This window comes from Homo sapiens, chromosome 12, assembly GCF_000001405.40.
Source record: "Homo sapiens chromosome 12, GRCh38.p14 Primary Assembly".
NCBI lineage: Eukaryota > Metazoa > Chordata > Mammalia > Primates > Hominidae > Homo > Homo sapiens.
Window position 1 is genome coordinate 55,613,176 of NC_000012.12, and position 234,879 is coordinate 55,848,054.

At 47.1% G+C, this 234,879-nt stretch overlaps 11 protein-coding genes, 2 long non-coding RNA genes and 3 pseudogenes across 74 annotated transcripts, besides 30 other annotated features; 9 read left to right on the top strand and 7 right to left on the bottom strand.

Moving 5' to 3' along the window:
• Window positions 23,554–24,055: an enhancer, noted in NCBI's record as "H3K4me1 hESC enhancer chr12:56030513-56031014 (GRCh37/hg19 assembly coordinates)". NCBI's record gives its function as "activates a minimal SCP1, AML or CMV promoter by ChIP-STARR-seq in primed H9 embryonic stem cells {active_cell/tissue: H9 hESC(primed)}" and the evidence as "EXISTENCE:reporter gene assay evidence [ECO:0000049][PMID:30033119]".
• Window positions 23,717–24,658, top strand: OR10P1 (olfactory receptor family 10 subfamily P member 1). Its single transcript, NM_206899.1, has one exon. The coding sequence runs from the start codon at window positions 23,717–23,719 to the stop codon at window positions 24,656–24,658; it is 942 nt and encodes a 313-aa protein (NP_996782.1).
• Window positions 33,002–33,461: an enhancer, noted in NCBI's record as "active region_6450". NCBI's record gives its function as "activates an Ori minimal core promoter by ATAC-STARR-seq in GM12878 lymphoblastoid cells {active_cell/tissue: GM12878}" and the evidence as "EXISTENCE:reporter gene assay evidence [ECO:0000049][PMID:35858748]".
• On the bottom strand, window positions 33,019–33,487 carry OR10AE3P (olfactory receptor family 10 subfamily AE member 3 pseudogene; annotated as a pseudogene).
• PSMB3P1 (proteasome subunit beta 3 pseudogene 1) lies at window positions 41,359–42,059 on the bottom strand (annotated as a pseudogene).
• Window positions 43,149–43,228: an enhancer, noted in NCBI's record as "active region_6451". NCBI's record gives its function as "activates an Ori minimal core promoter by ATAC-STARR-seq in GM12878 lymphoblastoid cells {active_cell/tissue: GM12878}" and the evidence as "EXISTENCE:reporter gene assay evidence [ECO:0000049][PMID:35858748]".
• Window positions 43,318–48,721: an enhancer, noted in NCBI's record as "VISTA enhancer hs2573". NCBI's record gives its function as "enhancer in: heart[4/10]" and the evidence as "EXISTENCE:transgenic organism evidence [ECO:0001131][PMID:17130149]".
• Window positions 43,349–43,478: an enhancer, noted in NCBI's record as "active region_6452". NCBI's record gives its function as "activates an Ori minimal core promoter by ATAC-STARR-seq in GM12878 lymphoblastoid cells {active_cell/tissue: GM12878}" and the evidence as "EXISTENCE:reporter gene assay evidence [ECO:0000049][PMID:35858748]".
• Window positions 60,443–60,582: an enhancer, noted in NCBI's record as "active region_6453". NCBI's record gives its function as "activates an Ori minimal core promoter by ATAC-STARR-seq in GM12878 lymphoblastoid cells {active_cell/tissue: GM12878}" and the evidence as "EXISTENCE:reporter gene assay evidence [ECO:0000049][PMID:35858748]".
• Window positions 68,220–68,895: an enhancer, noted in NCBI's record as "H3K27ac-H3K4me1 hESC enhancer chr12:56075179-56075854 (GRCh37/hg19 assembly coordinates)". NCBI's record gives its function as "activates a minimal SCP1, AML or CMV promoter by ChIP-STARR-seq in naive H9 embryonic stem cells {active_cell/tissue: H9 hESC(naive)}" and the evidence as "EXISTENCE:reporter gene assay evidence [ECO:0000049][PMID:30033119]".
• Window positions 68,561–71,436, top strand: TMT1B (thiol methyltransferase 1B). Its single transcript, NM_152637.3, has 2 exons — window positions 68,561–69,077; window positions 70,638–71,436. Exons 1-2 carry the CDS (start codon window positions 68,580–68,582, stop codon window positions 70,872–70,874), a joined length of 735 nt encoding a protein of 244 aa, NP_689850.2. The 5' UTR covers window positions 68,561–68,579; the 3' UTR covers window positions 70,875–71,436.
• On the bottom strand, window positions 71,393–103,225 carry ITGA7 (integrin subunit alpha 7). Of its 27 annotated transcripts, none has more exons than XM_005268844.2 (27): window positions 102,744–102,833; window positions 98,888–98,959; window positions 89,876–90,003; window positions 89,697–89,776; window positions 87,724–87,979; window positions 87,087–87,218; window positions 86,695–86,814; window positions 85,535–85,742; window positions 85,208–85,401; window positions 84,763–84,851; window positions 84,520–84,647; window positions 84,276–84,371; window positions 84,041–84,102; window positions 83,724–83,893; window positions 83,108–83,257; window positions 82,347–82,462; window positions 81,603–81,795; window positions 81,440–81,520; window positions 81,268–81,347; window positions 81,081–81,155; window positions 80,846–80,948; window positions 79,966–80,142; window positions 79,669–79,800; window positions 75,669–75,782; window positions 75,027–75,125; window positions 74,796–74,921; window positions 71,393–72,113 (listed from the first exon to the last, which is right to left on the bottom strand). In XM_005268844.2, exons 4-27 carry the CDS (start codon window positions 89,769–89,771, stop codon window positions 71,883–71,885), a joined length of 3,207 nt encoding a protein of 1,068 aa, XP_005268901.1. In that variant the 5' UTR covers window positions 89,772–89,776; window positions 89,876–90,003; window positions 98,888–98,959; window positions 102,744–102,833; the 3' UTR covers window positions 71,393–71,882. The 27 variants fall into 27 exon arrangements, with proteins under 27 accessions (XP_005268901.1, XP_047284749.1, XP_005268898.1 ...); XM_047428793.1 differs by lacking the exon at window positions 102,744–102,833 and adding an exon at window positions 99,082–99,233; XM_005268841.3 differs by lacking the exons at window positions 98,888–98,959; window positions 102,744–102,833 and adding exons at window positions 73,027–73,139; window positions 94,302–94,729.
• Window positions 71,922–72,421: an enhancer, noted in NCBI's record as "H3K4me1 hESC enhancer chr12:56078881-56079380 (GRCh37/hg19 assembly coordinates)". NCBI's record gives its function as "activates a minimal SCP1, AML or CMV promoter by ChIP-STARR-seq in naive H9 embryonic stem cells {active_cell/tissue: H9 hESC(naive)}" and the evidence as "EXISTENCE:reporter gene assay evidence [ECO:0000049][PMID:30033119]".
• Window positions 80,475–80,975: an enhancer, noted in NCBI's record as "H3K4me1 hESC enhancer chr12:56087434-56087934 (GRCh37/hg19 assembly coordinates)". NCBI's record gives its function as "activates a minimal SCP1, AML or CMV promoter by ChIP-STARR-seq in primed H9 embryonic stem cells {active_cell/tissue: H9 hESC(primed)}" and the evidence as "EXISTENCE:reporter gene assay evidence [ECO:0000049][PMID:30033119]".
• Window positions 80,475–81,819: a biological region, named in NCBI's record as "CDK7 strongly-dependent group 2 enhancer GRCh37_chr12:56087579-56088778".
• Window positions 80,620–81,819: an enhancer, noted in NCBI's record as "CDK7 strongly-dependent group 2 enhancer chr12:56087579-56088778 (GRCh37/hg19 assembly coordinates)". NCBI's record gives its function as "activates an origin of replication core promoter dependent on BRD2, BRD4, P300/CBP, MED14 and CDK7 cofactors, with strong dependence on CDK7, by STARR-seq in HCT116 cells {active_cell/tissue: HCT116}" and the evidence as "EXISTENCE:reporter gene assay evidence [ECO:0000049][PMID:35650434]".
• Window positions 80,976–81,476: an enhancer, noted in NCBI's record as "H3K4me1 hESC enhancer chr12:56087935-56088435 (GRCh37/hg19 assembly coordinates)". NCBI's record gives its function as "activates a minimal SCP1, AML or CMV promoter by ChIP-STARR-seq in primed H9 embryonic stem cells {active_cell/tissue: H9 hESC(primed)}" and the evidence as "EXISTENCE:reporter gene assay evidence [ECO:0000049][PMID:30033119]".
• Window positions 94,643–94,852: a silencer, noted in NCBI's record as "silent region_4534". NCBI's record gives its function as "represses an Ori minimal core promoter by ATAC-STARR-seq in GM12878 lymphoblastoid cells {active_cell/tissue: GM12878}" and the evidence as "EXISTENCE:reporter gene assay evidence [ECO:0000049][PMID:35858748]".
• Window positions 102,859–111,567, top strand: BLOC1S1-RDH5 (BLOC1S1-RDH5 readthrough). The gene is made up of 6 exons (NR_037658.1): window positions 102,859–103,021; window positions 103,758–103,830; window positions 105,916–106,048; window positions 108,514–108,772; window positions 110,711–110,874; window positions 111,147–111,567. It is a non-coding gene; the product is annotated as a BLOC1S1-RDH5 readthrough (long non-coding RNA).
• BLOC1S1 (biogenesis of lysosomal organelles complex 1 subunit 1) lies at window positions 102,871–106,528 on the top strand. Of its 4 annotated transcripts, none has more exons than NM_001487.4 (4): window positions 102,871–103,021; window positions 103,758–103,830; window positions 105,916–106,048; window positions 106,324–106,528. In NM_001487.4, the coding sequence occupies exons 1-4, from the start codon at window positions 102,877–102,879 to the stop codon at window positions 106,432–106,434; spliced, it is 462 nt and encodes a 153-aa protein (NP_001478.2). In that variant the 5' UTR covers window positions 102,871–102,876; the 3' UTR covers window positions 106,435–106,528. The 4 variants fall into 4 exon arrangements, 1 of the variants encoding a protein (NP_001478.2); NR_037656.2 differs by lacking the exon at window positions 102,871–103,021 and adding an exon at window positions 103,296–103,542; NR_037655.2 differs by lacking the exon at window positions 103,758–103,830.
• Window positions 102,916–103,055: an enhancer, noted in NCBI's record as "active region_6454". NCBI's record gives its function as "activates an Ori minimal core promoter by ATAC-STARR-seq in GM12878 lymphoblastoid cells {active_cell/tissue: GM12878}" and the evidence as "EXISTENCE:reporter gene assay evidence [ECO:0000049][PMID:35858748]".
• Window positions 103,336–103,575: an enhancer, noted in NCBI's record as "active region_6455". NCBI's record gives its function as "activates an Ori minimal core promoter by ATAC-STARR-seq in GM12878 lymphoblastoid cells {active_cell/tissue: GM12878}" and the evidence as "EXISTENCE:reporter gene assay evidence [ECO:0000049][PMID:35858748]".
• Window positions 104,506–104,665: an enhancer, noted in NCBI's record as "active region_6456". NCBI's record gives its function as "activates an Ori minimal core promoter by ATAC-STARR-seq in GM12878 lymphoblastoid cells {active_cell/tissue: GM12878}" and the evidence as "EXISTENCE:reporter gene assay evidence [ECO:0000049][PMID:35858748]".
• Window positions 104,766–104,815: an enhancer, noted in NCBI's record as "active region_6457". NCBI's record gives its function as "activates an Ori minimal core promoter by ATAC-STARR-seq in GM12878 lymphoblastoid cells {active_cell/tissue: GM12878}" and the evidence as "EXISTENCE:reporter gene assay evidence [ECO:0000049][PMID:35858748]".
• Window positions 104,926–105,085: an enhancer, noted in NCBI's record as "active region_6458". NCBI's record gives its function as "activates an Ori minimal core promoter by ATAC-STARR-seq in GM12878 lymphoblastoid cells {active_cell/tissue: GM12878}" and the evidence as "EXISTENCE:reporter gene assay evidence [ECO:0000049][PMID:35858748]".
• Window positions 107,218–111,530, top strand: RDH5 (retinol dehydrogenase 5). 2 transcript variants are annotated; one of them, NM_001199771.3, is made up of 5 exons: window positions 107,218–107,342; window positions 107,973–108,319; window positions 108,514–108,772; window positions 110,711–110,874; window positions 111,147–111,530. In NM_001199771.3, exons 2-5 carry the CDS (start codon window positions 108,010–108,012, stop codon window positions 111,368–111,370), a joined length of 957 nt encoding a protein of 318 aa, NP_001186700.1. In that variant the 5' UTR covers window positions 107,218–107,342; window positions 107,973–108,009; the 3' UTR covers window positions 111,371–111,530. The 2 variants fall into 2 exon arrangements, with proteins under 2 accessions (NP_001186700.1, NP_002896.2); NM_002905.5 differs by having other exon boundaries at window positions 107,978–108,319.
• Window positions 107,653–108,281: an enhancer, noted in NCBI's record as "H3K4me1 hESC enhancer chr12:56114612-56115240 (GRCh37/hg19 assembly coordinates)". NCBI's record gives its function as "activates a minimal SCP1, AML or CMV promoter by ChIP-STARR-seq in primed H9 embryonic stem cells {active_cell/tissue: H9 hESC(primed)}" and the evidence as "EXISTENCE:reporter gene assay evidence [ECO:0000049][PMID:30033119]".
• Window positions 110,360–116,866, bottom strand: CD63 (CD63 molecule). Of its 16 annotated transcripts, none has more exons than NM_001413284.1 (9): window positions 115,778–115,834; window positions 115,101–115,177; window positions 113,976–114,164; window positions 113,715–113,789; window positions 113,525–113,620; window positions 112,946–113,086; window positions 112,638–112,721; window positions 112,344–112,451; window positions 110,360–111,846 (listed from the first exon to the last, which is right to left on the bottom strand). In NM_001413284.1, exons 2-8 carry the CDS (start codon window positions 115,164–115,166, stop codon window positions 112,386–112,388), a joined length of 717 nt encoding a protein of 238 aa, NP_001400213.1. In that variant the 5' UTR covers window positions 115,167–115,177; window positions 115,778–115,834; the 3' UTR covers window positions 110,360–111,846; window positions 112,344–112,385. The 16 variants fall into 16 exon arrangements, with proteins under 16 accessions (NP_001400213.1, NP_001400214.1, NP_001244318.1 ...); NM_001413285.1 differs by having other exon boundaries at window positions 110,360–111,861; NM_001413282.1 differs by lacking the exons at window positions 110,360–111,846; window positions 115,778–115,834 and adding exons at window positions 116,107–116,218; window positions 116,683–116,866 and having other exon boundaries at window positions 112,295–112,451.
• Window positions 115,231–115,530: a silencer, noted in NCBI's record as "silent region_4535". NCBI's record gives its function as "represses an Ori minimal core promoter by ATAC-STARR-seq in GM12878 lymphoblastoid cells {active_cell/tissue: GM12878}" and the evidence as "EXISTENCE:reporter gene assay evidence [ECO:0000049][PMID:35858748]".
• Window positions 115,660–116,266: an enhancer, noted in NCBI's record as "H3K27ac hESC enhancer chr12:56122619-56123225 (GRCh37/hg19 assembly coordinates)". NCBI's record gives its function as "activates a minimal SCP1, AML or CMV promoter by ChIP-STARR-seq in primed H9 embryonic stem cells {active_cell/tissue: H9 hESC(primed)}" and the evidence as "EXISTENCE:reporter gene assay evidence [ECO:0000049][PMID:30033119]".
• Window positions 115,801–116,180: a silencer, noted in NCBI's record as "silent region_4536". NCBI's record gives its function as "represses an Ori minimal core promoter by ATAC-STARR-seq in GM12878 lymphoblastoid cells {active_cell/tissue: GM12878}" and the evidence as "EXISTENCE:reporter gene assay evidence [ECO:0000049][PMID:35858748]".
• On the top strand, window positions 115,919–117,677 carry CD63-AS1 (CD63 antisense RNA 1). The gene is made up of 2 exons (NR_183514.1): window positions 115,919–116,180; window positions 116,487–117,677. It is a non-coding gene; the product is annotated as a CD63 antisense RNA 1 (long non-coding RNA).
• Window positions 125,011–125,330: an enhancer, noted in NCBI's record as "active region_6459". NCBI's record gives its function as "activates an Ori minimal core promoter by ATAC-STARR-seq in GM12878 lymphoblastoid cells {active_cell/tissue: GM12878}" and the evidence as "EXISTENCE:reporter gene assay evidence [ECO:0000049][PMID:35858748]".
• GDF11 (growth differentiation factor 11) lies at window positions 129,947–144,089 on the top strand. 2 transcript variants are annotated; one of them, XM_006719194.4, is made up of 4 exons: window positions 129,947–130,586; window positions 135,411–135,808; window positions 136,327–136,708; window positions 143,838–143,955. In XM_006719194.4, the coding sequence occupies exons 1-3, from the start codon at window positions 130,142–130,144 to the stop codon at window positions 136,705–136,707; spliced, it is 1,224 nt and encodes a 407-aa protein (XP_006719257.1). In that variant the 5' UTR covers window positions 129,947–130,141; the 3' UTR covers window position 136,708; window positions 143,838–143,955. The 2 variants fall into 2 exon arrangements, with proteins under 2 accessions (XP_006719257.1, NP_005802.1); NM_005811.5 differs by having other exon boundaries at window positions 136,327–144,089.
• Window positions 130,923–130,982: a silencer, noted in NCBI's record as "silent region_4537". NCBI's record gives its function as "represses an Ori minimal core promoter by ATAC-STARR-seq in GM12878 lymphoblastoid cells {active_cell/tissue: GM12878}" and the evidence as "EXISTENCE:reporter gene assay evidence [ECO:0000049][PMID:35858748]".
• Window positions 133,340–133,843: an enhancer, noted in NCBI's record as "OCT4-NANOG-H3K27ac-H3K4me1 hESC enhancer chr12:56140299-56140802 (GRCh37/hg19 assembly coordinates)". NCBI's record gives its function as "activates a minimal SCP1, AML or CMV promoter by ChIP-STARR-seq in naive H9 embryonic stem cells {active_cell/tissue: H9 hESC(naive)}" and the evidence as "EXISTENCE:reporter gene assay evidence [ECO:0000049][PMID:30033119]".
• Window positions 133,844–134,347: an enhancer, noted in NCBI's record as "OCT4-NANOG-H3K4me1 hESC enhancer chr12:56140803-56141306 (GRCh37/hg19 assembly coordinates)". NCBI's record gives its function as "activates a minimal SCP1, AML or CMV promoter by ChIP-STARR-seq in naive H9 embryonic stem cells {active_cell/tissue: H9 hESC(naive)}" and the evidence as "EXISTENCE:reporter gene assay evidence [ECO:0000049][PMID:30033119]".
• On the bottom strand, window positions 139,288–204,549 carry SARNP (SAP domain containing ribonucleoprotein). 3 transcript variants are annotated; one of them, NR_026723.2, is made up of 12 exons: window positions 204,491–204,549; window positions 190,454–190,553; window positions 187,679–187,725; window positions 187,387–187,454; window positions 182,850–182,901; window positions 181,632–181,705; window positions 181,184–181,212; window positions 177,392–177,417; window positions 175,900–175,968; window positions 147,376–147,465; window positions 144,208–144,378; window positions 139,288–139,665 (listed from the first exon to the last, which is right to left on the bottom strand). NR_026723.2 is itself a non-coding variant. In NM_033082.4 (11 exons), the coding sequence occupies exons 1-11, from the start codon at window positions 204,524–204,526 to the stop codon at window positions 144,337–144,339; spliced, it is 633 nt and encodes a 210-aa protein (NP_149073.1). In that variant the 5' UTR covers window positions 204,527–204,549; the 3' UTR covers window positions 144,095–144,336. The 3 variants fall into 3 exon arrangements, 1 of the variants encoding a protein (NP_149073.1); NR_026722.2 differs by lacking the exon at window positions 187,679–187,725; NM_033082.4 differs by lacking the exon at window positions 139,288–139,665 and having other exon boundaries at window positions 144,095–144,378.
• Window positions 185,044–185,545: an enhancer, noted in NCBI's record as "OCT4-NANOG hESC enhancer chr12:56192003-56192504 (GRCh37/hg19 assembly coordinates)". NCBI's record gives its function as "activates a minimal SCP1, AML or CMV promoter by ChIP-STARR-seq in naive and primed H9 embryonic stem cells {active_cell/tissue: H9 hESC(naive and primed)}" and the evidence as "EXISTENCE:reporter gene assay evidence [ECO:0000049][PMID:30033119]".
• A 316-nt stretch (window positions 204,550–204,865) lies between the features above and the next one.
• ORMDL2 (ORMDL sphingolipid biosynthesis regulator 2) lies at window positions 204,866–208,704 on the top strand. The gene is made up of 4 exons (NM_014182.5): window positions 204,866–204,937; window positions 205,824–205,998; window positions 206,167–206,318; window positions 207,085–208,704. Exons 2-4 carry the CDS (start codon window positions 205,825–205,827, stop codon window positions 207,218–207,220), a joined length of 462 nt encoding a protein of 153 aa, NP_054901.1. The 5' UTR covers window positions 204,866–204,937; window position 205,824; the 3' UTR covers window positions 207,221–208,704.
• Window positions 207,810–217,600, bottom strand: DNAJC14 (DnaJ heat shock protein family (Hsp40) member C14). Of its 5 annotated transcripts, none has more exons than NM_001394689.1 (7): window positions 217,521–217,600; window positions 214,077–215,539; window positions 210,227–210,333; window positions 209,895–210,014; window positions 209,397–209,557; window positions 209,198–209,300; window positions 207,810–209,012 (listed from the first exon to the last, which is right to left on the bottom strand). In NM_001394689.1, the coding sequence occupies exons 2-7, from the start codon at window positions 215,481–215,483 to the stop codon at window positions 208,802–208,804; spliced, it is 2,109 nt and encodes a 702-aa protein (NP_001381618.1). In that variant the 5' UTR covers window positions 215,484–215,539; window positions 217,521–217,600; the 3' UTR covers window positions 207,810–208,801. The 5 variants fall into 5 exon arrangements, with proteins under 5 accessions (NP_001381618.1, NP_001381617.1, NP_115740.5 ...); NM_001394688.1 differs by lacking the exon at window positions 217,521–217,600 and adding an exon at window positions 217,001–217,352; NM_032364.6 differs by lacking the exon at window positions 217,521–217,600 and adding an exon at window positions 216,314–216,412.
• Window positions 216,350–216,459: a silencer, noted in NCBI's record as "silent region_4538". NCBI's record gives its function as "represses an Ori minimal core promoter by ATAC-STARR-seq in GM12878 lymphoblastoid cells {active_cell/tissue: GM12878}" and the evidence as "EXISTENCE:reporter gene assay evidence [ECO:0000049][PMID:35858748]".
• On the top strand, window positions 216,433–223,071 carry TMEM198B (transmembrane protein 198B (pseudogene); annotated as a pseudogene). 4 transcript variants are annotated; one of them, NR_036478.1, is made up of 6 exons: window positions 216,433–216,650; window positions 216,785–217,908; window positions 218,082–218,174; window positions 219,696–219,839; window positions 220,272–220,366; window positions 221,676–223,071. The product of NR_036478.1 is annotated as a transmembrane protein 198B (pseudogene), transcript variant 3 (transcript). The 4 variants fall into 4 exon arrangements; NR_036476.1 differs by having other exon boundaries at window positions 219,784–220,366; NR_036479.1 differs by lacking the exon at window positions 219,696–219,839.
• Window positions 216,988–217,725: an enhancer, noted in NCBI's record as "NANOG-H3K27ac-H3K4me1 hESC enhancer chr12:56223947-56224684 (GRCh37/hg19 assembly coordinates)". NCBI's record gives its function as "activates a minimal SCP1, AML or CMV promoter by ChIP-STARR-seq in naive H9 embryonic stem cells {active_cell/tissue: H9 hESC(naive)}" and the evidence as "EXISTENCE:reporter gene assay evidence [ECO:0000049][PMID:30033119]".
• Window positions 217,680–217,879: an enhancer, noted in NCBI's record as "active region_6460". NCBI's record gives its function as "activates an Ori minimal core promoter by ATAC-STARR-seq in GM12878 lymphoblastoid cells {active_cell/tissue: GM12878}" and the evidence as "EXISTENCE:reporter gene assay evidence [ECO:0000049][PMID:35858748]".
• MMP19 (matrix metallopeptidase 19) lies at window positions 222,258–229,761 on the bottom strand. 6 transcript variants are annotated; one of them, NR_073606.2, is made up of 9 exons: window positions 229,569–229,761; window positions 229,178–229,263; window positions 227,931–228,032; window positions 227,492–227,707; window positions 226,321–226,566; window positions 225,325–225,559; window positions 224,668–224,832; window positions 224,380–224,507; window positions 222,258–224,199 (listed from the first exon to the last, which is right to left on the bottom strand). NR_073606.2 is itself a non-coding variant. In NM_002429.6 (9 exons), exons 1-9 carry the CDS (start codon window positions 229,653–229,655, stop codon window positions 223,861–223,863), a joined length of 1,527 nt encoding a protein of 508 aa, NP_002420.1. In that variant the 5' UTR covers window positions 229,656–229,761; the 3' UTR covers window positions 222,258–223,860. The 6 variants fall into 6 exon arrangements, 4 of the variants coding, with proteins under 4 accessions (NP_002420.1, NP_001401304.1, XP_047284819.1 ...); NR_182299.1 differs by having other exon boundaries at window positions 227,931–228,061; NM_002429.6 differs by having other exon boundaries at window positions 225,431–225,559; window positions 227,931–228,061.

Consider the following 234,879-nt stretch of genomic DNA (forward strand, 5'->3'; position numbering starts at 1 on the left):
TAAAACAGCAAGCATTGATTATCTTGGTTTCTATGGGTTAGTAATTTGGGTTCAGCTTAACTCAGAGCAGCTCAATAGGGCTGTTGTCTCATCTAAAGACTCTACTGGGGGTGGGGCATGGTGGTTCATGCCTATAATTCCAGCACTTTGGGAGGCTGAGGTGGGTGGATCACCTCAGATCAGGAGTTTGAGACCAGCCTGGCCAACATGGGAAAACCTCATCTCTACTAAAAATACAAAACTTAGCCAGTCATGGTGGCATACACATGTAGTCCCATCTACTCAGCAGGCTGAGGCAAGAGAATTGCTTGAAACTGGAAGGTGAAGGTTGCAGTGAGCCAAGATCATGCCACTGCATTCCAGCCTGGGTGACAGAGTGAGACTCCATCTCAAAAAAAAAAAAAGACTCAACTAGGGAAGGATTAACTTCTGAGCTGCTCACTCCAGTTGCTGTTAGCAGGCTCTAGTTCCTCAGTGATTGTTGCCATGTGGGCACTCTATAAGAAAGCTCATAACATGGCAGCTGGCCTTCTTTAGAGCAAACAAACGAAAGAATGGCCAAAACAAAAGTGTTTTATAACCTAATGTTAAAAGTGACATCACATCATTTTTATCATATGCTATTTGTTAGAAGTAAGTCACCTAGTCCAGCCCATATTCAAGAAGAGGTGAGCACACAAAGACATGAATATCAGAAGGCAGGGATGATTTGGGAAACATTACATGCAGCCTATTACAATCTACCCTCTGGCACAGTCCACCAATGATTCATGTCCCTCCCACATGCAATATATATTCCACCCTTCTCGAAGTCATCAAAGGTCTCATCTTGTTATAGTTTCCAATCAAAATCCACAATCTTATCATCTAAACCAGGTCCAGGTGTAGATGAAGCTCCTTGGGTGTAGTTCCATAGGTACATACAGCCCCTAACTACTTTTCTCAATCTGTGACCTGTGAAACTAAAAAAGACAAGTTAACATCCCCACACACACCCAACATACAATGATGGGGTAGGCATAGAATAACTATAACTATTGCCACTCAAAAACAGGAAAAGAAAAGGAATTACTGGTCCAGAAAAATTATGAAATCCAGCTGAAAATGATGGAAACTCCTTAACTCATTCAAAACTTGGGAGTAATTCATTATTCCTCTTGGGCCCTTGGTCCTGCCCTCTGAGTCATTTTTTCCTTTTTCATGAAAAGTAGCACACAATTGTAGCTGAATAGTTTTCTCAGCCTTCTTCCTCCCAGTAGAATTACAGTGACCCAAATGCCTCTTTCTTATTTTGTACTGTCTTCTTTTCAATCCAAGATGACAGAGTTTCTGGGGATATAACTCATTCGGGAACTTTATGGATCTCCAGTGTATCTTCTTGATGCTTGCTTCATTAGATAAAAACCACAGCTAAGGCCTGAAAGATCTTTAAAGGTCCTGGTATCCCTATTATTTTATTGAAAGGACCACTGAAACACATTCTTAATTTCTTTAAAAGGTCTTTTGTGCCTGGTACTTAGGCACCACCTTGATATTTCTGAGGTCTTAAAGTATTACAGTCACACTCTTGATATCACCTCTGGACTAGTTTTCCTGACAGTGCCCTGTCAGGAATTAAGAAATTAAAATTAAGAAACCATTTCTTAATTTTAGCATCATTTATCATTAGAAGAGAATTTCAAAAACTATCAAGTCCTGGATCCATCCTGTTTAACAGTGTTTACTTCAACTTTCCTCTCTCCTCTCACTATAACTGTCAGGAAGAAATCAAGTGGCACCTTCAACACTTTGCTTAGAAATTTCCTTAGCTAGATTACACAGTTCACATTTTCCACTTTCCACTTAACTGCAGGAGACAGTGTTGCTAAACTTTTGTCGCTACATAACAAAGGTCCTTCACCAGTTTCCAGTAAGATTTTCTTCAGTTTCCTGAAAGCCTTCATCCATAGCATCCTCAAAGTCCAAAATTCTACAGAAAGTATTTTCAAAGTTAAGCTTTCACCACTAGTCTTCTAAAATCCTTAAAAGTTTTCCAGCTTCTACCCACTCCCTAGCCCCAAAGCCATTCCTACATTTTAGGTAGTTGTTATGGCAGTACCCCTCTTCAAAAGCTGTATTTGCTATCTATTGCTGCTTAACAAGTTACTTCCAAAATCTAGTGGCTTAAACAGCAAACATCTATTATCTCACAGTTTCATTGATTCAGGAATCTAAGTGTTGATTAGCTGAACTACTCTGGCTCAAGATCTCTCATGTAGTTGCCATTAACCTGCCAACCAGGGCTATGGTCTCATCTGAAGGCATGACTGAGGGAGGACCTCCTTCCAAGCTCACATCTATGGTTGCTAGCTAATTTTAAATCCTCATCAGCTGTTGTATTCCCTCAATTTCTTGTCATGTAGCCCTCTCCAAAAGATAATTTAAAACATGACCACTGGATTCCATCAAGCTGAGTGAATAAGAAAGTACCCAAGATAAAAGCCAGTCTTTTTGTAACCTAATCTAAGAAACATCATCCCATCACTTTTGCCATATTTTATTTGTTAGAAGTAATTCACTATATCAACCCTATACTCAAAGGGTGGGGATTACACAAGTGAATAAACCAAGAGGTAAAGACTATTGGGGGCCATCTTAAAGGCTGCCTATCCTGTGGGCTTAGCCTCTTTATTTTACAAATGAGGAAACTGAGGCCAAGAGCTCATGGCCCTCCACTAGGGAGTTGTTCAATGTAAACACTCATTATACCCATTTCAATTAACAGTATAAAAAATTGTGTTCAATTTTTAGAAAACAAAAATGAGTGACTCTACATATAATTAATACTCAAAGTTGATTTCTCAAGAGAGATTACTTTCAAGAATAACAAGAGATGGAAGTTTACCAAGAGTTTCTTCTCTCTACTGTTGCCAATAAACCAGGTAAAGTCAATGGATGACAAGAATTCCAAATCCGGGACAAATTCATTAACAGAGAAATGAATGAGATGTTTGGAAAGATAGAAAAACGTGTTCCATGTGGTGAGAGATGACTTCTCACTTTTCTGCCTGATGCTAACATCTCCTCTAGCTCCCCCACCAAGTTTATATCTACATCTAGCCCCAGAAGAATGAGGGGCTTCCAGACTCCAACTCAGTAAGGAGAAGTTCCAAGTTTATTTGCCAGCAGGTCAGCAGGACCTCTCTTCCTACTACCTATCCCACTAATAACCAAGTCCTTACCACTCCTCAGCTCCCAGGGCCCTGTGGGTTTTCTGTAGGAAAATAAACCTAAGAGACAGTGTTGTCTTCAAACTTTCTCTTGCCTCATCCCCATTTTTTCCTCCAAATCTTGTATCTCATTTCAGTGTTCTACTTCTCTGCAAACCACATCCAATGTTCCTTCTATACTTCACCTTTATTTGAAATAGAATTGCCCCTATTAATAGAGGCATGAGGCAGACAAATGCCAAGGTAGATAGGGGCGGATCCCCAATGAAACCCCACCTTCAAGCCAAAGACAGTTTAAAGCCCAAAATCCAAGCTACAAGTGAAATCCACAGACCAGATTGAGAACCTGCCTTCCTGTTTGGTGCACTTTCCTCTGATTGATCTCCACCATTCACCTATTTTATATATGCCTACCCTTCCCTAATTGGTTTTTATAACACTATCGTGCCCACCTTTGAGTGATGCCTCTTTTTTTTTACTTTTTTTCGTACTCACAAACCAATCAGCATGCACTCCCCTATTCTGAGCCCATAAAAGCCCCGGACTTAGGCACATGGGGAGAGAGACAACCCAACTTCAGATGAGAGACCATCTTCCCATAGCATCTCCACCAAGAGCTGTTTTGTTGCTCAATAAAATTCTCCACCGTCATCACCTTCAATGGTGGGCATATCCTCATTCTTCTTGGGCATGGGACAAGAATTTAGGAACTGCTAAACAAGGGTATGAGTTATAACACAGGCGGGCAGGGGCACACCTGGCCCAGCCACAGGCTGAGCCAGTGCACAAGCCAAGCATGGCCCTGGCGGGTTGAGTGGGCGGGCTCTCTTCTGCGGCAGGTAGTGTGGCCAAGGAAGGCCCAGGCAGGGGTATCACCAGCTGGAGGTCCCCAGCTTGTTGCAAAGTGACCAAGAAAAATCCTGTGTCACTATTGCCCCATTACCTTTCATCCCTAGCCCCTCACCATGTTGCCTCTTTTGAGGTAACAGAGATGCAGAGATATCACCTTCTCTGAGAGGAGTTTATTCCCAACACTCACTCCAAATCATCCCCATTGACATCCATGGCACCATTAACCTTTCACTCTTTGAGACTAAACACTTTGAAGTCATCCCTGACTCTTCCCTACTATCTGTCACCCACTCCTGTTGTCTCTTCCCTTAGAATCCCTCTTGGATTCACTCTACTCCTGTATTTCAACAGCCCTCACATAGTCCACATGTCAAATGTGACCAACTGTCAGAGACTGCAGGAAATGGTCACACATTCTTTGCCTCCCTACAGCCACCCTCTTTGGTAGTGACCTTCTACACTGACTCTGGAATTGGCCATGTGGCTTGCTTTGGGCAATGTGACACCAGCAAACATAATGCGAGCAGAAACTCAAAAAACGTATCCTCTGACCACCATGTGAACAAGCCTGGGCTAGCTTACTAGATGACAAAAGACACGTAATCCACTTGCCCCCATCATCCCACCTGACAATAGTCTCACATACACACAAACCCCATGGCAGAACTCCCCAGCTGGCCACTGAGGAGGCATGGGTGAGCCTATCAAAGACCAACAGAAGAACTACCCAAACAAGCCTATGCTAAATTGCCAACCCACAAAATCATAAACTAAATAAATGATGTTGTATAAGCCATTAAGTATTAGGGTGATTTATGAATCAATGAAAATTAGCCAATACACTAACAAAAAGTAAATATATGTGGCAAACACATGGTGACCCTTGATTAAGGATCTAGGATTAAGAAGTTGAGATAAGAGAGTGTTTTCCCATGTAAGTTGAAATTGATTTGATAAAATCAGGAAGTTGAACCTGGTTTCTTCTCATGTATGGTCACAGACTACAGGAAGTTATCAAGGAAATAAGCTCTAAACAGGAGGCCAACTGAGGCAGAACTATTTCTTTTTCTTCTGGAGCATTCAATGCTCTCCCCACTGGGCAACTGGCTTCCAAGGTGAGACTCAGATGGGGATACTGACCTGGTGGATTTTGAAATTCTAGTCCCAAGGACCCTGACTTGAATGCATATTCTATGTGAAATAAGATTGTAAAGTCTCCAGAAAAGCTCAAAAGTCACTTGTGGCCTGAAGTCCCACACTCTCGTCGGGAGCATTTCTGGGCCACCCTTCTCCAAGGACTCTGTCCCCTGATAATAAAATTATCAGATGGTATATAAGAGAGGTGCCTAGAGCTGCCCACTCTGAATATGTATTTCTCAAAAAGTTCAGAAAATGGGCAGGAGGGCCAGGTGCAGTGGCTCACGTCTGTAGTCTCAGCATTGGGAAGCCGAGGTGGGTGGATTGCTTGAGTGCAGGAGTTTGAGACAGCCTGGGCAACATGGTGAAACCCCGTCTCTACTAAAAATACAAAAAAAAATTAGCTGGCCAGGCGCAGTGGCTCATGCCTGTAATCCCAGCACTTTGGGAGGCCAAGGCAGGCATGAGGTCAGGAGTTCAAGACCAGCCTGGCCAACATGGTGAAACCCCATCTCTACTAAAAGTACAAAAATTAGCTGGATGAGGTGGCAGGTGTCTGTAATCCCAGCTACTCAGGAGGCTGTGGCAGGAGAATCACTTAAACCCGGGAGGTGGAGGTTGCAGTGAGCCGAGAGCGTGCCACTATACTCCAGCCTGGTTGACAAGAGTGAGATTCCGTCTCAAAAAAAAAAAAATCAGCCAGGTGTGGTTGTGCACGCCTGTAATCCCAGCTACTTCAGAAGCTGAGGCAGGAGAATCACTTGAACCTGGGAGGCAGAGTTTGCAGTGAGCCAAGACCATATCATTGCACTTGAGCCTGGGCTACAAGAACAAAACTCCATCTCAAAAAAATAAAATATAATAAAATTAGCAGGGCATGGTGGCTCAGCTACTGTGGTCCCAGCTACTGAGGAGGCTGAGGTGGGAGGATTGCTTGAGCCCAGAAGGTGGAGGCTGCAGTGAGCCAAGATGGCACCACTGCACTCCAACCTGGGTGACAAAGTAAAAAAAAAGAAGAAGAAGAAAAGAAAATAGGCAGGAGGAGGATGTACCCATCTGCTTACTTCCCAAACTGAGTCAGTCTTGAGTGAATGTTTTTCTTTCCTTTCACCAAACCCCATAGACACACAATTTATGAGCCAGGTTAAGGTAAACAAATGCTGTATCTGCCAACAATATGCAGTCTCATATTAAGCACTAGCACACTGCATTAGTAGCTTGCAAATTTATCCCATCTTCCATTTCAAAGTTATTATGATGTGAAAATAATTCCTGTATAAGGCATCCATGGGAACTGTGGAATGGGAGGTGGGGGCTGAGGACCTAGGACATTGCTTTTAGCATGTCTACGTGTAGACGGGACCAAATTCTCAGGTCATAGACTCAATATTCCAGAGATAATCTGGGTAAATGGCTCCCTCTAGTGGGACATATTATTTTTGCAACGTCTCACACACACCACGTGTTAAGAAATTCTTGAAAGGACTTAAATTCTCACGCAGTGGAATCACTGTCCAGGAATGATCTAAACAAACACTTCCCTCTAGTGGAGACTTTTTTCTTTAGAAAATGTCAAACACTGAAGGGGAGTACTCACAGATTAATAAACTCTGCCTAAATACAATTGCCAAGGAGGAGCCTTAAGGGCACTCAATAAAAATTAAAATATCACCAGGCATGGTGGCTCACACCTGTAATCTCAGCACTTTAAGACACAGAGGCCGGCAGCTCAGTCAAGATCAGGAGTTTGAGACCAGCCTGACCAACATGGTGAAAACTTGTCTTTATTTTTTTTAATTTTAAGGAAAAATAAAGAAAAATTTAAAATATAAAAATAAAATTATTAAAGAAAATTGTTATAATTGACCATACATCTGCTCTTTCCACATCACACCTCAAGTAGGAAGGACAATAACTTGGAATTTTCTTTTCCTCCCTTTGTAATAATGTGTGCCAAGGTCTTCTATGAGGAGGAGGAGGACAATGGAGCTCAGAACTGCTGTAATTTGCAATGCTGTTTTAACATGTGTAAAGTAATTTTTGTTTTTATCCTCAAAAGGCAGCACCTTCTGGGTGGTGGGGATATGGATGAAGGAAGAAGAAAGGGGGGAAATAAAGGCTAAAGAAGAACTGAAGAGGGAAAGAAAGGAAAGGAACAAAAAAAATGGGAAGGCGAGAAGGAAGAAGGTGGGAGGGAGAGGAAATTAGGAACCCCGTAACCTCGAGGCTGCCATTTACAAATAGATTTTAAGGTGTTTTCAAAGGAAGGGTTCTCACAAATTACGCTGTACTTGGAAATTTCCTTGTAAGTACAAGATTTTTAAATATATTATTGAAATATGAAACTTGATTTGTGAAGACACAAAACTTTTTTTAACTTCTATTTAAAAGGTGAACATATGGATATGACCTGGCCAGATAGGTTGGATGCTTGGAACAAATCTAATGAGCAAAATTGTATTTCCAGATTTCAGTATTTCTAAGACCATCCATGGTTTCTAGATATAAGAATTGAGGCCGGGCACAGTGGCTCACACCTGTAATCCCTGCACTTTGGGAAGCCAAGGTGAGTGGATTACTGGAGGTCAGAAATTTGATACCCGCCTAGTCAACATGGTGAAACCCCATCTCTACTAAAAATAAAAAATAAAAGTTAGCTGGGCATGGTGGCGCATGCCTGTAATCCCAGCTGCTCGGGAGGCTGAGGCAGGAGAATCGCTTGAATCCAGGAGGCAGAGGTTGCAATGAGCTGAGATCGTGCCACTGCACTGTAGGCAACAGAGAAAGACTCCGTCTCAAAAAACAAAAAACAAAGAAAGTGTTATCAAAATCCCAAAATAGCAGAACTTGAGTAATTGGCATATGCGGATTCACTACAATCTTCTCTGTTCTGCCTGTCTGTAAAAAATGTTTAATTTTTTAACGTGTAAACATAAAATGGGTGGTGCTCAAATCAAATCACTAACTTTTTTGGTATCAGGTTTGATATACTTTCTAAATAAAAAGGGAACAGAGACAGACTTCAGCAGCCCTGATGAAGTAAAGCAATCACAGATCAAAGTCGGAAACATTTAAATGGCCACAGGCCAAAAATCAGTAGCCATTAGGCTTGTTTTTAGTTTAGTTTTAGAGAAAAGTTTAAAGCCTTAAAGCAAACGTGGCTTGAGTTCTTGGCCATTCTATTCATTGTATCTTGAAATCATGGTGATCTAAGAAACACTAAAATCTACAGATATATTTGCTCATCAGATTTGTCCCAAGCATCCAAACTGTCTCGCCAGGTCACATCCATATATTCATCTTTTAAGTAGGCATTTCAAAAGAAAAATTTCGCACCTTTACAAATAAAGTTTTACGTCTCAATAAAATGCTTTAAAAATTTATATTCAGAAGAGAATTTCCAAATAGAAAGCAATTTCTGGGAATCAATCCTCTGAACACCTTTAAATCAATTTGTACACAACAGTTTCAAGATTAGAGTCTCTCTCTCTCTCAATCTCTCTCTACCCCACCCCCCAAAAGAACTTTTCAACATCTTTCTAAGCTGAAAAGAGACAAGAAACTCCTTTTTGTTTCTGACAAAAGCAATTTTAAGGTGATTAAAGTAGCATGTTCCCAATATTTTTAAATGTGCATCATTCTCAGCTGGTGTTTATGTGAGAAAACTTCATATTTCATTCCAAAAACTCCAGACATTTCAACAAAAGCATTGTATAGTCTTGGGTTACATTCTAAATACACAGAGAGATAATTTGAAATAGGCGTCCTGAGAAAGAATGTGCGTATTGAATGTTGCTGGCTAGAAGACAGGCTATGTTGTTACATACAACGCAACTGTTTGTTAACAACCATGTTAATTGATGATCAGGTGTGATGTTTTAAGCATTTTCTATCCAAACATAATAGCTTGTTATTTATGATAACATGTTACTTTATTATGTTTTAGGCAATTGGTTGAAGGTTTAGGGTAGACATGTATCACATAATATTTTTTACCACTCAAAGTGATGAGAAATAGGTTCCCAGGTAGCATATTCACACAGAACATCTGATTTTCATGAACAGATTATTGATATTAAACAGGAGATGGCTATGTAAGGATTCAGATATCTCAACACAGCATTGGAAGCCTGAAGACAACAAAACAATACCTTAGAAATTCTAAAGAAACATTAATTCCATCTAGACTACTATACCCAGCCAACTCTCAATCAAGTACAAAAATAGAATACTTTTTTCAGATGTGCAAAGTACCAAAAATTGTATTCCACCATCCAATAGCACATGGAGCTACTGAAGTGTATACCCTCCCAAAACAAAAGTAAGCTAAGAAAGAGAAAGACATTGGGTCCAAGAAACAGGAGCTCTGATTAAAAGAGAGATGAAAGACATCTCCAGACACCCCAGATAGAAGCTATGCTGAAGGCTGGAGAAAAATCAGTCCAGAGGGCAGCCTATAGACACCCACCTTCCACATACTACCCTCCACCAAATACACCACAAACACCCATAGGCCCATCACACTTAAACTACACACAATTCACACCTCACTCATGGCAATACACACTACACACAGGCTACAGGCTTGGTCCCCAGAGTCTGTGACTAATAGAAATATTGGACATTCTTTGTCAGGTCTCAAGTTTAAGAAAAGACTGTCTTTCTCGATTCCAAAATCAAAACAGACCTCTGATGACCTTCCAAGCCAGAGGTCCCCTCCTTCAGTGGGGCAATTCCTCAAGAGCCTCTTTCTACTTCACACACACTCTGAGAGCATCACCCCCACTTTCAGGGGTCACCTAGCCCTTCAGTCATTCAGCCAACCATCCACATCTCCACCTATCCATCTTCTGTTCATCTGGCCAATTGCCCATCCATTTATGTGCCTATATGTCCACCAATCAATCAAGTTGACCACCTATCCTGGACTTGTCAGGGTAGTTTTCAGACCCACAAAGAGCCTTAACACAAACTCCTTTCTAGGGAGCTGATGTTCCACCTTCATTTCACATCCCTGTGAATGAAGCAGGAGAGCTACCCCTGGAGGAGAAAGCCTGGCTCAGTTTCTCTGTCCTTAGGCCCAGAGGCCTGAATTTTTTCCCAGAATGTTTTTGATCCAAGGTTGGATGAATCCACAGATATGGAACCCATGGATGTGGAGGTTGACTATATATATATGCACACAGTCATCCCTCGGTATCCATGGGGGAATGAGTCCAGGACTCCCTACAAATACCAAAATCCAAGGATGCTCAAGTCCCTACATAAAATGGTGTAGGATTTCCAGATAACCTATGCACATCCCCCATATGCTTTAAATCATCTCTAGATTACTTATAATACCTAATACAATGTAAATGCTATGTAAACAGTTGTTATACTCTACTGGTTTTTCCATTTGTATTATTTTTTACTGTTGTCTTGCTATTTTTCTTTTTTTTCCAAATATTTCTAATCTGCTGCTGGTTGAATCTACAGTTGCAGAGCCCATGGATCCTGAGGGCTGAATACATCTATATACAGTCATGTACTGCATAAGGACATTTTGGCTAATGATGGTCCACATATACAGTGGTGGTCCCATAAGATTATAATACCACATTTTTACTGTACTTTTTCTCTATATAGATACACAAATACTTACATTGTATTACAATTGCCTACAGTAATCAGTACAGTGACGTGCTGTACAGGTTTGTATCCTGGGAGCAATAGGCTGTACCATATAGCCTAGGTGTGTAGTATGTTATACCATCTAGGTTTGTGGAATTACACTCTATGATGTTCACACAATGATGAAACCACCTAATGAGTCATTCTCAGAATGTACTCCATCATTAAGTGATGTATAATGGTATTATTCATGACAGGATTATCTTACCTGATGGGGAAAACCCAATTATTCATTCCTAAAGAATAGAGTCTTTGGTGGTCTTACTCTACTGGTTTTCCCCTGCAACCAGCACACCAGACAATCCCTTGGGGGTTGGTTTGGCTTGGTTGGTTTGGGGTTTGGTTAGGATCACTATGTTTTCCCTCTTGGGTTTTAAAGTGAGCACCTTCCTGCTCCCATTGTATGACAACCCTATATCAATAATATAATCACCATCAATCATCCCACCTAACATGAGATTATCCTCTGTTTTGCTTATGTGTACAGTGTCCTGAGAAGCCTTAAATGGACAGAAATAAGTCTGAACTTCTAATTCTATGAAATCATTATTTTGTCCCTGGTAGTAGCATTCTTGCTATGTTAGTTAAGGTACAGGTTAATTGCTATACCAAAGAAACTCAATAGTACAGTGGATTAAATAAGATTAAAATTTCTTTTTCTGTAATGAAACAGAGATATGCTCTCCAAAGGTGAGAGGTCCAGACCTGCCAGTGTGGATCTGCTATACGAAGTGATGCCAAGATCCAGCTCCCTCCAATATCCTTGCTCCTGCCACCTCCTCAACTCCTCATACACAGGAGTATGAAGGTATGTGTTACCTCCATACCCTCATACTAACCCAAGGGAAGGGACAGAGAAATTCTGTGTAGGCAGCTTGAACATTAAGGAGATCACTGTCTTAGTATATTTTCTGCTGCTGTAAGAGAATATCACAGACTGGGTAATTTATAAACAATAGGCATTTACTTGGGTCATGGTTCTGGAGGCTGCTGGGAAGTCCAGAGCATGGTGCTGGCATCTAGTGAGGGCCTCTGTGCTGCAGGAGGTGGCAGCCAGAATAGCAAAAGGGTATGCACAGGAGAGAGAGCCCATATAACAAAGCCGCCCCCACAATAACCCACTCTCGAGAAAACGGCATTCATTAATCCACTCATGAAGGTGGAGCCCCCATGACCTAATCACTCCTTTAAAACCCCACCTCCCAACATTGTTGCATTGGGGATTAAGTCTCTGACACATAAATTTTGGAAGATGCATTCAAACCATAGCCGTAACCCAGAAGTTTCCCACATGAATTCTGCTCACATCATTGACCCAAATTTAGTGATTTGATCACATTTTAAAACAAGAAAGCTTAATAACAGTGGGTTCTTGCTTGACAACCAAGTGCCCAGCTAAAAATAGGGGAGTTTTATTGCTAAAAAGTTGAGAGTGAAATGGATAATGAAAGGCCATTTATACCTCCTTAATGTACTAATATATCTAAATCAACAAAGCCCAGAGTCACAAGGACAGGAAGCAAATATTTTGCAAGTCGTTAGGTTTAGTGGCAAGGGGTGCCACTCCTACTTCAACCCCTTGGTAACCAATGTATTTTGTATTTGTATTTTGGCTATTTGGCTATTGTATTTCGGTTATAGGAGAATACCACATATTGGTCTGGGGTTCAGAGCCTATGTCTCACCTATAAGAGATCACTCAAACTTTTCAAGGTTTTTTCTCCCAACTGGTGCTGTATTTGAGTTTTTAATTGGCCATTCTATTGTTCAAAAAAGGCCAGGTGGTTCTGGGGAATGAAGTTACAGGGTAATCCCAATGAGTCCTGTGAGCATTGGCACATTGTCTCACTTGTTTTGCTATATATTTTTTCCTTGATTAGATGCAATATTATGTGAAATATCATGACAACAAATGCAGCATTCAGTAAGTCCGTGGATGGTGACACTTGCAGATGCAGGCAGACAGGAAAGATAAATCCATGCCCAGAGTAAGTGATTATCCCAGTGAGTGCAGAGCATTGCCTCCTTCAGGCAAGGGGTACAATGTAATCAAACTATCCCCAGGCATATTAGTTACCCATTGCTATGTAACAAATTACTACAAAACTTCCCTGCCTAAAACCACAGACAATTATCATCTCACAGTTTGAGTTGGTCAAGAATCCAGGAGAGAGCAATGAGCTGGGTGCCTCTCGCTCAGGGTCTCTCACGAGGATGGAGTCAAGCTGTCACCGAGGGTGCAGTCACTTAAGGGACAACTGAGGTTGGAAAATCCACTTCTAAACTCATTCATGTGCCTGTTGGCAGGCCTCAGATCTATTTCCAGGTTCACTCACATGGTTGCTGGCAGGCTTTGGCTCTTCCTCATGTGAGTCTCTCCACAGGCTGCCGAGTGTCCTCAATATGGCAACTTGTGAGAAGGGGGAAGAGAAAGACAGAGACAGAGGCAGAGGAGAACCAGACAGGACCCAAGATGAAAGCCAAGTCTTTTTGCAACATAATGTCAGATATCCCATCACTTTTGCCATGTTCCCTTCATTAAAAGCAGGTCACTGGTTCCAACCTACACTAAAAGGGAGAGAATTACACAAATGCATGAGTATCAGAAGATGAGTTTCATGGAGAACTATCTTAGAGGCTGCCTACTACACCAAGCTATTGTTACTGGCAAGTTACACACTCAGCCATGGCATAGCCAGACCAGCCTTGGTGAGGGGAACCATTGTCGGTAAGCCTGTGCCTAACCTTCATCCCTTCCGCCATGGACATTTTGATTGTGATCCCTTGAATAAGCACTGGAGATGCTGGAGAAGGCTGACTGACATCTACCAGCTGGGTCATCTTGATCCCTAAGTATTAACAGTATCTTCTGTAGTGAGAGACCTTTCGTGAGCATCCACATTGTCTCACCATTGTCCCACATATTCACAAATAGTCTCGCAGTCTGGACCCATTTTCAAAAGCTCATTCATAGAATAGTAAGATGGTTGAGAGCATGAACTCTGCAGCCAGATCACCTGGATTCAAATGCCAGCTCAGCCATTTACTAGCTGTATGGTCTTGTTCAAGTGCCTAACCACGCTATGCCTCAGATTCCTCTTCAGTAAAGTCAGCATAATAGTTGAAACTACCCCACAGTGTTTTGGGAGGATTCAGTAAGTTAATATATAAAAAGTGCTTAGAACAATATCTGACACAGAGTGAGCATTACAGAAGTGTTAGTGATGATGATGATGGTGATGATGATGATCCCCAGAATGCCTTGTCACTCATTCTCCTGTATTGTTCCTTCTACTTCCTAAACCTCCTGCCAAACAAACCATTAGCTGCTGCTCATGGATCAATGTAAATCCATATCTCAGGCCATCCTTCTTCCAGGAAAAGCAGACTCTTTAAGTTGTACTATCAAAATTCTGCTCAGCAGGCATTTTTCTTCTCCACTCTTCCTCAGGTCACCCCTTTTTTCCTCAGGGTCAACCCCCATTACTGGGGCTATAATGCCATAGATGTCCATATCTAGTTAGTCCCAGCAGAGTTGTGCAAAGTTCTCTGTAAAGCTGGGCCCAAATATTTTTCCTCCTCCATCAACCAGTCATGAGGAACACTACATGAGGCCATAGGAAGAAAGGACATTAGTGTGTCAAGAATAGACATGACGGGAGTGTGGACCATGAACTGGTGGAATGTCCTTGTGACTTCAGGACTTCTTCAAGTCTGATCTCATGTATGCCCCTTCACTTGAAGATGGGGTGCTTCTGGGCCTGACCATGCAGCTTTATCAATTGGGAAACACCCAGGTCATAAAGGGCAGCTCAGGTTGCAGAGTCACCTGGTATCCCAGGGTCAGGTGTTTATCCTCTGCCAGAGATCAAATAACAAGCAATGGCTCAGAGCAGTGGCTTGTGCTTGTAATCCCAGCACTTTGGGAGGCCAAGGCAGGAGGATCACTTGAGCTCAAGAATTTGAGACCAGCCTGGGGAACATAGTGAAACCTCATTGCTACTAAAAAAGTTTTAAAACTTAGCCAGGCGTGCTGGCGCACACCTGTAGTCCCAGCTACTCAGGGGGGCTGAGACAGAAGGATTGCTTGAGCCCAGGAGGTCGAGGCTGCAATGAGTCCTGATTGTGTCACTGCACTCCAGCCTGGATGACAAAGTGAGACCCTGTCTCAAAAATACATAAATAACAAACAAGGAGATATTTCTCAAAAGTATAATAGTTACTTGGTGAAGAGGGCGTGGACTTTCTCTGAATCCTTGGGGCCTCCACTACAACTCTTCTGTGAATGGGGCTTTTCACAGGCTCCAAACAGCACCAATTCAGCCATGGCACTTCTCACACCTTCAGATTCCCTTAGTCATAAAAGCCAGCAACAGAATTAGCTGTATTGCAGCCTGGACCAGCCAATATCCTTCTCTTACTCTGGGCCCCTGGCAAAGCTACAAGTTTTATGTGTTTAGCTGAAAATATAAAAGACCTAAGCCTGACAGTTTCTTTCTTTAAGCTGCCAGAGCAGTTATGAACAGCAACCAAACTCACTGTCATTTAACTCCTTGTACCCATACCATGCTCAGGAATCACCATTCAGCGGCACTTCAGATGATGATAGGTAGTTATTTCTGTAACTGTTTCACATCGGAAGGCTGAAAACCAAAGATTACCAGTCTTCCATCCTCCAATAGTACTGAATCCTCATTGTCTTTAAACCCAATGAGATCAAATGATCATTCCCAGATTCCCACCCTTGCAACAATTTCTGGTACTAAACTCTGTGTCAGTATATGTCAGAGTTCAATTGCAAATAATGGATACCATCCTAGCTAGTTTAAGCAAAAATATGTTTAATTCAGATAATTAGGTGCTTACAACACAAAATCAATGAAGGGACTAGAAGAGCATATTCTCATCTAAGCTTCTAGAAATGAGTTTTAGAATAACACTGTAGATCAGACCTGCCAAGAAATTTGCTACCACTGCCAAGGTCAAGAAAGTGGGGCACTAGGAAGACATTGCCCCAACTGCCTGGCTCCAAAATCACATCACCTCCAGCTCCATCCATGCCAGGCGAAATGGATACTCCAGACCTTGTCTTTGGACACCCACAGCACTGAGACCTCTGCTACAACTGCCACAGGAAACCATGACTAACCTTTTCAGGAGAAACAACAGAAGCAAGAGAAGCACAGCCTCTGCCTCACTTCTTCTGCCTTGACTTGAATAAGAAGAACTCACTTGTGGGAAGATCAGAGCAAGAGCCTCTGGACAGACGGAATAGAAAGTGCAAAGAACCTGAAGTGTATAAGAGAAAGAGAAAGCAGGCTAGCATGCCTGGAGCATAATGAACAAGGAAGACAGAGCAAGGTGTTTTTAAACATAGGCTGTATTATTATTATTATTCAGATACAGTACAACCAACAGATCAGGAGACAAGCCATTGAAAAGACAGTCTATTACAATTCCTGAGAAGGGGGTCACACCACACCATACAGGGCCACATGAGAAAACACCAGGTCAATCGGGAGACAGAGGGAGCAAGGGGTAAATGTGGGCAGAAGCCTTTCTTGTGGTTTTCATGGAAGAAATGTGCAATACAGGGGAAGCAGGCTAAACAGGCTGAGAATTGACTGGTTTGAGTAATTTCAGTGAGCTCTGGGGTATAGGGCTGTCTCTAGGTGTCTACCTGACCCTGGGTGATTAGGACTGAGGAATATTGCCCCAAAGTGTTAAAGCCCAATAAAGGAGGCAGTTGAGGGTATGGACCCTTGATTGGTTGGTTTGCACACAAAAGGCACTCTTGGCGGGATTTTATCTAGGAATTAGCTGACCCTGGGAGGGGCAGTCTCTCCAAGGTCAGTAAGGCCCCAGATGTCAAAACATCAGAATAAAAAGACAGGCTAAAGTGGGGTGTGGTGGTGCGCACCTGTAGTCCCAGCTACTTGGAAGGCTGAAGTGGGAGAATTGCTTGAGCCCAAGAGTTGGAGTCCTGCCTGAGCAACATAGTAAGACCCCATCTCTAAAGAAAAAACACAAAGAAAGGAAAGGACAGGCTTAAGACAAGGGATCAATTCAGTAGGGTCTCGTAAATCAGTGAAAGGAGTTTGTATTTTATGCCCTCTATAATGAAAAGCTATGAGCTGTTCAAGGAAGGCAATGGGCAGGTGTGGTGGCTCATGCCTGTAATCCCAGCATTTTGGGAGGCCGAGGCAGGAGGATCACTTGAGGTCAGGAGTTCGAGACCAGTCTAGCCAACATGGTGAAACCACATCGCTACTAAAAATACAAAACTTAGCCTGGCGTGGTGGTTCATGCCTGTCATCTCAGCTACTGGAGAGGCTGAGGCAGAAGAATTGCTTGAACCCGGGAGGCAGAGGTTGCAGTGAGCCAGGATTGCACCACTGCACTCTAGCCTGAGCAACAGAGTGAGACTCTGACTCAAAAATAAAAATAAACATAAAAAATAAAGGAAAGGAATGACATTGTCTGATCTACACTTGGAGAAAATCTCACCAGCTGAGTGAGATGCAGAGGGCAGCAAAGGCCCAGTGAAAAACAATTTGCTGTGCCCAGGTTTTAGCGGCAAACATGGTAAGAGAGGGTGGCTTGGGATTAACTTTTTGAGGTAGAACTGTGACAGGACTTGCTGAGAAAAATTAAGTGTGGGATGTTAAAAAAGAAATATTAATAAAATGGACAGCTGGATTTTTGGCCTGAGCAACTGGGTGGCAACAGGTCTCTTACTGCACTGGGGAAGCTCAGGAGAGGAACAAGAGCTCTATTTGGGACACGGTAAGTTTGGGGCGACTCTAAAACACCTAAGGGGAGATATTCAGTTGTGTTGATAAGGAAAGGCTAGGGACAAAGAAATATGTTTGAAAGTCACAAAAGTTAAATGAAGTGTTTCAGGAAGAGGAGGGGACCAAATGTGTTAAAGACTGCTAAGAGATTAAGATGAGGACTGAAAATTAACCATTGTATTTGGCAACATGGAAGTTGTTGGTTATCTCGATAAGAGAAAATTCTGGAGTGGTAGGGACAATTGGAGAAAATGAGAGATAAAAAGTGGAGACAGCAAGTGTCAACTAGAGGACATCAGGGATTTAGGCAAAGGCCCAGGTTATCTCAGATAACACCTCTGTTCTATCCCCAAATGTCACCACCTTCCATCATCCACCACACCGTTTCTATGCTGAAAATATTCAGAAGGCTGAACTCTCTGTGTAAGTTCCCCACTCAGCACATCTGCAATGACATAGGAGATTGGGGATTGATGGAAACCCAGCTCTCCCTCCTGTGAGCCCCTGGATAAGCAGACAGGCAGTCTCCTCACTGGAACACTTTCTTCCAAAAAAGCAAACCAAGCATGGAGATCAATGACATCACTGGCATAGCCTCTAGAATTCTCCAGGAGCATCTACATTTAACAGGAAGCTGAGATTTCACTCACGGGAGTTAATTCCCAGGATGAGACTCTAGACATGAGGGACAGAGACCCTCAAACCTCATGCCGTCTGTAACCAAAGAGACCCTTCATGAGTGGGGAGGCAATAGTTATCCCAGAGAAAAACGGTGTCAGGAAGTTGACCAAGGGCAATGAGCCTAAGGACAGGAGGAGAACACAGCAGGCACTGGGGATCCAGACAGAATTATCTGGCCCATGACACTGTCTCAGCTCAGGGTTACCCAGGGAAACCCCAAGAGTCAGGGGTTCCCAAATCTCCAGCAGGGTGGAGGCACAACGCCAGCTGGAGAATGACTATGGGCGCCACAGAGGCTGAGGCTTCCTGGGAGGAGAGAGGGCAACAGCAGAGCCTCCCCTGTGCCCAACAGCCCGCCTCCCTGGCAGGATGACAATTTCACCTCCTTGGGTAAGTGCTCCACACAGTGCCAAGCAGCCTTGGGCCTTTCTCTGATGCATCTAGACCCTGCCAAAAACAGGAAGAGAAGAGGAACAGTGGGCAGATCAGGGCCCATTCAGGGCCTTAGGACCTCTTGCTGTGTGTTGGGAGTCAGTATCTGTCCCTGGGCGTGGGAGAAAAAAGTCCAGAGACGGTTCCCAAATCTCTACTATTGCATTTGCAGAGGTGTGATTCAGATATCATTAAGCTGGCTGGACAGGGAGAAGGGCTGGGAAGGAGACAGAGAATGTTGGACAATTTCTGCCAGATAAAACTGCACATAACAGAACAAGGCAAGTGTGTATATACGCAGACTGTGCAAACCTTTTATGTATGGTGTGAGTAGGTATGCTGTGGGGTATGTGTAGCATGTTATAAGTGTGGTGATCGTGTCATAGGCATGTCTGTGGTATGTCTAATAGGATGGGGTGTGTGGGGTGAAGTGATGGAGTGAGGCAGTGGATAGTGTGTACAGGCTTGTGGGTTTGCGTGCAGTGTGTAAGTCAGCTGGGCATCACAGCCTCAGTACTGTCTATGGTCAGCATCTCTCAGGCTCCTGTTAATGGGTCCCATCCCAGATCCCACAGACAGCTGCCTGCATCCTCCTTTGCTGCCCCACACCCTCTCCAACACACACACATATACACCATGTGCAGCTCCCATTAATACTTTAGACAAAACAAAAAATCTGAAAGAACAAAAGCTAGTTTATTGCCTGGCTGTGCTCCCCCAGACCTCTCTGACCCAATAAATGTTGTCCTTCCCTCATTTCCCCCATTTCCCGCAACCCCATTAGGCTCCAGAATCCCAACTCCCTTGCCCCCAAGATGTCAAAGCTACCCCTCAAGATCTGCTTTCTGTTCCATTCAGCCTTTAACAGCCTCATCTCCTGCATCCAGGGGTCACGGGTAACCAGTCCTGTAGCCAGCCAGCCACACCCTGCTGGTCATCCTCTGTCCATCTAGCTGGTTAACCACAGGTTAGCTGTTCCCCAAGCCACATGCCCATTCACTGATCAATTTGCCATCTGCCTGTCTCTCTAAGGCTTATTGGAGGTATACGGATGGTTTTATGGTTTTAAAAAGAGCCACGGAAGGGGGAAATGGAGAATTGCTTAATGGGTATAGAGTTTTCATTTTGCAAAATGAAAAAGTTCTAGAGCTCTGTTGAATATACTTAACAATACTGAGACATACACTTAAAATGGTTAAGATAGTAAATTTTATGTTATATGTTTTCACCACAATAAAAAATAGTGTTTTTTAAAAAGAACTTCATCCCCTCTCTGTGACCCTGCGGGCAGTTACTCTGTCTTTCTCAGCGATCCTCTGTGGGAGGCTTTGAAAAGTTTAGTGGTGACTTCAGGGCCAATGTCTCTCTGAAGATTGTCCCAACTGTGTCAGGATGTGTGGGAAGAGGAAAAGGGAAATTATCAGAGTCAGAGTGGAAATAGGGAAGGAAGAACAGACAATCTGGGGGAAACTTGCCTCTCCACCCTCACGGACGACATCTTAAGGCAAAATCTAATTAGAGGTCTGAGAGTGAAGAAATGCTCACAGTGTGGAAAAGGTGAGGTGAGTATGGAGGGAGGGACAGGCCTGGATGAGGACAGGGAGGGTCAAGGAGTCCAGAAGAGGACAGGGTGAGAGAGGGCTGAGGGGAAAAAAAAAAAAAAATCCTATTGGCACAATGTACACTATTTGGATGACGGGTGCACTAAAATGCCAGACTTCATCACTATACAATTCATCCATGTAACCAAAAACCACTAGTACCCCTAAAGCTATTGAATTTTTTTTAAGGGACCTGTTTTACTAAGAGATGAAAGGTTGGTATTGCCACTCATGTGTCCAGCTACAGGAATCCAAAACAATTATAACACAGCGAGACCCATAAAAATGTCCACATGCTTAGCCAATAATATTACTCTTAATTTACCCTAAGGGAATAAGCTAACAGAGCAAACTGAGACACACATGAAAATATTGTTTTCATCATTGTCTACCATAGCAAAAAAAAGATGGGACAGCGTAAAGTGCACAAGGATGAGAAGCGTTTGTTAAATGTTAGTGGAGAAATTCAATGGACTACTACAAGAATTTTTTTTGAAAGATTGTTCAGAATACCATGCGGTCTCATGGCAAAATGCTTACAGCAAACATTAAAAAAGGAAAAGAAGACATAAGGTATATACACTATGACTACAAGCATAGAATATGGGTTTGCAGTGGGACAAAGACTTGAGAGTGATATATGAGAAAAAAAGAATTTAAGGTGATGGAATAATGGTGGATTTATTCCAAATGTTTCCTAAATATTTTTAATTGAAAAAAACAACATTTTAAAAATTTGAAAACATCAGGATCTATTTCGTGTTTTCTTGGTGGTGTGGACATCTGAAAAGTTTTTTTTTCCTTTTTAATCAGCCAGCCCAAAATGTCATGAAGATTTATGGACGAAAGTAGAGAGGACTAATGAACTCAGATACTCCTTCTGTCCAAACTGACTACATGCAAGTTCATCTCCCAAAAGTGTAGAGTGAGGCTATTGGCCTCACAAGACATATAGTAAGTATGTGGTTGATACCTCAGGCTCAAAATTACAATTCTGGTTCTGCTGTTCACTGACTTTGTGATCTTGCATAGGTCGTTTAAACCCTCAGAGCTCTGGTTCTTTATCTGCAATGACAAAATAACAATTGTCACTAATGTTGTTATAAAGGTCAACTGATATACTGTATAATCCCCAGCACACAGCACTCTCCAAACATAAGCTAGAATAAATGGTTTAAGGCCACAAAAAAAAAAATATGTTGAGAGAGCAGAGTGAGGGTGGGATGAAAGTTAAGTGCAATGGATAGAACTTTGAGGCTCTGTTTCCTAAATATGAAGATGGCCAGACTAACCTCATGGCGTGGGTCAATATGGGTGATCAAAGCTCCGTGAATCTTGGGACCAGGACTTCTGAAAGTCCAGTCCAGTTTCCTGTCTTTGTCAAACTAGCTGCCTAAATTTAGGCAAATCACTTAATTGTTCTATTTATCAGTTCCTCTGTCTTTATAACTGAGATTCGTTCACTCATCTAATAAATGTTTAGCGAACACTCGACATGGTCCAAGTACTGAGCTTGTTTTTCTGGTGATTAACCTCTTTTTTTTTTTTTTTTTTTTTTTTGAGGCAGAGTCTCACTCTGTCGCCCAGGCTGGAGTGCAGTGGCACGATCTCGGCTCACTGCAAGCTCCACCTTCTGAGTTCACGTCATTCTACTGCCTCAGCCTCCTGAGTAGCTGGGACTACAGGCGCCCACCACCACGCCCAGCTTATTTTTTGTATTTTTAGTAGAGACGGGGTTTCACCGCGTTAGCCAAGATGGTCTCGATCTCCTGACCTCGTGATCCACCCACCTCAGCCTCCCAAAGTGCTGGGATTACAGGCGTGAGCCACTGCGCCTGGCCTTGGTTTTTTTTTTTTTCTTTTTTTTTTTTTTTTTTTTTTTTTGACTGGTGATTAACCTCCAAGGCAGTTGATAACTTGGTGGTTAAGATCACAGGCTCTGGGGTTAGGCAGACCTGGATTTGAACCCAAACTCTGTCACTTACAAAATGTGTGACATTGAGAAAGTTACTTAACACTGTCTGGGCTTCCCTCTCCTTATCTGTAAAATGGAGAAAATGAAGGTTTCTATGTCGTAGTGTAATTAGGAAGATCCAATGATTTAATGAATGTTTAGCCCTTAGCATGGTGCCTGGCAGGAACCAAGCACTTGGGAAACATTAGCAGCTGCTAAAATAGGTAACTGCCTCCCCACCTCCCCACCACGTCCTGCAGGATCTCACAGTGGAGTAATAAGTGCTAGGACAAAAGGACAAGCAACATCTCATGAAAGCAGAGATAAAAGTGCCTTCCTCAAATACTCAAGGGCTCTCTGGTGCAAGAGGAGTTAAATATTGTATGAAATACTAAGCATTTAGCCAAGACCAATACAGTAAAGTCTTTTCCTACAGGCAGAAGAGGCCATAGCTAGAAAGGGCTACCTCAATAGGTGGTGAGTTCCCCATCACTGCAGATGTTCAAACAGACTCTGCACAGCACCCTTCTAAAATGTTGAAGATAAGATCCAAGTACTGTCATATGGAAATATATGTTCCTAAATGTCACTTTTAATCTTGAAATGCCATGGATAATTATTTCTGAGCCTGAGGATCACAGAAAGCTGCCACCGAGATAGCGAAACTTGAGTGAAGGCTTGAAGTGTGATGGGATTTTAATATGAAGAATAGAAATATCCTCTGAAAGGAGACACTATGGCAATGCATGGAGGCCTGACAGAACAGGGTGTGCTGGGACAGAACAGCTAGTGTAGCTGATCACAGGGCCCCAGATAAGAGGAGAACAGAGAAATCAGGGAAGGTGTCAGAATCCCAATGATACCATTGGGCAGTATTATCACAAATAGTCATATCACTGTGTGACACTCTTAACCCACAGCTCACTATGGTGAACATTAGACACCAGTTCGGGACAGTCCCTGGTGCTACCCAGTTTCTTTTGTGCCTCAGCATCCATCTAGAGAGTACAAAGGGGCCTAGGTCATAGCAGCTGCTTCACCCCTCACTCTGGAGAGAGATCCAAAGATCAGAGCTAGAGTCTTTACATATGAGAGTCAGGCCCCAGACACAGGACGAGAGCCCAGGAAACAGTGAGAAAGGCGTCGAATTTGGAGTCAAGAGACCTGGATTCAAGTTCCAGGCCTGCCACTTTCTAGATATTACCTCAGACACATTATTTAATCTCTCTGAGACCCATGGCTCATTCAGAGAAAGGTATTAATTCTCTCACTTGATTTTGAGAGGAACTGTGTGGCAAGTGCTTTACCAAATTACAGAAATGTTGCTTGTTATTTCTAAATAACTTCTCTTCTTGGCTGTGCCTCAGCTTCTGGCCTGGAGTGATGGCTGGGGAAAACCATACTACACTGCCTGAATTCCTCCTTCTGGGATTCTCTGACCTCAAGGCCCTGCAGGGCCCCCTGTTCTGGGTGGTGCTTCTGGTCTACCTGGTCACCTTGCTGGGTAACTCCCTGATCATCCTCCTCACACAGGTCAGCCCTGCCCTGCACTCCCCCATGTACTTCTTCCTGCGCCAACTCTCAGTGGTGGAGCTCTTCTACACCACTGACATCGTGCCCAGGACCCTGGCCAATCTGGGCTCCCCGCATCCCCAGGCCATCTCTTTCCAGGGCTGTGCAGCCCAGATGTACGTCTTCATTGTCCTGGGCATCTCGGAGTGCTGCCTGCTCACGGCCATGGCCTATGACCGATATGTTGCCATCTGCCAGCCCCTACGCTATTCCACCCTCTTGAGCCCACGGGCCTGCATGGCCATGGTGGGTACCTCCTGGCTCACAGGCATCATCACGGCCACCACCCATGCCTCCCTCATCTTCTCTCTACCTTTTCGCAGCCACCCGATCATCCCGCACTTTCTCTGTGACATCCTGCCAGTACTGAGGCTGGCAAGTGCTGGGAAGCACAGGAGCGAGATCTCCGTGATGACAGCCACCATAGTCTTCATTATGATCCCCTTCTCTCTGATTGTCACCTCTTACATCCGCATCCTGGGTGCCATCCTAGCAATGGCCTCCACCCAGAGCCGCCGCAAGGTCTTCTCCACCTGCTCCTCCCATCTGCTCGTGGTCTCTCTCTTCTTTGGAACAGCCAGCATCACCTACATCCGGCCGCAGGCAGGCTCCTCTGTTACCACAGACCGCGTCCTCAGTCTCTTCTACACAGTCATCACACCCATGCTCAACCCCATCATCTACACCCTTCGGAACAAGGACGTGAGGAGGGCCCTGCGACACTTGGTGAAGAGGCAGCGCCCCTCACCCTGAAGGGACTCGGATGTCTGCTCACTCACTCAGTGCTCATCCTCCCACTCTTCAGGGACTGGATTTAAACCCCACTCTCACAGAAATCATGCAGCACCTCAAAGGAAAAGGCTTCCTGGAAGAAAGTGCTGAAATTAAAACAGAGATAAATCTACATATTGCCTCTTATCCCAGAGTCCACACTCACTATCAGAGCATGGGTTATTAGGTCAAGGTAGAATGAAAGTGATTGCTGCCCTAGGGAAAGGACATTTATTTAGCATCTTCTAGATTGTTCTGGATCCCTGAGCACAGTGATTGCCATGGCTGCACCGGTAGCCAGAGGTCCATGTCAGTCATGAAAGCAGGTGTCTGTGAACTTGACATCCAACTAAGTGGCCCACCCAAAGCCTGTGGAGGAGTTTACCTAGCCCCTCTGTTACATTTTCTTCCACCACCTGTGTCTGAGCTTTCCTCTACTCAGTGGAACATCTGTTCTCCCCTTGGCCTTCAGGAAGAGGGGCATCTGAGGGTTCCAGTCATAAGGCTCTCTCCTTCCCAAGATACCAGCACAAAAGGGAAGATGGTCAGATGGTATCAAAAAGGACCAAGTTAAACATCAGGAAAAGTTATCTCCCAGGACAGCCTATACATGTCTCCCAGAAACACACTGGGGTGTCCTACTGTGGGTGCTTTTGGGAAAGAGCTGGTCAGGGATTCCAGAAGACCCACCAGCTTGAGAGGCAGGATCCAGAGCTGGAGCTAACCAGGGAGCCAGAAGCAAGACAAGGTGGAAGGAAAACACTCCCATCCCTCTGTGCTGAGGTGCCACCGGCTGCCCACTTCCCTCAGCCCAGGGACAGATGTTTCTCCTGCTTTATTCCCTGGAGCCCCCCATAGCTAAAGGGCAGCAGAAGGCCGAGGCAAAAAGACAGGCTGTTCCACGTCCCCTCTATTCCCTCACCTCTCACACATCATTACCACCTTTGTGTCCTCTAGCCAAGAAATGCCAGAAACTCTGGCTTTCAGTGAGGAGAGACCTCAACATTTCATCAATAACATGAGCTGTTCAGGAAATGATGGGAACCCAGTCTTCCCTCTTACCACCCCTGTGATCTTCAAGGAGTCCTTATCCCTCACAGAGGCTCTGCTCTTGTGCGAAGGAGTATTCAGCCATGGGAATCAGTGTGTTCTTCTGTAGCCCAGCCTCTGCACCCACTTCTTTCTTTTCTTTTTTCTTTTTTTTTTTTTTTTTTTGATGAAGTTTTGCTCTTGTCGCCCAGGCTGCAGTGCAAAGACGCAGTCTCGGCTCACTGCAACCTCCACCACCTCCCAGGTTTAAGCAATTCTCCTGCCTCAGCTTCCCAAGTAGCTGAGATTACAGGCACGCCCGGCTAATTCTGTATTTTCAGTAGAGATGGGGTTTCACTATGTTGGCCAGGCTGGTCTAGAACTCCTGACCTCAGATGATCCAGTCAAAATAAGTCTCATGAAGTTGTTCTCATTCCTAGAAATAGAGAGTAGAATGGTGGTTACCAGAGCCTGGAGAAGGAAGTGGGGAAGGGGACATAGGGAGGGATTGGTCAGTGGATACAAAGGTACGTTTAGAAGGAATAAGTTCTAGTGTTCTATGGCACCATAGGGTGACCTCAGGTAACAATATTGTATTGTAGATTTCAAAATAGCTAGAATAGAGAATTTTGAATGTTTTCACCACAAAGAAATGATAAAGGCATAAGGTAATTATAAATTTAGAAAGGGAGATTTCTTTTTTTTTTTTTTTCTAAGACAGGGTCTCACTTTGTCACCCAGGCTGGAATGCAGTGGTATGATCTTGGCTCACTGCAACCTCAGCCTCCCTGGTTCAAGTGATCCTCCAGCCTCAGCTTCCCAAGTAGCTGGGACTACAGGCACATGCTGCCATACCAGCTAATTTTGGGGTTTTTTTGTCTGTTTTTGTTTTTTTGTAGAAACGGGGCTTCACCATGTGGCCCAGGCTAGTTTCGAACTCCTGAGCTCAAGTGATCCATCCACCTTGGCCTCCCAAAGTGCTAGGATTACAGGCGTGAGCCACCGCCCCCAGCAGGAGGCTTTATTTCTTAAAAACTGTTACAGCATGTAAGGTGGCCATTCTAACAGGCTGGGAAGCATAGGCTCCAGCCAAAGCCCAAAAGGCAGGCACTTCGAGGGAGAGGCAGGTGGAACAGGGATTTATGTGCTAAGCAGGTTGGCCAGGTGTACACATTCAGTAGGTTACGGGAGGAGCTAGGAATATTCCTGAAGGTGGTCCTAACATGTAGGTGCTAAATAAACATATATGTAGCATATGACCCATGTTCACCTTGGGGTGCAAACTTAACATTTACGTGCATTACAATTTAGACCCTTACATCAAAAGGTGAAGCAGAGACACAAAGGCATTCAAGTGTGCAGCCTCTGTAAACTGGCCAGAAGCAGCCCCTGGGCAGTGGTCTTCTTATCAGGAGAAAGTTACTGAAATCAATCATTTGGCCAATCAAAGCTGTAGTTATGGCTTGTGGAACAGGGGAGTCAGCCAGTAAGTGTCTGGTGGTGGAGGAGCTACAACTGTTTTGCTATTGCTTATCTCGAAGCCAGAGCTTGTTTAGCTGCTAGAGAAAAAGGAAAACCTTGTGGCAGTTAGAACATAGTTTATTCTTTAAGTGTAGGAATGTGTGACTTAACCTTTGCCTGGCATGGCCTTAAGTCCTGTTCATAATTTGATATATTATTGCCACAAAGAGTCTATTCTGTCAATCTCATGACCTCTATTTTAACATTAATGCTGGTCAATTGTTGTGTCTAAACCATAGAAGAGAGGAGGTACAATAAAGTGTGTCTGACCTTCTATTCCATCTTCTAGATTGTTCTGGATCCCTGAGCACAGTGATTGCCATGGCTGCACCGGTAGCCAGAGGTCCATGTCAGTCATGAAAGCAGCCATCATGGCTGAGGACTCCGTTTTTAAGGTTTCTCAGTGGGTGGGGGGCGTGGGATTTCATCTTTAGTTTACAATATGCTAAATATCTTGATTTACTTATTACACAAGTGTATACATGTATTAAAACATCACAGTGTACCCCACAAATATGTACAATTATTATGTATCAATTAAAATAATAGGCCAGGTGCAGTGGCTCATGCCTGTAATCCCAGCACTTTGGAAGGCCAAGGCAGGAGGATTGCTTAAGACTAAGAGTTTGAAATCAGCCTGGCCAACATAGCGAGACCCTGCCTCTATTTAGGTTTTTTTAATTAAAATAATAAAACAAAATAAATGTCATACTCCCTGCATTCACCACTATCACCCAGTTACAGACAGAGGATCCATACAAATTACAGGTCACTCCAAGCAGGGGCTCACCATTTGAAGGGAAAAGAGTACATGTGGCCAAAGGCAAGACAGCCTGAAAGAAAAACCAAAGAAGGCAAAAATGCTCTCTACAGTACCATGAGTAACTAAGGTCACTCCTCCACCTATGAAGAAGCAAGTCAGGGGCCAGAGAGGACGGCAGGAAGTGTTTCTACACTTGTTTCTCTCTGGGAGTGGAATAAAAAATCCCTTCACCTTGTGGAAAGCCTAAGGATCAGGGTAATTACTAGTGCTCCCACCTCCACTGGGTACAGACCATAAGGATGTTGTGGGCCACTTGAGAACTTGGGGGCTCATCCTCAGTGACAAGACCAGGTTTGAGTTTTTAAAAGATCACTCTAGCTGTGGTATGGAAAATAGGTAATAGAGGCACCAAAAAGAGACACAGAGACCACAAACCAGTCCATCAGTCAGGGCACTTAGTTGCAAACGACAGATTCCACTCTGATCATCTTAAGCAGAGACTAATTATTCAAAGAAGATTTCACAGTGCACAGCGTCTCCAAGGGGAACAGGTTTACCAGCCGTGTGGCCAGGGTGACACTCAGCACCCGCAAGGGCAGCTCCAGTGTCAACTCCACGGCACTGGCAGCACAGTTCACACAGCACTGCCCAGTGCCTACAGCTGGCTCTCGGGACGACAGGCCTGGGCTCTGCCAGATGCCTTCCCTACAAGCTCATTAGATGGTGAATTCTGCATCCTCCTCTGTAGAATCTGGAAAAGCAATTTACCTTGGGGAATGAAGACCAGTGAGGCATAAAACTTCCCAAACATTGAAAGGGTGTTCCAAAGGCACTGGACAGACAGAAAAAAAGACAAATGTCCCCCAGAGATGCCACTGCTGCAACCAGGATCCAGGTGGCCAAGACACTCTCTACTGAAAAGATAGAGAGATACGGTGCAGTGATCTGGAGCAGGCAGAACTTGGAGATGATTAGAATCTGAACAGGAAGCATGGAAAGACAGTCAAACCAGAATGAATAGTAATAAGAATAGGTAACATCACATACATGCTAGGTACCAAAGACTATACTAACCTCTTAACCTGTAACTGTCTTATTTAATCCCCATAAAAACTCTACGAGGTACAGATCTCAATTTTATGGGACCTAAAGCTCATACAATTTAAGACAGCTCTATTTAATAAAAAATATCCATGGCTACTTCAACACCCCCCAGAAGAAGAGGAAATGTGACAGAGAGGAAGCAAGAGTGAAAAAGACAGACATTACAACAGCCTGCAGTTAACACATCACTTCTGCAATTTATATAAGGACATTTGACCACAGGAACACAATTGCTAAGGCTCTTTCCACACCTTTATGAGGAACCCATACAAATGAAGAGCCCCAAAAGCTTAAGCTTGACAGTAGGTCCACCTGTAGGTCAACTCTATTGTTATGCCAATTTCAACCAGTTGAGGAAACCGAGGCACAGAGACATTAAACAACTTTCCCTAGGTAACACAGCTAGGAAATAACAGACTTGAGTTTCCAGCTCTAGAGCCCATGCTTTCAATTCTCCCTCCAAAAACGTGAGTTTAGAGAAAGTAGAAAGATGAGGGCAGCCAAGGAGCTAAGGAGCATAAACAGAGGCAAGAAAATGAGATCAGTGACACACGGTGTGGGGGGCGGGGACAGGAGAGCCTCCTCTGCTGGAAGCCACTTCCTCTCATCTGGACTGGGTATGCAAATCTTGAGAAAGAAAATGCAATTTTTCCCGTCTCATAAGCAGAGAAGATTCCAGAAGCCACTTGCTGTTGCCTGGCAGGGCACAAGGTCACCCTTCTTATCCTGCCTCAGGGTTACATCGGCTTTCTCGCTCTGCGCCACCAAATCCACAGGCACCTTCATCAGGTCACCACCCCGTAGAGCACCACACTGGTCCATTCTATTGATGAAACTACACTGACAGCATCTGGAGAGAGGAAAATGGCAGGTACCCTTGATGTACATTTATAACTAGGAGATAAATTTAGGGGCCTGGCCTCTCTGTGAAGGTTTTCTGGGGATATCAGGGTATCTCCTCAAATGTTACGGACAAGTTGCCTCACCTTTTGCTCCCTACAGTAAGAAAAGACCTCTTGTAGTTATCTGGATTTGGGAAGCGACATATAGTCCTTTTGGGTTGGCTGCTTCAACCCACTTATCGGATGTCCTAAAAGCCAGAGGAAGCAAATGCTCTCCCAGTGGCCCACGCTGCAGTTCCGCCACTGGGCCTCCCAACTGCCCAGCAGACTGTAAGAGGCTCAGTGTCAGTGGCACTGGAGCCTGCGGTAAATCCAAGAGGTGAATCACAGATTTGGGAGCCAAACCTTGCCCTTTGGGGCAAACAATCAAGATCCTTTTGTGAAACTGCTCTTGGGCTGCTTGTAGGCAACAGTATACACTGAACAGCTGACCACTGGACACCAGGTGACTATGGAACAGTATTGCACACCATGAATTGGGTGTAATTTGACCCACTCACCCTAAAGTTAAGTATCCCCAATAGCACTTAATAGACAAGTGAAATTGGTAAAATCAGATGGGGCCCAAGCACAGCCTGAAAACAAAAGGAGGTTGCATATACCTCATTCTCCAGCAAATCAATCTTTTTGGGGGGTATGGGGATGTGGGAGCAGGAGCTTGCTCTGTCGCCCAGGCTGGAGTGCAGTGGTAAAATCAAGGCTCATTGCAGCTTCGAACTCCTAGGCTCAAGTGATCCTCCCGCCTCAGCCACCCAAATAGCTAGGACCACAGGCACATGCCATGACCTCCAACTAATTTTTTATTTTTACTTTTGTAAAGATGAGGGCTCGCTATGTTACTCAGGCTGGTCTTGCACTCCTAGCCTCAAGTGATCCTCCCACCTTGGCCTTCCAAAATTGCTAGGATTACAGGTGTGGACCACTGAGCTTGGCCCCAGTTCATTCTTAATAGGCCTACAAATAGAAGGGTCATAATGGCAGGAAAGGAGGCCATCCATGAACTTAACAGGGTCTTCCCCCCAAGCTCTAAGTGGATAGAGCTTGTGGGGGACAAAGCTCTATCCACTTCTACAGAAGCCATTAGGCCCAAATTTGTGGATTCTCTAAACTCTGACAGCCGAGACACAGCCCTGTGATCTTAGCTAGTCCTAGCAGATGCAACTGCCTAAGACTTTGAATCAGGTGCAAGTGATTCAAAGAAGTAAAGTTTACAATTCATTTTGGTGATGACCACAGTGGCATCCAGGCCCACCAGCAGCAGCCTCAGCACCTGCACGGTGCCAGAGGAGTCACGGGCAACAGTGCCAGCAGTGCCTGCAGCATCCTAGCCAACCACCCCTGTGCTATGACCTGGCCTGTGGTTCTGGCCTCTCAGCTTCTTTTGGTACCTGATCATTGCCTAAGCCTGGTTTTCCAAGATTCCTCTCAACTCCTTGAGCTACCAGAGTCAGGTTTTCTCTAACCCAGAATTGTTCACCTGCTTCTTTCCTCCTCTTTCATGGCCCCTATGGCCCATCTGATCCTTTCTGAGTTATCCCCCTCATAGCTCACACCAGGATTTCCTCTTTTCCAAAAACTCTCTTCCCCAAATCCCACACACACTTCTCCCCTTCCTCTCTTCAGCATTAACACATTTTAAACTTTCCAGCAACTTTAGGGGGATTTTTTTAACAAAGTCTCAAACTTTTAAGACATCTAAAAACTGCTCTGAAAGTCATCATCAAAGTTCATAAGAAGGCAAATGATAGTAGTAGCAATTATAGTATAATCGAAATAGATTAGTGAACACTATTACCTACATGCACTGTGCTAAGCAGCTTTCATATATTCATTTACTTATCGATTCAGCAAATATTTCCTGAATACCTACTATGTGCCAGGCACTAGGGATACACTGGTAAACAAGACAGGCAGTTTCTTCCCTTCCCCCTTTATGGTACATCTCATTTTAATGAAAGGAGAGAAGCCACAAACAAACAAGTTAATTTATATGTCAAGTGATGATGTGGTATAGAATGGCTGAGGAAGGCTGTGTTTAATCCTCACAGCAACCCTGTGATACATAGAAACGATTATTGTCATGACTTTACAGATGCAGAATTTAAGGCACAAAGATGTAAAGAAAACTCCCACTATTTCAGATGGTAAGTGATGATCAGGATTTGATCTTGGACTTGCCAACCACCAGAGGCAAGCTCCAAACCACCCTGTCATAGTGCTATCTACAACCCAGCCTTCTGGTCAGCCTTCCTTAGCCAGCTCCTTATCCTCTACTCCTAGACTTTCCACTAAAAGAAAGAAATCTATTCTCTTCTTTGATGTCCCCTACTCCCAAGGACAGACATGGGCTTTTTGCTCCCTGGTATTCATAGTGTACTTCCAGTCCAAATATGTCCCACCCAGTCCTTGGTAAACTGAGGAAAAGTGAGTTTGTGTCTTCATTGGATCCTTTCTGCATCATAAGAATATTAAGTATCTATACCTTCCCCATTCTTCTCTTCCTTGCCACACTGTCTTCCACAATGGTTGAACTAATTTACACTCCCATCAGCAGTATACAAGTGTTCCTTTTTCTCCACAACCTCATTAGCATCTGTTTTGTTTTTGTTTTTTGCTTTTTAGTAATAGCCATTCTGACTGGTGTGAGGTGGTATCTCATTATGGTTTTGATTTGCGTTTCCCTAATGATCAGCGATGTTGAGCTTTTTTTCATAAGCTTGTTGACTGCATGTATGTCTTCTTTTGAAAAGTGTCTATTCATGTCTTTTGCCCACTTTTTAGTAGGATTGTTTGGTTTTTTTTCTTATAAATTTAAGTTCTTTTTTTTTTTGAGATGGAGTCTCACTCTGTTGCCCAGGCTGGAGTGCAGTGGTGCAATCTCGGCTCACTGCAAGCTCCGCCTCCCGGGTTCTCACCATTCTCCTGCCTCAGCCTCCCGAAGTTCTTTATATATGTTGGATATTAGACCTTTGTCAGATGCATAGTTTGCAAAAGTTAAGAAAATCAGTGTTATTTTAAAGGTCTCAGCACAGGCCGAGAATCCAGCCGGAAGTAGCGGGTGGTGCTGCGCCGCAGAAGGGCAAGGTGAAGGCGAAGCGGGCTCGGAAGACTAGGGCTCCTCAGGTAGTAGAATGCAGCGGCCGGCAGATGGCGTCACAGCGGCGGAGGCCATGGCCCTGCGCAAGCGCATTCGGCGATGCCAGGGAGGGCGAAGAAACCCAGCAGCGGGAAGCCGCCTACCGGTGGGCTAGTGCGGCGGGGGAAGGGAATCGGCCTGCATCCGAGACTCCGCCGCTGTGGCGTGGGACCTCCCCTAAGGAGAAGTGGTGCAGGAGGAAGTGCGTGGGCCAGCGCAGGCAGAGGCTGCCAGGGCGAGGACGACGATCAGGGAGTTGTCCAGCAGGGTCACCAGATGTTTGCAGAGCACTGCCCAAAACAGAAGGCCCCGGACGGAACCAAAACCTGAGAGCACCAACAAAACAAGCTCAGTCATGCTGTGCCATTGCCACCGCCATGTCCCCAAGGCCAGACTGGAGGACGGGGCCAGAGGAGGGCTCGTGCTGCCCCAGGAAGCATCCAGGCAAAGACAAAGGCCGCAGCAGGAAAGCTGTGGGAGAGGCCACAGGAACAGCCCAGCTCTCCTTCCCGCCCAGAAAACTCCTCTGAACAGGAAGATTAGCCAGGGGAGTTGAGGGAAAATGGCAGGACCTTCCTCAAGGCTGGGGACTTAACGGACACCAGGGTGGTTCCACTCACCCGAGTTCTGGGCTCTAGGAGCAAAGAGCTGGGACCAGCGGGACAGCTGCCTTTGAGAAAGTGGTTGAGAATATGGGCAGAAAAGTGGGTGAGCAGACAGAATAAAGCTGACAGGAGATCAGAAGAAAAATGGATCCACCATGAGGTGCAGAGTGAGTGGGAGTGAGAGCAAGAGTGAGAGAGAAGACAGGATCAAAGACCACGGATAAAGGCCTGGTGGGGCTTTACCTTCAGATGGGGCCCCTCCTGGGCAGCCCTCGCAGCACCTCAATCTCCCCAAGAGCCTAGTTCGCAGAGCAGAGAGTGGGGAGGGAAAGTAGGCAAGGCAAGATGAAGAAGGGGGAATAAAGTTTTGCCCAGGGACCAGGGAAAAGGAAGTGACTTTCTCCTGCCTCATCACTGTGCCTAAGCTCCTAGGTCTAGAGTCTCCATCCCAAACAGTGGAGAGACTACATGAGGAGGGGGCTGGGATTTATTTGCGGTCCGTCAGCAAGGCCTGAATGAAGCTGGGCTCAGAAACCAAGTGTTTCAATGCCTTGGCCGATTTCTATCTGCTAAACTGCCCAGTCCATTGCCCAAAGGGCTGCCTTCTGCCTTTGTGGCCCATGCGTAGAATTATTCCCTAGCTTAGCTGCCTTCTTCTTTTATATATATATAATTTTTTTTATGAGACTCTCTGACACCCAGGTTGGAGTGCAGTAACACAAACACAGCTCACTGCAACCTGAAACTCCTGGGCTTAAGCGATCCTCCCACTTCAGCCTCCCAAGTAGCTGACACTACAGCACACACAACCACATCTGGCTAATTCTGGAAAGCACTTTTTTTTTTAATTTTTTTAGTATTTATTGATCATTCTTGGGTGTTTCTCGGAGAGGGGGATTTGGCAGGGTCATAGGACAATAGTGGAGGGAAGGTCAGCAGATAAACATGTGAATAAACGTCTCTGGTTTTCCTAGGCAGAGGGCCCTGCGGCCTTCTGCAGTGCTTGTATCCCTGGGTACTTGAGATTAGGGAGTGGTGATGACTCTTAAGGAGCATGCTGCCTTCAAGCATCTGTTTAGCAAAGCACATCTTGCACCGCCCTTAATCCATTTAACCCTTAGTGGACACAGCACATGTTTCAGAGAGCACGGGGTTGGGGGTAAGGTTATAGATTAACAGCATCCCAAGGCAGAAGAATTTTTCTTAGTACAGAACAAAATGGAGTCTCCTATGTCTACTTCTTTCTACACAGACACAGTAACAATCTGATCTCTCTTTCTTTTCCCCACATTTCCCCCTTTTCTATTCGACAAAACCGCCATCGTCATCATGGCCCATTCTCAATGAGCTGTTGGGTACACCTCCCAGACGGGGTGGCGGCAGGGCAGAGGCACACCCCACCTCCCAGACGGGGCGGCGGCTGGGCGGGGGCTGCCCCCCACCTCCCCGACGGGGCGGCTGCCGGGCGGAGACGCTCCTCACTTCCCAGACTGGGCGGCTGCCGGGCGGAGGGGCTCCTCACTTCTCAGAGGGGGTGGCCGGTCAGAGACGCTCCTCACCTCCCAGACGGGGTGGCGGTGGGGCAGAGACACTCCTCAGTTCCCAGACGGGGTCGAGGCCTGGCAGAGGTGCTCTTCACATCTCAGATGGGGCGGCGGGGCAGAGGCGCTGCCCACATCCCAGACAATGGGCGGCCGGGCAGAGACGCTCCTCACTTCCTAGACGGGATGACGGCCGGGAAGAGGCGCTCCTCACTTCCCAGACTGGGTGGCCCGGCAGAGGGGCTCCTCACATCCCAGACGATGGGCGGCCAGGCAGAGACGCTCCTCACTTCCTAGATGGGGTGGCGGCCGGGCAGAGGCTGCAATCTCGGCACTTTGGGAGGCCAAGGCAGGCAGCTGGGAGGTGGAGGTTGTAGCGAGCCGAGATCACGCCACTGCACTCCAGCCTGGGCAACGTTGAGCACTGAGTGAGCGAGACTCTGTCTGCAATCCCGGCTCCTCGGGAGGCCGAGGCTGGCAGATCATTCGTGGTCAGGAGCTGGAGACCAGCCCGGCCAACACGGTGAAATCCCGTCTCCACCAAAAAATACGAAAACCAGTCAGGCGTGGCGGCGCGCGCCTGCAATCCCAGGCACTCAGCAGGCTGAGGCAGGAGAATCAGGCAGGGAGGTTGCAGTGAGTCGAGATGGCGGCAGTACAGTCCAGCCTCGGCTCGGCATCAGAGAGAGACCGTGCAGAGAGGGAGAGGGGTGAGGGGACAGGGGAGAGGGGAGAGGACTTTTTAAAAATCCTTTTGTAAAACAGTGCTAATCTTCAAAGAAAACCACTGAATGAGAAACAGGCCTGACTTGTGGGAGAACTTCGCAACCCAGCTGAGGGGTTCAGCCCACTCCCTAGCTGCTGCAAAAGATTTCAATATTGTCTGTCCTTTAGAAATAGGAAACATTTTCTTAGATCTGAGTTGGGGCAAATGACATCTACTGCAGCAGGGGATGACAGAGGTGACACAAAAGAAAGTATTTCTCAAGCACTAATGGCTCAATGAATAAAAAATTGTAGGTCCTTAATATGTGATATGGTTTGGCTGTGTCCCCACCCAAATCTCATCTTGAATTGTGGTTCCCATAATCTCCACGTGTGGTGGGAGGGACCCAATGGGAAGTAATTGAATCATGGAGGTGGTTTCCCTCATGCTGTTCTCATGATAGTAAGTTCTCACAAGATCTGATGGTTTTATAAGGGGCTTCCCAATTCACTCGGTTCTCATTCTCTCTCCTGCCACCATGTGAAGAAGGATGTGTTTGTTTCCCCTTCTGCCATGATTGTAAGTTTCCTGAGGCCTCCCCAGTCATGCCGAACTGTGAGTCAAACCTCTTTCCTTTATAAATTACCCAGTCTTGGATATGTCTTTATTAGCAGTGTGAGAACAGACTAATACAGTAAATTGGTACCACACAGAGTGGAGCACTGCTGTAAAGATACCCAAAAATGTGGAAGCAATTTTGGAACTGGGTAACAGGCAGAGGTTGGAGCAGTTTGGAGGGCTCAGAAGAAAAATGGAAAATGTGGGAAAGTCTGGAACTTCCTAGAGACTTGCAGAATGGCTTTGACCAAAATGCTGATAGTGATATGAACAATTAAGTCCAGGCTGAGGTGGTCTCAGATGGTGATATGGTTTTGTTCCTGGACCAAACTGAGGGTCGAGCTGCTATTTCTCGTGGCCCAATAATGAGATGCAGAGGAACTGGGGAGCAAGAGAGTTTTTATTTCTGTAGCCAGCTACTGGGAGAAGGCCTGGAAATTATCACCAGACCAACTCAAAATTACAAAGTTTTCCAGAGCTTACATGCCTTCTAAGCTGTATGTCTACATGTAAGTGTATATTTATCTAAACACATAAGTGATTAACTTCTTTTAATCTATAACTAAGATCTGAGTCCTGAAGACCTTTCTCTGGAGCCTCAGTAAATTTACTTAATCTAAATGGGTCAAGGTGCTGGGGTGATTACCCTTATCTTGTCTCCCACTAAATCATGGAGGTTTGGGGAGTTCCTTCAGACCCCCAATAAACTTGTTTGTGGAGGCCTGGGGAGTTTCTTCAGACCCACAATAAAACTTGTTTAATCCTAAATGGGTCCTGTTAAGAATTCCTGTTATTTTGTCATGCATTAAGGCCCAAGAAAGGCGTAGGCAAAACTCTTGACGGGCTACTGTTACATCCCAGCCTTTGTATAAGGGCACTGGCTTTTAATATTTAACTTAACCACTCAGTCAGTACTGAAACAGTTGTTATGGAGGCCTGCATTAGTGAGACCTGGCCTGCCACAGTTTGGCTGTGTCCCCACCCAATCTCATTTTGAATTGTAGTTCCCATAATCCCCACATGTTGTGGGAGGGACCTGGGGGGAAGTAATTGAAACACGAGGGCAGTTACCCCCATGCTGCTGTTCTCATGATAGTGAGTGAGTTCTCACAAGATGTGATGGTTTTATAAGTGGCTCTTCCCCCTTTTGCTCATCACTTCTCCTTTCTGCCATCATGTAAAGAAGGACATGTTTGCTTCCCCTTCCACCATGATTATAAGTTTCCTGAGGCCTCCCCAGCCACGTGGAACTGTGAGTCAATTAAACCTCTCTCCTTTATAAATTACCCAGTCTTAGTCATTTATAGCAGCATGAGAACAGACTAATACAGATGGAGATAAGGAACTTGTTGGGAACCCGGAGTAAAGGGCACTCTTGCTTTGCAAACAGACTGGCGGCATTTTGCTGTGGAACTTTGAACTAGAGAGAGATGTTTTAGGGTACCTGGCAGAAAAAAATCTCTAAAGCAGCAAAGCATTCAAGAGGTGACATGGCATAAAAGTTTGGAAAATGTGCAGCCTGACAATGCAGTAGAAAAGAAAACCCCATTTTCTGGGTAGAAGTTCAAGCCAGCTGCAGAAATTTGCATAAGTAATGGGGAGTCAAATGCTAATCGCTAAGACAGTGGGGAAAATACCTCCAGGGCATGTCAGAGATTTTCACAGCAGCCCCTCCCATCACAGGGCCGCAGGCCTAGGAGGAAAAAAAATGGTTTCTTGGGTTGGGTCCAGGGCCCCGTGGCTATGTGCAGCCTCAGGACTTGGTGCCCTGTGTCCCAGCTGCTCCAACCATGGCTGGGGCCGAGGTACAGCTCAGGCCATGGCTTCAGAGGGTGCAAGCCCCAAGTCTTGGCAGTTTCCACTTGGTGTTGAGCCTGCGGGTGCACAGAAGTCAAGAACTGAGGTTTGGGAGCCTCCACCTAGATTTCAGAGGATGTATGGAAATGCCTGGATGCCCAGGCAGAAGTTTACTGCAGGGGCAGAGCTCTCATAGAGAATCTCTGCTACAGCAGTGCAGAAGAGAAATGTGAGTTGGAGCCCACACACAGATTCCCCACTGGGGCACTGTCTAGTGGAGCTGTGAGAAAAAGACCACCGTCCTCCAGACACCAAGATGGTAGACCCACTGACAGCTTTTCCACCCTTGCACCTGGAAAAGCCACAGACACTCAACACCAGCCATTAAAACAGCTGGGAGGGGGGCTGTACCCTGCAAAGCCATGGGGATGGAGCTACCCAAGGCCATGGGAGCCCACCTCTTGCATCAGTGTGACCTGGATGTGAGACATAAAGTCAAAGGAGATCATTTTGGAAATTTGAGGCTTAGTGACTGCCCTATTGGATTTCAGACTTGCATGGGTCCTGTAGCCCCTTTGTTTTGGCCAATTTCTCCCATTTGGAATGGGTGTGTTTACTCAATGACTGTACCCCCATTTATCTAGGAAGTAACTAACTTGCTTTTGATTTTACAGGCTCATAGGCAGAAAGGACTTGCCTTGTCTCAGATAAGACTTTGGACTTGGACTTTTGGGTTAATGCTGAAATGAGCCAAGACTTTGGGGGTCTGTTGGAAAGGCATGATTGTGTTTTGGAATGTGAGGGCATGAGATTTGGGAGGGGCCAGGGTGGAAAAATATTGTTTGGCCATATCCCCACCCAAATCTCATCTGGAATTGTAGTTCCCATAATCACCACGTGCGGAGGGAGGGACCTGGTGGGAGGTAATTTGAATCATGGGGGCGATTTCCCCCATGCTATTCTCATGATAGTGAGTAAGTTCTCACAAGATCTGGTGGTTTTATAAGGGGATTCCCCCTTTACTCAGTGCTCATTCTCTCTCCTACCACCCTGTGAAGAGATGTCTTCCACCATGATTGTAAGTCTCCTGAGACCTCTGCAGGCATGCTGAACTGTGAGTGAATTAAACCTCTTTCCTTTATAAATTACCCAGTCTCAGGTATGTCTTTATTTTCAGCATGAGAACACAGTAATACATTATGTATGTCACTTAACCAAGAAAGAAGTTTTCTTCATTGTCACAGATTCATATCCTCATAGTGTTCTTTGGAGATACTTCTAATACAAGGCAGTCTCTTGTTTGTTTGGGTTATTTTTCTTTTTTAGGTTGCAAAAGTGTGTTAAAAACTCCAAAAAATATGTAAATATGTAATATATAAATAATATATAAATAAAATATGTAAAAATATGTAAATATAAAAAAGTGTAGGTAGCTTGCCCTCAAGGAGGGAAGACATAACCCCCTACTCCTTAAGTGTGGGCTACAGATAGTGACTTTCTAGACAGGAAAGGAAAAGAACAACTTTACCATACAGCAACCTGACAAACACACCACCTCAGGCAGGTGACTGTGGTCAACATTGACAGTGACAGCCCTTTATAAAACCACCAGATCTTGTGAGAACTTACTATCATGAGAATAGCATGGGGGAACCGCCCCCATGATTCAATTACCTCCCACGGGGTCCCTCCCACCACACGTGGTGATTATGGGAACTACAATTCAAGATAAGATTTGGGTGGGGACACAGCCAAACCATATCATTCCACCCCAGCCCCTCCCAAATCTCATGTACTCACATTTCCTCTATGGCCTTCCTCCCAAAATCCATAACCCCAGACTAATCATGATAAAAACATCAGATAAAGTGGAATAACAGGGCCAGGTGCGGTGGCTCACGCCTGTAATCCCAGCACTTTGGGAGGCCAAGGTGGGTGGATCACGAGGTCAGGAGATCAAGACCATCCTGGCTAACATGGTGAAACCCCATCTCTACTAAAAATACAAAAAAATTAGCCGGGCGTGGTGGCGGGCCCCTGTAGTCCCAGCTACTCAGGAGGCTGAGGCAGGAGAATGGCGTGAACCCGGGAGGCAGAGTTTTCAGTGAGCCAAGATTGCGCCACTGCACTCCAGCCTGGGTGACAGAGTGAGACTCCATCTCAAAAAAAAAAGAAAACAAAATTTCAATAACAGTGCACCCTAAAAACACCTAACTACTCTACTCCTTGAAATTGTCAAGATCATCAAAAACAGGAAAGTCTGAGAAATTAGGAAGACATGACAACTGGATGTAATATGTTATCCTGGATGGAATCCTGAAACAAAAAAAAAAGACATTAAATGAAAACGAAGAAAATCTGACTAAAGTACAGACTTGAATTAATAATAATGTATCAATATTGGTTCATTAATTGTGACAAATGTACCTACTAATTTAAGACAATAATAAAGGAAACTGGGTGTGGAGTATATGGGAATCACATGTACTATCTTAGCAATTTTTCTATAAATTCACAACTATTCTAAAACGAAATGTTATTCTTTAAACGTTTTTTGACATAGAAGTTTATAATGTATTGCTAAATGATAAAAAAGATTAAAAATATTAAATTTTCAATAAAATATGTATTCAGATCAATACATGACAGATAGATATATATACATCTGGATAAAATATGTATCTAGATGTATAAAATATATGTATTCAGATCAATAGATAATAGATAAATAGACACATACATACCAAAGTATTAACAATGATAAGCTCTAAGTGGAATGGATTTGGGTGTTCATTATGTTGTTTTGGTTTTATATTTTTATATTTGAGATCCACTAATCATACAATAGGAAAAAATAGTGTATAAAACATTTAAACAAAATGATAGAATGTTTTATTTTGATTTTTTTAAGAAAGGATATATACATATATATATATTTGTTTGTTTTGTTTTGTTTTTTTAAGTGGGCTCTGGGAACAGGGTTAGTCCATTAGGGCCTTCAGTGTCCTGGTGGTGATTTTGTCCTTCTCAGTGATGTGGACAATGACTCCCATGCCTGACACGGCATCCCGGTCCACAGCATTCAGCATGGCTTGGAAGATGGTTTCAAACAGCTGTTCTGGATCCATGTTGCACTCCCAGAGGGACTCGCACATTTCATATATTTGTTCTGCACAGGTGCCACTGACCATAAAGTCTTCAGTCACCATGGGTCAGCCAATGAGCTCTAGAGAGCAAATAAAGGGCTTAAAGGTCTTCAGGTCCAACCCAGCAATGACTGGCTCAGTATAGTAGGGGCCAAACGTTTCTCAGACAAGAGGCCTTGGCCACCATGCTCATAGGGTATAAGATTTGACTGCCGACCTTCCTTCAACTCACACAGGTTCAGCCGGAACTTGAGGCACTGGACAACTGTCTCGATGTCAGTGACGAGCCGGGCCAGATGGATATACAGCCGGTCACCCATGGGAAAGATCTGGAAGTCCGTGGTAACCATTTGGGCCTGGATCCCGAAGCGCCTGTCTGCAGCTATAGCCAAACAGCTCTTCTCCTTCATGGCCATGACGGCCCCTCGGTTATGGGACATAATAAACATAATTGTGGTATACTAGCAACCCTCCATCACCAGCGCAATTCCGGTAAACTGGGTCTAGCCTTCCCTTATTTTGACATTTTTAACGCCTATTTTTAACCAATTGTGCCTACTTTACGCCTTTAGAAATGTTTTATCAATAGTTTTATTTTGTAGTCCGCGTGTGGTGGCTCACGCCTGTAATCCCAGCACTTTGAGAGGCCTAGGTGGGAGGACGGCTTGAGCCCAGGAGTTCAAAACCAGCCTGAGCGCCGGGCGCGGTGGCTCACGCCTGTAATCCCAGCGCTTTGGGAGGCTAAGGCAGGCGGATCACGAGGTCAGGAGATTGAGACCATCCTGGCTAACACGGTGAAACCCCGTCTCTACTAAATATACGAAAAAAAAAATTCGCCGGGCGTGGTGGCGGGCTCCTGTAGTCCTAGCTCCTCGGGAGGCTGAGGCAGGAGAATGGTGTGAACCTGGGAGGTGAAGCTTGCAGTGAGCCGAGATCGCGCCACTGCACTCCAGCCTGGGCGACAGAGCGAGACTCCGTCTCGGAAAAAAAAAAAAAAAAAAAAAAAAAAAACAGCTGAGCAACATAGGGAACCCCGCCCCCCACCCGCCGCCGTCTCTACAAAAAAATACAAAAATTAGCTGGGTCGAGTGGCGGCACCTATGGTCCCAGCTACTCGGGAGGCTGAGATGAGAGAATCGCTTGAACCCAGGAGGTGGACGTTGCAGTGAGCTGAGATCGCGCCACTGCACTCCAGCCCATGCGACAGAGCCAGACACTGCCTCAAAAAAAAAAAAAGGAACTTGATCAATAGTGAATATTTCCCAATTGTCAATGCCCTTTTTTTTTTTTTTTTTTTTTGAGACAAAATCTCACTCTGTCTCCAGGCTGGAGTGCAGTGGCGTGATCTCCACTCACTGCAGCCTCCGCCTCCCGGATTCAAGCAATTCTCCTATTCTCCTGCCTCAGCCTCCTGAGTAGCTGGGACTACAGGTGCGCGTCACCACGCCCAGCTAATTTTTGTTATTTTAGTAGGGACAGGGTTTCACCATGTTGGCCAGGATGGTCTCAGACTCCTGACCTCGTGATCCGCCCGCCTTGGCCTGCCAAAGTGCTGGGATTACAGGCGTGAGCCGCCGCGCCCGGCCGTTAGTGCACATTTTTTAAATGCATGCGTGGTAGAAAGGCTACAAGCAGAACACAGAGTGCTAAGTACTTACATTGTTTCCAGCTTTCTGATGTTCAAAATTTCTGAAATTTCTGGTTAAGGTGAGTCAAAAATAAAAATAAGAAGGAGTAGAGTCTGAAAAATGGACCAAAAATTGAAGTTTTGTTTGCTTTTCCCAAAAATCTGCTGTTCTGGAGCCGGTTCAAATGGGGTCATATCGCCCCCGTGTGGTAAATCTCTGAACAGCCATGTTCAACAAGGCGTCCCCCGTCCCTGAGCTGCCTGGGAGACGGTAAAGGCGGTCTTGAACATCTTCTACTGGTCCAAACCCTTCATTCTGCACAGGAGGACGATGAAGTCGAGAAGAACTCATTTAGTTTACCCAAGATCAATTAGTGAATTAATGACTGAGCTAAGACCAGTAATAATATATATCATGTATGGGACACGGCACTGTTACATAAATCACCACCTGATACAAAGTTTAAATAATCCCACTCTGCTGATGAGGAAACTGGGGTGAGAGAAATGAAGTTCCTTGTTCGAGGTCACACAGCCCTACAGCAACAGAGCCAGACCCAAACTTAGTCTATCTGCCCCCTAAGCCAGTGGAACTAGACACTATAAACCCAGCCTCCAAACACAATGCCCACCCCACCTGTCTCTGTAACGTGTCTGCATCTGGGTCACAGAAAGAAGATGCCTTGGAGACACCTGCTCTTATTCCATCATGTGGCAGAAGAGGAAACAAAGGCAGAGAAGAATATGGTTTATCCACAGTCACTAAGGGTCAGAGCTGGGGCTTGATCCCATGACTCCAGGATGCTGGTGTAATGCTGTCTCTAGGACTGTTCCACCAGCCCATCTACTGCAAGTCTATGTGTGGATGTGTGCCTTGTGTTGAATGTGTCAAGGTCCGTGTGAGTGTGTGTGTGTGTGTGTGCATGCGCAGGACAATCCTACCCACAGAAAGAGTAGCCGGGAAAGCCCAGAGTAATCCCCACCAGTAAAGGTAGCTTTTCCAATCAGCACCTGTTCCACAGCAGAGCCATGAAGTCAGAGACAGGGATCAAAGTTTAGGGGAAGGAAGGGGCCATTGGTGATGTAAGGTACCACAACTGGGCCCCTGAGAGACTGAGGGTGCTTCCATGGGTGCAAGATCCCAGAGACTTACTTCACTGAAGTCCAGAGTGCAAAGCTCAGAGGGTCAAATAGGCCACCATGGGATCAGACATTGTACGAATAGGAAGAGTTTAAGCCACAAGCCTGCCTTCCCCAAGACAGAAGCCTCTTCCATGCTCCTGCCTCAGCAGCAGAACTCAGTGTCTCTACAGGGATCCTGGGGGAGGAACAGGCACATTGAGATAGGGGACAAAGATGGTGCAAGAAGTGGCCCTGGCAGGAGAGTGTCAAGCATGGCCAGAGATAGGGGCAGAATTTCCCTGATGCTCCCATGGCAGGGGCTCCCTAAGTGCCAATGAGCTCAAGCCACAGTACCTAAGGGCAAGGTGTGAGGCAGCACAGGACAGAGGCCACAGGTCCTGTGCAAATGTATACCCGTGCACAAGACAGTCCACTCTCACTCCAGATGGGACATCCTCCAAATGGAGAAGGAAGGAATGAAGGAAGTCAAGGTGAGGGAAAATGAACTGAAGAATAACATGAACATAAGAGAAAGGAGACCATGACCACAGAGGTCTACAAAGAAAAAACAACAAGAAAGGGGATCAGTGGCTGTTGGCCAACCCACAAAGTTAGAAGGTGAAACTGGCCTCAAGTTGTAGCTGAAGACATTGCAATTAGACCCAAGAAATTAGAATTGCAGTGGTCTCTTCCCTAGAGATCATGAAAACATATGAGGGAACAGAGCTGCTAGGAGAGGGGGCCCGAAGGTGGGCAGCACTGGGTGGTGTATTCCCACGTAAGTCTAGGGAAGCCATTTACCCTGAACCCTGCAACTTCTTGACTCTCCTGGGCCAAATTCCGGGGTCAGGGAGCGGTTATTTGTTTGGTTTTGGTTTTTTTTCTTGCAGAAAATGTGTGAGCAAAGATCTTACCTGTGCTAAGAGCTCCTGAGAGAGTACTTGAGACAGGGGACTGGGCTCTGTAAACCCCTGAGATCCTTTTCACTCTGAAAGTCTAAGCAATAAACTGTGTACATCCGAATGCAACGTAATGATTAACATGTACTTTCTCCCCACAGATGCTGGGTAAGTTTTAATTAATTCCCTGGGATCAGTCAAGTCTCTCTGTTTCCTTGAGGCCTGCTCCCCAGCTCCACAGCACCCAGTGCCTCTGCCACAGTCATTACCTGCTCCAAATAGGACCATCTCCATGAAGCACAACTGTAATCACAGCCATAATAATTCCACAATTATTTTTGTCCCTCAACATTTAAAAAAAGAAAAGATTTGCAGCCTAGCAATGAATAGAGCACTTGTGCAATTTCATTGCATCATCTCATTTGGCACTCACATCAACCCCAGAGATAAACCTAGCAGGTATTCATTAATACTCTGGTTTAGTGATAGTAAATTAAGGAGCCAGGTGACTCCTTAGTCACCAGGCCAAAGTCACTTGGCCAACAAGAGCAGAACTCAGACTTGAAACCTAGAAGCCTAATCCCCAGCTCCCAGTCCAGGACACTCCCTAATATACCACCCAGTCCTGCCCACCTGAGAGCCCCCTCTCCTACCAGGTCTGTTCCCACATCTGTTACTTATCCTCTGAAAGCCCAGCTTTTTCCACCACTAAAAGCCTGCAGTGTCCTGCACAGCAATCCAAGAACAGCTGATCTCCTCTAGGAACCCCCTACCTCCTCATACCCTGACTCCTCAGCACCTGCCCAGTCTCCTGGAGTGGGAAGTACACCCTATGGGGAGGTCACTGGTCCTTGCCCACAGACCTCACTATGCCTCTGTCATACCACCCACAACTCTTCCCGCCACTCCCGTCTCACAGCTAAGGAGAGACTCGCTGCTTATATTTATTTTTTCAGAGTCCTGTTGCACAGCATAAATAGCTTACCAAGACATGTAAAACACCATGAGATGGCAGGTATTAAAACTAGGAACAAATAAATACAAAGAAAAAAGAGACTTTAAAAAAGAAAGATGGAAATAGGGATCTAAAATCGCACCAGGAATGAACCTTAAAAATGTGAAATACAAGACCTGTACCCTTCCTAAGGGTGAGCCACAAGTCTGACTCAAAACTGTTCAGCAGCCAACCCAAAAAGGAAAGTCTGGTCCGTTCTGAAGTTCACGGTGTCCATGAGATAAAACAGACAGATGACGCAGGGAAGCACAACTATTCTTGGAACTGAGACCAGACAAAAGTTACTCCCAAGGACACTCCTAGAGAGATGACGGTGGTTCACAGCCTTACCGTTGCCCTGACGGTGAGTTTCCCAGGATGGATTCTAAGAGCCGCCCTCGACACAGGGGAGGCCCTGGCACTGAGGGACCTCTGTGGTTGTGGGAGAGAGAGGATGCACCATGACCCTGCTCTTTCCCGATGAGTTTGTTGTAAGGCAGGACTGTTCAACCTTGGTACTAGTGACATTAAGGCCAGATAATTCTTTGTTGTGGGGGCTGTTCTGTGCATTGTAGGATGTTTAGCAGCATTCCTGGCCTCTGCCCACTAGATGCCAGTAGCACCCTTCCCTCCAATTGTGATACCACAATGTCCCCAGATATGGCCAAATGTCCCCTGAGGGACAAAATTGCCCCCAGTTGAGAACCAATGATCCAAGAGTAGAAATCATTGTTTCTATTTTCCTTTTAACATAGAAAGGCAAAGAAGGAACATCTAGTTTTGTTTCTATTTTGTTACAGGTTTATTGAGGTACAATTTATATACTATAAAATCCACTCATTTAACATATACAATTTAGTGGTTTTTACTGTAGACACAGGATTATGCAACCATCATCACTGATTTTAGAACACTTGATCAATCCAAAAAGTAACTCTGTACCCCTTAGGAATCACTCCTCATTCTTCCTTCCTCCCAACCCCCAGCAATCACTACCATATGGTCTCTGTATGGATTTGCTTATTCTGGACATTTTGTACAAATAGAATCATGCAATGTGTGATCTTTTGTGACTGACTTTTTCACTCAGCTTGATGTTTTCAAGGTTCATCAATGCTGTAGCATGTTTTAATACTTCAATCCATTTATTGACAAATAATATTCCATTGTATGGCTATATTATTTTATTTATCCATTCTTCATTATATAGACATTTGTGTTGTGTAAACTTTGGGACCATTATGCATAATTCTACTATGAATGCTCATGTACAAGTTTTTGTGCAGACACATGTTTTCAGCTTTCTTGCGTGTATACCTAGGAACTGAATTGTTGGGTCAGATGGTAACTCTAGGTTTAATACTTTGAGGAACTGCTAAACAGTTTTCCAAAATGGCTGCATCACTTTATATTCTCACCAGCAATGAATGAGGGTTTCAATTTCTCCAGATCTTCATCAACACTTGTTATTGTCTTTATTTCAGCCATCCTAGTGGGAATGAATTTGTATCTCCTTGTGGTTTTGATTTCCATTTCCCAACGGCTAACAATGTTGAGCATCTTTCATGTCCTTATTGGCCATTTGTATATCTTCTTCGGAGAGGTGTCCGTTCAAATCCTTCTTTCATTTTTTGATTGGGTTATTCAACTCTTTGTTGTTGAGTTATATGACTGCTTTATGTATTCTGGATACAAGGCTCTTACTAGATATAATTTGCAAATATGTTCTCTGATTCCATGGATTATCTTTTTACTTTGTTGACGGTATCCTTAGAAGCACAAAAGGTTTTTTCGTGGGTTTTGTTTTTTGGTTTTTTTTGAGACAGAGTCTCACTCTGTCCCCAGTCTGCAGTGCAGTGGCCCGATCTTGGCTCACTCCAACCTCTTGGCTGGGTATGGTGGCTCATGCCTATAATCCCAGCACTTTGGGAGGCGGAAGTGGGTGGATCACTTGAGGCCAGGAGTTCAAGACCAGCCTGGCCAACATGGCAAAACCCCATCTCTATAAAAATACAAAAACTAGCAGGGCGTGGTGGTGCACACCTGTAGTCCCGGCTACTTGGGGGGCTGAGGTGAGAGGATCGCTTGAATATAGGAGGTGGAGGTTGCAGTAAGCCAAGATTGCACCACTGCACTCCAGCCTGGGTGATGGAGTGAGGCTGTGTCAAAAAAAGAAAAGAAAAAGAAAGAAAGAAAGAAAGAAAGAAAGAAAGAAAGAAAGAAAGAAAGAAAGAAAGAAAGAAAGAAAGAAAGAAAGAAAGAAAAGAAGAAAGAAAGAAAGAAAGAAAGAAAGAAAGAAAGGAAATCAAAAATAGAAAAACAATAGAGAAAAATCAACAAAATGAAAAGTTAGTTCTTTGAAAACATTAGCAAAGTTGACAAACTCTTAACTAGACTGACAAAGAAAAAAAAGAGAAAGAGTCAAATTACTTAAATCAGGAATGAAAGAGGGGACATCACTACTGATCTTACAGAATAAAGAGGATTATAAGGAAATATTATCTGTCTAGTAAGTCCAACGTCTGAGCTTTCTCAGAGAAACAAGCCTATTGATTGCTTTCTTTTTTATTTTTTTATTTTTTTATTTTTTTTTTTTTTTGAGACAGAGTCCCACTCTGTCTCCCAGGCTGGAGTGCAGTGGCACGATCTTGGCTCACTGTAACCTCTGCCTCCTGGGTTCCAGTGATTCTCTTTCCTCAGCCTCCTGAGTAGCTGGGATTACAGGCACATGCCACCATACTCGGCTGATTTTTTTCTATTTTTAGTAGAGACTGGATTTCACCACGTTGGCCAGGCTGGTCTCAAACTCCTGACCTCAGGTGATCCGCCTGCCTCAGCCTCCCAAAGTGCTGGGATTACAGGTGTGAGCCACCGCGCCTGGCCAACATTTTATTTTTTAATCATACTGTATTATCTTTGACTAAATGCAAAGACCTTTCCAACATGTCATCTAGAGACCATTTTACCCACTGCTCTGTTTGACCATCAATCAGTCTCTTGTCCCTCTCTTTGACAATGGTGAGGTGGATACATTTTCCTTGGGGAAGAGAAATCTATGATTTGTTGCCTTTGCCAATAACAAAAATGTTGGAGAGCTGGGTGGCAAAGCTGTTGCCACTGGCATCTTTCACAGAAACCACAATATTTTAAGTAATACACTGTGGCAGCTTCAGAAATCAGATTCCTACTCCCTCAGGACTTTTTGTTGTTGCTGTTTGTTGTGGCTGCTGCTACTGCTATTGCTGCTCTCGTATGTGTATTTGTTTAGTGACTTTCCTGGACTAAGTCTGTAAATTGTGTATTCTTTGTCAGGTGTGTCTGCTTGGTTAGCTTAGCAGTCAGCTAATGCCGAAACAGAGATTTCCTTAAATGCCTTTGACCATTGAATCTCCCACCCTTTGTTGAGGAGTGTGTGTGTGCATGTGAGTGTGCGTGCGTGTGCATGTGTGTGTGTGATGCCTTCAATACTCCAATTACTCTGACCTAGGCTTCACTTGCTGCTTGCACAGGGCTTTAAGGTGAGCCAGAAGTGAGAGGTGCACAGCCTTGCACATGTGTGTTGCCTTCTAGACCCCCAGGAATAAGTAAGAGCTTTCCAAGCCCCCTATGAACATCCCCAGATTTTCTCTGTAAGATTTTGGCCAGCCTGATTTTGCCCCAGTGTGTATCACTATCTCAGGCAACTGCAATTCTTAAATTGCCACTGATTATTTTACCAATGCTCTGGGGAAAGGGCTTTCCTCAGTGACCAAATAAAGATAAGCCCTATGAATGAGGCTTTTCCAGGGATCTTCTAGACATGTCGAATAGTGACAATTCTCTGGCAACCAGGTCTTTGGGGATCTTGAAACCCACTCTACCACCTCCAATGGCTGCTAGACCTCTGGTTTTCAGTGACTCTGGTTCCAAGGCTGCTGGTTTCAAGGCCACCATAGAGCTGGGAAGAAGGGGTGGAAACAGGACAAGTTAAAACACCACAAACCTCACCGTTCTTACAAGAGCCAGCCACTTTTCTTGAAAAAACTCTTAAGGTTGTTGTAAGCCTTTGGTTAATTTCTAGAGTTCTGAAAAACTTGATATTGACAATTTTTGCCAATGTTCTTGCTGCTCTTACAGAAGAGCAGATTTTCAGAAGTGTTTTTCCACCATTCTAGAAGTACTTTCTCCTGGTATTATGTTTTAACCACACTTCCTCAAGAGTCCCCCAGGGACTCGGGAGAGAGTGAGTCCTGAAGAAACAACCCAACAATCAAATGTAGATTGGTGGAGGCATTATGGAAAACTGTGTGGAGGTTCCTAAAGAATTAAAAATAGAGCTATCTGCAGGGTGCAGTGGCTCATGCCTGTGATCCCTGACTCTTGGGAGGCTGAGGTGGTAGGATTGCTTTAAGGCCTGGAGTTCAAGACCAGCCTAGGCAACCCCATCTCTATTTCTTAATTTAAAAAAAAAAAAATACAACCATCTCCTCTGGGTCTTTGTAGTCAGAAAAAAAAAATTTTTTTCAGGATCTTTAACTTTGTCAGCAGCTACTGAGCTACAGAATACAAACCAACCGAAAACATTAAAGAAAGGCTGCTTGAAACAGATATGTACAGGTATACTACACAGAAGCAAAACCTGTATCATCCAATCCCAAAGCCACCCCTGTGGGGAAGGATGGCCTTAGCTATGGGCCAAAGGAGTATGGAAGTTACAACATAAGAGTCCCGTCCATCCAGGAAAGCAGTGAACAACTACAGCAGCATGGGCACCAAAAGTTTATCTGACATTAGTTTTTTGTTTGTTTGTTTGTTTGTTTTGAGACAGAGTCTCGCTCTGTCGCCCAGGCTGGAGTGCCGTAGTGTGATCTCGGCTCACTGCAAGCTCTGCCTCCCGGGTTCACACCATTCTCCAGCATCAGCCTCCTGAGTAACCTGGGACTACAAGTGCCCGCTACCACGCCCGGCTAATTTTTTGTATTTTTAGTAGAGACGGGGTTTCACCATGTTAGCCAGGATGGTCTCGATCTCCTGATCTTATGATCCGCCCGCCTCAGCCTCCCAAAGTGCTGGGATTACAGGCGTGAGCCACCGCACCCAGCCCTGAGATTAGTTTTAAAGGTTTAAAGGTTCAAATGAAAATAGGTACCCCTCTTCCTGTAGGCTTTCCAGCTCACTACCCAAAAGACTTGAGTACTTGTATTAAGGCAGCTGGAAGCCCACCCTGGACTTGAATGGCAACTTGTCCTTTCTCAGCCGGTAATGCAATCCAACAGAATATGCCACAGGGTAGATAGGAATTTCCACAGTGCTGCCCTCTGGTAAAAGGGAAACACAGCACTCAAAGCCAAAAGGCACAGAGGGCTCCCTGAGAACCCAGTACAATTAAGCGAGGCCTTCAACTATCGAGACAAACTTTGCAACTGGATCCCGGTGGGACAGTGCCCTGCGGCGAGGAGTAGTGTATATGCCAATGAGAGGGTCCAGCTTCCAGGAACTGTTACAATGGCGTCCGGAGTCATTTTCTCTCTCCCACTTGCATTCGAGAGTGAGAAAACACACACCGTGGCCTTGATTCTCGCTCACCACAATCCCCCTGTACAGAGGGGTTTGTTTCTAAGTTTGGATCCTCAACACGAGGCTGCGATGCTTCATGACGTGCTCTCTCCCACGGTCCAGCCATCTTTGGTGGTCTCCCCACAGTGCTTCCCCATCTTCTCACGCTCCTGTGGAGGGACCATGGGATGGGCCAGGAGGAAACTTGGGATCACTCTGACAGGAAACAGAAAAGCACAGCTGCCAGCTGCTCTGGCCTCAGTCTCCAGTTGTTAGTCTCAGGATCAAAAGAGAACTGGAAAGACCTCTTGGTCTTTGTAGTCAGGAAAAAAAACTTTTTAAGAAAAAAAATAGAACTACCATAAGACCTAGCAATCTGTCTTCTGGGTATATATCCAAAGGAAATGAAATCACTACCACATAAAGATATCTGCACTCCCACATTCACTGCAGCATCATGTACAATAGCCAAGATATGGAAACAACGTACATGTCCATCAACAAACGAATGGATAAAGAAACTATGGTGGCCAGGCACAGTGGCTCACACCTGTAATCCCAACACTTTGGGAGGCCAAGGCAGGTGGATTGCTTGAGCCTAGAGTTCAAAACCAGCCTGAGAAACATGGTGAAACCCCATCCCTACAAAAATAAAAATAAAAAATTAACCAGGCATGATGGCATGTGCCTATGGTCTCAGCTGCTTGGGAGGTTGAAGTGGGAAGATCACTTGAGCCCCGAAGGTCGAGGCTGCAGTGAGCCATGATTGTGTTACCAATGGGGAGAGTCCAGATTCTTGGCATCTTGAAGAAAGAATTGGACAAAATGCACAAACAAAGCAAGGAAAAAATGAAGCAACAAAAGCAGAGATTTATTGAAAATGAAAGTACACCCCACAGGGTGGGAGCAGGCCTGATCATATGGGTTCAAGAGCCCCGTTACAGAATTTTCTGGGGTTTAAATGCCCTCTAGAGGTTTCCACTGGTTACTTGGTGTATACCCTATGTAAATGAAGAGGATAAAGTTACAAAGTCATTTACTCAGTGTACACCCTATGTAAATGGAGAGGATATTTCCTGACATAGCTGAAGTGTTTCCATCTGATTTAGTTCTAGGAAGTCAGCATGAATTGACCTTATGTTCCCTGCCTCCAGACCCTATTCTCCTGCCTCAGTTGTACCACCGCACTTCAGCCTGGGCGACAGAGCAAGACCCTGTCTCAAAAAAACAAGGTTAAAAAATAATAATCATAATAAACAAATAGAGTATTATACAGCCTTTAAAAAAGGAGATCCTGTCATTTGCCACAACTTGGAGGAACTTGGAGGACATTATGCTATGTGAAATAAGCCAGACATAGAAAGAAAAATATTGCATGATCTCACTTATATGTGGAATCTATAAAAGTGGTCAGGCTGGGCGCGGTGGCCCACACCTGTAATCCCAGCACTTTGGGAGGCCAAGGCAGGGAGATACCTGAGGTTGGGAGTTCGAGACTAGCCTGACCAACATGAAGAAACCCCATCTCCACTAAAAATACAAAATTAGCCAGGTGTGGTGGCATATGCCTGTAATCCCAGCTACTCAGGAGGCTGAGGCAGGAGAATAGCTTGAACCTGGGAGGCGGAGATTGCGGTGAGCCAAGATTGTGCCACTGCACTCCACCCTGGGCAACAAGAGCAAAACTCCATCTCAAAAAAAAAAAAAAGAAAGAAAAGAAAAGGGGGAATATCATTTTCACACTGTTTCAGAGCATACAGAACCATGAGTAACTTTCTGCAACTGTCATAGCTGATTTCACTTTCTACCTATCACCTGGGTGCAGCAAGCAGGGCTACTCAGAGGTCCCGAGGTAAGAGGCAGGACTCGACTTCAGAGTGGGGGCTCAGACACTGAACCAAACTGAGAATAGCTAAAATAGGGACGGGAGGAAGCAGCTTTCCACAAGACACGCCCACCAGTGTGCCTTGTCAGTTTACCACTAACATGGCAGCACCCGGGATTTACTGCCCCTTCCCATGGCAATGACCTGATGACCCAGAGGTTTCTACCCTTTCCCTAGAAATTTCTGCATAAATCACCCCTTAATCTGCATGCAGTTAAAAGTAGGTGTAAACCGGGCGCGGTGGCTCACGCCTGTAATCCCAGCACTTTGGGAGGCCGAGGCGGGCGGATCACGAGGTCAGGAGATCGCGACCATCCTGGCTAACACAGTGAAACCCCGTCTCTACTAAAAAAAATACAAAAAATTAGCCCGGCGTGGTGGCGGGTGCCTGTAGTCCCAGCTACTCAGGAGGCTGAGGCAGAATGGCGTGAACCTGGGAGGCGGAGCTTGCAGTGAGCCGAGATCGCGCCATTGCACTCCAGCCTGGGCGACAGAGCGAGAGAGCGAGACTCTGTCTCCAAAAAAAAAAAAAAAAAAAAAAAAAAAAGGAGGTGTAAACATGACTGCGGAACTGCCCTGAGCTGTTACTCTCAGCACACTGCCAATGGGGTAGCCCTGCTCTGCAGAAGCAGTCACAGAGTTGCAACACCGCCTAGGCTATAACACTGCCACTTCAATAAAGCTGTTTTCTTCTATTACAGGCTCACCCTTGAATGTTTTCCTGGGAGAAGCAAAGAATCCTCCCATGCTAAATCCCAATCTGGGGCTCGCCTGCCATGTATCAAGAGGACTAGACTTCTAGTTTTCAGCCTCTGGGTATTTTTTAAAATGAAGAAATGCCAGAAATGAGTCAATATAATAGTGATGTGGTTTCGAAGTTTGGTTTTCGTTTTTTTTTTTGTTTTGTTTTGTTTTGTTTTGTTTTGTTTTGTTTTGTTTTGTTTGAGACGGAGTCTCGCTCTGTAGCCCAGGCTGGAGTGCAGTGGCGCGATCTCGGCTTACTGCAAGCTCTGCCTCACAGGTTCACGCTATTCTCCTGCCTCAGCCTCCCAAGTAGCTGGGACTACAGGTGCCAGCCACCACGCCCGTCTAATTTTTTATATTTTTAGTAGAGATGGGGTTTCACCGTGTTAATCAGGATGGTCTCAATCTCCTGACCTCATGATCCACCCGCCTCGGCCTCCCAAAGTGCTGGGATTACAGGCGTGAGCCACCGCGCCTGACTGCAGATGTTTGTTTTTAACCAATCAAAACTTTGAGTTAATCCAATAAATACAAAGACAGTGTGATCTTATATGGCAATAATAGCAAAGTCTATACTGTGCTTGAGGCCCTTCATGAATACCAGGCCCAGGCCACACTTCTTCTGGTTCCCTGAGTAACAATAAGACCCTTCCTTTCCTTCCTACTGGGAGTTCTTTGCTCTCCTATGGACAGAAGGGAATGAGAATTCAGATAAATCAGCCTTACGTTCTCTCTTGCCAGGAGAGCCACTTGCAGCTCAGTGGATCACAAGTTGGCTCCTCCTAGCAAACCCAAGGTGATGGGGACAGGTGCATCCACTCCCCATCCATGGCCATCATATCTCAGCCCCTGCCAGCATTCTCTTGCCTCTCCAGGCTTCCACGGGGAGAAAAAAAAATCACTCTCACTGCTTTAGTGGATCTACACTATTTTCTTTCCTGGCACGCCAGGGAACTATTACAGAGAATTGTAGAGTAAAAGGACTGGAAGTTGCTGATTTATCTAAATAACTCATTCCCAGGCCAGGCGTGGTGGCTCCTGCCTGTAATCCCAGCACTTTGGGAGGCCAGGACAGGTGGATCACTTGAGACCAGCCTGGCCAACATGGTGAAACCCCATCTCTACTAAAAATACAAAAATTGGCTGGGCGCGGTGGCTCAAGCCTGTAATCCCAGCACTTTGGGAGGCCGAGGCGCGCGGATCATGAGGTCAGGAGATCGCGACCATCCTGGCTAACACGGTGAAACCCCGTCTCTACTAAAAATACAAAAAATTAGCCGGGTGTGGTGGCGGGTGCCTGTAGTCCTAGCTACTCGGGAGGCTGAGGCAGGAGAATGGCATGAACCCCGGAGGCGGAGCTTGCAGTGAGCTGAGATCGTGCCACTGCACTGCAGCCTGGGCGACAGAGCGAGACTCCGTCTCAAAAAAAAAAAAAATACAAAAATTAGCTGGGCATGGTGGCGGGTGCCTGTAATCCCAGCTACTCAGTAGGCTGAGGCAGGAGAATCGCTTGAACCCAGGAGGTGGAAGTTGCAGTGAGCCGCGATCGTGCCACTGCACTCCAGCCTGGGCGACAGAGCAAAACTCCCTCTCAAAAATAATAATAATAATAATAATAATAATAGCTAATTCCCTTGTATCACATAAGTAACAGCCCTTTTAGATCTAGGTTTTAAGAAGAAAAGAGTTTCTTGTGGACCCTTCCTCTCTCTCAACCCATGTTAAGCTTCAGATTTTAGCCAAATAATAACAATCTTTCTTCTTTACAGATTTTATCAGGTCCAAAGTGGCAAGGAACTATCTCTGGTTCCATGAATGAAGAAGACATTGCATGCTGCATCCAGTTTCTTCACAGGTTACCAAAGAAGCAAGCACACCTCACCATAGCAAGGATTAATTTTTCTATCAAGTCAAGACAATCTAGTTTCATATTAAGAAAGCATAGGCTGGGTGCAGTGGCTCGCGCATATAATCCTAGAACTTTGGGAGGCCAAGCAAATGGATCACCTGAGGTCAGGAGTTCGAGACCAGCTTGGCCAACATGGTGAAACCCCATGTCTACTAAAAATACAAAAGAAAATTAGCCGGGCGTGGTGGCGGGTGCCTATAATCCTAGCTACTCGGGAGGCTGAGGCAGGAGAATTGCTTGAACCCAGGAGGCAGAGATTGAAATGAGCCAAGATGGTGCCATTGCACTCCAGCCTGGGCGACAGATCAAGACTCTATCTCAAAAAAAAAAAAAAAAGAAAAGAAAAGAAAAGAAAGAAAGCATATATTGCCCCTAATGTTAACATTTTTACCATATTCCTTCCAAAATGATAACACTAATATGACTGCACCAAGGAATTACTGAGTTTCTGAGCCTGCACTAGCTCTAACAGGTCACTCAGTCCCTCCCAGGTCATGGGTGCGAGCTCCAAATTCTGATCCACAACTCTCTCTCCTGACAGAAAGAAAAGGGAGGTCTTAGAACTTCTTAAGTGTATAATAGTTCACATTCTAACGTGTATCTGGATGGTTTCAATTATTTTTGCTGTGAAATATCAAACCATCGTATTTGAACACAAGAGAATGACATGCAGGAGTCACACAACAAATACATATAACAAGAGCACATTGGGGTGCTGGGAGGGCACGCGCTCTTCTGCAACTTCACCCCATGCTCCCTGTAAGATGTCCTTAGAAACAGAGGCCTGAAAGTCTGCTAACTTCAGTAAAAAGCAGGACATTTTAACAGCCACCCCTTCAAAATGTAAAAATATTGCTTCAGATTGCCAAAAACCATTTTGCACTGAACATTCTGACCTTTACCCCAACCCTGAGCCTCACCCCATTCCTGAAGCTTGCCCTATCCCTGACCTTCTGAGCTGAGGGCCCAGCCCCAGTCCCTGCCCCAGCCCCAGGAACTACCTCATCTGATTCTCACCCTGACCCATGCTTGCTGACCAGGCCTCTGACTATCTGGCCTACCACTTCCATCTAGGCCCACTTACTGCCACACCTAGCCAGCCTGATTTTGGCTAGATCTATTTAGTCCTATTTAGCCAAGCCCAGTCCCAGTCCCAGTCCCAGTCCCCAGACAGCTCCTGTTTAACCCTGCCTGTGAGATGCTGAGTCTCCAGACCTGCTCATCTGGTCACACCTACTAGATTCAAGTCCTTTGCTCTATTTCTCCTGAAGTCTGGCTCTAACATCCGTCAGCCGAGCCCCACAGAGCACTACTTCCTGAGGAGCAAAAGAGACCTAAGACCTGAGCTCACAGGCTCCATCCTTTCCCAGGCAACAGAATTGTTTTCTCGGACAGTGCCTCTCAAAATGGAATGCACATTCGAATGACCTGGGAGTCTTGTTAAAAATGCAGATTCAGATTCAGTAGGTCTGGAGTGAGGCCCTAAAGCCTGCATTTCTAACAAACACGCAAGTGAAGCCCATGTTGGTCCAGAAAACAAACTTTAATTAGCACAGTTCTGGAATACCAATTATAGTTTTGCAAAATTAAAAAAAAATGTTTACAGTATCAACAGCCTTAATTTCTACTAAGGGAAGAGAACTCATCCCCCCATAGAATGCTCCAGCCTACAGAACTTAGAGTCTGTCCCACATATATTGTGCACTAATCACACAGTGCTTTGAATTTCACTCAATAGTTTCCTATATGTGTGTTTTATTATTCATTTGGTTCCTTTACAGCATTTGTTCATTCTGCAAACATTATTGATCATTAATCTATTAGGGCCATAAGAATATATAAGGCATAGTCACTGTGTCCCATAAGGCAACAGGCCATTAAAGAAGATAGATATGGGCCAGAAGCGGTGGCTCACACTTGTAATCACAACACTTTGGGAGGCTGAGGGGGGCAGATCACCTGAGGTCAGGAGTTCAAGACCAGCTTGGCCAACATGGTAAAACCCTGTCTCTACTAAAAATACAAAAAATTAGCTGGGCATGGTTGTGCATGCCTGTTAATCCCAGCTACTCTGGAGGCTGAGGCAGGAGAATCACTTGAACCCGGGAGGTGGAGGTTGCAGTGAGCCAAGATCACGCTGCTGCACTCCCGCCTAGGCGAGAGAGCAAGACTCCATCTCAAAAAAAAAAAAGATAGATAGATATGTAAGCAGATCTTTTCAGCACAATAACAGTATATGTATATAGCGTGGAGGAAAAAGAGACCTGTAACCCCATTGGAGTTGGGGAATCAACAGGAAAGCCATTCTGGGCAAAAAAGTAGCCTGAGCTGAATCTAACAGAGGAGTGAGTCAAATGAAGTGCAGGGGACCCACAAGGCAGAGGAGCAGCCTGGCAGAGGCCCCCGGGTGAAATGGCTGGGTCAGAGAAGAGCTGCACACACCCAGGTTGTTGGGGCACAGTTAGCAGGGAGGAAGCCTCCAAGAAGAGGCTGAGGTGTCAGCCAGGGAACGATCACAGGGACCTTGTGTGCCACATTAAGGATCTTGGACTTTAGCCTGTGGACAATAAGGAAACAATTTAAGTTTTTAAATAAGGCCAAGGCACGTTTGGGTTTTAGGTAAATCACGTTTGGTGACTGTGCAGAAAATTAAACTGAAGGTGCCAAAACTAGAAACAGGCTGGGCAAGGTGACATAAGCCTGTAATCCCAACACTTTGGGAGGCCAAGGTGGGAGGATTGCTTGAGCTCAGGAGCTCGAGACCAGCCTCGACAACATAGCAAGACCTCATCTCCACTAAAAATAAGTGTAAAAAATTAGCCAAGCATGGTGGTGCGTGCCTATAGTTCCAGCTACACTCTGTTGTCCAGGCTGTAATGCAATCGTATAATCATGGCTCACTGCAGCTTCAACTTCCTGGACTCAAGCAATCTTCCCACCTCAACCTCCTAAGTAGCTCAAGCAATCCTCCTGCCTTGGCCTCCCAAAGTGCTGGGATTACAGGCGTGAGCCACCACATCCAACCAATGCTACCTTTCTAACACCTGTATAAATATCCTCCTCTCTGTCCCCACCACTATTGCCTTACTTCTCATTAGCCTTTCCTGGTACCATAGCAAATCATCTCTTAACTGATCTCCCAGCCTCCAGTATTTTTTCCCTTAAATCAAACATCGGAGAAATGTTTCCAACAGACTAATCTGACTATCTTAGTCTGTTTTCTGCTGCTGTAACGTAATACCACAGACTGGATAGTTTATAAAGAATAGGAGTTTATTTTGCTTGTAAGTCTGGAGGCTAGTAAGTCCAAAAGACCATGTTGCCAGTGTCTTGTGAGGGTCTTTGTGCTGTGTTATCCCATAGCATAAGGGCAAGCAAGTCCATGAAACAGAGAAAAAATTAAGCCTATTCTCATGATAACTAATCCGCTCCTGTGACAGTGGCATCAATACATTCATGAGGGCAGAGCCTTCACAATTTAATTGCCCCTGAAAGGTCTCCTCTCTCAATACTGTTATATTGAAAATGAAATTTCGACATGAGTTTTGGAGGGGATATTCAAGTCACATGGCACTGACCATGTGACTCTTTCCCATTTCCTATAGGACAAGAGGCAAACCCCATAGATTAGTGTATAAGATCCTCAATGACATAGACATTTCTCAATGATATGGGTCCTTTCTCAATGATATGGGTCCTTTCTCAATGATATGGACCTTTCATTAATACATCTACTAAATGTGTATTGAGTGGTCCCTGAAACAGGCACTAGAAATGGCCCTGAAGATATTACCATGAAGAGAAAAATATACTCTGGCATTGTAGAGCTAACATGCTAGAGGAGACAGCCAATTTTAAAATATAGACAAGCCAGGCCTGGTGGTGCACACCTGTAGTCCCAGGTACTCAGGAGGCTGAGGCAGGAGGATCCCTTGAGGGCAGGAGTTCGAGGCCACAGTGCTGTAATCACACATATGAATAGCCACTGCACTCCAGCCTACACAACAGAGTGATACACCATCTATAAAATTAAATTAAAATATAGAAAAATTTAAAAGCTTAAATGTGATAAAGGTATTCATCATCTATTTGACATACACATTTTTAGTGTCTACTACTTGCCAGGCACATGCTAGATGCTAAACACGTGGTGATAAGGGAAAAGGACACAATCCTTACTGTTATGGAGCTCATGGGCAGACACTAATACCATAATAACAGTCATGAACAGTATCACAAACTGGCCTAAGGGCTGTTGACCAAAATGAATAAGGGAAGGGATGCTTGATACAAGAACCAAACAATGAGTTAAAAAATTAACTAGGCAGGAGGGAGGAGGGACTGCTGAAAAGAAAGCAAGCATATCAGGAAGAGGAAGACAAGCTCAACAGCACTGAAGCTAAAAGGAGTGAGAGTATGAGGAACTGAAAGAAGATTGTATAGCTAAAACACAGGGTTAAGGGAGGGTAGCATGAGAGGTGGACAGGGGCCAGATCACACAGGGCCTTATGGGCTACAGTAAGGAGTTCAGATTTTGTACCAAAGATAATGGGAATCCACTAAAAGGTTTTAAGCAGTGGGTGAAAGTGGAGAGACAGTTAATGAGGCCCTTGCAGTGGGCCAGGCAGCGGAGGGTCATGATCTGGTCTAGGGTTATGCCAGTGGAGATGAAAGAAATGCATGAAATTAATGAACTGGGAAATAGAGCTGACAGGACTTGTGAGTAACTTGAAAGTTATATATATATTGGCCGGGCGCGGTGGCTCACACCTGTAATCCCAGCACTTTTGGAGGCCAAGGCAGGCAGATCACGAGGTCAAGAGATCGAGACCATCCTGGTCAACATGGTGAAACCCTGTCTCTACTAAAAATACAAAAATTAGCTGGGTGTGGTGGTGCGTGCCTGTAGTCCCAGCTACTCAGGAGGCTGAGGCAGGAGAATTGCTTGAACCCAGGAGGCGGAGGTTGCAGTGAGCCGAGATCGCCCCACTGCACTCCAGCCTAGCAAAAGAGCGGGACTCTGCCTCAAAAAAAAAGAAAAGAAAAGAAAGTCATATATATGTTATAGAGAGATACAGATGGAGATGAAATGACATGATGTTTGGGATTTGCTTCAAAATGACACACAGGAGAAGGAAGCAGAAAGTAGAAAAGGATGTGGATGGGGAAGGATTGGCTGTGGGTTGATAGTTGTTGGGATGAATGATGTATACATGGGGGTATCTTATACTGTTCTGCCAACTTTTGTGTATATTCAAAATTCTCCATTATACAAAGTTAGAAATGAGAAAAGAAAAGGAGGAGACAGAGAAGAAATAGAATAAATCCTAGGTTTTTGGTTGAGCAATCAAGAAGCTAATGGTGCCATTCACTGAGATGATGAAGAAGATGGGCAGAGTAAGACAAGAGACTTGGGGAGTACCGTAAGTGTCATTTTGGACATGTTAAGTTTTATATGTCCAGAAGATATGCTGAGGAGGAGGATCAAGTACACAACTGGGTATACAAATTTGAAACTCAAAGGAAGGATCTGCACTAAAGATATAAATGTGTGAATAATTTGCATATACATGGCATTTTAAACCATGAAAATGGATGGGATTTGGTGAAAATTATGTGTCAATGTAGGTTCATCAATTGTAATAAATGTCCACTCTGGTGGGGGATACTGATAATGAGGAAGGCTAGTCATGTGTGAGGACAAAGGGTATGTGGAAAATCTCTGTACTTTCCTCAACTTTTCTATGAAGCTAAAACTGCTCTAAAAAATAAAGTCTATATTAAAAAAAAAAAGATGAGGTTATTTAATGAGAGAATTTAGACAGAGAAAGACCCAAGACTAAACCCAAAGAAACAAAATTTAAAGGTCGAGTAGATGAGAAAGATCTAAAAAAAGAAGTTTCTAAGAAGTAACAGCCACGGGAATGTTATAGAAACAAGAAGACTGTTATGTTAGGACAGCCTAGATGAGAGAATTTTTCAAGAAGAAATAGTAGCCAACTATTTCTGAAGCTGTTGAAAAGTCAGATAAGATGAGAACAGGGAATATTCACTGGACCTGGCATGTGGAAATAATTAATAGGCTTGATAATAATAGTTTCGGGTTTCTTTGTTTTGTTTTGTTTTGTTTTTAGAGACAGGGTCTCTCTCTGTCTCCCAGGCTGGAGTACACTGACCCAGTCATGGTTCACTGTAACCCTGAACTTGCAGGCTCAAGCAATCCCCTTGCCTCTGCCTCCTAAGTAGCTGGGGCTACAGGCGCATGCCACCACACCCGGCTAATTGGCTAATTTTTTTATTTTTTGTAGAGAAAAACAACAGCCTATGTTGCCCAAGCTGGTCTCAAACTCCTGGGCTCAAGCAGTCATTTCCTCTCGGCCTCCCAAAGTACTTGGATTACAGGCACGAGCCACCACGCCCGCCCAAAGTCATAATTCTTGAGTCATCTGCTCGTGTTATCTTGGTTTCCTCACCTTCCATTCACTCTTTCTCCCACTCCAATCCATCACTAATAAAAATTTCTTGGGCTTGGCACAGTAGCTCACGCCTGTAATCCCAGCACTTTGGGAGACCAAGACAGGAGGATGGCTTGAGGCCAGGAGTTCAAGATCAGCCTGGGCAACCCTGAGAGATACCCTGTCTCTACAAAAATTTTTAAAAGTTAGTAGGCATGGTGGTATGCACCTATAGTCCTAGCTACTCAAGAGGCTGAAGCAGGAAGGGCAGCACAACCCCAGGAGTTTGAGGCTGCAGTGAGTCAGAATGGTGCACTCCAGCCTAGGCAACAGAGCAAGATCCTGCCAAAAAAAAAAGACTTTGACATAGATTTGTAAAATGGAGTTTTAGCTAAAGTGACATGTGGTGTCAAGAGGGTCAGTTTATTATTAACCTGAAATATATTAGAGCATATTCATATTTTGAAAGATCCATGGAAAGGCAGAGATTAATGATTTAGGAGAAAGAAAGATAAAATGAAGACAAGAATTCATAGCAGCATTGTTTATAGTACCCCAAAAGTGGAAACAACCCAAATGTCTATCAACTGTTGAATAAATAAACAAAATGTGGCATATCTGTACAATGCAATGCTACTTGGACGTAAAAGGAATGAAGTATTGATACATGCTACAACATGTGTAAACTTTGGAAGCATTATGCTGTGTGAAAAGCCAGTCACATAGGCCACATGTAGTATGATTCCAATTACATGAAATGTCAAGAATAAGTAAATCCATACAGACATAAGTAGAGTAGTGATTGCCTACGGAAAGGAAATTGATGGTACTGGGGTTGGGATGGGGATGGGGGAAATGGGAGTAAGTGGTAAAAGCACAAGTTTCTTTTGGGGTAACGAAAATGTTCTAAAATTGATTGTGGTGGCTGGTTGCACAACTCTGAATATACAGTCACATGTTAAGTCATATGTTGCTTAACAACAGGAATAAGTTCCGAGAAATGCATCGTTAGGTGATTTTACCATTACGGGAACATCATCATAGAGTGTCCTTACACAAGCTTGGATGGTGTAGCCTACTATACAGCTAGGCTATATGGCGTAACCTATTGCTCCTAGGCTGCAAGCCTGTACAGCATGTTACTGTACTCAATACTATAGGCAATTGTAACACCATGTTAAGTATTTATGTATCTAAACGTGGAAAAGGTGTGGTAAAAAATACAGTATAAAAGATTTAAAAACGGCATACCTATATAGGGCACATATCATGAATGGACTTTGCAGGACAAGAAGTTGCTCTGGGTGAGTCAGTGAGTGACTACACTAAATTTATTTACATTTTTTTTTTCTTTTCTTCAATAATAAACTAGCCTTAGCTTACTGCAACTTTTTTACTTTATAAACTTTTTAATTTTTTTAACTTTGACTCTTGTAATAACACTTAGCTTAAAACATAAATATTCTACAGCTGTACAAAAATATTTTATTTCTTTATATCCTTATTCTATAAGCTTTTTCTATTTTTTAAATTTTTTTAACTTTTTTGTTAAAAGCTAAGACACAAAGACACACATTAGCCTAGGTCTACACAAGGTCAGGATCATCAAGACATCACTACAGGACAGGGATTTTTCAGCTACATAATAATCTTATGGTACCTCCATCATATATGTGCTCTGTCATTGAGCTAAATGTGTTATGCAGCACATGGCTGTACAGTTGACCCTTGAACAACTCAGGACCTAGGGGACTGATACCCCTCACAATTGAAAATCTGTGTATCTGCAGGGTGGGGAACACCACACATTGGGGCCTGTCGTGGGGTGGGGTGGGGGGAAGGATAGCATTAGGAGATATACCTAATGTAAATGACCAGCTAATGGGTGCAGCACACCAACATGGTACATGTATACATATGTAACAAACCTGCACGTTGTGCACATGTACCCTAGAACTTAAAGTGTAATTAAAAAAAGAAAATTTAAAAAAATATATATGTGTGTCTGGCCAGGCATGGTGGCTCACGCCTGCAATCCCAGCACTTTCAGAGGCCGAGGAGGGTGGATCACGAGGTCAGGAGATCGAGACCATCCTCACTAACTCGGTGAAAACCCATCTCTACTAAAAATACAAAAAAAAATTAGCCGGGCGTGGTGGCGGGCGCCTGTAGTTCCAGCTACTCGGGAGGCTGAGACAGGAGAATGGCATGAACCCGGGAGGCAGAGCTTGCAGTGAGCAGAGATCATGCCACTGCACTCCAGCCTGGGTGACAGAGCAAGACTCCGTCTCAAAAAAAAGAAAAATTAGCTGGGCATGTTGGCATATACCTGTGGTGACCACTACTCAGGAGGCTAAGGTGGGAGGATTGCTTGAGCCTGAGAGGTTGAGGCTGCAGTGAGCTGTGATCGCACACTACACTCCAGCCTGAGTGACAGAGCAAGGCTATCTCAAAAATAAAAAATAAAATGAAAATTTCTAGAAAAGGAAATACAGAGGCTCTTAATTATAAGAAACAAAAATTCAACCTCACGCAGAAAAGAGTAAGTAAGCCGGGCACGGCAGCTCATACCTGTAATCCCAGCACTTTGGGAGGCCGAGGCTGGTGGATCACCTGAGGTCAGGAGTTCGAGACCAGCCTGGCCAACATGGTAAAACCCTGTCTCTACTAAAAATACAAAAATTAGCCAAGTGTGGTGGCATGCGCCTGTAATCCCAGCTACTCGGGAGGCTGAGGAGGGAGAATCGCTTGAATCCGGGAGTCGGAGGTTGCAGCAAGCCGAGATAGTGCCACTGCACTTCAGCCTGGGCGACAGAGTGAGACTCTGTCTCAGGAAAAAAAAAAAAAAAAAAGGAAAAGAAAAAGAAAAGAGCAAATAAAAAGCACAGGATAATACTACTTTGCCTCTTTCTGTGTCCATGGAGCAGGCCCAGGAGCAATTACTCCCCAGTGATAATCACATCCAGCATTCAGATCTTGGTTTTTAAATACCATCCTCCTCACAAAAGACCAGTGCTTCTTTGAGAAATAACTAAGTTCGGGGCTGGAGCAGGGGAAATACAAGATGAGCCTGGAACATCTTCTTGTAGCAGAAAGTAAGAAAATGCTCAAAGAGTGATGGAGTTGTGTCAAAAGGAGACAGGAGCCAGCTTGCAGGTGCTCCCCCAGCCAAATCTAGGGCAATTTGAACATCAAAATACACACCCAGGTATTCACCCAAGAGAAATAAAAGCATACGTCCACACAAACCCATGTACACAAACAGTTCATAGTAGCTTTATTTCTAACAGTCAGAAATTGGAAACAACCCAAACGTTTATCAACAAGTGAATGGATAAAAATATATGTGGTATATCCATACAATGGAATACTACTCAGAAATGGAAATGAACTGCGGATGCATGTACAACATGGATGACTCTCCAAATAAACATGCTGAATGAAATAAGCCAGATGCTGAAATCCCATACATTATAGGATTCCATTTACACAAAATTCCAGAAAATGCAAACTATTTGGGAGGCCAAGGTAGGCGGATCACCCGAGGTCAGGAGTTTGAGACCAGCCTGGTCAATATGGTGAAACACCGTCTCTACTAAAAATACAAAAATTAGCCGGGCATGGTGGTGCATGCTTGTAATCCCAGCTACTCAGGAGGCTGAGGCAGGAGAATCACTTGAACCTGGGAGGTGGAGGTTGCAATGAGCCAAGATCAAACAACTGCACTCCAGCCTGGGCCACAGAGTGAGACTCTGCCTGAGAAGAGAAGAGAAGAGAAATTAATCTATACTGACAGAGAGCAGATCAGCGGTTACCTGAAGATGGGGATGAAAGAGGGGCGAATGGATTACAAAGAAACACAAGGAAACTGATATAGTTTGGATGTTTGTCCCCTCCAAATCTCATGTTGAAATGTAATCCTCAATGTCAGAGGTGGGGCCTGGTGGGATGTGTTTGGCTCCTGAGGTCCCAACCCCTCATCAGTGGCTCAGTGCCAACCCCTTGGTGATGAGTGAGTTCTCGCTCTGGCAGTTCACGCAAGGTCTCTCTTGCTCCCTCTCTTGCCATGTGATACACTGCTCCCCTTCGTCTTCCACCATGATTGTAAGCTCCCTGAGACCCTCACCAGAGGCCAAGCAGATACTGGTGCCATGCTTCCTGTGCAGTCTGCAGAACTATGAACCAATTAAACTTTTTTTCTTTATAAATCAACCAGCCTTAGGTATTTCTTAACAGCAATGCAAAAGCCTAACACATAGACATGTTCATTATCTCGACTGTGGTAATGGTTTCCCAGGTATATACTGTGTCAAAAATAATCTATATACTGTAAATATGTAAACCTTCTTATATATATTATACCTCAAAGAAACTGTAAATAAATAAATAGGGTATTAGGTTACAAATCAGTGAATAAAATAGGAATCTATGCATCAATAATAATATGAACACATAAAAGACACATAAAACCAAATATTGCTGGTGGACGTGTAAATGGGTACAATCACTTTGGAAACCCATTTGCTATTATCTACTAAATCCAATACATTGTTAAGAAGGGGGGGAAGCAAGGTATACAAGAGTGTGTACAATATACTACTATTTGTAAAAGAAAAGGGAATATGTATATGTATATATGTACATGGATCTAAACACGTGGTGTGTGTGTTCCCTGCTCGTTCACAGGTCATCTCTGGAAGGATTCACAAGAAATTGGCAATATGGCATTTAGTGCCTCCAGAGAGGAGATCTGAGTGGTTGGGTCACAGGAGTAGAAGAGAGAATTTTCCCTGTAATCTCTTTAGTATCTTTTTAATTTTGTACTAAGTGAATGTACTGCCTCTTCCAAAAAAAGTTGTTTAATAATGTTTTGTAAAAAGAATTCTTCTCAGCCAGGCGCAGTGGCTCCCAACTGTAATCCCAGCACTTTGGGAAGTCGAGGTGGGTGGATCACCTGAGCCCAGGAGTTCAAGACCAACCTGGGCAACAGGGTGAAACCCTGTCTCTACAAATTACAGAAAAAAAAAAATTGCTGGGCATGGTGGTATGCACTTGTAGTCCCAGAAAATCAGGAGGCTGGTGTAAGAGGATCACTTGAGCCTAGGGACATTGAGGTTGCAGTGAGCCCAGACTGCTGCCACTGCACCCCAGCCTGGGCAGCAGAGACCCTGTCTCAAAAAAAGGAAAGAAGGAAAGAAGGGAGGAAGGGAGGGAGGGAGGGAAGGATCTCTAAAAAGTGGCTATTCTCTGACCTCACTTCCCCCTATTTGTCCAACTTACCCCATTCCCCACAGAACTAAACTTCTCACCCTTTCCAGGAGAGGGCATGCTGTCTCTGTCCTGTACACCTACTTTTTCCTCTGCCAAGAGCACCCTTCCCTTCCTATGGCCCCTCTGAAGTGCCTGACCTGAGGACGAAATGAGGCCAGGATATGTCCCATGAGTCAACTCTGTCCCCAGCATTCACCACTACCAACCCACCCCCAACGCCCTGCCAGCCCCCGACACTCCCCCGCCATGAGTCTGTCATCTGAAACATATCCCCTTACCCCTTCCCACTCCCTCTGAGATGACTCAGCAGCCCCTGCCCCCCTTCAGCTGGGCACAGTGCCCCAGAACTCAGGAACATGGGTACCACCTGTCCCTCCGCCCACATAAAAGTCATTGAAGAGCTTGTGGGGCTGTGGGACCTGCGCCCTCTGGAGGAATTCCATACACCCACTCAACTCTGGCAAATAGGAAATTGTCAAGTAGGAGACAAGGAGCAAAGTCCTATCACAGCGGGAGGGGACGCCAGCGCCTGCAGAGGCTGAGCAGGGAAAAAGCCAGTGCCCCAGCGGAAGCACAGCTCAGAGCTGGTCTGCCATGGACATCCTGGTCCCACTCCTGCAGCTGCTGGTGCTGCTTCTTACCCTGCCCCTGCACCTCATGGCTCTGCTGGGCTGCTGGCAGCCCCTGTGCAAAAGCTACTTCCCCTACCTGATGGCCGTGCTGACTCCCAAGAGCAACCGCAAGATGGAGAGCAAGAAACGGGAGCTCTTCAGCCAGATAAAGGGGCTTACAGGAGCCTCCGGGAAAGTGGCCCTACTGGAGCTGGGCTGCGGAACCGGAGCCAACTTTCAGTTCTACCCACCGGGCTGCAGGGTCACCTGCCTAGACCCAAATCCCCACTTTGAGAAGTTCCTGACAAAGAGCATGGCTGAGAACAGGCACCTCCAATATGAGCGGTTTGTGGTGGCTCCTGGAGAGGACATGAGACAGCTGGCTGATGGCTCCATGGATGTGGTGGTCTGCACTCTGGTGCTGTGCTCTGTGCAGAGCCCAAGGAAGGTCCTGCAGGAGGTCCGGAGAGTACTGAGACCGGTAAGCAGGGTGGGAAGGGGATGGGTGTGGGGCAGGCAAACGCAGCATCAGCCGCCCCAGGGTTCGGCCCCCAGAATGGGGCGTCTGAGGTAGTAAGTAGCACATTAGACACCCCATCCACCTCTACCTGCTGGTGAATAGGAGACATGACCAGTGCCATGACGGGGCACAATTGGGTGCTGTGGAAGCAACAGGAGGATCACCTACCACCATGGGACAGGGAGGGGAGTGGGGAGGACACCTAAGGAACTGAGGTTTAAATCGAGATCTGTGCTTGGGAGGCTGAAGCAGAAGGATGACTTGAGCCCAGGAGTTCAAGACCAGCCAAGGCAACATAGTGAGATGCCGTCTCTACAAAAAAAAAAAAAAAAAAAAATACAAAAGCTAGCCAGGCGTGGTGGCACATGCCTATAGTCCTAGCTACTCAGGAAGCTGAGGTGGGAGGATCACTTGAGCCCGAGTTCAAAGTTACAGTGAACTATGATCGCACCACTGCACTCCAGCCTGGGCCACAGAGTGAGACCCTGTATCAAAAAAAATAAATAAATAAATAAAAAGAGAGAGAGAGAGAGAGATCTGAGGGATTAAGCAGAGTGTGGACGGGGTGGGGAAAATAAAAGAGTGTTCTAGGTAAAGATAGTAGGGGAAGTAGAGTAGAATCCATCAGACTGTGGAGAGAACGTTCAGAATAGTTTCCAGGTTTCTAGCATGAGCAACTGAGGGGAGAGCTGATGAAAAGTGCCATTTGCTGAGATGGAAGAAAGCTGTTTTGGACTTACTAGGTTTGAGATCACCTAGGGAGAGTATAGTGAGGCGAGGAGCTTGAGGAACCCCAGCTTCAGTCAAGAGTTGGGCCTGAGGTTTCCCTGGGATGTTCACAGCGATGTCCAGGAAGCAGCTTGTGCATGCATCTGGGTTTTGTGAGAGAGGTTGTGCGTGTATCTCAGAATACAATAAGCCCAGCTGGGCGAGGTGGCTCACGCCTGTAATCCAGCACTTTGGGAGGCAAGGCAGGTGGATCTCTTGAGGCCAGGAGTTTGAAACCAGACTGGCCAACATGGTGAAACCCTGTCTCTACTGAAAAATACAAAAAGTAGCCGGGCGTGGTGGCTCATGCCTGTAATCCCAGCTACTTGGGAGGCTGAGGCAGGAGAATCGCTTGAACCTGAGAGGTGGAGGTTGCAGTGCGCCGAGATCACGCCATTGCACTCCAGCCTGAGCAACAGACTGAGACTCTGTCTCAAAAAATAATAATAATAATAATAATACAATGAGCCCTCCACTCCTGTTTCTCAGTTTCCCCTTCTGCATGCCCTCGGTTATTCTGGTCAGGCTTTAAAGATCTCCCACCAGCCACTCCTTTCAGTTATGAGGTTCTTCACATGCACTTTGAAGGCGGTAGCAGGGGATGCAGAAAAGGTCAGGGGCACGACAGTTTGCTCCATGAACTCTCAGACCAGCAGCTCCCATTTCACCAAGAAGTTTGACTGTCTTGATCAGCGCGATAGGGAGCAGGGTCAGAATGGAGCCAAGTGACACTAACTCTCTCATCCCTCCCAGGGAGGTGTGCTCTTTTTCTGGGAGCATGTGGCAGAACCATATGGAAGCTGGGCCTTCATGTGGCAGCAAGTTTTCGAGCCCACCTGGAAACACATTGGGGATGGCTGCTGCCTCACCAGAGAGACCTGGAAGGATCTTGAGAACGCCCAGTTCTCCGAAATCCAAATGGAACGACAGCCCCCTCCCTTGAAGTGGCTACCTGTTGGGCCCCACATCATGGGAAAGGCTGTCAAATAATCTTTCCCAAGCTCCAAGGCACTCATTTGCTCCTTCCCCAGCCTCCAATTAGAACAAGCCACCCACCAGCCTATCTATCTTCCACTGAGAGGGACCTAGCAGAATGAGAGAAGACATTCATGTACCACCTACTAGTCCCTCTCTCCCCAACCTCTGCCAGGGCAATCTCTAACTTCAATCCCGCCTTCGACAGTGAAAAAGCTCTACTTCTACGCTGACCCAGGGAGGAAACACTAGGACCCTGTTGTATCCTCAACTGCAAGTTTCTGGACTAGTCTCCCAACGTTTGCCTCCCAATGTTGTCCCTTTCCTTCGTTCCCATGGTAAAGCTCCTCTCGCTTTCCTCCTGAGGCTACACCCATGCGTCTCTAGGAACTGGTCACAAAAGTCATGGTGCCTGCATCCCTGCCAAGCCCCCCTGACCCTCTCTCCCCACTACCACCTTCTTCCTGAGCTGGGGGCACCAGGGAGAATCAGAGATGCTGGGGATGCCAGAGCAAGACTCAAAGAGGCAGAGGTTTTGTTCTCAAATATTTTTTAATAAATAGACGAAACCACGAAACCACTAGACTGATGGCAGCAAACTAAGGTCAGATGAGAGGGGAAACTAGAGAAGGAGCAGCCTGAGTCAGTGACACAACCTCCTCCCCGACCCTCTAGGTTAAGGCACTTCCGGGGAGGCAGGTCCTTGGGGTCCTGTTACACAGGGTGAATGGGAGAGGAAGGGATTAGGATCCCTTCTCCCCACCTTTGCATCAGGACACCCCTGCCCTTCTCACCCTACCCCATGGCCCTGTCCCTGATTTACCCACTCTCATCTCACAGCACTCTAAGGGGAAGTTGGGTGGGAGGAGTTCTTGTGGGTGGGAGAGGTCTGTGCCCCTGAGGAAGCCGATCCTGCCAAATCTTGATGCGACACCAGCAGCCCACTCTACCCTCTTCATCCCAAGGAGCCATCTCTGGGGAAGGGATGGAGGGCAGCCACAGGCCAGGCTGGGACATGGGAACCTAGGCGGTGCCTGGCCCTGGATGCCCATCGGGGCCCAGCTCGGGATGCCCGTCAGCAGCCAGGATGGGGTGTGCATCCGGGCCCTCCCGCCGGGGGCTGCCCCAGTTGTTCCTCAGGATGGTGCCCGTCTTCTCCTCCTTGAACTGCTGTCGGTCTTCCCGAGGAATCTTCACCGCATGGTACTGGGGCACGGTGGCCTCGGGGTGCTTCGCCCGTTTGAAGAATCCCATCTATAAGGACACCAGGCCAGACCATGAGGAGCCTGAAGAGCTGCGGTCCCTGGAGCAGATGCCTAGCGCGGCACAGCTCCTCACCCTCACCATCCCTGCTGCGGCAGAAAGGAAATAGGCTGAATAGCATCTGGTGTGGTGGGCAGCACCCACGGTGCTCCCATCAGTGCTGTGTCCCCAGGTTCTCATTCACAGCAAGAGAGAGACCAGAAGGGCGTCCAAGAGGCAGGACCAAGGGTATCTCCCTTGGCCCCTGAAAGAGGGCCTTGAGGGTGGAGCATCAGGACCGGACTCAAGATTTGTACCCCCTCTAGCTTCTTAAGAGACCCAATAGTGTCCCCCAGAACACAAACAAGACCTGAGGAAGAAAATGGCTTCCTAGTCCCCTGCATCTCTGGAATGATACCTCTCAAGCCTCATAAACATGCACCCCGTGTACTTGTACCTTGGGCGGCACGCCCCTTACAGCAATACCCTCTTGTCCATCAATACAGTAGTCTAGCCCCACCCTAAATGAGGACCATGCTGGCCCTTACACACCAGGGTGGGAATGTGCCCCTGCACACTCACACTCAGAGGCCCAGGACTCCTACATGCTCAGACTGCATGGCATCTCCTTACACATTCATCTCCTTGCACACTCATGCCCATAGAAAAAAGCATGCATGCGACCTCCCCACACTCCCACATGCTCACACCCCATGAGCCCACCAACCCTTTGTGCACGCCTCAGGCTGTGTAGACTTACCCTTATATCTGCACCCTTCTAATTACCTCTCACCTCACATCACTCTCATGCAATCTCATTTTTCACCCTGAACATTCCTGATCCCCTGAATGCTGGGAATTCTCCTTATATTCACACACATACATACCCACACACACTAGACACATGCACACACACAACAGTTACCCCACAGTCCCTGGACCCCCAACTTCCATGGCTGAAGGCTGCACAGCCAGACAGGCCCGGTGATAGTTGGTGGGAAAAGATGAGCTCTGGCTGCTCCGATGGAAGAAGCCACACTAGGATGTCGAGGGAGAAGCAGGGCAGAGGAAGCAGAGGATGGAAAGATTGAGGAAGGACAGGATCCCCTATCTCTGCTCTGTCTTCCTTCCATGGGAGCAGGGAGCAAGCATCCTGGGACCAGTTTCACAGAGGCATCAATCTCCCCTAAGACTGGGAAGGTTCCCAACAGCTTGGATGCCACTCCAGAGCCTGGTCTACTGATGATTCACACTTGCCAAAGGGTGGCTCAGTCTCTGATTGGTCCCAAAGAGCAGGCACAGGCAGGGGCAGTTCTCCAGAGCCCCAAGGACATGTGTGGTTCTGAACATAGCCCCCGATGTGGCAGATGGCTCAGCATATGACCCCGGTGATGTATGTGATTCCGTGTACTGACGTGTGCATGTGCATACTTTTACATTGAGCCCTGGATACCAGTATGATTCGGTATACAGCTCTGGGTGTACAAGAATGCTTCCATGCAGAGCCTGGTATGTGGAAGCTCTGAGTTCCGCCATGAGGGCAGTCCCCTGGAGGCCGTTCTCCGTGCTTGTTGGCCTTCTTGGCCACATTTACCTTTCCAGTTTTCACTGCCACATTCTAGTTAAGTCAGATCACACTTCTCTGCCTCCACGACTTTGCCTACCATGGTCCTGCTGGACCCCACCTACCTCATCCCCTTACATCCTCACCCTACTACCCCACCTTCCTCTGAGGACTGGTTCCAGTGCTACCTCCTCTCAAGCTTTTTTCCCTCTAAACTCCCACTCCATTTTCTCAACTCAACACTTCCTGCCTTGTCCTTGACTACAGGCTCACCACTCCCATCCCACTGGACTATAAAATCCCTGAGAACGAGATCTGCATCTGATTTCTTTTTTTTTTTTTTTTTTTTTTTTTTGAGACAGAGTCCTGCTCAGTCCCCCAGGTTGCAGTGCAGTGGCGCAATCTTGGCTCACTGCAACCTCCACCTCCCGGGTTCAAGCGATTCTCCTGTCTCAGCCTCCCAAGTAGCTGGGATTACAGGCACCCCCCACCATGCCCAGCTAATTTTTTTTATTTGTTTGTATTTTTAACAGAGACAGGATTTCACCATGTTGGCCAGCTTGGTCTTGAACTCCTGACCTCAGGTGATCCACTCACCTCAGCCTCCCAAAGTGCTGGGATTACAGGCATGAGCCACCATGCCCGGCTTTTTTTTTTTTTTTTTTTTTTGAGATGGAGTCTCGCTCTGTCACCCAGGCTGGAGTGCAATGGCGCCATCTCGGCTCACTGCAACCCCACCTTTCGAGTTCAATCGATTCTCCTGCCTCAGCCTCCCAAGTAGCTGGATCTACAGGTGCGTGCCACCACGCCCAGCTAATTTTGTATTTTAAGTAGAGATGGGGTTTCACCATGTTGTCCAGGCTGGTCTCGAACTCCTGACCTCAAGTGATCCACCTGCCTAGGCCTCCCAAAGTGCTGAGATTCCAGGCATGAGCCACTGCACCCAGCCTGCATCTGATTTATCTTTGAAACATCCAGGGACTAATAGAGTTCCTGAGACATGCAGGGCAAGTGTTCAGTGCAGATTTGCTGAATACATGAGTGTGTGGGTGGGTGACAGAACCACAATACAAAATGCTGCTCACCCAACCAGGAAGTCCACCCCCATCAGCCCCACCTCCAAGCCTCACCTTCCACAGGAGCAGCACCAGCAGTGCTAGCACCAGCAGCCCAGCCAGTACAGCCAGGAGGATGACCCACCAGGGCACTCCTTCTGCCACCACAGCCATGGGGTCCAAGTATACCATCACTGGGATCTGGGGAGCAAGGGGTCAATGGAGCAAGAGGTCAATGGAACAAGAACTGGAGGGAGCAGGAAAGAAGAGAGTCCTCCCCACCTATCCCCCAACCCTGCAGCTCACCACTGTGGAGGCATCTCGGAGCATCAAGTTCTTTATGGAGGACTTCACTGTGATGTTGGCCCGGACAATCACTTCCAGGGACTTCACAGCTGAGTACTCCTAAGGGAACAGGGAAGGAGACCCTTCTCCTAAATGCCCCATGTCTCCCTCCCTTCCCCTTACCTCCTGAAATTATAAATGTAATGGTGCCCAACACAGAGGATGTTTCTGCCTGGTTTGGGTTAAGAGTATGCTGCGTTTGGGCTGGGCACAGTGGCTCACACCTGTAATCCCAGCACTTTGGGAGGCCAAGGAGGGTGGATCACCTGAGGTCAGGAGTTTGAGATCAGCCTGGCCAACATGGCAAAACCCCGTCTCTATGAAAAATACAAAAATATCGGGTGTGGTGGCACGTGCCTGTAATCTCAGCTACTCAGGAGGCTGAGGCAGGAGAACCTCTTGAACCTGGGAGGCAGAGGTTGCAGTGAGCTGAGATCGCACCACTGCACTCCAGCCTGGGGGACAAAGGAAGACTCCGTCTCAAAAAAAAAAAAAAGGGGGGGGATGCTGCATTTGGACAGTGAGGAAGGAGGAGGAGAAATGAGTCCTGGAGGGGCTTTGGAGGAAGAAGAAACACAGACTAGAGCCGAGTGGTATCCTCACCTCCAGAAAGGTGCTGTTCCAGAGACGGCCCCAGACATGCAGCACAGCCGCGCGGTCAAAGCTGTAGAGTGGGCAGCTGAACACCACACAGTTGGCCGTGCCCCGGGCGCAGTCCTAGGGATAAGGACAGACAGGGGTCTAAGCCACTCAGCTCAACCCTGCTGAGACTGCCATCTCTCCCATTTTCCTTACTTGACCTCAAACTCCCCTCCTCCAGGAAGTCTTCTCAAACTAATCTTATATCCAAAATAGCTGCCTGCCCCAAATCTGAGCTATTCAGCTTTGAAATGCGTGGAGGGGGCAGCATGGAAGGGAATCTCTTACTTGACAGCACAGGCAGAGTAGCTTCCCCAAGTGATGCTTATGTTACCTAATGACAGTCCCATTTATTGAGCACCTACTACTTGTCAGGCACTTATCTCACTTAAGCTTCGCAATAGTCCTACAAGGTGCACATTATCATCCTCATTTTTCAAAGGAAGAAACTGAGGAGGCCCAAGGAGGCCAAGCGACCTGCCTCAGGTCACAGCACTAGCAAAGCTAATGAGTGGTGGAGCAAATATTTGAACTCAGGTCCATATTCGGCAAAGCCACACCCCTGCCCTAAACCCAAACTCGCTGAAGGAGGAGGAGGTAGCCTCAGGAGCTCCTGGGTAGACAGGGGACTCAGGCTCTGTTCTTTCCAGGACTGACCTAAATCCATTTGGCCCAATCACCACCTCACGACCCATTTGCCTGAAAGTTATGTTATATTCATCACACCACGATCCAGACACAGAAGAATGGCTTTAAGAGTGTCTGAATTATTTGAGTTATCTTTTATTTTGCCACTTTTGAGCCATTCAAGAATCCTTAGCCAAGCTGTCTAAAAGCAAGGCCTTCTGCCTTTTTAGTAAAAGAATCTACTTTAGTACTAGTACCAAAACAGAGATATAGATCAATGGAACAGAACAGAGCCCTCAGAAATAACGCCACATATCTACAACTATCTGATCTTTGACAAACCTGAGAAAAACAACCAGTGGGGAAAGGATTCCCTATTTAATAAATGGTGCTGGGAAAACTGGCTAGCCATATGTAGAAAGCTGAAACTGGATCCCTTCCTAACACCTTATACAAAAATTAATTCAAGATAGATTAAAGACTTAAATGTTAGACATAAACCATAAAAACCCTAGAAGAAAACCTAGGAATTACCATTCAGGACATAGGCATGGGCAAGGACTTCATGTCTAAAACACCAAAAGCAATGGCAACAAAAGCCAAAATTGACAAATGGGATCTAATTAAACTAAAGAGCTTCTGCACAGCAAAAGAAACTATCATCGGAGTGAACAGGCAACCTACAAAATGGGAGAAAATTTTCGCAACCTACTCATCTGACAAAGGGCTAATATCCAGAATCTACAATGAACTCAAACAAATTTACAAGAACAAAACAAACAACCCCATCAAAAAGTGGGCAAAGGACATGAACAGATACTTCTCAAAAGAAGACATTTATGCAGCCAAAAAACACATGAAAAAATGCTCACCATCACTGGCCATCAGAGAAATGCAAATCAAAACCACAATGAGATATCATCTCACACCAGTTAGAATGGCAATCATTAAAAAGTCAGGAAACAACAGGTGCTGGAGAGGATGTGGAGAAATAGGAACACTTTTACACTGTTGGTGGGACTGTAAACTAGTTCAAACCTTGTGGAAGTCAGTGTGGCGATTCCTCAGGGATCTAGAACTAGAAATACCATTTGACCCAGCCATCCCATTACTGGGTATATACCCAAAGGACTATAAATCATGCTGCTATAAAGACACATGCACACGTATGTTTATTGCGGCACTATTCACAATAGCAAAGACTTGGAACCAACCCAAATGTCCAACAATGATAGACTGGATTAAGAAAATGTGGCACATATACACCATGGAATACTATGCAGCCATAAAAAATGATGAGTTCATGTCCTTTGTAGGGACATGGATGAAATTGGAAATCATTCTCACTAAACTATCACAAGAACAAAAAACCAAACACCGCATATTCTCACTCATAGGTGGGAATTGAACAATGAGAACACATGGACACAGGAAGGGGAACATCACACTCTGGGGACTGTTGTGGGGTGGGGGCAGTGGGGAGGGATAGCTTTAGGAGATATACCTAATGCTAAATGACGAGTTAATGGGTGCAGCACACCAGCATGGCACATGTATACATATGTAACTAACCTGCACATTGTGCACATGTACCCTAAAACTTAAAGTATAATAATAATAAAATTAAAAAATAAAAAATAAAAAAATAAAATAAAATAAAAAAGAATCTACTTTAGACATTATGTTAAGCAAAGTAAGCCAGATTCAGAAAGATAAATACTGCATTATCTCACTTATATGTGGAATCTGAAAGTTGAACTCATAGAAGTAGAGAGTAGAATAGTTGTTACCTAGGGCTGGAGTGGAGGCGGGGTGTGGCTGGGGAGATGGAGGAGATGGTGGTCAAAAGATACAAAGTTTCAGTTAGACAGAAGGAAGAGATATCTATTTAAGAGATCTAATGCACAACATGGGGACTGTAGTTAATAACAACATATTGTATTCCTGAGAATCACTAAGAGAATAGATTTTAAGTGTTCTTACCACAAAAATAAGTATGTGAGGTGATGCATATGTTAATTAGCTCAATATAGCCATTCCACAGTATATACATATTTCAAAACATTGTATTATACATGATAAATATAATTTTTGTCATTTAAATAAATAAATACATTTTAACATGAAAACAAAAAGAATCTATTTCAAAGTTCCCATTTAAAAGGGAGGCCTCTCAGAGGAAATCGGTCACGTGGAGAAGGGAGGATTATCCATGTAATAGAGCAACAGCCACGACATGGGTTCCTACATCCCCTGACGTTCTTCAGTTTGCCTCATGCCATGCTCCCAGGGGAGCTGAGGGCCCAAAGCAGGGACTGCAGCAGCTGCTGACATTCCCCTGCAAAGGGTCTCCTTGGCTCTACCTGGGGTTTACCTCCACCTCCTTACAATCAAGCCAAAGACCTCCTAATCTAAGTCCCCACCACATTCTCACTGCGAGCCCCATCCTAGCAGGGAGGGGCACAGAGCATGTGCGGATCTGCTCAATACCTTCACCTAAACAACACAACTCTGCAAAACAAGCAGAAAAGGGGAAAGCAAAACTGCTCAAAAGGGGTAAACTTAATAAATCACATATAATATACGGTTGTCTTAATTATTAGAACTTTTAGAATTTAGTGTTTTTGCTGAGCGCGTGGCTCAGGCCTATAATCCCAGCACTTTGGGAGGCCGAGGCAGACAGATCGCTCGAGGTTAGGAGTTCGAGACCAGCCAGCCTGGCCAACATGGTGAAACCCCGTCTCTACTAAAAATACAAAAATCAGCCGGGTGTGGTGGCATGCACCTGTAGTCCCAGCTACTTAGGAGGCTGAGGAAGGAGAATCGCTTGAACCAGAGGCAGAGGTTGCAGTGAGCTGAGATCGTGCCACTGCACTCTAGCCTTGGTGACAGAGCAAGACTCCGTCTCAACAACAACAAAAAAGAACTTAACATTTTTAATACTGTAAAAATCAAGCAAGTGTCCTTACACAAATTGACTTTTTTATCTTATAAGAGTTCAAAAGAACGACAAACAGACCTCAAAGTGTGAGGATGGGCTAACCCCATCCCATCACGTATAAAATGTAATGCTTTATATAAACGTAATGTGAATCAATTGCTTGGCTAACTAACTGGCTTCAGGTGGAGTGACCTGTTCTAGAGTGAGCAATTGCAGGGGCTGAGCAGGAAGGGGGTCTGCAGTGTCAGTAGCTGCCTCCCGGGCACCCCCTCCTATGAATTGTGATGGGAACATCTGGTCAACTTGCACCCAGACCATCATGTGTCTCAACAGGTACCCTTCCTGGACACGCAGCACCCCGGAGCTCTGGCTGCACCGAGTCTGGCCTGCCCTCACCAGGGTGATGTTTTTCTTCTTCTCAGCAGAGGACACTGGCCACCAGGACATGCTGGGCTCCTGCCGCTCACCAGGCTCCTGCTGCTCAGGTGGCTCCAGCTCCCGCCGCCTCCTATCCCTACTGTCCACATCCTGGACACGGAAGGGGGGTCTTAGTGAGTGTCCCTCCAATCACAGCAGTGCTAAGATCGAATCTCCTCCCCACCGCCTTCCTCCTGCCCCATCACTGCACTCACTACCCTTACTCCCCATAACATCTGTCCCCACATCTAACCCCCACCCCCACCTAAGCCTCACCAGGTGGAGGATGTTGGGCCTGGGAGAGCAAAGCCCTTTCTGCCCAGGCCCCTGCCCGCCCTCCAGCTCAACCTGCATTGGGTACAGCAACCACTTCCCATTGGCAATCTCATGAGGCCACATGATGTTGAGGAAGGCAGAGCCCAGGGTTCTGAGCGACTGGCCTTGGTTGGAAACCTGTGGGAAAAAGAGAGTATGAGGGGAGAGACCTCAGTTTTTCTTTTTTTTTTTTTTTTAATTTTTTGTAGAGACAGGATCTATGTTGCCCAGGCTTGTCTCTAACTCCTGGGCTCAAGTGATCCTGCCACCTTGGCCTCCTGTAGTGCTGTGATTACAGGCATGAGCCACCGTGCCCAGCCAAGGAACTCAGCTTTCAAGTGGATCCTAAATCCACAGAGATGGAAGGAACAAGGGCTGAAGAGAAGGCCCTCAGGAAACACAATTTCAACAAATACTCAGGATCCTAGACCCCACCAGGCACCATTCTCTCCACCCACCAAATCCGGGAAACCCTGGAAGTGTCCCTGGAAGGTGTGAGGAGAGGCCCCAGCCAAGCAAAGGCAGAGTTCTAGGGAGAGACATTAACCCCCCGCCCCATGTTCCCATCCCCCAGCTGAGGCCCACAGCAGAGAAGCTTCCCTGGACTCTCATGGCCTACCACACCAGCAGGTGAGACAGCCAGACAGAATGACCAGGAAATGGTCAAATGAGGCCCCAGCAGGAACACCTTCCCACAGCCAAGGTCCATATGCAGGACAGAGGCCTCAAACTGCATGCTGCCACATGGTAGAAGAGCCCCAGCCCTGGGGACACAGCTCAGCCTCTCCTCTGTGCCAAGGAGGGAGGGTGACCATGGAGGGGCCTCATCCCTGACACTTACCGTGACCTCATACTTGACCTTGCTGCCCACATCCCGCTCAGACTGCATGGCTCTCTCGCCCCTCACCACACCAGAGAAGAAGAGTTGCTGGGGAATGGCCATTCTGGCGTGGAGAGGTCAGAACAGGGGTGAGAAGGTCTGGGGCCTGGCTCAATGAAGGCAGGGCCCTGGCCAAGGTTTGGAAATGTCAATGCCCCCTCCCTCCAATGGAGGTGCCCCCTTGGGCCAGGCTCACCCTGCAATGGACAGTGGCAGCTCAATGAAGACACGGGCTCGTGCAGAGACTGGATGCAGCTCCTGCTCACTGATCCTGGTGAGTGGGCAGGGGCAAGTATGGGCATCAGGCACAGGCACCTCCCAAGGGGTCAGATGAGGTCAATATGACTACCCCCACCTCACCCTTCCGGCCCCGCCTGGCTTACGTGGCCAACAGCAGCTCTACCTCCAGTTCCGTGGTCTCAATGCTGATCCCGGAGGTGCTAAGGATGAGGTAGAAGGTGACCTAGGCCAAGGGTGGAAAGAGATTAGAGTCAGGGGTGGTCTACGGGCTTATGGAGAGGCTACTCACGTAGGGATAAGGGCAGATGTGCCAACCTGGGCACCTCTCTTCATGGGGTTCCCCAGCTCACACTCAACATGGGAGGCATTCTCATTGGACAGGCAGAGTGGCTTCTCCTGGAATGGGAGAGAAGGCAAGGTCAGTCTGGGTTACTGGAGCCCCTCAAGACCCCACCCCATCCTGCCCCCAGGTCCTCACCGCAGGGTCCAGGGCCCGGACCCCTGAGTAGTGCAGTGAGTCAGGAAGCATGACCAGGAGCTGGGCTTCATGGGCATCATCCCCATCAGCCTGGGGCTGGGCTGGGTCCGATGGCAGGTTGGTGACCATCAGCTCCAGGCCAATGACTGGCTGCCCACTCAGTGCAAACAGGGCTGTTGTTCCATCCACATCCCTGGAGAGTCAGACCCCACTCCTGCTAAGTTCTGAACACCTCCCCCTACCATTCCCCCGCCCAGTCTGCTCCCCCAGTACCTGCCTTCACTCCCTGAGCCTCTCTTCCCACCCCAGGTCCCCATCACACCCGTCCAAGCCTCAGGCCTCTGTACACACGACTGGGAGTCAGGGGACCTCCGTTCTCATCTCAGCTCCACCATTACTTACCTTGGCCAAGTAACTTAACCTCTCTAGGCTTCAGTTCTCCATCTATAAAATGAGACTAATATAATTCCTACCTCACAGAGGTTTGAAGACTAACCAATGAGATGTATGTAGACTGCATATTATTAGTGTACTGTGAAGGATTGCTATTCCTTGCCATGGGAGCCCCCGTGGCCCCATCACTGACCCTCATCTCAGTCTCCAAGTCCATCGGCAGGTCCTCTTCCACCTTCTGCCTTTTCTGCAGGCTCAGCCCTTCCCTCTGACTGGTCCTCCTGAGAGGGCTTTCTCTCAATCCTTGAACTCTTGCCCTCCCACCCCCACCCTGCTCTCTGCCCCCCTCACATGGGCAGAGGTTGGAATTCCGTGTCGCTGACCCGGGTACAGAAGCGGGCGCGGACCAGCTGCAGATTGCTCTGGCAGATCTTGTCTTCACCACAGCCTTGCTTCAGGAAGTGGATCTGGGGAGAGACATGAGATAAGGGGCATTCCTAGGGGGCAAGGCAGGGGGCAAACCTGTCACCATGGCATATGGTGGGTTAGAGTATCACAGGATTAAACAACCTGTCCTCAACTCTCAGATCTGCTGCTTATTAGCCATGTGATCCTGAACTGGGTCCTCTCCTCTGGGTCCTCTCATCATGGTAGTGATGGGAGCACTACCATGCCATGGTAGAGACTAGCAGCAAGTCAAGAGCTGGGCCACACTGCCCCAGCTCACATGCATGTAACTGAGTTCCGGATTTAGAACGGGAAAAGATGTCAAGGGCACCACTTCTGGGCCAGCCATAAAAACCATGCAAGCAAGGGGCCTCATGTTCTCCCTTCCAGCTGAATGGGATGAATGTGACTTCAAGAGCTTGAAGGCCGCATTTGAAGATTACAGAATCCCATCAACCTGAGCCCCCTGAATGACTACATGGAGTAGAGGAGCTCTGTCCCCTTGACTAGGAACATGGTCATTTAGGCACCTAGAGATATGAGGAATTACTGGAGTAGCATACGTGAAAGGGCTCTGTGAGCTGTGAATTGGTGTCACTGGGGAGGGACCATGATCTTTGCCCTCCCAGCTCCTCCCCCTGGGCTAAACCAGAACCCATGCTCACCTCTGCCCGCTGGGTGCTGGGCTGGTGGGCATTGAGGATGGGGGCCACTGGAGGCAGCCCCTGGCCAGGAGCCTGTCGCCGGAGCCGAGGGGTCTGGAGACTGTAGGACAAGGTCACTACAATGGCCCGAAGCTTGTCTTTGACATTTTCCTAGGAAGAGGAAGGTCTATTCCTCACTGGAACAATCCCCAGGCCTCAGCCCTGCTCAGTGCCCCAGCCAGACCTAGGACCAATTCTAAAACTTGGAAAGAATATTAGGGAGATGAATGAGAGAGGTGGAGAACTGAGCAAGGAGGAGGGAGAAAGACTGGGGTAGGGGACAGGGGAAACCTTTAGGGCTTTGAGGACCAGATGTGATGATAAAAGCTGCCACCTCCTCCATTCAGCTGGAAGAGGGGACATGAAGCCCCTTGCACCTCCTCCTCCTCCAGGGAGTGCAGAAATGACAGGAGAGGGCAGCAGATGAGGAGGAAGTGAGCTCAGAAGACAGGTTTCCCACGTGTCTAGGTCTTAGAAGGAGGCACGAGTGTGCTCGGGAAAAAGCAGCTAAGAGGAATCAGGGAAAAGAGATGGAGCCATGAAAATGACCCTCAGAAGCCAAGGGGTCAGTGTCCACCTGGAGCTGGAACATGGCGTCTCCACAGACTCGGTCATGCTGGTGCTTCAGCCACACGGTGCCCGAGGCCTGGTGCTTGGGTTCTTCCAGGTTACGGCTCAGGAACGTCACACGGGGAACCTGGCCCCGGAGCCTCCGGTCTGTGTCCGCATCTAACACATAGTCCAGGGCTGTGGCATGTTGGGAAAGGAGGAGCTGCTGAGCTGCAGAGCTGCTCCAGCTCACCCCATTCCAAGGGTGCTCTTCTACCACCTCGAAGTGACCCCCCTCCCTGGGAAACCCAAAAGGGCGAGCCACAGAGGGGGGACCGCACTCACCCACAGTAGGGCTATAGCTGCTGGGGACTGCAATGTAGCTGAAACAGACCCTTAGGTCCACACTGCGGGGGCAAAGGTGGCTCCTGAGCCAAACGAGGCTGATGGGCCAAGGCCCCTACCCCCACCCCATCTGTCACATCCTGTCACAGCCCCAGCCCCAAACTGGGGAGATAAAGGATCAAAGGGAGGGCAGGGGAAGCTGCCAGGGTCCAGGTGCCACCCGATCCCACCTCACCAGACCGAGTGGCCGCCAGCACAGTTGGGCTGCTCCAGGTCGATGCTTCGTGGAGCAATAGAGACCTCATGGGAGACATGGAGGATGGGTCTGGCCCTGGGATTGGGGAGTCAAGAGCACAAGAAACATGAGAACATGAGGCTGGGAAACACTCTTCAGCATTAGATTTGGCACTGAGGTCGGGGTCAGAGTCACAGGGAGGGGCTGACGGCCTCAGGGAGGGAAAAGGTTGAGAGGGGCTCACCTGAAGAGCACTGCGGTGTCAGCCAGGGAGCCCACCAGCAGGTCAGGGTATTGGTTCCCATCCATATCCAAGCTGCCTGACAGGGAGTAGCCGAAGCTCTTGATGCCCACAGCCTCGCCCTCCAGCACCTAGAGAACCAGCTGTCAGCCTCCCTCAATCCCACCTCCCGCAGGCCTCTGCCTCCCCTGATGCCTCTGCTGATTCCACCCACACCCATTCCCTCATCCCAGCGACTCCCCTCACCTGTGAAGGTTTGGCGACAACCCCCAGGCTGCTCCCATGGTAGATGAAGACTTTCCCATCACCATCAAAGGGGGCACCCACTGCAATATCTGCAGGGCACAGGGAAAAGGCAGTCACGCTGGCTGGGGGCCTTGCAGACAAGATCCAGGCCTCAACTCCCCCCAGTCACTCAGGTATGTTTTCTATTTTATTGAGAGGCTACAAAATCCCAGGCACTCTACATACATCATCTTTAATCCTCTTGGCCACTCCCTGCAGATATTACTAACGCAAAAAGGTTAGGAACTTGCCAAGGTCAGAAAGCTGGTAAATGGTACAGCTCAGACATAAGCTCAGGGACCCTCTCTCCCTGAGTCCTCAGAAGACCACACCCTGACCTCTGAGGGGCTTCCCCATCCCTCCTGTGGCCCCTCCCTCCCTGAGCCTTTCCAGTTCCCCGTCACACCTGGAAAGCCATCTTGGTTGAGGTCCCCCAGGACAGCCAGGCTGATCCCGAACATGGAGTCAGGGGAGCCGCAGAGCCGGAGAGGGGAGATCCCAGCCCAGTGACCCCCCTGGTTCAAGTACACATACACAGCACCCCCCAGCTCTTCTTGGCGCTCAAAGAAGTAGGGGGCACCCACTATCAGGTCTGGCCAGCTATGGAGAGAGGGAAACATTCAGTGTGGGTCCTCCCTGGCCAGAGGAGCCAGCAGGAGGCTAAGTGGCCTCAGCCAGACTGGGGCTACTAGACCCAGCCTCCCTCAGGTGGCACGGCCCTCTACCCACTCACCCATCACTGTTGAGGTCAGCCACAGCCAGTGAGTAGCCAAAGCCGGAGGTCAGGCGCTCCCCAGACAGCATAACCTCGGGCACCAGGCGACTGGCGCTGTCCTTGCGCAGGATGACCACAGCACCCTTGTGGTTGGCGCGGGGGGCTCCAGCCACAAAGCTCAGCTCTTCTGCACGCACCAGACCTTTCCCCGAGTCAATAGAGAAGCCTGGGGGAAGGGTGACTTACCCCTAAGTCTTCACCCCAAGACTCAGAAGCTGGGGTGTGTCACAGCTCCCCCAGCCCCTGCCCCCTCCCTACAGGTTAAGAGCCAAGTCACAGCTCCCCTGCACCCTGCCCCCTCCCCTAGGTTAAGAGCCAAAAGATAGGTCCCCCCAAGTCATCAGCACCACAGCTGGATAGCTCTTCCTCCCCACAGGGCCTGGCAGCCTCCCACACCCACCAGGCCCAGAGACAAGCTTGGCACAAAAAGTGCAGTGAGGTCAGCCTCAGGGACTGGGCAAGAGAGAGAAAGGTGATGGCTGAGAAGGCCAGGAGCCCAGGTAGGAGGCTGAGCACAGTGGCCTCACCCTGCCCACACCCAGGGAGCTAGAAGAGCTAGAGGTCCCTCTCAGGCCCGAATCCCACCCAGTGCACCTCTTTCCCCCAACTCCCTCATCCTGGCAGGGAGGGGAAGTCTTCACATGGATGAGGGGGAGACAAGGGGGAGTGAGAGAGCGCCTGCTTCACCCAAACATCTCCCAGGCCTGGTTTCCTCCTCCTCTGCAGAGGAATGCAGATGAGACAACGAGAGGGACTTACCAACAACATTAGCCCTTTCTTCAATATGTGCCCACCATCCATCCCCTCAGGGAAAGTCCCCCTAGAAGACAGGACTGTCCTTCCCAAAATATCCTCAGCCCTGGCCCTCTCATTCCACCTGAATCTTCCTCCATGGAGACCCCTGGCTCACAGCCCCAGAGGCCACCACCCTGGGGGCCTCCTCCTCTTAGGCCTGATCATTGGACCCAGCTCTTCTCTGCAATTTGGGCCCAATGTATGTCTCCCTGGGTGTGTGTTGGGGGAGGAGGAGATTATAAGGCACCAAAGGTCGAGTTCCCTGGGGAAGGAGGGGAGGCTGGGCCATGCCCCTAGAGTCCAGGAGGTGGGAGCTTACAAACCTAAGTAGCTATTGAGGGCCAAGTCTCCGGCTGGTCCTGGGAGCCGGTCAGCAGGGTCCAAAGTTTTATACACCAGCTGGTCGGGGTCTGAGCTATCAATGTTGGTCACAAAAAGCAACCCTGTGGGGGGTGGGGTGAGACACCAGGGAGGGGACATCCAGAGTAGGGGCCACAGAGTAGGGAGACAGAGCCACAGAAAGGCCAGAAAATGGTGGAAGAAGAAGAGGTGGAGAGAGAAAAAGAGACCAGAGAGATCACAGCCAGAGACAGAAAGACAGAGAGAGACAAGGTGAGAGACAGAAACAGAGACAGAAGGATGGGAGCATGGAGAGAGAGGACAAGAGAGAGGAGCAGAGGGTTAGAGCAGTTCTGGGCCGGGGAGAGGTCCCTACCAAAGTAGCTGTTGGCAGGGACCGGGATGAGGCGGGGGTCCTGCTCCTTCTCTCCCCCCGCCTCGTAGGGACCGTCGTCCAGGTGTGCCAGGTCCGCTGAGCCCTGTGCACAGAGCTCCACCCTGGCCGTGCCTGCAAGGACAGACCTGTTAGTGCCCAGGGCAGGGCGCAAGGAACACCCCTCAGGCCGGACACTGAGTTAGACAGGCACACGGGGAAGCCCTGCCTCTTCTTTCTAGCCCTCTCCCCACCCTGTCCCCAACCCAGGCTTCCTGGGGTCCCCCAGATGTGGCATCACACTCACCGAGTGTCAGCTCAGCCAGCAGCAGCGTGCGGAGACGGGAATGGCAGTGATGAGGTGTGGGCTAGTGTGTTGGAGCATGCAGGCCCCAGCTGCAGGCCCAGCGTGCACTTGGGGCCCATGCCAGCATGTTGAGGAACACTTGGCCGTGCGAGGGAAAGGAGGCACCCCCCATTCATGTGTGCACTAGCTCAATGGGGTGGAAGGCATGGCAGTGCCCTGGGGCCATACAGCAGTGCACATGTGGTCATGCTTGGCCATGTGCCATCCCCAACCCTGTCTCTGAGGTAAGAGGAGGTTTTGGTCCCCTTCTCCCCTTCCCGAGGAGTGACTCACCCTTCCAATTATAGGTTCCTGGGGCCCCAAAGAGGAGGTAGTGGCTATCAGGGGAGAAGGCGGCAGCTGTGCCCTGCTGGCAGAACCCAAATTGTTCATGGCCTTGGGGGCGTCCCTCACAGAACTTCCATTCCCCACCATCCAACTCATCCCGGATGGCCAGGTCCTGGCTGAGCACAAAGCAGCGACCAATCATATCCCGCGTCTCCAGGATCTGGTCCACTCGCTGCCTTGCCTCATATCGGTGTGCACAGGTCTGGGGGAGGAAGGGATGGGGATCATTTCACTCTGTGGGCCAGGGACCTGCTTGAGGCATGCTGCCCATATGCAGAGATTTGGCAGATACTGATACATGTGTGCTCACATGCACATGCACATGCACACATACACACACACCCCTATGCCGGCACCACTCAAGCACCATTACCCTGCCAGTGTTACACAGGTCCATGCATAACCCAGCAACCTGTCTGCACCCACTTCCTTGCCCTCAAATGGAGATCTCCTTGTTCCACATTCTGCCTGGAGCCAAAAGACACAATTAAGCCACCACATAGGATGTGTGTCTCCCTGATCATGTCACAGTCCTCCAAAATGCCAAGCTTGGCCCTGTCCCTGGACCTTTGTAAGTGTCACCATCTCATCTGCAAAGAACTTCCTGTCCGCTTCACTCTCCAAGTATTACTTTTTTTTTTTTTTTGAAGCAAGGTCTCACTCTGTCACCCAGGCTGGAGTGCAGTGGCACAATCATGGCTCACTGCAGCCTCGACCTCCAGGGCTCAAGTGATCCTCCCACCTCAGCCTCCTGTGTAGCTGGGACTACAGGCATGCACCACCATGACTGGCTAATTTGTTTTTATTTTTTATAAAGATGAGGTCCCACTATGTTGCACAGGCTAGGTATTACCTATTATTAAAGCCTGGCTCAAATCATCCCCTCTGCAGAAGTCTTCTCTCTACTCCTCCTTTGGACTTTTATAGACTGGAGACTAGACCACTCACTTAACATGAACCAGATTCTGCCCCACAGTGATCTGTATTGGTAATTGTGTATCTATGCGTGTTACTGAAAGATAGAGAGAGAGAGAGAAACAGAGAGCTCTGGTTTTTTCGTTTGTTTGTTTGGTTGGTTTTGAGACGGAACTTTGCTCTTGTCTCCCAGGCTAGGGTACAATGGTGCGATCTCAGCTCACTGCAACCTCCTCCACCCAGGTTCAAGTGATTCTCCTACCTCAGCCTCCCGAGTACCTGGGATTACAGGCGCCTGCCACCACACCTAGCTAATTTTTTTTTTTTTTTGAGACGGAGTCTCGCTCTGTCACCCAGGCTGGAGCGCAGTGGCGCGATCTCAGCTCACTGCAAGCTCCGCCTCTCCGGTTCACGCCATTCTCCTGCCTCAGCCTCTCTGAGTAGCTGGGACTACAGGCGCCCGCCACCACGCCCGGCTAATTTTTTGTGTTTTTAGTAGAGACGGGGTTTCACCATGGTCTCGATCTCCTTACCTCGTGATCCACCCACCTCGGCCTCCCAAAGTGCTGGGATTACAAGCGTGAGCCACCGCACCCGGCCACGCCCGGCTAATTTTTTTGTATTTTTAGGAGAGACAGGGTTTCGCCATGTTGGTCCGGCTGGTCTCGAACTCCTGACCTCAGGTGATCCACCTGCCTCGGCCTCCGAAAGTGCTGGGATTACAGGCATGAGCCTTCCCCTGTAGTAACTAGCACAATGCCTGATGCTTAAAAGGTTCTCAGTAAGAGTTTGACAAATGGATGGATGAATGAATGGACAGACATTTTTACATTTATAAGGACAAGGACCATGTCTCACACCTTTTTATATCTCCCTGATGTACTTGGAATCATACCATATTCCTAACTTGTGTTCTCTAAGCACACCTATGCGTATGCACACACCATAAACACACACACACACACACCCCATCCGTGCATTCAGTCATGAGAAGCAATACTCACAACAATCTTGCCCCCAGGCCCCTGGCTCCGAACACTGACTCCCAACCACTGGTTCTCCTTGCTTTCCTTTTGCATATCAGCTAGAGGCAGGACACTGGGAATTAGGGGAGGGAAGAGGAGCCCAAGTCCTCTCCTCCCCGCTCACACGCTTCCCCCACTCTGTTCATGCAGGGCCACACCTCCCTGGTCGATGTCCACTCTGTAGCAGTCAGTCTCCTCCAGGCTCAACGGGCAAGCGAAGAGGCCTCCAGTGCGATTCGCCTGCTGCCCAGGAAGAGCCAGGGCCTGGGGAGCACCCACCAGCAGCCTGCAAGATGGGGCAGGGGCAGGGACAGGGACAGGAGTTAGAGGTCAGAATGACCCAATCTCATTAGAGCTGCCCAGGCCCAACCCCTCAGTACTAAAGAGAGTGTTCAAGGACTAAAGAGAAGGGGCAAATGTCAGTTTTCTCAAACCCTGGCAAGGACAAATTAATATGCTTGGTCATGCAGTCATCACGTTGCATGTACATACTATCTGGATAAGGGATCAACATACACAGTAGATACACACACACACACACACACACACATACACGCCAACCCAAGCAGCCAGGCCAACAGTGCTGGTTTGAAAGAACTGCCTGTTCCCAGCACCTGTTCCTGAGTAGGCCTTCCCTATCCCCTCCTTGGCCCCATCCCCAAGCTCTGCCCTGCTCCCCAACCCAGTCCAGTTGAAACCCAGCCAGAAATGCCAAGAATGCTGGGAGCAAAAGTAACAGGGCCCCAGACTGGCATCAGAGTGTGGCTCAGGGACCAGCTTCAGAGGCCAGGCAAGAGGCTAGATACGGACCCACTGCCCCCTCATCAGGGACCCAGCAAAGACCCCACCTCCCAGAAGCTGTGCCAGCCCAGGATTCCATCAGTCACTCTGGCTGGCATGGAGGTAGGGACAAGTTTCTCCTTCTGCCTCCAATGCTACCCCATTCTCTTCCCGACATCCTGAATCCCCTTCCCCATCCTTCCTTCTCCCCATGTCCATGATTTCTCCTTCCCTTCCACCCCCACCCAGTCTTCTCTCCTGCCTCCCCCTCAGCCTCTTTCCCAGCTACAACTTTCTTGGCAGGACAATTTTCCATGATCACAGCCAAGCCGTCTTCCCCAGGGGAGCACAGTGCTGGGAATGGAGGCTGCCTGGGTCCCCTGGGGCTGAACCCCCAAGCCAGAGTGAAGGCGGGGGTGAGGTAAGATGACTGACACCCAGCTGGCTCCATGGGTCCTCTCTTTGCAGAAGGAGAGACTCAGAAGTGGCAGTGGGACAAACCTCAACGCCTCTCTCCCACACTCTTCTCCTCCATCTCCCTTCCTGGGGGGCAAGGCCCAAAACCATGTTAGGCAGTATTACAGACAGGCATCTGTGGGGCACTGTGCCAGCTCTGATGGGGTGGAGGGGGAGGGCAGAGAGCCATTCTTCCTTCCCACAACTCCTCCTCATCTCTTAGCAGCTGCCATCCCTTGTCAGAGCCAGTGTCAAGACAGAGAAGGGGTATAGGGAGTAGTAGAGAAGAGAAGACACATTTGGCATTCAACTACTTATTGAGAGTCTATTGTATGCCAAGCCCTGTGTCAGGCGCTGGTGAGACAAGGAAATCATATTTATTCAGCACCTACTATGACGTCAGATCCGAGGCTAGACACCAGGGATATAAGAAACTAACATTCATCACTGTCCACATATGTGCCAAGCACCAGGATAGGCAAGTCACATGCATTATGTCATTTAATCATCAGAACAATCCTATGAGATAAGGATTCTTTTCTTGTCTTTCAGATGAGAAAACTCACTCAAAGACATTAAGCAGTGATGCTGGAATTCAAATCCACATGGGCCTAACTCCAACACTTTGTCACTCCACCCAGTGACTGACCTGTCTCTAGAACACTGAGACCACCCCAGAAAGGGAAGGAGAGAGTGGGGAGATGAGGGTACCCTGGGCAGAAAAGGAAACGGGGTGATACAGCCCTGCATAAATAAATGGCAACCTTCAGGCAAGTCAGCAGTACCCCCAGCCTCCAAACATAGAAGTGGCCATCTCTCTGAGTGTCGGGGCTGTCTTTTCATCTTTGTGCTTGCCCCATAGGGAGTGTCAGAATGTGTTTACTGAACACACACATTTTGTGGACTCATAGAGATACCCAGTGTCACAGCTGGTCAGTGCATAGCTAAGCACCCAGATAAGTTATCCTTGTTCTATGTTCACATCTCCTCTGGAGGCCAAAAGTAGGGAGGAGGGGAGGGGCCCATGTGGAAGAAAGAAGCTGAGTGCATAGATATGCCCAGTCCGCTCTTGGTGGAGAAGAGACCAATCGATCCTTAGTGGAACAAGAGCACCCAGCAGCATCCTCTCTAGTCCCTCCACCTCTGGTCCAGCCACACACACTCCTTCCTGGCTTCATGCCATACGCCCTAACCACCCCAGTCTTCTGGACAGCCACAGTGTAGCCACTGCAGAGAGAAAAGCAAAAAAAAAAAAAAAAAAGTGTTGGCAGCTGGGGGGCAGAGGGACCCCCTGGGAGCTCAGCTAAGTGAAGACAAAGGAGTAGCCCACGACCACTGCACTTCTCGATTCTCCACACACTCCAGGGCCCCAGCCCAAGTCCAGCCCCTCTTTGGCCCCTCTCAATCTGGGTGGCCCTCTGGGGAGGATGCTTGGCCTGGAAGGCTGGCTCAGCCAGGGAGGCCCTCTAGCCAAGCCTTTGGATCCAGAATCTCTGTAAGGCGCTCTGTGAATCACAATACAAGAATAGCAATACTACTAACACTTCACAGCACTCACTGCGGGCTATGCACTATTCTAAGCATTTTATATATATTAAGAACTCTTAATCTGCACAACAACCCTATGTAGTAATACTATGTTTATATCCTTTTTACAGTTGAGGGAAGTAAATGAGGCTGGAACCACACAGCAAAGGTTAGACCTTAAAGTCTCATCCCAGAGCTAGACTAAAAGACATCAAAACAGGCAAGAAGTTTTTTTCATCAGTGAGTGCTAAGGCAGGCCACCTGCAACTCAAAAGCTAGGGACTGAGCAGGTGCCTGGCCTCTCACATACCCCCCGCCCCCCAGCAGCAGAGCACCCCCTGCTGGAGCAAAAGCAGGGTGAGGCAGTCAGGCCCTCTGGGAAAGGCCCCAGCTTGGCTCTGGGAGACGGAACCAGGGGCCACCTTCAGAGAGGAGGGGGAAATGACAAGAGACCAAGCTATTAAAAATAACCTAGAATTTGCCTGGAAATAGCTTAGAGAGTTCAGCATGTCCTAAAAAGGCCTCCAGTCCTCGAACTCTGACAGATGGAGAAGGAGGGAGGAAGGGAGGGAGGGAGCAAAGGTGAATGAGGAAGCAGATGGTAAACAGAAGAGGAGATGAAGTCCGTTGCTTTCTATCTCTCCCAAAGTTTTGGGGACCACCGACCCTGCTACCAGATGATAGGGATAATGGAAGAAGAAAGATTAGAGCTAGGCCCCCACTCCCCAAGCAAGTGAGGAGAAATGAGCTCTTGTCCCTGCCCCCTGCCCCCAGACCGACAGTAGAGGCAGAAGACAGTCCCAGTGGACAGCATTGATCCCAGTAATGGATACTTAATGTGGCTTAGGCACTGGTTGAAGAGAGAAAAGCCCCCTAGCAGGAGCAGGTGAGAAGCTTTCTTCACCTCTGGCCTCCCTTTTTACAATCAGACATGTAGCAAGAGCCAAGGATACAGGCAACATGACCAGTCACAGGCCCCTCACAAAAGTATATCCATCTCCCATGGGTCCTGAACTGATTAGAAAAAATTAGAATTGTCCTCCACCCCTTACTCCTCCTGGCCCTTCCCAGCTGCTGAGATTCCTGGAGTTGGAAATTTGCTAAGGAGGAGGAAGGGGAGCAGCCTGGCCAGCATCCTTCCTGGATCTCTCTCACTGCTACAGCTGCTGCGGCTACTACTACTGCTACTAGTACTTTGAGGGTTCAGTTTGCTGCCACTCTCTATCACCAAGCCACCTACTGCAGGTTGGCAGACCTGCAGATCCTCTCCCAATCTTCCCGTGGTCTTAAGCCACAGAAGTGGAAGCTCTCTCCTGGCCTTCCAGTGCCCTGCTGCCCTCATTCCATCCATGGCAATGCTCTAGCAGGAAGTTATTTCTGGAGTCTGCCCTGCATGCATCCCTCTCATGGCACCCTCAACTTCTATGTCCTTTCCATCTCCTCCCATTCTAAGCAGAGACAGACAGTCTCCCTCCCTTGGGGAATTCAGCCCTTGGAAGAAGCAGGGGAGCCAGAGGCCCTGGGGCTGGATCAAGGATGCAAGTTGGGGGAAAGGCCCAGAAGAAGGAGATGGTTCGCTGCCAAGACAAGAACCTTGCTTTCCAACTCATCCCTAAAGCAAAATACTGGTCTCAGGGCCGGGAAGTGCAGCTTCAGACGCAAGCCAGATGAGGCAAGGCTCCAGGTTGGGATGTGGGATGTCTGTGGGCAGTCTAGGTCTTGGTGGGGCTAGAAAACAGAGAAATGAGGAGGCCCACAGAGTGGGGAGGGGGACGATCTGTGGCTCGGGCATGGCGACTCTGGGCGGGTGCGGTGACTCACCAGCTCTGGGGTCGGGGCTGCAACTGCCGGTGCAGGGCCACAGAGAAGCCGAAGAGGCTGCCTGGCTCGCCCTCCTTGCGCAAGGCACCCATCACGTCCAGATTGAAGGCGACAGCCCGTGAGAAGAGCAGTTCGACGAGCAGGGAGCCAAAAAGGTAGCAAATCCCGGAGGCCCCCCAAGGGTCGCGGCTCCGAGCCCCGGCCATGGGACGATCCCTGCGCGAGCTCCCAGCGAATGCAAGGGAAATCTCGCACGCCCCAAGCCCCAGGTCCCCCCAGGCGCGTCTCTGGTCTCCAAAGTCTCGTTGGTCTTTCAGACGTCTCCCAGACGTTCGCCCCGCCAGCCCTCCCGCCCGCCCGCCGCTCCGCCACCCCGCCGCCCCAGCACCGGCTAGGACAACTACAGCAGCCGCAGCTCCGGCGCCCACTCCGGCTCCCGCCTCCTCTCCCGGGGACGCCACTCAGGCCCCGCCTCCGGCCCCGCCCCTCGCTCCCGCGGCAGGTGGAGACCCAAGCCCGTCTCCAAGGGGATGCCCAGGCTGGTGGCTGGGATGGAAACTAGCCTTGCTGACCCCCCACCACCACGCCCCCCAAGCCCAGCACCGTCTCCGGCTCCGCCCCTGCGCGGCGCTCTCCTCCCCTTCTCCCCCAACCCCATCCCCACCCCGGGAGTGGTGGAGGCGGCGCCTTGGAATGCGGAGGGAGAGAAGTACAGATAGAAAGAGAGGGGCTGAAACAGAGGAAGGAGGGTAAGAGATGAGAAGTTGGGAAGACGCTAAAAGACAACCTGGGAAGAGAGATGTGCAGATAGAGAGGAAATGAAAGGGGAGCCGTCCTGGGCCTGGGTGCAGCGTGGCATCTTAGTGCTCCCTGTTCCCCCATGGTCACATAGAGCACTCTTTCTGCTGTTGGGATCAGACCGCTGCCCTCCCCCATCCTATCCCATCCCCCGCCCCCAGCCCGGCAATGACCACAGCAGTGCTAGCCACATCGTCAGGATTCAAGGGAACAGAGAAAAAGAGGCAAGAAGAGAGAGAGAAACTCGGGAGATACGGGGAGCAAATGGAGAAATGGAAAAAGGAAAGGAATAGAGAGGAAGAAAGAAGGGCAAGAGATTAATTGACAAGGGATGGAATGAAGGGAGAAAAGAAAACGACTGGGGATGATTACAGGAAGAGGAAATTAAGCAGTGGGGAGGGGAGTGGGTGTCAAAGAAGGCAAAGATGAAAGAGACTGGACCCAAGAGGCAGAGGGATGTAAAGGGTGTCCCCAGCTACCAGACCCGTCCCAGGACTGCACATTTCCTATCCATGAAAGGGGATGGGAGGGGGCAGAGTCCTGGACTGGCTCAGCAGGACCTGGGTGGGGCTGAGATGGGATCTCCACAGGGACCCATTGGCCTGTCCCTCTTCCTCTCCCTTTCCCTCAGGCTGGGACAGAGGCAAGGGGGTGGGGGGACACTTTCCAACTCTCTGCTATTTATAACTCCGATACAGAAATGGGGCCAGAAGGAGAGACAGGAAATAATTTGGCATAATGGGAACCTCGAATGCTCCCACTTCCCCTTCCTACTCCCCTTGCTTACTGGTGTTGGTCTTGTGAATATACATCTGTCCATCTTCCCTTCTCTCTCTCACTATCTGATTTTGTCTCATCCCAAATTCTATTTTGTCATCATTCTTGTCTCTGCCACACTTGGAATCTTTCTCAGAGTATTTCTCAATGTTTCTAGTGTTGTCTCTGCCCTTCAAACACTATCATATTCTTACGATTCTTTCTTCTCTTTCCCTTTCTTAAAAGTTCCAATAAGTGTCCTACCTCCTTCCTCTTCCTGTGTTCTGTCTTTCCTACTTCATTGTTCAGGATTATACTTCTTTGAAAACAAAAAAAAAGTGGGTTCTTACTCTGCTGCCCTGGGACAGTCTTTGCCTTGGATAAGTTAACAGACATTTGGAAGTCTGGCCCTCTGTTTTCCAATACTACACCTGTGGCTATCCCCTCCAGAGCACTAACACATCTCTAAACAGGTACTATAAGGAAATACATATGCTGTCAGCAGGGCTGGCACCAGGATTCTACTTTCACCATGCCCTCCCCATCCTTTTTAATATCTCAGAGCCCCAGACAGTAGAGAAGAGCTGACATGGGAATGCAGAATTGCAAAATTAGGACAGAACTGGGACTACTGACTCCCTGCCCAGGTCCCCCCGCCCCCGACCCAGCTCAAAATGCCTTTAGAGCCCAAGCTGCCTCCTATCTGCACCTGCAGCTTCTGCCTGTCTCCATTCCCACTCCACTGGCTTCTGTGATCCAGGGCTGAAATCAGATGCCAAGAATCTGCTTCTGACCTCCTCTCTCCAAATATTTGAGAAGTCACCTCACCACCACAGGAGGAAAGATCAGGAAAGAAGAGAGAGAGAGGCCACCCAAAATTAGCCTGGCTATAAATAGAGGGGCAAAGGAGGGAGGGGAACACACAAGAGCGTGCTAGACCAGCCTAGTAAATTTAGACATGTAGATTTCTCTCAAGGAGAAATGAGACCAGAATGTTGGAGTGGAAGATAATATCGTAGGTGAAGAGGGAAATTAAGAAACTAGACGGGGCCGGGCGCGGTGGCTCACGCCTATAATCCCAGCACTTTGGGAGGCCGAAGCAGGCGGATCACCTGAGATCAGAAGTTCAAGACCAGCCGGACCAACACGGTGAAACCCTGTCTCTACTAAAAATACAAAAATTAGCCGGGTGTGGTGGCGGGTACCTGTAATCCCAGCTACTCCAGAGACTGAGGCACAAGAATCACTTAAACCCAGGAGACGGAGGTTGCAGTGAGCTGAGATGGCACCACTGCACTCCAGCCTGGGTGACAGAGACTCCACATCAGAAAAAAAGAAAAAAAAAAGAAACTAGAAGGATCCAGAGAATGCGGTAAGCTCAATATTAAAATAAATAAACTGTTAGAGAACTTCTTGTATTTCAGTCAAGAGCTTAGGAATTAGTTAAATTAAAAATTAATGCTGAGCTGGGCACAGTGGCTCATGCCTGCAATCCCAGCACTTTGAGAGGCCAAGGCAGGAGGATCACTTGAGCCCAGGAGTTGGAGACCAGCCTGGGCAACATAGGGAGACCCCCATCTCTACAAAAAATAGAAAAGTTAGCCAAATCTGTGGTCCCAGCTACTCAGGAGGCTAGGCGGGAGTGTCACTTGAGCCCAGGAGGTGAAGGCTGCAGTGAGCCATGATCTTGCCACTGCACTCCAGCCTGGGTGATAGAGTGAGACCCTGTCTCCAAACAAAAAATGCTGAAACTGTATTATTCCACTCGCATACCATTCTCAAAATGACAAAACTATAGAAATGAAGACCAGATTACTGGCTGCCAGGGGACAAGGATGGAGGGGGGTGGGGACAAACATAAAGGAATAGCACAAGGGGGTTCCTTTGTGGTGATGGGTTTTGTATCTTGATTGTGGTGGTGATTATCCAAATCTATACAAGATATAAAACTGCACAGAACTACAAACAAACAAATAAATGCATGTAAAAAATGGTGAAAACTGAGTGAGGTCTGCAGGCCAGTTAACAATACTGTACCAATATCAACTTTTTGGTTTTGATTTTATGCTACAGTTACATAAGATGTCACCATTAGGGGAAACTGAGTGAAAGGTACACAAGACTTCATGTGCTATTTTTACAACTTCCTCTGATCTATAATTATTTCAAAATAATTTCCAAGCCAGACATGGTAATCCCAGCACTTTGGGAGGGAGGGAGGTGGATCACTTGAGGTCAGGAGTTTGAGACCAGCCTGGCCAATATGACAAAAACCCATCTCTACTAAAAATACAAAAATCAGCTGGGCGTGGTGGTACACACCTGTAATCCCAGCTACTCAGGAGGCTGAGGCACAAGAATCGCTTGAACCCAGAAGGCGGAGCCTGCAGTGAGCAGAGATAGCACCACTGCACTCCAGCCTGGGGGACACAGTGAGACTCTGCCTCAAAAAAAAAAAAAAATTTAAAAATTTTGTGCTTCTAAGGATACCACTAACAAAGTAAAATGATAATCCATGGAATAGATTATCCACTCCACTCCATGGAATAGATTAATACACTGTACTTCAGCCTGGGCAACAGAGTGAGACTCTGTCTCAAAAAAAAAGAAAAAGAAAAAGAAATGTGGCTAGTATGACTGAGAAACTGAACTTTTTAAATAAATTAAATGTAAAAATGAAAGATTAATAATCTTTATAAAAATTTCCAAAATTTTAGACGTTGAGAAATGTCCAGATCCAGCCAAGATTTTAGCCCTTTAGCTTTTGTATGAGTGGAAGCTGAGGCTTTCTCCAGCTCCTTCCCTTTTCAACATCTTCTTCCCCACTTTGAGATCAGTATTTTTCAGCTCCCTCAAATCACACTTTTTGCAACTGTTGTCTCTAGCTTACAAGCAAACACTTCCAGAACACACACTTCAGGGCTAACTTCTCCCTCCACCTCATCTGGCAACAGAGCCTTGGAGCTTATGTCCCAAGGTCAGGCTTTTCCGTCCCAACATGCACACCATGAGAACTTTTTTACTTCACTCACCTCTCCAGCACTGGAATCCTTCTGCCTGCCTCTGAATTCTGGTTGTAGTCAAAGCTTGAACCATGGGAGTGGCTGGGAGGAAAAGAACATAAATGTGATTGAGGGAATTCAGTGGGGAAACAGCTTGACCGCTCCGGTCTTTGACGATCCAAAAGAAACCCTTAACACTTGAGAAGGACTGGGAGGTCACTTACCAAAGGGAGCCATTTGGACTGTCTCAAGGGCCCCCTTTCTTTGAGCACTGGCTTCAGGCCAACATTTGGAACTTAGCCACACCACCACCAACCCCCTCTCTTGAAGCCCAGCCAGATCTCCCAGTATGTGAAGCCTTGTCTACTCACTCTGTGTCCTCCCTCAGCCCTCATCCAACCCCTAACAACTCAGCAGCTTCCAGCCCTGTTTGGCCCAGCCAGTCAGTTTGGAGCTTGCTAATTAAAGCTAACTCTGAAAGAGACCTCAAAAGAAGAGGGAAATGAGTGAAGAAAGGAGTGTGGAGTTGCATTCATTCAGTCCAAGGGAAAATAATCTGAGTAGGAAATCGTAAGGAGAGGTGAGCAGAAAGAGACTTCAAATTTCAAGAGTCATTCTCCAGATAGATATGTATGCGACTTGTGTCCATCTCTACCAAGGACAAGTGAAGCTGAGCTTCAACTGCAGCAGAAACTAAGGTTAGACAGTGAACAATAAAGGCCCAGAAAAAGAACAGATGGAGGATAACCCTAGAGAGATCAGATGGGGACACTAGATACAGATACCCCATGTCCTCTGCTCAGCTCTAGGGCAAAGGAACAGCCAGTGTGTGGGAGAGAAGGGAGAGGCTAATGTCTGCAGAATCCTGGCAGTCTCTACACCGATTGTGAAAATGTCAGGCAGTTGTGCCAAGAAGGGTGAGGGTAATACAGGATGGGCCTGACACTCTCCCTGAGTTGGCCTAATCTTAACATTTAGACTCACTTTTGAGACCCCCCCAACACTAACCCCCATTAGCCCTCACCCTCTGTTTCACTTATCCCATGTCACCATTATCTTGACACTTCCAACCCATGTCCTTCTCTTCCAGGCCCCACAGCTCTGGAGGTGAGGCACCAGGCATTTCCAATCTGCCTCTATTTTGCTTGCTCACTGCAGTTGGAAGCTGGAGCCAGAGAGTGGGGAGGACAGAGCCAGGCTGCTCTGTGATGCTCTCACTCTTCCCACTTCTATTGATTAGCCCTTCTCTGGAGCAGAGCCTCTTCTCAAACACTCCTCCCCTGCCAGGATTCTCTACAGCTCATGCCCAGCAAGCTAGAGGGGCATAATGATTAGAGACAGAGAGATTCCCAGAAAAGTGCTCTGGGTCTACCCTCCTGGGGTCTCAACTGTGGTTTATGCAGTATACAGCGGTAAGACTCAGGCTCTGGAGTCAGATAGCCTGGATTTGTATCCTAGCTCTACCACTAATGAACTCTATTACTTAACTGCCTTGTACCTCAGATTCTTCATCTGCAAATTTGGGATACTCGTAATAATATTTCACAGAACTGTTCTAGGGATTAAATGAATACATACATGTAAAGTGCTTGACTATGATGAGTACTAAGAAATGTTTAGAAAGAAGATACAGTACACATATAATTTAGACACATACACACAGTATCTAACGTTTTTATTAGAATTTTTATTTTGGCACTTAAAATGTTTTGCTTTATGCTGCCACTTAAGCATTTCATGTGCTTCTCCTCACTAATCCTTTGACAGTTGCACATCTCCCAGGATTTGGGATGCTATTCTGCAAATAGTTGAATGAATCATTGATCAGTAATTCTCAAATCTTACTCAGAAAATTCAAGAATGTTTTCTTCTAATGCAATCAGCACCCATTTCTCCTCCCCCTGCAAGTAAATATAATGACGTCAACTTCAACTATGCCAATGAATCACAAAATGAGAGAATGCCAAAGCTGGAAATAGTTTTAGATATGGTTTAGCCCAGTGAGTTTCAACCCTGGATACACATTAGAATCACCAGAACAGCTTTTAAAATATACTGATAAGGCCAGGCACGGTGGCTCACACCTGTAATCCCAGCACTTTGGGAGGCCGAGGCGGGCAGATTACCTGAGGTCAGGAGTTCAAGACCAGTCTAACCAACACGGTGAAATGCCATCTCTACTAAAAATACAAAAATTAGGCCGGGCGCGGTGGCTCACGCCTGTAATCCCAGCACTTTGGGAGGCCGAGGCGGGCGGATCACGAGGTCAGGAGATCGAGACCATCCCGGCTAAAACGGTGAAACCCCGTCTCTACTAAAAATACAAAAAAAAAAAATTAGCCGGGCGTAGTGGCGGGCGCCTGTAGTCCCAGCTACTTGGGAGGCTGAGGCAGGAGAATGGCGTGAACCCGGGAGGCGGAGCTTGCAGTGAGCCGAGATCCCGCCACTGCACTCCAGCCTGGGCGACAGAGCGAGACTCCGTCTCAAAAAAAAAAATACAAAAATTAGTCAGGTGTGGTGGCACATGCCTGTAATCCCAGCTACTCAGGAGGCTGAGGCAGGAGAATCGCTTGAACCTGGGAGGTGGAGGTTGCAGTCAGCTGAGATCATGCCACTGCACTCCAGCCTAGGCGACAGAGCGAGACTCTGTCTCAAAAATAATAATAATTTTATATATACATATATACATATACATACATATATACACATATATACGTATACATACATATATACACATATATACGTATACATACATATATACATACATATATATAGTGATGTTTGGTCTTCACTCCTTAGATTCTATTTAATTAGTCTGGAATCAAGGCTTTTTTTTTTTTTTTTTTGAGACAGAGTCCCACTCTGTCGCCCAGGCTGGAGTTCAGTGGCGTGATCTCGGCTCACTGCAACCTCTGCCTCCCAGGTTCAAGCGATTCTCCTGCCTCAGGCTCCTGAGTAGCTGGGATTACAGGCTTGTGCCACTACGCCTGGCTAAATTTTGTATTTTTAGTAGATACAAGGTTTCACCATGTTGGTCAGCCTGGTCTCGAACTCCTGACCTCGTGATCCGCCCGCCTCGGCCTCCCAAAGTGCTGGGATTACGGGCGTGAGCCACCGCACCCGGCTAATCACGGCATTTTTATAAGCCTTGTGATTTCTGTGATTCTAATGTTTAGATTCTAATGCTTAGCCAGGGTTGAGAACCACCGATTTAATCCAATCCCTTCTCCTAGTTTTACTAAAGAGAAAACTATAACCTAGAATGGTGAGCAACTTGCCCAAAGTCACCCAACATGTTAGTGCAAGGTGCACCGAGAGAGATTGTACCAGTAGCAAGAATATGCTCATGATGTTTATAATTGTTCTCGCTGGAGTTAATCCCGGAAGCATTTCTTTTTAGTTCACAGAGGCCTTATATAAATTACTTTTTACTTTGGCACAGCACTTACGCTTCTGCTAACACTGAAATGGGTTCGCATTCCTGACCACAAAAGGACAGAGATGAAATTCTACATTCACACAGCCCGCCAAGTTAGCCAAGCTCCCTAGGAGGCTGTCTGAAGTGCCTAAAATGCTTCTCTACAATGATCACCCAGAGCTGAGAGACTTCAGTGGGGTAGTGAGAAGAAAGAGGGTTGGGAGAGACAGGAAAGCATCCTCTCCTTGAGGGAAGGAACTGGGAATCAACTGAGAACCAGCTAGCACTGCCAGGAGGTGAGGAGAGGGAAGGAGAATAATTTAAATGAGGCCAGGGAGCTTCTGCTCCCTCAATTAAACGGTGATAGACGGCCTGACACCACCAGCCCTCGAAGCCTGAGATCCACAGGAAATGTTAAAAACTGGCTTGGCAATATAAGTATTAGAAAATACTTCTTCCAACACTCACCAAAAACTAAGCTCCCAATAAAGAACACTTCACCTGCCCTCCGCAACCCTCTACCTCTCTTCCCCGCCAAGATCTTCACCCAAGGTCTCAAGAGGGCGGTTCCCAACCTCACGTGACACAGCGGTCACGTGACATGGCCCCGGGGAGCCGAGGTGAGCGTTCCAGCTTCCGGAGCCGGAGGGGGCCCGGCGTACCCAGCCCCCAGCCCGACGTGACCATGCTGTCCCGCCTCCTAAAAGAACACCAGGCCAAGCAGAATGAACGCAAGGAGCTGCAGGGTGAGCCAAATATCCTGTCGGCCGTTTTCTCTTCGGCCGCGGCCTAGCTTCAGCCCGGAGCCTGGATCTCGAGTAACTAACCATATCCAGGGAAAGACGCCAGCTAGCGGGCAACGGGCATGGGGGAGAGGGAATTTCAGAGAGGCTTTTTTTGAAACTCCTTTCCCTTGCCAACTGGCTCCGGTCCCTTGGGCAATACTCCGGTCCCCTCGGCAACGCCCCCAATCCCCGACCTGCCGCACCTTAGCCCCGCCCCTGCCCCGGAGCGCCCTGCCTATTGGCCCTGGGAGCCTCTCGTCCTGGCGGCGGGAAGGAGCGACTCTGGAGGGAGGAGGGTGTGGGGAACCCCCCAGAGATGGGCTTCTTGGAGGCCTGAAACCACCGGAACGGAGGTGGGGCACTTGTTTCCTGAGTCCGGGCTGGAAATCTCGGAGTTACCGATTCTGCGGCCGAGTAGTGGAGAAAGAGTGCCTGGGAGTCAGGAGTCCTGGGCGCTGCCGCTGACTTCCTGGCGTCCCTGAGTGAGTCCATTTCCCTCCCAGGGTACCAGTTTCCTCATCTCTAAAATGAAAGAGGTTGCGCTATGTTTTGCAAGGTCCTTTTCAGCTCCGGCATTCAGAGATTAGTTAAGAAATTTCGGCAACTAGCAGAATAGTAATGGATGGGTAGGGAACCTTTAACACTACCCCTCAAAAAACCAAGTCTCCCCTCCAATTCCTTTTCCCCCTCTCCCCAGAAAAGAGGAGGCGAGAGGCTATCACTGCAGCGACCTGCCTGACAGAAGCTTTGGTGGATCACCTCAATGTGGGGTATGGACCTCTTATCAACATCAGTTTCCTCCTTCCCCACCCCGCCCAAGTTTAGGCACTGGCCAGTCTGGCCCTCAAATAGCTGTTGAAGGGGTGGGATGTTCCACTAATTCCCCTATCCTACCCCGCCCCTCCCAGCTCTTTGTAGAGCAACTTGAGTCAACTCTGAGTCCTAGCACTGGGCAAGGGAGGAACAGCTGCCGTGGTTAGAGAAGCAGCCAGATTTCCCCTTCCCCACGTTAACTTCCCTGGCATTTACAACTTGATGCCATCTGCCCACCTCCCTTCACCCTTCCAAGTCCAGCTGTCACTTCAGCAGGAGGGAGAGCACCCTCCTTCATTACAGCTTACCACCCTCTCCTCTGCCTCCCACCCTCTGGCAAGCCTGGGGAGCAGCTGGCAGGAAAGAGATGGCAGAGCTGGTGGTGGTGAGAGTAGAACCTGTTCCGGGAGCTATGGCAGAGCCAGGCTGTCTCTTACCTTCCTATTGGGTCTCTAGGGACCACACCCTGCCCCAGCCCTAAATGAGAATGCAAGTAACAGCCAAAGACTTGGGAAAAAGCAAAGAACATTGTCTCTTGACCCTAAGTGACCCAGAAGCGTGCAGAGATGATGATTTGCTAGTCTGCCTATTGGAAGAAAGGCAGTATGGTACCTTCCACCCCAGGTCAAGTAGAACAGCTCGGTGTGAATCCAGAGACTGAGTCATCCAAGTGAGCCATGCAGGGGCTGGGGTCATCTTTGTTACTCATCTTGGGGGAAGGTTGAGAGAAAGAAAGTTGTGGCTGGGGCCTCTGATCTCCCTTCTCTCCAGGCAGCTCTCTTTACTCAGTGTGAATATAGAAGCAGGTGGTCAATGGGGAAAACCAGAAGTTCAGGAATTCTCAGGGGAGTCTGTTTCAGTTCCTACCCGACCCTTGACAGTGACCCAGCTGTCTCCCAAAAAGAAGGAACAGGGTCTGCCCTCCCATTTCCTCCCTCCCACATTGGCACCTCCTGGGCTCTGCTGTGCCCATCATTTGTGAGATTGGCCCAGGCCTTTCCCTCTTCTTTTCCTTTGCTAGATGCCACCCCACTTTCAGCTTAGAGGGCAGCTAAGCCAAAGCCAGATTAGAAAGGGTTTTGTGTTGCTGCCCACGCCTCCTCTCATTCCCCGGAAAGGAAAACAAAGGCTCAGTCTATCTTGGCCCCTGTCAGGTGTCCTGCCCACTCCCTCAGCCCCCACCAACCCCTTCCCCGCTCCAGCCCCCACACATTCCAGTGGGTGGGGGCACCGGATGTGGAATCTCCTGGCTGAGTAGAGCTCTGGGGTGGGAAGTGAAAAATTCAACAGCCAATAAAGGAGAACAATTATTGCAGGGGTTGGGGAGGGCAAAAAACACTGGCAGAAGGTTGGGGACACCAACCCCATGGTAGTAATGGTAACCACAGCCCATACCTTGATTGAAAAGAAAAACTAGTGCCTAAGGCAGAAGGGAGGGAGAGCATGTGTGTGTGTGTGTGTGTGTGTGTTTGTGTGTGTTCCTTGATCTGTGTGGGCAAAAGCGAAGGCTTGGGAGAGCAACTGAGAGCCGAGAAGAAACCCCTGGGATACCCTCTTTTGACCCAGGGTTCCTGGGGAGGGGGTTTGTACTCCCATCCTAACCCGGCTTCAGGGAGGGGCCCAATTTCCCTCTCCAACTTCTTGCATAGATCCCTAGGCTTCCAATCACTGCCAGATGTGTTCCTCCTGCTGGATTTTCCCAGTTTTTCCATGCCCCTTTTTCCCTCCCAGCTTTTTCCTCAGGGATATCACCCCAGGTTTTCCCTCCCTTCCCCCACTCAGCTGCAGGAACTCCTTTTTGGGGTTTGGAGCTGGTATGTTTCTAGTCAGCTCCGAGCTTGGCTCTCCTGGGAATCCTGGGAGTGAAAGGAAGGAGCTGGGTTTATTTGCATGTACTGGTAGTCATTTGCATCACATCCAAAAATGGCCAAAATTATGAGCCCTGATTCTTGGCTGAACTCCCACTGCTGCAATGGAATATTAGTCCCGGAGACCACCCCCAACTAGCTGGAGCTGATCTCCTCCCTCCTCCAACCCCCCAGTGTGGCCCAGGCCTACATGAACCAGAGAAAGCTGGACCATGAGGTGAAGACCCTACAGGTCCAGGCTGCCCAATTTGCCAAGCAGACAGGCCAGTGGATCGGAATGGTGGAGAACTTCAACCAGGCACTCAAGGTGGGCCATACTCCCTACCTCACCACCCCAATCCTGGGCCCCCATTGGCTGCCTCCAGTCAGGTTACCTCAGGTTTAGGTTAAGGAGGAAGTAGGGTGGTCCCAGAAACCCCATCTATAGCCCCAGTGTCAGAAAAGGTAGAGAAAGAAAGAAAAGCAGTTGGTGGGTCCAAGTAAAGCCTTTTCCAGGAGATGAATAAAACGTATTCCCCAGACTGGAAGCCATACTCTACCCATTCTGATTCCTGGGCTCCCACCTCCTCTCCCCCTTCCCAGGAAATTGGGGATGTGGAGAACTGGGCTCGGAGCATCGAGCTGGACATGCGCACCATTGCCACTGCACTGGAATATGTCTACAAAGGGCAGCTGCAGTCTGCCCCTTCCTAGCCCCTGTTCCCTCCCCCAACCCTATCCCTCCTACCTCACCCGCAGGGGGAAGGAGGGAGGCTGACAAGCCTTGAATAAAACACAAGCCTCCGTTTCTCTGTGGTGTGTTTCAGAGAGCTACTAGCTCCAGTGTCGGGGGTGGGAGTGGAAGGTTCAAAGGTGGTTTCCCTGAGGGACAGGTACCTTTTGGGGAGAGGGTGGAACTAGCTTCCTCTTACTATCCCAACTCTCTTCTCCTCCATGGCCCTTGTGCAGGTGTCTGTTAGGCAAGCAGAGGGTGGGAGTTCCCATCCCTCCTGAGAGAAGGTCCTAGTAGCCCTGCCCCAAGCTTCCTAATTCAGGACTTGTTTCCTACAGAAGAGAAACAAGGCAAGGTACAGGCCTGGTCCCCAGCTCTGGCTTTCTGCCTCTCCACGTGCTCATGGCCTCTCCCAGGCTAACTCTAAGCAGTGTCATGAGTCTGAGCCAGGTGGGAGATTAATTCCTGGGGGCACTTCAGGGCTGAGAAGGGGGAGGAATGACAGGTCCAGTAACCGTTACCAACAGAGCAGTGCAGCTGCCATCCTTGACAGCTCCCTCCTCCTTGGAGACCATGACATAGATGGTCAGGAACCCAGGCTGAGAAAGACAGCCAAGGGGTGGGGGGAGCCTAGGCAAATCTGGCCTCTGCCAAGTCCTGGCTTCAGCCAGGCAAGCTCCAGCCTCCCTGGCTCCTCCTCCTCCTCAGTCCTATCCCCACCCTGTCACACATACACTTAATACGCCTGGCATCCAAGTCCACCCACTCCGGACTTTGGCCTTAGCAGTAGTTAGTGTGGGAGGCTGGGAAGACTGGGAGCAGTCTCTTAAACAAAAGCAAAAGAATAAGCTTCGGGCGCTGTAGTACCTGCCAGCTTTCGCCACAGGAGGTAAGTGGATACTGGGAGCTGGGGGAACTGAGAAGACTAGCCAGATATTACATGTATTGCCAACTCAAAACTTTCAGCTTTTAACATGCTTCCTCACACATTATCCCCTTTGATCCTCCACAACTCTGAGGTGGACCTGGTGGGTCTTAGCCCCACTTGGTAGATGAGAAAATAGGTTGAGAGAGACAGTGAGATGCTCAGTATCACACAGCAAACCTCTTGGCCCTATACATCATTCCAAACACAAGACCCAGGTTGCATATAGAAGGTTCAGTGTCCCTGGTTTAGAAGGAGAGGTGGTGTGAGGCAAGCAAGAAGATGCCTCTGCTGCACTCCAGCCTGGGCGACAGAGTGAGACTCCATCTCAAAAAAAAAAAAAAAAAAAAAAAGATGCCTCTGCTCCATACAGCAGGTCTGTACACAGGATCTGGCTCATGTGGTTTTAGTTAAGTTAGCCACAAATACAGGGTCTGCCCACATCTTTGCTTTGAACAGATGAGCCATGGTTGGCCAATTATCTGCCAACCAGATAATTTCTCAATATGCTCACACCAGATGCTTCCAGCTAGGGAGGGTATTAGGGGAAAGGGCTTGAGGGCCACAGTAAACTGGACAAGTTTTTCTGCCCAGCCTAGGCTGCCACCTGTAGGTCACTTGGGCTCCAGCTATGTGGCTGCCTCTTCTGCTGGGTGCCTTACTCTGGGCAGTGCTGTGGTTGCTCAGGGACCGGCAGAGCCTGCCCGCCAGCAATGCCTTTGTCTTCATCACCGGCTGTGACTCAGGCTTTGGGCGCCTTCTGGCACTGCAGCTGGACCAGAGAGGCTTCCGAGTCCTGGCCAGCTGCCTGACCCCCTCCGGGGCCGAGGACCTGCAGCGGGTGGCCTCCTCCCGCCTCCACACCACCCTGTTGGATATCACTGATCCCCAGAGCGTCCAGCAGGCAGCCAAGTGGGTGGAGATGCACGTTAAGGAAGCAGGTAAGTATGGTAGACCACCAGGAATATGGTGTGGGGTGTCCTGATCCCCACAGTCACCCCAGGAGTCACCTGCAAGGGCTGTGGTAAGCTAAAGGGACAATTTGAGGAGAAGCAGTTTTCAGATGCTCCCAGGAAGAAGAGGGAGCTGTGGGAGTGCCTCACCTACCCCCAGCATCCTTTTCATCTCCCCACAGGGCTTTTTGGTCTGGTGAATAATGCTGGTGTGGCTGGTATCATCGGACCCACACCATGGCTGACCCGGGACGATTTCCAGCGGGTGCTGAATGTGAACACAATGGGTCCCATCGGGGTCACCCTTGCCCTGCTGCCTCTGCTGCAGCAAGCCCGGGGCCGGGTGATCAACATCACCAGCGTCCTGGGTCGCCTGGCAGCCAATGGTGGGGGCTACTGTGTCTCCAAATTTGGCCTGGAGGCCTTCTCTGACAGCCTGAGGTGAGGGGTACAGGGCTCTGGGTTCCAGGACTAACAGCAGCCCACTCAACAAACGTGGGCCAGCAGAGGTGGTTAAGATACAGCACATTGGAATAGTTAAGAAGAGACAGTTTAGGGCTAGACTTCATGGGTTCAATGAAGTCTACCCTTATGTAAGCTTTGTGACCATAAGTAGATTACTTCTCTTTACCCATTTTTAACGTGTTTGTTTTTTGTTTTTTGAGATGGAGTCTTGCTCTGTCGCCAGGCTGGAGTGCAGTGGCGCGATCTTGGCTCACCACAATTTCCACCCCCGGGGTTCAAGCGATTCTCCTGCCTCAGCCTCCCGAGTAGCTGGGACTACAGGCATGCGCCACCATGCCTGGCTTATTTTTGTATTTTTAGTAGAGACAGGGTTTCACTATGTTGGCCAGGTTGGTCTCAAACTCCTGACCTCGTGATCCGCCCACCTCAGCCTCCCAAAGTGCTGGGATTACAGGTGTGAGCCACCACGCCCGGCCTTGCCTCTCGTCTTTAAACAATAAGGTTCAAAGTTCCGTGGGAGCACAAAGGAGACATGATGAGGACAACGGGAGTAGGGCCTGAGTTTTTTTTTGTTTTTTTTTTTTTAAGCGTTTTGCTCTTGTTGCCTAGGCTGGAGTGCAATGGCGAGATCTCAGCTCACTGCAACCCCTGCCTCTCAGGTTCATGTGATTCTCCTGCCTCAGCCTCCCGATTAGCTGGGCTTACAGGCACGTGCCACCACTCCCAGCTAATTTTTTTGTATTTTTAGTAGAGATGGAGTTATACCATGTTGGCCAGGCTGGTTTTGAACTCCTGACCTCAGGTGATCCACCCGACCCGGCCTCCCAAAGTGCTGGGATTACAGGCATGAGCCACCACACACGGCCCAAGGCCTGAGTTCTTAGCAGGAGTATAAGGCGCCTAAGCTTAGTCTACCTTCTAAGGAAGCCTGCGTTTGTCACCATCACTCAGCAAATAACCTGAATGTCTCCTGTCTCTCAGCCTTAATTTTTCAGGCAGCATCATGGGACACATACTTTTAGTTTTGAGACAAGGCCTTGCTCTCACCCAGGGTGGAGTGCAGTGGTGCAGTCACGGCCCACTGAACTTCAAACTCCTAGGCTCAAGCAGCTCAAGCGATATCCGCCTCAGCCTCCTGAGTAGCTGAGACCACAGGCGCGTGCCAGCATGCCTGGCTAGTATTTTTTTACAGATGGGGTCTTGCTGTGGTGACCAGACTTGTCTCCAACTCCCGGCCTCAAGCGATGCTTCCGCCTGGGCCTCCCAAAGTGTTGGGATTATAGGTGTGAGCCACTGCATACTGGAACACATACTTTATACTTGAATTTTTTTTTATCCCCTTCCCTCCTGCTCCTTACCTATACTTGGATTTCTACATCTGTGCCAGGGCAGTGGGATGTATCCCCACTTTCCCCATCAGCTTACCCTCCAGCAAATACGAGACTATACCCTTCAATATCCAGCACTCAGGGCTCAACCATGTGTTTTGGGAGCAAGGGAATGGGGTTCCTCTAGGTCAGGAATCGGCAAACTCAGTACTCAAGCCAGATCTGGCCAGCTGCCTACAAGCTGATAATGGTTTTTTTTATTTTTAAATGGTTACATTGTAAACTGTTATATAAGTACCTGATAATATCATTAATTTTGTTTCTTGGCCTGCCATGCTTAAAATATTAACTCTCTGGCCCTTTAAGAAAAAAACGTGCTGACCCCTGCTCTAGATCAAAGAAAACAAACCTCAAAAATACTTTCCTCCCTCTACCCCACTTGACCCTTGTCCCGGGGCAGTAGGCATCTCCGTCAAAACTCTTGTCCCTGGTCTGTGGTAACTTTCTCAGCTCCCCAACCCATGTCCCTCAAAGTCCCCTCCCTATAGGGCAAGAACCCAGCAACTTCGCTCTGCCCCGACTCTAGGCGGGATGTAGCTCATTTTGGGATACGAGTCTCCATCGTGGAGCCTGGCTTCTTCCGAACCCCTGTGACCAACCTGGAGAGTCTGGAGAAAACCCTGCAGGCCTGCTGGGCACGGCTGCCTCCTGCCACACAGGCCCACTATGGGGGGGCCTTCCTCACCAAGTGTGAGTAGCCAGGCCCACACAGGGGCACATGAAGGGAAACAAGTACCAGAAAGGCCAGTCCTGCATAAGCCTGCTAGGAGGTGGGTGGGGCACCCAGGGCAGGGTTGAGGGTGAACAGGATGTTACAAGAGTGCCCAGGCCATGTGGAACCTGCCCACTCCCCACACTGAGGAGGGGACTGAGGGTGACAAGCCCAGGGCCCCAGAAGACAGTACCTAAGATGGGCTGGAGTGAGGAAGGGAAACTGATTGCAACCACCTATGGGGCTGCAGACCTGAAAATGCAACAGCGCATCATGAACCTGATCTGTGACCCGGACCTAACCAAGGTGAGCCGATGCCTGGAGCATGCCCTGACTGCTCGACACCCCCGAACCCGCTACAGCCCAGGTTGGGATGCCAAGCTGCTCTGGCTGCCTGCCTCCTACCTGCCAGCCAGCCTGGTGGATGCTGTGCTCACCTGGGTCCTTCCCAAGCCTGCCCAAGCAGTCTACTGAATCCAGCCTTCCAGCAAGAGATTGTTTTTCAAGGACAAGGACTTTGATTTATTTCTGCCCCCACCCTGGTACTGCCTGGTGCCTGCCACAAAATAAGCACTAACAAAAGTGTATTGTTTAAAAAATAAAAAGAAGGTGGGCAGAAATGTGCCCAGTGGAAGGCTGACCCCATTTAAGTGCCAACTACTCCAAACCGACATGCTCACGGTCTCTGGCCTGTTCAGTCCCTGCAAAACAGCTAGCACCCACAGTGGGGCGCCAGGGAACTGCCTCACATCTACAGCTGCACGTCGGGGAGTGGCCATCAAAGGGCACTTTAATACATTTCCCTTATTTTCTGAAGGGGAGTAAGGTTGCAATTCAGTGTCTGTACTGGGAATGGTCTTCATATTTCTTGGGGGAGAAGAGCAGGTGATGAGGGTTCTGGGCCAGGCTGGGTGGCTTCCATGGAAGAAAAGGCAATATTCACATAAATTCTCCTGCTAAGGACACTGACCACACAGGTGTCAAGGCAACTTATCATACTTCGAAAGGAGCTGGATCCCTTGAGGATTGGCCAGGAAGGGAGGTGCTGGGCCCTTAGCGGTGCACAGAAGGCCAGGAAGATGTCCAAGGCAGATGGGGGCTGGGCTCTCGCAGGTGGGACCTTTCTGGGGAGCTGCTTTGACTTATGCAGCAGATGGCTTCATGAATGTTCATAGTGAGCCTGGCAGCATAAGACTAGGGGGCAGAAAGCACCACAGTCTCTGGATCCTCACTTCTCCCACTGCCTGCCCAACCAACACCTTCGCAAAGTCCTCCTTTCCCAAACACCCCCCAAAATAGACCTCGAAGTACACATGCATTAAGGTCCCAGAGGACAGGGAACATCAGTAAGGAAAGGAAGGAATCAAGCATCACTCTAAGACAAACTCAGACCATCTCTTTTCGGTCTGAAAAAATAATCCGTTTAATTGAAAAACCTGGAGGATACTATTCCACTCCCCCAGATGAGGAGGCTGAGGAGACCAGACCCCTACATCACCTCGTAGCCACTTCTGATACTCTTCACGAGGCAGCAGGCAAAGACAATTCCCAAAACCTAGAAGGAAAGATGGGGACAGGGGTGGAGAGGAGTCAGAAGGGCTAGCTACCTCAGACCCATGCAAGAGACTCCAAACACACACTCCCAGGCCAGTACCTCCTGTTCAGCACCCTCCTCCCCTCAGCCCCTTCCCTCCAGGCACCCTGGACAGAGTCCCAGCCCCTGCTCAGGGTTATCTCTTACCTCGACAAAAGCAATTCCAAGGGCTGCTGCAGCTACCACCAGCACATTTTTCCTCAGCCAGCCCCCAATCTTCTCCACACAGCCCTGAAGGTGGCAGGCACAAAGGACAAAAGCACCATCAGAAACTTCCCACCCCAACCCCCTCCCTTGGTCCATCAGTCTCTTCCCTGCCCCTGTACCTTTCACCCCACCCTTAGCATTTCCAGATCCCCTCCCCATCCCTGACCCTGTCCACCTCCATCCTGGGTCTCTTGCATTCTAAAACATTTCCCAGGTTTCCCAAGTCCCATACACAGTCTCCTCCCTACCTCCTTATGGATCGCCTTCTCGTTGAAATTAATCCCACAGCCCACAGTAACATTAATGCAGCAGGAGTCGGGGACTCGGTTCTTCGACATGGAAGGGATTTTCTCCCAATCTGTGTAGTTAGCAGCCCCACAGCACTTAAACTGGGGGAGGGAAGAAATATGGAGAAGAAGGTTGTTAAGTGAACCTTCACCTTCAATATGGAGATGAGAATTCTTTTTTTTTTTTTTTTTTTTTTTTTGAGACAGAGACTTGCTCTGTTGCCCAGACAAGTGCCCAGCGGTGGCTCAATCTCGGCTCACTGCAACCTCCGCCTCCCGGGTTCAAGCGATTCTCCTGCCTCACCCTCCTGAGTAGGTGGGATTACAGGCACTCACCACCACACCTGGCTAATTTTTGTATTTTTAGTAGAGACAGGGTTTCACCACGTTGGCCAGGCTAGTCTTGAACTTCTGACCTCAGGTGATCTGCCCACCTCGGCCTTCAAAAGTGCTGAGATTACAGGCGTGAGTCACCACACCCAGCCTTGGAGATGAGAATTCTCTATTCCCACCACCCCTGCTCCCAGCAACCCCACTCACATCTGCCTGCATCCTGTCCAGGATCGAAGCAGTGTGGTTGTTTTTCGGGTAATTCTCCATCTGCTGCCGGAAGTTGTTATTAAACTCTGACATCACCTGAGAGTACGGAGGAGCACTGTTGCAGTCAGAATTCAAGCACCAGGGTCCCAGACCCGGCTGAGGCAGGCCCTTCCCATTATTCCCTGCTTACCTTATCTCTAAACACATAGCCAGCAATGGCTGCGGCCACCTCCACCAACATGATAAGAGACAGAAAGATGGCAAACTGCAGGAGCAAAGGACAGAAGTCAAGTTTGGAGTCTATGCATTACAGGGGCCCGTTTTGGCACAGCCGGTCCCTGGACACTCACAAAGGTCTTCCTCACCCACCCACCTCACCCACCTTCCTGAGCCCGAACCAAGCTGCTCTGGCAGTCCCAGACCGCCCATGTTGGTCCCGCCCCCAACTCACCGTGATCATAAGACAATAGTTCTCCTTGCAGGCCCCGCAGCAGCCCACAAAAGCCACCAGGAAGAGGAAGACACCCACTGCGATGATGACCACTGGCAACAGAGAGCCAGGGGTAGCCCCCTGGATTATGGTCTGACTCAGGACAAGCTGTGCCCCGACACCCACGGCAATCAGTCCCACTGCACAGGCCTAAGAGAAAATCAGGTGAGGATTAGGCCATATCCACAACACAGTGGCCCTCCATGGTGGAGGGCAGGGGGTACACCTAGGACACAGACTTGACCCCATCCGGAAGAGAGATTCTCACACCTCTAGGGAATTTCTTTGGCTGTGGGGTAGGGGGATGACCCATCCTTGCCTGCCCCTACCTCCCCTGATCCCCTCCCGGCTCTTTAATCAGGGACATGACCAAATTCAAAAACCTCCCAGAAAGCCTTGACCTCAAGACACGTATTTCTGACCTAGAATAATGCTTTCTACAGGCCTCCAGGGCTCCCAGCTCAATTCTCTCCCAGAACTGCCCCCTCACTATCCTCCAGTGCACATCCCACGCGCGCATCAGCTGTGACTAAGGTTCCTCTGGCCAGTTAGGCCAGGAGAAGGGAAGAGGAAAAGGGAGCAAGAGTGATGTGTCCCTCCCTAGACAAACAGTAGCCTCTCAAGCCAGGAGCCCAGGGCAGGAGCAAATTGAAGTGGGCAGAGCCCTTCCTCACCCCCAAGCGCTGGGAGGAGGGAAAGGGGGAGAGGGGCTGGACAGGGATGAGAGGGTTGGGGAGGGAGAGAGGGGAGAAGGGAGAGCGAAGGGAAGCCCCATGGCGATAGCATCAGGCGGTTGGCTGGTTGCCCCACTGCCCCATATCACAAGTGGTTGGGTCACCAGACAGGAAGGGCCAGGAGGGATGGGGGTAGGGGTTGCTGCACACCCAGGATGGCCATTCTCGGTGGAAACAAGCCTCAGGTGTCCAGGAAAACTGGAGGAGGGAGTGGCTGCGCTGTCTTTCCCTGGCTTTCTTTCCACATCTGGTCTCCAGCTGCCTTAATTCTCATTCCCTCAGCCCTCACCACTGTGGAGCCAGGTCTCCCCGCACCCTGCCGGCGCGCCCCCCAGGACCCCTCGCCACTCACGCAAAAGGCCAGCAGGAGGACGTAGAGCAAGAACTTCACACATTTCATTCCTCCTTCCACCGCCATGGCTGCCGGGCCTGGGGCAGAGGGGAGGGCGGGGGGATTAAAACTGGCCGAAGGGGGACCTCGGTTTCCGGGCTCCCGGCCGGCCCTCGAGGGCTTCCCTTCACGGCCCCGATTCCCGGCCCCTCCCACCCGGAAACCCGCGGTCGGATCCACGTCTCCCAGCCCCCTCTTTACCCGCAGGAGAGGGGTGGGGGCGACGGCCGCGAAGCCCGGACCCCGCCCCGCCGCCTCTGGGGCCCAGGACAGATCCAAGGGCGCCGGCAGGGGCTTGAGCCTGACGCCGACCCTCGGCCCGCCAGTCTCCGGGCGTCAAACACCCTTTCCCCACCCAACACCCAGCCTGGAGAAACGGTCTTCAGCCCAACCCCGACCCCCGCCCCAGCCCCTTTCCCCTGGGCTCTGACCTCCCCGCCCACCAAAAAAAAAAAAAGTGCAGCCAGCACCCCCGCCACACCCTGCCCGGGCCCAGGGAACTTCGAAGCAAAGTTGCTCCAGGGCGGCTGGAGAGCGCCGGACGAGTCTCCGCGGGCCTGGGGCGAGCCCTGGAGGAAGGGACTGCGGGTGGTCTCTCCCAGCCCGCGCCGAAGTCCGCCGGGTCCCCGCGGCCTCACCTGGGCTTCCCAAGGCTGGCTGCGCGTTCCTCTCCCGCCGCGGCTCCGGGGCTCTCTAGCTGCGCCCCCCGGCTCCCGCCCCGCCTGCCGCGCGGCCCCGCCCCGGGCTCCAGCCACGGTCCCCTCCCCCGCCGAGTGGCCGCCGGCCTCCCTCATGTGACGCGGTAACAGCTGCGGCCTGAGTCACTGGGCCCGGCGCGGGGTGGGCCGAGCCCCCCGCCCGGCCAGGGCCACGTGGCCCCTACCCGGAAGAAGGCGCCCACCCCCGCAAAGGGAAAGCCGCAAGGGCAAGACCTCGGGGCGCCTGGGGCCCCCCTCTGGCGCTATACCTCCGTGCCAACTCGGGGTAGGAGAGCGGGGCGGAGCGCAGCCTGGGTCACTCTGGTTCAGAGAAGCGGACGAGGTGGGTGAGAGTTACCCTCTGAGCGCCGGGGCGGAGAGCTGAGGCCGGGTGACAATGTGGTCTGTGAGGTTTCCCCATCCTACCGTAGGGGATGAGCCAGCTCTCTCCTCTGGCTCCAACTCTGTGCAAGCCCCCTCCCCATCCGACTGTGCAGACAGCTGGGGACTGCCTGGGGTCGGGTGGGGCCAGAACAAACACTTCCAGAAAGTCCCTGGCTCACATCCTGGGTGTCTCCCAACATTCTACAGCATTCTAGAGTGGGGATTTCTGGCCCCCCTCTATTAGCACAGCTTCTCCATTTTCCAGGGATCCTAGTCTGAGAAAAGGGGAGGAAGCCCTTCCCCGAAGCCACGCTACCCAGTCAATCAAGACACGTCCGCGTCGGGTCCCGCCCTCTGGGGGAGGATTGACAAGGTCTGTGCTTCCAGCCTCCCAGACAGCTCCTGCATCCGTCTGTGATAGCGAGGGCTTGGGGGAAGACACGAAGGCAGGAGAGGCTTACATCCTCTGGATTTCCCCGTCTTATCCCAGAAGACAAAGCCAGGTGAGGGCTGGAAGCGGGCTAGGGGGATCAAGCTGCCTCCCTCCCTTGTGTGCCAGGGGTGGTCCCCAGAAGGAGCTGATCTGAACAGGCCGGAGAGTAGGACCGGCCGTCACACCCCCACACCTCCAGCCTCGGCCCCACTCCTTGGGCTCTTAAGGTCCTGCCTCAAGAACCACTTCCTGAGTCTTAGTGTATGTGTGTACACAAAGAATGAAAGAAGTCTCTAGAGCTAAAGGAAGGAGATCCGGGCTGGGCTGAGAAGCATCTTCCAGGATCACGGCCTTCCCGCGGGACACACCAAGCCCATTCCGGATCTTGCTCTTCCTGACCATGGCTGGCAGGCTGTGGAGGAGGAGCGGAGAGCAGAAGAAAGGAGTATTCATCAGGTTCCTTATTGTGCTGCCACTAGATGCCAGGCATGTGCTAGGCTTGGGGGCTGCAAGGAGAGGAAGACAGCGGCCCTGCCCTCTGCTAGCAGGCAGAACCGAGTTCTGGCCACACTGTGAAGAAAGGCAGAAGCCTGCGGTGGCAGCTGGTTAAGCTCAGAGGGAGGGAAAGGGAGAGGAGAATGGATTTCACGGAGCAGAAGGATGTGCTCAAGGTGACCTTGGAGAATAAAGGGGAGAGCTCCAGGGACAGAGAAGCAGTCGACTGTGGAAAAAAAAGGAGCATTTTGTAAAGTACATGGCAGGTTGGGGTTGGCTGGCTCAAAGGGCTTGGGACGGATGTGGTGAGATGGGCTGAAGGTGGTCTGAAGATCAAGATTGAGAGACTAGATACATAACAACCAACTGCAATGTTTGGTCCTTCATTGAATGGTTGAACAAACCAGCTGTGAAAGACATTTTGGGACATACAGACATGGACTGAGAATTAGACATAAGAAAATTATTTTGTTAACTGTTATCATGGTTAACAAAACGGTCATATAATATGATTATGTAGAGAAGTTACTCTAGTTTTTCCTCTTTTTTTTTCTTTATTCTCCTATCAGCCAATGCATTTGTTACAGGAAAGGGGTCCCAATCCAGACCACAAGAGAGGGTTCTTGGATCTCATGCAAGAAAGATTCAGGGCGAGTCGCAGTGCAAAGTATAAGCAAGTTTATTAAGAAAGTAAAGTGGTGAAACAACAGCTGCTCCATAGACAGAGTAGGATGTTCCCCAAAGTAAGAGGAGGGGCTAGGCGCAGTGGCTCACCACACCTGTAATCCCAGCATTTTGGGAGGCCTAGGCAGGTGGATCACCTGAGGTCAGGAGTTCGAGACCAGCCTGGCCAACACGGTGAAACCCCGTCTCTACTAAAAATACAAAAAGTAGCTGGGCACAATGATGTGTGCCTGTAGTCCCAGCTACTCAGGAGGCTGAGGCAGGAGAATCACTTGAACCCAGGAGGCAGAGGTTGCAGTGAGCAGAGATCGTGTTGCTGCATGCCATCCTGGGCAACAAGAGTGAAACTCCGTCTCTCTTTTTTTTTTTTTTTTTTTTGAGACGGAGTCTCGCTCTGTCACCAGGGTGGAGTGCAGTGGTGCCATCTTGGCTCACTGCAACCTCCGCCTCCCGTGTTCAAGTGATTCTCCTGCCTCAGCCTCCCAAGTAGCTGGGACTACAGGCACGCACCACTACGCCCAGCTAATTTTTGTGTTTTTAGTAGAGATGGGGTTTCACCATATTGGCCAGGATGGTCTCCATCTATTGACCTCGTGATCCGCCCCCTCAGCCTTCCAAAGTGCTGGGATTACAGGCGTGAGCCACTGTGCCCGGCAAAACTCTGTCTCAAAAAAAAAAAGTAAGAGGAGGAACACATTCACCCTCGGTATAATGCTTGTATATATGGAGAGATGTGCTCTGCTACAAAAGTTTGTGATAAAGGATTAATTTTCTTAATTACTGTATTTTGTAAGAATCGATATTATCTTTTTTATTATTATTAATTTGTTTCCTTAACCATAAACATCTAGGTTTTTTGTTTTTGTTTTTGTTTTTGAGATGGAGTTTTGCTCTTGTTGCCCAGGCTGGAGTGCAGTGGCACAACTCACCACAACCTCTGCCTCCCAGGTTCAAGAGATTCTCCTGCCTCAGCCTCCTGAGTAGCCGGGATTACAGGCATGCGCCACCATGCCTGGATAATTTTGTATTTTTAGTAGAGCCGATATTGTGCCATTGCACTCCAGCCTGGGCAACAGAGCGAGACTCTGTCTCAAAGAAAAAGAAAGAAAGATGAAAATGTTGTGGAGATGGATGGTGCTGATGGTTGCACAATGTGTATGTACTCAATGTCCCTGAATTTTATGTTATATATATTTTACTACACACATACACACAAAGAATGGCCCACTTCTACAGCCTGGAAAGTTGACACAGAGCTCCATGTGTTTGCTGGGGTGCAGGATAGAGGGGCCTCTTAGTGGGAAGTGGCTGATCTCAGACCTGGCCCTTCACATCCTTCAGATCCCCCAGCACCTGTTCCAAGTGCCTGACATCCAGATATGCCACCAAGCCGTCCTGGCTGGCCCAGGCTGCTGCCTCTTGGTTGCCTGGCACCAGTTGGTGGTAGGTGTGCTGAGGCGGGGACCCTTGTCCCTCCACACCAAGCAAAGCCAGCTTTCCCTCCAGCTTCACCACGCCTCCACCTAGGCCCAGCGACACAGCATGGGGGCCACAGATGTCTCAAGCAAACCTGCAGCCTTCTGAGAGCATGTAGGCATCAGCCAGACCCAGTGCCATGCACAGCAGCTTGTAGCCTGCATCTAAGCACAGGAAAGGGTGAGGGGATATGAGGAGGGTGAGGGGATATGAGGAAGGTGAGGAAGAAAGAAGGGATCCAGAATCAAGGGAAAAGAACAGTTGAGGAGAGTTGGGAGAGGGGTGAGGAAAAACCGGAAAGTGAGAGACATAGAGGAGGGTGGGAGGCATGGGGAAGGATGGGGGAAGAGGAGGCAAAAATACATGAAGGATCAATGCTTCTTGGGCTTCAGTTTAAAAAACATTTTCTTTAATTTTTGAAAAATAGGTGTAAGAGAGGAGTGGGGAGAGGGAAGAGGAAGAGATAGGGATGGGAGGGAAGAAGGAAACAAGGATGCATCATCAAAGCCATCCCCCCACTGGGAGGGTAAGGAGAGTGGTGGATAAAATTCAAGGTCCAGAGGTTGGGTCTGAAATGGGGGCCTGAAATTTAAGTCCAGAGGCCTCAGCTTTGGATAAGGATAGAGGCACGGTGCTTGATGGCATCTCTCAGATCGCAGGGTGAAGGAGGGGCTGCACCTGCGCGTTTGCAGGTCCTGCTGGCAGAAAAGCTCATAGACCATCCCGCAGGGCTCTCCAGAGAGTAGGTTATATGCCCCAGCACCAGCACTGAGTGCAGCCCCCAGGGGAGTACTGTGCACGGGCTCCATGGCGACATCACCACTATGTATTTACTGGTTGGTGGAGACTGGGGAACACAAAGGAGTCTCCAGGCCAGGCGCGGTGGCTCACGCCTATAATCCTAGCACTTTGGGAGGCCGAGGCGGGTGGATCACCTGAGGTCAAGAGTTTGAGACCAGCCTGGACAACACAGTGAAACCCCATCTCTACTACAAATACAAAAATTAGCCAGGTGTGGCCAGGGCGGTGACTCACGCCTGTAATCCCAGCACTTTGGGAGGCCAAGGCAGGCGGATCACGAGGTCAGAAGTTCGAGACAGCCTGACCAACGTGGTGAAACCCCGTCTCCACTAAAAAATACAAAAATTAGCCGGGCATTGTGGCGCACGCCTGTAATCCCAGCTACTCAGGAGGCTGAGGCAGGAGAATCACTCTAACCCCGGGAGGCGGCGGTTGCAGTGAGCTGAGAACACGCCATTGCACTCCAGCCTGGGCAACAGAGCGAGACTCTGTCTCAAAAAAAAAAAAAAATTAGCCGGGCGTGGTGGTGCACACCTATAATCCCAGCTACTCAGGAAGCTGAGGCAGGAAAATTGCTTGAACCTGGAAGGCAGAGGTTGCAGTGAGTCAAGATCATGCCACTGCACTCCAGCTTGGGCAACAGAGTGAGACTCCATCTCAAAAAAAAAAAAAAAGGAGTCTTCCAGTCACTGGGTGGCCATCTCTGCTCCAACTTTTTGGGGGAGGCCACACCCTTCATAATTGGCAAGACTACATTACCATGGTATCCAGAAGAACATATTGCCAAAGTCCCTTTTTTATCTCACTTCCAGGAAAGTGGGGCTCAGAGAGGTAAAGCCACTCACTCAGGGTCAACAGATCAACCTGCACGTAAGAATCTGGGTCTTTTTTTTTTTTTTTTTGAGATGAAGTCTCACTCTGTCACCCAGGCTGAAGTGTAGTGGCACTCAGCTCCCCAAAACCTCCGCCTACCAGTTTCAAGTGATTCTCCTGCCTCAGCCTCCCGAGTAGCCGGGATTACAGGCTGTAGCCCGCCACCACACCTAGCTAATTTTTTTAATTCTTTTTTATTTTTTTCCGACAGAGTTTCGCTCTTGTTGCCCAGGTTGGAGTGCAATGGCGCGATCTCAGCTCACTGCAACCTTTGCCTCCCAGGTTCAAGCGATTCTCCTGCCTCAGCCTCCTGAATAGCTGGGATTATAGGTGCCCACCACCACGCTGGCTAACTTTTTGTATTTTTAGTAGAGACGGGGTTTCACCATGTTGGTCAGGCTGGTCTTGAACTCCTGACCTCAAGTGATCCACCTGCCTTGGCCTCCCAAAGTGCTGGGATTACAGGCGTGAACCACCACACCCTGCCAGGGTCTTGATGTACCACTCCAGTGCTGTCACACCTGCCGCCAGCAAGAAGCTCTCTGAGGCCAGAAGCCCTGGTGTGAGACCTGGTTCTGCTGCTCATGAATGGGGTGACCTCTCTCCCTGAGCCTCAGCTTTCTCCCAGTTGAGTAGGAGGGAAACAACTCCCTTCCCCACCTCACAGGGCAGTTGTGAGGATCACAGAATAAACTAAGGGAATTGGTTTTATTACTTTAAGAATGGTGGCCAGGCCGAGTGCAGTGGCTCATGCCTGTGACCTAGCACTTTGGGAGGCTGAGGTGGATGGATAGCCTGAGCTCAGGAGTTTGAGACCAGCCTGGACAACACAGTGAAATTCCATCTCTACTAAAATACAAAAAATTAGCCGGGCGTGGTGGCATGCACCTGTAGTCCCAGCTACTCGGGAGGCTGAGGCAGGAGAATTGCTTGAACCTGGGAGGCAGAGGTTGCAGTGAGATCACAGCACTGCACTCCAGCCTGGGTGACAGAGCAAGACTCCATCTCAAAAAAATAAAAAAATAACAGAAAAATGGTGGCTGGGCACAGTGGCTCACACCTGTAATACCAGCACTTTGGGAGGCTGAGGCGGGCGGATCACCTGAGGTCAGGAGTTCAAGACCAGCCTGACCAACATGGACAGGCCCCCGTCTCTACTAAAAATACAAATTAGCTGGGTGTGGTGGCACATGCCTGTAATCCCAGCTACTGGGGAGGCTGAAGCAGGAGAATCACTGGAACCCGGGAGACGGAGGTTGCCGTGAGCCAAGATGGTGCCATTGCACTCCAGCCTGAGCAACAAGAGGGAAACTCCGTCCCAAAAAAACAAAACAAAACAAAACAAAAAAAAGGAACGGTAAGGCTTGGCTGGATGTGGTGGCTCACACCTGTAATCCCAACACTTTGAGAGGCTGAGGTAGGAGCCCAGGAGTTCGAGATCAGCCTGGGCAAGACGGTAAAACCCCATCTCTATAAAAACAAAAACGGTCGGACGCAGTGGCTCACACCTGTAATCCCAACACTTTGGGAGGCCGAGGCGGGTGGATCACCTGACGTCAGGAGTTCAAGACCAGCCTGGCCAACATGGCGAAACCCTGTCTCTACTAAAAATACAAAAAAATTAGCTGGGCATGGTGGCATGTGCCTGCAGTCCTAGCTACTCGGGAGGCTGAGGCAGGAACATTGCTTGAAACCGGGAGACGGAGCCTGCAGTGAGCCGAGATCATGCCACTGCACTCCAGCCTGGGCAACAGAGCAACACTCCTGGATCAGCCCATCTGCCAGCGTTTTGAGGTCCTTCTCCAAAGACCTCAAAAAACAAACAAAAAAGAATGATGAGGCTTTATCATACCCTGTTTTCAGACTCATGGGAATTAAAATGATTTTGCTTTGAGAAATATCTGGATACCCCACCCCAACTGACATAGCCAAGGTAGGGGTGGGAGGGACAATCCAGCCTCCTTCTGCCCCTCACACTCACCTTGGCCTTGGCCTTGGCCTAGACCCCCCAATTCAAGCCCCAAGGTCTAGCTCCTCTGGCAACCCCACACTCCAGCCCCACCCCCACCAGGATCTGTCCTCAGGGCCCGCCTCAATTCCTTTCCCCATTTCTTGGGCCCCTAGTTCCTGACCTCTGGCCCCTCATTGTCACTCCTGTCCCAGTCTCTTCCCAGCCAGTGCCATCATTAACAACGAGGTCCATCCAAATGCCCAGCTGGTGAGTGGGCAGGATGAACAGCTCCAGCCCATCCTGCTTGAGAGCCTCGTCCAGGTTCATGTCTTGTTTATGCACTCCCTTGGCCAGGATCTTAGCTGCTGTGTGGTTCTGGCCCAGAACCAGGCACAGGAGCACAGAGGTATCTACCTGAGAGTCACAGAGCCTCACAACTAAAGTTTTTCCTAGGATGGAACAGAGATAAACATAGGAGAAATGACAAAGAGGTGATGCTGGGACTGGGTGGTTATCTCAGGTTTCTGTTCCTTGGGACTAAAAGGCCAAGAGGCCTAGGCAGGGGCTCAGGAAAAATTCATTCATGTATTAATCCATGTATGGGGAGCCTAAACATGGAGATAAGTAAGACATGTCCCTGCCTTCAGGGTGCTTACAACCTTATAGGCACAGACAAAAAATACAGTGTGGTGAGAGGGCTATGACAAAGAGAACCCCTGGGTTCTGGAAGCTGCCTAGCACAGGCTGGGGGATGCAGTGGGGCAGCAGAGGACCTGAGATACCTGCCAAAGAAGAAGGGCCTGTGGCAGACTCACCCAGGCTGTTCTCAAATTTGTTGGGTTGTTCCCCATGGATGTGGTCTTGCAGCCCAGGGAACTAGGGGTGAGGAGTGCTGGCACCCCTCGGTAGAGCCCAGACCAGTTTCTCCTGCCCTCACCAATTTCAGGCTCCCATTCCCAGATCCCAGCCAGACCCGCTGGTCGTCCTGACACCCTCACCGTTCACACACACACACATGCCCCTCATCTGACAACTTTGACCTTCACTACCCTCTGCTTTCTCCTTCATTCCCTCTGGAGAGAGAATTCCCTCTGAACACTCCTGCAGTTCCCCCCTGCTTCCCAACAGCTCCCTCACCTGGCAGCCCAGGTACTGCTTTGTCGCCTCCTGGATCAGCCCATCTGCCAGCATTTTAAGGTCCTTGGAGAAGCTGACATTGCACTTAGACCCGTTCTTTTCCTGGAGCAGCAGCTGGAATAGTGGTGCCTCCTGCTGGCAGCATTGGCCACTGCCAGAAACAGGGCCTGTAATGAGGACCCACCATGGGCCCAGAGAGGGAGCAGTAGGTGAGAACTCAGGGAAGAGGTGGGGACCCCAGGGAGGCCAAGAATGAAGATAAGCAGCAGCTTGCACCCAGTGGAGTTGTAGAGCTGGCCTGCCATGAGGAGAGAGGGGACAGATTGGGGATAAGCAGGAGGGAGGCCAGAGGCAAAGGAAGACATAACCCCAAATGATTCTTAGAGTCCCCCAGTTGTATCCTGCCACACTGCCCCCCACCCCAAACGCAAACTCTTTGGCCCCCTTCTCCCAACTCCCAACTTCTCTTAGAGGGCCTTGGGGCTAAAGAGGTTAACAAGACTGCCAAGTGATCCCGGCAAGATAATTATAGGATTTAGAAGGTGGTGTGGGAGAGGACAGTAATTACAGTGACATCCTCTCTGGAGCTGCAGGATTTGTGGGCAGAGGACTGGAAGGGGTCCACTCTACTAACACACCACCCCCTAGCCCAGAATAGCCTCCCCACTCCCCCAGAGGCACATGCAGGGAGAGCAGGAGAGCCGGGGAGTAAGCCTCTCCCCTCTGCTACATCTCAACGAGATGTAGCCCCTCCCCTCCTTAGAAAGCCCTGCAGTGCCAAAGAATGAGTCCACTGACCCTCAAAATAGAAACTTTAGGAGAAAAAAGGAAGAAGAGATAGGATTAGGGATCCTCCCTAGGGAGGGGAGAAAAATAGCTACTCCCCACTGAGCCTAGCTCTGATAGACAAGGCAGTTTGGGTGTGGAGGTGGCCATTGTGGTGAAGGTGCAGGGTGGCGGGAGTCCCCCCTTACAGGGTTCCCTTACAATGGTTCCCCTGTTCTGGCAGCAGCACTTCTGATCATGGTCCAGGCAACTCTGGCCTCAGACCCCGGTGACAGGCTCCAGGGAGCTGCAGCTCTTCCTGAGGATATAGCAGACCATCTACCCAAGCACCTCTCTCTCTAGCAGGTCTTGAAACCTCATACCCTCCCCCGGAACACAGCCTCCTTCTCTCCCGGCAGCTCATACATTTTAAGCCTAAATGCCTCCCTTAGGCTGCGACCCACATTTGCTATGAACCAGTCAGGACCTTGAAGAAGGCGGGCCTGAAGGTTGCCTGGGTAACTCTGGGAGAGGGGCACCCTTGGCAGGAAGACAGTTGCCAGGGAGACTAGGACAGTGGGCGGGGCCCCAAACCTAAGCATGTACTAGGATAAGGAAAGATCTAATGTCCAGATCCCCCCGAACTTATTTTCCGTAAAGCCACCAGTGCCCCATTTTTAGGGAGTCTGGGGCAGCTGGAGTTCTGAAGCTCCTAAAAGAAACCTCCCAGGGGTTAATTCCTGAAACTCAGGGGATCCCAACAGGACCAAACCTGAGGGAACTCAAGGAAATAGGCAAGATCTGGGAGGCGCTGGGGAAAGGACAAGGCTTAATGCATTATGATATGGAACTTTTCGAACTAAAATTCTAAAATGAAAATGTACAACGTATGCAAAAATAAAACCCTTAAGCCGTGCTTTCAGTTCCACCTCCGAGGAGCTGATATTCCAGATTCTACCATCAGATGGCAGTCTTGTCCACTTATTGGATTAAGTTTAGTCTTGGAAACTGAGGAGGCTATCAGGAGATAGAAAACCTTTCTGTCTCAAATGTTCCTGACTCCAATTCCCTGTATTTGGCAGATACCAATAACCCCTCATATATACAAATACACTGTCTTCTTTCCCCCACCCAACTCTTATCAAGTTCACTTAGCAGGCCTCATTCATTCTTTATTCAAAGCTGTTAAGGAATACTTTGGTGAAAAAGTTCCTGCTCTCTCTGGTCTCCCAAGGTGAGCGTTGTAAGTTGGGGTAACAGTAATAACTAATGCATTTAGAACAGTTTTTCAGACATTTAATCTTCATAACCTTATGAAATAGGTACAATATTGTTATCCTTGGCCAGGTACAGTGGCTCACGCCTGTAATCCCAGCAATTCGGGAGGCAAGGCGGGTGGATCACTTGAGGTCAGGAGTTCAAGACCAGCCTGGCCAACATGGTGAAACCCTGTCTCTACTAAAAATACAAAAATTAGCCAGGCTTGGTGGCGCGTGCCTGTAATCCCAGCTATTCGGGCGGCTGAGGATAGGAGAATCGCTTGAACCTGGGAAGTGGAGGTTGCAGTGAGCCGAGATCTCGCCACTGTACTTCAACCTGGGCGACAAAGCAAGACTCCGTCTCTCTCTCTCTCTATATATATATATAATTATTCCCATCTTACAGGTGAGGAATCTGAGGTATAAAGAGGTTTAATAACTTGTCCAAGTTTACACAACCAGAAAAGGGAGAGAGCTGGGACTTGAACCCAGCCAGCCTACTTCTAGTCTAGAAGCTAGGCGATTATCTCCATACCTCACAGAATGGTGCAGATATATCTGGGAGAAGCAACTACTCTAGACCCGAAGTCAGGAAGGGATTCTTGGATGGGATCTATGCTGAGACCTGAAGAAAGAGTAAACTTGGCCAAGAGATTGGTGGGTGGAAGAGAGTGGAAGTAGTAGGGGGAATTGTTCTAGGAAGAAGAAACAACCTGTGCAAAGATTCAGAAATGGTCAAGAGGACAAGGGTGAAACAAGACATTCAGATTTCTAGCCTGGATGATTGTCATTCACTAAAATGAAAAGCTGCAGGATGGGACACATTTTAGGGAGAAAGAAGGGGTTCTCTAACCTGTGATATTTGAAGTGCCATGAAACATCCAGATTGAGATATGCAGGAGGCATCTGGCCTAGAGTTCTGGCTGGTCCTGTTTACTTAATGTCTTCTTTTCTTTTCTTTTCTTTTCTTTTCTTTTCTTTTTCTTTTCTTCTTTTCTTTTCTTTCTTCCTTCCTTCTTTTTTTTTTTTTTTTTTTTTTGTTTGACAGAGTCTTGCTCTGTCGCCCAGGCTGGAGTGCAGTGGCATGATCTTGGCTCACTGCAACCTCCGCCTTCCAGGTTCAAGTGATTCTCCCATCTCAACCTCCTGAGTAGATGGGACTACAGGCGCATATCACCATGCCCAGCTAATTTTTGTATTTTCAGTAGAGACGGGGTTTCACCATGTTGGCCAGGCTGGTCTCGAACTCCTGACCTCAGGTGATCCACCCACCGTGGCCTCCCGAAGTATTGGGATTACAGGCGTGAGCCACCGCGCCCGGCCTACCTAGTGTCTTTTCTAGTTTATATGTTCTCTGAGGAAAGGAGCTGAGTCTTACTTACTTTTGCATCTCATTTATCTTTGTACCTGCCACTAGATACATGTTTGGTGAGGAAGTGAAGCCTGTACTACCTTCTCTAAGGGAGAAGAAGGAGGTGACACCAACTTTGCTCTCACAGCCTTTCCAATTTTGCTGAAGAAATGACAGAGAAACATTTTAGAAAATAGGATATGCCAGAATATGTGCTAAAGGCAATCGCTGCTCTGGAAAATCAGAAAGGAAAGGAAGAATCATGAAGGAGAAGAAGCCCATGAAGGCCACTATTGATTGCTTATATGTAATCCCCACAACCAGTTAAGGGTAGGAATTGTGGCCCCATATTATAGATTAAGAAACTTGATGAAATGCTGAAATGCCCATGTCTTGGTTGAAAGCAAGGGAGGGAACAAGCTAAGTTTTTGTTCCAGTCTGTTTTGTTTTCAGTTTCTGTTACCCATGGAAATGGATTGTCTCTTCAAAGCTCCCCAGCTTGGTCCTCCTAACCCCTACCCAACCTCCTCCCCTCATACCTGGATCCCCAGTTTCTTCCCTTATTTTACTCCAGTTCCTCAACCCAACTCTATCCTTATGTCTGGTGCTCCTGATGCCTATGCCAAGCCAACTTTAAGATATGTTATTGGGCTTTAATTCCAGAGAGGAAACCAATGCCCCTCTATTCTGAGAAGCCCAATAATAAAGTTCATCCATTTATTAAATAAACATTGTGAATGCCAGGAAATTAGCAAGACCTGATTCCTTCAAACATTTTCTTTTCTTTTCTTTTTTTTTTTTTTTTGAGACGGAGTCTCACTCTGTCGCCCAGGCTGGGGTGCAATGGCGCGATCTCGGCTCACTGCAAGCTCCGCCTCCCAGGTTCACGCCATTCTCCTGCCTCAGCCTCCCCAGCAGCTAGGACTACAGGCACCCGCCACCACGCCCGGCTAATTTTTTGTATTTTTAGTAGAGACAGGGTTTCACCGTGTTAGCCAGGATGGTCTCGATCTCCTGACCTCGTGATCCGCCCACCTCGGCCTCCCAAAGTGCTGGGATTACAGGCGTGAGCCACCGCGCCTGGCCTGGCACAAACATTTTCCATTTGACTATTGCTCCAGGGCTTTCAGATCCAGAAATAAGCCTGGAAAACCTGAAGTCAGAAGTTAAGCACATTCAAAACATTTTTTCACCTTAGTACTGTTTTACTCTGCTCTCTGACTGCCCAGGATCACACCTGAAGACTAGGGCTGGTCCCACATCTGTATTTCATCTCGTGCATCTGAGCGCAGACTTCTTTCCCATGCTCACCCTTGCAACCTCCAGCCCCTTCTCAGACTTCTAAGACCCTGCAGATCCAAAGATATAGCTAGAAATCCAGAGATCTAGATTTCTCCCCAAGTATAACAGCCTCCAGCCATCTCCTCTCACCCTTCCCCCAGTGGCCTCTAGCTCCTGCCTTTTCCAGCCGGCTGACTACATTAGCCCTGTTAAGCCCCAGTTTCAAGCTCACAGTCTTCCCAGCTCTATGTCTTCCCTCTGTTTCAGTTCTTCCCATCACCTCTCCACCTTCTTAGGTTGTCCCTGACCTCTTCCTCTCCTAGTCCCCTTAATCCCTCTGATGAGCCTAGCCTGGTGCTTCCTTCCATGGCTTCCTTGAGCATCTTCTTTGGGCTACCTCTGGTGGCTAGAGCTCCTCTGGTCTCAAGTTCTCCACCTCTGTCCCCTGGGCTCTCTGTGCTCCCACCAAGGCTGACTCTTGTGGCTCCTTCTCTCAGGAGTTTCTGCCTTTCCTCTCCCCCACCCCCAATCCCCTGCACCTGCCTCCTCAGGGGCTCCCTTGTTGTCTCCCTGTCTGTGCCCCTCTCTCTCCTCCCCCATCCTGATTTCTCTCCCCCCCACCCCCCCCCCCACCCCTTTCCCAGGGCACTCTTCTGTCCTCTGTTCCTCTGCCGCTGTTCCCATCTCCATGACCCCCGATCTCTTCTGGTCTGGCTCTGTAGACCTCTGTCTCCCCCTATCTAGTGGTACCCCTCTTCTCCCCATTTTTGTCTCCACTCTAACTCTCCCACTAGTTGTCCCAGTCTTCCTCCTTCTTGGTTCTGTGTCTCCCACAGACACACAATTTCCCTCTCTAGCTAAGTCTCTCACCTCTGCGTCTTCCCCCTGACTCTTCTTTTCCTCCTTTGTCTCTCCCTCTCTCCTCCTCCTTTTCCTATCTCTGTCTCTTCCCCCTTATCTCTCTGATTCTCCTTGGTCTCTCTGGCTCTGACTTTCCCTCTATATCCGCCCCCCCGCCCCCTCATATCTCTGTCTCTTCATCTCTCTCTGGCCCTTGCTCCCTCATTCCCTCCCTCTCTCTATTCCTCGGCTCTCTCCGGCTCCCTCTCTCGCCTCGGATGACAGCGCTGCCTCTTTTGTTGGCTCCGCAGCCAATCGCGGCCGCTGACGACACGGGGGCCGGGGCTATAAAGGGCCTGGCCCGGGCTCGGGCCCCCCCAGCCGCCCGCCCCGGCCGCCCGCCCGCCCCGCCCGCGCGCCCGCCGCCCCCGGCCCCCCGGGTCCCCCCTCGGCCGGGCAGCCCCCAATCCCGCGCCGCCCGGACCCCCTCCTCCTCCCTCCCTCCTCCCTCCGCCCCCTCCCCGCGGGACTCCGGCGTCCCCGCCCCCCAGTCCTCCCTCCCCTCCCCTCCAGCATGGTGCTCGCGGCCCCGCTGCTGCTGGGCTTCCTGCTCCTCGCCCTGGAGCTGCGGCCCCGGGGGGAGGCGGCCGAGGGCCCCGCGGCGGCGGCGGCGGCGGCGGCGGCGGCGGCAGCGGCGGGGGTCGGGGGGGAGCGCTCCAGCCGGCCAGCCCCGTCCGTGGCGCCCGAGCCGGACGGCTGCCCCGTGTGCGTTTGGCGGCAGCACAGCCGCGAGCTGCGCCTAGAGAGCATCAAGTCGCAGATCTTGAGCAAACTGCGGCTCAAGGAGGCGCCCAACATCAGCCGCGAGGTGGTGAAGCAGCTGCTGCCCAAGGCGCCGCCGCTGCAGCAGATCCTGGACCTACACGACTTCCAGGGCGACGCGCTGCAGCCCGAGGACTTCCTGGAGGAGGACGAGTACCACGCCACCACCGAGACCGTCATTAGCATGGCCCAGGAGAGTAAGTGGGCTGCGGGGCGCGAGCAGTGGGGTGCTGGCTCTGGCCCCGCGAAGGGCGCCTTCTGCTCCAAGCGGGGCGCTCCCTGCTGCCCCGGCCCGGAAGCTTTTTCTGCGAAAACTTGACGAATTAGGGAGCGGGGGCTACTTCATAGAAGTTTTCCGAGCGGTGGAGATGGGCTGCAAAGTTGTATGCACGCCTAGTTCCCGGAGGTTGGGGCGGGGGAAATGGGGCGGGTTTCGAGATAGTGCCTTCCACCCCCAGTATGCTAAAAAGATCCTTGTTGGAGTCCGGGGAAGCTGGGGCTGGGCAGTGACTCTGTCCTGAAAAGCCGTGGTGGGGAGGCTGGAGAACAGAATCGGGAGGCTGCAGGACCCCCGCAGCCCCAGCTGGACTGCAGTGCTCTCTGCTTCCCAGTGGCCCTGGCGGTAACTCCCCACTCCGTGCTCCGTTCGCAACGTGCCCAACGGGTTGCAGAGAACTGTGTGCTTTCTCCCAAGAATAGGGTCCCAGAGCCCTGTACACCTCCTGGCAGCCCAGCTGGCACCCTTTCCATCCTGACCCCTGTCTCAGACCGGGTATCCCAAGGGGTCGGAAAAGCTGTGCCTTCTTGATACTGACCGAGCTCGGAGAGCTCAACTCCATTGCGCTGGGGGCTAAGGACACTCATTGGCTACTCAAACCTTAGTGTTCCATCCCTTATTCGCCCACCCCTACCGCAGGTGGACTTGAGAGAGACGAAGACCTAGGAAAAAAGAGAAAGTAGTAGATGGGGGAGCAGGAACCCAGGCATCCGAGCCCCTGACCAAACGGAAGATGAACATATAATAGACATGAGCTGCTTTGAAATTTTATGGCCTGGAAAATCCAGGCGAATACTACACCCCCCCTTTTCCAGCTCTCCTTAGGGTCAGGTGACTCCTTCTCCTCCCCCACTGAGGTCTCCCCCCCTCCCCAACTACAGGGAACCAGGCCTCTCTTATTCCCTAGTGGTTTGGCAAGGTTCCCCCCTTCCCACAGCCCCCTGCAACACACACAGAGTTTGGTTTTATGGCTGTGAACAGAAGACGGGGGAGACTGGTTTATTGGCAGATGGGTCATAAAAAGCTGGGGGCTGAGGGGAGTCCCAGTGGCCCACCCCCATGGGAGAGGCACAGGAACCCAGGTGTGCATCTGGGAGGCTGAGTGCCTCACACTGCCCCTGGTATTTCTGCAGACCTCAATTCCACAAGACTTGGTCAGGGCTGTTAAACTCAAAGAACCAGGAAACTGGCTGTGGGGGTGGGAGGTATGGGGATCCGGTCTGGGGTTCCTCAGTTTCCCTTCTATTCTTAAGCCTTCTGCTTATGGAAGCTAGGGTCAGTCTCAGATCGACTGAGGGCAGGGGTAGGGGGTGGGGTTTCTAGGAAACAGAGTTATAGAGGAATTCAGATCAAGAGTTTGCTGGAAGATGAAGGTTACAGAGGGAAAAGATACTCTAGTCTCTGTGGTGTAGTGTGTGTGAAGATTTCCAGGATGGGTGATGGGGCTGTGGACTTCTCCTTGCCCCTAAATATCCTTAGCATCCCTTAACCAACAGGCCTGAGCCCACCAGAGTTAGCTCTGGTAATGGGGATACACGAAGTGAAGGGACCCTGCCTTCATGAGTTGGGCTGTGCAGGTGAGGCCTGGGTCGGTGGGAAGGGGACACCAGCTGGTAGGATCCCATCAAAACTTACAGTCCCGTGCCACCCCAGGACTTGTACAAGTAGGGAACTGGGTCTCCGGCCAGGTATTGTACGTCCCCTTTAAGAGCCTAGCTGAGCTCTTAAGAGAGGGAGGGGGAGTGGAGGGGAGGGGAGGGAGAGAGGGGAAAAGGAAAAAGAGACTTTTATAGTCTAATCCCCAGGGACCCGCTTTAATAAGAGACTTGTGCTCTGCTAATCGGGGGAGGTGTTTGTCAGCAGAGATGGCCTCCGTTCCCCTCCCCCTCCCTCCCCTCCCCCAGCCCTCAACCCTGGACCCCAGCCCCCACCTCTCCTAGGCTGCTCTGCCTGCCCTAGTTCCCTCTACCCTCTCAGGCTCTCCCACCAAGCCTTCATCCTGGGAACCCAGCCCCCTGCCCTTCTGGGAGCCAAGCCCAGCCCGAGTTTCTCTCTCCTCCCCACACCAAGAGGCCCCTGCCCTCTCAGCCCAACCTCCTGCCCTTAGGCCTTCCAGCCATGGTTGGGAGTGTGTGTGTTTGGGGGGGTTAGGGTGGGGGGAAGGGGAGGTGGTGTGCAGGGAGGGGGTTGGGCATTTGCTGAAAATAGTGCAGTGACCTCTCTCTCCCACCAGCGCCGCCTACTAAACCTGACCTGCTGCCTGCCACCAGCCCGATCAATTCAACACAGATGTGGCCCCTTTTCCTCCCCATCAGAGCTCGGCATATGTGTGCTGGGTACTCTCTCGAGCCCCGTTTCCCTCTGTGGCTCTACCTGCTTCTCCTTTGTTCCTCAGTCTGTACCCTTTCTATCCTTTCTCTCCTTTACCCCACTAGGTTTAGCTTCCTCCCACCTTTAGCTTTCTAACCATCACCCACTCCTTTCTATCACTGCCTCTGCATCAGGATTCTCAAACTCTCAAACTTATTCTCCCTTTGCCATGATTATCCCCTGCATCTTTCCACTCTAACTTCTATTTCTCTCCCTATATCTACTAATATGCCTTCAACTCTTAACAGTCTCTTCTCTATTATCTCCCTCACCATCTCCAGTCTCTCCCCTGGCTCTTCTCCCTGCTCTTTTCTTTCTCCCTATGTTCTACCTCCTTGTAGCACTGACTGTCCCCTGTCCACTGGGACAAGTATGTGGAACCAAAGACTTAGATGTAGCCCTCATCTTCAAACCCTGGATCAGCTTAGGTAGAGGGAGGGTTATGTTTAGAGCTTAGTAGAGAATGCGAAAATAGTAGTAGCTTCTCAATAAATGTTGGTTTGTTTGTTTCCTATTTTCACATTCTCTAGTTAATGCTCAGCACTCATGTGAAGCAAGAATTATTATTATCTGTATCACACTGAGAAGTTTGGTGAGTAAGGTTAGATAGTGGTTAGTAAGGAATCAGGCAGTGATTAAACCCACTTCAATTATAGCCAAAGAACAGAATTTAGATGCCAGGAAGAACTTTCAGGCACTTGCCTGTATAATTTAAGATTGGGAGTTTAGGGAGTTCATTCACCATGTATTTATTGAGTGCTGTCTAGCACTATGGGAGGCACTGAAGCTACAATGGTGAGCAAAACAGACACAGTATGAATAACAACAGTGTCCACTCTCATGGAGATTAGTACCTAATGGCAAGAAAATAGACAATTCTTATGCTGAAATTTGTAAAGTATGCTATTTGGGATGTTGCTTGTCACTCCCCATCTCACTAGTAGCTTCCCTATCCCAGCTACTTCTGATCTCTGAATTCTCACCCCCCAAACCCTACTCCATTGCACCATCACTGAAGCTCCAGCCAGTAAAATAACTGGACTACCAGGGCCCTGGGACCTCAGAGAATAATCAAGAAAAAAAAAAGCTATAGAGACTTTGGGTATCATATCCTGAATATATGAAGTTCATTAAGCACTTTCTCCTCATCTCCCTTAGAAGGTCCTCTTTCTCCCAGGGTGGGGGTGGGGAAGAGCTGACAGGACACCCTAAGTCCATCCTGATTTTGCAGAACTCAAGACATGGGGAGGATACTTAAAGGCCTAGACTTCCTAACCCTGCTTATATGGCTCTGGAAGCTCATTCCTGATTCTTCCTATCTAGAGTCAGGATAGACATATTCTGTCCAATGGAGACATGTTGTAGGACACTCCCAACTGACTTAGGAAAGGCAGTGAAGAGGAGCTGGAATGGAGGCAGAGGCAGATATTTATTGAGAATCATCTATTAGACCCAAGAAGGATCAATTTAAGGTCCAGAGCAAGGGGAAATGGGTCAAAATGTAAAGTTGGGATGTTCAAACTTTGTAAAGACCTACTGGCACTAGACTGAGAAGTCAAAGGAAGCTCAGGGGAGAAAAAAGGCATTGTAGTTAATCTGGTGTATTTAATATTATTTCTGGTGCTTTAGGCAAATAGGAGGCAACACCATGGAGGTAATTATTCCTTTCCTCAAGAGCTGGGGGCAGTCATGGTGATGATGATGGAGCAGCAGCTGAAGAAACTTCTTAAGAGAGAATGGGGAGACAGATGTATAGGAAGTGCTTGGATAGTTCCATTTTGCTGGGTGTTATTCCTAATGGGAGTGAGGCAAGAAGCCTAGATCTGAATTCTGGTTTACATAATGGGATAAATTTAGCTCATGCTCCCTATCTGGACCCTGGGTTATCCCCTCTCTGAGGCCATCTGTGTTATTTTGTGGGGGAGGGATGTGCCAGGCTCTACCTGTCCAGCAGATAAATCAGAGCAGATAGGGGAAAGGTGATGGAAGGGCAGCAGGTGTGATAAGAGGTATGGCTTCTATAAAGAGCTTCAAAGATTCAGAAAATGTTGGAGCCTTATATGCTGGGAAAAGTTGGACAGTAAGGATGGTGGTGGATGAATAATTTTGCAGGTTATCTGGTAGACAGGAACCTATATATTAGGGCAAATGGATTAGGAAATGGACACAGATCAGTAAGGCCTTATAGGGCCATCATCCTAAAGAGGAAGTGCTGTTTTAGGTACCGGAGACATGGTATAAGATAGGCATGGGAGAAGGGTAAAGAAGAACTGGAAAATCAGGCTGAGAAGTCCAAAATTGCCAGTGCCACCCAGGACTACTGATCCCCTACACAAACACCCTTTGCTGATGCTGTGCCCTTCTCTCTTATCAGCGGACCCAGCAGTACAGACAGATGGCAGCCCTCTCTGCTGCCATTTTCACTTCAGCCCCAAGGTGATGTTCACAAAGGTACTGAAGGCCCAGCTGTGGGTGTACCTACGGCCTGTACCCCGCCCAGCCACAGTCTACCTGCAGATCTTGCGACTAAAACCCCTAACTGGGGAAGGGACCGCAGGGGGAGGGGGCGGAGGCCGGCGTCACATCCGTATCCGCTCACTGAAGATTGAGCTGCACTCACGCTCAGGCCATTGGCAGAGCATCGACTTCAAGCAAGTGCTACACAGCTGGTTCCGCCAGCCACAGAGCAACTGGGGCATCGAGATCAACGCCTTTGATCCCAGTGGCACAGACCTGGCTGTCACCTCCCTGGGGCCGGGAGCCGAGGGGCTGGTGAGCAGGGGGCCTGAGGTGGTGGATATGTGTAACCTGGCCCTGAGGAGATAGGGTTACATTGGAAAAGGTAGACAAGGAATGTGAAGGAGGTTGGGGACCAGCATTACTTCTCTGGGGTCAGCAGCTGATTCTAGAGGAGGAGGTGAGGAGTGGGGTGGCAACTATTACTTCTCAAGGATCCAAATCAGACAACAGCTGAAAACTGGATTTGAAGGTAAAGGTGTCAGTTAATGGAAGAGCTGTGAGAACAAAAAAACTGGCTGTTGAGGCGTTGGGCCAAGGGGCTGACAGGGATCAGGTTGCCAGAAGAGTAAGAATTAGAGATGGTGAGTTGAAGGAGAGCTAGCTAGCTGGCAAGAAAAGTGGGCAAAAGATAAATTCTGGGGGTGGGAGCAATGGAAAAGCTGAGAAGTCAGCAGTCTCTATTCTGATGCCCCTGGCAGGTGGGAAAGGAACAGGGAAGAGGAACTGTTCAGGACCATATCACATTTCTTTCCCCTCTCCCTGACCCTCAGCATCCATTCATGGAGCTTCGAGTCCTAGAGAACACAAAACGTTCCCGGCGGAACCTGGGTCTGGACTGCGACGAGCACTCAAGCGAGTCCCGCTGCTGCCGATATCCCCTCACAGTGGACTTTGAGGCTTTCGGCTGGGACTGGATCATCGCACCTAAGCGCTACAAGGCCAACTACTGCTCCGGCCAGTGCGAGTACATGTTCATGCAAAAATATCCGCATACCCATTTGGTGCAGCAGGCCAATCCAAGAGGCTCTGCTGGGCCCTGTTGTACCCCCACCAAGATGTCCCCAATCAACATGCTCTACTTCAATGACAAGCAGCAGATTATCTACGGCAAGATCCCTGGCATGGTGGTGGATCGCTGTGGCTGCTCTTAAGGTGGGGGATAGAGGATGCCTCCCCCACAGACCCTACCCCAAGACCCCTAGCCCTGCCCCCATCCCCCCAAGCCCTAGAGCTCCCTCCACTCTTCCCGCGAACATCACACCGTTCCCCGACCAAGCCGTGTGCAATACAACAGAGGGAGGCAGGTGGGAATTGAGGGTGAGGGGTTTGGGGGAAAGGGGAAGCAGGGGCATAGTCAGGGTGGGGAGTGTTTGAAGTTTGCAGATGAGAAGGTTTGACAAAAAGACAGAGAGATGTAGAGACAGTGATAGAGACAGAGGAACAAAAAGAGCAGCAGTGAGAAGGCAAAGAGAGAGGCAGAAGAGACAGACGAGGCAGAGACAAAACACTGAGAAAGAGACTGAAATGGAGTAATAAATGAAAGCCCCACACCAAGCCTCCTTTCTTCCACTGGCAAGGTGAGGGGCTTGGTATAGTTTGGGGAGATCCCCTGACTATTCAGTAGGAGAAGAAATCAAAAATCCATTCTTTTCTCCTTCTCTCCCTCCAACAGTGGCCAGGGGAAGGGGAAGTGAGGGCAGGGGCAAAAAGATTTGGGAATTTTTATTTATTTATTTATTGTGACTTTTCATTTTTTTGGTATTTGGCTTTACTGGAATAGGAGGGCCCCTGCCCACTGTGCCCCGTTTATCCCTTATTCCCCAAACCCTGCTCTCCCCAACACCTACTCACTTAAGCACTTGTATAAAGCCTCCAGGGTTGGGAATGGGAGTAAAGGGCAAGAGGGCGGACACATGAAGTTTAGTTTCTAACCCATCATCACCCTAACTCAACCTTTTCTGAGCCAAATGGCTTGAATTGAAGCCAGTTGTCATGGAAATAGTAAGAGGTTAGGGTTTAAGAGCTGGGGATGCGGGGGTGGGAGAGAGAACCCTCAACATCCAGGATCTATATAATGAGAGCTACTTTAAACCCTCAGGTCCACCCTCATGATGCTGAGTTATTTAGCCAGAGGGTGCAGCCTGCTTATGCCCAAATTCCCTCAGCCAAGAGAGAGACCAAAGAGCCTCTGGAATGGCCCTGCTCCCAGCCTCTATCTTCAGGTCAATTAGAGAGAGTATAGAGACCCCAGAGTCCCCTGGGTCTGGAAAGCGTTAGGAGAGGTCAAGAAAGGAGCAGTAAGGAGGCTGAAGGTTACAGGGCATTTGAATCCAAATCACTGCTCTGGGCTAGGGAATAGAGCCAGCAGACCAAGGTGGGAAGGATTCTGGAAGGGGGACATTTTAGTCTCCTAACCCCAAAGCTCAGGGTGGAAGAGGGGAGAACAAGGAAGCAGAGTGTATAATTATTTTTTCCTTTTATTTTTGGAATCTAACAGTACCTGGCAGCAGGGAGGGGAAAGTACAGTGGGGAAAAGCATCTGACAAGGCCAGTTAGAACAGAGGATGGGAAGGATGGAGACTCCCGGGCTTGGAAGGCTAGGAAGCAGGCAGAGACTGGTTGCCATTTCAAGTCACTAGCTAGGCCCATTCATTCCTCCCACAACCCTGACCCATTCTCCTCTGGACTCACTGTGCCTCAGTTTCTTCCCCTCAATGGAATGAGAAATGACAGCACCCGCCACAGCCAAGAGATGAATTCTGAGCACTTACCACGGGCACTTTATGGACATAAAATACCTCTCGCTGTGGGACAGATAACCAGGGCACCAGAGTAGTGGTGAAGAGATGTGAGGCTTAAGAGGAGTCACAGGCTTCAGAGTACAAGTTCCCCTCTGCCTCCCAGCTGGACAGTGCCTAGAAGCCAAGGAGTTGAGAATCTCCTGATCCACACCCTATCCTTACTTCACCACCAGGCCTCTTGGCTCCAGGCAAGAGCTTAGAGGATGTCAGGAGAGGTGGGGGTAAGAATCTTCAGCAAAACTGTCACTCTAAGTAGAGCCAGCAGTTACGGGTCTGATAAAAACAGTACTGAACTAAAGTAAAGCCCAAGCTGGTGAGCAAAACTGGATGGCTCATTCTTCCCAAGAGCATGACTCTCCCCCTTGGCCAGTTGGTGGAAGGGGCAAAGGTATGTGACCACCCTTGAGAAGGTGATGTTGGTGAGCTTTAACATCTTATTCCTATTCTTATAGTGAGAAAGTGAAACAAGATCTTTCAGTAGAGGAATGGGCAGGGCTGTTAGGCTCTTCAGCTTGCCTTCACCCATATAGCAGCTATGCTAACCCCAAGCCTCTCTGGCCCTGTTCTTCATCCTTCCTTCTGCCCCAATCCTGAAGGACAAGACACACCCGGCCATCAACACCACTCACATTTCCTTGGTGGAAGGAAAGGAACAGAGAAGTGAAGAACAGATACCTCCCTCCAAGGTCAAATGCCTCGTGATCTTGGCAGAGTAGGGATTGGGCAATAAGCATCAGGTATCTTCCCTCTACAGATTCTAGAGAGCTGGGGCATTAAATATGGGGGACACTTAGAATACAGCTCCTTAAATACCACCAAATAAAGACCTTTGTGTGTGTGTGGTGGGTGGGGGGGGGGCAGGGGTCTTTCTCTTATGAACATAAATCTGTGAGCTGAAGTCTCATTCCCCTGTTCCTCCCTACCCCCAAAGAGGCACAGAGTGAAGGGACTTGGGGGGCACAGCTCAGCAACCCAGTGGGAGTTAGCACCCCCTCCCACCTTATGATGTGTGTGGACCTGGCCAGTGCCCCTCTGAACATATCATTATTAGTGTAATTATCATTTATTTTGTGTATTTGTCACATTGTGTGCATGACAGCCTTTGTTAAGGGTGTCTGAGGAGTATGGAGCTGACAGGGGCATTGGAATGCCAGGAAAGAACTTCTTCAACTGAGATCAAGGCTTCCTGGAGGGAACCACTGCAAAAAGGCCATCAGGCAGTTTTCAAGTTATGTGACAGAGGGCAAAGACGGCCATAGGGTGCTCTGAGTTTTGGGATGGTCACATGACACAATCCAGCACTTGAACCTGAAAAAAAAAATAAAAGCGGTCAAAGAGTTTAGAATTCAGTGCTGAGCTCTTCTCCCTAATCAAGTGCCACATTTACACCTTGGAGAACCGGAGGTGAAGAGGATCTGAGACAGGAAACCTCGTGTTCAATGACTAAGAAGATGGGGTCCTGGAGCAAGACAGAAAACACTAAGGGCATGGTGGTATAAGGTTTGGGACATGCAGGCCAAGGAAGGATGGAAAGAGGACAGGAAACTGGGGGTACCTAGAACAACCCCTCTCTGAAAAGCTTGAGCCAAAACAGTCCCAAAGACAACAAGACCCCTCTCCCAGCCTCCACAGAATGGAAGATCTAAAGGTTCTCTTGAGATGATCCAGCTAGTATGGAAGATCTAAAGGTTCTCTTGAGATGATCCAGCTAGTGTCCTATTCTCCTGCAGTCCCTGTTCCTAGGTTTCCTCAACGAAGTTTGACAAAAATCTAAACCAACATAGCCAACGAACTTGCCTTGTTACACAAGAGTGGCTAAAATAGCATCTCAAATATTCTTTCAGTTCACTGTAAAAATTTTTCCCATGTACCTAGAGCACAATTCCCCAGGAATATGAGTTGGGAATGGCAAAAGAATATTGCCTGACTCACATTTTTCAAAAATAAGGAAAGCTGGCTGGGCGCAGTGGCTTACATCTGTAATCCCAGCACTTTGGGGGGCCGAGGCGGGCGGATCATGCAAGGTCCGGAGTTCGAGACCATGCTGGCCAACATTGTGAAACCTCATCTCTACTAAAATACCCAAAATTAGCCGGGCGTGGTGGCGTGCGCCTGTAATCCCAGCTACATGGAAGGCTGAGGCAGAAGAATCGCTTGAACCCAGGTGGCGGAGGTTGCAGTGAGCTGAGATCGCACCACTGCACTCTAGCATGGTGACAGAGTGAGACTCCCATCTCCAAAAAAAAAAAAAAAAAAAAAAAAAGGAAAGCAGGACCCAGTGGTGTGCTCCTGTAGTTCCAGCTATTCAGGAGGCTGTGGCAGGAGGACCACTTGAGGCCAGAGGGTCAAGGCTGCAGTGTGCTATAATTGGGCCTGTAAATAGCCACTGTACTCCAAGCTGAGCAACACAGTAAGACACTGTCTCTAAAAATAATTAAAGTAAAATAAAAATAAGGAAAGCTCCTGTGACATCAACCTGATCCAGAATTGGGGACAGCGCTACTGCGGGTTCAATGTACTGCCATGTTTTCCCTGTCTTATCAGTTCTATCAGCACACTGACCCCACTCGAGACCAACTACAAGACTAAGGCTGGAAGTGGTTGAGTAGCAGAAGTGTTATGTATTCTATCTTCCCAAGGGAACCATATCCACATCTACCCCTAACTTTGGCCTGAGCTGAAAATGGGTTTTCTCTCCCTGTGGCTCATTTGTTTCCTATATTGAGAGAACACCCAAAAAAAGACTACTCAAGATGACTTTTTACAAGTCTTTTCTTTATCCTAAAACATCCTCCAACCGAAGGCATGGGAAGCTATCCTATACTCTGACCTTGCCTATATTTTAAATGGCAGGGGCCCCAAGCTAAGAATCAGCAGGCAGTGGCATCTACAGCTTCTGGTCTGTAGTGGCGTAGAAGCAGGAAAATCAATGCTCCAAAGCAACAATGTCCAGCTTTCCTGCCAGTGAGCTGGGCTTGAGGGAGTGAATGGGACTCTTTCTGCCTTTTCTTTTTCTCAAAATACGACTGCATTAACTGGGTGTATGCACACACAAACATGTTCAAACTAGGGCACTCATACCTAGCTAGAACCTACTCAGGGAAAGAAATATGTATTTCCACAGTACCCTGATCACCCAGTAAAAGCTAATATTTATTGAATAATTACTATGCAAATTATGGTAAGCAAATTGTAGTGTGAATACATGATATGAGAATATCACTTAATTCACACAGCAACCTTCACAATGGGGTTCCTTTTGGTACAGTCTGAAAAGAGAATGATTATCTGCGCAGGGTCTCAGAGCTAGTGTGGTAGAATAAGAAATTAAACCTAAGTAGTTGCTAAACAATATTACATTCTAATCTATCCTATTGAAAGTGATCCGGGAGGTAGAAACCTAAATACAGGAATAACATAAGGGAAAGAGATAACAAGAAAGTTAGGGACACCTTGGACTCAAAGAATCTGGAAAGATGTGAAACCTGTAATTTTAAATCCCTTTGGAAGGGAAAAACAAGAAAAGTCTAGATATGGCAAGAGAAGGGGAGGTTAAATTTTGGGGGGATTCCAATAATCAGAAATAAGTGGCATTGCCAGAGGCCCTCATATAAGAGAACAGCAAAAAAGTTATCCTCCCTTAAGTTCCTCCCTCACTCCTCATATCAGACACAGCAAGAGAACTCAGCTCAACACCAAGAAGTCCTGCCCTTATTCACACCTTCCTTCCTATAGCCCTCATCCTCACAGAAGCTTCTAGCCTCTATCTTCAGCAGTTCTTAAGAGGTGGGGTGGGGGGCTGGGCAGTTTAGAGTGAGAGTGGAAAAAAAGAATAATCCTAGAGAACCATAAAAAAGTACAGATTTACAGCTGAGGAAGCTAGTTCTCCCCACAGCTTTTATAGACTCCCTCATTAAGAGCTTCCAGGTATGCAGAGAATGTCACAGCTTCAGGAATTGGAATCAGTTAACCACATCTGGATGCTGGATCAACTATAGTAGGGAAACGGGGAGAGGAAGGAAGGGTACTAAGATCTCAGGTAAACAATTACAAGCCTCAATGTCTGTTCCATCTCCAAACGGAATTACTATTTTAAAACTGAATTGGGAAAAAGGCATCCTGAACTATTCATGCTCAAAGAGTATGTGGAGAATGACTATAATGAGATAGGAAGGGGAGGACTTCATCTGGCTTGGAGGTTAGAGACTTCTGACCAACATAGGAACAGCTGCTGAAATGGGATGAAAGAGGTTAATAAGAAAAAAAAAAAAATCCTCACAAATTGGAAAACACTGTTCAAAGATCTAGGGGAAGTAAGATGAGTGAGGAGAATAATTAGGCTTCAAGAAGAGAATCCTGGCAAGTAAGGCTGAATATCTTTCTGGAAGGTTATAGAGGATAAAGAGACGAAGAAAACTTCCAAAAGATCCACTGTTCCACTTCATAATCAGCATCTGCTCTATTCCCTCATGTATTTTTCTCTTTTTAAAACCATATTCAGGAAGAAACCATTAGTGAATCTATAATCTCTCAAGTTACAAATCAGATCTATTCTGTTTTCAGATGAAGGCAGAGTAGAGAGAGGAAAAGCTAGCCCCAAGATCAGAGCCTGAGGTAAAGAAAAGGAAGGCAGACAGAAAAGAGGGAAAAGGGAAGGTCATTCCAATTTTAAGGTTTATTTGGTTGAAGAGGTGTCAAAAATTTAACCAGCATTCCCTTTTGTTCACTTCTCCAAAGTCTCAGAATGGGGCAAACTTCACAACAAATGGGCAGCAGTTTTTGGATCTGCTCTCCAAGGCACAATTTTTCTAAATTATCTAAACTTTAGGTCCCTGCTTTCCTCACCAACCAGAGACTTTGGAGAAATAAAGAGATATCTTGACATTAGAAAGGTGATCAAACTATTACCATTTCATTAAGCACAAAACCAGGCAGGTTTTAGTAGAAATAAGGATAAAGGATTACACCACAGCAACATGGGACCTGATCATAGTACCAAAGTCTTCAGGTAAGGTGTCAGGCTCCTAAGTCTTATTACCAAAAATAGCTCAAACAAAAACCGAGCTTATATAAAGATTAAGAGGAGAAATTCTGCAATAACATATCCAAAAAGATTAAGCAGGTTTCAGATCTACATGAACTTGAAGCCTCCAGTTCCACTGCTTATGTTCCCAATGATTTAGCTAACAATGCGTAACAGCTCTGACATCCTCTGTCATGCTTTGATTCTGCATACAAAATTTCTTCTGTCTCTGAGGGATATCCAGCCCATCTCCCTTCCTGAACTGACTGACCAACATAGTATCGTATCACATCACCCTTGAAATCAGGGCCCTTTTCCTTTAATGTGGGACCCTGGACTCCATTTTATCCAAGAAAAAGTCTGCATTATTAGCTAATAACAGAAGGCTACTAATCACTGCCCTTGTATTTATATCCTTTGCAACACCTAAAACCTCCCATGTTCTGTTTTATTTCAGTGGGTCACTACAAGCTGCTGGAGCAAAGACTTGGTGGGTGGGTAACTTAACCTCTTCACAGAGGATAAAAAATGCTTGTGAGTATGACAGAAGGGAATAAACAGGCTTAAAGGGTAAACTCAGTCCTTTTCCTTGTCTTCTCTTCTAAGGGATAAAGGTATTATGGCCAATTCTCTATAATATTTGCCCCTGAAGCTCCCCTTATCTGGTCTAATCTAGCTCCAATAAATCAAAGGAGCACCTAATAAAACACATTGTTCTCTTTTCTATTTTTTTTTATTAACAAGCAACATAATCAAAAACAAAAACACAACAACCTTAAAGCTGAAACAGCAATAAGTCAAACTGCTGCCGCAGTTCATGGATGTACCTGGGGTACATGCTCCCTCATTGCGAGGCAGGACGTAGGCACATGACTGTGCATTTAGGCATATATGTGACCAAGAAGAAGGAGAGAAATGGAAAACACTGGAGAACAGAAAGTATCAGGAACTTTTCATCAGGCAATCCCAAAGCGCTCTGCTCTTTTCCTCTTCTTTGCCTGTAAAGAAGAAGCAAGAAGAAAAAAATTAGACTGAAGACAATAGTTGCCTGGGTTCCTGGCTGCTTTAATCCAAACTCACATGAACTGTCACAAGGCCCGAGAAGGAAGGATGGCCCAGACTTGAGCTTGGTAGCTAGAGATTTCATTCCTGAATCTCTCCAATCCTTCCAGTTATCCAGTAGGAGCTGGAAAGTTTAATGGGTAAGGAGGGTGAGGAGTAAAGAAGATTACTGGGGGTGAGGGACAGAGAGAAGAACAGTGGTAGAAAATGGGAAGATTCCTGAAGCAAAGAGAGCCACTCAGCCTGAGATCAAGCTAGCCTGGAAACAATGGGCTCTTAACAGGCTGGGAAAAGTCTTCCAGTCAATGGGGAGACGGAAGATTTCAGAGGATAAAGGATTAACCAATGCTATTCATAGAGGTGAAGGAGATGCCCTTCTGAGCAGTCAGGCCCAGACAGTAGCTATTCCTTAGGACTCCAACCCACAAAAAAGGCATATAAATCTTTGATGCCAACAGAACGAATAGGGAGTGAGTGGTATGTGGGTGAGTCCCTATCATAGATCTCTTAAAGGAGACAGCAACACTGGAGAGGACACAAAATGGTGAGGGAAGACTTCTGGTTCTGGAAGTGACTCACAGAACAGCACCAAGTCCTTCATGGGCACTCCCAACCACTGCCCCTAGCAGAATACAAACTCCTCTGGCTTTTTTCTAGTGAAGAGTGTTAGCTGATCTGACTCTAAAATTTTCAGGGTTTAATTTACAAGACTGACTCTGATACTTATTCATGAAGAAGCTTTTCATAGGCCAGGCATGGTGGCTCACGCCTGTAATCTCAGGACTTTGAGAGGCCGAGGCAGGCAGATCACGAGGTCAGGAGTTCAAGACCAGCCTGACCAACACGGTAAAACCCCGTCTCTACTAAAAACACAAAAATTAGCCGGGTGTGGTGGCACACGCCTGTAATCCCAGGTACTCAGGAGGCTGAAGCACAATAATCACTTGAACCCGGGAGGCGGAGGTTGCAGTGAGCTGAGATCGCACCACTGCACTCCAGCCTGGACGACAGAGCGAGACTCCATCTCAAAAAAAAAAAGAAGCTTTTCATAAAGCATCATCCTGTTGGTACTGTCCTCAAGATAGTAAGTTCTTGCCAGATATGGCTGTTTAAGGCCTTCCACCATGATTGTAAGCTTCCTGAGGCCTCCCCAGAAGCCAAGCAGATGCCAGCACCATGCTTCCCATAAAGCCTGCAGAAATGTAAGCCAATTAAGCCTCTTTTCTTCATAAGTTACCTAGTCTCATGTATTTCTCCTTTACAGCAATGCAAGAACAGCCTAATATACTTTTTTTTTTTTTTTTTTTGAGACAGTCTTGCTCTGTTGCCCAGGCTGGAGTACAGGGGTGCCATCTGGGCTCACTACAACCTCCACCTCAGCCTCTGGAGTAGCTGGGACTACAGGCACATGCCACCACACTCAGCTAATTTATTTTAAACTTTTAGTAGAGATGAGGTCTCACTATGTTGCCCAGGCTAGTCTCCAACTCCTGACCTCAAGTGATCCTCCCACACTGCTCTCCTAAAGTGCTGGGATTCTTTCATTTTGAGAAACTATCTGTAAACAAAGTGACAAGAACAGGAAGTCTCATTTGAGTCCACTGTCCTTTTCCAGAAATGAGTTAGGCACAACCAGTTCTTATTAAATATTTTAAAACTATCCCTTTTTATACAGAATCGTTTCACTCTTTAAATAAAACTTTGAGGTAGGTTTTATTATCTCCACTTCCTAGATGATGAAACCTGAGGCTCAGGAAGTACTGTAACTTATTAATACTAAGTGGCAAAGCCTTTTTCTTTTCTTTTTTTTTTTTTTGAGAGCAAGTCTCACTCTGTAGCCCATGTTGGAGTGGCGTGATCTTGGCTCACCGCAACCTCTGCCTCCCGGTTTCAAGAGATTCTCATGCCTCGGTCTCCAGAGTAGCTGGGATTACAGGCACATGCCACTGCACCTGGCTAATTTTTTTAAATAAGTAAATAAATAAATAAATAAATGTATTTTTAGTAGAGATGGGGTTTCACCATGTTGGCCAGGCTGATCTTGAACTCTCGACCTCAGGTAATCTGCCTGCCTCAGCCTCCCAAAGTGCTAGGATTATAGGCGTAAGCCACCATGCCCGGCCGCCTTTTTCTTTTTTGAGACAGGGTCTCACTCTATTGCCCAGGCTGGAGTACAGTGGCGCCATCCAGGTTCACTGCAGCCTTGACCTCCTGGGCTTAAGTGATCCTCCCATCTCAGCCTCCTGAGTAGCTGGGACTATAGGTGTGTGCCACCACGCCTAGCTAATTTTTGTATTTTTAGTAGAGACAGGGTTTCTCCATGTTGCCCAGGCTGGTCTCAAACTCCTGGGCTCAAGAGATCTGCCTGCCTCAGCCTCCCAAAGTGCTAAGATTACAGGCATGAGCCACCACACCCAGCCCAGAGCCAATTTTAGAATCCAAGCCTACCTGATTCCAAACGTTATACTCTTTGCCACTAGTCTAACAGACTCTAACACTGAATTAAGTATATTGATGGAATTCAGTGTTGCCACTTCACCCAGAAAAAAAGTTATCAAGAAAAAAGCAAAATATTTGGACACTTAAGAAGTAGGTGGGTGGCCAGACATAGTGGCTCATGCCTATAATAATCCCAGCAATTTGGGAGCTGAGTGCAGAGGATCGCTTGAGCCCAGGAGTTTGAGACCAGCCTGAGCAACAGAATGAGACCCCATCTCTACTTAAATAAATAAATAATTAAGAAGTAGGTGGGAAAACAGTGTTTCTCTACTCAGTTTATTCACTCTCACTTCCTGGGCAACAGAGACCCCAACTCGACTTAAATAAGTAAATAAATAAATAAATAAATAGGTGGGGAAACAATATTTCTCCATTCAGTTTATTCACTCTAATTTCCCTTCAAGGTCTATGAAGCGTTCCAGGTATATTTTTACCTCTGTATCCTCTGTGGTTCCAGTTCCAGCTGAACTTGTGACAATCCCAAATCGCTCCTTCCTCTTTTTCAGTTTCTCATCATCTTCAGACTGTTCAAGGACAAAGGAAAGAGTTGAAACAAACTAGCCTCCATTCACCAAGTAAATGGGAATGAAATGATAACTTATTGGTCACAAGGTGCTAACCAACCCTGTGCCAAGAACTAAGGATCACATAAAGAGATAAGATACATAAGAAACTGAATAAGCTAGCATATACTATGTTGTACCTAGAATGACTAAAAACTTAATTTTAGGCAGGGCCTCAATACTCATAAGACAAGTAGGGTAAAGAAACAGTAAGAGGCCGGGCACGGTGACTCACACCTGTAATCCTAGCACTTTGGGAGGCTGAGGCGGGTGGATCAGGCAGTCAGGAGTTCAACACCAGCCTGGCCAAGATGATGAAACCCCATTTCGACTAAAAATACAAAAAAATTAGCTGGGTGTGGTGGCGGGCGCCTGTAATCCCAGCTACTAGGGAGGCTGAGGCAGAGAACTGCTTGAACCTGGGAGGCAGAAGTTGCACTGAGCTGAGATTGCACCACTGCACTCCAGCCTGGGTGACAGAGTGAGACTCTGTCTCAAAAAAAAAAATAATAAATAAAATAAACAGTAAGAAACACCCATAAAACAAATTTCTATGCTCAAGCAATTCTGGCAGTTGAGGGATATGGAAAACTGAGGTTTCACTGAATAACACCCAAAGTTACACCTAGTAACACCTAGTTAGAAGGTACCCAAACTACTTGTTGAACAATGCTTACACGTTACCAAGGAAAGAAAGGGGAAGAGGGCCAGAGTGGTATTTCTGAAAAACTTATTTGCTTGAAACACCCAGCAAAGCCATAGAAGGCTCTGAATAGTTTGAAATGATTCTTAAAACAGGTGAATCAAGGTGACAGCCATGGTCAACTCTCTAAGAGAAATGCTGTGGACATTTTCCAAGCATCTGTGAAACTCATGATGTCTGCCTGGGAATGAGAGAATATTTCAGTTTACCATGAGTTGGAGCTCGCCATTATTCTAGGTGTTTTGTATCATTCATGTCCAACACTGCTCAGTATAAGAGTCTATATATTTTCCTATCAGAACCTAAACCCTACCATTTTATTTAGCCCACTTTAACAGTTATTTTCTCTTTCTCCACCTCCCCCTCACATCTTATCACCAGTCATCAGAAGCTCAGCCTCAGGATTAGAAAACATCTGAAATCAGGTAGGCTCCTCGGGTGTCTTTCCCCCAGGAAGGACTTTCTAAAATTTGGCACATATATAAAAAGATCTCATTCTCTCATAATCTCAAGAGACCCTCTACTCCCTAGAGATGTACCCATCCTCACTAAAGAGCAGGACAGTTTCTTTGACTTTATTTACGTTGTTAACCCAACAGAAGGACAGATAAGCAAGAGTTCAAACAAGGGCACAGTGGCTCACACCTGTAATTCCAGCACTTTGGGAGGCCAAGGCAAGCAGATCACTTGAGGTCAGGAGTTGGAGACCAGCCTGGCCAACATGGTGAAACCCATCTTTACTAAACATACAAAAATTGGCCAAGCATGGCCGCAGGTGCCTGTAATCCCAGCTACTTGGGAGGCTGAGGCAGGAAAATAGCTTGAACCCAGGAGGCGGAGGTTACAGTGAGCTGAGATCATGCCATTGCAGTCCAGCCTGGGTAGACAGAGTGGGACTCCGTCTCCAAAGAGTTCAAACAAACTTTTTTTTTTTTTTTTTTGAGACAGAGTCTTACTTCGTTACCCAGGCTGGAGTGCAGTGGCACAATCTCAGCTCACTGCAACCTGTGCCTCCCAAGTAGCTGGACTACAGGCATGTGCCACCATGCCCGGCCAATTTTGTATTTTTAGTAGAGACGGGGTTTCTCCATGTTGGTCAGGCTGGTCTCGAACTCCCAACCTCAGGTGATCCGCCCACCTTGGCCTCCCAAAGTGCTGGGATTACAGGTGTGAGCCACTGCGCCTGGCCTCAAACAAACTTTTAAAGAATGTCTGTGTGGTGCTTCTGAGCTGGATTTGTTTTTAAATCCCAAGGAAATTATAGTCCTACAGTCTATAGGCAGGCTGTGTCTCTGGGTGTCCCAAAACTACAAGGTCAAAAGCAAAGGTAACAAAAAGACCTACAGAAATATACAGCAATTTTTCAATGCCTCTACTCTCAACCCCAACCAAGGAGTTGTCTTTGTCCCTGTGGCCACAGCAGCCACCTGTACAAATCAAAAGCAGGGCAGCTATCCAGCTTTCTGTGCTCAATTTAACTAGTCCACCTGTCTGAACACAGCAGGCAGGAGTACTGTCTTGGTCTTTAACTCTTTCAGCTTGAGAAAGATGTTCATTTTCTCCCTTTTGCTGCACCTGCTTTCTAGTGAGTAGGAAGAGACCTAAGAAAGAATGATGGTTATGAAGCAATTAAGAATCCTATACAAGTTATCATTTAATCACAGTTTATTACTAGAATAAACTACTGCCTACACAGTTTTTCTGCCTTTCTCATTATGACCACCAGCAAATCCATAGCGGGTACCTCATTAATGTACTCTGAACTATTGTAAAAACATTAAGCCAGGTTCAAAGAAAAACATAAGTATTCTTGTCCTTAATAATAATAAATTAAAATAATAACATTATAGCCATGAACATCTGAGTGCTTAGTATATGCCAGGTACTGTGTGCAGTTCTTTACACATGCAATATCTCATTTACTACTTTTTTTTTTTTTTTTCCCCAGAGACAGAGTCTCGCTCTGTCGCCCAGGCTGGAGTGCAGTGGTGCCATCTTGGCTCAATGCAGTCTCCACCTTCCAGGTTCAAGGGATTCTCCCGCCTCAGCCTCCTGAGTAGCTGGGACTACATGCGCACGCCACCACACCTAATTTTTGTATTTTTAGTAGAGATGGGGTTTCGCCACGTTAGCCAAACTGGTCTCGAACTCCTGACCTCAGGTGATCCGCCCACTTCGCCTTCCAAAGTGTTGGGATTACAGGCGTGAGCCACTGCATCCAGGCTCATTTACTACTTTATTTTAATTTTTGCAGAGAGGGGGATCTCGCTATGTTTCCCAGGCTAGTCTTGAACTCCTGGGCTCAATCAATCCTCTTGCCTCAGCCTCCCAAAGTGCTGGGATTACAGGTGTGAGCCACTGTACCTGGCATCATTTACTTCTTATAATAATCCTATGGAGTAGGCACAGCAATTAAATTCATTTCATAGATAGGAAAATTTAGTCTTGGAGAGATTAAGTGACTCACCCAAAATTTCACAAATAATACGAGGATTGGAATCCAGGACATTTTACTCAGGAATCCACTTTCTTAGCCTTACCACCTCCTCAAGGTATCTCACTTAAGTATTTCTTTGGAAGAACAGTAGGACAATTAAGTGCTTAACTCCCAAGGAGGAAGGATCACTAGAACCCTTAGCTAAAAAAACTTGTAAATTTTAATCACATCACTCAAATAATCAGGTCAAGAATACTAGGACCCCTTCTTCTAACGTACCATATACCTACAATTTATAAGTAACAGTATCTAGGAAAAGGGCTCCAGTTAGTAATCTTGTACTAATGTTTTTCTCAGCTAAATCTGGTTCTAATTTTGCTTAATTGGCTATTCCATTTGTTGAGATGTAATAAAAGAATAAGGGGCTGGGAGCAGTGGCTCACATCTGTAATCCCACCACTTTGAGAAAATCCCAGGAAGGATCTTCTAAAATCCTGAGGTCGGGAGTTCGAGACCAGCCTGACCAACATGGAGAAACCCCGCCTCTACTAAAAATACAAAATTAGCTGGGCGTGGTGGCGCATGCCTGTAATCCCAGCTACTTGGGAGGCTGAGGCAGGAGAAGCGCTTGAACCCGGGAGGTGGAGGTTGCGGTGAGCCGAGATCTCGCCATTGCACTCCAGCCTGGGCAACAAGAGCGAAACTCCATTTCAAAAAAAAAAAAAAAAAGAATAAGGCTGGGCGCAGTGGCTCACACCGGTAATCCCAGCACTTTGGGAGGCCGAGGCAGGCAAATCACAAGGTCAAGATATAGAGACTATCCTGGCCAACATGGTGAAACCCCATCTCTATTAAAAAAAATACAAAAATTAGCTGGGTGTGGTGGCGAGTAGTAGTCCCTACTCGGGAAGCTGAGGCAGGAGAATCACTTGAACCCGAGAGGCGGAGGTTGCAGGGAGCCAAGATCACGCCACTGCACTCCAGCCTGGCAACAGAGCCAGACTCTGTCTCACAAAAAAAAAAAAAAAAAAAAAGGAAGGTTTCCAACAAACATTAAGTCCCACCACATTTTTTACTAACAAAGTCAAGGGGGAAAGTTTCCTTGATCTACTACCACTAAGATAAAGTGAATACGGAATATAAATGGGGATTTCAAGTTGAGAACCTCTAGAATGTTCTAGTTGATATATCTTCACTAAGTCTCCCGGCCAAGTAGGAAACAGTTTTCAGGAAAATAAATGGAGCCTCTCTTCTTGCGGAGAGGCAAGACTAGACCACTATCTTGTTAAACTACCATTATAAACTTTTTTCCATTCAATTTAGCACTAGCAGTACTTCAGCAAGTTCAAATCACAGAGGAGATAAGACTTTTGAAACCCAGACATTATATAAGCACAAACCCTGAGGCCAAGCCCTCCCCCAACGTATGTCCACTTGGAATGTGCGGGCCAGTTTTGCTTCTCCTGGTTCTTTATTTGGCTATATCCTCAAATGGGGAGTCTGATTTCCCCATTAGCCACCTGCCTCGCTGCCCACGTTTTTTAGAGACAGGGCCTCACTCTGTTGCCATGCTGTCGTGCAGTAGCATGATCATGGCTCACTGTAATGTTGAATCCCTGGGCTCAAGTAATCCTCCAACCTTAGCCTCCTCAGTAGCTAAGAACTAAAGGTATGTGCCATGCCTGGCTAATTTTTTTTTTTTTTTAATAGAGACAGGGTCTTGCTATGTTGCCTAGACTGGTTTCAAACTCCCGGACTCAAGCAATCCTTTCACCTCGCCTCCCAAAGTGCTGGGATTACAGGCATGAGCCACCACACCCAGCCTAGCTTCCCTTTTAAACAAGATCTTTGGTGCCTCTTCAGGAGATACAGGCAGAGCATCTGTTCTAAACCCATTAGGGGTTCCAGGGGAAAACAACAACAACAATACATCGTTCCCCCAACCCTCCACAAATAGCCTGCTCTTCCCTCCCCACCCAGCACCCCTCAGCTCCTCTCTTAAAGCCTCTTTCCTCCTTTCCCTGCAGGGAAAGTGCACAACTGGGCCCAGTAAATCAACACAGTTCTAATGATCTCTCTCACTTGACCCTTCTAGCGTGACGGTGTTGCATGGAAACAAACGTACAATAAACTTCACTCCATCTTTAGCTCCTTGCTGACAGGTTTTGATTCATGGGATGGTGAACCCCATCTGAGGGAAATTACCTCGATCAAAACTCATGTCTCTCTGCATTCATCAGGCCAATGCTCCCTCAGGCCATGCTCAAGTGCACAAATGGGGTTGTGGCATCTGCAGGCAGCAGTGACCCCTCTAGCTCAGTGTCACATGCATTTGAAAACCTTTCCCTTCTTCATCCCTCCCCCACTACCCTCTCTCAAACCCTCAGCTACTAACAAATCTCTTTTTTCTTCCCATGCATACTCCTGTGTGAGAAGAGAAGTGCTTGAATCTGAAGTGCCCTTATTTCCTATCAAATCTATACTCCTAAAAACAAACAATTTGCACCCAAAATCAAGAGAAAACTGTCCTTACTGGCCAAATACATTCATTGGATGTTCAGATTAATCCATACATTTCAATTCCTCCCTCCTCTTCCATCTCAAGATTTAAAACACCAAGCCAACCGACAGATGCCAGTAATTTCAGTATATACAAACCTCATGGTACCTAATACCTGTCTTGTTCGCTTTCCTTAAGATCTCATTTATAAACATGAGAAACAATTGTGCAAAAGAGGAGAGAGTACCTATATAAGAACAGAAAGCATAGTCTATATATTTTGTGGGTTTTTTTGGCGGGGGGGGGGGGGGGGTTGTTTTTTTGAGACAGTCTCACTCTGTCACCCAGGCTGGAGTGTAGTGGCTCAATGTCAGCTCACTGCAACCTCCACCTCCCAGGCTCAAGGGAGCTTCTTACCTCAGCCTTCCAAGCAGCTGGGACCACAGGCGCAAGCCAACACGCCCAACTAATTTTTGTTTTTTTGTAGAGAGAGGGTTTCACCATGTTGCCCAGGCTGGTCTTGAACTCCTAAGCTCAAGCAATCTACCCGCCTCTGCCGCCTAGTCTCTGCCTCCTAGTCTCTGCCTCCCAAAGTGCTAGGATTACAGGAATGAGCTACCATGCCCAGCCCCAGGGTCTATATTTAATAAAACCAAATACCCTTAGTATCATTGTATTTTCCATTGTAGAATACAGTTCCAAACTGAGCCCTTGAAAACAATACCTGAAAGAGAAAAGACAGACATTCAAGCCTGCTCCAAGATACAAATTACATGTGTAAAGAGTGCTTTGCACACAGGAACTATAAAAGGTATTCAATAAATGTTAGCTATTACTTTTATTGCCGTATTTCTCCTGGTCCTTGAAACAAAGTTTGAGATCACAATCAAAATTTAAGCTAACAATGCCATTCATTCTTCTAGATAAGAAGTGAAATCATGGTGGCCTAGTGTGGTGGTTCACACATGCCATCCCAAGCACTTTGGGAGGCTGAGGTGGGAGGATCACTTGAGCCCAGGAGTTCAAGACCAACCTGGGCAACATAGTGAGACCCCATCTCTACCAAAAAAAAAAAAAAATTTAGCTGGGCATGGTGGTACATGCCTGTGGTTCCAGCTACTCGAGAGGCTGATGGGGGAGGACTGCTTGAGCCAAGGAGGTTGAGGCTGCAGTGGGCCATTGTCACGCCGCTGCACTTCAGTCTGGGCAACAGAGTGAGATCTTGTCTCAAAAATATACAAATACAAGCCGGGCACAGTGGCTCATGCCTGTAATCCCAGCACTTTGGGAGGCCGAGACGGGTGGATCACGAGGTCAGGAGATCGAGACCATCCTGGCTAACACGGTGAAACCCCGTCTCTACTAAATATACAAAAAATTAGCCAGGCATGGTGGCGGGCGCCTGTAGTCCCAGCTACTCGGGAGGCTGAGGCAGGAGAATGGTGTGAACCCGGGAGGCAGAGCTTGCAGTGAGCCGAGATCGCGCCACTGCACTCCAGCCTAGGCAACAGAGCGAGACTCCCTCTCAGAAAAAAAAAAAAAAAAAAAAAAAGGATATACACACACACACACAAATACAAATAAACAAATAAATAAATGAGCAAAATCACCAAAGGCTGGTAAGAATTAGATCCATTACCAAGGCAACAAGAAAATTCCCTTTAGCTTCAAGGAAAATGAGTATATATTTGGACAGATGACTAAGGGTTAAAATTTGGGTTGTGGAAGAACAGTTACTGGACAAAATCAGTCTTCTCCACAAAGTCCTATTAACCATCTCCCTCCTTCCCTCCCTCTCTCTCTCTCTTATTTATTTATTTATTTAGAGACAGAGTCTCACTCTGTCACCAGGCTGGAGCGCAAAGGCGTGACATCGGCTCACTGCAACCTCCGCCTCCCGGGTTCAGGCGATTCTCCTGCCCCAGCCTCCCAAGTAGCTGGGATTACAGGTGCCTGCCACCACGCCCAGCTAATTTTTTTTTTAATTTTTAGTAGAGACAGGGTTTCTCCATGTTGGCTTGGCTGGTCTCGAACTCCTGACCTCAGGTGATCCGCCTACCTCAGCCTCCCACAGTGCTGGGATTACAGGCATGAGCCACCGTGCCCAGCCCTCTTATTTTTTTGAGACTGAGTCCCACTCCATCGCCCAGGCTAGAGTGTAGTGGCGCGATCTCGGCTCACTGCAACCCCCACCTCCCGGGTTCATGAGATTCTCCTGCCTCAGCCTCTGGAGTAGCTGGGATTACAGGTGCCCACCACCACCACACCAGGCTAATTTTTGTATTTTTAGTAGAGACAGGGTTTCACCAAGTCAGCCAGGCTGGTCTCGAACTCCTGACCTCAGGCGATCCACCCGCCGCAGCCTCCCAAAGTGCTAGGATTACAGGCGTGAGCTACCATGTCCAGCCTCTTTCTTTTTTTTGAGACAAAGTCTCATTCTGTTGCCCAGGCTGCAGTGCAATGGCACGATCTCGGCTCACTGCAATCTCCGTCTCCTGGGTTTAAGCGATTCTCCTGTCTCAGCCTCTCAAGTAGCTGGGATTACAGGTGTAAGCCCTATGCCCAGCTAATTTTTTGTATTTTTAGTAGAGATGGGGTTTCACCATGTTGGCCAGGCTGGTCTTGAACCTCAAGTGATCCACCCTCCTCAGCCTCTCAAAGTGCTGGGATTACAGGTGTGAGCCACCATGCCAGGCCAAACTATCTTCTCTTTCTCAGACCTTGAAAATCTGGGCTGCTAGGCTTTGCTGATTTCATAAACCCTAATAATTAACGACTAACAATAAAAGATATCTATTTAAGGTAATATATGAGGGGACTGGGCAAGGATCTAACCTCTATCTATGTAGATCCAATCCCAGGTTCTCTAAAGGCCCCTGAGGAATCTCTTTCACTGAATTATGTGACATCAGGTTCAATCAACATTTTCAATAGCATTGTAGCCATAAAATTAATTAATTCATTCAGTAGTCAAATGAGTATCTACTTTGGGTCAGGTACTGGGAATACAGAGATCAATAAGATAAAGTTAAGGAATAAGAACCTTAACTTCACGAGGCTTATGAATTCACCAAGTTACTATAAAGGTGTATACTACTGTTCTTTACATAACTACATTATGAGGACTCATAACGGAAATTTGCTTTCTAGCCCCCAGATCCAAAAGAGTTATGCTTTTCTTGGGCAACTTGCTAGCTTTTTACCTTCTGAATCTTGTGAATCACCATAAACAGTGCAACTGTGCTTTCCCTTTCTACTGGCTGCCATAAAGTTTGGAGCCAAATGTGTGGCCTACCTTTAGCAAGTGATTTTGAACATACAAATGGTCTCCAACTTATGATGCTTTGCCTTAAGATTTTTCAACTTTACAACGGCGAACGATGCATGCTCAGTAGAAACTATACTTGACGTATCCATACAACCACTCTGTTCACTTTCGGTATTCAATAAGTTACATGAGATAATCAACACTTTATTACAAAATAGGCTTTGTGTTAGATGATTTTGCCCAACTGCAGACTAATATAAGTGTTCTGGGATTTTTAAGGTCAACTAGCTAAGCTATGATGTTCAGAAGGTTAGGTGTATTAAATGCACTTTTGACTTAAGACGGGTTTTTATCAGGACATAGCCCCCATTGTAAGGAGAGGAGTATCTGTGTTTCTATTAGAAGAGAGAGGCCAGAGGTATTGAAGTGAGAGAGAAACATGAAATCCAGAGATGAAAAGCAAACACACAGAAACAGAGATAGGAATTTAGAAAGCAAGATGAAGTGTAGTTAGTTACAGGGTTGCTGCTGGTCCCTTAAGAACGTACTCCTCTATAAACATAATGGAATTTATTTTAAAATACTCAATGTCCTCAGAAGAAAAAAGAGAGAGGAAAGAGTCATCAGGTTATAACTAGAATTTTTTTTTTTTTTTTGAGATGGAGTCTCGCTCTGTCGCCCAGGCTGGAGTGCAGTGGCGTGATCTCAGCTCACTGCAAGCTCCGCCTCCTGGGTTCAGGCCATTCTCCTGCCTCAGTCTCCCGAGTAGCTGGGACTTACAGGCGCCCACCACCACGCCCAGCTAGGTTTTTTTTTTTTTTTTCCGTATTTTTAGTAGAGACGGGTTTACACCGTGTTAGCCAGGATGGTCTCGATCTCCTGACCTCATGATCCGCCTGCCTCAGTCTCCCAAAGTGCTGTGATTACAGGCATGAGCCACCACGCCCAGCCTATAACTAGAAATTTTAAATTAAGGGTTCTTAGCAATGATTTCCATGGCATATATACTGTAGCCAGGAAGTAAGTTGCAAAAGGAAGATCAGATGCAACAATTGGCAGCTGAATACCACAGATATTTTCTAAAGTGTCTGTTCCCTTTTTACAGCAGAGTACCATTACTATGTCTACCCAAAATGGAGTTCTAACTTTATTTTCTAAACCCAACCTGTGTCTTCAAGATATAAAGTCATGAGAACATTTTTCAAAACTTACTAATTTTATCCTAAATACAGTAAAGAATACTGCTCCTTGCTTGTGTGCCATGGCTGTTTACTCTGCCAAAAGGGGTCCAATTTGATGTAATTAGCATCCCATGGGTTGTGTGTTGAAAGCATTCACCTTCTTCAATCTTTTTTTTTTTTTTTTTTAACAGAGTTTCGCTCTTGTTGCCCAAGCTGGAGTGTGCAATGATGTGATCTCGGCTCACTGCAACCTCTCCTTCCCGGGTTCAAGTGATTCTCCTGCCTCAGCCTCCCAAGTAGCTGGGATTACAGGCGCATGCCACCACGCCTGGCTGTTTTTTGTTTGTTTGTTTGTTTGTTTGTATTTTTAGTAGAAACGGGGTTTCACCATGTTAGCCAGGCTGGTCTCGAACTCCTGACCTCAGGTGATCCGCCTGCCCCGGCCTCCCAAAGTGCTGGGATTGCAGGTGTGAGCCACTGTGCCCGGCCCACCTTCTTCAATCTTATTACCAGTGCCACTCCGGATCATATAAAAAGAAACTAGGAGAAACAAAGCAAAGTGTAACCCAAGCATCATTAGGAATTTGAACTCAGTAATTCCCAAGAACACAAAGCATGAGTACTTTCACTGGATTCAAATAAGAAACATCGTTATTCTCTGCGACCAAAAGAATTAACCAAGCCAGGCACTGTTCCTGGTCAAGTGTAACAAGCTCACTCACTTATCATCCCTCCTTATACCATGTGTGAGAAGCAGAAATTCCAATCTAAAGAGTCCAGTCAGAAAAATCCTTAGAAGCAGAAAGAAGCATTTCAGGGGAGCTCAGGTACTGCTATTATTTTCCCCCTCAAAAGTCTTTTCCCTAGAGTGATGGAAGAGAGGCTGACAGAGAGCTAAGATGTCATATTTCACAAAAATAACAAATAACTGCCCCCCTTTGTAAATGAGTTACCATACTAAGATGTTAATAGTTCTCAGGCCAGTCTGATTTCCAAAGGAATGTAAGGTAGCATGGCAAAAAGGAAAAGAGGGAGCCTGAATCTCAGTGCCACGTGACTGATGGCAGGATGAAAAGCAGAGCCTGGGGGCTTTCAGGCGATGGTAGATTAATGATGACACGGCCTTGACTTCCCAGAGGTAAAGGTTATGAAACACTCCAGGGTAAGCGAGCTTCCAATTTCATACTCTCAGGATGAATGACAGCAACTGATGGTTATTCTCTCAGAAACACTTGGATGCTTAAAAACACAGCTGTCACCTCCCCTGCCCCAGTTTCTGAAACTGTTTATTCCCGAGCCTTTATGCCAACCAGACGACAGAACATAGGGTGGTCCCAAAAATCAATGCACAGAGCTTAAGTAGATGAAGGTGAGAGACCAGACTAGCAGCAAGTACACCGCCTTAGCAAATAATATGGTAGAGACACTCCAACACTATCCACACATATACACATAACACACCTCCCCAATATAACCACCTTAACCTACTCTCAATAATCTCTTTCAAGTGTGAGATCAGTATCAACTTTCTAGGGCTGGTAGGGTGCTAGGAACTTTAAAGTTACACGACAATTAGAGAACACCAGGAATTGCATCTCCTCTTATCTTCACAGGATTTGAAGCCCAAGAACACAGTCAGCTCAGAACCACTCACTCACTAGGTTCTACCACTTTTTCTTTCTCTTGTCCAAATCAAGCTCTTTCCCCAACCCCCACTCCTCTTCAACCCCAGAGGAGGTCGTTTCGGTCTTGCTCTAGCTGATTGTAGGACAAAGCAAGGCAGGCAGAGGAAATGAAGGTGTCACACTTGACACCCCCAGAAATCAAGTTTCTATTAAAAGTCCCCATCTCCCTCCTTTAAAAGCCAAGGAGCTGCTGCTTTTGAGGATAAGTGATGCAGAGCCTGGCAGAAATGTCAAGAAGTCAGTAGAGGGAAGCTGAAACTTTTTTTTTTTTTTTTTTTGAGACAGAGTTTTGCTCTTTCTGCCCAGGATGGAGTGCAATGGCATGATCTCAGCTCACCACAACCTTCACCTCCCGGGTTCAAGTGATTCTCCTGCCTCAGCCTCCCGAGTAGCTGGGATTACAGGCACGCAACACCACGCCCGGCTAATTTTGTATTTTTCAGTAGAGACAGGGTTTCTCCATGTTGGCCAGGCTGGTCTCTAACTTCCAATCTCAGGTGATCTGCCCGCCTCGGCCTCCCAAAGTGCTGGGATTACAGGCGTGAGCCACCATGCCCAGCCTGGGAAGCTGAAACTTTTCAGGAGACGTGAATGCTGTCTTAGCCAAAACATACAGAGAAGGGAGGACAGTTACCTGACCATTCAGAAATTTAGAGTGAGCACTAGGAAAACAGATTATTTTCATCTAAAGTATTTAAAAATGCAGATTTCAGGCCACAACCCAACCTAATTAATCTGTATCTCAAAAGGGAAGGCCTACAGAGCTGTATTTTTTAAAGGGTCCCCTGTAACCCTTACATGCAACCATTATTTGGGGCCAATTTCAAGTAGCTTTGAAAAAATATAGACCAAACAACTTTTTAAAATTTCTCATCAAGTCCAAGTAAGACTCCCATCCTGCTCCAATTATCTCCTATAAATGCTAAGGGTATTCCAAAGTTTATGCTTCCTACAAAAACTATTTCAGCTGCAGAGATGTGAGGGGTAAAAAGAGAGATGTGAAGAAATCACAGAGGACTCTAGGTAGCACACCTGTCTTATTGCTCTCCTACAATTCAAATAGAAAAGCAGAGAGAATCTTTCATCATAGTTCAATACAGAAAGAACGTGCCAAAACAAGATCAGGGCACACTGCAGTTATGTGGGGAAAAGAGGGAGGCAACTAGGTTGCAGCACACAAAGGCATTTTTTCCTACAGAACTGACACAAAGGAAAAGGAGTAATATCAATAAAGTGGGGGAAAAGGAAAATGGGATTTCTTCTTCTTCTTTTTTGAGACAGAGTTTTGCTCTTGTCGCCCAGGCTGGAGTGCAATGGTGCGATCTCTGCTCACTGCAACCCTCCACCTCCCAGGTTCAAGTGATTCTCCTGCCTCAGCCTCCTGAGTAGCTGGGAATACAGGTGCCCACCACACCAGCTAATTTTTGTATTTTTAGTAGAGACGGGGTTTCACCATGTTGGCCAGGCTGGTCCCGAACTCCTGACCTCAAGTGATCCACCCGCCTTGGCCTCCCAAAATGCTAGGATTACAGGCATGAGCCAATGCACCTGGCCCTTTTTTCTTTTTGAGACAGAGTCTCTCGCTCTGTCACCCAGGCTGGAGTGCAGTGGCACAACCATAGCTCGCTGCAGCCTGGACCTCCTTGGCTCAAGCAATCCTCCCACCTCAGCCTCCCAAGTAGCTGGGACTTCAGGCATGCCACCCCACCCAGCTAATTGTTTATTTTCTTGTAGAGACAAGGTCTCACTATGCTGCACAGGCTGGTCTCAATTCCTGGGCTCAAGTGATCCTCCCACTCTGGCCTCCCAAAGTGTTGGGATTACAGGCACGAGCCACTGTACCACATTTGTTCATTTCTAACTGCTCCTTCTTTTCAACCACCTCATACCTAAGCATGGGTACGATATGCAAATTCTGTAACTGACTCCTCTATACCCCAATAAACTCCCTACCAATAATTACTTTCTAATGTCAAGATCAACGGGCTAGGCACGGTGGCTCATGCCTGTAATCCCAGGACTTTGGGAGGCCTACGTGGGTGGATCACTTTGAGGTCAAGAGTTCAAGACCAGCCTAGCCGACACGGTGAAACCCCGTCTCTACTGAAAAAAAAAAAAAAACAAACAAAAAAAAAAAAACAAAAATTAGCCAGGTGTGGCGGCATGCACCTGTAATCCCAGCTACTCGGGAGGTTGAGGCAGGAAAATTGATTAAACCCAGGAAGTGGAGGTTGCAGTGGGAGGTTCCAGCTTGGGTGACAAGAGCAAAAGCACCCTCAAAATAAATAAATAAAATAAAATGAAGTCCAGCTCAAGTATTTCAAATATAATCTCCTTCTCAGTTACGCATCTCCCCTGCCAGGGATTTCCAGATTTAATATTTGTTACAAACTCCAAATATACAACACCCTGAAAACACATTTCTATTTGTTTTTTTTTTTTTTTTTTTGGCAGATGGAGTCTCGCTCTGTCGCCCAGACTGGAGCACAGTGGCGCAATCTTGGCTCACTGCAACCTCCACCTCCCAGGTTTAAGCCATTCTCCTGCCTCAGCCTCCCAAATAGCTGGGATTACAAGTGTGTGCCACCACACCCGACTAATTTTTTTGTATTTTTAGTAGAGATGGGGTTTCACCGTGTTAGCCAGGATGGTCTCCATCTCCTGACCTCGTGATCCGCCTGCCTCAGCCTCCCAAAGCACTGGGATTACAGGTGCGAGCCACCACGCCCAGCCACACATTTCTATTTCTTTCCTAAGAATATGCTCTGGGAGTTAAAAGGTTAAAATTAAAAAAAAAAAAAAAAAAGAACATGAAAAAAAGATGGACAAGCATGGTGGCTCACGCCTGTAATCCCCAGCACTTTAGGAGGCTGAGGTGGGTGGATCACCCAAAGTCAGGAGTTCGAGACCAGCCTGGCCAACATGGGTGAAACCCGGCCTCTACCAAAGATACAAAAATTAGCCGGGCATGGTGGTGCATACTTGCAGTCCCAGCTACTCAGGAGGCTGAGGCAGGAGAATTGTTTGAACCCAGGAGGCAGAGATTTGCAGTGAGCTGGGATCGCGCTCTGTCTCAAAAAAAAAAAAACAAAAAACAAAAACAAAAAAAAAAAACTATGAAAAAAAGAGTAGCAAAGGAAGGGGAGAGGAAGAAAGGAGTTAAAATTTTCTAGATCTTAACAAGGGACTTCATATTATATTAAAAATGGGGTCTTTGCTAATTTACAAACATCACCAACAAGTATTCCCCTTAAAACATCTCCAATTTGATGTCCTGCCTCATCCCCACCTCCATCTCCAAAATACTATGGGATCTGACCTTCTTCAGCTATCAGTCATGAAGAGCAACTCTGCTATTTTGGTGAGTATATAAGAAAATGAACTATCCCATAATTGTTCAATCTTATTTTAACTGAACCCACATATATAAGCCTCTCAAGTATTAACATACATTCTAAACATTCCCATTCTGCCATTGCTCTCACATGAGGAGCCTTTAACCAAAATTTCCTATCAAAAAAATTAATCACATACACATATACCAAAAAATTCCTTCCCCAACACCACTTTATTTCCTCCCATACAGACTCTGAAGGATATACAGTTGTCCCTCAGTATCCAAGAAGTAATGGTTCAAGGACCACCCCTGCCTCCACCCGCAGATACCAAAATCTGTGGGTGCTCAAGTCCCTTATATAAAATGACATAAGGCTAGGTGCAGTGGCTTCCGTCTGCAATCCAAGCACTTTGAGAGGCAAGAGGACTCCTTGAGCCCAGGAGTTTGATACCAGCCTGGGCAAAATAGGGAGACCCTGTCTCTGCAAACTAAAATTAGCCGGGTGTGGTGGTGCATGCCTGTGGTCCCAGCTACTTGTTGGGGATGAGGTGGGATTACTTGAGCCTAGGAGGTGGAGGCTGCAGTGAGCCATGATCTGGGACACGGCACTCTATAAGTGAGACCACATCTTTAAAAACAAAACAAAACAAAAAAATAGCATAGTATTTGCATATAAACTATGCTCATCCGCCTACATACTTTAAATCATCTCTAGAGTACTTATGTATAAATAGCTGTTATACAATACTGCTTCATTTGTATTATTTTTTATTGTTGTATTTTTCCCCCCAAATGCTTTTGATCCACAGATGTGGAACCCATGGATACAGAGGGCTGAGTATACTTGGATTCAGAGAGCTCACATTTCACCACAGCTGGGGAGAGTATCTGGGAGTGTGGATAGATATTGCTTCACTTAGAAAGGCCAGGCCAACTATCTATCACCCTAAAATTAGATATACAACTGGATATAATGTAATTTTTAAAATTATTTACCTTATGTACTAAGAGTGGTACTTTCAAAAGAAAAAAGAAAAAACTCTTACCCAGACAATAAGCCCATCTCAAGAACCAGGCTGGCAAAAACAACTGAACCAGTTTGTCTGGCAAAAACAAACTGAATATTGAAAAGTAAAACAGACTTAACAGAATCCAGCACTCTTCTCCCTTTCAGGCTGTGTTTACTCTTGTGGCAAAGACGAGCAGGGGGCCAAAGAGAGGCATAAAACTTGTTTTTTATCAAAGTCATCAGTTCTGACACGTTAGACGAAGGAATGCAAAGACATTATGGAGGGGGTATTGACCAGGGAAAATAGAAAAGAGTTTTTTCTTACTACAAATTTCTTTACCTGAAGTTCTTCAGGTGCAAATTCAATGAATGAAATCAGAGAGAAATACATAAAATTAAAAGGTACAAGAGCTTAATGATCTCAGCCATGCACCTTTAGGGAAGTCTAAACATCTAACATAACTTTCCCAAATACCTAGTTTACAGTAAATATAGGGCAAGGCACCAGCCATGAATGTTGACATAGCATCAAAAATTTCACCTTGTTTCTCTAAATTTTAAAAACTTTTCCTTTTTTTTTTATTTTTTTTTTTGAGATGGAGTCTCGCTCTGTCGCCCAGGCTGGAGTGCAGTGGCACCATCTAGGCTCACTGCAACCTCTGCCTCCCGGGTTCAAGCGATTCTCCTGCCTCAGCCTCCCGAGTAGCTGGGACTACGGGCACATGCCACCATGCGCTGCTAATTTTTTGTATTTTTAGTAGAGACAGGGTTTCATCATGTTAGCCAGGATGTTCTCGATCTCCTGACCTCATGATCCACCTGCCTCGGCCTCCCTAAGTGCTGGTATTACAGGTGTGAGCCACCACACCCAGCCAAACCTTTCCTCTTAAAATGTTCAACTTATATGTCTAACGTCTCTTGTCCAATTTTTTCCTCATACACTGGCTACGTAAAAAGTATGTGTTGGAGGATTAGGGAATAGTGGGACAGTAGAAAGAGAAGTTGAGCAAAGAAACACCTGTCTCCTACTTCTCTGGTTGAATTTAGAATACATTGTCTAGCGCCCTAGTTAGGAGAGAGAAAAATTCCATTCTGCCTCTTTGCTCTTCCAAATTCCTATAGCCAAGTTGTTCAACAGCAGTTGAATGGCACACATAATTGACATCATTGATTGGAACCATAATAAAAGTAAGAAGTGTGGGTGTGGGGGAAACTGGGAAGGGAGGGAGATGATGTATTTGTGTTACAGACAAAAGACAAGTTCTGTTCCTCCGCAGGGACAAATGAAGAACCAGATGATGGAATAAACTGAGGTCAGAGAGTTTCCCCCATTGTTTCCTCTTTTTTTTAATTATTATTATTTTTGAGAGCAAGTCTCTCTCTGTTGCCCAGGCTGGAGTGCAGTGGCATGATCTCAGCTTACTGAGACCTCCACCTCCACGGTTCAAGCAATTCTCGTGATTCAGCCTCCCGAGTAGTTGGGACTACAGGTGTGAGCCAACACACTCAGCTAATTTTTGTATTTTTAGTAAAGATGGGGTTTCACCATGTTGGCCAGGCTGGTCTCAAACTCCTGACCTGAGGTGATCTGCCTGCCTCGGCCTCTCAAAGTGCTGAGATTACAAGTGTGAGCCACTGTGCTGACCTGTTTCCCCTTTAAACAGCTCCTTTTACCACTCCCTCAAAGTTTGTTCCATTGGGAGGGTGGAGAAAAGTAGTGTCTTTTTTTTATCTTAAAGGGGAGGAGACAGAAAAGAAGAAAACAGATATAGGATTACACGTTGTATCTCTCCTTGAAAAGGCCCAATATTTATTTTCAAAGTATTATGAATGAAAAGGGAATGTAAAGGAGTGGTTAAATATTTGTTTAGTCTTAAAAATGCTCCAAGAGGCCAGGTGTGGTAGCTCACGCCTGTAATCCCAGCACTTTGGGAGGCTGAGGCTGGCGGATCACAAGATCAGGAGTTTAAGATCAGCTTGGCCAACATGGTGAAACTCTGTCTCTACTAAAGATACAAAAAATTAGCCGGGCATGGTGGCGCACACTTGTAATCCAAGCTATTCAGGAGGCTGAGGCAGGAGAATCACTTGAACCTGAGAGGCAGAGGTTGCAGTGAGCCAAGATCGTGCCATTGCACTCCAGCCTGGGCGACAGGGCGAGACTGTCTCAAAAAGCAAAGCAAAACAAAACAAAACAAAACAAAACAAAACACAAAACACAAAAAACTAAACAAACAAAAAACTCCAAGAATGTTATCTAAGAAATCCTGAAGACTATGTGAGGTTGAGTTTTAGCTTTTCCTGAAATTTATCTTCTAAGATAACCACTCTCTCAACTGCTATCTCTATCTACCATAGAGTTATCTTCTTTCCTTGTTGGTTAATCTAAGTTGAAAAGAACATAGTTATTCAAATGGAAGAAGGATTTTGGGGAAAACTGATAACCTAGGATGAAGGAGGGGGGAAATTCCCCCAAAAGCTCTTGATCAGTGAGGTATCAATGGCTGAGGGAGCCTACGTTGAGTTTTGTTTTTTCCACTTAGATGTCTACTATCTGCGTTTTTCTTGGTCCCATGGCTGTATGAGAAAGAGAAATGGAGAATTAAATTTTACACTAAGCCTAGGCACTGCTGCTTGAGTATATTTGAATAGAACCCAAACTTACTAAGCAGGCTACTTTTCCAACTTACTCTGGAAACTAATTCTTCTACCACTACTTCCTTTAAAGATATTCTACCAAACTCTTCACCATAGCTTATGGTTCCTTAGGTTTATAAAGTTCCATGTTGGTAATATCCTATGCATGGCCCCATCATTCTTCCTTTGGAAAAGGTTTATACAGCCATACTTAAACTAAGAAATCCTAATTACAGACCCTCTGAGAAGACTGATGACCAACTTCTAAATCCATAGTACAGTAGTCCCTCTTATACAAGGGGGATACATTCCAAAACCCCCTGAAGCCACGAATAGTACCAAACCCTATATATACTATGATTTTACCTGTAATTTTAATTTATAAATTAGACACAATAAAAGATTAATAGCAATAATGAAATAGAACAGGCCAGGCATGGTGGCCCAACCCTGCAATCCCAGCAGTTTGCGAGACCAAGGCGGGAGGATCACTTGAGCCCAAGAGTTTGAGACCAGCTTGGGTAACACAGTGAGACCCTGTCTCCACAAAAAAATTGAAAAATTGACCGGGCGTGTTGGTCTGTGCCTGTAGTCCCAGCTACTCAGGAGGCTGAGGTGGGAGGGTCACTTAAACCCGGGAGGTGGAGGCTGCAGTTAGCTGTGATCATGCCACTGCACTTCAGCCTGGGCGACAGAGCAAGACCTTGTCTCCAAATAAGTAAATAAATAAATAAGGCCGGGCACAGTGGCTCATGCCTGTAATCTCAGCACTTTGGGAGGCCAAGGTGGATAGATCACAAGGTCAGGAGTTCAAGACCAGCCTGGCCAATATGGTGGAACCCCATCTCTATTAAAAACACACAAAAAATTAGCCGGGCATAGTAGCACATGCCCGTAATCCCAGCTATTCGGGAGGCTGAGGCAGGAGAATTGCTTGAACCTGGGAGGCAGAGGTTGCAGTGAGCTCAGATTGCGCCACTGCATTCCAGCCTGGGCAACAGAGCAACTCTGTCTCAAAAAATGAAAAAGAAAGAAAAGAGAAGAGAAGAGAAGAGAAAAGAAAAGAAAAGAAAAGAAAGAAAGATTAGCTGGGCATAGTGGCACATGCCTGTAATCCCAGCTACTTGGGAAGCTGAAGCAGGAGAATCACTTGAACCCGGGAAGCAGAGGTTGCAGTGATCCGAGATCACGCCATTGCACTCCACCCTGGGCAACAAGTGCAAAACTCTGTCTCAAAAAAAAAAAATTATAACAATATGCCAGCATCACTACTCTTGTGCATTAGGGCCAATATTAAGTAAAATAACAGTTACTTCAACACAAGCATTGCTCTAATGGGGAAGTAGTAGGGATATGCTGGACAAGGGGATGATTCACATACCCGAGCAGAACAGGGCAAGATTTTATCATGCTACTCAGAACAGTGTGCAATTTAAAACTTATAAACTGTTTGTTTCTGGAATTTCCCATTTAATATTTTAGGACTGTGGTTGACTGAGGGTAACTGAAACAACGGAAAGCACAACCACAGATAAGGGAGGACTGCTGTATGAACTTCTTTCATCTTTCCACATCCCAATGGCTAACCTCTACACCAAAACCTATCACTGAAGTGAAGGAACAAACAAATATTTCTTCACTTATTTCAGATGGTGGGAGAATAGAAGACAGAATACAATAGGCCCTCCAGAAGAGAATGAATTGAGAAAACAGCATGCCATCAGTTAGCTACAATGAAATCTGTATGCTAGAAGACTGGTGGCTATCTGTACTTTGAATTGACTTTGTCTCAGCTTCCTCTTTGGTACCTCAACATAGTTAAGTGACAAGCTCCTCAAAAACAAGGCAGGTCCCTTTGGGAGGCCAAGGCAGGCAGATCACAAAGTCAGGAGTTCGAGACCAGCCTGGTCAACATGGCGAAACCCCATCTCTACTAAAAATACAAAAATTAGCCAGGCGTTGTGGCGGGTGACTGCAATCCCAGCTACTTGGGAGGTCAAGGCAGGAGAATTGCTTAAAACCGGAAGGCAGAGGTTGCAGTGAGCTGAGATTGCGCTGCTCCACTTCAGCCTGGGCAAAAGAGCGAAACTCCGTCTCAAAAAAAAAAAAAAACAAAAACAAAAACAAACAGACAAAAAATAACAAGGCAGGTCCAATATCTCACTCACTGTGAAGTGGTTCATCTCCTACCAACGGTGATAAAAAATGTAATACAAAAGTCTCATGAAAATGATCACTGCAGCTATCCAAGAATATTCTAGTTTATTTTCAACCTTTTTATATTCTTTTTTGTTGTTGTTCAGATAGGGTCTTGCTCTGTTTCCCAGGCTGAAATGCAGTGATGCCATCATGGCTTACTGCAGCCTTGACCTCCTGGACTCAAGCAATGCCTTCCCCTCGGCCTTTCAAGGAGCTGGGACTACCGGCACTCACTACCATGCCTGGCTGTTCTTATTTTTTGTAGAGATAGGGTCTTATTATGTTGCCCAGGATGGTCTCGAACTCCTGGGATCAAACTCCTAAAGTACTGGAGCTAGGATTACAGGTGTGAACCTCTGTGCCCAGTCTAAACTTTTTATATTGTGACACTGTGTTAACACAGATCATAACCATCAGGAAAGAAGAGTGGCAAAAATCATAAACCTGGGAAAAGTATCCTTCAAGGTTTACTGGACTTAAGACAACTCTTTAGGACAGTTACCTATATGAAGGGCTGGAAGTAGAAAAACTCTGGTACTATTCTAATAGATAAAAAAGGAAGATGTACTAAGGTCAATAAGGATATAAAATGCTTGTACCTTCTACTAGTAATCAAGAATCAGTAACATATACTGCCCTCACATTCCTGGGGAAGGAGAAGAGTATCAACCACATTCCAGTTTTCTGCTTAGTGCCTGGGATTAGACTTGCTTTGTTTTTTAAATACCCATGTAGATGGATTTCCTATAATGTCCTAAAGTATGAAGTTTCTCCTTTCCGAGGGTGCCAATGTTTGAAAAATACCAAACAATCCACTCAAATTAGCACAGCAGTTAATACTACAGTACTAAGCCCAGACTTAGTTTTTACCAAAACTAATATCCTCTGACTACAAATAGATTAACTGAGCTGGCTTTATTCCCTCTATCCATCTCCCACTCTTTTCTTTCTTTTTTAAAATTTTTTAGGGAGATGGGGTCTCACTCCATCACTCAGGCTGGTGTGCAGTGGTATGAACATGGCTCACTGCAGTCTCGAGTTCCTAGGCTCAAGCAATCCTCCCACCTCAGTCTCCTAAGTAGCTGGGACCACAGGCATGTGCCACACTGCACCTGGCTAATTTGTTTTTACATTTTATAGAAGACAGGGTCTCACTATGTTGCCCAGGCTTCAAACTCCTTTCCAAGATGAGTTTCCAGCCGCAATGGCTCATGGCCGTAATCTCAGCACTTTGGGAGGCTGAGGCTGGCGGACTGCTTGAGTCCAGGAGTTCAAGACCAGCCTGGGCAACATGGTGAAACCCCATCTCTACAAAAAATACTAAAATTAGCTGGGTGTGGTGGCGCACGCCTGTAGTCCTAGCTACTCAGGAGGCTGAGGTGGGAGGATCACTTGACCCTGGAGGCTGAGGCTGCAGTGAGCTATCATTGCGCCACTGTACTCCAGCCTGGGTGACAGAGTTAGACCCTGTCTTAAAAAAATAATAAAAATGGTTTCCTATGTGCTAAGTTCTGTCCTTCACCAACGGCACTGACCCAAACACTACTCCTCTTGGGAGGCATGGGAAACAGATAGAGAAAAAACAACCAGTCAAGCACAAGACAGAAAACCTAGCTGGCAATCAATCAGAGCAAACCAGGTAGATGTTATTTATCTGAGTTTTGTTGTTTGAGGGGGGTGGGTGGGAGGTTTATTAGTCCATAGTCACCATGCGACTTATGAGAAAAGTCATGCCACTCTATCCTCAAACAGTCCAAAGAATTGAAGGGGACAATTTACAGCCTCTTGTGTAAAAAATTTCTGTAAATGCCCATGCCATTCTTTGCCTTGTCACCTTCCATTAGCCTAAACCAATAAGATTCTGTTCACTGAGACTTAAGCTGGAAACATGAACAAACAGACTTTTCTTGGGCAGAGGGAAAAGGACATGATGATTTAGGGGAGGCTGGGGGGAGGTGGGAGGAGGTGGGAGAGAGATTTCTTTACATTTCTGTGTAGTGCCTGATATGTGTATAGCATACTAGTGGAGCTAAAAACTGAAATATATAAATAGTCATGCAAAAGTCAGCCTAGGAAAAATAGCAGACTCAGGTTCTTAAATCTGTAATATGCTGAAGCCATAAATCTAAAATATGAAGAGGAGATGAGCAGATTGTGACAATTAAAAAAAAATTAGGCTGCGCACAGTGGCTAACACCTGTAATCCCAGCACTTTGGGAGGTTGAGGCAGGAGGATCACTTGAGCCCAGGAATTGGAGACCAGCCTGGGCCACACATGAGATCCTATCTCTAAAAAAAAGAAAAAAAGAAATCAATCATAAACATTATTCAATCCATGGCTCATTTGCTCTCATATACTTCCTCCCTTTATTCATATACTACACTGATCAGTAGCCAAGTCCACTAAAGAGAAATCAGCAAGCACGCAGGGTCGTAAGTTGGATCAAGCAGACAACAGAGATGACAAAAAGTGGGTTTTTCATTGTCTTGTTTAGAATACTAGGATAGAGAAGAGGCTACACTACCTGCTAACCTCCACTATTTTCACCACATCTAACTGAATAAAATCTGTGCCTAGAGAATTAAACAACCTAAAGACAAGCGACCAAATTATATAGAAGGCTACACTGGAACCCAGAATCCCAGGATGAAGTGGACAAAAGTATGCTCATCTGGCAGTTCCGTAAACACAAACTTAACCAAGTCACTAACCTCTGCCAACCAACCAAACGCTACGTAGCAACTCATTCTAGTGATAAATAGTTAAGCACAAGAACTAGGCAATTCTCATCAGACAATGTACCCAGCTGCAATTCCAGGATGTGGAACTAGAACGCTAAGTTCTAGAAAAAAAGAATCCTTACTTTTCTTATGTCTTACTCCTTTTCCTCCAACTTCTCTCCTTTCATAGATTTATTCTGAAACTGCTTATATTTTCTACAATTATTTAAAAAAATTCTCAGCTACAGATTAACAATGGTCCAAGTATGTGGTCTGATAAATAATTTCTACGCCACTCACAAGTATGAAAGCTGTGTGGGAGATATAAGCTAGATATGAGTTGTCCGATATGGTAGCCACTAGCCACAAATGGCTTTGTAAAATAAGTTTTACTGGACAGTGCTGGTGTAGACAGCAAAACATCAGCATTTCTGGGACACTGTGATGGTTTATGGGACAAAACAGACCAAAATGTTTAAATTAGGATAGTTCTGAAAATCAAGACTTATAACCAATGTAAATGGGATCTATACTCACAGAGCACATCTCAAAAGGTCACAAATCTTCAAGTGAAGTAGTCCCTGGAAACCATACATATTCTAGTAAAGTGTTACTTAAAATATAGTCTTCCTCCTGGTGCTAGTCTCCAAACTGTTTCTTACCAGTGTGTAAAGGTCCAGAAATTGAAAATGTTAAGAAACTTTCAGAATAATTTAATGCTGTTGTAACATTTTAATTGTATTTTATAGAAGTATCCCTGTAATAATCAAAAAAATTTTTAAACTAGTTTTTTGCCACAGATAATTTCAGATGCACTACTCTAGCACATATGCAAATAAAAAAATATGCTATACGTATTGACAATCAATGTTATTAGAGAAGGAAGCTCACAGCCAGAGTTCTGCCAATTACCATTATTGTATTACAACCCTCCAGAGACTTAAAATGGGCGCTGAAATCTTATCAATGATCAACTAAAACTAAAATTGAGTCAAGTTAATTGACTCAGTTTTAAGGCCATAAAGCCAATTTACCAACAGAACTGAACTAAGAAAAAAGGAAGAAAACTAACATTTATTGAGGGTCAAAGTATCACTGTTAGGTAATTTCGAATACTGTATACAATTTTTTTTTTTTTAAGACAGAGTCTAGGCCATGTGCGGTGGCTCACGCCTGTAATCCCAGCACTTTGGGAGGCCAAAGTGAGTGATCACTTGAGGCCAAAGTTGAACAACATGAAGAAAATCCATCTCTACTAAAAATGCAAAATTAGCTGGGCATGGTGGCGCACTCCCATATTCTTAGCTACTCAGGAGGGTGAGGTGGGAAAAATCACTTGAACCCAGGAGGCAGAGGTTGTAATAAGCTGAGATCGCACCATTGCACTCCAGCCTGGGTGACAGAACAAAACCCTGTCTCAGACAAAAAAAAAAAAAAGACAGGGTCTCACTCTGTCACCCAGGCTGGAGTGCAGTGTCACTATCATGGCTCACTGCAGCCTCAAACTCCTGGGCTCAATTAGTCCTCCCACCTCAGCCTCCCAAAATAATGGGATTTCAGGCATGAGCCACTGCACCTGGCCCTGTATCCAATTATTTACTCTTCCCAACCAGGTTGCTAGTTATTGCTCTAAGTCTTACAGATGAGGATCAAAGAAGTTCAGTAATTTGCTCAAAGTCACAAAGTTAACATATGTATCTGTTTTACTCAGCCTTCTGTGGACTAAAAATGAAAAAAGGTCAAACAAAGAGAAAAAGTCTAGGGAAGGGAAGAGAAAGACCTGATATTCCTGTAATGAAATACTATAAAAATAACACAGGTATACAGTATAGCATTGATGGACAAATTCTTTTCAGCAATGTGTAGTAGGAGCTATGAGCTATGTAGTAAGAGATATGGTGTTCAATTTTGTAAATTCTGAAGGAACACAGACAATTCCTTAGAAGATGGAGTGAATTTTTACTGCTGGGGTTCTCACATATCTAGCCCTCATATAAAAGAGAAGACAGATGAGAACTAGGGCCGCAGAACCAAGGCACCCTTCCCCTTGGCCATATGGCACAACACAAGTGAGCTTTGGTTTGTTTGTTTGTTTGTTTGTTTGTTTGTTTGAGATGGAGTCTCACTCTGTTACCCAGGCTGGAGTACGGTGGCGCAATCTCGGCTCACCGCAGCCTCCGCCCTCCGAGTTCAAGCGATTCTCCTGCCTCAGCCTCCCAAGTAGCTGGGATTACAGGCACCTGCCACCGCGCCTGGCTAATTTTTTGTATTTTTAGAAGAGATGGGGTTTCACCATCTTGGCCAGGCTGGTCTTGAACTCCTGACCTCGTGATCCACCCGCCTCAGCCTCCCAAAGTGCTGGGATTACAGGAGTGAGCCACCGTGCCCAGTCGTGACCTTTGGTTTGTAACAGCCCTTCCCAATTAAAGTGCATGTGGCTTAAGAATCACATACTCTGCCTCTCAACTTCAAATTTTTTCTTACTTCACAAAAATGAGCAAGTATTCCCACTGAGCACCAATGGTCTCAGCATCATGCTAGGCACATGGACCTGATGCTGTATTTCTAGTTAATATAAAAAATGATAACCCAGGCCAGGCGCAGTGGCTCACACCTATAGTCCGGCACTTTGGGAGGCTGAGGCAGGAGGATGGCTTGAGGCCAGGAGTTTGAGACCAGCTGGGCAACACAGAGAGACCTCATCTCTAAAAAAAAAAATTCAAAAACTGGCCAGGCATGGTGGCACACATCTGTGGTCCCACCTACTCAGGAGGCTGAGGTGGGAGGCTTGCTTGAGCCTGGGAAATGGAGGCTGCAATGAGCTGTGATCATGCTACTGCTCTGCAGCCTGGGTGTCAGAGTGAGAACTTGTCTCAAAAAAGACTAAAAAAAAAAAAAAAAGTTAACGTAAATGGAAGAAAGATGGAACAAAGTTGTGCACAAGTGTTCCATAGTGGCACAATAATGATTACTTTTAGTGTTTAGTTTTTTTCCCAAGCAAAATATATAACCAATGTCAGGTAAGTTTCTTCCAATGGCTTTCTAGAGAGCTAAACGCTTTCATGCTGAGTTGGAAATACTGATGTTTTTCTTTTTTTGAGACAGAGTCTCACTCTGTTGCCCAGGCTGGAGTATAGTAGCACGATCTCGGCTCACTACAACCTCTGCCTTCCGGGTTCAAGTGATTCTCCCACCTCAGCCCCCCAAGTAGCTGGGATTACAGGCATGTACCACCATGCCCAGCTAATTTTTGTAGTTTTAGTAGAGACAGGGTTTCACCATGTTGGCTGGGCTGGTCTCAACTCCTGACCTCAGGTGATCTGCCCACCTCAGCCTCCCAAAGTGCTGGGATTACAGGCACGGTGGTGCTCGACTGATTTTTTTCTTTCTTTCTTTTTTTTTTTTTTCTTGAGACGGAGTCTCGCTCTGTCGCCCAGGCTGGAGTGCAGTGGTGCAATCTCAGCTCACTGCAAGCTCCCCCTCCCAGGTTCATGCCATTCTCCTGCCTCAGCCTCCTGAGTAGCTGAGACTACAGGCACCCGCCACCACACCCAGCTAATTTTTTTGTATTTTTAGTAGAGACGGGGTTTCACCGTGTTAGCCAGGATGGTCTCAATCTCCTGACCTCGTGATCCGCACATCTCCGCCTCCCAAAGTGCTGGGATTACAGGCGTGAGCCACCACGCCTGGCCCGATTTTTTTCTTAAATGCTGGTTTTTCTGGTTTCAAATACCCTGCCACCACTTTGACAACCAAGAAACATGTTCTTGTTCTAAACAACAAAGATTAAGAGACCACCTGCTCTAGGCAAATAGAAAAATCCTTATCATTTTCTCCAATGTGCCTAGCAAAACTACAAAGGCAACTATGCCCTGGGGAACCAATCACCCCACATAGCATGAAGTAAACAAAGTCATCTTGCTTAATAAACTAAATAATATCAGTTAGCTGAGGGGCATAAAGAATGAATTAACTTTTTTTTTTTGTTCCACCAATCCTCCAAGTTTTATTTCTAAGTACTTCTGACCTAAAGACAAGACTGTCTTCTCCTGATTATTTAATTCCCATTATGCCTATTATCAAAGTTAAAGTAGATGTAATAAGTTTTAACATCACTGAATTTAACATCTTAACCAACAGAAATATAGACCATACTCAGGCTGGGTGCAGTGGCTCACGCCTGTAATCCCAGCACTCTGGGAGGCAGAAGTGGGTGGATCCCTTAGGCCCAGGAGTTTGAGACCAGCTTGGGTAACATAGCAAAATCCCGTCTCTACCAAAAATTGAAAAAAATTAGCTGGGCATGGTGGCACGTGCCTGTAGTTTTAGCTACGAGAAAGGCTGAGGTGGGAGGATCACCTGAGCCCAGGGAGGTCAAGCCTGCAGTGAGCCGTGATCGCACCACTGCACTCCAGCCTGGGCAACAGAATGACCTTGTCTCAAAGGAAAAAAAAGAAAGAAAGAAAAGAAATGTAGACCACGCTCTAGCAGCCTGGGTGAAAGCTATGAAAACAATCCACGGGAAAAAACAATCAGCTTGTGAAATAATTCCTGTAACATAATCAAGAGTCAGTGAGAGGAGGTGACAGTCAATCAAGTATGTGAAATGAAATGCTTTGTAGCCAGCTACATTCTCAGGAGGGTCATTTCCAGCCTATGTAGTTCCCATAAGCTGCTCTAATGTCACAAAAACATTACTTCCATCGAGCCTACATTACCTTTCTGGAGATTGAAGAGACATTCAAACCAAATCTTTGAGCTCTTTCCTTCAGCTTATCCAAGTTAACCTATAAAAACATAGGGGAAAGAACATAGTTTTAAAAAATCAAAACGGAAAACAAAAAATGCAGAAACTATAGTATGAAGCTAAGAGTTCAAATAAGCCTATAACATCAAAGACACCCTATGAGCAAAATAAGAAAACTAAGCAGCAACCATCCAGTCCACTGATTATGGCCTCCTCTGGAATGCAGTGAAAGATTCAGCCCTGCCTCCTGCATTTATCACAGGTGTCAAGAGCCTAAGGAGGGCTTAAGATCAAGGGAAGCCAAACACTGCCAGGGAAAGCAAACACATGTCTAAATCATCACCTCCAAACAAGTCTACCATTCACAATCCAAAATCATTAATTCTCATGTGGTCTCTGCAAGTATTTCTTAACTCTATCTCCAAACAAAGAGAAACTATCACGGAAGCACCTTTTTCAGAAGACAACCTATAACTACTACCCAACTCGATTCTCTTCCCTCCTCTTTCTTGGAAACCTTGGTACATGGACTTGCTACTATTGTTAAGAATTATTTAGGGCCAGGCGCGGTGGCTCACGCCTGTAATCCTAGAAGTTTGGGAGGCCGAGGCAGGTGGATCACCTGAGGTCAGGAGTTCAAGACCAGCCTGGCCAACATGGTGAAACCCCGTCTCTACTAAAAATACAAAAATTAGCCGGGCATGGTGGCGGGCACCTGTAATCCCAGCTACTTGGGAGGCTGAGGCAGGAGAATTCCTTGAACCCGGGAGGCGGAGGTTGCAGTAAGCTGAGATCGCACCACTGCACTCCAGCCTGGGCAAAAGAATGAAACTCCGTCTCAAAAAAAAAAAAAAAAAAAAGAATATTTAGGAAATTTTCATTAATAATATTAAACCTTCACTTACAATATTAAACAGCAACCCCTAAAGCAGGATTTCATAAAGCTGATTCTATTTCACCACAGCATTCGTTACCATTTTTTAAATATGCTGACTAGTCACAATGGTCCAGAAAGCCATTTTATTCTACCATTCTTTACTCTGATTTCACATTTCACGGATAGTATTTTAAAAAAAAAAAAAAAAGCACTATCTACAAACAGAACTCCTAAATTGCTTCCATAGATTCTCTTGTGGTAATTATGAATTAGACATTATCTAAGGCCACTGGACAAGGCCTCCAGTACCATAAAACAGTTACATACATGGCTAACAAAATCCATTCTTACTTTCAAAAAGAGTGGTAGGAAGGAAGACGTCTGCAGTAATTGAACATGTGACAATTTTCCTGACCTCTCAGTATCTCCAACAATTTTTTAAATTCAAGACATACAACATTGTACTGAAAAGAGTCAACAAATTAATGTTCTCAGAGTTTCCTCTAATCTGGGGAGGAGGAGTCTCTAAAGTTAGCTATATAGAATTAAGATCTGGGTGTGTAAGAAATAAAAAAAGATTTCTTACCATAGGTTTGTTATCAGATGACAGACCTAAGGAAGTAAATAAAGTTTTATTTAATATTTTTAAAAGTCATCAAAGCCAACAGTCTTCAAGTCAAATTAGGCAACATAAAAACATCCTTTATCCTATGATGACAAAGAAAAGGCAGAAATTGCATGTAGCGATCATGTCTGCATTCACTGCTAGCAGGAACATAAAATGGTATAGCTGCTTTGGAAAACAATTTGGCAGTTCCTCAAAAGATAAATACAGTTACATATGATCCCACAATTCCACTGCTAGCTATACAGCTAAGAGAAAATGAAAACATATAATTACACAAAAATTTGTACATAAATGTTCACAGCAGCATTATTCATATTAGACAAAAAGTTAAAGAAAAACACCCATCAACTGATGACTGGCTAAATTAAGTATGGTATATCCATACAATGGAATATTATTAAACAATAAAAATGAATAGAGATACATGCTACAACATTAATGAACCTTGAAAACTATGCTAAGTGAAAGAATCCAGTCACAAAAGACAATACACTATACGCACTATACGAATTCATTTATATGAAGGCAAATTTCCATGGAGAAAAAAACCTCAGTGGCTGCTTAGGGCTGGGCAGGGAGAGGTAATGGAGGATATCTACTAATGGGCACAGACTTTCTTTTTGGGGTGATAAGCACGGTGATGATGGCTGCACAACTCTGTGAATATACTATGAAATAATGAATTATATATCTTTAAATGGATGAACTGTATGTTATATAAATTGCATCTCAGTAAAGCTATTAAAAAAGAGATCACATCTGGACAAACAAGAACTACTATCATGAGTTGAAATTATGGCTCCTGGCCGGGTGCAGTGGCTTACGCCTGTAATCCCAGCACTTTTGGAGGCCAAGGCGGGTGGATCACCTGAGGTCAGGACTTGTAGACCAGCCTGACCAATATGGTGAAATCCCATCTCTACTACAAATACAAAAATCAGCCAGGCGTGGTGGCGTACACCTGTAGTCCCAGCTACTCGGGAGGCTGAGACAGGAGAATTGCTTGAACCCAGAAGGCAGAGGCTGCAGTGAGCTGAGATGGCGCCACTGTGCTCCAGCCTGGGCGACAGAGCAAGACTCCATCTCAAAAAAGAAAAAAAGAAAAAAAGAGAAAAAAAGAAATTATGGCTCCTTAAGGCCAATTTTCTGTCCTGAAATTATCACCAAGAAACTAGCCAATAATTATTTACTTCAAACTTTTCAGGATTTCATTCAAAAAAACAGTGCTTGCTTTTAAATGTTCCCAAATTCCGTTATTTTTTAGAGTTACTCTATAGTTCTAAGATGTCAGAATTATGAGTAACACTGAAACTGTATTTTTTATCAGGTTCCCTTTTCAGACTATTAATTTTAACTATTATCTTTCTTCAAATAGCATTTTAGCCTTGCACCTGTAGTCCCAGTTACTCAGGAGGCTGAGGGAGGATTGCTTGAGCCCAGGAGCTCAAGTCCAGCCTGGGCAATATAGTGAAACCCTGTCTCTTAAAAAAAATAAAAAAGCACCACGTTCTATAATTTCTGTTGTATCTTCACCAATTATATCTCTCTTGATGCAACTAAGAGCCAGAAAAAAAATTTTTTTTTTCTAAAACACTTAGTGATAGCGGCCAGAATTTTTCTGTCTTTTTAAAAGCACAGCAAAACACTACAAGAAGATCTCTGGGGGACATTTTCTTACTTAAAACTACTGACGAGTCACAGGGAAAACTGGATTGAATTGGAAGACTACATTTAAGTTTTAAGTTCCTGAGAAAAGGGGCTATGTTCTTTTTGTTTTTTTGAGAAAAGAGTCTCATTCTGTCCCCCAGGCTGGAGTACAGTGGAGCAATCTCTGCTCACTGCAAGCTCCGCTTCCCACGTTCAAGCACTTCTCCTGCCTCAGCCTCCCAAATAGCTGGAATTACAGGCGCGCAACACCACACCCAGCTTTTTTTTTTTTTTTTTTTTTGTATTTTTAGTAGAGAAGGGTTTCGCCATGTTGGCCAGGCTGGTCTCAAACTCCTGACCTTAAGCAATCCACCTGCCTTGGCCTCCCAAAGTGCTGGGACTACAGGTGTGAACCACCGTGCCCAGCCTGTCCTTTTTTTAAATTCTGAGACAGGATCTTGCTCTGTCACCCAGGCTAGAGTGTCATGGCAAGATCACACTCACTGCCAGCCTTGACCTCCCAGGCTTAAGAGATACTCCCACCCCAGCGCCCCAAGTAGCTGGGACTACAAACACCTGCCACCATGTCTAGTTAATTTTTTAATTTTTTGTAGAAACAAGGTGTCACTTTGTTTCCCAAGCTAGTTTCCAACTCCTGGGTTCAACTGATCCTCCCGGCTTGGCATCCCAAAGTGCTGGGATTACAGGCATGAGCCACCATACCCAGCCGTTTCTTAAAAATAATAACTGTTTCAGGCTCGGCACACCTGTAATCCCACCATTTTGGGAGGCAGAGGTGAGTGGATCACTTGAGGTTAGGAGTTCAAGACCAGCCTGGCCAACACAGTGAAACCTGTCTCTACTAATAATACAAAAATTAGCTGGGTATGGTGTCACGCACCTGTGGTCCCAGCTACTCAGGAGGCTGAGGCAGGAAAATAGCTTGAACCTGGGAGGCAGAGGTTGCAGTGAACCAGATCACGTCCCTGCACTCCAGCATGGGTGACAGAGCAAGACTGTGTCTCAAAAAATAGTAATAATTTCCTCTAATTCATTACAAAAGTGATACATATTCATTGTATGGATTTTAATAACACAGACAAGCAAAAAGAAATAAATCATTCAAAATTCCACCAACCAGAGATAAGAGTATTAACAATTTAGAATACAGTCGTCCCTCCATTTCCTCAGGGGATTGGATCCAAACCCACCCCTCCAGCTGATACCAAAATCCACCACACTCAAGTCCTGCAGCAGATATAAGCTGCTCCTCCATATCTGCAGGTTTCACATCCCAAGAATACTGTATTTCTGAACCGCATTTGGTTATGGTGAACCCTCAGATACAGACAGCAAACTGTATTTATTGAAAAAAAAAAAAATCCAAGTATAAGTGGACCTGTGCAGTTCAAACCTTGCTGAAGTGTCTACTATGTATCCTTCCAAGCTTTTTTCCTATCTATACATGCACTCTTACATGACTAAAATGGGAACGTACTGTTAATATAATTTTGTAACTTTTTTCATTAATATCTCTGATAAATATCTTTCAATATTATTTCAGCACAGTAGTCTGCTATACCATGGCACACATTTAATAACTAATTCTCTGTTGTACAGTTGGTTGTTTCCAGTTATTGATCACTATAAATAATGCTGTGATAATCCCTGAGGCTAAGTCTTTATGCACATTCAAGACTATTTCCTTATACGTTCCTAGAAGTAAAACTGTTAAGGTAGAAGATATTCTTTTCCCTTTTATCACTTATAATAGCCAGTATAACACTAGATAGTATGCAATAATTTTATGCAGTTGAGACCCCAGAATAAGTAAGCAAAGTACTAGAGAAACTTCTTTGAAGATGTTCAAGAAAAGACAGACAAATGTTGGCACTTCCTATCCTCTCATAACATTCAGTATCTCTCTTAATTGCCCAGGAAGGCCTAAGTATAATTTTACCTAAAGCAGGAGATGAATGTTACAATCTCTTAAAGAGTTTCTACAGCTAGCAAATTTACCTTATTTTGGAGAAATAAAACCTGTTATACCAGAAAAGAAAGAATAAAAAGGTAACTTTCTCAGAAGTATCTCTGTACTCTTACCTTTTGTTGGAACTGAAGAAATCCCAAACCTGAAGAAGGAAAAACAAACTAAATTTTAGGAAGCTGTTCACACTCCTGGTTTGTCTGTCTCCGTGTCAAGTATACATATGACACTTCTTGCTTGTGATCTCAAGCCTTGCAATCATTAGCTAATTCTAACAACCCCATGAAAGAGGTTCAGAAATTAAGCTAAAAGGAAGCCTTATCAGAATTAGTAGTAGTCAGTTCCTGGCTTTAACTGTTACAAAAACCCTTCTCAATAAAGCTCAATTTATAGCTACTATAACCAAATCAGTAGACATGTTCTGAATAGGGTCAAAAAAGTGTTCATATCCTTCAGCAAGCCTCTATTCTACTTAAAATCAACAATTATACCTAAAAGCTAGGATCACACATCTTCATCTTTACAACACCCCTATCAGAGGCCCAAAAGGCTGGGGACACTCACCTAGCTGCCCGAGCAGCTTTCTTACTCTCCAAGCTCACAGGTACATTGAATCGTTCAGCCCTCTTCTGCATTCTCTAAGTAAAAATAGACAAAAGGGAGAAAAAAAAGTCAATTTATGGTTTAAGAAAGTCAGTCAGAGGTAGGTATCTTTAAAAAAAAAAAAAAAAAAAAAAAAAAGAGTCTCACTCTGTCCCCCAGCCTGGAGTGCAGTGGCATGATCTCGGCTCACTGCAACCTCAGCCTCCTGGGTTCGAGCGATTCTCGTGGCTCAGCCTCCTGAGTAGCTGGGATTACAGGACTGTGCCACTGTGCCCAGCTAATTTTTGTGCTTTTAGTAGAAATGAGATTTCACCATGATGGCCAGGCTGATATTGAACTCCTGGCCTCAAGTGAACTGCCCACCTCAGCCTCCTAAACTGCTGGGATTACAAGCGTGAGCCACCTGGCCCAGCCAAAGGTAGGTATCTTAAAAACATCAGAAGTAATTTCTTAGGGTCTAAACTGAAAATACTGACAATCCTAGAAGATATCAGGTTGTGTCCATGCTAGGACTTAACGGCCCTTCCCACAAAGCAAACAAAAAAAGACTATTACTAGATGCCCTCAAAAACAAAAGGGAGAAATAAAGTAAAACCTACATTATGCATGAAGCCAAGAAGTCAAAAGCTATGTTTGGCTGACCTTTGAAAAGTGATCAAAGGAATAGCTTGGTTCCAACACCAATGGTATTCTTTCAGTTAGAAATGAGGCAGCATTGTTTTATGCCATTCTAAAAGAGTTTAATAATTCTCTACTTTGCAAGTATGATACTGAACACAAGATCTCAAATGGAACCTGGTTTCACAGTCCTGCACCACAGAAACCAGAGAAATTTCAATCTCAGCTACTGGCCAGTAGCAACATAAGAGTCACATCTACCAATACATTTTCAAGGTACAATCCTCCTAAATCTAATCCTAGGTTTGAAAACATCTCAAAGAGAGTCACTGTTAAGACCATAATATTACATATAAAAAGACTACAACTTCAAGAATGACTACCCCTACGCCAGCCAAATATTTTCCAAAGAGTAGCTGGCAGTGAAACGTATCAACACCAAAATCTGCCAATACTGATTTTCTGCCTGTGAATAAATTTTAGAGGATGATGCAGATATAATAAAGGGTAAGAGGGAGAGAGAAATGTAGAGACTGTTCTACTAGGGAGCAGAATACCTACCTCAGTCTGTGGTATTTCAGATGTAATTTTCACCACTTTCTTCTCTGCTGCCCTAGAAAAGAAAGAGATTTTTTAAAATGAGAAAACTGATATTCTAAACCACAACCTCAGAAATGTGTAAGAATTCACCTGAGTCACCATTCTCTGCCCTATTATCTCTCTGCCACCCCCTAAGCCAAAGAAACATGAAGTCCACTAGAGCTTTGGTTCCTTTAACTGTCATCTATTGAGAGGAAAGAGTTCAAATAACAAACTAAGCTTCTTTAGCTAAAGTATAATAAAGAAATAAGGAAAGAAGTCTGGTTAAATATACTGGGCTGAAGGGAAACACTCAAAGGACACCAGAAACCATCTCATTTGCTTTTAGGAACTTTTCAATTTACTTTTATTTTTCTGAGACGGAGTTTTGCTCTTGTCGCCCAGGCTGGAGTGCAATGGCACGATCTCAGCTCACTGCAACCTCCACCTCCTGGGTTCAAGAGATTCTCCTGCCTCAACCTCCTGAGTAGCTGGAATTACAGGCACCTGCCACCACGCCGAGCTAATTTTTGTATTTTTAGTAGAGATAGGGTTTCACCATGTTGGCCAGGCTAGTCACGAACTCCTGGCCTCAAGTGATCCACCCACCTCGGCCTCCCAAAGTACTGGGATTACAGGCATCAGCCACCGAGCCCAGCCTTTAATTTACTTTTGAACTAATGAGTAACCCTCCAATCCTCCTTTAAGTACCACCTCCCAATGTTCATCACAACAATTAATAAGTACTCTACAAGGTCTGGTTTCCTTCTTTTAAAAATCCCTTATTTCTCCCATGGGGAATGTAGCTCTAGCTGGAACAGTCAAAGTGAAACAAATAAAAATGCCAAAGAAGGTAGGAAGAAAAAAGTCTAAGGGGAGTTTGAATTAGGAAAACATGGTAAGCTAGTGGTCAAAGGTTTAAGAGGAAACAAAAGAGGGGGGACCACAGGGGCGGGAGACAAAGTTCGGAAGTACCCACGATAAATGGAAGGGCATTAACCCTCCACCAAACAACTCCCATAAAACTGTGGGTCATAACCAGTCTCATTAAGGTCCCTCATTTAGAGACATGGGCAGCTTTTGTTCCAATATCCTGAACACTTTTCCCATTTGATGCCCTGAAAGGTAGTAATGGTTTAATGACATTTTCAGAGGAAGCAATTCTGGAATAAGAACTTACTCTCTTCCACCCTTTTATTGGAAATCCCTGGACTGAAGACAAGCAATGGGTGCCCCCTGCTGACTATAACGAAGTCCTACGATATGTAACCGCTTTAGCTGGTTGGGGGTTGGGAATCAAACTAGAAACAGGTATATTTTTGGAGAACTTCAGGCCAAACATGAAGAAGGGGATCTCCTTTTAAATAGTCAAGGAATCTAAACTAGCCCTGGCTATTCTGACGTTTAAAGAAATTTCTAAACGCTTCCCATTTCCTTGCCATCCTTCCCTAACCTTGTCTTATAATTTAGGCACAAAAGGCTAAAGTTTAATGTTTTACTTGAAATCCAATGCCATCAAGAAAGTAGTACTCTCCATCAACCCCAGTGTAATGACTTCCTCCCCATTACCATTCTGAAGCACAGTCAATGCAGTGCACATCATGGCAGAAAGGGAACCCCAGACGGGAAGTTTCCTTCCATTCTATTACAATTCCCTTAGGCAACTAAACTCAAGCGCAATAAATAAACATCGAATTCTGGGATGCATGGGAAATTTCCACTCTTCACTGAGAAATTTCTCTCCTACCCAATCACATAAACAACATTCCCTGAAATACAGAGACCCAGAATCTTTTTGTACATACTTCAGTCTAACCACAACTATCCTCTAAAAATCAAAAACGATCACCCCACCCACTTCAATTTCCTTGTTTCAAAATTCATTAATAGAATTAAAGCCCCCTGAACAGAATGCACATTTTAAATATTCTATGAATAATGAACTTCAAACTTTCGAACCTCTATTTTTTAACCCACAGAAGCCAATTATCATGGTATTCACTTGATCTTCTTTCTTGTTCCAGAAATCCCCATAACATTTCTATTTTAAAGCTATCTCACAAAGTCATTTTTTCAAGGCACTATATCTAATTATAAACATCTTATGATGGAAAGATAACTAAATGGCTTTAGAAAGTAGTATTTGATAGGCTGGAAAGTAGTATTTGATAGGCAGGTGATTACTGGCTCACACCTGTAATCCCAGCACTTTGGGAGGCCAAGGCAGGTGGATCGCTTTGAGCTCAAGAGTTTGAGACCAGCCTGGCAAACACGGCGAAACCCCATCTCTACAAAAAATACAAAAAAAGAGCTGGGTGTAGTGGCTCGTGCCTGTAGTTCCAGCTACTCAGGAGGCTGAAGCTGGAGGACTGCTTGAGCCGGGAAACGGAGGTTGCAGTGAGCCAAGATTGTGCCACTGCACTCCAGCCTGGACAACGGAGTGAGTCCCTGTCTCAAAAATAAATAAATAAAGGGATATTTGACAAAAATCTATCAAGATGTTAAATGTACATCCTCTGTGATGCAGCAAATCCACTGCTAGGAATTTACCCTGTGGGTATACTTGTGAGTATAAATAATTAGAAAAGGACATGCAGAACTACATTTTTTTTTAATGAATAATCTAAATGTCCATCAACAGAAGACTGGTGAAATAAATTACTGTTTATCCATAGAATGCAATACTATTAAATGCTAGAAAGAACAAGGTTCTAAGTTGATAACTAGTAAATCTGGGTGATAGGTAGATGAGAGTCTATTACACTAGTCGAACTTTTGTATATACTTGTAATTTCCCATAATAAGCTAAACAAAAAGAGACCACTTCCTAGGATAATTATCCTGACTTTACAGGGTCTACTGAGGATAAAATGACAGTACATGTAAAACATTCAGAACAATGCCTAGCATATAACTCTTAAGAACAATGCCTAGCATATAACTAACACTTACATAAGAAAATGATGATATAAAAAATTTCCAGATGTGAAAAAAAATCAAGTGTGCACAGTGTGTGTATACGTGTATCTATATATACACATACATACATATACACATGTACAGACCCCATATATAAAATCTTCCAAAAGTATGTACTGTTCTAAAAACCTCAGTAAAGTCAGATCTGAGAATGGATACAAAGAGTACTTAATTCTTAATTGATATACTCCACTATGTACTGACTTTTTACTTGTAAATACACTGCCTTTTATAATTAAATGCACTAACACAACTATGAGGAACAAAAATGTTCAAAGTTTAGGACTCAACGGCTCTTAATGTACTATAGTACAAAATGGCCAGACATTTGTGGAAAAAGCCCCAAATTAAAGATGTTTAGGATCACCCTTGTGGAACAGTTTAAACAAATCAAGATCTACTTTCCATTCTAGCACTTTGTCCTCCCATCCTCCACTGTAAATCAGAAAGCAAGAGAGAACAGAGTGCTACTTCAGAAACATAACCTCTACCCAACACCCTCCTCCCTTACAAAACTCCTTTATATAGAGTGTCACACTTTTTTTTTTTTTTTTCCCGAGACAGCTGTGGCTCCCAGGCTGGAGTGCAGTGCCACAGTCTCGGCTCACTGCAACCTCCACCTCCCAGGTTCAAGCAATTCTCCTGCCTCAGCCTCCCAAGTAGCTGGAATTACAGGTGCCCTCCACCACGCCCAACTAATTTTTGTATTTTTAGAAGAGACAGGGTTTCACCATCTTGGCCAGGCTGGTCTTGAACTCCTGACCTCGTAATCCACCCACCTCGGCCTCCCAAAGTGCTGGGATTACAAGTGTGTGCCACCGTGCCTGGCCTCAGTTTTACACTTTTCCAGAAAAGTGCAAAACTCTTATGAACAGTTAACAGAATGGGCCGGGCACGGTGGCTCACACCTGTAATCCCAGCACTTTGGGACGCCAAGGCAGACGGATCATTTGAGGTCAGGAGTTCAAAACCAGCCTGGCCAACATGGTAAAACCCTGTCTCTACTAAAAATACAAAAATCAGTCGGGCAGTAGTGGCACACACCTATAATCCCAGCTACTCGGGAGGCTGAGGCAGGAGAATTGCTTGAGCCTGGGAAGCAGAAGTTACGGTGAGCCAAGATCACGCCACTGCACTCCAGTCTGGGCAACAGAGTGAGATCCTGTCTCAAAAAAAAAAAAGTTAACAGAGTTTACACAGTTTTACACTGCATACAGAATTGTACAGATTCTCTATAGAGTAACAGAATAATCTATTATGGTGACCCTACAAAAGAACAACAAAGGCTAGGAGAATTAAACTATGTCTGGTCTTGAAGTCACCTGGTCCTCATTACCTATTACATAACTCAGAGACAATTTGCTTTACTTCACTGGGACCAAGTACTTTGAAGTAGTCCCTTCTAAAAAACAAAAAAATGACCTAATCAGAAAGGAAAAGGCCAATGGGAACATGTAAGAGGTAAACAAAGTTAAACATTAAATACATTAAGAAAAGAGCTGCCTGCTCTGTACTCAGATTATAAAAAAGGGATAATTACACATCAACAGTTTTTTCAGGGGGTTCTTCCTCTTTGACAGGGAGCTCAATGGGCTTTGTTTCTTCTTCCTAAAACCAAATGAAACAAGGTGGTTAACATAAATCTAAAGAATAAATATCTATCAAAAGAAGAACATCAGAACTCCAAAATAAACCAGTCTCTCAGAACCTTCATACCCATCTTATGCTCCCCTAATAAATTTACATCTAAGTCCTCCAATGACTGATGTTAAAGCAATGTGGCCAAAGCAGTGGCACATTACCAGAGACTAACCTTACTCTATCCAACTCACCTCTGTTTCATCTCCCAGTACATCTTCTTCATTTGCCTCCTCTTCAGCTAAAGAATATTAAAATATTCAGGTCAAGCCCTGCTACAAAACCATCTTGATCACTTACCAAGGTTAAAATTATAATCACTTTGCTTTCCCCCAAAAAATCCAACAGTGAAGGCAGAAACTGATGCACATAAAATCTGCTACATCTGGAGAAGATAAAACCAGATTTCTACCTAACATTAATTACAAATGTGAACTCCAGTTGGACTGAAGAACTAAATGTGAAGTCAAACTAGAGAATTAATTTTAAAAGTAATGTTGGGCCAGGCACCGTGGCTCTCTGTAATCCCAGCAATCTGGGAGGCAGAGGCAGGTGGATCGTTTGAACCTAGGAGTTCAAGCGACCAGCTTGGGGAACACAGCGAAACCCCGTCTTTACAAAAAACATAAAAAAATTAGCTGGGTGTGGGGGTGTGCGCCTATAGTCTTAGCTACTGGGGAGGCTGAAGTGGGAACATTACTTGAACCCAGAAGGCAGAGGCTGCAGTGAGCTGAGATCATGTCACTGCACTCCAGCCTGGGTGACAGAGCAAGACCCAGTCTTGAATAACAAACAAAAAAAGTATGTGGAAAAGTATCTTTGAGATTTAGTGGTGGGGAAAGATTTGTTTAAAAGAAAAACAACCCAGAACCAAAAGTAAGAGGTGAAAAATTGAAGATTTTTCAAAACTAAGTACTTCTACTTAAGGATAGCACAAAGAAACTTAAAAGACAAATGACAAGACATTTGTTTTTGTTGAGACAGAGTCTTACTCTGTCGCCCAGATAAAGTGCAATGGCACAATCACAGCTCCCTGCAGCCTCCCCCTCCTGGGCTCAAGGGATCCTCCTGCCTTAGCCTCCCAAGTAGGTAGGACTACAGGTGCACATCACCACACCCAGCTAATTTTATTATTTTTCTTAGAGATGGGATCTCACTATGCTGCCCAGACTGGTCTCAAACTCCGGGCCTCAAGAGATCATACCACCTTAGCCTCCCAAAGTGCTGAGTTACAGGCATGAACCACCCCGCACAGCCAAAGAAGATATTTGTGCCTAAAATCAACAAAACAATAGTTATTAGAATATAAAAGAAATGCCTGCAAGCCAACAGGCAAATTATGGGAACCTCAACAGAAAAATGGGCAAAGAAGAAACCCAAAGAATTGTGAAATGTTTAAACTTTTTTCATGGAGAACATAAAACAGCCAACAAATTAGCAAAACTTAGGCCACTTGATAGGACAGTGCCAAGTTTAGGTTTGTGAAGATACAAGAACCCTTATGTACTAGTAATGAGACTGCAGATCTACAGAGCAATTCTGGAAAATAATTTGGGAGTCCTTAGTCACATTAAGTATATATTTATGAATATTAATTAGCAATACCATTCTTGGGCATATACCCCAAAAAGACTTTCACAGGAACATAAGAGCATAAAATAAGTAGTTCATAATAATATACTATATACTATTAGTATATAGGATATAGTATACTATATCCTACAGGTTAAGCATCACCAATCTGAAAATTCAAAACCTAAAATGCTCCTAAATCTAAAACTTTCTGAAGGCTGATATGATACAAGTGGAAAACCCCACACCTAACCTCATGCAATGGGTCACAGTCAAAACTTTGTTTCATGTACAAAATTATTTTAAATACTGTATAAAACTACTTTCAGATATGTGGATAAGAAACAAATAAATTTTGTGTTTAGGCTTGGATCTCACCCCCAAGATATCTCATTATATATATACACAAATATTCCAAAATCCGAAAAAACTAAAATCTGAAACACTTCTAGTCCCAAGCATTTCAAATATATAACACTCAACCCATAGTATAATATATACTATATACTATTATATACATATAGTATACTATAAGTAGTATCACTTATAGTAGCAGAGGCTTGGTGGCAATAAAATTTTCTGTCACCGAGTGAATTAAGTAAAATGTGTGGTTATCCATCATTGAATGCTATGCAGGAATTAGAATCAACAGACTAGATAACTACACAGTCACATTCCACATGGACGCATCTTTAAAAAAAAAAAAACACAATACTTAGTGAAAAAAATGAGAAATAAAGCAAGGCTATGGCCAGTTATGTAATTACCAATTATATAAATGAAAACATTCTACAAAACAACACTACATAGTTTACCAGGAAAAACACCAAAAAAATACATTCAAACACATTAGAACGGGTGCCTAAATGGGTTGGGGAGAAAGTGAAATGAGGAATAGAAATAAAAGGGAATACGTAAATAAAAATTAGATAGAGGACTTGTACAACCTAAGATGTAGGTTGTACAAGATGGCTGGGCGCGGTGGCTCACAACTGTAATCCCAGCACTTTGGGAGGCTGAGGCGGGTGGCTCACCTGAGGTCAGGAATTCTAGACCAGCCCAACCAATATGGTGAAACCCCGTCTCTACTAAAAATACAAAAATCAGCCAGGCATGGTGGTGCTCGCCTGTAGTCCCAGCTGCTTGGGAGGCTGAGACAGGAGAATTGGTTGAAGCCGGGAGACAGAGGTTGCAATGAGCTGAAACTGCGTCACTGCACTCCAGCCTGGGCAACAGAGCAAGACTCCATCTCAAAAAAAAAAAAGAGAGAGTTTTCTTGATGCCGTTAATTAAGAGCTTACATTGCTAATGACCTGAAAAAAAAAAAAGAAATCTTTTCAGTGTCAAAGCCTGAAAATCCCCTCACTCACATCACTCCGCCTCCACAAAGTACTCACCATGTTCTTCAAGATATGCCTGGAGTCTGTGGATAAGATCTTGCTTTATTCCCTTGGTCTCCAAACCACGAGCAAGACATTCTTGCTTTAGTTCGGCAAGCTGAGGGGAAAAAAATAAAACTTTTCCTTAGTTAACAGGATGAACACCAGTGAATAAAATGGTAGTTCCCACAAGGAAAAGAAAAAAAGAAAATGAAGTTCCATCCCAAATTACTGCCCTTAATTCTACCAAGGCTCTAGGTCCACAAAGATGATCCATTTTCCTCTAACGATATTCAATATACAAGAGGAACTGCCTAACAGATGCTGAAGAATAAACATCACACTTTAATAAAAAACCTCATCTATTTGTATACCTACTAACTGTCACAAATCTCTAGTTATTTCTAAATATTCTGAGGGGGGAAAAAGGTTTTTTTCTTAAGACTACTGTGGCAGCCAGCATATTGGAAGAATGAACCTTCAAGTAGAAAATCCAATGATCTAAAAGCAGATTCTCCTTACCACTTATTATCCCAGATCCGTTATTACAATCTACCATATACATGCATACAGGTCTAACCACCATAGAATTAGGTAGATGCATTAGCTAATGTGAACAATGAATTGATTAAAGGATCTGTGTCAAAATGGGAAGAAATATCTAATGGCATACCATAGAGTTCTGCTGAAGATTTAACTTATCTAAAGATATAAAAGCTATGTTCATCAATTTTACAGACAATAGGAGGAAGGAGAATTGATGGATTATTGACATAACTAAGCTTAAAAAATGCAACACGGAAACAGAAAAAAAAAAAAACACTTCTTCAGGACTAATAATAAGCCAAAACAAAGACTCAATTTAGTAGGAATAAGGTATACATATAACTTCCTACACTTAGATTCAAAACTTCAGTTATATAAAAACTGGGTAAGGGAGGATTGGCTCAATAGTAACTCAAAGGATAAAGACATCAGAATTTTAGGCAAAGAAGGTTAACAGTATGATTTGCTACCTATAAGTCATAGGTAACTGAAATATAGACTCCATAATAAACGATGTAATGGCCTTACTGGGCTCTATACTCTTATTTTACGAAGCACAACGACATGCTGACCCAGGAGAACAAGCAGGAAAGAAAGGCTCCAGAAATTCTATATGCAGATCAACACACAGATAGATCTTTGGTCTGAAAGATGACCTTTTTTGTTTTGGAGTACAGATCTATGACCAATCAGTAGAAGCTAGAAGGCAGACTCCTATAGACAAAAAATTTTACAACTATGGAGGATGCTCTGCATCTCTACGTTTTTCAGCTAGGAGAACATTTCATAATGAAAAGTGGAGAGTTTTTTAAAACATATCACAATGGCCGGGCGCGGTGGCTCACGCCTGTAATCCCAGCACTTTGGGAGGCCGAGGCGAGTGGATCACAAGGTTAGAAGATCGAGACCATCCTGGCTAACACAGTGAAACCCCGTCTCTACTAAAAATACAAAAATTAGCCAGGCGTGGTGGCAGGCGCCTGTAGTCCCAGCTACTCGGGAGGCTGAGGCAGAAGAATGGCGTGAACCCTGGAGGCGGAACTTGCAGCGAGCTGAGATCGACCACTACACTCCAGCCTGGGCGAAAGTGCGAGACTCCGTCTCAAAAATAAATAAATAAAATAAATAAAACATATTACAACGACTAGCAAAGCATTTAGTGAGTGGGGCGGGCAGGCAGGGATGCTATGAACAGAACTGCCCAACCCAACAAGCTGAAAGCAACCTCTACTGAGGAACATGGTAGGTAATCACCCATTAAAAATTATTTTTAGGCCAGGGACAGTGGCTCACGCCTGTTATCCCAGCACTCTGGGAGGCCAAGGCGGGCAGATCATCTGAGGTCAGGAGTTCAACAGCAGCCTAGCTAACATGGTGAAACCCTGTCTCTACTAAAACTACAAAACTAGACCAGGTGCGGTGGCTCACGCCTGTAATCCCAGCACTTTGGGGGGCCTAGGCAGGCAGATCAACTGAAGTCAGGAGTTCAAGACCAGCCTGGCCAACACGGTGAAACCCTGTCTCTACTAAAAATACAAATATTAGCTGGGCATGGTGGCAGGTGCTTATATTCACCCAGCTATTCAGGAGGCTGAGACAAAAGAATTGCTTAAACCTGGGAGGCGGAGGTTGCAGTGAGCCAAAATCGTGCCATTGCACTCCAGCAGGTGAAAGAGTGAGACTGTCTCAAAAAAATAAATAAAAATAAAAATAAAAATATAAAATACAAAACTAGCCAGGCATGGTGGCACATGCCTGTAATCCCAGCTATTGAGGAGGCTGAGGCAGGAGAACAGCTTGAACCTGGGACGCAGAGGTTGCAGTGAGCCGAGATCACATCATTGCGCTCCAGCCTGGATGCCAAGAACAAAATTCTGTCTCAAAAAAAAAAAAAATTATTTTTAAGGCTTTTGCCAGTTTTAAAAAAAAAAATGACTGCAGAGTGACTGGAGAGCATAGCCTCTGAAGCCAGACTACTTAGGTTTGAATTCCAGTTTTACTACTTGTAACCTTATGTGAATAACTTCACCTCTCTATGCCTCAGTTTCCTTACTTGTGAAATGGGAATGATAACAGTACCTATTTCATAGGGTTGTTATGAAGACTAAATTAAAAAAAATTTTTTTTTTTTTTTTTGAGACGGAGTCTTGCTCTGGTGCCCTGGCTGGAGTACAGTGGCATGATCTCGGCTCACTGCAACCTCTGCGTTCCAGGTTCAAGCAACTGTCCTGCCTCAGCCTCCTGAGTAGCTGGGATTATAGGCATGTGCCACCATGCCTGGCTAATTTTTGTATTTTTACTAGAAGCAGGGTTTTACCATGTTGACTAGGCTGGTCTCAAACTCCTGACCTCAAGTGATCCACCTGCCTTGGTCTCCCAAAGTTCTGGGATTACAGGTGTGAACCATAAATTAAAGGAAAAAAAAAATTTCTTGAGACGGAGTCTCGCTCTATCACCCATGCTGGAGTGCAATGGCACGACCTCAGCTCACTGCAACCTCTGCCTCCCGATTAGCTGGGACTACAGGCGCATGCCACCATGTCCAGCTAATTTTTGTATTTTTAGTAGAGACGGGGTTTCACCATATTGGCCAGGCTGGTCTCGAACTCCTGACCTTGTGATCCACCTGCCTCCGCCTCCCAAAGTGTTGGGATTACAGGCATGAGCCACCGCGCCCGGCCTTAAATCAAGAATTTTATAAAGCATTTAGAACAGTGCTTGACAGCCAAAAAATGCTTTATATTTATTAAGTACTAAATCACTGGTCTCAGATTTGAGAGTTTCACAAATCAATGCATTTTTTATTTTATTTATTTTTAGAGACAGTGGTCTCGCCATGTTGCCCGGGCTGAACTTAAACTCTTGAACTCAAGAAATCCTCCCACCCGAACCTCCAGCTGGGACTACAGGTACACACCACTGTGCCCAGCTCAATGTACTTTTAAATAGGTAGGCTGATAAGGTTGCTTTTTACAATATTCCAATCAGGTCACGGAGCAATACTTTCGCAATAACAATAAAAATCAATTACTACAAAAATGAGCGTAGTGACTTGGATATAGCAGTGACATCAAACTGCTATAAAACTTTCTAAAAGCTTACACTCGGTTTTTGTATTTATCTCACTACTAACCAGGAACAGCTAGTTCATGGACCAGCACCCCAAGGACTGTGAACCACGCCTTAAGTAACATTATAAGTGATCTTTAATGTCCATTTATTAAGTAACAATCTTGATCTTGGTGGCTTATGCTTACAATTCCAGCCCCTTGTGAGGCCAAGGCGGGAGGATTGCCTGAATCCAGAAGTTAGAGACCAGCCTGGGAAACACCATGAGATGCCATCTCTATTAAAAAAAATTTTTGGTCGGGCGTGGTGGCTCACTCCTGTAATCCCAGCACTTTGAGAGGCCGAGGCAGGCGGATCATGAGGTCAGGAGATAGAGACCATCCTGGCTAGCACGGTGAAACCCCGTCTCTACTAAAAATACAAAAAAAAAAAAAAAAAATTAGCCGGGCGCGGTGGCGGGCGCCTGTAGTCCCAGCTCCTCAGGAGGCTGAGGCAGGAGAACGGCGTGAACCCGGGAGGCGGAGCTTGCAGTGAGCCGAGATCGTGCCACTGTACTTCCACCGGGGTGACAGAGCGAGACTTTGTCTCAAAAAAAAAAAAAAAAAAATTTTTTTTAAGAATCTTGATCTTTCTCACACTGATACATTATTTTCTTCCCACTTCCTGGAGAACAAGTCTTTTGATCTTAATTACACTTTAAATTTTTTGTTTGTTATAAAAGTATTATGTTCACTGTAGAATAGTTAGAAAATTCTGAAAAGTTTAGAGGAAAATAAAAGTCGTATGTAATCCCAGCACTTACAGATCACTTAACATTTACATATATCATTTGTAGTGAGGCGTGAGCCACTGTGCCCAGCCTACACACAGCTTTTACATAGTTGTATTACTTCTTTTGTTATATAGTGAGTTCTTCTCATATACTAGGACGTTATTTTAAAAGGAAAATAGACATTATTTTAAAAGGAAAATAGAGGCTGGGCATGGTGGCTCATGCCTGTAGTCCCTGCAAGTTGGAAGGCTGAGGCAGGAGGACAGCTTTGAGCCCCGGAGTTCAAGAACAGCCTGGGCAACAGAGTGAGACCCTGTTCCTACAATTTTTTTTTTTTTGAGATGGAGTTTCACTCTTGCTGCCCAGGCTGGAGTGCAATGGCGTGATCTTGGCTCACCGCAACCTCCACCTCCCGAGTTCAAGCAATTCTGCCTCAGCCTCCCGAGTAGCTGGGATTACACACACGCGCCACCATGCCTGGCTAATTTAGTGTTTTCCCATGTTGGTCAGGCTAGTCTCGAACTCTCGACCTCAGGTGATCCACCCGCCTCGGCCTCCCAAAGTGCTGGGATTACAGACATGAGCCACCACGCCCAGCCAAATTTTTTTTTTAATTAGTCACACAAGGTAGCACACGCCTGTGGTCCCAGCTACTAGGGAAGCTGAGGTGGGAGGAACGCTTGAACCTGGGAGGTCAAGGCTGCTATGAACTGTGATCACACCACTGTACTCCAGCCTGGGCAACACAGCAATACCTGGCCTCAAAAGAATGAATGAATGAGAAACAGATGAATAAAAACATAAAACAGCTGAAAATGATGTAATTTCTTTTTGCACGTATTTCAGCACAATTACATTAGCAGAACTAAAACCTTTTAAAACTTAAAATAGGAACTAACATAAAATCTTATCCCATTTTTCTAAATTGATTTGATTTGATTTGAAATGTTTTGGCTCCAACACTTTGGGAGGCTAGAGGTGGGCAGATCACTTGAGTCCAGGAGTTCGAGACCAGCCTGGACAATATGTTGAAATCCCATCTCTACTAAAAATACAAAAACAGCCAGGCATGGTGGCATGTGCCTGTAGTCCCAGCTACTTGAGGGGCTAAAGCTGGAGGATGGCCTGAGTCCAGGAAGTCGAGGCTGCAGTGAGCCGAGATCATGCCACTGCACTCCAGCCTGGGTAACAAAGGGAGACCCTATCTCAAAACAAACAAAAAATATTTTAACAAGTATACTGAATGAATTGTATGGTACGTGAATTGTATCTCAGTAAGGCTATTGAAAAAAAAAAATTAGCCGAGCATAGTCGCATGTGCCTACAGTCCCAGCTACTCAGGTGGCTGAGATGGAAAGATCACTTGGGTCTGGGAGGCTGAGGCTGCAATGAGCCATGATCATGCCACTGCACTCCAGCCTGGGCAACACAGTAAGACCCTGTCCCAAGAAGAAAATAAACAAAAAAAACCAGCTAGGTAGGCACAGTGATTCACATCTGTCATCCTAGTACTTTGGGAGGTCGACGCAGGAGGATCACTTGAGCCTAGGAGTTCAAGACCAGCCTGGGCAACACAGTGAGACCCTGTCTCTCAAAAAACAAAAAACTAGCCAGGCACACTTGTAGTCCTAGCTACTCGGGAGGCTAAGGCAGGGGCATCACTTGAGTCCAGGAGGTTGAGGCTGCAGTAAGCCATGATCACACCACTGCACTCCAGCCTGGGCGACAGAAGGGAGACCCTGTCTCAAAAAACAAAAAAAAAAAAGAAAAGAGTTATAGAACATTCTATAAGGATACTAACATTAATGTAAAAAATAATACACACACATCTCTGTATAATGTGTATAAACAAGATGCCTGGAGAAGAAACAGGTAAGTTAACACTGGTTGAATCTGAGAAGAGGAAGCTAGTTTGGGAAAAGTGTAGGAAAGAAACTTTTTACCATATACTCTTTTGTGAACTTGTGCATGATTACCTATTCAAAAAGTTTTTTAAATCTTATTTTTCAGTATCAATAAAGCATTCTCCATTCTACCTATCCAACCCACAGAGAAAAGACATATCAACTTACCCTCATCATACATTTGACATTAATCATGCATTGCCCTGTGATTTCTATTTATTTTTATTTTGACTCAGGGTTTTGCTCTGTTGCCCAGACTGGAATGCAGCAGTGCAATCGCAGCTCACTGCAGCCTCGACCTCCTGGGTTCAAATGATCCTCCTGCCTCAGCCTCCTGTATAGCTGGGACCACAGGTGTGTGCCACCACAGCCAGCTAATTTTTTTATTTCCAGTAGAGATGAGGTCTCACTATGTTGCCCAGGCTGTTCTTAAACTCCTGGGCTCAAGTGATCCTCCTGCCTCAGCCTCCCAAAGTGTTGGTTAGGATTATAGGCGTGAGCCACTGTGCCCAGCTTGCCCTGTGATTTCTTCTAGTTAACTGACCTTGAATTTTTTTTTTTTTTTTTTGAGACTCAGTTTCACTCTTGTCACTCAGGCTGGAGTACAGTGGCACAATCTCGGCTCACTGCAACCTCCGTCTCTCCAGTTCAAGCGATTCTCCTGCTTCAGCCTCTCCAGTAGCTGGAATTACAGGCGTGCACCACCATGCCCAGCTAATTTTGTATTTTTTAGAAGAGATGGGATTTCACCATGTTGGTCAGGCTGGTCTTGAACTCCTGACCTCAGGTGATCTTCCCGCCTCGGCCTCTCAAAGGGCTGGGATTACAGGCATGAGCTACCACACCCGGCCAAATTTTGATTAAAATATTTTATCAGAAATCTTTTTCACGTTGGCCAGGCGCGGTGGCTCACGCCTGTAATCCCAACACTTTGGGAGTCCGAGGCGGGCGGATCACCTGAGGTCAGGAGTTCAAGACCAGCCTGGCCAACATGGTGAAACTCTGTCTCTACTAAAAATACAAAAATTAGCCAGACGTGGTGGCAGGCACCTGTAATCCCAGCTACTCGGGAGGCTGAGGCAGGAGAAGGGCTTGAGCCCGGGAGGCAGAGGTTGCAGTGAGCCAAGCCAAGACCACGCCACTGCACTCCAGCCTGGGTGACAGAGCGAGACTCCATCCCAAAAAAAAAAAAAGAAATCATCTTTTTCATGTTATGTCAACATATAGTTTGTAAATTCTTTGAAGGCAGAGATGTTTTAGACCACCTATAACATATATGATGGGAACTCAAAATCCTTACAAGGAACCTAAGTGGTTGGTATTACAATTAGGCTTAAAGAAATTCAATAACTTGCTTAAATATCACACAGCTTGGCCAGGTGTGGTGGCTCATGCCTGTAATCCCAGCACTTTGGGAGGCTGAGGTGGGAGGATTGCTCAAAGCCAGGAGTTTGAGGCCAGCCCTGGGCAACACGGGTAGACTCTGTCTCTACAGAAAATTAAAAAATTAATACACAGTTCAGGTGTGGTGGTGTGCCCCTGTAGTCCCACCTACTGGGTGGGAGCAGGGGCTGAGGTGGATCACTTGAGTCCAGAAGACTGAAGCTGCAGTGACCCCTGATTGTGCCACTACACTCCAGCCTGGGAGAAAAAGCGAGACACTGTCTCAAAAAACAAACAAACAAACAAACAAACAAACAAACAAACCACAGCTTGTAAATAGTAGACCAATATGCCAGCTCAAGTGTCTCTGATTTATGCTCAATATTAACTGCCAAAGTCTTGGCACTTCTTTCTTTCACTCTCTCCTCCTCAGCCTCCTTGCTAGCTCTTCTTCCACTCAAACCTGTAAATATTCACTAAGATTCCTTCTTTGGGCGTCTTGTCATTCCACATATATCAAAGGCTAATTCACTTCCCGATTTCAATCAGCGGCAAAGTCTATCAGCATTATCTTTAAAATATATCCAAAATCAAACCCTTCTCACCACGGCAAATGCTACTACTCTAGTCTTTCTTTCATACAGATTATTGTCAAAATTCTTCAGCCCTTGCCTCACTATAGTTTATTCTCAACAAAGTAACAGAGTGATCTTTTGAAAATTTAAGTCAGAACATGTCACTCCTCTAGTCAAACATCATCCATTGGTTTCGTATCTCACTAAGGGTAAAAGGCTGAATCCTATCACCTAAAAGGCCCTGCAGCTTTGCCCTCCCCTACCATTACCTTATTACCATTGCTCACTCTGATAAGCCAAACTGGTCTTGTGCTATTCCTCTAACACTTTGCACATAGCTCATTCCTTCACGTCCTTCAACTCTTTTTGTAAACATCTCCTTGTTAATGACTTCCCCAGTCACTCTATTTAAAATTACAATACCCTTCCCATTGTACTCCCTATTCCTTTCTCCTATTTTTCTCTATGTGCCTTATCAATCACTATTTGACATACCATAAATTTTACTTTTTATTTTGCCTTCCCTCAGTAAAATACAAGCTCTATGAGAGCAAGGATTTTGTCTCTGTTGTTCACTGCTGTATCTTTGGCACCCACAGTAACTGGGACATGGCAGGTGCTCCATATTTTCTGAATAAATCCCAAGTCTTCATCATCAGCTTTCAGCTCTTGAGTGAAAGACCCACATTTCCAACTGACTACCTGACATGTCCAAGTGGATGTCCCACAGACACCTAAGCCTCAAAATGAACTTACCTCTTCTGTGCAAAACTGGCTTCTCCTCCTCCCAACCCAGACTAAAGGTATCACTACCCAAACCCTGGAGTCATCTTTCATTTTTCCCATATCTAACTGATCTATAAATACTTGAAATTCTACTACATCCTAAATGTCTTTCAAATTCATTCCCATTCTTTTGAAGTCTTGACATGCTTATTCACTCAACAAATCGTTATTGAGCACCTACTGTATTATCAAGTATTATCTTGGATACAGGGAAATAATCATGAGCAAAACATAAGAGTCCTTCCCATTCCGAGCTTACAATCTTGCAGAGAACAAACCAATCAATGATCAGATAGCGTTTAGCTGATTTTTTTTTTTTGAGACGGAGTCTCACTCTGTTGCCCAGGCTGGAGTGCAATGGCGCGATCTCGGCTCCTGCAACCTCCGCCTCCTGGGTTCAAGTGATTCTCCTGTCTCAGCCTCCCGAGTAGCTGGGATTACAAGTGCGCGCCACCAGGCCCAGCTACTTTTGGTATTTTTAGTAGAGATGGGGTTTCACCATATTGGTCAGGCTGGTCTCAAACTCCTGACCTCGTGATCTGCCCACCTTGGCCTCCCAAAGTGCTGGGATTACAGGCATGAGCCACCGTGCCCGGCATGTTTAGCTGATTTTTTAAGAACACACAGGGTCTTATGAAATTATATAAAAAGTGGCCTGACCATGTTTGTGGATAGAACATAGAAAGCTTCCTTGGGTAAATAATATTTGAGTGAAACACCTGAAAGGGGTGTAGTAATTAATTAGATAAACGTGTTAGGGAGGAAGGGCAGCCGGAGTACTACAGCCGAAAGAAAACTCCAATTGCAGCATATGTGAAGGTTCTAGGTTGAGGTAAGAGGGAGAAGCAGTGTGCAATGATTAGAACATGAATTTTGGACACAGGCTGCCTGGAATTTTTTTTTTTTTTTTTTTTTTGAGACGGAGTTTCACTTTTGTTGCCCAGGCTGGAGTGCAATGGTGCCATATCGGCTCACCGCAACCTCCACCTACGCGGTTCAAGTGATTCTCCTGCCTCAGCCCCCCGAGTAGCTGGGATTACAGGCATGTGCCATCACGCCCAGCTAATTTTGTATTTTTAATAGTGACGGGGTTTCTCCATGTTGGTCAGGCTGGTCTCGAACTCTCGACCTCAGGTGATCCGCCTGCCTCGGCCTCCCAAAGTACTGGGATTACAAGCGTGAGCCACTGCACCCAGCCTGCTTGGATTTAATATACAACATTTTAGCTGTGCAACCTAAGGCAAGTTACTCAGTTACTCTCTCTGAGCTATGGTTTTTCTTATTTTCAAATGAGGATAATACAGGTATTTACCTTACAGGGTTATTATGAGAATTAAATCAGTTAGTGTATGTAAATGGCTTCAAACAGTGCTTTGCCACATAACAAATGCTAAGTGTTGGCAATTGATGAAGCATTCTGAAGAAATTAAATAAAATAAGGCCACAGTAGTTGAAGAGTTAGTAACTATGCTGGAGAGACGGGCAGGGATATAATTTAAAGGTTTTAAGCAGGGGAATGACTCCTATAATAAATATCTAAGTGGTGAAATCGCTCCCCCTACAAATCCCATCCGCCAAGAGAATACAAGCTGATCACATCAAGCTCCTCCTTTCAAACTTCCAAAGGCTCCCAGCCCTACTTCTTACATGACAAAGGCCAGAAGTCCTTACATAACTTAGAAAGCCCTTTTCAATATCACTCTGATTTACCTTTATAGTTTACCTATTTTCCTTTCCAAACTATCTTCAACTACCAATATATTTCCTCACTTCACTTTTCAATACAAATGTCTCACTATTCTCAACACTCTGACACTACTATCACTTTCTCCTCTCCTCTGCAATAGTTCCTTTTCTAATGTTTGACTGGATATCTGATACTGTTACAGTTCAAGCCATTTTCATCCACAGTTCAATCTCTCTTTCCAAATGTGTTAGTATGGGCCAGGAGTGGTGGCTCATGCCTATAATCCCAGCACTTTGGGAGGCCAAGGCAAGAGGATCACCTGAGGTCAGTCAAGTCCAGCCGGACCAATAACATGGTGAAACCCCATCTCTACTAAAAATACAAAAATTAGCCAGGCATGGTGGCACGTGCCTGTAATCCCAGCTACTCGGGAAGCTGAGGCACGGGAATTGCTTGAACCTGGAAGGCGGAGGTTGCAGCGAGCCGAGATCTTGCCACTGCACTCCAACCTGGGCGACAGAGCGAGACTCCATCTCAATTTAAAAAAAAAAAAAAAAGAATGACTGCATTTCTACAAAATCCTCAGAAATTTGCTGTTGATATGACATTACATATCAACTCAGATACATACTATGTTTCCTTCCTGCTTCAAAAGGTATTCCCTTCCCCTGAGGTTCCATACCAAAGCCCAAAATTCTCTTTATGACAATGGAGAGATTTTTTTATTTTCTTTTTTTTGAGACAAGGTCTCCCTTTGTCACCCAGGCTGAAGTGCAGTGGAGCAATTATCACACAGCTGACCACAGCCTTGGCCTCCCAGGCTCAAGCAATCCTCCCACTTCAGCCTCCTGAGGAGCTGGGACTACAGGTGTGTGCCACCATGCCCAGCTAATTTTTTAATTTTTTTTGTAGAGACAGGGTCTCACTATGTTACCTAAGCTGGTCTCAAACTCCTGGCCTCCGCCTCCCAAAGAGTTGGGATTACAGGTGTGGGTCACTGCACCCAGCCAAGATTTTTTTTTAAGGCAATAAAACCCCAAGTCAACCCAGAAGTCAGGATCATTGCATCAAGATCACCAGTGGAACCAAACATTAATTGTCCTAAAAATCAGAATCAAAGGCATGAGTTCTTTTTTTCTTTTTGAGACGGAGTCTCACTGTCCCCCAGGCTGGAGTGCAGTACACCATCTCGGCTCACTGCAACCTCCAACCCGGGCTCAAGCGATTCTTGTGCCTCAGCCTCCTCACAGCCTCCTCAATAGCTGGGACTACAGGCACTTGCCACCACACCTGGCTAATTTTTGCATTTTTGGTAGAGGCGGGGTTTCGCCATGTTGCCCAGGCTGGTCTCGAACTCCTGGCCTCAAGCAATCCGCCCGCCTAGGCCTCCCAAAGTGCTAGGATTACAGACGTGAGCCACCACGCCCAGCTAAAGGCATGAGTTCTTAACCAGAGGTCCATGGACTCCTCGGGGCTACAAGGTAGTTTTATGAAGCCCCTCAAACTGCATGCAAAATATGTGTACATGCCTTTTTCTGGGGAGAGGGTCCATACCTTTCATCAGAGTTTCAAAGATATCTGTGACCTCCAAAAGGTTAAGAAGTGCTCTAGAGAAAAAGCAAAGACAAGCAAATGTGATTAAAGAGCAAGTCCTTTTTAGGCTGTCAGGAGTGCCTAATGTTCTCTTAGACTGTAACACTGAAATCAGGTCAGAGGACTTTACGTAAAAGTTACTTATCCAATCAAATACAAATTTTATATAGACCTGACAAATACAGATTTGATGGAAGGAGGAACTCCATAAACCAACACAATCTATAAATGCAAGTAAGTCATCGGGCAGCTGGTGACTTACTCCAGGGATTTCAAAAATAGGACAAATAGGAAGAAAATATTAGCTCTTCTATATATAGTTCCTTTTTATCTCATTCAAAAATTCCTTTTCTGTGTTATATTTTATAACAGTCCAGAAGTATACAATTTCTATAAGTACAGTATATATAAACAAAGTGGAGATGATTGCTCAATTTTTTTTAACTCATCACAATAAAGATCAAGAGACCGCTGATATAGTCTATGCATTTCAGTATCATCAAGTTAACAATAACTCCAGAATAACACAAAAACCCACTAACAGAGTTTAGAATCCAAGAGTAAGAAAAACATCAGTTTCACAGAAAGACTAATTGGGGTCAACTAATAAGTGACTAAAGAAGGGTCCTCTCCCTACCCTTACTACCCTTAAGCTTTCTTAACAGCAACAAAAACAAAAAAAAACTTTTCGAGCTTTAAAGGATCACTTTTCAGTTTCAGCTATATCAGCCTGGTTTGTCCAAAACATCTAATGGGAAAACTACTTGTGAAACCACAAACAGACAATTACTCAAGATATCTTAATTTACCCTAAAAGAAAATACTTTTTAAAATGTTCTTCTTTTTAATATATTTTTTTAACTTTTTTATATATCTAAGTGTGAAAAAACTACCAAGAGTCTCATAAGACAATTTAAAATAGCTTCTGTGATTCAGTGTCAGCCAATGGTAACACCAGGAGATGCAGGGCCCACCCGAGATATGAAATGGAACAGAGATAATCTTAACCTTGGAATTGTTTTTCCCAAATATTGCAGGTGTGAGTTCTCTCTGGTGGTTGGAGATGGTGTGTGAGGAAGGCTGGCGGGCCGAGAGCCGCGTGACAGAACTCGAAAACTTTTAAATCTGAGGTGTCTGTACTTCTACTATTCTCAAGACCTCCTCAACCCCAGGCTTCTAAGGCGAGACCGATCTTCTGAGAGGCCTCTCCCTGTTTCAAAATTCGGCTTGGGGCGTAATCCCACCTAGAAAAGGGGAGTGGAAGTATTTTCTGAGTGTCTGGTACCTATTTAGACAGAAATACACAAAAATGCCACCATTTGCTAACAGGGAAATCTCAGCTTCGGACGACAGACTGGAAACATCATCCCAGGGAAGAAAAACGGATCCTGGCTCCGACATGGGGCAAAAAGGAGGGACCAACTGACGTAATGCAGCCCTGAAAAGCAACGAAGAGTATAACAGGTAGAAGGCACTTACACAACCCAGTGGGGAAGGGTGACGGACGATACAATGATGAAGGAAGCAGAAATAACAAATAAATATAGCAGTAAAGCCGTGAGGAGAAATGGGAAATTAGGGAAGGCGTAGTGTGGAAGGGTGGCACAAAAGAGCTACGGCGGGAGCCGAGAAACGAAGTGGAAAAGGCTGCACGGAGAAGACGTAGGAGAAGGCGCAAGCTACCCTGTAGAATTCAGTTCCTAGAAAAGTCCAACTCAGCCCTTCCCCGATTCACGGTACCTTTAGCTTATGGAGCTCCACCGTCTCGGTCGCCATCTTGTTACCCCTCACTCCACTAGGCCCCCACCCGCGGCCTCCGCCTCCAGGAGCTCCCGCCTTAGGCGTAGAGATGCAAGGCTGACCAATCGTTGTCACTCTTGCTCCCACGCCATACCATCAGCTCTTCCCATTGGTCAATAGCTGACGTCGCTCTCACTTCTCTAGGCAGCTTGCCCCACCTCTTTCAAAAGGTGGAACTGGGAGAGGGGCGGGCACTGTATCTTGCGAACGACAGAAATGGCAACCAACTGTGCTTCTGCATTACAGACCACCAACCAATGGGTGGTGGCAGCGCTGATTCTGTTCCTCCAATAGGAAAGGGGCAGAAGGAGAGGCGTTACTTCCTGGAGACTTCAGGTGTGGTAGCCGGCGCCGCGCCCATAGCCGGACGGGGATCTGAGCTGGCAGGTAGGAGCTGCAAAGACTGTAAGGGTTGCTGAGGAAAAATGGTGGGAGGCGAAAGGGGCGCCGAGGGAGTGGTGACCTAAATACTGAGAGGGGAGCGCTGAAGGGAGCCCTGAAAAAACCGATGAACATGAGGAGGAAGCTGGGAGGGGCATGGGGCGGGCTTAAGGAACTGGCGGTGGGGCTGGGGCGGGCAAGAGCCGCTTCCTAACCAGACATCATCAGCTTTAGAGCTACCACAATTTTAAAGATCCGAGTTCAGATAATCACTGCTGCCCCTGGAGTCAGAGCCAAGGCTCCACCTTTCGAGGTATTGAGCTCAGGTCCCTTCCTAACCCAGTCCAGAAGCCGTGGGCAAGTTGTTGTCGTGCCCCACGCTTGAGAGAAGTAATGGGGATGCAGACTGTTTACATGCCACGGAGGTGAGAGAGAGGGTGGACAAGCCCCAGAGAACAAAGTGGGGACCAGAGTGAGCTTTACTCTGTCATCCCTTCTTAGTGGTTCTTTGATGATTCCATGACTTTCGCCTGGAATTCTGGGTGTACGTGACCTCTTCATGGTTATTAACTTCTTCAGCAAAGTCAGATACTCCTATTTCCCTTGCTCCCTGAAGTGAGTGCCCCAAGCCTACACATACACCTTCATGTTACAGTTGACGTGTAAAGATCAGAGCAATAATGACTATGTCTCTGAAATGTAGTGAGGACTCTTCTTGTCTTTTAAAGTTTTCCCCAAGTCTTCAGTTTTTATTTTCTGCGTGATGGGTAAGTTCTTCATTCCCAATAGAGTTCAGGGGATTGGGGCTATCTGAGAGACAACTGGGAGATAGCTCAAGAGGGGTTGAGAAAAAACTGAGCTGGACTCCTGCCTGATCCCCCATTACGGCTAGGATGAATGTGGGGGTGGCACACAGCGAAGTAAACCCCAACACCCGAGTGATGAATAGCCGAGGCATCTGGCTGGCCTACATCATCTTGGTAGGATTGCTGCATATGGTTCTACTCAGCATCCCCTTCTTCAGCATTCCTGTTGTCTGGACCCTGACCAACGTCATCCATAACCTGGTGAGCACTAAACCACGCCCTTGTACCCACCCCAGGGTTTCCCAACCAAAAGCAAAATAAAATCACCAATTGTTTGGGGATTTATGTGTTCCTTTTGGGATCTTAACATAATTCTTTGACTGAAAAACTACTTTCTGCCCCTCACACTGCCACCTTCCCTGTTCCCAGGCTACGTATGTCTTCCTTCATACGGTGAAAGGGACACCCTTTGAGACTCCTGACCAAGGAAAGGCTCGGCTACTGACACACTGGGAGCAAATGGACTATGGGCTCCAGTTTACCTCTTCCCGCAAGTTCCTCAGCATCTCTCCTATTGTGCTGTGAGTCTATGGGGGAAATGAGATATGCTGGGTTAGAAAGAGCTCCAAGAGCCAGGTAGAAAGGCCCATAGGGAAGCTGTTAAAAAGCAGACTTCTCATCTAAAACCCTTTGAAGATATTATGGTATACTAGTTCTAAGCCTACAGAGAGCAGTAAAATGTAGATTACAGTCAATACTGTAATCAAGCATTCCTTGCTGCCTCCTTGGTAGTAAGGAAATGAAGGGACTGAGAAAAGATAAGTGCCAAATAAAACCAAATGATTTTACACTGCCAAAAGAAGTAAATAAAGGCAGAACTGATATTAATCTTCAAAAACACTGTAGGGAGTGGAAGCAAAGAGGACTGTAACAGTCATACAGACTGAAATAGCTTGAGCCGTCATTTGCCATGTCATTAACAATTAACAGATACTGACTTACAGTCTCCAGTTAAGGGTGCTATCTCCTGAACCCCAAAGTAAATGCTGTTGATATAGCTGGAATAGTTTTAGATAATCTAGAACTATATACAGTAAAACTGGTCATTTAAAATAGAAGAGAAAGAGCAGGGCACTGTGGTGCATGCCTGGAGTCCCAGCTACTTGGGAGGCTATGGCAGAAGGATTGTTTGAGCCCAGGAGTTTGAGGTTGTACTGCACGTATCACACTTATGAATAGCCACTGCACTCCAACCTGGGAAACATGGTGAGAACTGTCTCTTAAAAAAAAAAAAGAATATGGATAGAGAAGGTCAACCTCACTCACCCTATTTTTTTCTCTCCCCAGCTATCTCCTGGCCAGCTTCTATACCAAGTATGATGCTGCGCACTTCCTCATCAACACAGCCTCATTGCTAAGTGTACTGCTGCCGAAGTTGCCCCAGTTCCATGGGGTTCGTGTCTTTGGCATCAACAAATACTGAGGGATGGGTTTTGGGACAGCTCCATGGGCATGGGGAAGGCACTGAAACAGAGGACTATAAAACATCCTTCTCTTATTCTCCATACTGTCTTCTACACCTTTAAAGCCTGAGAACTATACAACCTTTCCCAGACTCCCAAGAAGAGAAGAGATTGGCAAATGGGGCTCCTGGGCCCAGTCCTGCTAGTGGCAAGTTTCTTTGAATCAGGAAGGCAGGTGAGGTAAGGGCCAAATCACTCTCCTCCATAGCAGGAAGCCATTTGGGCAGCTTCTTTGGTGATTACATCTTTCCATATCTTTTACACTTACCACCTTCCAGCTCTGTTTTGCTGTGTATTTTTCTTACAATAATTTTTTTCAGCTATAGCTGCAGTTTAATCAGGATGGGTAGAGAGCTGTCCTCATAAGGCTGGGGGTGGGAAGATGGAATACTGACCTAATGTATAAAACTTAAAACAATTCTCCAATCCCCTCTCCTTTGGTCCAGTAGGAGGTGCCCTTCACTCTAAGCTTAACACTTAGTAGGGAAGAGATTCTCAAATGAGAAAAAGGGCTCCGGCTATATGGGCAACAAAGAGGGAAGATACAGGTTGCCAGTTATACATTTATAGAAAGATAATCCCCTGGCTTTAAATAGTCATGTACATACAAATATGAACAAACTTAAAAAAAAAATACAAACCCTTGGATCACATGGGGGCTTCTGGGAACCCCCGTATTCTTCCCCCTCACCCAAGGGCAGTGGGCATGAATCTACTTTTTAAAAATGATTAATTTTGGCCATCCTTGCAGAAAAGAGCCTAAAATTGGGTGATTTACCCACAAAGTGAAAGTCGAGGGAAAATTCAGTTTCCAGTCTCTGAACTCTATGCGATAATCTCCTATCATTAGGGCTACATGCTTTCTTGTTCTCTTTTAAATATTATATCAGGATAAAGGAGAGGGCTCCCTCCTGAAATGGGTCAAGAAAGAAGATAGACTTGTAGCTTTAAAAGGGTGGGAAAAAGTGTCATCTGCCCTAAAAGCAAATGACAAGACAAAGGCATACAGACCCCAGGGAAATACCCAGTTCCCACACCTAAAGGGATACACTGTCCAGCCCAGGTCCAGGCCCTAGGTTCTTTACTCTAGCTACCCCCTATTTCTTTGGTATTGTCAAAAGACAAGATTCAGGCCGGGCACAGTGGCTTATGCCTGTAATCCAGCACTTTGGGAGGCCAAGACGGGTGGATCACCTGAGCTCAGGAGTTCGAGACCAGCCTGGGCAACATGGTGAAACCCCGTCTCTACTAAAAATACAAAAAAGAATTAGCTGGGCCAGGTGTGGTGGTGTGTGCCTGTAATCCCAGCTACTCAGGAGGCTGAGATGGGAGAATTGCTTGAACCCGGGAGACAGAGGTTGCAGTAAGCTGAGATCACACCACTGCACTCCAGCTGGGCAACAGAGCAAGACTCCATCTCAAAAAATAAAAAGAAAAAGATTCAGTTCCTAGGTGTTGGGGGAGGAGGGATAAATCAAACTCCATCCTGTGCTACAGCCCTTTTGACTCCCTGACATTGATTTGAGGAAAGAGAAGGGGCATCAACGTTGGAAGGGCCTCCTCACTTTCTTCCGCCGCTTAGGTTTGGCTTCTCCCTTGGGTACTGTGCTGTTGGGCTTAGAGGCTGCAGCGGCTCCAGGGGCAGGCTGAGGAGCTGCAAAGAAGTTCCCATTGGGCATCTGCCCTGGGGGTACTTGAAAGATCCGACTCAAGAAATCCTGAAGATCAGCAGGAGGGGCATCTGGGGTGGCTCTGAGGTAAAACAGAAGAAATAAGGCAAGAGATGTTAGAGTCATATGGTTACCTAAGTTAGATATACTTATCAGTTCCCAAACTTCCTAGAAAACAAGGCCCCTGGGTGTCCTAAAAAGCAGGTCATCTGAAACCGTATTCAAAACTGAAATAGTGGATAGATTATTGACAGAAATACCACCTACCTCTGCCGCCCTCTGGTGCCTGGAATCCGAGAACCAAATGAGATGTGATAGGGGACTCTGTGGGTATCTGGGGAGATACCTACACGCTGGCATCCAGCCCACTCTATAAACATGAGAAATAATTAGCCAAAACGTCGCAGTTTAGAGCACATAAAAGATCAGGAAGTATGAGCCTGTATTTCTAGAGGACAGAGAGTACCTGTGATGTCATACACCTTTCCATCCATCAGTGCAAAGTAGGTGATCTTGAGGCCCAACATGCTTGACTCTGCCCAAAAGTCTCCTTCCTCAGCAGGATGCAGCCTATTACACTCAGCACAGTATCTGGCACTCTTAGGTTCCCGGTCCATTTCAAACCTCCTGCAACCAACAAAAGGATAGTTCCTTAATAATTTGTCAAGCCTACCTAGGGCACTGCTAGTAGTCTTACCATTATTCACAAATAGGGCTGAAACATCTAAAATTACCCCACTTAGTATTTCATATCCCTTCAACGTTCTATCCTAAAGCTAATGTTTCTTAGTGCTAATTAAAATCGTCAGTCTATTGACAATATGACAAAGGTAGAAACTTAAGGGTCTTTTTACTAATTATGAGATACAGATGTAACTCATAATTACCAGTACTCACTAGAAAGATCCTTGGTTACATAATCCCTGAGCTGTGATTGTCCCATCCCTCTCCTTCTATTTCATACCTATGCTTTCCTTGGCATCGGCTACACATCATAGTATTCATTGCCTCCTTGAGGTCATCTTGCAGCTTGGACAGAAACTCATTTACTGACCGGCTCAGCTCATTCTCTGCCATTCGTTTCCTAATAGAAGAAATGCTTTGTAAGTCAGAAGGTATTGAGGGAGGGACAAAGGAAGACATATCAGTTGGCCTCTTGAGGCCCCTGTCTAGCGAGAAAGACAAGTGACTTCAGTTCTCTCCATCTCAACAAGCCTCCACCCCCAAGTCCAGATGCCTCTGCTATTGAGGATTTTTCATTTACCATTATCTGATGATTTCCCATCTCCAACTTACATCTCATACTCCTTTCGCTTTTCAGCATTGCTGACAATGTCCCAAGCTGCTCGCAAAACCTTGAAGGCCTCCTCAGCCCGGGGATGATGATTTTTGTCAGGATGAACCTACCAAGACAGAGAGATTTCATTACAAATCCATTCCAACCCTCTCCTCACCTTGAATTTATTCTCATATCAAAGGGTTCTCTTTCATCACCCTTTTGAAGAGTCAGTGTAGCTTAATGATTAACTGCTCTGACTCTGCAGATCTGGTTCAATTCATGGCTCTGTTATAATTAGCTACATTACCTTGAATATCTTTTTTTTTTTTTTTTTTTTTGAGATGAAGTCTCGCTCTGTCACCCAGGCTAGAGTGCAGTGGCACGATCTCAGCTCACTGTAACCTCCACCTCCCAGGTTCTAGCAATTCTCCTGCCTCAGCCTCTCTAGTAGGTGGGATTACAGGCATGCACCACCACACTCAGCTAATTTTGTATTTTTAGTGGAGACGGGGTTTCATCTAGTTGGCCAGTCTGGTCTCGAACTCCTGACCTCAAGAGATCTGCCTACCTCAGCCTCCCAAAGTGCTGGGATTACAGGCGTGTGCCATCATGAATATCTATCATGGATTGTTGGGATTATCTATCATGTCAGCCTGAATATCTATCATGGATTGTTGGGAGGATTAAATAAGAATATATATGAAGTATGTAGCAAAGAATCAGGTACTACGGTGGATTCATCATTCCAGTTTGCCTGAGACTGTCCCAGTTTTAGCACTAAAAAGTCCCATGCCTCTAGAAACTCCTCAATCCCAGATGAACAGGGACAGTTGGTCTCTGGCACACACATGTATCAGTCATAAAATAAGAGTTCCAAAGATGTTACATCTTGAAACTCTTTTTTAACTAGAAAATTCTCATATCCAAAACTTCCTACAGTGATATGCCTTTCAGTCCCAGAAATGAAATAGCATATCATGGTCTCAGAGACTTTATGTACTTTTCAGCCTTCTCTCCAAGACAAGTAATATCCTCTCTTCCTACAGCTTCCTGATTGTACCCATCCCCATTCCCCAAAAATGCAGAGATAAAGCTAGTCTCCTGACTGATGCCAAATAACTAAAATGCTGTCAAATTTCCCACATTCCCAAGCTAATTGAACAGCCTTTTAGTCATGTTCACACTAGGGCTTAGTAAGGCAGTGAGAGGTTCAATAAAAGCCCAGAGACACTCTGGTCCAGGACAGAGAGAGATCTTTGGGGTATAGGGATAGATGTTTTGAGGTTAGGGGAACTTAACTACATCTCTACTTCAAGAGAAATTGAAAAATGAGAATTTTTGTTAAGAATAATATTCTCCAAAACAGGATGTCTACTAAAAGAAAGTGAGAAAAGAGCTCTACTACTAGTAGAATTAGTAACAATGAGAGTAAACAATTGTTACCCACTCTAAGAATACAGCAGAAGCCAAGCGCAGTGGCTCACGCCTGTAATCCCAGCACTCTGGGAGGCCGAGGCAGGCAAATTGCTTGAGTCCAGGAGTTCGAGATCAGGCTAGCCAACATAACAAAACCCCATTTCTACTAAAAATACAAAAAATTAGCCAGGTGTGGTGATGCACGCCTGTAGTTCCAGCTACTCAGGAAGCTGAGGTGGAAGCCACCTAAGCCTGGGGGATCAAGGCTGCAGTGAGCTGAGATCCTGCCACTGTACTCCAGCCTGGGGAACTGGAGTGAGACCCTGTCTCAAAAAAAAAAAAAAAAAAAAAAGAATATACCAAGCTACCTACTAAGGGGCATACATTTCCCACCAAATTAATTCAGTCCTTTGGTAAGTTACAGGTGTGGTGGTTTACTGTACCTTTAATCATTAATGGAAACTTTAGTTGCCCATTCCTCTTTGGTGTCATGCAGCCATTGAGGTAATTTGCACACTGTGATGTTTTACCAGTCCAGCTCCATACACTCCAGTGTAAGTAGGCCTCCAATTTACACACCTTACTTATATTCATAATAGTTTTATTTGTACAGAAATAGCAGTAACAATCTGTTATCTAATATCAACCTAATATCTACTTCTAATGCAATTTGATTGCATGCTTGTATTAAACCATTTCCCTCAAGCATAAGGTGCATGACAACTCCCATCTGCACACCCTCTTTTTTTTTTTTTTTTTTTGAGACGGTGTCTTGTTCTGTCGCCCAGGCTGGAGTACAGTGGCGCGATCTCGGCTCACTGCAAGCTCTGCCTCCCAGGTTTACACCATTCTCCTGCCTCAGCCTCCCGAGTAGCTGGGACTACAGGCGCCCGCCACCACACCCGGCTAATTTTTTTGTATTTTTAGTAGAGACAGGGTTTCACCATGTTAGCCAGGATGGTCTCGATCTCCTGACCTTGTGATCTGCCCACCTCACCCTCCCAAAGTGCTGGGATTACAGGCGTAAGCCACCGCGCCTGGCCCTGCACACCCTCTTATCAATAAAAGCAACCATATTTTCATGTATGACATACATATGCATACACCTCCATTTTCTTGCCCTCTCCTATTCTGAGTTGCTGATCTTGAAACAGCCTGTTTTCTCCTACCTGGTGCTAAAATCCTTACATGCACTCCCTGACCCTCCCATACTAGGTCCATATTTGCTTCTCTGGGAGAAATAGTTGGGTTACCCCATGTTTAAAAAAAAAAGAAAACCCTCATTTGTTCAGGTAAGAGCAACTGAGGTGCTCTCTGAATAGGTCTTTTTCCCACTCCAGTTAGAGGGACTTCACCTAGATTTTCCAGGTGAGTGAGTTCTACACTGCCCAATATACCAGGTTCAAAGAATATATCTCGTGACAAACAAAATGGAGGGAAGATCAGATCCCATAGTGGAGGGGAAAATATCTTTTTTTTTTTTTTTTTTTTTTTTGAGATGGTGTGGCTTGGTTGCCCAGACTGTAGGTTCATGATCGCAGCTTGTTGCAGCCTCGACCTCCTGGGCTCAACTGATCCTCCCACCTCAGCCTCCCGAGTAGCTGGGACTACAGGCATGTGCCACCAAGCCTGGCCTCCCAAAGTGCTGGGATCACAGGTGTGAGCCACTGCACCTGGCCCAAAAAGTCTTTATGACTCTTTCCTAAGACTATGTTAACCAGCTGGGCACAGTGGCTCCTGCCTGTAATCCCAGCACTTTGGGAGACTGAGGCGAGCGGATCATGAGGTCAGGAGATCGAGACCATCCTGGCTAACACGGTGAAACCCCGTTTCTACTAAAAATACAAAAATTAGCCAGGCACAGTGGCAGGCGCCTGTAGTCCCAGCTACTCGGGAGGCTGAGGCAGGAGAATGGCGTGAACCCGGGAGGCGGAGTTTGCGTGAGCCAAGATCACGCCACTGCACTCCAGCCTGGGCGATAGAGCGTGACTCCGTCTCAAGAAAAAAAAAAAAAGAAGAACGTTAACCTTCACCTACCCGTTAACTTTCTACTCTGCCTTCCCTTTATTCCACTCTCCCTAAAACTGGAATAGAAAATATAGGAACAGGCTGGGACCAGTGGCTCACACCTGTAATCACAGCACTTTGGGAGGCTGAGGTGGGTGAATCATGAAGTCAGGAGTTCGAGACCAGCATGACCAACATGGTGAAACCCCATCTCTACTAAAAATACAAAAAAAATTAGCCGGGCATGGTGGCGCGCACCTGTAATCCCAGCTACTCAGGAGGCTGAGGCAGGAGAATCGCTTGAACCCAGGAGGCGGAGGTTGTAGTGAGCTGAGATTGTGCCACTGCACTCCAGCCTGGGTGACAGAGCGAGACTACATCTCAAAAAAAAAAAAAAAAAATATGGGAACAAAAGAGAGAAACAGGAAACAGAAGGGTACTCACCATCACTGCCAGCTGTCTATAGGCCTTCTTCAGTTCAACATCTGATGCTGTGGCCTCAACCCCCAGTACATGGAAAGGGTTTAGCTCATCCTCAGGAACCCCAGCCATGGTCAAGAGTCGAGCCACTTCCTCTTCAGGCTGGCAGTAGCGCCCACTAGCTACAGGTGCATTCCCCTGCCTATTAATATTCTGCTTGACCCAAGGCAACTCCAGCCAGCCCCACTGAACTATTCTTACCAGCCGCTGCCATGGCCTGCTATCTCTCAGCAGAGTCAAGCAACGCTGCAAGGCTGGAGAATCCAGCCAAGAGAAGAGCCAGGTAGCCTTATCCCTCCAGCCTAACCGGTCACCTAGTCCCACCAGAAACCGCCATCCCAACTGTAGAAAGCCCAAAAAGAGGGCCAGAGCCAGGAGCAGCAAAGCACCCAGCAGCTTAAGAAAACGAGTAAACAGTCCTACTCCACAGTAAAACCCCTGGCTTAGAAACTGAAACATGACCTGGGCCCAGCCCCCTAACCGCCCTGTCCACACTCCCATCCAAACTCGAAAAAGGTCCAAATCACTGCTTTTCAGTTGCCTGCAGGCATAGATGAGATGGCCACAAGTTTCTACGTACTCTCCCACCAATACCAGCAGTTCAATCAGCCACCAAAAGCCTGCCTGTCCAAGTTGACATAGTTCCTCGGCTCCCCACAATCCCAGGCCTTTGCGCTTATCTGCCTGACTTCGTTTCCGACCCAGCCGATGTCGACCAGGGGACCTGGGATCCCTACGTCCACCCTCCCGAGTATCCTCCTTCGTTGGAAAGCGGTGCCGCTGTCTCCGGGATGGGGGTTTCTTTCCGCTGGACACACGTGAAAAATCACTGGGGAACTTGAGAGATTCTTCATCATCATATTCCTCTTCCAACTCATCTTCCCCCAAAGCTGGAGAGGTACAGTGGTGGCAAAAGTTGCTAGAAGAACCATTTCCTCCCTCAGAGTAAGGCCCTTCTGGAATTCCAGGTGTTCCCTGGCAGTTGCAAGCAGATGGAATGGAAAGAAAAGAGTTCCCATCCTTCTGGTTCCCAGTCTCGTTTTCTTTTGAGAGTTCCTGGTCCACTCCTGATTCTTCTTCTGAAGACGTCTCACTCTGATCAGGGTCCTCTGCATCTCTAGGTGGTCCTGGACCCCCTGGGGGGCCATGGCTTGGGTCCAACCAATGGGCTGGGTTTGGGTGCTGTGTGTGCTTAGGACCAGAGTGCTCTGTGAGGCAGCGGGTACCATTAGGAGCAGTCCCTGCTGAGTCCCTGAGTCCTGAGAATGAAGGTATTTCAGGGTCCACGGAGGGTCCTAAAGTCCTGAGGGAGGCACCACCACTGTGGTGGGCTCCATACAACCCTCTTTCTCCGGGGTGCTTCTGGGCCATGACCCCGGGGCTTCCTGAGGGTCTTAGGTCACAGCCATCATGGTGTGTTCTGATGCCTGTAACAGATATCAAGGTGGAGACAGTCAAGGATGAGACCAAGAGAGGAATTAAACAATCTCAAATAGTGGACACATTTAATTCATCCACCTCCCTTGTTTTCCCAAGTTCTTTTGGGGCATTCGCTATTCCTAGCAATAAGCCAAAACTAGACTCACCACAACCCTGCTTGCTCCCTCCCCTCTCCTCCAAATCACTTAAGTTTTTCTTCTTTCCCCAGAAAACTATAACCTTCAATCAGGGAAACAGGGAGGTACCGTAAAGGGTGTGGTCGGGGGAGGGTGGGTCACTCTTAGGAAAATGGGAAAGACCGCCGGAAAGGGGGCCACAGACTTCCAGTAATGGGTGGGGGCCATGCGGCCCTGGAGGAAAATCTGGGGGCGGAGCTTAGGGCTGCCCCTAAGAAAGACTAACAGGGAACCCACCGGCTGTGTAGAAGGGACGAAGGTGGCCGGGCACCGTGGCTCACGCCTGTAATCCCAGCACTTTGGGAGGCCGAGGCCGGCGGATCACGAGGTCAGGAGTTCGAGACCAGCCTGGCCAACATGGTGAAACTCCGTCTCTACTAAAAATACAGAAATTCGCCAGGCGTGGTGGCGCGCACCTGTAGTCCCAGCTACTCGGGAGGCTGAGGCAGAAGAATCGCTTGAACCCGGGAGGTGGAGGTTGCAGTGAACCGAGATCGTGCCACTGTACTCCAGTCTGGGTGACAGAGCGAGACTCCATCTCAAAAAAACAAAAAAAAACGAAAAAAAAAAAAAAGACGGACGTACCGAAGAACGGCGGTAACTCCTCCCCCTCGAGCCGCCCGGCCTGGGGCCAGGGTGAGCTACGAGAGCCGCTCTCCCGGCTCCGCCTCCCGCTCACGCTCTGCTTCCGCCTTCCGTCCCCGCGGCCGCCGGCGACCTGGGCCTACTTCCACTTCCGGGGTCACCAGGGAAGAGACGGGAAGGAAAAGAAATAGCGGTTGGCTGAGAGGCAAGCCAATCCAGCTAGGGCTGCGTCGACTCCAAGGAGGCGGTCCTAAGGAAGTACTGGCCCCGCCATTTAAAGGCCCCTCCCTCCGCGTGTGGGAATGGGATTCCCGCAGGTTGCACCGCAGGAAGCAAGGCAGGTGGACTCTGCACCAATGCCTGCAGACTAAGGGCAGACTCTCAGGATTGCTCTGGGTGTATTCCTAGGCTTTGTATTCCTGGGAGATGGAGGGCAGCCACCGAGCCACATATAGTCTTTTTCCCTTGCAGACAAAACCAGGGAGCTCAGAAGAGTCACTGCCCTGATCCCTTCCGTGCCGGCAGCTGCGAGGACACAGGCCCCTTTGTATCCTGCGGTGCGGAGGTGGAGCAGAGGAGAGGGTGCCCCGGCTGGCCCCCTCCCTCGCCCCGCAGCACTGCCCCTCCTTTCACAGCAACCCACGGCCTCCCCCGCGCTTGACCCAGCTGGCGAGCTGCCCCTTATACCTGGATCCGCCCCTCGGGTCGCAGCTCCCCAGGCCCGATCACCGAGCGGTGCCTAGGAACTGGGAGCGTAACTTGGCTCGGCTCAGAACTTTGCCCGTGAGCCAAAGAACACTGAACTCATCTACCTGCTGCTTGACATCTCATCTGCATACCAAGCTATTTGGTGGACGTCCACAAGCGCCCCCGCCCCCACGTAGACCCAGTTGGGTCCCCGTTCCGTCGGTCCCCTCCTCTGCACACGCCTCTAGCCTTATACCCCGTCTTGATCCGAAAGTTTTTCCACCCATGAACCCCCAGTTGGCGCTCCCCGACCAGCAAAAGCCCCTTCCCTGGTCCACGATCCCGACCACCCGGTTCTCCAGGAGACAATACTCCAATTCTCTGGAAAGTGGAAGAAACCAAGCTGAAGCTAGGGGGGCGCTGGGACCCCTATTGGGGCTTTGAGAGCTTCCGGTTGTCATCTCCTAAGTATTCGGAGACCCTTCTCCAAAACTCTTGGGGTGACCCTCAAGACTCTTACCTGCTATATAGTTGGGGGTCTCTGGTCCTGGACTAGAGCAGTAGGCAACCTGGGTCCCCCCACACACACGGGAAAGAATTGGAGGGGCCTGCCTTGTGATGTCACCCCTCCTCCCCCCACCGCGCGCACGCGCGCGCGCACACACACAAACACAAACACACACCCCAACACACACGCCCTGTCCCCTTTCTCCACCCTGCAAGCTAGTTGCATTTAGCTCACAGAGCCTGGGCTGCGACTTGAAAGAGTTTAGGCAGCAACAGAGTGACCCTGGGGGTGCTCTTGACCGACAGCCGCACCCCCGGCGTCTAGGACCTCCGAGCAGGGATGCATCTGGAGGTCTAGGGAAGCACTTCCACCCCCTCCTCTCCTCAATCCTGGCAGGATGGTGAGTAGTTAACATCCCCTCCCCAACCCCCGCTTGTCCAGGGTCCCCAGACTTCCAAGCAGATTGAGGAGAGGAGCTCCGAGAGTCAACCCTCCAGCCTGTAAGGACCTTGATATCCAAAGGACAGCTGAAGAAAGTAATGTGCCTGCATTTTTGCCACTTCATTCCCACAGTGCCCGAAATGCCAGCTCCTCCTTGGTGTTCTCCTTTCAGGATTTGAATTCAAATCCCATTGGCAGCCCTGATACCGCTGGGGGAAGGGTGAGGTAGGAAAAGTCCCACCAATATCCTAAGGGGAGGTGCGAGTGGCTACCAGGATGTGAGATGTCTGTGGGCAAAGTCCCTGCTTATTCCATGAGGGGCTGTGGGATTAGGACTGTGGCTGGATGCCTCTTCCTCCAACAACTCCATCTCAGCATGAAGCTGAGGCTTTAAAACCCTGACAAACTGTGGGTGACTGTCTCTACTTAATTCCTCCTCCCAAACTCTTGGTGTCTGGTTTTTTCCCTCTTTCTGCCCTGGGCCTGGAGCAGCTGTCCAGAGACCCCCACCATGACTCATACTCTCCTGTTCTCCCTCCCTCTCCCCTCTCTATTAACCTCACCCTTCCCAATCCAGTGGGGTAGTATTAAGTCCCAGTCGCAGATGGGGCAATAATGTCCCAGCACCCCTCCCTCCACACACCCAGGGCTTCCTGTTCTTTCCACCCTCACCCTGAAGAGCTGCAGGGTGGTGGGGGGAGGCAAAGGCTCATTACTTTATAAGATTTTCATTACTTTATAAGATTTCATTTTACATTTTACTTAAGTGTACTTGTTTCAGAGAGTGGTAAAGACAGATCCTGCTCCTCTCAATCCAATCCTGTAGATTTCTTCAGTTACCTCAACAGGGTCATACTGGCTCCTGAAATGGGCACCATTATTTAAAAGAAATAGAGGTACAGAGTCCTCAAGATTTATGGGCACCTGAGTTTCTGCCCCGTGCCCCGCTGCAGGTTTCCCAATCCCCTAAAGACATTCATGGATGGGTGAGAGGAGCTGACACCTCCCGCTCTGTGACCACTTTCTCTTTGGCCATGGAGGAAGTCTTGCTGCCCCTGGCTGTGACATCTGACCCCAGGCCCTTTAATCAACAACTCCCAGAGCCTCCAGACCCAAGATGTGTTTTGGAACCCCAGGACAATCCTGAACTGGCACTTGCCCTGGTGTGTGCCCTTTGCTGCTGCTTTGGAATCATCTACTGCTGCTTCAGTGAGGGCAGGGCCAAGGACCTGGGGGGCCATTGCCCAAGACTGTCATCCTCAAGGATGATGCCAGCTTTCCTCCTTGCTCCTGGGCCATCTCACCTCCTCTGCCAGGGGTTCCTACCTCTAGTGTGGCCCATGTTGCTCTGGCTGTATTCCTAGGCCCATGTTGCTCTTGCCAGCTTCTTGTCCATCCTCCATGCCCATGCCTTCCAGCTTTCACCTCTGGCATCTATCATTTGCTCTTCTCTTAACTCCTACCTGAAAACCCCATTCCTAAATTATTCACTATATTTCAGACTTCTTCACTCTTCTCCAAAAACCTGAATCAGCTTGTGCTGATTTTTTCCTATCTGCTATCCCTAAAAGGACTAGACCTTCTTTCTATCCTTACTCCCCTCAATGTATCCATCTTACCTCTTGATTTTCCCTCCCATTCCCTCACAGTTCCTGAAACAGTGCCCCCCCCCGACCCTAAGCGACCCCTTTCTGCCCCTGGCCTTGAGGTCCCTTGACGTGCTGCTCCTGTCTTCTGCTCCTCTAGTGAGCCATTCCTCTCCCTTGGAATTCATCAGAGTCATCCCTGTAGAGCCCCCTTCCTGCCTCTCAATTCCTCCTGCCTCACTTCCCAGGCTACTGCTGCTTCAAGACAGTGACGTTTCTCTCCGGTCAGCTGTCAGGAGCGCTGGTGAGCTTCCTACTGTGCCACAAGGTGCGGGTGCTGGAGACACAGCTGAGCCTGGAAATGAGAGTGGGCATCGCCGTGGTCATCATGACTCCTCTGCGGCGTGGTCACCATGTTGGTTCACTGTGTTGGGCTCTTATTGACGGGTCTCCTGCTAGGCCTGACCTTGGGTGCCGGAGCCCTGCTGGCTTCTGAGCCTATCTACCAACCACCTTCAGCCTGGGTGCCAGCTGGGGGGCTGGTGGGGCTGGCGCTGCTGGGAGCCCTGCTCACACTTCGGTGGCCACGTCCATTCACAGTTCTGGGCACAACCCTGCTGGGTTCTGCAGTGCTTGTGGCCTGTGTTGACTACTTCCTGGAGGGGCTGGCACTGGGGAGTTGGCTGGGCCAACGCCTGCAGACACTTCCAGCCTTGCCTTCTCTCTGCTGATATAGCTGGGTCTTACTGGGGATCTGGCCAGCCTTGGGGGCCCTTGGAGCCCTGGCCCAGTGGAAGCTCGTGCCTGAGGAACATGGAGGCCACGCTAATGGTGAGTTAGTGCTGTGGTACAGAAGCAGCCAACCTGTGCCTACTCATGTCCCCAGTTCCTAGACTTAAGGAGGGAAGGGGAGAAATACACTTGAGGAAGGAGAGTGGGGGAGGATGTCCAAGGTGAATGGGGCAGGGCACTGAAAAAAAAAGTTGAAGGAGTCAGGGGAAGCAGGAAAGAGTTACAGAAGGAAAGGAGGATCTCAGGGAAGTCTAGGAGGAAAAATAGAATTTCGAAGAATTTCTTTTAGAATGAATTGTCGGGGGGGTGCTGGGCACGGTGGCTCACGCCTATAATCCCAGCACTTTGGGAGGCCAAGGCGGGCGGATCACGAGATCAGGAGATCGAGACCATTCTGACTAACACGGTGAAACCCTATCTCTACTAAAAATACAAAAAAAAAAAAAAACTAGCTGGGCCTGTTGGCAGGCGCCTGTAGTCCCAGCTACTGGGGAGGCTGAGGCAGGAGAATGGCTTGAACCCGGGAGGTGGAGCTTGCAGTGAGCCAAGATCGCGCCACTGCACTCCAGTCTGGGCGACAGAGCGAGACTCCATCTCAAAAAAAAAAAAAGAGGAATAAATGGGGGGGGAAGATGAGGCTTGAGAGAAACAACAGGAAGGTCAAATGGGTTTCTTTAGAATGTGAGTGTGTATAGGGTAGGATTCAGGGCCTAAAGAGGCCTTCTTGAGTCTGTATTGCCCCCTCCGAAGCAGTGGTCTTTTTTTTTTTTTTTTTTTTTGAGATGGAGTCTCACTCTGTCACCCATGCTGGAGTACAGTGGCATGATCTTGGCTCACTGTAACCTCCGCCTCCTGGATTCAAGTGATTCTCATGCCTCAGCTTCCCGAGTAGCTGGGATTACAGATATGCATCACCATGCCCGGCTAGTTTTTGTATCTTTAGTAGAGATGGGGTTTCACCATGTTAGCCAGGCTGGTCTTGAACTCCCAACCTCAAGTGATCCACCCACCTCAGCCTCCCAAAGTGCTGGGATTACAAGTGTGAGCCACCGCGCCCGGCCAGCAGTGGTCTTAAGCCACCAGCAAAGCCATCTCCAACTCCTTCAGACCCTTCAGCAAAAGGCCAAATGGCACTGGATCCCCTCTGGGGTGGGGCTTTGTGAGGGCAGCTGTCGGCATCAGCTCCCTGCCAATACCTGCAGCCCTGCTGACAGTCTCGCTCCAGTGAGTGGGGGACTTGGGGACACCCTGGGCAGATGGAGCAGAGGACATATGGGGATGGTCAGGGTGGGAGGGGGGCTCTGACCCAGGCCCCTCCTTACTCCCTCTCTGCCCTGTGTCCCTCCAGAGTTACTTCCAGAGTCTTCAAGAGTGCCAACTGGGACCAGGACCCCAGACCACAGCCCCCCACACCGTCCTGGACCTGGATTCTGACTGTGGTTCCACTGTACCCCTCACCTTAATCTCTGGTTCTAACCAGACCTGAGCCTAGACTTCCACTTTTTCCCTTACCCCTGTGAGGGCCTGGGAACACTAGGTGGGCAGGGTTTGAGCCCACAGGACCTGCACACAAACTTCCCCACCTCTTGGACTTGGGGACAGGATCTGTGCCTCAACCCAGACCAGCTTTGTAGGGATATGTTCCAAGAACAGAGAAGAGTCTTATGGGGAAGGGGGAGGAAGGGAAGTATGAATATTTACCTCTGACCAATAATAGAGGTGCCCTGGTCCCCAAAGAAATTGACTCCCGAATTCCCTCCAAGCCTTACCCATATAGCTTTTGTTTGTTTGTTTGTTTTCAGACAAGGTCTTGTTCTGTCCAGTGCCGTGGCGTGACCACAGCTCATGACAACTTTGATTTCCCCGGCCCAAGCGAGCCTCTCATTCAGCCTCCTGAGTGGCTGGGACCACAGACGCCACACACAGCTAATTTTTATGTATTCGTTTTTATTTTTTTGCAGAGACAGGGTCTCCCTATGTTGCCCAAGCTGGTCTTGAACTCCTGGGCTCAAGTGATCCTCCTGCTTCAGCCTCCCAAAGTGCTAGGATTATAGCCACCGCACCTCGTCTTGAAATAGCCTTTTAAATGTTCACCTCAGCTTGCCTCACAGTGGTAAAAATAAGCATTTTTTTGTTTTGTAGGATCAGGGAGCTTCCAAGGCATTTGATACCTTTTTGATGGGAAGAAGGGCTCTGAGGAGCTCCAAGATACCCCAACCTCCAGGCCCTTCATTAGGGGGTAGTTGGGTTTCTGTTTGGCCTTTCCCCCTGGGCCCCATAGGCTTAAACTACCCCCACCCCCACCTCCGCCTCCTACCTCAGCTGGGAGCACTGTCTTCCATGGGGCTTCCACTTCTCTCCTCAACCTGGGGAAGACCACAGGGCAGTGCCTGCCTCAGGACCTGCCTTCCCCAAAAGCTGGCTTCTTGCTCCAAGGAGAGAGCATTGACCCACCTGCCAGAGTCTTGCCTTTTGCCCAAAGGAGCCTGGTCTTCAGGGCTGCATAGGATGCAAGTGCCTTCTCTGCTTCTCACCGTGGGTGGCACTAATTTCCTCCTTAACCAGAACTTTGTTCCAGCCACTGACCCATTCTAACTCTTCCCCCTCTGACTCTCCTGCGCAGGGTCTGTTCCTGGTTTCCCAGATGCATAAAGGAAGACATATCCCTCCCCTGGGCAGCAAGGCTACAATGGGAGGGAGGGAGAACATGGGAGCATGTGAATAAAATGGCATTAAATACTGAACCAGGGAGTCCAGCCTCTGCTGTTGCTGCTCTTTTCTTTCTCTGCACCCCAAAACAAAGAGCTAACCATCTTGACAAATCCTCTGTCCCCTAAAGATCTAATAGAGATGCCCTTATTATACAGACTACTGTAAGAGTTATACAGCCAGACAGCTAGAGGAAGAGCTGTTCAGTCCTCTCTTATGAACATGGAGTTAGCTTTTATTAAACACAAATGTACCAGACACTGTGCCAGGCACTTCACATACAGTATTTCATTTAGTGCAACAATCCTGCAGTACTGGTCTTAACCTAATGTTGCAAATGGGGAATCTGAGATTCAACAAGGTTAATTAGCTTGCCCGTAATCATAAGCACATAAATGTGATTCTCAAGGATTCCAAGGCCCTTGCTCAGTTTACTGGCCATGCTGTTTTCTTGCATTTTATGTAGGAAGAACAGGACCCAGGCATCTCCCTCCACCATTGACCTCCAGAGAAGAGATGACACAGTTGGAAGGGCTGTCTAAGACAGACAGGAAATGGAGTTGGGGGCCAAATCTAAGTTAGGGGATCTGAGTTAGGGGAGCACTTCTCAGGAGTGAAAATGCACAGGAAAGTGGTGGCTGGAGTTGGAAGTGTTAGAGGCCTGAGATCTACGGTCTTGCGCCTGCTACAGCACCTGCAAGGTTCTACTGAGCAGACAGGTATTTCATTCAGCTATTAGGCCTTAGGCTTCTGGGGGGGAAATGAAAGGGTGGGTGGTGGAGCCTCAGGGGTTAATGTCCAAGATTGTGTCTGTGGGTGAGCAGTCAGTATTCAAACGTGGTTTCTGTGGCTGAGAGAGTGGTATCCAAGGTTATGCCCGTACCTGAGGGAGTGGTATTCCCACCTGATGGGGTAGTGTCTATAGTCCGGGGACGACAGTGCATCCAGTTGTGGGAAATATTTCTGGGATAGCCTTTCTCTACTCGAAGCTGCTGGTTGAGGCGCCAGTAGACTTTGCCCTTGAAGAAGTAGACTCGGCCATCTTGCCAACTCATAGCAGCCGAGGGCTGGTTTGGCACTCCCGTAAACAAACCCTTGATTGGTTTGGGGTAGCTGCTGAAGTCAGTTCGGGCTAGCTCGTCCCACTGCCAGTACCCGGAGCCCTGGATATGGGATGGGTGGGGAGAGGGGAGAGGAAGAGGAGAGAGCTTAGGACCCCCAGGGGTCCACCCCCAGCCCACTGCAGCTGCAGAACATCTCCCTTCAAGCGCAAGCTTTGCTTCTCAGTATAAGGTAGCCCACTCCTCCTAAGAAGGGATTTGCCCTTGCTTTGAACTTTATACCTTAAAGAGGAACACCTTTTGGTTGAGAGGCCAATAGAGAGCTGCATCCAGGTTAGGTTCTACCCTATTCAGCTTCTTGGGGAAGCCAGGAGACATCTTGAAATTAATGTAGCGCCACACCTTGTCTCCTGAGAGCATGTGAGGAAAGAACAAGTCACCTCTGTCCTCAGGTGATAGCTTTTGGTCTCCTCCGGTCCACCTATTCAGAAACTTCTCATCTCCCTCCCTTTTATAGTTTCTTTAAGATTAGGCCCTCCTCAAGTAAGACACTGTAACTAGCCTCCTTACCCTTAAAGAAGTGAATCCATTGTGTTCGAGGCGAGTAGACAGCAGCATCCAGGTTTCCGGGGAGCCCCTCCCAAAGGGCAGACACTCGGAACAAGGGGCCCGGTCCTGAATCTGATACAGTCCACACATAGTCCCCCTTGAAAGCATAGGTCTTCCCACGGGGCCCTGAGCGTAATGGTGTGTCAACAAGTCAAAAAGACAGAGGTCAAGTAGACAGAAACTTGGGGGTATCTCAGGCTGACTAACAATTTGCCCTCTCCCTGCAGGCTGATTCTTCAAAAATTCATTCAACTTTAATTCAAAGAGAAAATTAAAGGCAGACAAAGAGGACTCAGAATGCTTTGTTGCTCAGAGCGTTTCAGCTTTGGTCCACTCAACAAAACAAAAGCCCTGCAGATAGCTATTCCTCCTTAGGAACCTCACCCTCCCCTCCAAGTGGCTTCCTAGTTGTCCTTCCAACCAGGTGCACCCTCTCTAACAGGCAATCTGGGTAATATAGTTTTCTCCATCTTGCTGCATTTCCAGATGTGTTCTAGTGGCCCTTAGAGCGTGGCAGCCTTGGTAAGTGCCTGCCTAAGCCACCTTTAATTTGGCTCCGAACTCTCCCTCCCCATGTCACATGTCTCCTTCCATGGTCATTAATGCCTGGGGTCTAACCTCCATTGCTCATGCTGAAGTCCCATGTCACTCCCATTTGTCCAGGCCTCAGGATCAGCAGGCTGCCCCCACCGCCTGCCAACAGCCTGGAGGGGAGGGGCCTCACCCAGCATCATGGCATCCAGTTCACTACTGCAAGGGTCTGGCATGGGACTGGGTTCTGTGGGCACTGGGGGCACAGTGGGCAGCTCTGTCTCTTCTTCTTCCTCATCCCTTATCACTGGACTCTTCTTGCCTATAAGGTAAAGTAATGCTGCTTAGGGAGAGAACTCACAGCACCTGTCCTCCACACCAGTCTCCTGTAAGTTTTGCTCAGAGTCCCCATACAGAGGGGAAAAGGGAATCCTAGAGCGTTTTCATTTGTGGTAGGCAATATTATGTTGATATCAGCGGGAGACACGTTCTAGGTTTGAGAGACACCAGAAAGGGAGAAGGAGGATTGTTAAAATGTGCATTCTTGCCGGGTGTGGTGGCTCACGCCTATAATCCTAGGACTTTGGGAGGCTGAGGCGGGTGGATTGCCTGAGCTCAGGAATTTAAGACCAGCCTGGGCAACATGGTGAAACCCCATCTCTACTAAAATACAAAAACAATTAGCTGGGCGTGGTTGCGTGTGCCTGTAATCCCAGCTACTTGGGAGGCTGAGGCAGGAGAATGGCTTGAACCCGGGAGGCGGAGGTTGCAGTGAGCCAAGATCATGCCATTGCACTCCAGCCTGGGTGACAGAGTGAGGCTCTATCTCAAAAAAAAAAAAAAAAAAAAAGAAGGTGCATTCTCCATCCCCAAGCATGGGTGTAAGGAGAGAGGCCTGGAAGGAAGATTAGACATAGAAGAGTCTGAGAAAAACTGCTCCTGAAAATGAAGAAGCCTGAGTAACTGGGCTGGAGGAGAAGAAAGACACTAAGCTATATCCCTACATGGAGGCTAGACCTGTCTCTTCAAGCCTTGACGTGGGAGTCAGACTGACCCTCCCCCTCACTAGGGGGAGGGACTGACCATAGAGAGCCTGGATCCCTGCCACATCATCTGGGTGCAGCTTAAAGTGGGGCCGGTAGCCCTCGTAGACTGGGGCCATGAGGGCCTGGGAATATCGGGAGTGCCCAAGCCCCAGAGCATGGCCCACTTCATGGGCTGCAATGATGCGCAGGTTCACCCCACGGTAGGTCCCCTCAGTCCAGAACTCGTCTTCGTCGAAGTGCACACTGCCCAGCTCTGGGATGTCGGCATGGGCCAGGACTCTCCCTGGACAAAGGCAAAGGTGAACAGGAAGGAGGTCAGAGCCCGCTAGGCTAGAGCACACCCTGCCTATTATAAACTCTAATTAATGCATACCTTTAAAATTCCCCCAGCTATGTTCACTGTCTCTTGGATGCTTCTTTCTCCCCTTTCAGATTCCCCTGTCATCACCCAGTTCTCTCAGGAATGCCCATCACTGTCCCTTACCTTCCCAGCCACTCCCTGCTCTCTGACCCAGTCCTCTCTGGCCCATACCTCTAAGGTATGCCTTGAACAGGGGAACTTAAGGGAGAAAAAGAAGCATAGGCAGCCAGGGGTGATGGCTCACACCTGTAATCCCAACACTTTCAGAGGCCAAGGCAGGAGGATTGCTTGAGTACAGGAGTTTAAGACCAGCCTGGGCAACATAGCAAAACTTCATCTCTACAAAAATTAGCCAGGTGTGGTAGTGTTTGCCTGTAGTCTCTACCTGGGAGGCTGAGGCGGGAGGATCACTTGAGCCTGGGAGGTTGAGGCTGCAGTGAGCCATGATTGTGTCACTGTACTCCAGTCTGGGCAACAGAGTGAGACTGTCAAGCAAGCAAGAGAGAGGAAGGAAAGAAGGGAGGGAGGGAGGGAGGGAGAGAAGGAAGGAAGGGAGGGAGGGAGGGAGAGAGAGAAGGAGAGAAGGAAGGGAGGGAGGGAGAGAAGGAAGGGAGGGAGGGAAGGAGAGAGAAGGAGAGAAGGAAGGGAGGGAGGGAGGAAGTTTCAAACAGGAGGCTCCATGTAGATGACCAACTGCGCCCGTGCTCCCGTTAGGAGGTAATTAGAGAGCGTATGGTGCAGGTGGGATAAAGAGCAGCCCAAACATCAAGGTTCTAGAGTCACTGGTTCAAGGAGACAGAGGTAATCTCAGAGGTCTATGAGGTGGGAACTGAGAACTGTTGCCTACCAGGCCCATCAAAAGTATTGGAACAGTACGAGCTTTGGCGGCCATGGAAGGAGAGGCGGATGTCAGCCGCACCAGCCTGCACCTCTTGGAAGGTCAAGGGAGCCACATTGCTCCAGTCCTGGAAGGCTTGACGCAGGGCTGCCCGGGCTGTGTGGGGTGGAAGGGTGGAGGGCAGGTTCAAGATGCGGAAAGTCAGGTGCTTCTTTCTCCAGCGGCCTAGTTAATGACCAGAAAACAGATTAGAAATACAGATCCTTCTGCCAACCCCAGAGAGCTCCTCTGGGTTTAGGCACTCAACCCCCAAGACAGGTGACAACCAGGTAATCACCAGGTGATTATCTATTCAACACTGAGCTGGTCCAGACTGTCCTAATGCCACCCACACGCCAGAACCACATCACCCCCTCCTCTCCCTCTCTTTTCCAGGCTCTGTTCTCACCCAGCAACAGGTATTTAAGGGTCTTCTGGTTGAAGGGATCCTCTAGGCCACAACGAGGCTGCCTCATGCGGGCCCTTGTGGCATCATCCAGCTGACCTGAGACTGGAAGTTCAGATGCTTCCTGAAAAGCTCTGAAGGAGGGAGAGGGATGGGTCTACCAGGACAGGAAAATCTGAAATGACTGGGAGATGATTGCTCTTTGACTTCCTGCTGCCCAAGTTCATGGCCAAGAATAGCACAGAATCCCTGAAGCTGACAGGGTTACTCCAGCCTCCAGTCCTCATAACTGGGACTTTCTCTTCTGTTCTGCAGAAATGGAGATACTCCAGCTTCATCTCCCCATTTTCAGTGTCTTTTATTTGAGTAAGTTTGCCCTCAGGTGTAGCCTTCCTCCTCTACTGCAATCTTCCTTCCTTCCTTCCTTCCTTCCTTCCTTCCTTCCTTCCTTCCTTTCTTTTTCTTCTCTCTTTCTTTCTTCCTTTCTTTCTTTTTTGGTAGAGATGGGGTCTCATTATGTTGCCCAGGTTGCTGTCAAACTTCTGGGCTCAAGCAATCCCCCTGCCTGGATCTCCCAAAGTGCTGGGATTACAGGCGTGAGCCACCATGCCCAGCCCCTCTACTGCAATTTCTAACCTTCTCCTACTCTGTGGAGGTGTCTGGCTCCCCTGCTCTGGAGAGCTTTCCACTAGTGCTCCCACCTGACAGCCTGTCCTCCTTCAGCCTTCTCCCTTCCTGAATGGATACCCGTCCCAGCCCAGCTTGCCCTGGAGCAATTTCATCCATCTATGGACTGTCATAGGGCCTAGGGGCTTTTCAAGGGACCTGAACATATCTGAGAGCAGAAAGAAAAATAATCCATTACATCAACATATAAAACTATAAAATAGAAATAAATAAGTACCAAATTGAAGGCCCACAAAAGGTAATAGCATGTCAACAACTCAACTCAGTTTTACATATCATTACACTTTATGTGGACTATAACTAAATATTAGTATTTGAGATATGATGTGGGTAGAGACTCCAAAGGAATGCTTATGGCCTAGGAAGATCCAATGCCTGTATTCCTCATCTGTGAATCCCCATCTCACCCCATGCCCCACCACCATAATAATGATCGCCACCCATCTCTAAATCCCTGGCATGGTTTAGGGTCAGGAGGAGGTGGGCCTGGGGAGAGGAAGGGATGAGAAGGAAGAAGACCTTGAGACCTTAGCCCTAAAGGCATACACCTCATAGCTTCTCACCTCAGAGCCTCGGTGATATCTTCTGGCTTGAAGTTATTAGATCCTTCTAGAGGCTTCTGTAGGTACCCATATTGTGACAGGTAGTCCTATGATGGGAGTGGAGGTAAGCAGGTTAAAAGGGGGTTAGTCTCAGAGTAAAGCTTCTAAGTGACCTAACAGATCCATCAGGAGAGGAGGGACCTGATATGGAAGCACTAATGGAGAAGCACCTTAGAGAAGGGGCTCAGGTGGAACAAGGGGAAGCAGCGGGAGATGGGCAGGGTAGACCATGGGGCAGAGAGAGCAAGGGAAAGGCAGGCAGGCTGAAGGTCAGGAGGGAGGCTTCGATGGGGCTGTGGAGCAGTAACCCCTGTCCCTCCGCTGGCCCAGGTCTCTTTCTTGGGGGACTTACCACAGGCGCCACCTCTGCAAGCCCCAGGACCCGGCCTGAGACTGTCATGGGGAGTAGGAAGCCCAGCCACAGCTGCTGGCAGTTCATGGTCCCACCAGACGAGAGCTCCAGAGGCTGTCCGTGCCTCTGACCTGAGATTTCTGGGAGCCTTGGGGGAGCAGTGCTAGGCAGAGGGGCTCTTACCCCCAGTTCTTTTTACTCTCCAGCCTCTAGTCCTCTTTATAACAGCTGAGGGGAATTTGGGGGAGAGGCAGAGGGAGGTGACTCAGCCAAGAGATATGTTGCAATTCACCATTAACCCTTGCCCTACCAGAGAGCGGAAGCCAAAGAGAGTTCCCAATCGCTTCCCTCAGAGTCCTCTGCTGGAGATGGAAAAACTTCATACTGCCCTAGGGTGAGCATCCAGGCAGGACGAGAACCAGAATCTCTGGAGAGACTAGAGATAGGGATCATGGACATCCCCTGGAATTAGACATCAATGTGCCTCAGGGACCCTGGGCCAGCAAATCACTCCGCCCCTACCTTTGAGTCTCCCTAGAATAAGCTGAGAGGTAGGAAACAGCTGAGGTAGCTTGGGTTTCAGGTGAAGGAGTCAAGCGTGAAGTCTCAGTTTCTTTGTACCCAAGACCAAGTTGGGAATATAGATGCTCCTGCAACCTACTTATGTCTGCTTTAATAAAAAGTCATTATTTCAAGAATCTAATGAGCCTGGAATATGTGGGTGTAGGTGGGACTTAACAAGGGCACAAATAAGTAAAGGGCCCAGAGCCTACCCTCAGGGAGCTTACGGATCCAGTGAGGCAGATCCAGACACCTGGGAAGAGGGGAGCCAGCGTGCCAGGCCAGAGGTGATTCACCCTAAGGGGCTTGGGGCTGGGGGGAGGTTTGCTGAGAAGTCAGGCTTTGAGATGGGCTTTGAAGGCCAGCTAAGAATTGATGGGGTAAGGCCAGGCATGGTGGCTCGCTCCTGTAATCCTAGCACTTTGAAAGGCTGAGGTGGGTGAATCACTTGAGATCAAGAGTTCGAAACCAGCCTGACCAACATGGTGAAACCTTGTTTCTACTAAAAATACAAAAATTAGCCAGGTATGGTGGCGGGCGCCTGTAATCCCAGCTACTCGGCAGGCTGAGGCAGGAGAATCACGTGAACCCAGGAGGCAGAGGTTGCAGTGAGCTGAGATCACACCATTGCACTCCAGCCTGGGCAACAGAGCAAAAACTCCATCTCAAAAAAAAAAAGAATTGATAGGGTAAAAGGATACTGAGAGACAGACAGTGCAGGTCTTGAGTAAAAGTGCAGAGCTGAGAGACTGCTGTACTCAGTAAGTCAGAAGGGTCACGACTGCTTCATTCACCACTGAAGCCCGAGTGCCTACCCCAGGCCACCTCCATGCTTTCGAGGCTGTGCTTAATAAATCACTGTCAAAGAATGACCAGGGTGGGAAAGTGGTTGGGAGACAGAATTTGGAGAGGGCCTTAAATGCTATGCAAGGAAAAGAAGAAAAACTTACATTTAAAAATACCGGACGGGAGCAGTGGCTCACGTCTGTAATCCCAGCACTTTCGGAGGCTGAGGTGGGCGGACCATGAGGTCAGGAGTTTGAGACTAGCCTGGCCAACATAGCAAAATCTTGTCTCTACTAAAAATACAAAAATTAGCCAGGCGTGATGGCATGCGCCTGTAATCCCAGCTACTCGGGAGACTGAGGCAGGAGAATTGCTTGAACTGGGGAGGCGGAGATTGCAGTGAGCTGAGATCGCGCCACTGTACTCCAGCCTGGTGACAGAATGAGACTCTGTCTCAAAATTAGTTAATTAGTTAATTAATTAAAATAAAAATACCTATTATTGGGTGATGGGTGAACCAAAATCTCACAAATCACCACTAAACACTAAAGAATTTATGTAACCAAATACCACCTGTTCCCCAAAAACCTATGGAAATAAAAAATTAAAGGAATTAAAGTCCGGGCATGGTGACTCACACTTGTAATCCCAGCACTTTCGGAGGCCGAGGTGGGTGGATCACCTGAGGTCAAGAGTTTGAGACCAGCCTGACCAACATGGTGAAACCCCGTCTCTACTAAAAATACAAAAATTAGCCAGGCGTGGTGGCACGCGCCTGTAATCCCAGCTACTCAGGAGGCTGAGGCAGGAGAATCGCTTGAATCCGGGAGACAGAGGTTGCAGTGAGCTGAGATCGCACCACTGCACTCCATCCTGGGCGACAGAGCGAGACTCTGTCCCCCCACAAAAAAAAAATAAATAAATAAATAAATAAAAAGCTACTATGTATTACATGCTTTATATATTACCTCCTATAGTTCTCACAGCCATCTGGTGAGGGGAAAATTATTCCGGCCACTTTTTGTAGGAGGAAATAGATACTCAGAAAGGGAAATTTGACCAAGAACATGGAACTCCCAACTGGCCTGACCTTATTTAAATCCCTCTGCTGACTCTATAACTCATGCTCTTTCCGTACACCACACTGACACTTAGAGCTTTGTTCTTTAAGTAACTAGGACCCCTGAAGGCTCCACCATCAGTTACACATCATACAACATTTTCATATTGTTCAAAAGCACAGTGAAGTAGACATAGGAATGGGGGAAAAGGTAACTGAACTTTTATGTTCTCAGAAGGGCTGGGAGGCCACAAGGGAACACCTCACAGCCCAGGATCAAGGTGGGGGATGCTCCTGATCCATATTGCTGCCCTCAATGATGCTGGTCCGTCTGGCCCATCCACCACCCAACTGGTAACCATTGGGTGACTAAGTCTCAAGTGACCAGTGACAGGCAAGGAAGGACAGAAAGCCTCTGAGCGATGAGTGACAGGGCCCATCACCAAGGCTGATGCACCCAGGAAATGATGGAGTTTGGGGACAAGTTCCTGCTTAGTCCCCTGCGGGGCTCTTCCTCCTCTCTTTCTACCCCCTTTCCAGTCTTTCTCCTTTTGAGAACAGAACATGCGCCAATTGAAAATTAATTACGATTTTTAAAATTAATGTTTTGTGTTTTTTTCCTGAATAAGTTATTCATCATTCATTATAATATTTGGTATTAGAAAATACCAAAACAAACAAGGAAGAAAATGAAAACCACTAGTAAATTCTACCCAAAAGAGAACCACTAGTAACATTTTGATGCATTTCTTTGAAACTGTCTGTGGAACTGAGCTCACCCAGCTCCGCCTGCCTGGCCTCAGCCCCTAGAGACTGTCTGGGAGGGAGGAGAAAGCTTTGGGAGCCAGAGAGGATAATGGAGGAGAGGTGAGGGGAGGGGTGGGGAAGAGACAGACAAGGAGGATGCAAGGGACAGGAGTAAAGTAAAATGAATGTTATAGCAAATTACTCCCTCCCCTTAGAAACCTCATGTAAGGAAAAAAAGAAAAAAAAATTTTTTTTTGGGTCTCCCAGGCTGGAAAACAGTGGCACAATAATCCTGGCTCGCTGCAACCTTCGCCTTCTGGGCTCAAGCAATCCTCCCACCTCAGCCTCCTGCATAACTGGGGCTACAGGCACACACCACCCAGCCCAGCTAATTTTTGTATTTTTTGTAGAGAGTGTGGGGGGTGGGGGAGGCGGGTTTCCTATGGTGCTCAGGCTGGTCTTGGGCTCAAGTGATCGGCCCACCTCGGCCTCCCAAAATGCTGTGATTATACGTGTGAGCCACTGTGCCTAACCAGAAAAAAAAAGTGTGTGTGTGTATATATATGTGTGTGTATATATATATATATATATTTAGTGTGTTAGGGAGAGAGATGGCAGTTATCATAAGGTGAGGGTGGGTACTAACTCCGGCCTCAGAAGGCCTGGGGGTGGAACTATATTCTAGCAACTTAGGAGCCAGGAGAGAGAGAATAAATCAAAAGTAAAAGCTGCCAAATAGATAACTTCATTTAAATTTTAACAACAACCCTTCAGCCAGTATTATCATCTTTTTTACTCCTTTTCTGAGACTGAATCTCACTCTGTAGCCCAGGCTGGAGTGCAGTGGCGCAATCTCGGCTCACTGCAACCTCTGCCTCCCGGGTTCAAGCAATTCTCCTGCCTCAGCCACCCGAATAGCTGGGATTACAGGCGCGTGCCACCACACCCAGCTAATTTTTGTACTTTTAGTAGAGATGGGATTTTGCTGTGTTGGCCAGGCTGGTCTCAAACTCCTGAGCTCAAGTGATCCACCTCCCTTGGCCTCCCAAAGTGCTGGGATTACAGGCGTGAGCCACCGCACCTGGCCAGTATTATCATCTTTTTACAGAAAGAGAAACTGAGTCTCTAATAAGTTGCTTCAGGTCACATAGCTAGGATGCAGCAGAGCCTGGAGCAGGCTCTAAAGCTGCCATCTTTGCTCAGCACTCTTCAGTCTCCCAGAGTTCCCACAGGCACCCAAACAAAAGCCCCTAGAGTCTGGAGCTGCAGGCTGGGCACATGTGCAAGGATTGGATGACTAATTGTTGCCAGCACAGCATCATGACCACCCCCTCCACCAGCTCCTACCCCCTGAGCCGGGCTGACCCAGCTCTTTTTTGTCATCTCTAAATTTGTCATCTCTCACTGGGGGAGATGTGGACGTGTGTGCGAAGGGTTAGGACATGTGGCTTGCCTGCCCCAAAAAGAGAACTTGATCTGAGAGAAAAAAATGGGTTCTTTGTCTTGCTTGCTCCCTTCCTGCAAGTTGGTTTCCCTCTCTGTCCACAAATTGTGGCAAAAGAGTTTTACAGAAATATTTTTAATGACAATATTTTAAACTATAGCAAGTGGGAGTAGAGTAGACCTCTGAGAGTATTTTCTAATGATCAGGGGCCATGGGGTTATGGGTGGAAGGCAAAAGTTTGTAGAGATTTCTAAGCCCAGCAGAAGCTAATCTCAAAGCTATCGCCCACCCCCTCTGACAGCCACCCTTACCCTGTGGAGGCAGTGGGCAGGGAAGCTGGGGAAAGAAGAAAGGGGAATCCTGGAGGGCAGGTAGAAGGGCAAGTCTGGAGCCTGAAACTGGAAACTGGAGGTGAGAAAAACATGAGCTGTAACCAAGTTAGGGCTGGCCCCGACTTTGCCCTTGACCTGGATAAATGTGGGAGTTGGTGGTGTTAGCCTCTGACCTGTTTCCCCCTCAGGGAGTCAGGACATAGGGAGCTTTCTTTGGCAGAGTGGGGTTGAATTTTTAAGCTGTTACCCTGGAAACCTCTGTTTTTAGGAGGACTCCCCTACATACCCACAAACACAGACATACACACACACTTTTTTAATTACTCATAAGTTCCTAGAAGCCGTATGGGAAGTGATGGTCAGGACTGTGCACAGCTGGAA

Bases quoted from the DNA above. Each gene is read 5' to 3' on its own strand.
- BLOC1S1 (NM_001487.4), top strand. From the start codon at position 102,877: ATGGCCCCGGGGAGCCGAGGTGAGCGTTCCAGCTTCCGGAGCCGGAGG. The intron at 103,831-105,915 runs GTATGGACCTCT...CCAACCCCCCAG, and splicing joins GTGGATCACCTCAATGTGGG to TGTGGCCCAGGCCTACATGA. The intron at 106,049-106,323 runs GTGGGCCATACT...CCCCCTTCCCAG, and splicing joins ACTTCAACCAGGCACTCAAG to GAAATTGGGGATGTGGAGAA.
- OR10P1 (NM_206899.1), top strand. From the start codon at position 23,717: ATGGCTGGGGAAAACCATACTACACTGCCTGAATTCCTCCTTCTGGGA.
- SARNP (NM_033082.4), bottom strand. From the start codon at position 204,526: ATGGCGACCGAGACGGTGGAGCTCCATAAGCTAAAG. The intron at 190,554-204,490 runs GTACCGTGAATC...TTTTCCCCTCAG, and splicing joins TGGAGCTCCATAAGCTAAAG to CTTGCCGAACTAAAGCAAGA. The intron at 175,969-177,391 runs GTAAGAAATCTT...ATGTTTTTATAG, and splicing joins CATCTGATAACAAACCTATG to GTTAACTTGGATAAGCTGAA.
- ITGA7 (NM_001410977.1), bottom strand. From the start codon at position 94,507: ATGGCCGGGGCTCGGAGCCGCGACCCTTGGGGGGCCTCCGGGATTTGC. The intron at 84,852-85,207 runs GTGTGACGGGGA...TGTGCCCTGCAG, and splicing joins CAACCAAGATGGCTTTCCAG to ATATTGCAGTGGGTGCCCCC. The intron at 82,463-83,107 runs GTGAGCATGGGT...GTCTCTCCCCAG, and splicing joins CCAGCACCCAGCGGGCAGAG to ATCCACTTCCTGAAGCAAGG.
- CD63 (NM_001413284.1), bottom strand. From the start codon at position 115,166: ATGGCGGTGGAAGGAGGAATGAAATGTGTGAAGTTCTTGCTCTACGTC. The intron at 113,621-113,714 runs GTAAGCAGGGAA...CCGTACTCTCAG, and splicing joins GCTATGTGTTTAGAGATAAG to GTGATGTCAGAGTTTAATAA. The intron at 112,722-112,945 runs GTAGGGAGGAGA...TGCCACCTTCAG, and splicing joins AGAAGGCGATCCATAAGGAG to GGCTGTGTGGAGAAGATTGG.
- TMT1B (NM_152637.3), top strand. From the start codon at position 68,580: ATGGACATCCTGGTCCCACTCCTGCAGCTGCTGGTGCTGCTTCTTACC. The intron at 69,078-70,637 runs GTAAGCAGGGTG...CATCCCTCCCAG, and splicing joins TCCGGAGAGTACTGAGACCG to GGAGGTGTGCTCTTTTTCTG.
- ORMDL2 (NM_014182.5), top strand. From the start codon at position 205,825: ATGAATGTGGGGGTGGCACACAGCGAAGTAAACCCCAACACCCGAGTG. The intron at 205,999-206,166 runs GTGAGCACTAAA...CCCTGTTCCCAG, and splicing joins CCAACGTCATCCATAACCTG to GCTACGTATGTCTTCCTTCA. The intron at 206,319-207,084 runs GTGAGTCTATGG...TTCTCTCCCCAG, and splicing joins AGCATCTCTCCTATTGTGCT to CTATCTCCTGGCCAGCTTCT.
- DNAJC14 (NM_001394689.1), bottom strand. From the start codon at position 215,483: ATGGCCCAGAAGCACCCCGGAGAAAGAGGGTTGTATGGAGCCCACCAC. The intron at 210,334-214,076 runs GTGAGTACCCTT...CTGTCTTGGTAG, and splicing joins ATAGACAGCTGGCAGTGATG to GTTCATCCTGACAAAAATCA. The intron at 210,015-210,226 runs GTAAGTTGGAGA...TTCTTCTATTAG, and splicing joins AAGCGAAAGGAGTATGAGAT to GAAACGAATGGCAGAGAATG.
- MMP19 (NM_002429.6), bottom strand. From the start codon at position 229,655: ATGAACTGCCAGCAGCTGTGGCTGGGCTTCCTACTCCCCATGACAGTC. The intron at 229,264-229,568 runs GTAAGTCCCCCA...CTCCCATCATAG, and splicing joins TTGCAGAGGTGGCGCCTGTG to GACTACCTGTCACAATATGG. The intron at 227,708-227,930 runs GTGAGAACAGAG...GTCATTAACTAG, and splicing joins CCTTAAATACCTGTTGCTGG to GCCGCTGGAGAAAGAAGCAC.
- RDH5 (NM_001199771.3), top strand. From the start codon at position 108,010: ATGTGGCTGCCTCTTCTGCTGGGTGCCTTACTCTGGGCAGTGCTGTGG. The intron at 108,773-110,710 runs GTGAGGGGTACA...CCCCGACTCTAG, and splicing joins GCCTTCTCTGACAGCCTGAG to GCGGGATGTAGCTCATTTTG. The intron at 110,875-111,146 runs GTGAGTAGCCAG...ATGGGGCTGCAG, and splicing joins GGGGGCCTTCCTCACCAAGT to ACCTGAAAATGCAACAGCGC.
- GDF11 (NM_005811.5), top strand. From the start codon at position 130,142: ATGGTGCTCGCGGCCCCGCTGCTGCTGGGCTTCCTGCTCCTCGCCCTG. The intron at 130,587-135,410 runs GTAAGTGGGCTG...CTCTCTTATCAG, and splicing joins CATTAGCATGGCCCAGGAGA to CGGACCCAGCAGTACAGACA. The intron at 135,809-136,326 runs GTGAGCAGGGGG...CCTGACCCTCAG, and splicing joins GGCCGGGAGCCGAGGGGCTG to CATCCATTCATGGAGCTTCG.